The following is a 232,763-nucleotide window of genomic DNA, read 5'->3' as shown; positions in this document are numbered from 1 at the left end:
CAGTTCTGGTCGCCTAATTATAGGAAGGATGTGGAAGCTTTAGAGAAGGTGAAGCCTGGATTGGAGAGAATGTCTTATGAGGATAGGTTGAGCGAGCTAGGGCTTTTCTCTTTGGAGAGGAGGAGGATGAGAGGTGACTTGATAGAGGTGTACAAGATGATAAGAGGCATAGATCGAGTGGAAAGTCAGAGACTTTTTCCCAGGATGAAAATGGATAACACAAGGGGACATAATTTTAAGGTGATTGGAGGAAGATATAAGGAGGATGTCAGGGGTAAGTTTTTTACACCCAGTGGTGGGTGTGTGGAACACACTGCCGGCAGAGGTTGTGGGGGCGGATACATTAGGGACATTTAAGCGACTCTTAGATAGACACATGAGTGATAGAGAAATGGGGGGGTGACGTGGGAGGGAAGGGTTAGATAGCTCTTAGAGCAGGATAAAATGTCGGCACAACATTGTGGGCCGAAGGGCCTGTACTGTGCTGTAATGTTCTATGTTTACTCTTTGGCCTTGAAAGCACATTGCCTTATTAATCCTCCCCTGATTTTGAACATCCAATCTCCTGCTAGCCTTCAAGGTTCAAAGGAGATGAGGCCACCCTCTCCTGAATCACTCACTGCCATTCCCCGGAGAGGTTTCTGGAGAGCCTGTGTTACCTCCCCAGGTGTGGAGATACAACTTGCTCCATCTGATGTAGGCCAGCAGCATGATGACCTGGCAGTACTGGGCAACGAGGTTGGCACAGGCTGAGCCCCTGAAATGAAAGTGTGTACACATGAGTCATAGGGTCACCCAGCAGGGAAACAGGCCCTTCGGCCCACTGAGCTCATACAGACCATTGGGCCCAGGCGTTGCCCGCACTATAGCTGTTTGAGTAATGGAAATTCGCCCTGTCAGAACTCAACAAACCTCTACCCAAATATTTGAGATATGGAATAAAATTCACGCTGGTGGAATTTATGTGGGAAAACAAATAAACATTTTTTTCCCAAATCACATTTCATGACACATGACGCGGTTTCACGTTTAGGGAGAATTGTGCAACAGACCGTTTTCTAGGAACGCAGGAATCACCTGTACACATTTACACCAATCTTACACTAATCCCATTTTATTCTCCCCACATTCCCACCAACTCCCCCCAGATTCTAACAGCTACTTCCCTTCAACCATTCGGTTTTTGAACCAACCTGCACAACCCTAATCACTACCTCAGCACAGCAACACCGTGACCACTTTGATCACTTTGCACTACAATGGACTTTGTTTTCTTTTGTTCTAATTGTCCTCTTGTAAAAACTGTGTATAATTTACGTTTAATTTATGTTTTTCTTGTGAATGTTGTGTTTCTGATGCTATGTGCCTGTGATGCTGCTGCAAGTAAGTTTTTCATTGCACCTGTGCATATGTGTACTTGTGCATACATGTACCTGTGCATACATGTACTTGTGCATGTGACAATAAATCAACTTTGACTAACGAAGCTGCCAGTACTCACACCACGCCCAGTTTCAGCACAGTCAGGAAGCTGTAGTTCATTATAATACTGAGGACGTTGGCCGCCAGTCCCGTCAGAACCTGCGGCATGATTATTCCCTGGAGAGCGAGCGGAGAAACACACGGCCATCAGTATCCAGCAGGATCTGACCAGCACGTCCAGCAACACTGTCAGTGCCTCTGAGGCTGATGTCTCAGACCTCCCCCCCCCCCTCCCCTCTTCCACCCCTCCTCAGTCCACCTCTGCCCCCTGTCTCACCAGTCCTCCCCTCCACTTTATACCGGCCATCTCCCCTCTCCACTCTCAGTCCTGATGCAGGGTTTCGACCTGAAACATTGACACTTCCTTTCCCCCCCACAGATGTTGCTCAACCCGCTGAGTTCCTCCAGCAAATAGTTTGTTACTTCAGACCTTCTTCCTAGTTCTCAGTCCACTGTGTTGGACAGTCACATCGATCGCGCCCCCGACACCAACTGACCGAGTCAGACCTTATTCCAAGCTCTACAGCACGAAGACACTACCAGATGGACAGAGCGGAAGATTTCGAAGCCTCCGTGAAGAAATGCAACATCTCCGCTGACGCCTGGGTATCTCTGGCCCACGACCACTCAAGATGCAGAAGGTGATTGAGAAGCTCCGGTCCACGTATTAGAAGCACACAGAAGCTTGGAGCAAGCAGCAGTAGGAGCGCATGACCTCACCGACTACCCACCCCCTCTGTGGAAGACCCTGTGGTTTCCATCGTGGCCTCACCCAGCCACCCCAAAGTCATCCTCAGTCCCAAGGAACTGCCTCAGAGGGACGAGTGAGATGGAGAGTCCGGAGGTTCACTAGCCCCAATTCAACAACGTTACACCTTAACCTTTGAAAGTGCTCCCTGATTAAGTTATATTACAAGGTTCCCAGAATACCCACACAGTTTAACAGCACTGACATTGGCCGTACCTGGTTCTGGAGACAGCGGACTTGGATCTGATACAGGAACACAGCCTGCAGAACAGGGACACAGCAGTTAAAGCTCAGGGGAGGTAAACACACCACTCGTCCCCCAGACACACTGACAGCCGACGGGTTAGAGAACAGCAGTGGCAGTAAAACCCCAACAATCCACTGTCCGAACATTCCGAAATCCCGATGGTTTGGTGCCTGGCTCACTGTCAGACTTGCTGGTGACACCGAGCAGGGTAAGTTGTGAAGAGGATGCAGAGAGGTGTCCAGGGGGATTAGACACGAAGTGAACAAAGACATGGCAAATGGAATATAATGTGGAAAAATGTCAGATTGGTGCAAAAAATAGAAGATTTTTTAAATGATGGGAGACTGCAAGGTGTTGGTGTTCACTGGGACGTGGGTGTCCTTGTACATGAATTACCAGGAGTTAACATGGAGGTACGGCAAGCGGTGAGGGAGGTAAGTAGTGTACTGAGTGAGGACGGCAAATTTCCTCTCCCAGAGGATGCTGGTGTTTCTAAAAGACTGGTGGTTTGTAGGAGGTTGTCATTAACAAGACTAGCTTTATGTTCCAGAGCTTGTGGGCGGCACGGTAGTGTAGCGGTTAGCACAACGCTATTACAGCACCAGCGACCGGGGTTCAATTCCCGCCACTGTCTGTAAGGGGTCTGTACGTTCTCCCCGTGTCTGCGTGGGTTTCCTCCGGGCGCTCCGGTTTCCTCCCACATTCCAAAGACGTACGGGACAGTAGGTTAACATGGGTGTAATTGGGAGGGGTGGGCTCATTGGGCCAGAAGGGTCTGTTACCCTGCTGTGTAAATAAAGTTTTTAATCTCTCTCGCTGCCACGGTGGGACCTGAACTCCCATCTTCAGTCTAGGCTTTGACCTTTGTTTATTTATTCTTTCACAAAATGTGGACATCTCCAGAGTCACTCAGTATTTACTGTCCATCTCTAATTGCCCCAGACTGAGCAGGTGGTCAAATTGGTAGGTCTGGAGCCACATATAAAGTAGACTGGGCAAGGACAGAAGATTCCGTCCTCTAAAGGACGTTGGTGATCCAGACGGGTTTTTGAACACCCCTGCAGTTTTGTGGTCACTATTGCGAGCTTTAGTTAACTCTAGATGTACTTAGGCTAAATTCCTCAGCTGCCGTGGTGGGATTTGAACTCATGTGTCTGGATCAATAGTCTGGCTGCTAGTCAGGTACTGAAGCACACAGCCACTGATCCATTAACAGAAGCAACATGCTCAGTTGATGGTGTATCCTGGTACAGTGGTTCAGGGGCATAAGATGGGTCAGAGGAGGGATCGTTCAACACTCATTGACATCAATGCATACATAGAACGTAGAACAGTACAGCCCAGAAACAGGCCCTTCAGCCCACAATGTCTGTGCTGAACACGATGCCAAATTAAACTAAATCTCTTCTGCCTGCGCATGATCCATCTCCCTCCAATCCCTGCATGTTCCTGTGTCTGTCCAACAGCCTCTTAAGCTCTTCTATCATATTTGTCTCCACCACCATCCCTGGCAGTGTGTTCCAGGCACCCACCACTCTCTGTGTGAAAAACTTGCCCCACACATCTCCTTTGAACTTTCCCCCTCTCACCTTAAATTCATGTCCTCTGGTATTTGACATTTCTACCATGGGAAAAAGATTCTGTCCACTCTATCTGGAACATAGTACAGCACAGGGCAGGCCCTTCAGCCCACAATGTTGTGCCAAACTAATTAAGTTAATGACACCTAATTAAACTAATCCCTTCTCCCTTCATATGGTCCATATCCCTCCATTCTGTGCATATTCATGTGCCCATCTAAGAGCCTCTTAAACGCCCCTATCGTATCTGCCTCCACCACCACCCCTGGCAGCACAATCCAGGCAACCACCATTCTCTGTGTAAAAAAACTTGCCCCGCACATTTTTTAACGTTTTTTTGTCTGTGTAAAAAACTTGCCCTGCACATCTCCTTTGGATTTTCTCCCTCTCAACCTAATCTCAACCTCTATCACTCCCATAACTTTATAAACTTCTATCAGCTCTCCTCTCAGCCTCCAACACTCCAGAGAAAATAACCTAGGTTTGTCCAAACTCTCCTTATAGCACATGCCCTCTAATCCAGGCAGCATCCTGGGAAAACTCTTCTGTACTCCTTCCAAAGCCTCCACATCCTCCCTGTAATGGGGCGACCAGAATTGCACACAATAAGGCAAGCAAGGTAATTAGAACATAGAACAGTACTGCACAGAACAGGCCCTTCGGCCCACAATGTTGTGCTGACATAGCTATTCCCTCCTACCTACAGGATGCCCAAATCCCTCTATTTTCCTCTCATTCATGTGCCCATCCAAGCCCCTCTTAAAAGCCCCCAATTTTCTTATAATTGTTATAGAAAGACTTGGAAGGTCAACAAATATTAACCCTGTTTCTTTCTCCACAGAAGCTGCCTGACCTCCTGAGTGCTTCCAGCATTTTGTGTTTTTATTTCAGATTTCCAGCATCTGCTATTTTTTTGCTTTAAAATAATTCCTGACAAGAGTGTAATGTCAACTCTGCAATGCTGGGATAAAGAGAATCAATACTCACAGGGAGAGCAGGGATAAATATCTTCACATAAAGCTGGCATAACCTAGAAGAGAAGTTTATGCATCAATATAGGTGCCCAAGGGATCCAGAATGCCGAGAACATGTCACTGCAATGGTGCATCTGCACATGGGAACACCACCATCAGCAGGTTCCCCTCCAAGTCTCACACTGTCCTGAATCAGCAGTCCTTCTGGAAATCCTGGAACTTCATCCCGAATGGCGCTGTGGGAGCGCCTTCACCAGGAGTGCAGCGGTTCAGGAAGGCAGCTCACCACCTTTTCAAGGGCAGATAGGGATGGCCAATAAATGCTGGCCTTGTCAGTGACCCTCAGATCCAGAAAAATGAATGGAAGGTCCGTGCAGTGGAACAAGGGCAGTGAGTGATCGTGGAGGGCTTGTGCAGAGACAGGACGCATCAAATTAGGGATGGTGACGCAGAGGCCAAATTCATGACGCATATCCAAGATGTTTTGTAGATCAATGTGCTGATGAACCAAGAGGCAGCCCTGCTGACAGTGTTGTACTCCCTCAGCACTGCACTAGAGGGCTCATGTTTCTGGAGTGGAACTTCAACGGAGAACCTCTGGACTCAGAGGTGTCAATGACAGTGGTCTGGGACGGCAACTTGAATGCACAGGAACGTAAGGAGCTACAGGGAGTAGTGGACTCTACTCAATACATCACGGGCACATCCCTCCCCACCATCGGGAGTATCTACAGGAGGCGCTGCCTCAAGAAGGCAACATCCATCATCAAAGATCCCCACCATCCGGGCCATGCCATCTTCTCGCAGCTCCCATCGGGCAGGAGGTACAGAAGCCTGAAGTCCCACACCACCAGGTTCAGGAACAGCTACTTCCCTTCAACCATTCGGTTCTTAATCCGATTGGCACAACCCTAATCACTATAGCAACACTACAACCACCTTGACCACTTTGCACTACAATGGACTTTTTTTTGTTCTGGTTGTGTTCTTGTAAAAATTGTGTATAACTTATGTTTAATTAATGTTTTTCTTATAAATATTGTGTCTCTGATGCTATGTGCCTGTGATGCTGCTGCAAGTAAGTTTTTCACTGCACCTGTGCACACACGGACTTGTGCAGATGACAATAAACTCGACTTTCACCCACAACTGACATTTTGCAATGCTGGGAACCCAGTCAGGAGAAGGGTTACCTGGTAACACTGTCGTAAGGGAAACATGGCCATAATGTGACAGAACTTGACAAACAGGAAACCAAACCCTGTCTGCAGGTGAATGTGAAAGATTCTACCCAGCTGAATCAGAGGTAACAGCCAGCTACAACCAATGCATTAATAAAATGCTTTGCAATGTGTATTTGCTTGTCATGTCAAGTGTGGTCTACAGGTTTGGGTGGGTGAGGATGAAGGGCATCTGACCTGGCTACTTCAGGGTCCTGTTTGGCAGCCAATAGGATTTTCTCTGTGTTGATGAAGAGGGCCCAGCAAGGGCAGCAGAAGACCACGAGAATCAAGATGGCCCTCTGGAGGACAACCCCAATTCGCTTCAGCTTCTTGCTCCCGTACATCTGAAATGAGATTGAGATCGATTTGTTTAGTGTCAAAACAAAAACAGCAGCAAGTATTTGTAACGAAGAGATGGGAGCAGGAGCTGGACATGTAGCTCTGATCGAGGAGTCCCCAGAAGATCCTCTGTCAGCAGTCCCTTCCCCATTCCAGCTTATCCCACTTCCCATAATGTCCAAAGGTCCGTCCACCGCAGGCTTGAATCTATTCTCTGGCCAGACATCCGAGGCCTCCAGCAGAAGAAATTTCTCATCCCAACACACAACGAAGACCATGCCCGCTCACGTTATCCCCTTCTCCTTCCCAACATCTGCCCAGCCTTTCCCTGTAAGAAATCTAAATGCTTCAGTATCATCATCCTTTAAATTCTCGGGAGCCCATTCAGCTCAATCTCTCTTCACACAACAGCCCCCTCACCATTTTTGCCCACCTTGTTCACTTCCCACTGAGCATTCAGCTCAGAGTCAACTGGTGATTCCACTGGTTCCCCTCCCACATGCACCTGGTCTGTTCCCCTCCTTTTATCTTATGGAGGTGTATCAAATCATAAGGGACGTAGATAGGGTGAGTGTGCACAGTCTTCTTCCCAGGGTTGGGGAATCAAGAGCTAGAGGGCATGGGTTTAAAGTGAGAGGGGTGGGGAGAGATTTAATAGGAACCTGAGGGGCAACTTTTTCACCCAGAGGGCGGTCAGTATATGGAACGAGCTGCCAGAGGAAGGGGTTGAGGCAGGTACATTAATGACATTTATAAGATACTTGAACGGGTACATGGATAGGAAAGGTTTAGAAGGATATGGGCCAAACATAGGCATAAATGAGCACCCTGGTTGGCATGGACGAGTTGGGCTGAAGGGCCTGTTTCCATGCTGTGTGACTCTATGACTGCCAAATCCCTCCAGTCTATGGCAGTTGAAGGATATCATCCAGGTGAAGCCTCTGCCCAGTACTGAGGGAGTGCAGCACAGTCACAGGTGCTGGGTTGTATATGAGATCTACAGCTCTGGATCCTCCCCCTTCCCGAAACCTCCCTACCTTATTGCATCTTATTGTCTACCTGCACTGCACTTCCTCTGTAGCTGTGGCACTTTGTACTGTTATTGTTTAAACCTGTACTACCTCAATGAACTCTGCACTAACTCAATGTAACTGCACTGTGTAATGAATTGACCTGTACCATCGGTATGCAAGTCAAGTTTTTCACTGTACCTGGATTCAAGTGACAATAATAAACCAATACCTCGCTCCTCTCCTTAAAGGCATCCCATAAACACTACTACTGGGATCATTCTGCCCTAATAACCCCTTATGCATGCAGCTGCCCCTGGCTTTACCCTGTGAGGTACCATTGGACGTTTTGCTACATTAATGTCAGTACATATATACAAGCCCTGACGCCAGAGGTTTACCTGAGATATCATGGTGTCACAAGCCATGGAGAGACCAGTTCCCACCGCCACTCCCATCACACTGATCACCTTGGTCACCATTTTGGAAAGGGTGGGGTTGGGGGAAGGAGGAAGGGACAAAAACACATTGAAGACGGTCATTGTAATCAATCCATAGTCCTCTCCTTCCTGGGGAAGGTTCCACGGTCAAGTGTCCACTGTCTGTCTGGTCAAGTCACTGAAACCTTGGCGTCACTCGAGACATGTTGAGGGAGGGTAGAGTCCACCCCAGTAGGAACCTCACTGGAGGGGATTTCAGCTCCTCTTAGACATTCCTTCTGCTGAGAACCAACTGCAGATGGCACAGGGTCACCTCCACTCATGCCCAGTCTCTTCGCCTCTGCCAGTCCTGTTTGGGAACCCCATGAGTGCCAGCTCTGGGACAACAGGTCATGGATCCAAGTCCCAGACAGCAGCCTGAAGCAGGTCATTCGGCTGAAGCCTCTGTCCGAAACTGAGGGAGCGTCGCGCGGTGGGGGACATCGGCAGTGGGGGAGCTTCGTGTGGTGGGGGAGCATTGGTGGTGAGAGGGCATCGCACAGTGGGGACTCGGTGGTGGGGGAGCGCCACACAGAGGGGAATGTCAGCGGTGAGGGGGCGCCACAGGGTGAGGGTCTCCCGAAGGTGAAAGATCAATGCTAATTGTCAATCACTAAGTTACAGATGTTTATATTGAACCAGACTTTCTGATTCAACAGGAACTCCATCCAGTCCTTCCCCGGTGCAGCACGCGCTACGGTGTGGGGCAGGTACCTACCGAAGAGGCAAGTGAGATGGCCCCCAGTTCATACTTGCCCAGGTGCCCACTGAAAGCAGAGCTGATGAAGTTCAGGGTGTAGTTCATCACCTGAGTCAGGACCTGTCGAGGAGGTGCAGTGAAATGAGTCAACTAAACATGGAAACCCTGCACCCAGCTAAACCCACCTCCCCTGGACCCTCCACACCTCCCCTCAAACCACCGAGGCATCAGATTCACTGCCTGAGAGAGGCAGCAACCGTATTGCTACACTCGCACCCAGCGAATGGTCTGTCCACCTTGTGGCTACTGAACCCTCCCTCATCTGCTGACCCCTGCCTCTCCCTCCACACACTGACCCCTCCCTCTCCCTCCATCCACTGACCCCTCCCTCCCCCTCCTCCACTCACCCTGACCCCTCTCCGTCTTCGATTGTTCTGCCGCATGTTCCAGCCATCTGAATCATTGAGGAAGCCACATTCCCTCAACAAATCCATCTGTGTCCCCTTCCCTTCCTCCCATTGGTCGATCACCTCATTCCCAAGCTCTGGAATCTCTTCCCCAACCACGCCCAACGTTCTCCCTACCCCACCACACTTCTGCTCACCCCAATCCACATCCTCCCCTCACCCATGCCTGAATGATCGTCCAATTCTGCTGCAACATTTGGAGACAGCAAAAGGCAGTATATAAATGCAAGTTGTTGTTGTAAACCAAATCAAAGTCAAAAATTGTGCAGGACAAGAAAGGCAAAGAGTAACCACCGATCGATCTCATCACTGCTACTGGGGAACATTCAACCACCTCCAGATTCAGGAGGTGAAATCTAACTTGCATCCCCACCGGCCCTTCCTTAACTTTAAGGCACCGCAAAGTACTTAACAGCCAGTGAGGCAGTTTGCGAACGTGGGCACGATTGTGATGTAGGAAACAGTGCAGCCGACTCGCGCACCGGACTCAAGAACACCGTCTTCCCCACCGCGATCAGACTCCTGAACCAATCACCCCTGTCACACCCAAATCCCGGTGGAGCTGCCACATCCCCATACCCTGAATTCTACTCTTCCGTTATTGTCGCCTTAACATTTCTTTTTGCACTACCTCAGTTTGCACCATTCCGTTGTCTTGCATTCATTGCTGCATTTACTGTTACTGTTTCCTCTGTGAGCTTCATGTGAGCAAGGAATTCCATTGCACTCTGGTGTGTATGACAATAAACTAATCTAATCTAGTGTGAAAACGACCAGGCCCTTTGCTTTTGTCAGTAACTGGAAACAATACGCAGACAGTCCCCAGGTTACGACAGGGTTCTGTCCCCTGAGAACTGCTCATAACCCGAATTTTTTATGTCAGAAATGAACAACGGCAGATGAAAAACACGATGATGCTGGAGGAACTCAGCAGGCCGGGCAGCATCCGTGGAGAAAAGCAGGCGGTCAACGTTTCGGGTCAGGACCCTTCTTCAGGACTGAACTTAAGGGGAAGCCTGATATATAGGAGGGAAAAGCAGAGCAGTGATGGGTGGACAAAAGAGGGGAGGTGGGGTGGGCACAGGGTGGTGATAGGGAGATGCAGGGAAGAGATGGTGATAGGCAGGTGCGGGGGAGGAGGGGAGAGCAGATCCACCGGGCGATGGGTCGAAGGTGAGGAGGGGAAAAAAGGGGGTAGAAAAAAGAGAGGCTAGGAAAGGGAAGAAGAGAAGAAGCGTGGCTGGGGAGGGGGCGGTGATACTTAAAGTGCTAGCTCGCTTGTATGGTTAGTTTGCTGTGTGTGAACCCTCGCTCGACACTTTTTTAAATATAAACTTTTATTAACTAAAGGCACTACAAAAGGACAACCAGTGCCAACACACTACAGCTGATACAGAAGAGAAGAAACTAAGCAGCTACATGACAACAGCAAAATAACGCTAACTAAACACCCACGAAACACACACGCAACACAACACCCGTGAAACACACACGCGACACAGCACCCGCGAAACGCACACGCGACACAGCACCCGCGAAACGCACAGGCAACACACCCACGAAACGCACACGCAACACAGCACCCGCGAAACGCACACGCGACACAGCACCCGCGAAACGCACACGCAACACACCCACGAAACGCACACGCAACACAGCACCCGCAAAACATACATGCAACACAACACCCGCAAAACGCACACGCAACACAGCAGAGAAAAACACCCGTGAAACGCCACACTTCAGAGAAGAATCGCATTCTCACCGTCCACAACACATGCAATCCCCTGAGGGGCCCACCGAGCGCGGAACTCAACCAGGGTGCCCGTGGAGACCGCGTGCTCCCCCTCGCTCAACACTGCTCAGGGGTGGCCAGGAAATGCAGGGCTTCCTATTGGCCGGAGGAAGTACCGCCCCCCCCCCACTCCACACATAAGATAGGCAAAGGCATGCGAGTGTCTTACATCTGTCCCACTCACCAGGGGCCCAGCCAGGAGGAACAGCTGCTTGACCTCCTCCCGTACAACAGCTGGAATGCAAAAGAACCTGATCCAAGAGGCACTCCTGGCTTCTGTCAGTTGCTCCCGGTCGTCCATGTCCAGGGAGGAGGCCGCCCAACACCCCTCTCAGGGCCACGAGCCCACCTTCACTCAGTGCTGGGGAGGGGCAAGGGAGAGGGGACAAGTTGTGGGGGGGGGGGCAGTGGGGGGAGGAGACAGCGAACACAGAAAGCAGTAGAAAAATGAGACTGAAGGCCTGAGTGGTTCAGGTGTTATGTTCTTTCCAGGGCAGCTAAGGGTCTCCAACCTTACCTCCGAGGCTCTTGGATTGTCCGAGAGGGAGCTGCTGACTTAACCATACGGACTGTGCCTGCAGCAAGAAGGGCAGTCGGTAACAATTGGCACTCAGCAAGGCTTGTGCCTCAGAGGACAGTTAATTCAATCAGCTATAATCTTTTCCTGCATGCTTGGATCAGGCAAGTACTTAGATCTAACAAAGGGTGTCTTCAGATGTGAAATTGGATAGAAGGGGAACAGTGGTCTGTGGTTTAGAAAATTGCACAAAATTTCCTGGAGAGAGAGGGAAGCTGCTCCCCCTTGTCTGGGGAGCTCAGAACGATGGGACACAGCATCAGGGTAAAGGGGACACAAATAGGACCGAGATGAAGAGACATTTCTTCACTCAGTGGGGGGGCGGGGGAGGGGGGTGGTGTCCAGAGATAGGGAGCCAGGCCTTAGGCCTAGTGTGGATCCTCACGCTGACACTGTAGCTCAGTGTTAGGGGAGCTATGCATGAAATTAGTCAATTTTACTGAAGCCAGCAACTAAATAATACCACAGATTGTTTGGTTTTGTGAAATAAATGGCTTTATTGTTTGATCCATATTGCCCAGGGTCATGTGTTGGTTTGCCACAGACAGAGTCACAAACTAACGATGTTTAAGCAGGGGCAGTCAGGCAGTATAGGAGTGATCTCTCCTCTGCAGAGGCTGGGCAGGATAGCCGTGGGTACACACGGGAAGGCCCCATGGGGAGATACACCATAGATCCATGGAGTTGTACAGCACAGAAACAGGCCCTTAGACCCACCATGTCCGTACCACCCCTTATACCGGTCTACACCAATCCCACGTACCTGCATTAGGCCTATAGACATACACTTTGGCTATCCAAGTTCTTGTCCAGATGCTTCTTGTGAGCATGTAGAGTCATACAGCATGGATACAGGCCCTTCAGCCCAACCAGTCCATGCCGACCACGGTGCCCACCCAGCTAGTCCCAATTTCCTGCATTCGGCCCCTATCCCTCCAAGCACCTATCCAAGTGCTTCCTAAATGGTTCTATTGTACCTACCTCAACCACTTCCTCTGGCAGCTCGTTCCGTATACTCACCACCCTCTGGGTGAAAAAGTTGCCCCTCAGGTCCCTTTTAAATCTTTGCCCCCTCACCCTGAACCTACACCCTCTAGTTTTGGACTCCCCTACCCTGGGGAAAAGACTGTTACAGTCCGCCTTATCGAAGCCTCTCATAATTTTAAACATTTCTATAAAGTCGCCCCTCATTCTCCTACATTCCAAGGAATAAAAACCGAGCCTGGCCAACATCTCCCTATAACTCAGGCCCTCTAGTCCTGGCAACATCCTCGTAAATCTTTTCTGCACTCCTTCCAGTTTAACTGCGTCTTTCCTAATAACAGGGTGACCAAAACTGTACACAGTACTCCAAGTGCGGCCTCACCGATGACTTATACAATTGCAACATAATATCCCAACTCCTATATTCAATGCCCTAACTGATGAAGGTCAGCGTGCTAAATTTTCACCACCCTGTCTACCTGTGACGCTGCTTTCAATGAACTATGCACTTGTACTCTAAGGTCCTTCTGTTCCATTACACTCCCCAGTGCCCTACCATTCATAGTATAAGTCCAATGTTGGTTTGATTTTCCAAAATGCATCACCTCACACTTATCTGTTTTGAAACCCATTTGCCACTCCTCGGCCCACTTCCCCAACTGATCGAGATCCCCCTGTAATCTACGGTAACCTTCTTCACTATCAACAATATCTGCTAACTTTGCGTCATCCGCAAACTTACTGATCAAGCCTTGTGCATTCGCACCCAAGTCATTTATATAAATAATGAATAACAAGGGTCCCAGCACCGACCCCTGCGGCACACCACTGGTCACCGGTCTCCGTTCCGAGAATACCTCCAACCACCACCCTCTGCTTCCTACCTCCAAGCCAATTTTGAATCCACCTAACTAGCTCTCCCTGGATTCCATGGGACCTAACCTTCCAGACCAGCCTACAGTGGCGGACCTTGTCAAAGGCCTTGCTAAAGTTCAAATAGACAACATCCACTGTTCTACCCTCATCTACCATTTGTTCACCTCTTCAAAAAATTCCAAAAGGTTCATCAAGCACAACTTCCCACGCACAAAGCCATGCTGACATCTCCTAATCAGACCCTGTCTATCCAAATGCTGGTAGATTCTGTCCCTCAGAATTCCCTCCAGTAACTTCCCACTACTGATGTCAGGCTGACCAGCCTGTAGTTCCCTGCCTTGTCCTTGCTACCCTTCTTAAACAACAGAACAAGATTAGCTACCTTCCAGTCTTCAGGAACTTCACCAGTGGCTAATGATGAGGCAAATATCTTCACAAGGTCTCCACAATTCCTTCTCTAGCCTCCCACAACGTCTGAGGATGCACTCGGTCAGGCCCTGGGGATTTATCCACCTTAATGTGCTGTAAGGCTGCTAATCCCTCCTCCCTGGTGATGTGAATGTCTTCCAAAACATCACCACTTGTTTCCCTTATCTCCGAAGTAACGATGAGCTTCTCCTCACTAAACACTGAGAAGGAATATTCGTTAAAAATCCCACCCATCTCCTGCAGCTCAAGACATGGGCGGCCCTGCTGATCGCTAAAGGGACCTACTCTCTCCATAGCTACCCTTTTACTTTTTATATAGCTATAGAATCTCTTGGTATTTTCCTTAATCTTACCTGCCAGATCCATCTCATACGCTTTCTTTGCCTTCCTAATTTCCCTCTTAAGAGTATTCTTAATCTATTTATACTCATCAAGGGATTCACTCGTCCCAGACCTCCTAAACCCAATGAACGCTTCCTTCTTTTTCTTGACCAGAGCCTCAATATCCTTCATCAGACGTTTCTCTAAACTTGCCAGGTTTACCCTTCACCCTAACAGAAACATGCTGCTCCTGGACTCTTGATATCACACTTTATAAAGCCTCCCACTTGCCATTCATTCCTTTTCGAGCAGGCTCACCCAATCGACCTCTGCTAGATCCTGCCTAATTCCCCCAAAATTAGCCCTGCTCCAGTTCATGACCCTAACCTGTCCTGTCCTTTTACATCGCTATCTTAAAACTAATAGAATTATGGTCACTAGAGCTAAAGTGCTCCCTGACTGCCACTTTTTTTTATTTTACAAACATTTATTTGCTAAAAGCACAACAAATGTACATCCAGTGTAAAAAATACTACAGCTAATACAAGAAAGTAGAAGAAAAACTATGCAGACTACATAACTACAGCAATAACGCTAACTAATACTCGCTAAACGCACATGCAACACTTCAGGGAAGAATTGCGTTCTCACCATCCACGACACACACGATCCCCTGAGGGGCCCACTGATCGCAGAACTCAACCAGGGTGCCCATGGATATCGCATGCTCCATCTCCAAGGACACCCACGTGCAGACGTAAGCCCGGAAGATGGGCAGGCAGGTGGACTGGCCGGAACCCTTGGCCGCCTGCCGCCGGGACCCGTGGATGGCCAGCTTGGCCAGGCCCAGGAGAAGACCCACCAGGAGATCCCCCGAGCGACCCACCCCCCTCGCCGCACCGGGTGACCGTAGATCAGCAGTGTCAGGCTGAAGTGCAGCCAGAACTTGAGCAGCAGCCCCTTTGGATAGGTGAAGAGGGGCTGCATCCTCTCGCACTCCACGTACATGTGGTACACCGTCTCCTCCCGGCCACAGAAGTGACAGGCGGCCGGGGTGTCAGTGAACCGGCCCAGGAAATGGTTGCACAGCACTGCCCGGTGCAGCACCCTCCACCCCAGGTCCCTGATGTAAAGGGAGAGGACTCCCGCGTAGAGAGACCTCCACCGGGGACCCCTTCTCAGCCCAACGGCAAGACATACCGCCACGGCATGTCCGGCCGACAGACCAGGGTGAGGAAGTGAAAGGTGTGCAGGAGCAGCCCGTACAAGAAACTCCTCGGCACGTGGCGGAACGGCACCGCCGGCATGCCGCGCCACATCCCGAGAGAGACGCCAGGCTCCTGACGGACACTTGCGTTACTTCCCGTACCTCGTTCCTCAGGAGGAGGTCCAATATTGCACCCTCCCAAGTACAGCCCTCTTTATATAGACTCAGGAAACTTTCCTGGACACCGTTCACAAATTCCACCCCATCCAGGCCCTCAACATTTTGGGTAGTACTGGGGAAATTAAAATCACCCACAAATACAGCCCTATTATTCTTACAACTATGAGCAATTTCTCTGCACACTGGCTCCTCATGCTCCCACTGACTATTGGGGGGGGGGGGTCTATGACACAGCTCCACGAGAGTGACCCTCCCCTCTTGTTTCTAAGTTCTACCCATATGGCCTCAATGGGTGATCCCCCAAGAATGTCATCTCTAAGTACTGCTGTTATGTCCTCTCTTATCAAAAGGCAGCACTGTCTCCTCGCTTACCTGTACCTCTGTCACACCTATAGCATCTGTATCCTGAGCTGCCGGTCCTGCCCTTCTCTCAGCCAGGTTTCTGTTAAGGCTATAACATCCCAGTTCCCACAGCCAATCCATGCCCTGAGTTCCTCTGCCTTGCCTGTTAAGCCTTGTAAACTGAAATAAATGCAGTTTAATTGATTATTCCTTTCCCTGCCTTCACTGTGCCCCTGGCTATCCTGTTTACTAAACTTGCTCTCGCTAGCTACTGCTTTATCCCACGACTTGCTCCTGCTCAGAGTCCCACCCCACTGCCAACCTAGTTTAAACCCCCCCACGTAGCATTAGCAAATTTCCCTGCAAGAGGATATTGGTCCCTCTCTGGTTCAGGTACGACCCATTCCTCTTGTACAGGTCGCGTTTACTGCAGAAGAGATCAAGAACCTGAATCCCTGCACCAGCTCCTTGGCCACGATTATCTACCTGCACCACCGCCTTACAGATTCCAACCACCTTCAGTGTGACAGAAATCCCCCTCAGATCCCCTCCAAACTTACCTCTTACCTTAAACCTATGTCTTCTTGTTGAGCTTGGACACGTGGCAACGTAAGGGATAATTATAGGCAGCAGCACAACACAGAGAGGCTGGTGGAACGGGAAGATGACATTTCATGCAGGGGAGCATGTAACACTGCACAAGGAATGGAGGAGGACAATGTAGAATAAATGGCACAGATGTAACTGGGCTGCAGGAAGGGTCAGACCGAAGAGGCTGAGGTTGTTCTCCTTGGAGCGAAGAAGGTTGAGAGATTTGACAGAGGTGAGGAAGGTCCTGCTAGTTGTGACAGGATGGGCAGAGGAAAGTTGTCTCATTAGTGGGTGGTTCAAGTGCCAGGGGTGGGGGGGGGGGGGGGCTCAGAGTTAAAATGGTGGGTGAAAAGCACAGTGGACTGTGAGCATTTTTATTTCTTCAGCTTGGGTGGTAAATGGGATTAGTATTAGATAGGTACTTGTGATCGGCATGGACTTGGTGGGCCGAAGGGCCCGTTTTCTGTGCTGTATGACTCTATGATCATCTGGAATCGACCACAGGATCAGCCATGAGAAGGTGATCAGATGGGCACCGGAGTAACTTGTGTTGGTGACCTTTTGGAGCCCTGCCTTTGCGGGTGTGTAAGTGCAGGTGTCACTGAAGCTTGGCTAACCTTGGATTTGAGGCACAGTGGAGTGACCATGGGTTGAACAGCTTCCCAGTAGTTCTGAAGATTAGCCCCACTCCTGCAGGGGGCTGGTACGGTAGTGCATGGGCAGGCACAGCAGTGTAGCAGTTAGCGTAACGCTATTACAGTGCCAGCGACCCTGGTTCAATTCCGGCCGCTGTCTGTAAGGAGTTTGTACGTTCTCCCCGTGTCTGCATGGGTTTCATCACGAGTACAGCTCTCCCCACCATCGCAGATATCTACAAGAGGCGACGTCTCAGGAAGGCGACATCCATCGTCAGGGACCCTCACCATCCAGGCCATGCCCTCTTCTCGATGCTGCCATCAGGCAGGAGGTACAGGAGCCCGAAGACCCACACGTCAAGGTTCAACAACAGCTTCTTCCCCACTGTCATCAGGTTCTTGAACTGACCTGAAAAATATTAATTCTACCTCAGACTATATTTCCCTCCACCTGTACTGATGTTATTTGTGTCGTGAATGTTATGTATGACTTACGTTAATTTAAGTTTATGTAACTTACGTCTGTAACATACTGTGCTGCTGCTGCAAAAAGCTAATTTTCATGGCATTTATACACTGGGTATGTATGCCTGTGACAATAAACATGAACTTGACTTGTAATGATCACATAGTCCATCATTGTTCTCAAAGCAGCTACAACCCCTCCACCTCCCCGCCCCCACAATTCTATGCCGACTTTCTCAGGATTCCTTGCCTGAATCTGCCGCATCAGGTTCTGCCTACACCAGTGTCAAACTTCTATCTGTGAGCCTCCCGAACTCACCTTGACACCATTGACCTGACAGGGTCCTGCCTCGTGGGCTCGAACCAGAAGGCACCACCCTCCCACCCCTCCTCCTCTATCCTGGGCCCCCTTCTATTCCTCCCACGTTACCCCACCACCAGGCTTCCTGACTCACACCAGCTCCCAGTCAAGCAGTGGCTCCACCTTACAACTCTTGCTAGCAGATCCAGGGTCACCGTGATCAAAATGTTTTATTAAAACTGCACATGAATGCATGTTACATTAATCAATTGCAGAGATATTTTGCTGAAAGCTTGCATTTCTACAGCACCTCTGACTTCCCCTTCAGGATCTGCCATGGTGCTTTCTAGGTTTTTGCAGTGTGATTGCAGTTATTAGAACACAGCATCCATTTTCTGCACAACAGATTCCCCGAATGGTAGACAAATAATAAGCATAAATCAGTGATGTTGATGGAGAAATAGTGGTCCCCGGACACTGGGGCCAATTCCCTTATTCATCATGGGATCCTTCACGCCCCCAAGGCCTTCTCACTTTCAGGCAGGAGTGCAACCTGACCCGAGGATCTGTCTGGGTTATAACCCTGAGCAGATGCTTAAACAAAAATCAAATGTGGCTTTTGATCAAGTTAAACCCCAATATTAATTAAAAATTAGAACAGGACCCTTGGACAAAAGACACAAGCATGAGAGAGATAGTGAGAGAGAGTGTGAGAGAGAGAGATGGAGAGAGAGAGAGAGAGATGGAGACAGAGATTGAGAGAGGAAGGAGTGAACACACAGAGGTGCCCGAGATGTACTGTGCTGGACAAAGCGTATGGTGAGTGTGTGAGTAAAGTGAAACTCACGGGAAGCTCGATAGCAATCAGCAGGGTTCCCCATCAATAAGAAATCACTTTACTAGAAAGGGGCAGCAGGCCCAGAGACCAAGGCTAGGGCACGGGGCTCAGACTTCCCACTTTGGACACTATCAGTGTTCCAGGTGCCAGACTACACCCAAAATTGCTCCAGTTTTGACAGGTTTCCCCTTCTCTCCAGTTTCTGCAGAAACTCATTTCCATCTCAGCTTCCACGGGCCAGAGGAACTGGGCCGCATTTTAGAAAAATGTATTGCATGTTATATCAGTGATATCTTGATGGAGGGTGATTAACACAGGTATGAACACGTTAATCATTGTTTTGGCAGTTGTCACACCCATTTCTCAGTAAATTAACATTGCATTCCAGTGCTTTTAAAACTTCCCTAATGTCCAAGGGATGGGTTTAATTTTAAAACCCTCCTCATAAAGCTGAAAACCAGTACCCAAACACCACATTGACACTGAGTTCAGGGTGCTGTCTGTGCGGAGTTTGCACGTTCTCCCAGTGACCACGTGGGTTTCCTCCCATGTCCCAAAGGCATGCGGGTTGGTGGGTTGATTGACTGTTGTAAATTACCCCTATTGTAGGTGGTAGAAGAATTGTAGGTGGTGTAAGGGGAGAATTAAATTTTCCAGAAGTCGTATCTGATTCCTCCTTGCTATGTGCAAAAGTGTGGAACACAAAATGGTGTCAGCTTGGAATATGGTAATGTTCTGAGAACATACAGGCATACACTGCCTTGAGATTAGATAATAGTGAAGACAGGTTCTTCTGCAAAACATGCTCTCTCTGTTTTTAAGTTGTGTGCCTAGGCCGAAGGTCATGAGAGATAAGAAGATACAGACTAGTACTGCGGCTGAATGGAAAAGTACTAGGGTAGAGGTTTTAAAAGGTATAAAAAGGGATTACCCCTTTGTGCAGGGGGAATCTCACCTTAGGCTAACCAGTTGCAACACCAGCCTAAGAGACAAACTGACACAAGGCAGAGAGGAGACTGCAGAAGAGGTGCCAACACCTGGGGTTGCCTCTGGCATTGTATCAGATTGGTTGATAAGTATTTTTTCTTTCCTTTTCTATTTTATTCAAATGGTTAATGAATATTCTTTATATAATTCTAATAAAGTAGTTTTTTTTATAACCTTTAACATGTGTACAGTGCCTCCGTTTGCGAATACCTCTTGCTGCTGAATCAGGAAAGAACAAGCAATGAGTTTTAAAATATTTCATTACAAGGGTGGAGGTGATGGGCATGTAAGAGAAAGTAGGTTGAAGGTAACGAGTTGGAGAATGGGATTGCTGTGAGAGCCAGCATAGACTTGATGAGCTGAATGGCCTATGACAAATGTGTGTGGCAGGCACGGTAGTGTAATGGTTAGCATAACGCTTTACGGTGCCTGCGATACGGGTTCAATTCCGGCCGCTGTCTGTAAGGAGTTTGGACGTTCTCCCCATGTCTGCGTGGGTTTCCTCCGGGTGCTCCGGTTTCCTCCCACATTCCAAAGATGTATGGGTTAGGAAGTTGTGGGCATGCTATGTTGGCGCTGGAAGCGTGGCGTCACTTGCGGGCTGCCCCCAGAATACTCTATGCAAAGGATACATTTCACTATGTGTTTCGATGCACATGTGACTAATAAAGATATCTTACCTTATTTTCAGAAATGATGATTAGTTACATCAGGGACTTTGAGCAGTATTGTGGATGGGAACTGCCTCTAATGAGATTTTTTTAAACCAGTAAAAAAAACACAATAGAAACTCAGCCTGAACTAAAGTGTAATTTGCACTGGGCATCCTGTTACCTTTGATGCTGGTTTGTCGCAGTTCAGGTAAAAAGTGCTGAGAGAAAAGAAATCAGTGAAAACCCAAAGAAGAACCACCTTTGCAACAGAAGCTCCCAGGCCAGTGAATAAATGCTTGTGTTGTAAATAATGATAAAATATGAAATCTCAGCACCCTGGGCATGTGACCACACTCAGAAATAAAACAATGATTTGTGATCATATTTTAGAAAAGTCACATTGAAATCATGTGGGGAAAATCCGAAATTACAGCCCAGGAGGTCATGTAGCCCACAATCGTGTACTAATGCTAGCTCCTTCAATGTAGTGCCTTCACACAAAATGTGATAGAACTTTGTAGTGGGTTATTGGGGTGTTCCAAATGAAGAGTCACTGTGCTGTTAAGTAGCTTCTTTGATTAGTTTTCTATTGAGCTTGGCGATTCTTGATTCCATAAATCTGATGCCTTTGTGTGCAACTGTCGGTAGGTCAATGCAACAAAATCGGGTCGATTACCACTTGAAGAAAAGCTGGAAGGAGGAGATCCAGAGTTAGAAAGCATTGTTCCCCACCCACCAGAGTATCCGAATGCAAAATCATGCAGATGCTACAAATCTGAAATTAACAACAATGGATGCCCTAAATTCTCAGCAGGTAAGGCAGCATCTGCAGAGAGAGAAGCACAGTTAACATTTCAGATCAATGACCTTTCACCAGAACTTGGAAGAGTTTGATATAAAGGGAGAGAAAAGAGTTTTAAGATGCAGAGAAAGGGGCAACAAAGGCAAGGCAAGAACAAAAGGGCATGGAGAGATTAAATGGCAAGAAGGGCGAAAAAACAGAGTAAAGGGACAGAGGCCAGTCTATAACACGGGTAAGAGGTGACAAAGACCAGTCCTATACACGGGTAAAGGGACAAAAGACCAGTCTATACACGGGTAAAGGGACAAAGACCAGTCTATACACGGGTAAAGGGACAAAGGCAGTCTATACACGGGTAAAGGGACAAAGGCCGGTCTATACATGGGGTAAAGGGACAGAAGCCGGTCCCTATACATGGGTAAAGGGACAGAAGGCCAGTCTATACATGGGTAAAGGGACAAAGGCCAGTCTATACACAGGTAAAGGGACAAAGGCCAGTCTATACATGGGAAAAGCAGATTAATTCTCTAAAACTACCAGAGGGAAGAATGTTCGATACTGGAAGCAGTCCAGAGAAAATTGATAGAGTTGTACAGTACTGAAGCAGTGGCCCAAACCAGGACTGTAACCTGCCCTGCCTTGCCGATTCAGATGCTTTGAAACATAACGACTGTATCTGATTCCACCACCTCCTCTGAGAGCAAGTTCCAGGTATCAACTGCTCTGTGTAAATAAAACTCCTTCCTCACACCTGTGCCCTACATTAGGAAATAGATTTTGACTATGTACCCTATCTATGCCTCTCATAGTTTTATATACCTCTATCAGCTCACTTTTCAGCCTCCTTCGCTCCAGGGAAAACAGTCCCAGCCTGTCCGATCTCTCCCCATAACTAAAGAACTCCAATCTAGCAAACATCTTGGTGAATCTCCTCTGCGCCCTCTCCAGCAGAGCCACATCCATCCTATAGTGTGGTGACCAGAACTGCACACAATACCATTGCAGTGAAGTGTTTTGAATGGAAAAAAGGCACAGATGTGGATAACGAGGGAGGTGAAGGATAAAATAAAAGCAAAAGGGGCGGCGTACAAAGTAGCAAAAATTAGTGGGAAAACAGAAGATTGGAACGATTTTAAAAATCTGCAGAGAGAAACTAAGAAGGTCATTAGGAAAGCAAAGATGAGTTACGAAAGGAAGCTGGCGGACAACATTCGGAAGGATTCTAAGAGTTTTTTTAAATACATAAGGAATAAAAGAGAGACACGGGTTGACATAGGACCAATTGATAACGGTTGCAGGAGGTATTATAATGGATGATAGTGAGATGGCAAGGGAATTGAATGAATATTTTGCATCGGTCTTCACCGTGGAGGACATAAGCAATGTGCCCATTAGTCAGGAGTCTCACGAATTGGAGCTGAGTTCAATTGAGATTAATAGGGAGAAGGTGCTTGGAAAACTAAAGGGGCTTAAGGCTGATAAGTCTCCCGGACCGGATGAGGTGCATATCCCGGGTTCTGAAGGAGGTGGCTGTGGAGATAGCGGAGGCGTTGGCGATTATTTTTCAGGAATCGATAGATTCTGGCATGGTTCCGGAGGACTGGAGGGTAGCGAATGTAGTTCCGTGTATAAGAAAGGTGGGAGGCAGCACAGAGGCAATTACAGACCTATTAGTCTGACGTCAGTGGTGGGAAAAATTATTGGAGTCTATCCTCAAGGAGGAGGTTACCGAATACCTAGAGGCGCAAGGCAAGATAGGACCTAGTCAACATGGTTTTGTGAAGGGGAGGTCCTGTCTGACCAACCTATTGGAGTTTTTTGAAGAAATCACAGGTAGGGGTGGATAAGGGAGAGGCGGTAGATGTTGTGTATTTAGACTTTCAAAAGGCCTTCGATAAGGTGCCTCACAAGAGACTGATTAATAAGATGAGAGGTCATGGAATTATGGGCTAGGGTAGCAAAATGGGTGGAGAATTGGCTGGTTGGCAGGAAGCAAAGGGTGGAAATAAAAGGATCTCGTTCTGGTTGGTTACCGGTTACTAGTGGTGTGCCGCAAGGGTCGGTGTTGGGGCCTCTCCTTTTTACCTTGTACATCAATGATTTGGATGATGGAATAAATGGTTGTGTGGCTAAGTTGCGGATGACACCAAGATAAGTGGAGGAGTAGGGAGCATAGAGGAAATAGAAAGAATGCAGAGGGACCTAGACCAGTTTAGGAGAATGGGCAAGGAAATGGCAGATGAGATTCAATGTTGAGAAAATGTGCAGTTGTACACTTTGGAAGTAGAAATAAGCGGGTAGATTATTATCTAGAAGGAGAGAAGATTGATAGTGCGGTAGTACAAAGGGACTTGGGGTACTCATACAAGATACCTTAAAAGTTAACCACCAGGTTGGATCGGTGGTTAAGAAAGCGAATGCTATGTTGGCATTCATCTCGAGAGGTATAGTGTATAAAAGTAAGGAAGTGTTGATGAGGCTCTACGGGGCGCTAGTGAGGCCTCATTTGGAATACTGTGCGCAGTTTTGGGCCCCCGCATCTTAGGAAGGATGTGCTGACGTTGGAGAGGGTTCAGAGGAGATTTACGAGAATGATTCCAGGAATGAAAGGGCTTAAGTATGATGAGCGTTTGTCGGCTCTTGGACTGTACTCGCTGGAGTACAGAAGGATGAGAGGGGACCTCGTAGCGACATTTAAAATGTTGACAGGTAAGGATAGAGTAGATGTGGCTAGGCTGTTTCCCCTTGGTGGGCGTGTCCAGGACCAGAGGGCACAATCTTAGAATTAGAGGGTACAGTTTCAAGACAGAGATGAGGAGAAGTTTCTTTACCCAGAGGGTGGTGAAATTGTGGAACTCCTTGCCACGCACAGCAGTGGAGGCCAGATCAGTGGGGGTATTCAAGGAGGAGATAGACAGATATCTAAATAGTCAGGGTATCAAGGGATATGGGGATAAGGCTGGCAAATGGGATTAGAATAGTTTTTTTTTTTCTCTCTCTTTTTTTCCACACCCATTTCTTTTTCCCTTTTCCTTGGAGCAGACTCGATGGGCCAAATGGCCTGCTTCTGCTCCCTTATCTTGTGATCTTGTGATCTTGTGAACATCCCAACTCTTATATTCTATGCTGCAATCTATGAAGGCAAGCCTTCTTCACCACCCTATCCACCTGTGCCACCACTTTCAAGGAACTATGGACAAACCCCAAGGCCCCTCTGTTCATAGTGCCCGACCATTTTCCCCCATTTGACTTCCCAAAATGCATCACCTCACACTAATGAGGAGTAAATTTTACCTGCCAACATTCTGCCTAACTTTCCAATATCCTGCCGTAGCTTAATCAACCTTCCTCGCTATCCACACCACCACCAGTTTTTTGTGTCATGCTTAAACTTACTAATCATACCTTTTACATTTACAACCAAGTCGTAGATATATATCACAAACAACAAGGGTGCCAGCACTGAATCCCCACGGTACACCACTGGTCAGAGACGTCCCATCGTCCTTCTACCACCACCCACCGTCTCCGATCACCCAGTCGATTTTGGATCCAATTAGCCAGCTCACCTTGGATCCATGTGCCTTAACCTTCTGGACCAGCTGACTAAAGTCCATATGGACAATGTCTCTCATCCTGCCTTCGTCAGTTTTCTTAGCTACTCCCTCAAAAAACTCAGTCAAATTAGTGAGACAGGACTTCCCCTGCACAAAGCCATGCCGACTATCCCTAATCGGGCCCTGATTCCCAAAGGTACATAAATCCTATCCCTAAGTATTTTCTCCAGTGATTTCCCTACCACTGATGTTAGGCTCACAAGCCTGTAGTTACCTAATTTATCCTTGCTGCTCTTCTTAAGGAACAACATTAGCTATCCTTCTGTCTTCTGCTGCCTCACCGGCTACAAACACAGATGCAGAGCTCTCCATCGGGCCCCCAGCAATCTTCCCCCCTTGCTTCCCATAGCAATCTGTGATAGATCTCACATGGCCCTGGGGATTTATCAAACCTTATGCATTCCATAACATCTGACACCTCTACCTTAATAATACCCTGCCCCAGTGTAACAAACTATTTTAAAATTCATTCCTTGTTCTTTCCTGATTCTGCAGCAAGAGGTATTCACAAACCAAAGGAATGACTTTACACATGTTAAAGGTTATTAAAAAAACTACTTTATTAGAGTTATATTAATAACTAAGAATGATTAAAATATAGAAGGGGAAAAAAAATATTTATAAACCAATCTGACACAATGCCAGAGGGAACCCCAGTGTCTGGCAGCCTCTTCTACAGCCTCTTCTCTCTGCTTGTGTCAGTCTCCCCCTTAGCACTGGTCATGACCCCAGCCCAAGGCGAGATTCCCACTGCACAAAGGAGTAGCCCCTTTTTATACCTTTCAAAACCTCTACCTGAGTACTTTTCCATTCAGTCACAGTACCAGTCTGTACCTTCTTATCCCTGGTGACCTTCAGCCTAGGCACCTAACTTAAAAACAGAGCATGTTCTGCAGAAGAACATGTCTTCACCATTGTCTAATCTCAAGGCTGTGTATTCCTGTACGTTCTCAAAGCATTGCCAGATTCCAAGTTGACACCAATGATTCCAGGAGGAATCAAATACGACTTCTGGAAAATTTAATTCTCTCCTTACACCCAGATTATACCTTTCCCTGGATTCGCCATCTCCCATGTCCTTCTCCTTGGTGAATGCAGGTAAGGATTCATTCAGGACCTTGCCCACATCCCCTGGTTCCACACACAGATTACCCTTTGGTCCCCTTGGGGATCCACACTACTTGACCATCCTTTTGTTTTCTGATACACTCACTGTTTGCAAGACGGGCACCTGGAATGGACAGATTGACTTGTGAGGAAGTAATGGACGGACTAGACTTGTAGTTGGTGGGAATTTGGGTGGAATAAAAAATGGGATCAATGTAGGACGAGTGTAAATGGGTGGTTGATGATCAGCACAGACCCAGTGGGCCGAAGGGCCTGTTACCATGCTGTCTGGCTCTAAAACTATACACAGTATTTCAGATGTGCTCTCACCAATGCCCTGTACAATTGCAGCAATACAGCCTTACTCTAGTACTCAAATTCTCTCGTAATAAGGTTAAGGTACCATTTGCCTTCCTAATCACTTGCTTGCATTGCTTGTTTGCTTTTACTACACAACAACAACTTGCTCCCTTTGAGCATCAATATTTCCCAATCAGTCCGTATTTTTCAAAAAAACTGCCTTTTTCTGTTTTGTGTACCAAACCTCTCAGTTTTCTACATTATATTCCACCTTCCATGTTCTCTCTCACTCAGCTCATCCACATCCCCTTGAAGCTTCTTTACGTCCTCCTCTCTGCTCACAATTGCACCTCATCCCACCAAGGTCACAAGATTCCCCAGTGCGGCAGGTCCAGGAAGGAAGGAGAGGACTACTGCACACAAATCTGGTGATCCTGATCTGTACAAGAAATCGAGGTATGACCTTTGGAAAGCTATCAGGGATGCCAAGAGGCAATACCGACTCAAAATAGAGTCCCTGAGCTGCCGTCAGTTATGCCAGGGCTTACATGCCATAACAGGCTAGAAGACGAAGTCGGGCTGCATAGCTAACAACAGCGCATCCCTTCCGGATGAACTTAACGCACTCTATGCACGTTTTGAACAGAAGGGAAGTGGATTGTCACCATCCACCCTGGCAGCCACCAATGAAGCTGAACCGGTGATCACAGTGGAGGACGTAAGATCAGTCTTCCGGAGAGTGAACACGAAGAAAGCACCTAGCCCAGATGGTGTCCCTGGCCGCGTGCTCAGATCTTGTGCTGATCAGCTGGCAGAAGTACTTGCGGACATATTTAACCTCTCCCTGCTTCAATCTCAGGTTCCCTCCTGTTTTAAGAAGACCACTATCATCCTGGTACCGAAGAAAAGCAAGGTAACATGCCTCAATGACTACCAACCAGTGGCTCTGACATCCACTACCATGAAGTGCTTTGAGAGGTTGGTCATGGCACGCATCAACTCTAGCCTACCAGACAACCTGGACCCATTGCAATTCACCTATCGCTGAAACAGGTCTACAGCAGATGCCATCTCCCTGGCCCTACACTCAGCTCTGGAGCATCTGGACAGTAAAGACACCTACGTTAGACTATTGTTTATTGACTACAGCTCTGTCTTCAATACAATCTTCCCAAGTAAGCTTGTCACCAAACTCCAAGACCTAGGACTCAACACCTCCCTCTGTAACTGGATCCTTGACTTTCTAACCAACAGACTGCAGTCAGTGAGGATAGGCAGCAATTCCTCTGGCACAATTATCCTCAACACTGGTGCCCCACAAGGCTGCGTCCTCAGCCCTCTACTCTACTCCCTATACATTCATGACTGTGTGGCCAGATTCTGCTCTAACTCCATCTACAAGTTTGCAGATGATACCACCGTTGTAGGCCGTATCTCAAACAGCGATGAGTGGGAATACAGGAAGGAGACAAAGAGCTTAGTGGAATGGTGTCATGACTTAGTGGTATGCTGACATTGAGAGAAACAAGAGAGCTGGTGATTGACTTCAGGAAAGGGGGCGGTGTACATGCACCTGTCTACATCAATGGTGCTGAGGTCGAGAGGGTTGACAGCTTCAAGTTCCTGGGAGTGAACATCACCAACAGCCTATCCTGGTCAAATCACGTAGAAGCCACGGCCAAGAAAGCTCACCAGCGCCTCTACTTCCTCAGGAGGCTAAAGAAATTTGGTTTGTCCCCTTTGACTCTCACCAACTTTTACAGATGCACCATAGAAAGCATCCTATCTGGATGTATCATGGCTTGGTATGCTCTGCCCAGGACCGCAAGAAACTGCAGAGAGTTGTGGACACAGCCCAGCACATTACGGACACCAGCCTCCCCTCCCTGGACTCTGTCTTTACCTCTCGTTGTCTTGGTGAAGCAGCCAGCATAATCAAAGACCCCACCCACCCGGGACATTCTCTCTTCTCTCCTCTTCCATCAGGTAGAAGATACAGGAGCCTGAAAGCACATACCACCAGACAAGGACAGCTTCTACCCCACTGTGATAAGACTATTGAACAGTTCCCTTATACAATAAAATGGACTATGACCTCACGATCTACTTGTTGTGACCTCGCACCTTATTGCACTGCACTTTCTCTGTAGCTGTGACACTTTACTCTGTACTGTTATTGTTTTTACCTGTTCTACCTCAATGCACTCTGTACTGACTCAACGTAACTGCACTGTGTAATGAATTGACCTGTACGATCGGTTTGTAAGACAAGCTTTTCACTGTACCTTGGTACAAGTGACAATAATAAACCAATACCAATACCAATACCAGAGACAATCCATACAGTTAGCTGGTCACTGACGTGTAGTGTGCAAGAGCGCTGCCAACTGTTACCATGCCTGATACAGAGAACATAAGAAATAGGAGCAGGAGGAGGCCATCTGGCCCGTCGAGACTGCTCCACCATTCAATAAGATCACCTGCCAATAAGATCACCTGCCAATAAGATCACCTACCTGCCTTTTCCCCATAACCCTTAGGTCCTATACTGTGCAAAAATCTAAATGTGTCTTAAATATATTTAATGAGGTAGCCTCTACTGCTTCCTCAGGCAGAGAATTCCATAGATTCACTACTCCCTGGGGAAAAGCAGATCCTCTTCCTCTCCGTCCTAAATCTACCCTCCTGAATCTTGAGGCCACGTCCCCTAGGGGATTCCTGACCACAACCCAGTAACCATTCTACGAATGGTGCGTGGTGGACAGACCCGAGCTCTGCTGAGCGATACCCTGTTTCTCGGCCCCAAGCTCCCTGGCTGGAGAATGGCCGAGCCTTCACAAACACCTTATGACTCAGCCCGTCGGAACAGAACCAATTATCCCTTCGGCACCTCAGGGAAATCCTCCAACTCCCCTCCCCAGCAGCACAGTGGGAGACCTTCCCCTGACAGATGACAGTGGTTCAAGACAGCAGATCACCACCGTCGAGAGGAAGAGGATGGATGACGCCAACCTCATCAGCAAGTCCCAAGAATAAGGAGGATGCAAATACTGACGGCGCCACTCCCAGAGTGACAAGGACAGTCCAGCTGGTGACTACCCTGCTGTAATATGGCTGGGCTGATTTTATCCACATTGATGGGATCAGTGCAGGATTAGTGTTTAGCACAGACTCAGTGGGCTGAAGAGCCTGTTTCTGTGCTGTATGTCTAATTGCACATGACTATCCTCCACTCACTGCGTTTTTCTGGAAAAATTACCCTGCTTCTATTGGGAGAAGTTGCTGTTGTTTCCGTTTCTGCTCTTTGAATACAACCTGTTCCCCTAGTAAACAATTGACTATTTCCTGCAAATCCCAATCATACACCCTGCTCTGCCCTGACTCCAGCTCATTAGCAGACAGTGTTGAACATATCACTGCAGACTCACCTTCATTACTATGGAAACCAGTACTCCCAGTAACATAATCCCAATAAACTGCATTTTCTTGCCACCTCCATGTTGTTTCAGCAGCCACAGTATCCACTTCTGCTTCGAGTCACTGGTAGGTGCATACCGGATGCTGTTCACCCTTTCCATGCCCAGCAACTTCAGCACACAGCTTCGGCGGTGGCTGAACGTTTCAAAGCTGTGTTTGCCATGGTACGCCCCGAAGCCGCTTTTACCTGTGAACAGTACACACTGTATGAAGACAGAAAGTACTGCCAGGGACAATCTGTCCATAGAAAGACCACAAACTTCAAGTGTTGTTAAGTAAACACAGACCAAAGTTATTCAGAATTTTTTAGTTTTGTGAAGGTAACATAGTGTGTTGGGGATAAGTTTGTAAATTTCAATATTGGAGGCATTCAGTACTAGATTTGGGGCATGGTGCTGACACTGGCAGTCTGATCATAGATTTCAGTGTGGGAATAGATTTCAGTGTGATTAACTACAATGGTGAAATGACTATTCCCACTGAACCAGTCTGTCACCCAGTGCAGCTCAGGATCTGGGTATTTCTGAAGTCACCAGGAACCAAGGGCACTCCTTCCCCGTTATTGTACATTTCCCTGTGATAAGAAGACAGCTTATCAAAGACAACAAACCGTTCTTCCCACTGTGGAGAGCTTGGTCACATCATAATGAGTCAACATTCTGCAGCCAGAAACCTTGGGAGTTTTGGTTACGAATGCGCACACCCATTTTGTGCAAAGCAAGATGTCGCAAGCATCAATGAGCAGTCAATCAGTTCTTGGTCGTGTCCATTTGGAGAAGGGCTGTTGGCCCAGAACCTACATTTTTAATGTTTAACGTCTACTCATATGAGGGCACCTCTGACAATACCATACTCCCAGAGTACTGCACCGGAATGTCAGCCTGGTTTATCCATTCAACTGATAGTGGTAGGGCCAGACCCCCGAGTTTGTGACCCTACAGATGGATGGTCTTGGCACAAGATGGATCAATGGGTGGTCTAGTGATGAGGGAACAGGCCTGGAATCTTGAGATAATCAGCTGGCAAGATCATGTGATAGCAGCTCAATAGGTTTCTTCCTAGATGGGCTGAACAGCCTCCCTGTAGCTAGTTCCTAACCAGCTCAGTGCACAGACCAAGCCTATAACTAGGAAATGGAATTATCTGTTACAACTGTGTCCCCTAAGTGAGGACAAACACCAGTGGACTGGGGTTAGAGAGGCAGCCACAGTCAGTGCTACTCCACCCAAATAGGAAGGGGACATTAAAAAACAAAAGATGCGCGCGCGCGCACGCACGCACGCACACACCATTCCCCCTGGTAGGAGGCAGAGTGAAGCCCAGAACAAGGGGGCAGAAGCTGGGAATCAGAGCTGGGCCTGGAGGTGACGTCAGGAAGCACTTCCGGTAGGAGGCAGAGTGAAGCCCAGAACAAGGGGGCAGAAGCTGGGAATCAGAGCTGGGCCTGGAGGTGACGTCAGGAAGCACTTCCTCACAACAGAAATCAGGAATTATTTTGCCCCAATTGTAAATTTCAAAACCAAGAACAATTTTCTTGGACGAAGACAAGGGCTCCTGAACAGGTGCAGGTCAGCCTTAATTTAACAGTAGTAGCAGAGCTTAGAAAGGCTGAATGGCCTCCTCCTATCCCTAGAAGAGTCTCACACCATTAGCCCAACTTCAGGGGTGAATAACACCCCCATGCCCTCTCTAACCACAAAGTGATCTCCCAACCCTCCTCCAGTACAAACTTTGCTTAAGTTCTTACATCTCAGTGCCGCTGTCCTGCACAAACCACATATCCCTCAACACCCTAAAGATCTGTCCCGAAAACACTCAGTGACAAAGACTTCACAGCCCTCTTGGGTGGAGAACTCCAAAGATTCACTATCGTCTGGAAGAAGAAATCTCTGTCTGAGTGGCCAACCCTCATTTTGAACAGTCTTGCCCTTTGGTCCTCAATGAAACCCACACTCCCTTCCAAATCCCACCCCCATATCTACAACATCGACCACTACAGCACAGTACAGGTCCTTCGGCCCACAATGTGGTGCCGACATTTTATCCCTCTCTAAGATCTATCTAACCCTTGCCTCCCACATAGCCCTCCATTTCTCTATCATACATGTGGCTATCTAAGAGTCTCTTAAATGTCCCTAATGTATCTGCCCCCACAACTTCTGCCGGCAGTGTGTTCCACGCACCCACCACTCTCTGTGTAAAAAACTTACCCCTGACATCCCCCTTATACCTTCCTCCAATCACCTTAAAATTATGTCTCCTCGTGTTATCCATTGTCGCCCTGGGAAAAAGTCTCTGACTGTCCACTCGATCTATGCCTCATCATCTTGTACACCTCTATCAAGTCACATCTCATCCTCCTTCTCTCCAAAGAGAAAAGCCCTAGCTCACTCAACCTATCCTCATAAGACATGCTCTCCAATCCAGGCAGCATCCTGGTAAATCTCCTCTGCACCCTCTCTAAAGCTTCCACATCCTTTCTAATAATGAGGCGACCAGAACTGAACACAATACTCCAAGCGCGTAATACTTCATGTGTATTACCTCCCGATGGCCTCTGGTACTCATGTGGGAACCTGTCCTGAACCAGCGGATGGAGGGAGAGGCTAGGGTCTCCTTGTGACCGTATTCCAGCTGTCTTTCTTTTTCCCTTCCAACACTGATCATTCTGTCCCCTTCCTGCAGGGCAGACAGAAACCTGAATAAAGCATCTCAAACTCACCCACGCCCCCGAAGGGGAGTGCCAGGACAGAGTAGTGGATGAAGCAGTCGTTGGCCGTTACCGCACCGCTGGATGTCTCTGTGATCATCTTCTTTATCAGCTGCACAGAGAGAGAGGGACACGCAAACTTAAATAAGGTAAGATATCTTTATTAGTCACGTGTACGTTGAAACACAGTGAAATACATCTTTTTGCATAGAGTGTTCTGGGGTCAGCCCGCAAGTGTCGCCACGCTTCCGGCACCAACATAGCATGCCCACAACTTCTTAACCCATACGTCTTTGCAATGTGGGAGGAAACCGGAGCACCCGGAGGAAACCCATGCAGACACCGGGAGAATGTACAAGCTCTTTACAGGCAGTGGCCAGAATTGAACCCAGGTCACCAACGTTGTAAAGCATTATGCTAACCGCTACACTACCGTGCCTGCTAACATACAGTAAAACTCATATAATCCGGTACACGCAGGAACTCAGTACCGTGGACTGTCAGATTTTCCCAACTATTGGATGCTATTCCCATTATCCCAATACATATTTAATTCAATTATTTTTTGGGATAATGCACAGTAAGATTGATAGGGAACCTGGTGGGTGTTAGAGCAGCATAGAAACCCCAATCCCAGTGAGTGTTGGGGCATTGTAGAAACAGCACCTGGAGCCAGGTGACGAACCTTCGGAATTTCTGAATAGTCGGACAGCAGATTATCAGAATTTTACTGTTCCCCTGCAAAGAAGCAAAATATTGCAGATGCTGTAAGTGTGAAGTACAAACAAGAAGTGTCAGGGATACACTGCAGGTCAGGCAGCATCTGTGGAGGGAGAAACACTGTTAGTGCTTCAGGTAGACGACCATTCACTGGGACTGCTCCATCACCCAGTTCTGCTCAAAATCTGGAAGTGCATAGATTCATAGAGTATGAAGCATCCCCTTCAGCCCAACTCATCCATGCTGACCAGGATGCCTAACTAAATTAATCCCACTTGCTAGCGTTTGTCCCATATCCTGTAGCTGTGAGCGTAATGCTATTACAGTGCCAGCGACCCGAGTTCAATTCTGGCTGCTGCCTGTAAGGAGTTTGTACGTTCTCCCCGTGTCTGCGTGGGTTTCCTCCAGGTGCTCCGGTTTCCTCCCACATTCCAAAGGTGTATGGGTCAGGAAGTTGTGGGCATGCTACGTTTTCACCGAAAACGTGGCGACAGTTTCGGGCTGCCCGCAGAACACTCTACGCAAACAATGCATTTCACTGTGTTTCGATGACTAATAAAGATATCTTATCTTATCCATATTTTCGAAATGCCTTTTAAAGTTTGTAATTGTACCCACCTTTACCACCCCCTCTGGTAGCTCATTCCACATTCCCACCATTCTCTGTGTGAAAAACTCGCCCCTCAGGTCCCCTTTAAATCTACCTGTCTTCCTTTAAATCTATGCTATTCTTGTAATTTATAGTAATCTTTATGCCTTGCACTGCACTGCTGCCGCAAACAAAACAAAGTTCATGACATATGTCAGTGATAATAAACCTGATTCTGATTTTAGACTCTCCTGCCCTGGGAAAAGGCTGTGACTCTCTGGCCTATTTGTACCCCTTGTGATTTTATAAACCTCACTAAGGTCGTTCCTCAGTCTCCTGCACTCCAGGGAAAACAGTCCCAGCCTGGCCAGTCTCTCCTTATAACTCAAGCCTTCCAGTTTCTGGAACCTACATCACAATCCAAGAACACAATTACTAAGTTGGAAAAGAACAGTCACTGACCCAAATTATTAGCTCTGTTTTTCTCTCTCCACTGCTGCCTGACCTGCCAAGCATTTTCAGTGTGCTCTGTTGTTATCGAAAATACCTTGCCTGGTTACACCCTGCTGAGTGGCAGCTTGGGACTTCCACCATGGCAACAAGGATGAACCAGCTTGCAGTTACACTAATGCCTTTAATGCTGGTTTGCATCTCCAGGCACCACACACAACCACTTACAAACAACAGATATTTCATCACTTGCCGTGCAGTCAGTTAAAAAGATTAATTTTAAGAAAAGTTCTAAAAGACAACAAGACTTGCTTCCTATCGCACATTTCACATTCCAGCTCAGGAAGTCCTCAAATGCCCTGTAGTCAATTGTGCACTGCTGAAGTGTAATTGCTCTTGTAAGAAAAACAACAGCTAAATTAACATAGCAAGATCCCACCAAGAGCTATCAGATAATGACCATAATTAATGACATTAATTGAGGGATAGGTACTAACTAAAACACCCAATGAAAAAAAAATAAAAAAAATACAGATGCTGTGACTGTGGAACGAAAACAGAAAATGCTGGAAATACTCAGCAGGTCAGGCAGCACCTGTAGAGAGAGAAATAGTCCATTTCGGGTCTGCGATTCCTCATCAGAACTGGGAAAGAGAGAGATGCAAGTACAAGATGCAAAGGAGAACACCCAAACTCGATCACAAAATAGCACCAGAGGACAGATTGGAGTCTTGGCTTAACAACTCATCCAGACAGACAGCACCTCCCTGTGGTGCTGAAGTCTCTGGAATGGGTCATGGAGTGGTACAGTATAGAAATAGGCAATGCAGCCCATTACATCCATGCCACTGTTATCCCTATCTACAACAACTGTTCCCTCAATGTCAGCAAAACAAAAGAACTGGTCATTGACTTCAGGAAAGGGGGTGGTGTACATGCACCTGTCTACATCAATGATGCTGAGGTCGAGAGGGTTGAGAGTTTCAAGTTCCTAGGAGTGAACATCTCCAATAGCCTGTCCTGGTCCAACCACATAGACACCACGGCCAAGAATGCTCACCAGCGCCTCTACTTCCTCAGGAGACTAAAGAAATTTGGCATGTCCCCTTTGACACTCACCAACTTTTATCGATGCCCCACAGAAAGCATCCTATCTGGATGCATCACGGCTTGGTATGGCAACTGCTCTGCCCAGGACTGCAAAAAACTGCAGAGAGTTGTGGACACAGTCCAGCGCCTCACGGAAACCAGCCTCCCCTCCATGGACTCTGTCTATACCTCTCGCTGCCTTGTTGAAGCAGCCAGCATAATCAAAAACCCCACCCACCCGGGTCATTCTCTCTTCTCTCCCCTCCCAGCAGGCAGAAGATACAGGAGCCTGAGGGCACATACCACCAGGCTCAAGGACAGCTTCTATCCCACGGTGATAAGACTATTGAATGGTTCCCATATATGATGAGATGGACTTTGACCTCACAATCTACCTTGTTGTGACCTTGCACCTTATTATCTACCTGCACTGCATTTCGCTATAGCTGTGACACTTTATTGTATCCTATTATTGTTTTACCCTGTACTACCTCAATGCACTGTGTAATGAATTGACCTGTATGATCGGTATGCAAGACAAGATTTTCACTGTACCTTGGTACAAGTGACAATAATAAACCAATACCAATACTTTAATCTCATTATGCCTGTAACCTTCTTTGCCTTGGCAATTCAAGTCATTGTCCAGATGCTTCTTAAATGTCATGAGTCTGCCTCTGCCACCTCTTCAAGCAGCACATTCCAGACCCCAACCAAACTCTGGGTGGAAAAATTCCCCCTCACATCCCCTGTAAATCTCCTGCTTCTCACCTTCAATCTAGGACCTCATGTCTAAGACACCCGCACCTATGGGACCCACTGCCTCAACCTGCTAACTCAGAGAGCTGCCTGTGGAACCACACAACGTTTTAGAGGGGATGGAGCAGCTGACAGGGGGACCTGCAGGGTTAGATGGCAGGGATGCAGTACAGCCAGCTTCCTCCCGCTCCCATCCGACCCTTTCCGCAACAGCAGTAAGGAAGACCTGCCGCTGCTGAACACCCTGGATCTCCAGCCGAAGATCCCCCTTCCCTCTTTCCCAACCTCGTCCCGAAAGGGGCAAGTTCTAATGAACCTTTGTGGCAGTGTTGCACGTTGGCAGTTACAGAGTCACTGAGTCACACAGCGTGGAAACAGGCTATTTGGCACACCACATCCATGCCAACCAGTGTGCAGAGAAAATTTACATGGATGTTGCTAGGACTTGAGTTATAGGGAAAGGTTGAACAGGTTAGGACTTTATTCCCTGGAGCGCAGGAGAATGAGAGGATATTTTATAGAGGTATACAAAATTATGAGGGGTATAGATAGGGTCAATGCATGCAGGCTTTTCCCCCTCAGGTTGGGTGAGACTAGAACTAGAGGTCATAGGTTTAGGGTGAAAGGTGAAATATTTAAGGGGAATCTGAGGGGGATCTTCTTCACTCAGCGGGTGGTGTGAGTGTGGAACGAGCTGCCAGCGAAAGTGGTGGATGCGGGTTCAGTTGTAACGTTGAAGAGAGGTTTGGACAGGTACATGGATGGGAAGGGTTTGGAGGGATATGGTCCGAGTGAAGGGAGATGGGACTAGGTAGAAGAACAGGCCGGCATGGACCAGATGGGCCGAAGGGCCTGTTTCTGTGCTGTAGTAGCCTATGACTCTATGATCCATCCCTACTAATCCCATATTCCAGCACTTTGCCCATTGCCTTCCATGCCTCGGCAATTCCAGTGCTTGTCCAGACATTTCTTAAATGCTGTCAGCGACTCTGCTGCCACCACTCTCAGGCAGTGTACTCCAGGTACTCACCATTCTCTGAGTGAAAAAGGACCCCTCAGATCCCCTTCAAATATCTTACCCCTCACCCTAATCGCTGTCCCGTAGTTTCAGTCACCTCTGATAAGGGGGAACGTTTGCTGCAGCCTACCCTATCCATACCCTATCCCTCATCATTTTCCATGTCTGAATCATATCCCCTCTTAACCTCCTCCGCTCCGGCAGCATCCCAAGCCACATCCTGGTGAATCTCCTCTGCACCCTCTCCAGCGCTAACACATCCTTCCTGTAGTGTGGTGACCAGAACTGCACACTGTGCTCCAGCTGAAGTCTGACCTATGTCTTACACAGTTGGAGACACAAGAGACCGCAGATGCCGGAAGCTGGAGCAACACACAAGATGCTGGAGGATCTCAGTGGGTCGGGCAGCATCCGTGGAGGGAAATGGACAGTCGACGTTTCAAACCGAGACGTTTCATTGAAAGCAATTACTATTTCAGGACAGTGTTGAGTCCAAGCACCAGCAATCAGTGGAGACAGCGATCCTCACCTTCTTGTTGTGGGAGAAGACGTAGAGAGCCAGAGGCTTGTCCCGCTTGTTGATGAAGGCAATGGCCTCGTCCACACTACTGACCGTGACAATGGGCAGCAACGGCCCAAAGATCTCCTCCTGCATAATCCTGGAGTCGGGGTCCACGTCGGTCACAACTGTTGGAGCTGAGCAAGTTAACAAGAGGCTCCGGTTAGAAAGGGAAAGGGTCACGGGAAGACGCAAACCGTTGGCGTGCTGATTAAAACCCTGCCGGGTCCCATCTGTCCCTGGTTCTCTGCCGATCCACCTGCCCTCACTAGCTGGCTGCAGCTGCAGTGGGTCAGCCTCTGCCAGGTGCCTCTGCACACGGAGCAGCTCTCACTCAGCACCTCGCCAGTGCAGCGCAGGGAAGACTGGCGGCTGACTGCAATGGGTCTCCTCTCAAACTCTTGACCTCAGCACCGTGGTGATGGACAGTCACCAAGGCCAGGATGGGTGTGACCCACTGTGGTGGGGGAAGCGAGACGTACAGCTGCCATGTCCAACCTCACTTCTTCCTCCCGCTGGTTCTGACTCCGTGCCCCCCGTTCCTGATCCACAGCCTGGACCACACTTTGCCAGCTCCCACCCTTCTACCCCACACCTGGGTCTGGGTCCTGCCCCAGTCACAGCCACAGCCAGGAGAAAGACTCAACGGACAACTGCACCACCATTTCTAACCTCACTGCTGGTGAAATAAGAGCAGGATATCAGGCAAAATAAGCTCAGCTCTCCACTGTTGTAGCTCAGGGGGTTAGAGGAAGGTGAAAGACTCTGAGATGGTCACTCTCCAGAGAGGGGAAGGGACAGGGGCCCTCTGTGTGCTGCTGTGAGCAGGGAAGGGAAACAAACTCTCACTGGGGGGGGGGGGGGGGGGGGGGGGTCAGAAAATGCCAAAGTCATGGGGTGTGGAAGGAAAATAGCAGGAATTATTTCTGGTTGACTTCCTCGATTGGTCAGTGGCGTAGGCTGCATCTTGCTGATCAGAATGTGAACTAAACAAATATCTGCTTGATAAATCGACATCACACGTCATCCCAATGGTACTTTGCTCCTTGTGGTACGGTGTCTGTCTGTGACAGGATGTAGTGCAGTACAGTCAATGGCTACACAACCCCCCACAGCCACTACAAGTACCTATGTAGAGATCCCCTTCGTCATTTTGACCACCATACGCCACATTCACTCCCTCCAGCAAGGACATAATTCTCCGAAAATGCCGCTGGTTGACAATTCGCCCGTAGTCCGGGGATTTCTGGGGATCAGATCCGTAAAATTCCTGGAACAGAAGGAAACAAGCAGATTAAGACAACACTTCAATGGCCAAGTCAATGCCAAGACATGAGGAAGCAGAGTCTAATACAAAGGATCAATGATACAGGAGCTGTCCACAGGAGGCCAGGAAGGGACAACGAAACACCATGTCCCCATCACTGAACCTAATCTGTTAAATGGGAGACAAAATACAGACTGCATGCACTCCTTTAGCGTTTCATAGAACTGTTCAGCTTCTCACCAGTTTGAGAATTTTAGTTCCTTTTAAAACCAGCCATCCTTATCTGGTCTGGGTCTATACATGACTCCAGTCCCACACCACATCACCACCCCTACCACTATGATCATTTTGCACTAAAATGGACTTTGTTCTTTTTTGTTCTAATTGTGTTCTTTCTTGTAAAAATTGTGTATAATTTATGTTTACATTTTTCTTGTGAATGCTGCTCATCTGATGCAGAGTGTCTGTGATGCTGCTGCAGGTAAGTTTTTCATTGCTCCTGTACATACATGTATATGACAATAAACTCTTTGACTCCCTGACGAGACCAGAGCAGGAATACTGTACAGGTCCTCACCAGCTTATGAATGCCCGACTTATGTACTGATCGTACACACGAACTAGTGTTTGGGAGACCGGTGGGATGGATTTGCCGGCTACTGCGGGGCTGCAGGCATCTTCTGCCGGGTGGGAACTCGGTTCGTGGCCGCATTTCCGACTTTACAAACTGTTCGGGTTACAACCAGTTTACAGGAACAGAACCCTGTCGTAACCAGGGGAGGACCTGGATACAGATCTGGTCTCCCCAAGGATATACGAGTACCAGAAAGGCTCAGCAGACTGATTCCTGGGAAGTCAGGTTTACCCAAGGACAGGTGAAGCAAATCGAGTCAATACTCTTGAGTTTAAATGAGGTGAACTCATTGAAATGTACAACATTCTCAAGGGGCTTGATAGGGTAGATGTGGGGTGTCTACAACCAGGGCTCATCTCAGTGTAGAAGGTCAGCCATTCAGGTCTGAGAGGAAGAGAAGTTTCCTCACTCAGACAATGGTGGACCTTTGGAATTCTCCATCCAAGAGTGGGGACTTGGTCACTGAGTGCATTCAAACAGCAGCTGATAGAAGTTTTATATAGTCAGGGAATCAAGTGACATGGGGTTAGTACAGGAAGCAGGTCCTGAGGTTAAAGACCAGCCATGATCTTATTGAAGATTGGGGCAGGAATGAGGGGCTGAATGGCCCATTGCTGCTTCCATTTCTTCTGAGGACCAGTCAGTACAAGGGTGGATCCCAAGTGCAGTAGGCTCGCTGGCTGTGGGCATCCAGAGATTGAGCTCACATCCCAACAAGAACCTCACTCATCGTGCATAAGCTGAAATAAAAGCGCTCACCACACTAGAGTTGGACTTTCCTCTTTCAGACGCCGACTGACCTGCTGCGCCCTTCATTATCCCTCTGTTCCCTCTCACTTTGCACTCACTGTAATAGTGGAGCCAATCTTCTTCACCACTTCATCTTGAATGCTTTTATCACACAGGATGTAGTCGGGGGCAATGCAGGTTTGGCCACAGTTGGTGTACCGACCCCACGCTATACGCCTAGAAAGGACAAACCAATTATTCACAAGCGACCAAAGGTGACGTCACTAAATTTTTAGCCAAGGTTGCTCACCTCTTCTTCTTGGATCCTGCTGCCCTGCTCCCTCCCATTGGCCAACATTTCAAGCTTTGATCCGATCTTTTTTGAAAGGATGTAATGGTGCCCAACTCAACTACTTCCTGAGAGAGTGAAGATATGGTAGCAATCACCCCTTCCCCCACCATCTCAACTCTGCTGCTACTACTGTGAGAAGCACGGACGCTCTGTCCACATTACTGACTAGCCCCAGCACCAACTGTATCTGCCTCAACCTCTCCACTGCACCTTCCAGCACTCTCAGTTCACATGGAGCAACAAACAATCTGCTGGGGGAACTCAGCAGGTCGAGCAGCATCTATGGTGGGGTGGTGGGGGGGGGAGAGAAAGGAACTGTCGACATTTCGGGTTGAAGCCCTGCATGTAAGGTTTTGACCCGAAACGTCGACAGTTCCTCCCCCCCACAGATGCTGCTTGACCCACTGAATTCCTCCAGCAGATTATTGGTTGCTCCAGTTTCCAGCATCTGCAGTCTCCTGTGTCTCAATTCACAAAGCATAGGTTGCAAAGAAAGTAAAGCTCCCCACATTGTGACCCATTATCCAGATAGAGGACAGACACCACAGAAGTTAATTCTTTTTTAAACAATCTATCAAACCTTCCCTGAGATTGTTGCTGGGAAAAGATAGGTATCGAGTAAAGCTCCTCCTATCTTACCCCATCAAGCACTCCCGGCAAAGGCACAGCATGGAGAAGAGCCCTAACAACTTCTGGAACCTGCAGCTATGCTTCACGGCCAATCGAACGGCTTCTAAAGGGAAGTCCAGCGGCCAATCCATGCACAGCAAGCTCCCAGAAACAGCGATAAAGACCAGACCTGCAACATTTTAACTGGATGAAGGATAAACATTTGCCAGGGTTAGGACAACAGAGGTTTTCTACTCCCCTTCACACCTCAACATGGATTCTTTTACAGCAGCAGGCAGGACCTCCATTTAATGTCTCACATGCACCTCAGACAGTGCAGCGCTCCCTGCGTACTGGACTGGTGAGTCAGCCTACATCTCACGTCACTGGGTTGGAATCCGTGACCTTCTGACTCAAAGGCAAGATGGGCCGTCCTCCGAGCTGCAGCTACCACCTCGTCAGAGTCACACAGCACAGAAACAGGCCCTTCGCTCCACCACATCTGTGCTGACCATCAAGTGCCCATTTATATTAATCCCATTTATCAGCACTTGGTCTTGTACCAACCTTGAGATTCAAGTGCTTGGTCTACATACTTCCTCAACAATGTGAGTCTCTGCCTCCACCCCCCACTTAAGCAGTGGGCTCCCAAGCTGCAGTCCGAAGACCACCACCAACTGAACAGAAGGGGGACCAATATCCTTGTGGGAAGGTTTGCTAATGCTGCTCGGGAGGGGTGGGGGGGGGGCTTTAAACTGGAGTTACAGGGAGGTGGGAACCAGAGCAGCAGGGCAGCAAGTAGAGTTGCTGTGGGGAAAGTAGATGTTAAGCCTACAAGCAAAGACAGAAATCGACTGGTTGACGAGCATGGTGGGAGCATGGTGTTCTGAGTTGCATCTATTTCAATGCAAGAAGTATTGTAGGTAAGGCAGATGAGCTTAGAGCACGGATCAGCATGTGGAATTATGATGTTGTAGCCATTAGTGAGACTTGGTTACAGGGGGGGCAGGACTGGCAGCTCAATGGTCCAGGGTTCTGATGTTTAGACACGATAGAGAGGGAGGTATTAAGGGGGGAGGGGTGGCATTACTCATCAGGGAAAATGTCACAGCAGTGCTCAGAGAGGACATGCTGGAGGGCTCATCTACTGAGGCAATGTGGGTGGAACTGAGGAATAAAAAAGGGATGACCATGTTAATGGGAATATATTATAGACCTCCCAAGAGTCAACAGGATTTAGAGGAACAGATTTGTAGAGATAGCAGACAGGTGCAAGAAATATAAGGTTGCGATAGTAGGTGATCTTAACTTTCCACATATTGACTGGGACTCCCATACTGTAAAGGGATTGGATGGGATAGAGTTTGTCAAATGTGTTCAGGAAAAACTTTCCTTAATCAATTTGTAGAAGTTCCATCTAGAGACAGCACGATACTGGATCTCCTTTTAGGGAACAAGACAGGGCAGGTGACATAAGTGTGTGTAGGTGAACACTTTGGATCTAGTGATCATAATTCTATTAGTTTCAAGGTCATTATGGAGAAGGATAGGACTGGTCCTCAGGTTGAGATTTTAAATTGGAGTAAGGGCAATTCTGATGGCATCAGAGGGATCTGGCAGGTGTGGATTGGGATGGGCTGTTTTCCAGCAAAGAGATGCTTGGTAAGTGGGAGGCTTTCAAAAGTGAAATATTAAGAGTACAGAACCTGTAAGTTCCTGTTAGAATAAAAGGCAAGGCTAGCAGGTTCAGGGAACCTTGCTTATCGAGGAATATTGAGGCCCTGGTAAAGAAAAAGGTGGCACATATCAGGTACAGGCAGTTGGGATCAAATAAGGCACTTGAGGAGTATAAGAAATGCAAGAGAACACTTAAGAGAGAAATCAGGAGGGCAAAGAGAGGACATGAAGTTGCTCCAGCAGACAAGGTGAAAGAGAATCCCAAAGGTTGCTATAGCTGTATTGAGCAAGAGGATAACAAGGGACAATATTGGTCCTCTTGAAGATCAGCATGGTCATTTATGCATGGAGCTGAAAGAGATGGGGGAGATCTTAAATGAATTTTTTGTATTGTATTTACTCTGGAGACAAACACAGAGACTATAGAACTGATGTAAAAGAGTAGTAAGGTCATGGGCCGTATCTGGATTACAGAAGAGAAGGTGCTAGCTGCCTTGACGCAAATTAAGGTTGATAAATCCCTAGGGCCTGACAAGGTGTCCCCTCAGATAGCTAATGTTGTCCATTGTTCAAGAAAGGCTCTAAGAATAAGCCAGAAAATTATAAGCCGGTGAGCCTGACGTCAGTCATGGGTAAATTATTGGAAGGTATTCTAAAGGGACAGGATAAATAAGTATTTGGATAGACAGAGCCTGATTAGGTATAGTCAACACAGCTTTGTGCGTGGTAGGTCATATCTAACCAATCTTAAGAGTTTTTTGAGGAGATTACCAAGAAGGTTGATGAAGGGAAGGCAGTGGACATTGTCTACATGGACTTTAGCAAGGCCTTTAACAAAGTCCCGCATGGGAGCCTGGTCCAGAAGAATTAAGTCGCTTGGCATTCAGGATGTGTGAGTTGTTGTACTTTAGGAGGACAAACCACGATAAGACTTAACACAGTGAATGGTAGGGCACTGAGGTGTACAGGTCCATAATTCCTTGAAAGTGGCGTCACAGGTAGATAGGGTCGTAAAGAGAGCTTTTGGCACATTGGCCTTCATAAATCAGGGCAGTGAGTACAGGAGTTGGGATGTTATGTTTAATTTGTACAAGGTGTTGGTGAGGCTGAATTTAGAGTATTGTGTGCGGTTCTGGTCACCTACCTACAGGAAAGATATCAATAAGCTTGAATGAGTGCAGAGAAAATTTACAAGGATGTTGCCAGGACTTGAGGACCTGAGTTATAGGGAAAGACTGAATAGGTTAGGACTTTATTCCCTCGAGCACAGAAGATGAGGGGAGATGATCTAGATGTATACAAAATTATGAGGGGTATAGACAGGGTGAATGCATGCAGGTTTTTTCCCCTCAGGTCGGGAGAGACAAGAACAGGTGACAGGTTAGTTATAGGTTTAGGGCAAAAGGTGAAATATTTAAGGGGAATCTGAGGGGAAACTTCTTCACTCAGAGGGTGGTGCGAGTGTGGAACGAGCTGCCAGCGGAAGTGGTAGATGTGGGTTCAATTGTAACATTTAAGAGAGGTTTGGGTACATGGATGGGAGGAGTTTGCAGGGATATGGTCCAGATGCAGGTAGATGGGACTAGGCAGACAATCAGGTCGGTATGGACTAGATGGGACGAAGAGCTTGTTTCTGTGCTGTAGTACTCTATGACCAACTGTATAGTTACAACCAGAGGCCAACCTGCAGGCAACGTCCAAATCGCAGTTGCTGTCGATGTAGCACGGACTCTTCCCACCGAGCTCCAGGGTCACCGGTGTCAGATGCTTGGCAGCAGCCTCCAGAACGATCCTGCCGATGGCAGCACTGCCCGTGTACAGGATGTGATCGAAGGGGTGCTTCAACAGCTCGGCTGCCTCTTCTGGCCCTCCAGTGATCACAGGGTACAGTTCCTTGAGGAAAGGAAGGCAGCTTCAGATTTGGTTTAATAATTCCAAGACGGATCACCCACCACATCCTCCCAGCTACAGGGCTCCCTTGGAAGAGCCCATCGAACAGCCAATTATGATTTCCACTGGACAAACCGAGGGGAAATGTGACAGAGTCAAAACGCAGAACAACAGCCCAACACACCCTCCCATGCCACAGGACACTCTGGCTGCATGTGGGATTTGTCACTGCTTACGTGAAGGTCCTGGACAGGGTGCAGAGAAGATTTACCAGGATGGTTCCAGGAACAAGGCTGCGGGGCTACACTGGGGTTATAGAGTCGGAGTCAAACAGCAAAGAAACAGGCCCTTAGCCAAACTCGTCCATGCTGACCAAGTCACCTACCTGAGCTAGTCCCATTTGCCTGTGTTTGCCCTATAACTTTTCTATCCATGTACCTGTCTTAATGTCCTTTAAACTTGTAATTGTACCTGCCTCTACAGCTTCCTCTGGCAGCTCGTTCCATACACTGACCACTCTCTGTGTGGAAAAATTTGCCCCTTAGGTCCTCTTTAAATCTTTCCCCTGTCACTTTAAACCTGGTTTTAGACAGTTTTATGCCTGCTCTCTGGTTTTAGACTCCCCTGCCCTGGGAAAAAGGCTGTGATTAACCCTAACCTTACCTACACCCCTCATGATTTTATATGCCTCTATAATATTACCCCTCAGCCTCCTACGCTCCAGAGGAAAAAAAGTCCCAGTCTATCCAGCCCCTGCCGCAGCCTATCCAAGGTTGTTCTCCAATGAGCAGAAGGTTGAAAGGGCACTTGATGGTTCATGGTGGACAAGATCATGACCGAGGGAATGAAAATCAAAACACTGCAGATGGTGCAAATCTCAAATAAAAGCAGAAAACACTGGAAACACTCAGCAGGTCAGGCAGCATCTGTGGGGAGAGAAACAGCGTTAACAGTTGAGGTCGAAGACCCAGCATTTTCTGTTTGCAAACAGATGGAAGTTGTTCCCACTAGCAGATGGTTCGAGGATCAGGGGCCAGAGTTAAAATTCTGGGCAGACACAAGGGAGGAGGCAGGGGAACAATGCTCACACAGTGGTGGTGATCTGGAACTCAGTGACTGCAGAGGTGGGGGAAGAGAACAAACCAGGGCCTTCAAAGGGGGACTAAATAAGCATTTGATGGACAGTAACTTGTAGGGCTCTGAGGAAAGAGCAGGGAAAGGGGCTGGCAGGATTGCTCTGCAAGCAGGCGCGATTGATGGGCTGAATAGTCTCCAGTGTCACAATGATTCTGATTGACCTACCCAGATGCACCTACCGCTGGCACAAAATGGGTCCGCGCCACATCAGCTCTCTGGAGCACACCCCAACCACCTCCATCCCCCCGACTGCACTTTGACAGGGATGGGATTTCTTGTTCTGCAGCAGGATGTTGTCCTTCCTGTGATCTGTCGAGAGCAGTGCAGTGGGGTGCTGTGTTGTCCTGGTTGCTGAGTTGATTTAACCCACTGTTGCTGCAGTGCCCAGGTCTGGCCACACTCACCTTGTCCAGGTACTGAGGGAGGAGATCCGCCAGCAGCTGCGCAGTATTCCCACTCACTTCCGACGGCTTCAGGACTGCGGCATTTCCTGGGAATGGGATTACAATACTGATTATTACCCGGGGTTTACAGCACCAAAGCAGGCCATTTAGCCCAACAGGGCCATGCTGACGTTCTTGCTCAAACCAAGCCTCCTCCGACCCCATCAACACGTCCTTCCAGTAACCCCTCCAGCAGCTGTTCTGCCGAAGGCATCATTTCCATTCACCCCAACACTCCCTGTGGTGGTGAGCTCCGCATTCCCACCACTCTGTTTCTCCTGAATTCCCCACTGGATTTTTCAGTGACACCCTTATAGTTGGGCCTAGTTCTGGTCTGCCACAAGTGGGAACACCTCCAACAACCAATAGAAGCCTGCCCCCATTCTAAAGACCTCTGTTAGGGGCCCCCCTTCACCCATCTCTCTGGAGAAAGCCCCTCCCACCACACCCAGCCCTGTTGAGCCTCCCTCGACACAATGAACACAACTTTCTGTTCATTTCTCCCTCTCGCTAAACAGAATCCCCTCGTCCTCTCTCTCTCCTGAACTTACCAAGCTTGCCCTTAAACGTTTCAACTGATAACCGTGCGGAATTGAATCAAACTGAACTGAGGAAACACAAACCAACCGTCACGTTTCTAGTTGAAGTCACCAGATCCACAGAAGCTCAAGAACACTCATGGATGAGAAACGGCTGTTGGCCCTTCAAAGCTCATCCCGGTGATATCCAAACTCTCCCACTGTAATGTACTGAATAAACCCCAATACAATTCTGTCTACTGACTTGTCCAGTAGTTTATTCCTAACCTTCAACACCATCTATCATTGATTTTGAATTGGCATCCTCTGGCTTGACTCACTTGGGTGAAAGGGGCATGTCCACACTATACTGAGGCAAACAAGGATGTTCCCCTGTTCAACCTCTGCCAGAGTAGAAGCGTGGGTATTTGATTGGAGTGAGGGAGAGGGGAGGTGTAGCCTTGGAAAGCAGCCACGGTTCCTACTCCATCCAGATTCCTGGTCAGAGTTACCAGATCCTGGTTGAGTGCGAGTGTGTGAGCCAGCATTCCCAGGCGAAAGCAGCACCAGACACAAGTGGAGTGGCCCCCAACCCACTCACATCACACCAGAGAGACCAGGACCATCATCTCTGGAGCACAAACTGAACCACGGAACGCTACCTCCCAGAGAAGGGACTGAAATAACTGTAAATTCCAAAGGATGTTAAAAGAAAAAAAGCAAATGAAAACCTCAGCAGGACATGAAGTACATCACTTCCCATCAACGGTAATATTACTGGTGGAGCTGGGTGAGTATGAAGTGAAGCATACCTGCCGCGATGGCCCCAACTAAAGGCTGGAGAATAAGGGCCAATGGGTAGTTCCAGGCGCCGAGGATGAGAACCACACCCAGGGGCTCTCGGTGGATGTAAACAGTGTCCATCAACGTCATCATGCTCTTCGACACATGCTCCGGTGCCATCCACTCAGGCAGCTTGTTTATAGCCAAAGTAATCTCACCCAGAATCCCCGTCATTTCATAAACTTCCACCGCAAACTCATTCTGCCAAATTCACAAAGGAAGGAGGTCATTTACCAGTGTGTCCTCTGCTCAGAGTCTGGCCACCCACATCCTAGACTGCACCCAGTCTTGGTGAAAACCACCCACCCAATCTCTCCATCAGAGTCATCCCCTACAAAGCTCCTCACTTCCACTGAAGTCCAACTTGGTAACACTAACTGTGATGCAGATGTAGCTCAGACTCACATCAACCATGAGCGGGAGTAGGCCATTCAGCCCCTCAAGCCTGACCTACCATTTAATATCATCAGTGATATGACTTCAATTCCATATTCCTGTCTACCGCCTCATCTCTGAAATAAATGACCCTCAAAGAATGACACCTAGATTCCCTCATAAGAGGAACCAGCACTTTCATATCTACATGTCACAGAGTCATGTAGCATGGAAACAGGCCCTTCGGCCCAACTGGTCCATGCCGACCAAGATTCGCATCTAATCTAGTTCCAGTTACCTGTGTTTGGCCCATATCCCTCTCAACCATTCTTATCCAAGTACCTTTTAAATGTTGTTAACGTACCTGCCTCAACCACTTCCTCTGGCAGCTCATTCCATATTTTGACCACTCTCTAAGTGAAAAAGTTGCCCCTGAGGTTCCTATTAAATCTCTCCCCTCTCACCTTAAACCTATGCCCTCTAGTTCTTGATTCCCCCAACCCAGGGAAAAAGACTGTGTGCATTCACCCTATCCGTGCCCCTCATGATTTTATACACCTCAATAAGATCATTCCTCATTCTCCTATGCTCCAAGGGAAAAAGTCCCAACCTTCTCAACTTCTCTCCGTAACTCAGTCCCTCGAGTCCCGGCAACATCCTCGTAAATCTCCTCCTCACTCTTTCCAGCTTAATGGCACCTTTCCTATAGCAGGGGGATCAAAACTGAACACAATATTCCAAATGCAGCCTCACCAACGTCTTGTACAAATGCAACATGACATCCCAACTTCTATAGTCAATGCCCTGACCAATGAAAAACCCTTCTTCACCACCCTACCTGCGACAGATAACCATGTACTTGTACTCCCAGGTCTTTCTGTTCTACAACACTGTCCAGGGCCCTACCATTCACTGTGAAAGTCCTACACTCATTTGTCTACCCAAAAAACACCTTGCATTTATTCGAATTAAACTCCATTTTCTCTAATTACTTTTTTAAACCTTCTATGACTGATGTAGTGTTTAAAGAGTGGGACAAATTAGGTATTACTTGTTTTCAAGATCCGTTTGTTGGAAGAAATCTTTCTTCATCTGAACAATTGTCTACCAAGTATAATTTACCAAAAACTCAATTTTTTTTAGATATTTACAAATTACAGATTTTCTTCGATCTCAATTACATTCTTTTCCTTTGTGTCCCGATAAGAATTTATTAGATGTAATTTTTAAGTTGGAACCCTTTCAGGATGGCTCAATATCTAATATTTATGACAGATTACTAGGAATGAGTAAGGTGCCACTAGATAAAATTAAAAACGCTTGGGAACAAGATTTGCAGATGTCAATTTCCGAGGAAACTTGGAATGAAATTTTCAAGTTGGTTAATACTTCATCATTATGTGCTCGTCACTCTCTCCTTCAATTTAAAGTGGTCCATAGAGCTCACTTGTCTAAAGATAAAATATCCTGTTTTTATTCTGATATATCTCCTTACTGTGATAAATGCAATAACTTAATTCACATGTTTTGGACGTGTCAGAGTCTTTAAAAATATTGGACAGAGGTCTTTCATACTTTATCTGTACTTTTTAAAATAAATTTTAAACTTAATCCTTTGACTGCATTATTTGGGATTGTTGGAGAAAAAGCTATAACTTTGAAGGCTTCTGATTTACATATTCTGGCTTTTATTTCTCTTATAGCCAGGAGATCAGTATTGCTTAAATGGAAGGAAGTTACCCTGCCTACGCATGTTCAATGGTTACGGGATGTAATCTAGAGAAGATTCGTTGTTCAGTTTTTGAATCTAACCTAGACTTTCAAACCCTGTGGGGACCCTTTTTGAATTATTTTCAAAATTTCTGATTTGGGGACTAAAATGCAGATATTGGCTGACACTGTTACGTTTTTTAAGGTTTTTCCTTGCTGGTTTTTCTATCTAACAGCTTCGGGTTTTGGTAGTGGGGGTAGATTTTGTTTTGTAATAAAATATTTCAATTTTGTTTTCTTTCCTTATTAACTAACTACTATATGTGATTATTGATTTAGAGTATTGTAATCCTAAGTACGACTTATTACAATGTATTCAGTAGTATTTTTACTTTCTTTTTTGATGCACGTACTCTTTTTTTTCATGGATTTAATAAAAATATTGTAAAGAAAAGAAAAACTCCATTTGGCGTGCCTCAGCCCACTTACCCAGCTGATCAAAATCCAAATCAGATTTATTATCACTGACTTATATGACATGAAATGTGTTGTTTCGCAGCAGCAGTACAGTGCAAAGACATAAGATTACTATAAATTACAAAAATAAATAAATTATGCGATAAAAAAGGGACAACAAGGTAGTGTTCATGGACTGTTCAGAAATCTGATGGCGGGGGGGAAGAAGCTGCTCCTGTGTCATTGAGTGTGGGTCTTCAGGCTCCTGTACCTTCTCTCAATGGTAGTAATTCTGCAAATCCTGATAACCATCTTCACTGTCAAGACCCCTCAAGACGTTCTGTTGAAATTAAGCCACCTCCTGCTCTTCTGAACTCCAGCAGATACAAGCCTAGCCTGTCCAACCGTTCCTCCCAAAGCAATTTGCCCATTCCAGATATTAGTCCAAAAAACCTGCTTTGAACAATTTCCGACGCATTGGAAAGACCACATCTGGAGTACTGTGCAGTATACCAGATGTGTTCTCACCAATATGCTATACACTGAAGCATCACCCCTCTCTCCTGACTCTTGCATTCCACTCCCCTCTCAATAAATGATAACTTCCTGTTACTTGCTGTACCTGCGCACTAATGTTTTATAAACCATGCACTAGGACATTCAGATCCCTCTACATCTCAAGAGCTTTGCAATCTCTCACTGTTTAGATAATATTCTTTTAAATATTTCCAATCAAAATAAATAGTTTAACATTTCCCCACATTATACTTAATTTGCCAGAACTTTGCCTGTTCACTTAGCCTATCTATATCCCTTTGCAGCCTCCTTATGTGGTCCTCACATCTTACTTTCCCACCTAATTTTGTGTCATCAGCAAATTTAGCAACCATCCCTTCATCAAATGTATTTATGTAATTGTAATAACCTGAGACCCCAGCACCAATCCCTGAGATACACAGCTTGCCAACCAGGGAAATGACCATTTATACTTACTGACTGTTCCCTGTTAGCCAGCTAATCTTCTAACCATCGCTGTGTGTTGTTACCTTTGATGCAGAACCTATCAAGGGCCTTCTGGAAAGTCAAACAGTTTGGTGTTCAAGGTCCACTCCAGAGACATAAGCAGCCTCCAAGAAGCATGGGAAGGGGATGGGGAGGAGAGGAGGTGGGCTGCACTGTCAGAAGTGCCACCTTTTGGCTGGGACATTCAGATGAGGCCCCATCTGTTTTCTTGGTGCATGTAAAAGATCCCACTGCTTTGGAGAGGAGGGGATACATTCCTCTTCCCTGGCCAACTTCGTTCCTTCAGCCACCGTCACTCGGCACAGATGAGCTGGTCATTACAACAGGTTTTGTACAGGCTCGTTATGTGTCAATTGGCCGTGACACTTGCTACATAATAAAAGCAACTGATGGTCACAAAGTTAGCTCCCTCGCGACGTTCAGGAGTGTGGAGATGCTGCAAGAACCCTGGCAGGAACAGAGCAGAGAATGGGAAGGGTTTCAGGAGTGGATGGATCAGAGTGCCCATTCGGAACTCCTGGAGGGGATGGGGAGGAGGGACCATGTTAGGATTCTGAATGTGCATCAAGAACTTTGTTTCTAACCTTGTGCAAGTCCTTCTGGAGCGCCTCCAAGAATCGATCCTTCTTCTCGGTCAGCATTCTCTCCAGCGCCTTCAGCTGCTGAATGCGGAATTCCAGTGGCCGGGTTTTGCCCAGGTTAAAGGCAGCTCGAGCACCATCTAGCACAGGCTTAATCTGCTTCATGATGGGCCAACCTCGTACAAAGCGATGGCACCACAGGCACAGAACACGGCCTAGATAAAATCTGAACAGAGGACAGGTTGCAAATTAGGTTAACGATTGAGGAAGCGGCAAAATTATACAACTGGGTGAAGTGGGCAATGCTCACTTACAACATGAACCAGCATTACTTCTTGGCAGGTCCATTGCCTCAGAACCAGCAAACATCAAACAATATCCAAAGAGAAGCAAGCGGTTAACTGGTATAACGAACACCGACTCCTCTGAAGGAATACAGGCTCAATGTCTGGTGCAGTGTGCAGCTGGTGGAGCCGCTGCCTCACGGCTCCAGAGACTTGGTTCAATCCTATCTGTGTGGAGTTTGGATGTTCTCCGTGACCAGGTGGGTTTCCTCTGGGTGCCCCAGTTTCCTTCCACATCCCAAAGACATGCCAGTCAGTAGGTTAATTGGCCGGTGTAAACTGCCCCTAGAGTGCAGATGAGTGGGAGAATCTATGAGGGAGTTGATGCAAACGTGAGGGAAGGTAAAATGGGTTAGGGTAGGATTAGTGTAATAATGGGTGGTTGTTGGTCAGCACGGACATGGTGGGCTGAAGGGCCTGTTTCTGTGCTGTATCTTTCCATGACCCTCCCTCCATCAGTTCCTACCTGTTAGGGATTATCTTGGAGGTATGAAATTATGGATAGCAGATATTAATTCCAACATGAACCAGTCTTCAGTTCTTAAATGTAAATTGCAAGCAGTAATCAGTTTGAAGTTAAAAGGACAGCTTTGTAAACAACAAATACTGTCTACAGAGCACAGGCTGCTCAAGAGATGTGGTTTGCAAAGTGAAGTGACCATGAGATGTTCTTGTCTGCATCAGCCAAACCTAAGACAACGGGGTTGTGTTAAATGGCCTACATCAAACCAGGCAACTATGGCTAAGTTATTTTGCACCATTGTGACCAAGTTCAAGGAAGCTTGCAGACCAGACTGATATTGTCAACTAGCACATCAAACACAGGCATATTTGATCATCAATAGTTGGGATATTTGTATACCCAGAGAGTCAGCCCTCACAGCATTACTTTTAGGTGTCTGGGTTCTCTGTCGTCAAAGGTTTTAGACCATTCGAATGAATTACTTTGTCCCAACAAAGGTGTTTGAACATTCAGAGGTGTCTCCCATTGTAGACATGTAACTCAATGAAAGCATTGTCACACTCGAAATATTGAAGTAAACAATGTCATTGTAGCTATTGACATTGTATTCATGTTAAGGTTATAAAAATGTGATGTACTTTGAGTCTGAGAGACTGCCGAGAGGGTCTCCAGCAGAATGTCTGCTTATCATGGTGAATAAAGGCTTTTATATCACCACGGTAGTGTAGCAGTTAGCGTAACGCTATTACAGCGCCAGCGACCCGGGTTCAATTCCCGCCACTGGTTTCCTCCAAGTGCTCCGGTTTCCTCCCACATTCCAAAGACGTTCAGGTTAGGAAGTTGTGGGCGTGCTATGTTGGCGCCAGAAGCGTGGCAACAATTGCGGGCTGCCCCCAGAACACTCTATGCAAAAGATGCATTTCATTGTGTGTTTCGATGTACATGTGACTAATAAAGATATCTTATCAGTGTCTCTCTGGTGACTAAGATCACAGTCACAACATCTGGGGGCTCGTCTGGGACGTGTTCGTGACCCACTACGTGGCCAGCAACCTCAGCAGACGAAGGGGGTGAGTATTTTTAAGTAGCACCCATCCTTAGATCCGTTCAGGCCACCAGCCATGGGATCATGAAATATCAAAGAACATGGCGGAGAGCTGAACGGGAAGATGTAAAAGTTGTGTGTGTGTGTGTGTGTGTGGTGTGTGTGTGTGTGTGTGAGGGGGTGTGTGTGTGTGTGTGTGTGTGTACGCGCGCTTGTGTAAGGGACCAGCTATCAGACAGGATTGGGTAGTCTGGTGAGACGGGGCCACCAGCTGCGAGAGGTGGTTACTGACCGTTCGGGACGCCAGAGGGGTGAGTGCATACTTGTTCGGGAGACTGTATAGCGGTACACTTGTTTGTGAGTGTGTGTTTGTGTGTTAAGAACAACTTTGAGGGTAACAGTTTTATATGAAAGGGAATACAAAAGCCATTATGAGTTCAGTGTTACAGAAGTGGGAGGTCGCAGAGTACATACTCTCAGGTTTTAAGTATGTACTCTTTTATTTTTTTATCCATCCCTTACATTTTGTTTAATACAGGAAATAGTGTGGAAATATTTCAGGGGCACGTTATACACAGACGTGCCCTTCAGGATGGCACCTACTGAGGTCAGGCAACAACAGGCCCAGAATCCTGACAACCCCAACCAGCCCTTTACATTCATTATCACGATCCAGAAACCCTCCACCCCTGGGGAGAAGCAGAGCATTCTGAATGAGCTGCCCTCACTGAAAGATGCTTGTGGAAACTCAGGATTTTGGCACAAGCTTGAAGAAATGATTGAAATTTACCAGATGCACCCCAAAGATATACATGTGTTGGTTAACATCAAATGCCCAAGGAATATATAGGACAGTATGACCCAGGGGGTGTGGGATGGTACATGATCGACTAGTGGGAGTGCCAGTAAAACTTTATTTATCCAGCATAGTAAAGGCCCTTCTGGCCCAACGAGTGCACGCCACCCATTTTAAACCCATGTTAACCCACCCATACGTCTTAAGAATGCGGGAGGAAACCAGAGCACTTGGGAAGAAACCCACGCAGTCATGGGGAGGACGTACAAACTCCTTACAGACAGCGACGGGAATTGAACCCCAATCACTGGCACTATAATAGCGTCGCGCTAACCACTACGCTAGAGATATCGGAACTTCAAGGGAGGTGAGGCAGTGACTGGTGGGGGGGGGGGAGGGGGGGGTGGTGGTGAGAGTAACTGGGGAATGAGAACATCAGTGGTTCAGAGAGCTGATGAGCCCATCATGGATTATGCAGAGCATAAATATCAGGCCTGCGTGGAATACTCAGGGCGGGACAATCCCGGTGGAGACAATCCAGTCTTCCTGAAAATGCAGAAGGAAGGCCTGAGCTCAGCCCACCAGGAAGTTTTAGACTTGGGGATAGCAGTGGGATCCACCTACCCCACAGTGGTATCATGGGTCAGGGAGATAGACCAGAGGAGAGGGAAGAGAGGTCGTAAGGTGGCTGTAGCGGATGTAGCTGCTGCAAGGACACAGAAGACTTGCTTGGTGTGCCAGTGACCGGGGCACTTAATGAGGAACAGCCGGAGTAGACGTAGAAGGGTAAAGGAGATGACATGTCACAGCTGTGGCCTCTCAGCTGTCTTAATGAGAGGGAGGAAGGTGTGAGAGTCACCCATCAAGACAGGCAGAGACCACAGCAGCAATACCCAAAAAGTGCTGGAGAAACTCAGCAGGTCAGGCAGCATCCATGGAGGGAAATAAACAGTCAACGTTTCAGGCCGAGACCCTTCATCAGGACTGGAAAGGAGGGCAGAAGCCAGAATAAGGTGGTGGGGGGGGAGGGGGAGGAGCACATGCAGACAGGGGAGAGATGAGTTCAGGTGGTAGGCAAGTCCAGGTGAGGTGGGGGAAGGTAGTGGGAGGGGAGAAGATGTAATAAGCTGAGAGGTGACAGGTAGAAGAGGCAGAGGCAAAGGGCTGAAGAAGGAGGAATCCGGTAGGAGAGGCAGTGGACCACGGAATAAAGAATGGGGAGGGGAGGAGAGGAGATGGGCAGTCATCAAGGTGGGGGAAGACCACAGCAGCAACCTCTCTGTCTAATCTGACTGCCAACCAGACCATAGAGCTGGTGAGGACAGCATCCCAGGTCAGACAAACGGCTGGCGGCAGCCTCCATTGCCAGTAATGGCCACCCACGGGTGTACACCAGAGGTTTAATAGGGGACCAGCAAATGTGATATGTTAGTGGACATAGGGGCATCAGCATCGATAACGGATCTACCATTGTCCATGACTGGAGAGGTGATTTACATTACCATTGCAGGAGGGGAAACAATGAGAAGCAAGTCTTAGGTAATTGAGATAGAGGGAGTGCAACTTCCAGTGGATTTTTGGTTACGTCCAAACAATGAGGATACTGTTCTGGGGATAGACACATTAAGTAAGGCAGGTGCTAACACAGACTCAGGGAAAGAAAAGAAATGCATTAATGAGTCACACTCAGTAAACATGTACAGTCCAAAGAGCAGACAACATGGCCCACAGAGAGACAGCAGGCCATGCAGACACAAGAGATGGGACAATGTGTTGAATCACGTCAGGACATCTCAGGGGTTGGAGCCAAACACAGACGAGAACTGTTAGAAGCAGTGCGGCAACCTGCAGAAAGTAGCAGGGATTAAAGTAAAGACACACAGAAAGGGGAAAGTAAGGAGCAGAAAGCAAATGAGTGGGAAGATCTCAGGGCAAAAGAGCAGCAGAGAACAAGAGATGACAGAAAATGCAGCTGTAGAGAAAGAAATAACTGAAGCCAATCTGGTGAGATTATATGGAGATGTGAAGGATCGCTGTAACCAAGTTAAATATTGAGGGACCGAGCAAAACAGCAACACCTTGCTGGCCAGAGATAGCCAGAGGGAAGAGAAGGTAATCCTCCCACAGCTGGGTAACCAGGTCATGGTGAGGGAGCTGCCAGAAAAGGCAGGGTTTGCTCCCGGGTGGATAGGTCCACAGGTGGTGCTACTGACACAGGACACCGGTGTCTGTGTGCAGACCAGGCGAGGGAGCCAGTGGGAACTCAGGTCACTGTATGACTCACCTCCTTCTCGCCCTCACGGGCAGACCAAGGGACCAAGTCCACCCACTAACAGTGTCATTACAGAGAACTTAAATGATGAACACCAGCCTGCTGCTTCACATTTGACTGCACCTGATGGAAGCAGACCTACGAATGAAAGGGAACGGGAACACGAACGCATAATGCACAGAGTGCGTGTCAGCAAGCTGTGATTAAAGTTTTAAAAGTATAACGGTAATTTACTTTGTAATGAAGGCTGGTTCTAGGAGGCAGATGATGGACTCTTGACCTCACAATCTACCTTGTTGTGACCTTGCACCTTACTGCACTGCACTTTCTCTGTAGCTGTGACACTTTACTCTGTACTGTTATTGTTTTTACCTGTACTACCTCAATGCACTCTGTACTAACTCAATGTAACTGCACTGTGTAATGAATTGACCTGTACAATCGGTATGCAAGACAAGTTTTTCACTGTACCTCGGTACAAGTGACAATAATAAACCAATACCAATGATTAGTTATATAGATCAGGATAGAAAGGCATTGGGAAATAGAGGAGAAGGGATCCGAGTTTATGGCAGAACTTTTGCCTGTGATCCTGAGACAAAGTAAGTTACCCAGCTGTTGCTCCTTGCCCTTACAGTAATCACAGACAGCCATGTCTGATAGCTTCAGTTACCAGAGATTGGATGAGCGAAGATCAGAATGCAACGTATATCACAGTGAGCCAGCAGGGAAGAAGTCAACAAGCAAAGTATCATGAACGACAAAACTGCATTTTAAAGACTGGTTGAAATCGAGGACAAATGTTAGTCAAGTAGAGGATTTGATCAAGTGCCTGGGACATTTCATTGCCAGCTCTGCTGGTCTTGCAGGTAGCCTGTTAGGGATGATAGATAGAACATAGAACATTACAGCACAGTACAGGCCCTTTGGCCCACGATGCTGTGCCGACATTTTATAATGTAGATGTAGGTCCACATAAGGACATGGTAGTCGAGTAATTGGGGAGGGGATCCTAAGTGAAGGGGGGTTTTTGATGCCCTACTTAATTAGATCCTCCTTGAAGTTTGGCCTTCCTGGGATAGACTTCTGTCCAGGGGCCAAGAGGAGGGTATGTTTGGGATTATTTTGGAGGTATGAAATTATGGATAGCAGATATTAATTAAAATGAGAACCAGTCTTCAGGAAATAAAATCTCTCCACAACTTAACTTTAACTGAAGCTTTGGGTCTATTGAAACCAATTACTGGGTGTGGGACGTCCTGATTCAGTCCCATTGAAACTACGCAGAGGAAGACAATAGATGATTGTTCATGTAACTGGTGGTCATTGAAAACTTCAGTACAAGATCAGGGAAGGCAGTAAGTGGCCATCTCCTGTATTAGCACATTGTTAAAGGCATATCCCTGCCACTTACTATTCTGGCTAGTTGTATATTCAGGGAGCCATTTTCAACACTGTAACAAAAAGGTTATATTTTGGCTGTCCGGAGTTTATGCTCAGAAGCTTCTACCCCACTGTGATAAGACTATTGAACGGTTCTCTTATACGATGAGATGGACTCTGACCTCACGACCTACCTTGTTGAGACCTTGCACCTTATTGCACTGCACTTTCTCTGTAGCTGTGACACTTTACTCTGTACTGTTATTGTTTTTACCAGTACTACATCAATGCACTCTGTACTAACTCAATGTAACTGTACTGTGTAATGAATTGACCTGTACGATCAGTATGCAAGACAAGTTTTTCACTGTACCTCGGTACAAGTGACAATACCAATTCCAGAAGCTTTCAGAACAACCATGAGTATTGAATATTCAAAGGGGTTCTGCTGGTTGAGATGCGCTACCATTTTAAGTATGTAATTCTGCAAAGTTACCTGACTATATTCAAAATGTTGAAGTAAGTAGGTGATTATAGCCACAGAAACTGTAGTTAATGATGTATTGTGTTTAAACAGTATAAAAACATTATGTCAGGAGAGTGAGATTCTCTTAGACTCTCTTCCCAGAAGATCTGCTGTGTGAATCAAGACTTTGTAATCTCCCAGTTGCAGCTTCTGTGTGGCTCAGTTTAAGCAATCACAACACTACCTTTCATACATTCAGATACTCGTCTCCTTGACACATATCAATGCTGTGGCCATATCCTATCTGTGAATACTATGTAAATGTGGACAGATTTAGAAACAACTGAAAAAACACCATATGAAGATTAAACGGTGTAATCAATTGATGCTTCATATATCGGGAAATAAACTAATTGTGAAAGAAAATAAAAATAAATAAGCTGTATCTGTGACAAAGATTTGCCATGGCAGCAGGAACAGGGACTCTGTGGGACTGGAATAGAATTACTAATTGTTAGTTCCTATCTGGCACAGCTCAGCATAAATTCCAAATTGAAGCTTGTGGGAGCAAAAGGGCACAATAACATCACAGGCAGGCACACATGCTGAGAAAAACCAATAGATAAAAGGGAAAAATCTTCGGCCGAGGAAAGCAGGCTGATCAGGTAAAAAGAAATGAATGTTGACAACCTCACTGAAGTTTACCAAGAAACTTGGAAAATCATCCCCCCATAAATGTGTCACGGTTCTCTGGGAAAATGAGCCAGCTCCTGATCGTCAGAATCAGGTTTATTATCACTGACATATGTTGTGAAATTTGTTTTGTGGCAGCAGTACTGTGCAAGACAGCAAAATTACTATAAGTTATAGAACTAAATAAATAATGTGAAAGGGGAATAACGAGGTGGTGTTCATGGACTGTTCAGAAATCTGATGGCTGGAGGGGAAGAAGCTGTTCCAAAAACGTTGAGAGTGGGTTGTTAACCTGGACCTGACTTTGCTCCTCTCCAGCTCGGTCTGTTTTAGCAAGATGTTGACACGAATACACCCCATTCGCTTTGTTATTTATTAAACTTTGATTGCCAACACCGAACATTTGGAACTTAAAATGAGGAGAACTTAATTAAGCTGGGAAAACTACAGCCTAATTTCATTAAAGTTTGAGGGGAATGTCACAGACACCAAAAAATGTCTTGTCTAACACTTCTACACCCCCTGCGCCAGGATTATGCAACATTGTGAAACAGTTTTACAACTTTCAGTTCAAAACAATCAATTGACGATGGTAGTCACTGCAAGTGACGAATGCACTTGAAGATACCGAACAAGTTGGTACAAAAGGTATAAAGGACAAAGGTGAACTCAGGTTGCCTGTATTATTAGTTCACCACGAGCAAGAAGAAAACCTTGTCAAATTAATTTGAACCTGGCTTTCGAGCAAATAGAAGACGGATTGGCGTTGGGTTGAGATAGTATCAATATACAAGAACACAAGAAAATAGGAGCAGGAGTGGACATTTGCCCCTTAAGCCTAACCCACCATTCAATATGATCGTGGATGATCTATACTGGTCTCAACTCCTCCTCTGTGTCAGTTCTCCATCACCCTCAATCTTCCAAATATGTATCTATTGCCAACTTAAATATATCTAATGATCTGGACTCCACCAGCCTCAGGGGCAGAGGATTCCAGAGATCACTACCCTACAAGAGAAGAAATTTCCACGCACCTCAGTTTTAAATAACCGATCCCTTATGTTGTAGCCAAGTCCCTTTGTATGGTGGAAACATCTCAATATCTACCCTGACAAGCTCCCACAATAAGACCTTAATGAATACCTTTCCTTAGAGCAGATGGGAAAGATGCCTGTGTGTGATTTCATTAACACGAGGTAGCCATTGCGCACCAGTTACCGAGCAGACTTCGCAGAGCAGCGTCTTGATCCAAGATTGACAGAGACCGGGCCCTAATGCACAGACTTACAGCACATTCACGTTCTCTCTCACAGTGACAGACACACGTGGTCTTGCTCACACCCTTATCCACAGCTACCCTTTCCCCTAAAACCCCTCCCTCCAACATCCCTATCTATGCCCCTCATAGTTTTCTACACTTTTATCATGTGCCCCCCCCACCTCTGCTCCAAGGAAAATAAACCCAGCCTATCCCACCTCTCCTCATAACTGAACATTCCATCACTAGGAAACATCCTGGTGAATCTCCTCTGCAACCCCTCACCAATGAAATCATGTCCTTCCTATAGTGCTGTTCCAACTACAATCTCACGTACCTCAGTAACCTTTCACCTTCTTGCTTATATACCTCTGCTTGCAAAAAAGTCCTCAAAGACTCTGCTTTCAATGCCCTTTAGAGTCCTACAGCACAGAAACAGGCCCTTCGGCCCATCTAGTCCATGCCGACCTTATCTTCTGCCTCGTCCCATCTACCTGCACCCAGACCATATCCCTCCAAACCCCTCCCATCCATGTACCTCTCCAAACTTCTCTTAAATGTTACAATTGAACCCACATCCCCACTTCCACTGGCAGCTTGATCCACACTCGCACCACCCTCTGAATGGAGAGGTTTCCCCTATGATTCCCCTTAAACATTTCACGGGTTCAATTCCCACCGCTGTCTATAAGGAGTGTGTACGTTCTCCCCGTGTCTACGTGGGTTTCCTCTCGTGCTCCGGTTTCCCCCCACATTCCAAAGACGTACGGGTTAGGAGCTGTGGGCATGCTATGTTGGCACTCAAAGAGTGGTGACACTTGTGGGCTGCCCCCAGCACATTCTCAGTAACGCAAGAAGACGCATTTCACTGTGTGTTCTGCTGTACATGTGACTAATAATAAATATCTTTCACCCTAAACCCATGTCCTCTAGTTCTAGTCTCACGCAACTTATGGGAAAAAGCCTGCATGCATTCACCCTATCTATACCCCTCTTTCAAGCTTATCTGTCCTGTAGGTAGGTGACCAGAACTGCACACAAATACTCTAACTCACTAACATCTTGTACAATTTCATTGAGTACTCCTGTACTCCGTGCCCTGATTTATGAAGGCCAAAGTGCCCACAGCTCTCTTTACGACCCTATCTACCTGTGACGCCACTTTCAAGGAACTATAGATCGGTATTCCCAGGTCCCTTGGTTCTAACCGCACACCTCAGTGCCCTACCATTCACTGTGCAAGAACTACCTTGGTTGTCCTCCCAAAATGCACCACCTCACACTTGTCTGCATTAAATTCCATCAGTCATTTCACAATATCACAAGACAAAGGAGGCGAAGTAGGCCATTCGGCCCATCGAGTCTGCTCTGCCACTTCACCATGTGCTAAACTATTCTCCCATCTAGCCCCAATTCCCGGCCTTTTCCCATATCCCTTGATACCCTGACTAATTAGATACCTATCAATCTCCACCTTAAACACCCCCAATGATCAGGCCTCCACAGCTTGTACGTGACAACAAATTCCATAAGTCCACGACCCCCTGGCTAAAGAAATTTCTCCATATCTCTGTTCTAAAATGGGTACCCTCTAATTCTGAGACTGTGCCCCCTAGTCCTGGACTCACCCCGCCAAGGGGAACAACTTAGCCACAGCTACTCTGTCCAGTCCTTTCAACATTCGAAATGTTTCTATGAGGTCTCCCCTCATTCTTCTGTACAACGAATACGGGTCCAAGAGCCAACAAACACTCCTCGTATGTAAGCCCTTTCATGCCAAGAATCACGTTCGTAAATTTTCACTGAACCCTCTCCAACATCGGTACATCCTTTCTAAGATAAGGGGCCCAAAACTGCTCACAGTACCTCAAATGAGGTCTCACCAGTGCCCCATAGAGCCTCATTAACACATCCTTACTTCTATACGCTACTCCTCTTGAAATGAATGCCAACATAGCATTCGCTTTCTTTACCGCTGCCTCAACCTGGAGGTTAACCTTTAGGGTATCCTGCACGAGGACCCCCAAATCCCATTTTTCAGCCCACTTTTCTTTGTTGAAGAGAGTTCTGAAAACTCACCACCCCGAGAGAAAACTTCCTTTTGCCTTGTCTCATTCTTAAATGGCAACCCTCATCTCTTTAAAAAAACAAATGCAACTTTACAGGGTGCTGGTGAAATCACACCTGGAATACTACGTAGGGTTTTGGTCTCTATATTTAAAGAGTGGTATACTTGCATTGAAGACTTTGCAGAGAAGGTTCAGAAGGTAAATTCCTGGAATGAAGGGGTTGATGTCTGAAGAGAGATCAAGCACTTAAGAGAGCTGGAATTTAAAAGAAACAGGTGATCTTATTGAAACGTAAGATTCTGAGGAGGAATCACAAGATGGATGCAGAGAGAAGTCTCCCTCCATTGGGGGAATCTAGAACTAGAGGGCACCCATTTTAGAATAGCAGGTCACCCGTTTAAGGTGGAGATGAGGACAAATTCCTTCTCCAAGACGGCTGAGATGGTTTGGAATTCTCCACCCCAGAGAACTGTGGAGACCGAGACATTACAGACATTCACAGGAGGAGATTGACAGACACTTCAACTACAGAGGTCACCAGAGACGGCAGGTGCTGGAATCTGGAGCAAGAAACAAACCGCTGGAGGGAAACTCAGCGGGTCGGAAACATTGAAGTCACTATACCCAATCTCCCCTCCTGCATCTGCCTATCACCCCTCCTCACCCGCATCCACCTATCGCCTGCCTGCATGCTCCATCTTGTCATCTTTTTATATATACACTGGCCATCTCCTTTCAATCTTCCAGTCCACATGAAGGGTCCCAATCCAAAACATCGGCTGTCCATTTCCTTCTACAGATGCTGCCTGACCTGCTGAGTTCCTCCAGCCGTTTGTTTTTTTTTGCTCAACTGCAGGAGAGTCGAGGGGCTTGGGGAGATGGAGCAGGGGGGATCGAGGGGTGTGGGGAGAGGGGAGCAGGGGGGGATCGAGGGGCGTGGGGAGAGGGAGCAGGGGGGTCGAGGGGCGTGGGGAGAGGGAGCGGGGGGGGTCGAGGGGCGTGGGGAGAGGGAGCAGGGGGGTCGAGGGGCGTGGGAGAGGGAGCGGGGGGTCGAGGGGCGTGGGGAGAGAGAGCGGGGGGCTGGGGTCGAGGGGCGTGGGGAGAGGGAGCTGGGGGGGTGGAGGGGGATGGGGAGAGAGGGAGATATCTTTATTAGTTAAATGTACATTAAAACACACAGTGAAATGCATCTTTTACGTAGAGTGTTCTGGGGGCAGCCCGCAAGAGTTGCCACGCTTTCCGGCGCCAACATAGCATGCCCACAATTTCCTAACCTGTACATCTTTGGAATGTGGGAGGAAATCAGAGCACCCGGAGGAAACCCACACAGACACGGGGAGAACGTACAAACTACCTTACAGACAGCGGCCAGAATTGAACTATAAAGCGTTACACTACGTGCTATGACCCGTCACCAGAAGGACAGCAAAGTGCCAGAAGGTTGCTCACCCCCTCTAAGGCCGTTAGTGATGGGCAATCGACGCTGGCAACGCCCAGATCCGAAAATATTCAGTTCTTCAGAAATGACACAAGCGCAGCCTTTGAGTGGCCCGTGCTCTCTCCGCACCACACTGATCAATCACATCAGAGAGCTGTAAAACGTCCTGGGAAGGCAGGGGCTGAAGGTCGGCAAGTTCCTCCCACAGAAGTCCTGCAGGGGGCAGAGGTGGAGAGCTGCTGGAGACCTTTAAAACCGCAGGAACGTTGCCCAGCACACTGAACTCTGGCACCCTAACCATGGTGGGGGGGGAGACGGGAGGGTGGAGGGGGAGGGAGATGGGAGGTGAGACGGAGGGTGGTGGGGGGGACAGGGCGACGTGGGGAGGGGGCGATGTGGGGGGGAGGGGGTGACGGGAAGACGGGGGAGGGGGCGAGTGGGGGGTGGAGAAGGGGCAAGAGGGAGGCGAGGCGAGGGAGTGGGTGGGTTGGGGAGGGGGTGGGTTAGGGAGGGGAGGGGGTGGGGGGTCGGTTGGGGGAGGGGAGGGGGGTGGGAGGGGGCATGGGGGGAGGTCCCTGCTTGGCAACTTGCTCCAGTCACAACCACTACCCCTCAAGATAAAACATTCACCCTCTAACCCCACCTCACTCTCCTCATCCCCCTCTGAACCCCCAATCCCTCCACCCTAACCCACACTCCCCAAATCTTTCCCCCACCCCCACCCCACTACCCTCTCCCTTCTCCCTCCTCGCCCCCCACATCACCCCCCCACCACCCACCTTCCCCAATCCCCTTAAACCCTCCCCCTCTCCCCCTCCCTCCCCTCCCCCTCCTCTTCCTCCTCTCCCACCCTCACTCTCACCCCATTCCCCCCTCTCCCTCCCCCTCTCCTCTCCCCTCCTCCTATCCTCCCCTCTCCTCTTCCTCCCCCTCCCCTCTCCCCCTCCCCCTCTCCTCCTCCCCCCTCCTCCTCCTCTCCTCCTCCCCCCTCCTCCTCCTCCCCACTCCCCTCCCTCCCTCTTCCTCCCCACTCCCCTCCTCCCTCCTCCCTCCCCCTCCCCTCCCTCCCCCTCCCCTCCCCCCTCCCTCCCTTCCCTCCCTCCTCCTCCCCCCCTCCCCCCTCCCCTCCCTCCTCCCTCCCCCCCTCCCTCCTCCCTCCCCTCCCTCCTCCCCACTCCCCACTCCTCCCCTCCTCCCTCCCCCCTCCCTCCCTCCCCCTCCCCCACTCCCCACTCCTCCCCCACTCCTCCCCTCCTCCCTCCTCCCCCTCCCTCCCCTCCCTCCCCCTCCCCTCCCTCCTCCCCTCCCCTCCCTCCCCCTCCCCTCCCTCCTCCCCCTCCCCCTCCCTCCCCACGCCCCTCTCCTCCCCCCCTCCCCCACTCCTCCCCCCCTCCCCCACTCCCTCTCCTCCTCCCCCTCTCCTCCTCCCACTCCCCTCCCTCCCCCTCCCTCCTCCCTCCCCCTCCCTCCTCCCCCGCTCCTCCCTCCTCCCTCCCCCTCCCTCCCCTCCCCCTCCTCCTCCCTCCTCCTCCCCCTCCCTCCCCTCCCCCTCGCCTCCCTCCCTCCCTCCCCCTCCCTCCCCTCCCCCTCTCCTCCCTCCCCTCCCTCCCCCTCCCTCCCCCTCTCCTCCCTCCCCTCCCTCCCCTCCCCATCCCCCCTCCCCTCCCCCCTCCCTCCCTCCCCCTCCCTCCCCTCCCCCCCCTCCCCTCCCCTCCCCTCCCTCCTCCCTCCCTTCCTCCCCTCCCTCCTCCCTCCCTTCCCTCCCCTCCCTCCTCCCTCCCCCCTCCCTCCCTTCCCTCCCTCCCCCCTCCCTCCCCTCCCTCCCCCTCCTCCTCTCCTCCCTCCCCCTCCTCCCCCCTCCCCCCCCCCCTCCCTCCCCCCTCCCTCCCCCCCTCCCTCCCCTCCCCCCTCCCTCCCTCCCCCCCCCCCCGCCCCCCCCCTCCCTCCCCCTCCTCCCCCCTCCCTCCCCCCCCTCCCTCCCCTCCCCCCTCCCCCCCCTCCCTCCCCCCTCCCTACTCCCCGCTCCTCCCCACTCCCCCACTCCTCCTCTCCTCCCCCCTCCCCCACTCCTCCTCTCCTCCCCCCTCCCCCACTCCTCCACTCCTCCCCCCTCCCCCACTCCTCCCCTCTCCCCCCCTCCTCCCCTCCCCCTCTCCTCCCCCCTCCCCCACTCCTCCCCCTCTCCCCCCCTCCCCTCCCCTCTCCCCCCCTCCCCCTCTCCTCCCTCCCCCCTCCCCCTCTCCTCCCCTCTCCCCCCCTCCCCTCTCCTCCCCTCCCCCCCCTCCCCCTCTCCTCCCCTCCCCCCCCTCCCCCTCTCCCCCCCTCCCCCCCCTCCCCCTCTCCTCCCCTCTCCCCCCTCCTCCTCCCCTCTCCCCCCCTCCCCTCCCCCCCCCTCCTCCCCCCCTCCCCTCCCTCCTCCCCCCTCCCTCCCCCCCCTCCCCTCCTCCCCCCCTCCTCCCCTCCCCCCCTCCCTCCCTCCTCCTCCCCTCCCTCCTCCTCCCCTCCCCCCCTCCCCTCCCCCCTCCTCCCTCTCCCCCCCCTCCTCCTCCCCTCTCCCCCCTCCCCTCCCCCCTCCCCTCCCTCCCCTCCCCCCCTCCCCTCCCCCCCTTCCCCTCCCCCCCTCCTCCTCCCCTCCCCCCCTCCCCTCCCCCCCCTCCTCCTCCCCTCCCCCCCTCCTCCTCCCCTCCCCCCCTCCCCTCCTCCCCCCCCTCCCCCCCTCCTCCTCCCCTCCTCCCCCTCCCCTCTCCCCCCTCCCCTCCTCCCCTCCTCCCTCTCCCCCCTCCCCTCCTCCCCTCCTCCCCCCCCTCCTCCCCTCCTCCCCCCCCTCCTCCCCTCCTCCCCCCCCCTCCTCCCTCCTCCCCCCTCCTCCTCCCCTCTCCCCCTCCCCCCCTCCCCCTCCCCTCTCCCCTCCCGCCCCTCCCCTCCCCTCGCCTCCCCTCCCCCCCCTCTCCTCCCCTCCCCCCCTCTCCTCCCCTCCCCTCGCCCCTCTCCTCCCTTCCCCTCCACCCCTCCCCTCCCTTCCCCTCCACCCCTCCCCTCCCTCCTCCCTCCTCCCCTCCCCCCTCCTCCCCTCCCCCCTCCTCCCCCCCTCCTCCCCTCCCCCCCTCCTCCCCCCCCTCCTCCTCCCCCCTCCCCCCCACCTCCTCCCCCCTCCCCCCACCTCCTCCCCCCTCCCCCCCTCTCCCCCTCTCCTCCCCCCTCTCCTCCCCCCCCCCTCTCCTCCCCCCCCTCTCCTCCCCCCTCCCCCCTCCCCCCCTCTCCTCCCCCCCCCCCTCCCCCCCTCTCCTCCCCCCTCCCCCCTCCCCCCCCTCTCCTCCCCCCCTCCCCCCCTCCTCCCCTCCCCCCCCTCCCCCCCTCCCCCCTCCTCCTCTCCCCCCCTCCCCCCCCTCCCCCCTCCCCCCTCCTCCCCTCCCCCCCCCTCCCCCCCTCCTCCCCTCTCCACCTCCTCCCCCCTCCCCCCCACCTCCTCCCCCCTCCCCCCCTCTCCTCCCCCTCCCCTCCCTCCCTCCCTCCCCTCCTCCCCTCCCTCCCTCCCTCCCCTCCTCCCCTCCCTCCCTCCCTCCCCTCCTCCCCTCCCCTCCTCCCCTCCCTCCCTCCCTCCCCTCCTCCCCTCCCTCCCCTCCTCCCCCTCCTCCCCTCCTCCCCTCCTCCCGGTCTCTCCCGACCTGTTGCTAGGCTCAGCGCTGGGCTCCGGCAGCCGCCGAGGGACAAACCAACAGAGACTCAAAACGCGACCGCGATCACTTGTCTTCTGCATCCTGCCGGGGATGAGCTTCCCGTCCCCCTGCTCCTCCCTCTGCAAATTAATCCACACATTTAGCTGATAAAACTCTCCACCCTCTCCCCTTCCTCCCTTCCTCCCTTCCCCCTTCCCAACCCCACCGCCCTCTCTGCCCCCTTTCCCTATCCCACCTCCCCCTCTCCCCTCTCCTTCCCCTCCCCTCACCTTCCCCTCCACTCTCCCTCCCTTCCCTCTCCCTCCCCTCTCCATTTCCTTCCCTCCCTCCCCCTCCCTCCCTCCCTCTCATCCCCTCTCCCTCCCTTCCCTCTCCCTCCCTTCAGCTCTGATGCAGGGTTTCAACCCGAAATGTCGGCAACTCCTTCCCCCCCACAGATGCTGCTCGACCTGCAGAGTTCCTCCAGCAGATTGTTTGCTGATAAAGATGTTTCTCTGTCCCTGGAAGTCCACACTCCGGCAAGCTGTGGAGGTTGAACCACTGAGAACAGTTAGTGCCAAGAAGACAGATCTTCAGTCATTAGGACACTCAGGGGTTTGGACAGTGGACAAGAAAATGGAGCTCAGGCCGAGGTCAGTTCAGCCATGACCTTACGGAATGGCAGACCATCCTCGAGGGGCGGAATGGCCTGTGGCTGCTCCAACACCTTAGGTCTTTCAGATGAGATGGACATGAAAGATCCCGTGGTACCTTTTCAACATCAGGGGAGTTCCAATTCAACATGATTATTATCACAGTGCTGGACTTGGGAGCTTGCTGGATGCCCTTCTATTCTACGTCACAACAGTGGCTACACTTCAGAATGCAAATGGTTACAGAGAGAAGAATCTTATTGCAAAATGATAATCTGGTGGTGGGGGGACTGAGAGCAGTAGGGGGCCATTCTCTGAATAAGGGTCTGGCCACTTAACAGATCAACTGGGTAAGTGGGCAAGGAAACAACAGATGGAACTTAACTCAGATAAGTGCAAAGTGATGCATTTCGGGGAGATAAACCAGGGCAGGACGTACACCGTGAATGGTAGGACCCTGGGGAGTGTTGTTGAATAGAGGGACTTAGAGGTACAAGTACAGAGCTCCCTGAAAAGAGGAATACAGGTAGATAGGGTGGTGATGAAGGCATAGGGAAGGCTTGCCTTCAACGGCTGTGGCACTGAGTACAAGAGTTGGGATGTCACGTACAAAATGTTGGCCAGGACATACTTGGAGCATTGTGTGCAGTTCTGGTCGCCACACTACAAGAGAGATGTGATTCAGCTAGAGAACGTTCACAAGGACGTCGGAGGACTTCGATTCTCAGGAGAGATTGGATAGGCTGGAGCTGTTGTCCCTGGAGCAAAGGAAGCTGAGAGGTGACATTATAGAGGTATATAAAATAATGAAAGGCATAGATAGGGGAGATAGCCAGAGTCTGTTTCCCATGGTGGGGCTGTCTAAAACTAGAGGGCATAGGTTTAAGGAGAAAGAGAGGAGGTTTAAAGGGGATCTGAGGGGTAAATTTTTCACACAGAGATGAGTTGGCATCTGGAATGAGCTGCCAGAAGTGGAGGAGGCAGGAACAGTAACATTTAAGAGGCATCTGGACAGGTACCTGAATGAGCATGGCATAGGGGGGTATGGAATTAATGCAGGCAGGTGGGATTAGTGTAGATAGGTTGTTGATGGTCAGCATAGACACAGTGGGCCCAAGGACCTGTCTCTACACTGTACAACTCTACGACTCAAGAATGAATTGTTGACCTTTACCTCAGTCAACAAGCTTAGGTTAGGTAAATGACCACACAAATCCTAATTAATTCAAGCTCGCAACTTTATCTCATCGACTTTATTGTATCAATGCAAAGTTACGTTGTCCCAGGTCAATGACTTAGGCTCCTGACTGCTACTGTTCCCTCTGTACCAATACTGACCCAGACCCTCGCTCCAACTTCTCCACCTGGTAACACCAAAACAGGGAGTCTTATGTTGGCCAAACGATCGATGCTTCTTCTCTCTGCCCCTGGCATGAGGGGGCGGGGGGGGGTCTTCTTCACAATAGTTGGTCTCTGGAGTCTTCACTTGTCCCATATCTGAAATCCTTCATTATTATTTATCCTTATCAGGTCTTAGCGGTGTGGAGGAACAGAGGGATCTTGGGGTCCATGTCCACAGATCGCTGAAGGTTGCCGCGCAGGTCGATAGGGTTGTTAAGAAGGCATATGGAGTGTTGGCCTTCATTAGTCGGGGGTTTGAGTTCAAGAGCCGCGAGGTGATGTTGCAGCTCTGTAGAACTCTGGTCAGACCACACTTGGAGTATTGTGTTCAGTTCTGGTCGCCTCATTATAGGAAGGATGTGGAAGCTTTAGCGAGGGTGCAGAGGAGATTTACCAGGATGTTGTCTGGATTGGAGAGCATGTCTTATGAGGATAGGTTGAGCGAGTTAGGGCTTTTCTCTTTGGAGAGGAGGAGGATGAGAGGTGACTTGATAGAGGTGTACAAGATGATGGGAGGCATAGATGGAGTGGACAGTCAGAGACTTTTTCCCAGGGCAACAATGGCTCACACGAGGGGACATAAATTTAAGGTGATTGGAGGGAGGTATAAGGGGGATGTCAGGGGTAAGTTTTTTACACAGAGAGTGGTGGGCGCATGGAACGCACTGCCGGCAGAGGTTGTGAGGGCAGATACATTAGGGACATTTAAGAGACTCCTAGATAGACACATGAATGATAGAAAAATAGGGGGCTATGTGGGATGGAAGGGTTAGATAGATCTTAGAGCAGGATAAAATGTCGGCACAACATTGCGGGGCGAAGGGCCTGTACTGTGCTGTAGTGTTCTATGTTCCATGTTCTGAACCATTATACTTTGGTTCTGACTTATCGGGCTAGCCTGTGTCCGCCTTTCATTGGCTCCAGCCCAAGGCTACAGGTAGCATTAGCTCATTGTTCTTCTCCCAAATAAGGATATGCCTCTGATCTCACTCCCTTGCTCCTTCATGAATCAGGCCATTTCAAACCTGATCAAGTCAGACACTGGGCGCAGGTTATTTCAGTTCACTAACACAGACTATTCTTTTTATAAACCTGCGTTGATTCTTCTACCTTATCAGAGAGCAAATAACTGATCTAGCAGATTATCGGTAGGGCCTTTGTTATGTCCACTTTCGACTACTTTAATCCAGCAAGAGTTAGTTCAGAAAACCAGCTCACAAAATGAACAGCCTCACAGAACGACAGCCTCCACCTTGTGTCCGCCCCATGCCAAGGGTGAAGGCTCTCTTGCCTTGTTCCAGATAGCTGTCTTGCAGGTTTTTAATTTCTTCAGGCCAACGGAATTGAGGAGCTTCTTCTCGCAGAGTGGCCACGAACCTTTGGAAAGAACCATTGGTGTTGGGGCATTTGATATGTTCATGGCAGAGGCTGGTAAATGTAGAGGAAGGGGGACAGGCAGGGAGTGGGAACTGAGGCCAAGATCAGATCTTACTGAATGGAGGAGTAAGCTCGAACAGCCTATGCCTGCTCTTGTTACCTTCCTAAAATGTGCTTTGGGACATAATGGTGGGAGATGTGAAACTAAGAAATAAATGCAAAGGTACCTTCCTCGGTCCCAGTGCGGTCACAAGAGCCAGCCTTCCTGCTCCACATTGTTACACTGGGGAACATCTGATCATGACGCCACTCTGCCAAAAATAATCACGAGATTTGATCAGCTGATACTTATTCCCTATTTGGCAAAGTTTCCACTCTCTGTAATCGACTGTCTCAGCATCACTGAGTCACGGGACAAAAATTCTTCCCTTGCAAAGCAATCTGTAATTCAACGAAAGAAGACATCAACAAATATTTAAGGATAAGCAATGATTAAATCAAATGTCCTTCTGTCATCTTCCATCAGGATTCAGTAACCACAACCTCATCATCAGCTTCCTGTCACGATCTCCCTCCCCAGCGGACTGTCACACTCCCTCTCTCTCCCCAACTGCTCTTTCACTCTGGAGACACAAGAGATTGGAGATGATGGAATCTGATGCAGAAAGAAAGTGTTGGAACTCAGCGGGTCAGGCAGCATCTGTGGAGGGAAGTGTCCATTTCCCTCCAAACGTGCTACTCAACCTGCTGAGTTCCTCCAGCAGTTTTACTTTTGCTGTTTCTCTCTCTCTTTCACTCTCTTTCACCTCTGTTTCACTCCCTCTCTTTCTCTGTCCCCAGCTCTTACTCCTCCTGTGCCTCTCTCCAGTTCCAGACTTTCTTTCGGGGCTCGGCCGATACTGGTCCTCACCGCTGGACTGGGTGCTGGACCCTTGCATCAGTGCCTCTGTATCTGAGTGAGTGGTGACACCTTCCCCACCACCCGGGACACGCCGTCTTCTCGTTACTCCCATCAGGGAGGAGGTACAGGAGCCTGAAGACCCACACTCGATGATTCAGGAGCAGCTTCTTCCCCTCCGCCATCAGATTTCTGAATGGTCCATGAACACCACCTCGTTATTCCTCTTTTGCACTATTTATTTATTTTTGTAACTTATAGTAATTTTTATGTCTTGCACTGTATTGCTGCCTCAAAACAACTAATTTCATGACATATGTCAGTGGTAATAAACCTCTGTTCCTGTAATGGTGATGATCTGAGGCTGCTGCAGCTTCAGTGCCCAGGAGGGGGCAGTAGATCACCTCCGGTTACCCACATCCATCAGTCCTGTGCCCTGAGGGTCAGAGATTTGTTTCTACCTCCACTGGCGGATTCACGCCGACCCCTCCACAGCCTCGGGATAGAACTGAATGTTCCTGCTGGTGCATAGCCTTGCCCAAGTCAGGTCTCAGCGAGTCTATTCAACTGCGTGAGGAAGCACAGTTAATCTTGGTCACTCTGCCCATTATCTGACAGTGGGAAGCTGCAGGGTGGGGAGCAGATCAGGACCTGGGATGCCAGGACATCAGAATCTGGTAATTGGAGCAACACTCATCCCCTCAATCTCCCCCTCAGTCCCCGTCCCCCTCCCCACTCCCTCTCTCCCCTCCCCTCTTCTTTCGTTGAAAACTGCCGAATTCTGAAAGGCCTGGATAGAGTGGATGTGGAGTTTTCATCAGTAGGAGAGTCTAGGATCCAAGGTCACAGCCTCAGAATAAAGGGACGTCCCTTTAGAAAGGAGATGAGGAGGAATTTCTTCAGCCAGAGGGTGGTGAATCTGTGGAATTCGTTGCCATTGAGGGCTGTGGAGGCCAAGTCGTTGGATGTATTTAAGGCAGAGATTGATAGGTTCTTGATTGGTAGGGGGGGGTTAAGGGTTACGGGGAGAATAGGGTTGAATGGTGGAGCAGACTCGATGGGCTGAATGGCCTAATTCTGCTCCTATATCTTATGGTCTTTTGGTCTAATTCATGTGTCATTTTGCAGAGATGGGTTAAAATTGGGGTCAACACTTCATAAACCCTGGAGAAAGGATGCAGGATTTATTGACACACTCTTAATCTGAGGATCCACACTAGTGACCTCAATCTGAGTGACCTCATACACACTTCCACTTTCAATGCATAAAGAGGACAGACAGGCCAAAAGCTGCCTCAAAGAGCTGGATTTCGAAAGCCATCTGAAAGAAGGACAGGCGTGTGGGAAGCTGAGAGAAAGCTTTAGCCCACCGTCTCGGTCCCAACTCTTTGTGGAAACAATTCAAAATTAATCCCACTGCTCTGCTCTCTCATTTGTTGCGGTAACATCTTCAAATTCGTGCTCAGTAACAAGACTTCAGAAGCAGTGTGTCAGCTCGCGATTGGTTGTATACACCCTAGGGATGTAGAAGGTAGTAACGGAATCTAATTTATTGCTTAATCCGTTTGCTTTTTGGAAGCAAATTTCTTAATGGTTGTTACGAGAAGGTTGGATAATGATGCAGCCAGAAAGAGTTGCCAGCTCTCCTCAATCGTCCCGGAGTTTCCAGGAGCTGAAGACTAATCTCTGACATCTCTAACAAGGGTAGAGTTTCTTTTCATGTTTCCTTCTTGTTCAGGAGTTTACTTGTTCAAGAAGGATCTGAAATGAGGAAGGAAAGGCAGTTTGATTACACAGAGCTGTGAGAAGCCTTCAGAAGCAGGTCCACCAGAGCCGGAGCTGGGGCAAGGACTGATCCCCGTTTCCTTCAGACAGTCCCGGGATGGGGAACAGCAAGCAATATTCACTAAGGTCCCCGCTTCACAAACACTCTTCCCTGCAGCTGAGCAGGTTGAAAATCAAGTTTATTGTCATGTGCACAAGTACGGTGAGGTACAGGTACAGTGAAACACTTGCTTGCAGCAGCATCACAGGCACCTAGGTACAGACAACACACAGAACATGGATTATACATAAATTATACAAGACAGTGCAAAAAACGGACTGTGCAAAACAAGACATTATGCAAACGTAAATACAATCAGAGACAAGTCCATGGTAGAGCAAGAGGGGTCTGTATTGTTCCGTTGCTGAGGTGGGGTTAGGGTTGTGCCGGTCGGTTCAAGAACCGAATGGTTGAAGGGAAGTAGCTGTTCCTGAACCTGGTGGTGTGGGGACTTCAGGCTTCTGTACCTCCTGCCCGATGGTAGCTGCGAGAAGAGGGCATGGCCCGGATGGTGGGGATCCTCGATGATGGACGTTGCCTTCTTGGGGCAGCGCAATATAGGGAGAATAAGAGAATGGGATTAGTGTAGGATGTGTGTGAACGGGCGGTTAATGCTGGTGTGGACTGAAGGGCCCGTTTCCTTGCTGTATATCCCTCTATCAGTCCGTGTTACAGGTGAGCTCTAGGCGTGGGAGTGACCTCTGGGGCGGTGAGACTTCCTGTGTGTATGTCAGCTTCGCCACCCCCAGCCCCGCCACCTCCAAACCACTCAGCACCGCGGTGGGGGGGCAGAAATACCTTCCTCCGGGGCCAGGTCCCTCGGGAAGAGGGCAGGGTATCGGGATGGGGAGAGAGGATAGGAGACTGATGGGGGTGGGGGAGGGGGAAGAGGGCGAGGAGGGAAGGCAAAGAAGCTGGATGAGCAAGAGGAAGGGACCAGGAGTTTAGGAGAGGGAAGAGGACCAGGTACAGAGGCTCCCAAGGTTATGGAAGACCCGACTTATGGAAATTCTCCCATAAATATGAAGAGAAGAAAAGTCACCACTCGATAGGTTCGTAAGGAAGGTTGAACAGTCTGCACCTTCCACTACACAACCTCCCCCCTCTTTATTTCATGAGTTATCTACAGTACCCCCTCAACTACATTTTGATTGCCACTGTCTAAAACAAAACTTGCCCTGCACATCTCCTTTGAACTTTTCCCCCTCTCACCTTAAATGCATGCCCTCCAGTATTAGACAGTTTGACCTTAGGAAAGAGATACAGGCTGTCTATGCCTCACATAATCTTATACGCTTCTATCAGGTCTCCCCTCAGCCTCTGACGCTGCAGAGAAAAAACCCAAGTTTGTCCAACCTATCCTTACAGCACATGCCCTCTAATCCAGGCAGCATCCTGGTAAACCCTCTGCAAAGCCTCCACATCCTTCCTATAATGGGGCAACCAGAACTGAATGCAATACTCCAGATGCAGCCTAACCAGAGTTTTATAAAGCTGCAACGTAACTTCCTGACTCTTTGAGTTCAAGAGTCAGGAAGTTATGTTGCAGCTTTATAAAACTCGACTAATAAAGGCAAACATGCCAAATGCCTTCTTTACCAGCCTGTCAACCTGTGCAGCCACTTTCAGGGAGCTATGGACTTGGACTCCAAGATCCCTCTGTACATCAACGCTGTTAAGGTTCCTGTCATTAACTGTGTACTGTCCCTTTACATTTGATCTCGCAAAGTACAACACCTCACACTTGCCCGGATTAAACTCCAAATATTAAAATATTAAAATGTGCTATTAATTCAGATAAGATAAGATACTTTATCAGTCACATGTACATCGAAACACACAGTGAAATACATCTTTTGCGTAGTGTTTCGATGTACATGTGACTAATAAAGATACCTTAAGTAGTATATCTTATGTTCTTTCTTGTAAAAATTATGTATAATTTATGTTTTTCCTGTGAATGCTGCTTATCTGATGCTATGTGCCTGTGATGCTGCTGAAAGTAAGTTTTTCATTGCACCTGTGCACACATGGACTTGTGCATGACGATAAACTCGACTTTGACTTTGAAGGGACTGTTCCTGTGTTGTATTGTTTTCCGCAAAATAAAAGAGTTGAACTAAAGTCTTCATTCTGCTGAAGTGAGCAGGAATGAAGATTCTGAGGAAGTACATTGAATACAGTACCAGAGCATCAGAGATGCCAAGTCGAAGATTTTGTCACCTACAATCAGTCAGGGATGGAAAGAGTTAATCTGTTACTGGAACTGGTGACTGGTATTGCCTGCAGCCCCACAGATGAGGCATCCCTGTGGTAAGTACAGGAATCACACAAATATCTTCACAGCAATACTTCAAACCAAGCAATCAGACCATCTGAAAATAACTCCATCCACAGGAACTATGTTCTTTTCTATATATTAAAAAAAAATCCAACAAAATGGACCCACATGAAAGGGCAAAAGGTTTTTCTTTTGTTCATTCACAGGATGTGTACATCGCTGGTAACACCAGCACTTATTACACATCCCTAACTGCCCCTGAACCATGTGGGGCAGTTATGTGTCAGTCACTGTGCTGTGGGTCTGGAGTCACACATAGACCAGACCAGGTAAAGACGGCCAATCTCCTGACTTGAAGGACATCACGGAACATTACAGCAATTCCATAGCTGCTGCAGTGGGTTTGAACTTGTGTCTCTGGGTGGAGACCTCTGGCTACTGCTCCAGTAACTTTACCAGTACATGATTCTACTAATGACTGGCTGCCAATAAAAGGATAAATTTGCCCAGGAGGTCCCAAAGATAAGATAAGATATCTTTATAAGTCACGTGTACATTGAAACGCACAGTGAAATGCGTCTTTTGTGTAGAGTGTTCTGGGGGCAGCCCGCAAGTGTCGCCACGCTTCCGGCGCCAACATAGCATGCCCACAACTTCCTAACTCGTACATCTTTGGAACGTGGGAGGAAACCGGAGCACCCGGAGGAAACCCACGCAGACACGGGGAGAACGTACAAACTCCTTACAGGCAGTGGCGGGAATTGAACCCGGGTCGCTGGCACTGTAAAGCATTACACTAACCGCTACACTACCGTGCCTGCGACCCTAGACATTCTCTCTTCTCCCCCCTCCCATCGGGCAGAAGATACAAAAGCCTGAAAACACGTACCACTAGGCTCAAGGTCAGCTTCTATCTCACTGTTATAAGTCGATTTAACGGTCCCCTTGTACGATAAGATGGACACTTGACCTCACAATCTACCTCATCATGCCCTTGCACCTTATTGTCTGCCTGCACTGCACTTTCTCTGTAACTGTAACACTTCATTCTGCATTCTGTTATTGCTTTTCCCTTGTATTACATCGATGCACTGATGTGATGATCTGTACGGATGGCATGCAAAATTTTTCACTGTACATGTGACAATTTACCAAAATAGCATCAATTTTCTATCACTATATGAGAAATTGTGGTAATTTTTTTTATCGACATGCACCGAGATACAGTGAAAAGCTTTGTTCTGCGTGCCATCCAGACCTCATTCCATACATAAGTACATTGAGGTGGTACAAAAGGAAAATAGAAACAGAGTGCAGAATAAAGTATTACAGTTACAGAGGACGTGCAGTGCAGGCAGACAACAAATGCTAGGGCCACGACAAGGTAGACTGAGAGATCGGGAGTTCATCCTTAGTGTATAAAGGGAAAAAATGCATGGAAAAGAATGAGGAATATGGGACTAATTAGCTTCCTCATATTTCTCATTACATTGGAGGGTACTTGATCCATCAAGTCTCGGAGCGACCCATCAAACCCATTCCCAACTTCCCTGTAACCCATTCTCTCTCACGTGCCCATTGACTCCCCCTGGATTCCTCCACCTGCCACCCTCACTAGGGGTAATTTACAGTGACTTTGCTAATCAGCACATCTTTGGGACGTGGGAAAAAACCGGAGCACCTGGAGGAAGCCCACGTAGTAACAGGGAGAATGTGAAAACTCCGCAGACAGAACCTGAGGATCGAACCAAGACTGTCCATTTCCCTCTACAGATGCTGCCCGACCCGCTGAGTTCCCCCAGCAGTTTATTTTTTGCTCACCATTTCTTTTCAGATCTTCCAGCGCAGAGTGACACATTTTAAGGTTTATGACACTGTAAACCACAGCTCAAGATTGCAGTGATTTGGAAAAAGAGACGAAACCTCAGGCTTAAAACACTCTCCTTTTTTAAAATCATTAATTATCAATATACCATCAATTTAATCCTATTATTAGAGTCATAGAGTTGTACAGCACAGAAACAGGCCCTTCAGCCCATCATGTCTATGCTGACCTTTTTGCCCATACAGCTGTGTTTCAGCAGTGAGATCTGGCGGCTAATTTGGATATCTACTCTACTGTGACTTTTTATTCAATCACTGGTTCTGGGTGTAATTGGCGAGGCCAGTATTGAACATTTATCCCGAGCTGCCTTTTGAGCTGGGTAGGTTGCTAGGCTCTTGCAGAGGCCACTTAATGCCAACTACCACGTTGCTACATGAGTCTGTGTAATGGTGGGAGATTTTTATTCTGAAAGGACACCAGTGGTCTCAAGGTAACTATGACTTTATGTTGTTATGTTATATATGGCCTAATGGATAAGGCACTGGCCTCCTAAGCCAGGGATTGTGGGATCAAGTCCCATCTGGGGTGGTGCAGAACTTTCCTTCTGGGCAGACATGGTAGTGCAGCGGTTAGTGTAACGCTTTACAGTGCCAGAGACCTGGGTTCAATTCCGGCCGCTGTCTGTAAGGAGTTTGTACGTTCTCCCCGTGTCTGCGTGGGTTTCCTCCGGGTGCTCCGGTTTCCTCCCACATTCCAAAGACGTACGGGTTAGGAAGTTGTGGGCATGCTATGTTGGTGCCGGAAGCGTGACGACACTTGCGGGCTGCCCCCAGAACACTCTACACAAAAAAAGACGCATTTCACTCTGTGTTTTGATGTACATGAGACCAATAAAGATATCTTAAGATCTTAAAATCTTATGTCTTTGCACTGTACAGCTGCCACAAAACAACAAACTTCACCCCATCTAAATCAGTGATAAGAAACCTAATTCTGATTGAAATTAGCTTTTCATTTGAGATTTTTTAATTTAATCAGCTGGAGATAAATTCCCAGCATTGTGAACTTGCTTCCCTTGATAGTTAATCTAAAACGCTGGATTAGTCATCTAGCAATTCAGCCATTATTTTACCACACCCACTACTTGAAATGAAGATTACCAATGAACCACAATTTGGAAGTAAAAGCCAGCACATATTAACATTCATTGAGCAAAAATGAAATAGTAAGGTATTAAATTATTAATTGTCAGGCCCTGCCAGCTAGAATCAAATCTGTTTTTTATGAAACAGGAGGCAATTAGACGACACAATAAATGGAACAATTTATGTATGTGGGGGAGCTGCTTTCGCTGTTGAGTTAGAAGCCAGCAATGCACCATTGCCTGCGATGCCCATGGTAACAGACATGGTTTACTTTTCATCTGCAGACACTAAAGGAATCCACTTAGAAGTGGTATGGTACGATTAGCATTTTGGTTTAAAATCACACCCTTGTCTCTTGCCTATTACAATTACCGTGTTACGAATCTTTAAGCAATGAAAATTCATGCAGCCTGCAGAAAACTCCACTTCCTTTGCAATCTTTGTCACGATCCTAACAAAGATAATGTAGATCTTCAACTAAATGAAGATGCAAGGCACCTTCGACTAAAACCGCAATCAATACCAAATGCATTTGCTATTTTACAGTTGCAGCAGAGACGATGTTTCAGAAGTACACGTCTGCCAAGCACACTGGGATATGCTGATGGATTATGGATGGCAGTGGTGCAGCTGCCACACAGCTCCAGCATCCCACGCTCAAACCTGACCTTGGGTGCAGACGGTGTGGAATTTGGCCGCTCTCCCTTTGACCGTGTGGGTTTCCTCCCACATTCCAAGGAGATGCTGGATGGTGAATTGGCTGCAGTAAATTTCTCCTGTAGACTAATGGAGGAGAACCAGGGGGAGCTAATGGGCATGTGTGAGAGAATAGGTTACAGAGAATTAAGTAGGGGAATGGGACAGATGGGATTGTGCGGAGCCAGTATAGACTCAGTGGGTTGAATGGCCTCCTTTACAATAAGATGGACTCTTGACCTCACAATCTGCCTCGTCATGGCCTTGCACCTTATTGTCTGTTGTGCATTCTGTTATTGCTTTTCCCTTGTACTACATCAATGCACTGATGTGATGAAATGATCTGTATGCCTGGCATGCTAAAAGTTTTTCACTGTATACAGATCATTTCATCACATCAATTTACCAAGTTAGCTGTCATAATGAATATGAAAAATCTAAGTGGAGACAAGAGACTGCAGATACTGTAACCTAGAGCAACAAACAAAACACTGGAGGAACTCAGCAAGTTGAGAAACATCCGTGGGGGGAGAAGGAATTGTCGAAATTTCAGGTTGATAACCTGCATCAGGACAGTCTTTAATCCAAGTCTTTATTTAAAAATAAGTTGTCCAGTAGGACTCTTTCATTGGAATGGCTAAATGGTTAGAAGTTTCTATTTCCAGGCACACTCTGCAGGTGCTAGGCATTAGTAATCGTTAAATGCTGCCAGTTGGGTAGGTCTGTGCGGAGGGTTTATTTAAGGACCGTTGGATCTTCCAGCCAAAATATATTTACAGTGATTCAGTGTATTACAATAAGCAGGATGACATGTAAACCCTCAATATTCCATTTTAGTTGCAATCAAGGATGACGTCTTTTGGTGCAGCACAGCAGGTAGTGCTGCTGCCTCACAGCTCCAGTAAGCCCAGGTTTGATTCTGACCTTTGGCACTGTGTGACGTTTTCATGTTCTCCCTGTGCCCGTGTAGATTTCCTCTAACTTACTCCCGCACCCCAAAGCGTGCTGCTGTCGGGTACATCAACCATAGAACAGTACAGCACAGGAACAGGCCCTTTGGCCCAAGATGTCTGTGCCGAGAATAATGCCAACTTAAACTAATCCCATTTGCCTGCACAATCCATATCCCTCTGTATTCACGAGCCTATCTCTTGAATGCCATTCGCAGGTTAATTGGCTGCTGTAAATTACTCCTAGTTTGTAGATAGGTGGCAGAGTCTAGGGGTAGTTGTCGGGAACACGAGGAGTAAATGGGTGCTTGTTGGTTGGTATGAACTTGGTGAGCCGGAAGGCCTGTTTCCATGTTGTGTTGCCCTTAGTGCAGGTGGATGGCAGGAGAATCGGGGTTTTGTGCAAGAATAGGTTACAGGGAAATAAAGTGTGGGGATGGGACTGATGGGCATACCCTCAGAGCCAGCATCATCTCGATGGCTACATGGCCTCCTCCTTTGCCCTCCTTCATCAGCACACCAATATTTGATGCTCCTTAATAGGCATGGCAGAGGAAAGGGATTGGTGGGACGCAGCAGAGGTCAAAACTGCTCTCAGGGTTAGCATTTGCTAACAAGAATCATTGGGGAGAAACTAGTAAACACTCTGCAATCCTTTCCTCCCTGGGCCTCAGCCTTATATTTGCTGTGACAGGGATAATGAAGTTGGTTCAGAGCAGGCGTCAAACTGTGGATCAATGTGATCCTACACCGTGGCATCTACCCAACAAGTCACCACAGTGGACCAACACCGCATGCCAAGAGATGGACTGCGATCGAACCTTGAAAGAAGCACCAAAAGTGGAACTACGTATTAAAGTATAGAGGCAGCACTCTAATGGACAATTTTTGACAAGAAGAGCTCTTATACACATATACAAGCAGCACAGCAAGATTAGAAAAATAAAATTATAAAATTGATGCAAGGTGTCTTTTTTGGATGTGGGGGAGAGGGGTGGAACATGAAGTGTAAGAAGTGTTTTAATGTAGAGATCAATGAAGCACAAGGCAGTGGTTGAGCAATCATGGTACTGAACAAGGACCCTATGTATCAGGTTGGCTCAGAGTGAATTACCAGTGTTGGATGGACTTAAAAACCCAATACTTTTACCAATATCCTTCAGGGAAGGGCGCCAGACTTGACCAAGTTGTTTCAATATATTTGCGGTACCTGGCCGAGTCCCAATATGACCATATGATACAGGAGCATGGTTATCACCTTAAGAGGCCAAGAAACCTATCTGTTGTAGAAAATAAGTCTCCAGCAGGCAGCCCACTACATTCAGAGAGCTCAGACCACAAAAGTCTCCATGCTGCTCGGGATGGCCAATTAATGCAGTCCTGCCGGTGTCATTCAAATCAGAGTGCTAGAACAAACCTCAGCTGGGTACGGAAAGAGGTGATCAAGCTCCCTGCCATCCTTAGAGAGGGAAGGGGATGGTGGGGGGTTTCAGTGAAGCAAGTCAGGATCTCAGTTCTAATCAATACCCAGTGATAAGCAATGAAAAATGCAAGCTGCAGCTCAGGTTGTGGTTAAATTGCAATGCCTCCCCTTCACTAAATCTTTTGTTATTCATAGCCTTGATTCAGGAGAGCAGAATAGGATCTCCTGGAATGGAAGAACCCAGGTTTGAATTTAATTACTGCACAGATGGCTTTCTTTCTCAGACGCTGTGTTACAGGTGAATATAGGATGACATCAGGTGCTCTCCACAGAGAGATTAGTGAAGGTTGCAGAGAGCTGGGCAGAAAATAGCGCATTTCTTTGCTTACATCCACCCTTTCGCCATCCCACCAATATGTTCAGATTTCATACAACTCAACTGAGGCCCCAACAGAGAAAAACACGAAAAGGTGCCCTCCGACTCCAGACTTACTCACGCTAAGTCAGTAAAATGTAACTAAAACACTGGTGCACAAAGTAAATCAATACAGCCAATCTATTAATATTCCAGGACAATTTTATTTCTGGCTTCTTAATGTACATCTATACAGGCCATATTAAAAAGGCTGCTACATAACAAATGACTGTGTCTGCAACCTGATTTCTTAAAGAGTATGCATGCCGTTATACACAATGAGAGGTAGAAACACTATTAAAGATCTAATAGTACAAATATTTTATAAATAAAGTCTTCAAAATTAATGGAATCGCTTACAGATAAATAAATGTACACATTAGTTTCTTTTCATAAAATGAAGTGAGAGGGAAAAATTAAACAGGTGACAAGCCTCATAAACAAGCCAAATTCATTGCTACATTGGAAATATTTCCACAAACTGTCTCTGGGAGATTAAACATGATTGTTAATGTTTAATATTCAAGTACTTGAACAGCTGCGAAACATTAATAAAAAATGGAAAACAAAAATGCTCAAGGGTGGAAAAAAGATTGAACAACTCTGGAACAGAATGCCAAAAGGGATTGTTACGTGGGCAGCTCTGAATGCCATTTCGGGCCTGGTCTGTTGGGTAGTTAAACAATGACGTACAAATCAAATAAGCATGCAATTTCTTTTAAAAGAGGGCAAGAGCTGATGTACTGGGGATGAAGAGACAGAATAGTTCATCACTTCCCATTCCCAACCCAAGTACCGCACATCACAATTCTAAGTTACCAACTACATTTTTTTAATTAAAAAGAAATAAAATTTACAATCACTACCCTTTGCAACTTCTTTTGTAAGTTATATTAGTTAGCTTAGCCGTAATCCTCCATACAGTACCCAAGACTGATCCTGACTCGTTCATTTTAATCACACATAATACAAAGAGACGATTGTGCTTGTTTGATTGGTTACCAGAGTCCCGATACTTTTTTCCCACCCCTGAAAATATCACGGGTTACATTAGTCTGTACAATGGGTTCTCGATCTACAGGAAAAATGCCTTATCTACGTAATACTGTCCGCAGAAACAGCATCATTGGTAATATTACTAGGCCCAATGGCACAGTCACTCTTATCACATGCACAACATAAAGCCAGCCCAAAAATATTGTTTAAAAGTCAGCAATCACTGGCAAAAAAAAGGAAAAAACTAGTTTCATTATATACAGATAGTTGCTCTATGAACTACTCAAGTATTTAATATGTAAAAAAAATGGAAAGGCTTGTAATAATACAGGCTAATTTTTTTTTTGCAGTCCTTTGTGTTGAAGTGTCAAGCACTCTGTGCTTTTTGCTCCAAAACAAATGTTAAAATGTCCTCTGTTGAATGCATTGGAGCTTATACTGCTAGGATGGTTTACTCTTTTCCATTACTGTTCTTCATTACTTTCCTCTATTCATTCCATGCAGCTTTTAAGGTGCTCCGTTCTGTGAGGAGTTCTGCATAACATTATGAAAGATGTTCAAAAGGTCTTTAGTAGTGCAATCAGAAGTGGTTGTCCGCAGGAGCACAGTCTTCGCCATTTCAGAAACTCCAGCTTAGGGAGCTACACAAAAAATAAAAGCAAGGAAGTCCCCTCTCTCTGCCCATCCAATGTTTGCCTCTGGTTTACAGGTTATGTGATGGGGTGGGTCACTCCACCTCTTGTTAACTTCTTATTCACATAAAGTGCTCTTCTTCTCCTTGATCAGTTTCTATGGGTTGATATGCATTTGATGGAGCATCAGAAGTTACAAGGCAATGGCTGTGCAAGGATCCTGGTAAAATGTACAAATTCTGTAAATAACATCTGTTCACTTATCACACCATTAGTGTCTCTTATAAAAGGTAAAAGTTTCACTGACAGAAATACAACCTGTCACTGAGACCCGTGCACAACAAACTAAATCAGACAGGGCACAAAGTTCCTTTGTAAGCCTCATTATTTTTCTGAATGCAGGTTTCCAAGTAACCCTCGAATTCTGTGATGAAAGTAGAGGACAGGCTTCAGTTTTACTCCTGCGCTTGTCTTAACAAATCCCAGCAATAAGTGGCTTTGGAAGCCAGAAGCAGTTACTGCCCCACACTTTACCTCTTTGAGGTAAGCTGAAATGAAAGAATATGCTACATTGCTGAGGGGGTTTTCCAGAAGTAATAATCTGTATTTATACATAAATTTCCTTTCTCTTGAAACAAGAACTCCTCTTTGGTAACTCTTCTAAAACAAAAGTCTATCGTTCTTCACCTGGTGGATTGGCATAGGCTGTAGAGAATAAAACAAACCCAGCGTGAACCATTTTCCAAATAATAGGGGTGGGGTGGGGTGGGGACAGGGGAGCGGGGTTGGGAAAAAGGCAACTCCAAGGTTCTAGGAGAGGCGGTGGTCCCTGCATTGTTGCATGTGGTCCATTTCAGAAGGCTAGTTATCATACAAAGCCACCGTGCCATGACACAGTGCTGAGAGTCTGCGCTCAATGCTGGTTTGTCTGCAAAACAAAATACATGTTTATTTAAACACTGGGTTTTCAGCTCGTCTGCCTCCACACACAACTCCAATCCATGCAAAACTGACCATAATTTTTCTCAACACATGATTCATCAGCATCTCTGCCCACTCAGTGTTGAACCTTCTCCAAACAGTACCATGTTATCTTGGGCTTGGTTTCCCCAAGACCCATCTAACACAAGATCACAACCCAATTTAACAAATGAGACAGTTCCTACACATCAATACTATCACTAGGCAGACTAGAAGGAAGGCGTAGCTTTGTTAGCAGATTTTTTTAAAAAAGGGGGGATGGGCTATATGGGCAAAAGTAGGCCCTCTTGGACTTTGTTTATCCCACTGAATCATTCCAACTGCTTGGGTGTGTGAGAGCAAAAGATATACTGCATCAAATTGAATGTACAGCTTTTGAAATTCAATGGATCCACTATTCTGTAGACAATAGGATAAGGCAACTGTCCATACCATGCAAAGTAAAGTCTTCACATTCTAATGAACCTCCCCTAACTCCATTTCTTTCTCCAGTACAGGAGAAAGCATGACCAAAGAGACCTGCATCAAAGAGGTATCTCAAGGTGCTAAGTGTGGAAAGAGACAGGGGAGATGAGGGGAAGAATGTGTTGCAGGGCAGGGTGGTGGCAGCCAGCCGCTTTGTTACCATTGGTGAAGAAGCTGGCAGGGCAGAGGAGGGTGCGTGAGTGACTGCAGTTGAATGACTGAAGCTCATTGATTAGAGTGTAGGAGGATGGAAAGGTAGGATAAGAGGTCCCATTAGGATTTGTAAATGAAGATGAAGATTTGTAATCCATCTTGAGGAAGCCGCGTCACTGGACAGTGTTGATTTTGGGGGAACGGATCAATGCCCACGCGGGCAGGCATGTGTAGCGGTTAGCATAACGCTATTACAGCGCCAGCGATCAGGGTTCAATTCTGGCCGCTGTGAGGAGTTTGCACGTTCTCCCCGTGACTGTGTGGGTTTCCTCCGGGTGCTCCAGTTTCCTCCCACATTCCAAAGACGTACAGGTTAGGAAGTTGTGGGCATGCTGTGTTGGCGCTGGAAGTGTGGCGACACTTGTGGCTGCCCCCAGAACACTCTACGCAAAAGATGCATTTCACTGTGTGTTTCGATGCACATGTGAATAATAAAGAAATCTTCTTTTTATCCTTACATTTGAGAATGTTGTCAATATCAGCAGGATCTTGTAGTGTCTTCGTCAAGCCTTCCAGCAGCAATGCTGCCTTGTGGTACCGGTATGTAATGTCTTCTGTTTGCTGGAACATTTCGTCAAGTGCTGCTGACTGCACCTAGAGTTGCAACAAAGACAGTAGCACACAGAGCTGACAATTCAAGTGTTTAGTGCACTGTACTAATCCAGCACTGTGCCAGTATACCCTAGGAGGTACCTTCCTTAGAGGTGCTATACAGATGCTGTTATTCAAAAAGCAAGTGAGTGGGACAAAACAGACTGGAAGTATGACTAGCTGAGTCACCACATTTTATTTGGTGTCATTCTATTTAGAATTAAATGTTGCTGCCAAATTACACACACACACACACACACACACACACACACACACACGCATGCACACAAACTGGCAAAGATGCCTTGGGCATTCCAACATTTTTTTTGGTTGAATTGAAAATTGATTTACTCTTTACTTAGCTCACTCTGAACCTAGTCCATACGTGAAGGCAAATAACCTGGTCTCGGGCATAAGAAATGTTAATGTGCAGAAATGATAATGTAGTGAATTACATTTCTCTGTGATTGATGGTCGGTGTGGACTTGGTAGGCTGAGGCCTGTGTTTCTCTATGACTCTGTCCTCCCTGCAAGGGGGCACCAGCCTTCAAGTTTCACCCTTCTTTCTTACATTCAAAGTATGATCACGTTGTGTGGAGAGCTGAGGGTGCAGGATGGGCTTACAGTCAGGGATTGTTCTACCAGGTCCTTCCATTCTCCAGAAGACAAACTATTCATCTGCCACTTTATAATCTGATTAATTTACCACATGTTAATCTGCTATCAAATATCACCCCATACAAAGAAATCCTTCAGTTAATTTGAAGGAAGAAAACCTAAAATGGGCAAGGACTGAAATTTAAAACTGTCACTAAAACCTCTATCTGGCACCGTCCAATAGAAAGTGTGCATGACTGAAGAACTGTTTCTATGCAAGATGCCTAGTAACATAACATTAATATTGAAAACTTTACATTTGTATAGCTTTCCTGGTTTTATGATTATAAAGTTCATATCTATATCTCAGATAGTTTTATAAACCAGTCATACTATAGTTACATCTCCCAGCCAGTGTTCCACCTTGAGTTTTATCACAGATCACAGAAAGAGGCCCTATAGCCCATTACGTCCGCACCAACTATCGACCAGCCATTTATACTAATCCTACATTAATCCCATTTCAATTCCCCCCCATTAATCTATACAAGGGGGCAATTCATAGTGGCCAATTAACCTGCCAGTCCACACATCTTTGAGATGTGGGAGGAAACCGGAGCAGCCAGAGGAAACCCTTGAGGTTACAGGAAGAATGTGCAATCACCACACAGGCACAACCCAAGGGCAGGATTGAACCCGGGGGTCTCTGGCGCTGTGAGGCAGTGGCTCTACTAGCTGTGCCACTGTGCAGCCTTTGTCTCTCTTGGCTTTTGTGCATTAAAGCATCTATGCTCTATCAGGTTCTACAGCCTAATCTGATGCAAACTTTTTCCAGTGGAGATTAAATGATAATGCCAGATTAAAAAACAAGTTTAAAACACTGCCCAAATTTCTGGCCTTCTAACCTTATTCACTCGACAACTGTATTTAGTATCAGCTCCCCATGCGCAATCCCTGTATCACGAGTCACTGAAAACAGATCAACTAATCATCAAGTCCTTAGTTATCATTATTTATCACACCATTGATGTCTTGTTATAAAAATTAAATCATTCTTTCCTCTGTCAGAAAAATACTTGGAAACAGAAAAGGTGATAATTACCATTTCCACAGCATAGCTGTAGATCAATTTCTCTGCAGTAACACTGTTGATTTCATCCACAAACCTCTGCTTGTCAGAAAAGAAGCGATTCAGCTTCTCGGTAAGTTTCTTGCAAAATGAGATGCAACACTTGTAACGTTCATTCAAATTTTTAACAACTGTCCAAGAGAACATAAGGGCTGATTAGTGTGACAAATTTTACAAAAGGCATTTAATAACTTCAGCCAACAAACACGTTTCTTCTGGATTTTAAGCCCCTGCCATTATTAATGTATGTACCAATTTACCTATGCACACAATGATCCACAGTGTTCTAATAAACAGCTTTGACATTAGTGTGTGGCTGTAAGGTTTTAATTGATAATGGACCCAAAAACTGGCATGGTGGCAATGTTTTGCTCTCTGCCTCTTTTGCAGAAGGCAGTGCAGTGGGAATTAGCATTTTTTCTACCTCAATTGCAACTGCAAGCACAGCAAGGTCAGGTGAAACACAGGGGACTGAAGATGGAGCTTGTATTATGCTTCATATTCTGAAAGCCATAGCACATTACTTAACTCTGACTAAATGACAACAGAACTGAAGGAAGATATCAAGTTGCAAGGCACCAAGTCAGAAGAGAAATTAGAAGCCTTTTCCATTTAAGAATTCTTATTTGGCCTTTGACTTAATTTTGCACTCACTTTACACGTTCACCCCACCCTATTGAAATAGTTCCCTTTCCTTCCTGGCCCCAGAATAAAAACATGCCAATGATCCAATGCATTGCATTTCCATGAGTACCTTGTTTAACTGCTGTGGATGGGTTCAGCTTGCCTGATTTAACCCGGTCTTTGGCAAGGTGCAAAGATGATGCTAGGAGTTGTGCTCCTTTCATGTATAGCACAAGCTGCTCCACTTGTCTGCAGGATAAATGCAGTGTTAACTTTTCCATAAAAATGCAACATTGAGTCAACCAACAAATATCTTCAAGAGCCCCAGCAGTAATCCTTTAACTCCTCAAAAGGGATACACTTTGGTCCTTACTGGCAGCAGAATGCTGTAATCTGTTACCAATCTCAGAGATCATGAACCAGCGAGAAAGAAAACCAGGGGTCTGTCAGTTAGAGCTACCATGTTTTATCATATACCAACTAGTCGAAGTGGCAGATCCCAAAGAAATATTTCATCTGGTTGTTCATTTAGCTAGGGAATGGTGCAGAAGAAACAGAAGCTTAAGGGTGTTTATGTTTTTAGAAGACAGATATTTAAATTACTATCGTATTACTTCAGAGGAAGAAAGTTGTTCGCATTTAGAGAGTCATAGAGCATGGGACAGGCCCTTCGGCCCACGCATCCATGCCAACCAAGGTGTCCATCTAAACTAATCCCATTTGCCTGCATTTGATCCATTTCCCTCTGAACCTTTCCATGAACCTGTCCAAATGCCTTTTAAATGTTGTCATTTATAAATGTATATATCAAATAAAATAAATGAATTTACACCACTTAATTCCAATTGCCAAATTATCTCAATTTCAGTCCGACACAATTTTAAGCAGCAGCTCCAGGTAAGGGATTTTCCCCCACACAAAGCAATCAATGATGCAAATACTAACCCCCACTCCTTGCTGAGACGGCTGATCTGGTCAACCACTATGCTCTCTTGGATTTGGTACAGAGAGGCAGAAGAGGTCCCCAGGTCTAAGCTACCTCCTTTCATTGCTGCAATGTCCATAATGCATTCTGCAAACGTTAGCATTGTATTCAGGTGGCGCAAGGTATCTGTATGCTCTCTCTGCAATCAAAGGACAAAAGAAAAAGTTGCTTTTGTTTCTATTTTTATTTAAGACAATCTCAGACAAAAAAATTGCCAATAGTATCACATCAACTTCATTTCAGTGAATTGTTATAAAAGCCTTTATATCTGAATGCAAGTCATATTGGGGATAATCATATATTGAAAATTATTCTATAAGAAATCAAACAGCTTACACGCTGAAGCCTCAGTGATTTGTAAAAAAAATCATCAATAGGTAACAACCACAGTGATGCAAGGAACTACATTTTTTTTTTTAAAATGCAGCAAGATTACCCCACAAAAAACAACAATTTCAGTCGTACCTTCAGGATAAAGCCATTGAGAAGGTGGCATGCAATGTCTCTGGAGTTAAAGATAAGAAACTCTCAAAAATGCTGCCTCTCAGCAGACAGTTATAAACTCAGCTTTGGCTTATAAACTGTTTGGATTTTGATTTATAGAGTAGAATAAACAGAATATTTTAAACATGACCATCTGTATGGTTAACAAAATGGACTGAAGGAACTATTTAGGGCTGCAGAGAATAAAAATTTTAAAAGGACAGGCCAGAGGGTTGGAATAAAGTGAGGTGCACAAAGGCAGAGGTGGTGGCAGACCAATAGGGGAGGTGTGATTTAAACTATGTTTAAAAGCCGTTAGGAAAAATTGGAAGTGATGAAGGGCATGGTGCACTATTTTCAGGAAGATCTCAACCTTCTAAAATAAGACACAGTTCGTTTGTTTACACTTCAGCTGTTCTTTATGCTCATGAGACTCAAAGGATGCAGCAGCTGCTGATGTTTCAAATAATAAAAAATGTCAGGAGTGGAGCATGCTCAGATAGGAAAGTCACCAGAGACATGGGAACAGATCTGTTGTTTCTGTTATACAAACCATCCAAGTCTCTGAAGCATTTAATTGTTTGGTCACCACCAGTATTATAACCACCATTATTTCACGGAAAAGAAGCTTTAAGTCCAGTTAGAAACTTACTTTTCATCAATTATGGAGATTTAAACAGACCAGAACAAAACAATCCAAGTAACAAGTTCTCCTTCAAGTTCTCTATATAACCTGGTCTCCTTCTTGTCTCTACTAATGCGCACTATTTCAGAGTCCACAACTATAATTACACCTAAATCTCTTTCCTGTTATGGTGCAGGGGAAAATTACATCTGAGAAATGCATTTTGTTGTGGCTCCCCCAAGACACCAGGGATCCTAGAGCCAAACGCCTTGTTTGTACTACAACTGTAAATCACAACAAACTGGGAGATTTCACATCTATTGTGAAATTCACATGGCAAACACGTGTTGTCAATTTCAGGAAACCACAGTTGTGCGTGCTGTTCTACAGCACTTTACAGTGGCAATTCAAAATGTGGTGGCATACTTAAACACTCCCTGCTACTTGTGTTCTATTTTGCAGCACTGTTGTTGACATAATTCCCAGATATAGTGCAGTGAGGTAAACAGGACACTACTGACAGAAAAGCCTGGGGGCAAAACAGGGTTATTTTTGCTAAGCCTTTGGTGGCAGTACCATTTCAAGTAGCTTTACAAAGGCTGTCACTAAAGCTGAGTCAAGGATCTGTACTGGGTATATAGGGGTATTCAGTACAACAGTACAGGCCTGTCATAAGGGCTTTTCAGTCTGCTTGGACGTGTCAGCAGCAACCTTTACAGGCTACACACTGATTTTGCTAATGCTGTGAATTTGAATTTTCCACAAGGGCTCCTGGCCAATATCACAGTACTATTTCATAAAGCTGTTCTCTATTGAACACTGGCCAAAAATCTTAGTAATAGTATAAAGAATATAGGTCAAACATTTGGAATAATCAAACAGTTCATGGGATTTTCAGGTTGTTGGCTTTTGGCTGATACCATCAAACTTCCCTTTGTAAACGCATTCTACCATCCATCCCAGGAGAATAAGGGGTGTTAGTTTTATTCAAGGACATCAGGATTGAAGTGCAGGGAAGCTAGCACTGATGAAACATAATCTAGTTTTGGGTTCAGGGAGTATATAAACAGAATTATCCTTCAAGAGACCAAATGGATGAGACAAAATTTATAAATGCCGTCAAGAATGGCTAAATGGGAGAGTACTGGAGAGCTGCAGCCTCCCCAGACTTTTGATTTTCACTTCTAAGGAAATAAAAAAAAAACTGCAATTGCAAGAAATCTAAAATAAAAACAGAAAAGCCAGGCCACATCTGTGGGAAGAGAAACAAACTTAATGTTTCAGGTTGAAGACCCTTCGTTAGGACTGTGTGTGAAGAGAAACAGAGTTACAGAACCGATGAAGCATCTTCAACCAGAAACGTTAACTCTATTCCTCTTCCTACAGATGGGGGCTGACCTACTGAGTATTTCCAGCACCTTCTCTTTTTATTTACAATAAGGGAAGTTGTCCAGTGTTGTGAAGGGGGTGGAAATGATATCTCAATGACCTTTCCCAGCTTAATGTTTTCATACATTCTTAAATGCAGTGTCAGGTTGCATTTACTCTTAACAAAAGATTAGTTCAATAGTTTAGGAATTGCAAAAAACATGATAATCTAAATCCATGATCATTAAGGCACAGCACGGGACAATTATATTTTTCGTTGCAAAGATTACCACGTTTGCTTACACTCAAATAGAATGCAGAAGCTGAAAGAGCACTCAGTGATTAATGTTAGCCTGTATAGATTACAGCATTAGTTTTGCTGTATTGCAATACTTAACACAGAACAATTTGGAAGTTGGCGGTTCCTATTCACGTCATGGAGCAACAGAAGTTCCATTTTTCAATTCAAACCACTAAAAAGAGCTCACCTCCATTAAAGTCTCTTCTGGAAGCTCCGGAGCTTCAAATGTGATAAATCCTTCCAAACTGGGAGGTGAGGTACCAAATGTCATGTACTTCAAACTGGAGGGACCCTCTGCTCCAGGAGGGGAGGTGCCCATTGAACCACCTGGCGGAGAACCCATGTAAATTCGCCCACTGTTAGAGCAGAGAGATCCCAATGGGCTGCCCGAGCCAACTGTAAAGAATAGAGGGCAAAAATTAAGGAGGAGGAACAAGTAAGCTACAAGGTATTGTATCTTAATGATGGACATGGAATACGATTGTAAACTAAAGCTAAATTAGGAAAATTTTTAATCACACAACTTTCTGAAGTGGTAAAGAAAATGCCAAACATATCTAATCTGCATGAAACCCATTCTAAAATGTATCAGAAAGTTAGAGCTATTTGCAAATGACATTTTGTCAGTCCTGTAATATTAGTGCAAGTTAAAGGCTGATTAATCATTTTGAATAATGTTCCTGGCTAATCATTCGAATGTCAACTCTCTTCCCCAAACCAGCTGCTAACATTCCCCAGGTAACATGTGTTCTGGAAGGATTGTAGGAAGATTAATGTCATCTACAATTTTAATTTTGACAGCAGCCAAGACTTACCTGACATTGTCCTTGCTCTGGTGACCATGTGACTGCTATGGGGAGGGGTGACACTACTTGGTGGTGAACCTACAGTGAACACCACAGTCCTTGGGCTCACTCCCATCACCATGGCAGGGGAACCTGTTGTCAAACCAGAAGCACCTGCTGGAGCTGGGTAGAAAAAAATAAATCATGCAAACAGGAAGAAATAGTGCAAAATATGCAAACTGCAGAAGGCACCACAAGAGGACATACTAAAAAGAATTTGCTGACACTTTGTGCACTATTTCCACTCTGCACCAAATTAAAATGTATGAACTGATTGGGTTTAAGCATTATGTTGCACCAAGCACCTCTCAAGTTATTCCCACCAAGTGAGTTTTTGATGCACAGAGAGAGGGCATCAAAAGCAAACAAGATCTATTAAGCAGCAGTGTGCAGTCATGGAATTGTGGCTTCAGACTGTCCATTCTCCTGGATTATATGGGTGCAGGAAGGACCAGAAGTAGAAGATAAATACTATTACGCTGGAATTCATTCAGATATATGAACGAGTGTAACCTATCCACTCCACTTCTTTACAAATCCACATTTTTTTCTCCCTCATTTCTTAGTTTGTTTCAGTGCCTTCCTCTTCTGCAGGAGTTGACATGGACTCAGAAGTCCTGGGAGGCTGCAGCCCTCCAATACTTTCTCATTTACTATTCTTGACGACACTTATAATCCTGACCAGTGAATGTCCATGTAGTTTAACAGTGGATATTAAATAACATGAGGCTAAAGTTGCCCTCACATTGTGTGCCTGGTACAGCACTAGCAGCAGAGTGGCCAGCTGTGATAGTGTGGCTGATTTCCCTTCCTTCCTACTTCAGGGTCATAAAGTTTAACTGTAAAACTTCACATTTCCAACGCAGTTTAAAACCAGCTAACTTAATGCATAATAGGGAGCTGTAACACCACTGGGTGCAAAGGTACCATGACAGCACACTGACTGCCAGTGTTCTATAGCCTCCCTACCCATCAACTATGCACTGAACAGTGCTTCAACCATGGCCTTTGCAAAACCCACAGAAGGAAAATGGAGAGGAAAGTAAATCAAAGGTTTGAAGTGGCTGCTCCAGAGTGAATATGGAAAAGGTCACCTCACTGTTCTATTGGTTGAAGACTAAAAATATAAATGTCAACAGCCTTAAACAAAAAGGCAGGAAGGAATTTGCAAAAATTATTTTTTTCTGATACAAGATACGAATCACAAAATAAACACCATTGAAACAAGGGCAGAATTGTAGAGATATCATCATAGTGTTGTCATGAACAATTTTCTTTACCTATATCCATCGGACGTTCGGTATTCAGACTGTCAGTGCTGCCTTGATAGGTCTGCCCTCCAAATGTGGCCTTTGTCACTTGATCTGATAATTTTCCTGTACTTACAGATCTGCAAAAAAATTCAAAACATATCTCATCAGGTTTAACATGGTCTTTTGAGTAATTTGCTCATGTCTGACTAAAGAACAGTGAGCAAATACATGCCAAAATATTGGGGTTATTTGGGGGTGGGGAAGGGGTGATTTTTATAACAATGTCAAGCTTTCCTTCACATCAATACATTGATAATCTCAGGATGTAGCGAAGTAATTTACATCTTATGAAATACTTTTGGATGTAGTCATTGTTGTAAAGAAACACAACAGTCAATTTATAAACAGCAGTCCCACAAATAGCAATGAGATAGGTGACCAAATAATCTGTTTCAGTAATGTTGGAGAGAACATCACTGAATGGTGGCTTGGGACTATTCACCTCAATAAGGACAGCCAGTAAATGGGTTTGTCCAGCACTCCCCCCTCAGTAGTGAGGATTTCTCCAGCTTCTGAGCTCTGAGCCAGAGCTGGCAGGACTTTAATTGATGAAGGATACAACAATGCCCTGTGGTAGTTGCATCAGAATTAGACACCTTCAAATCAATTATAGCTCAAACCACACGAGATAAAGCTTCTTCTGCTCTGCACCAATAGGTATTACGAGATCGGAGCCAATCCATTTGGCCTCTGGAAACAGGTGTCCTTCTTGCCCAGAAAATAATTTTTTTTGCTAGTACAACAGGCCCTGGGTTAACCTGGATTGCAGAGAGAGAGTCATAGAATAATAAAGAGGATGGTACCTGCCAAAAGTAGTTTTGTTCTCCTCAGAAGCTGTACGTTTAGCACTTGCTTGTGGATGATAGATGCAGAACTCCCTAGCCTCCAGCATGGCTTTCGACTGTACTGGTGGGCTCTCAGTTAATTCTTGCTGTGCGGCCAAGGCAAGCAAATTGGAAGATGCTTGAGTTTTAGGTAGCTTGAGTGGAGCAGTAGTCTATGGTAGCACACATACGTTAAACTGAAATTCATCTGAAAAGCATTGGAACACCTATCCCAAACTCCAAAGCAAATTCAAATAACAGTTTCATTCTATGGAAGCAACTAGTATCTCCGTTAATATTTACGCACCTTTGTTGGTGACCCAATGATAGTGGGCAAGGGAGTTTTATGCAGCCAGTCAGAACTTCGTGGAGATGTTCCCATATGTTTTGTAGGGGAAGTACCAAGGCTGACAGGTCTATTGGGCTGTGGAGAATGGCTACATCCATACCCTGCTGATGGAGGATATACTGGCTCTGAGTGCTGCTTACGGAGTTTTTGTTTGCTCTGGTAGATGTCAGTAAGAGTTGGGGCACTCTGGAGTCTTGCACCCAGTAAGTGTGATTGAGGGGATGGTGAACCTGGAAACAATATTCCAGTTTTAGTCTCACAAAATTAGGGAAAACAAATAGCAACATAAATCTCCGTGACAAAGTCCTATACTCATTCCTTTAAACCTAATCATCTTAGTTATGAAGATACTAAACTTACTGTAGACCACAATACATCTTTTAATTAGATCCCCCGAGAATTATCAATAAAAAAGTTGATTTGTTTACATCAAATTATAACCAGCAAGTTCTTAAATTCTTTCAGACAAATATTTAAAAAAAAAATTCAGTGCAAATGATTGTTAATAGCACACACAAAAATAATAAACAGAACTTTAAAGATATTAAGCAGTTAATTATGGTTATTTCTTAGCTGTCTCAGATAGAGCAGAAGAACATCATGTTTAGTTTGGGTGTACAGGGAATATTTGCAGAATTATACATACGGGTTAGAACTTTGAACATCCTTTTTGGAGGTCTTAATATTTTTAAATCTATGCAGTTAGAACTTCAGAAGCTTCTAAAAACCACACTGTATTTGCTACATTAAGTGAAAATTAAAGTACATTATAAGCTGCACAATTTATAAAATCCTCTTTTATCAGTGCATTCTCAACTAATATCAAAATGTCAGCAATAGCACTTTGAAATGCAATTTATCTATAAAAAGTGCACGATGTTTTGATGTGAAAGGTACTATATTTGTAAATTCACTCTCTGTTCTTCACATTTCATCCTGAACTAGCTTACTTCAAACAGGATATCAATAACCAAACAAGTGATTCATAAAATGATTTGTTGAAAACAAATCAAACTTTAGCATTATTGATCTTAATGAAACATTCTCATAGAACACCCACTCCCCTAAAAGACCATCTGTCATCAGGTATAAACTTAATGATAACTGCAGGCAGTTTTTGTTTTAAATATATGAAATCTAAACTTATTCAGTTATGCACAACTTCAAGGGAACTAGTAACACTAGGTGGTGTCCCCAAAACAGGGTTTATACCAGTCTTGCCACTGGTATCTTTGATCTGGCAACTAAGATTACATTTCTTTGTTATTCACATTACAGAAATGTTATCATACCAATCTGCTGCCACACAAAGAGATACCAGGATAGGCGACCGAAAACCTGGACAACAGAGTATGTTTTATAAAGTTGAAAGGAGGAATGGAGAAAGTTACAGTACAAGACTTGGGAATAGACAGCTGAAGGCATAAACATGAAGCACAAGGCAATCTGTTTATTATAAATACCTTAAGTTTTCCAACACTCTTCCTACTTGCACTAATCGGCTTTATATAGTCATGTCCTTCTGCCCGCTTCATCAAAGTTGCTATTTTGTTCATTACTGAGTTTTGCTGACACAATTATGTTGTCCATCAACCCTAACCACTACACAGCTTTATACCCGATCTGTGAACCTCTGCAGAGAACTTGTCCTCCTGTTCCACCTCTTGCTCAGTTTGAATTTCCCATTTTAGGTTCACTTCCTCTCCCTTCCCCCAAGCTAATTTCAAAAATACTGCAATATTGCCAGATTCTGAATAAGGAAATCAGAATGAAAGCACAAGTTATGTTACTTTATTTTCCCCATATTCAATCTTATGATTTTTTTTCTAAAAATCACTAATCCATATATCACTTTTATTCTGTGGCCCTAGCCCTGTTTCCTTCTTAAAACAGTAATTAATTTTCAGAATGTGGCCTACAAAACCAGAGTAGAAGCAAGTCATTCTCGATCTCAAGGGAACAGCTAAGAAAAGATGCAGTGGGCAATGGAGGTATTTTATTATCTATCCTTAATAGTATGAAAATTAAAGGTAATTATATTTTATGTTCTACAATTTCAGAAAACTGTGGTTAGGCCACATTTGGAGTACTGTGTGCAGTTCTGGCTGCCACATTACAGGAAGAATGTGGAGGCAGTGGAGAGGGTGCAGAGGATATTCACAAGGATGTTGCCTGGATTAGAGTGTTAGCTATAAAGACAGGTTGAACAAACTTGGATTGTTTTCTCTGGAATGTCGGAGGCTGAGGGGTGACCTGATCGAAGTTTCTAATTATGAGAGGCATTGGCAATCAGAGTCTTTTTCTCAGGGTAGAAATGTCAAATACTAGAGGGCATAGCTTCAAGGTGAGAGGGGTAAAGTTTAAAGGAGATGTGCAAGGCAAGTTTTTTTGTTACACAGCATGTGCCTGGAATGCGCTGCCAGGGGAGTTGGTGGAAGCAGATATGACAGCAACTTCTAAAAGGCACTTAGATAGACATGGATAGACATAAGAACAGACAAGGAATTGAGGGATATAGAAATGTGTGCAGGCACGGTAGTGCAGCGGTTAGCGTAACGCTTTACAGCGCCAGCGACCCGGGTTCAATTCCATCCACTATCTGTAAGGAGTTTGTATGTTCTCCCAGTGTCTGCATGGGTTTCCTCCGGGTGCTCCGGTTTCCTCCCACATTCCAAAGACGTACGGGTTAGGAAGTTGTGGGCAAGCTATTTGGCGCCAGAAGCATGACGACACTTGCGGGCTGCCCCCAGAACACTCTACGCAAAAGACGCATTTCACTGTGTGTTTCAATGTACATGTGACTAATAAAGAAATCTTATCTAAATTGGCATCATAGTTGGCACAGACAGCATGGGTTGAAGGGCCTGTTCCAGTGATGTTTCACAAGTATTCATTTGAGCAAAAGCCACAGATTGCCTCTTAGAGATATCTGTCATGACTAATGTCAGATTCCTCCTCCTCCAATTCCCCTCTCCTGTCAGAGTAACACTGTCAATATTGTCCCACCTCCCTATTTTGCAGCCCAACAAAAATTAAATCCCACTCCCAATGAGCAACAAGGTTGAAATGGCCATCCACTCCTTGCAAACCCCCTGCTGCTACCCCACTTGTACCCTTACCACTGCATATCATACATCTCTGCAAGAAATATCACAAATCTCTACAAGAAATATCATAGAGATTAGAACCTTTGGACTCAGTCTCCGCCAGTGTCTGTAACTTACTCAGCTACCGCCTATCTATAGGGTTAACAGTTACCCATGCAATATTCAATGATACTGAGACTTTCTCCATGGTTGTGGTTTCAGTGAACAGCCCTACTACAAAAAGACACCAGAACCAGTGCCGTCCCCATCTGGATAGTTAGCTGAGCTCTACGTATTACTATGCTTTTCAAAGAAAGTAGCAAGGATTATTAACATTAGTATTTGACTTTGCAGAAAATTCCAGTCACTCACTATCCTTGCTCCATTCCAAATACTGGCTCTTCATCTGAACTGCACTTATTAACAACCAAAAAGTCTTGACACATTTGACTCAAGAATTTTCTCTACAAGTCAAAATATCGAGTGTGCTATGATGCAATTTGTTAATGAAAAGCTTGCCTATTTGTGATCCATTGATCTCTCATTACATGGAACTAGTACAGACAAACAAATGCATTAACTGTTTGAAATAATTCCATTGACTGTGGATAAGCCTTGTCACCTTGATCCTATGATCACATAACCAAGTACTCTAATGCTGAACAGATGGGGAACAGATGCTTGCTCCAATATGCTTTATACTTGTTAATTCACATTTCATAAAGCAACTGGTATGCAGGAATCTGACTCCTACTTCCTATAATGCTCACCTGATGGTGTTCTGGATCTCGATTCATGTCCCTGGGGCAGACCACAGCAGCAGTGGCTAAGCTGTTCAGGAATAGTGCCAACTGCAGAAACACAACCATTAATAAGACACATTTGGGTCATTTTAAAAAGAAATTATTTTAACATTAATGCAGTCTCACATGAACATTCCAGTTAACTTGAAGACATTTCTAAACTAACAGCAATTTTTTTTAAATATCAAGAGTGTGTGATAACTATGGATCCATTTAAAATATAGCTGCAAAACCACAAAAGAAAAAAAAGTAAACTTGTTAAATTAGCAATTTGAATGAGTCTTCACAGTGAAGGGAATAACAAGATACTAAAAGGTACAAGGGAACAAAAATAAATCATTCGGAAAAGCTTAGTGAATATTAAGATCAAATCAAAGACAGTGGGGAAAATAATGGGACTTAAGATAATTAAATCTCTACTTGACACTTTCCATCCTAAGGTATTAAAAATAATGAAGTTGAAGATGAATTAGATATAATGTTCAAAACAAGGTTCAGGAGTTTTCCCATTGGGACTGGAAAATTACATATGTCATCAAATCATTTGATCAGGGAAGAAAGGAAAACTAGATTCTACAAGCATAGAATCTTAAATTCACTAAAGGGCCAACAGTAATTGCAGGGAGGTCCCTGAAATCTATTTAGAGGTAGAAGAACAAAATACTGGGTAGGAACGAATTGATCAAATAGAATCAGCGTGGATGTGTGACAGACGTAGTATGTTTGAGGTCAGACATAATATCTTCATGCCATGTCCCCTACAGCTTTGTATGTGTCTGGGGTAACGTAGGACAAATTCTGCCTTCTTCATGTTTTTTGCTGCAGCTTGTAATAGAAATCTGACAAAAATCTAATACAATATCAAATGTATTCCATTTACACACCTAATGGTGAAGGGGAATATGGCCTGGAGGATCCAGTGGAGAGTCTGCGGCCAGGGTTTTGTGGTGCATCAGCTGTGGCTGGTGACCCTCCTGCTGGCTTCATAAAACCCATTGGGCTTGTATTAGATCTCTTTACCATTCCAGACCTGAAAAATTCATGGAGAAAACAATGAATTCACAACAACATCTATTTGCATCACAGAGTCACAAGAGACTGCAAATGCTGGAATCTGGAGCAAAACGAGCTGCTGGAGGAACTCAGCAGCTCAGGCAGCAGTGCAGATGAAGGGCCTCAACCTGAAATGTTGACTGTCCATTTCTCTCCAAGAGATGCTGCCTGACCTGCTGAGCTGCTCCTGAAGCTTGTTTTTTGCCTATGTATTTGCATTGTGCTGTAGTTAAACATCACAAGCCATTTCAACCAGTATTATGTTTACATTGATTCACAAGGACAAAAAGGAATTATTGACAAAAAGAAATAGAAAGGTTTAGGGAGGGAGCTTAGAGAGCATGGACCACTAGTGATGAAAAATGGTATCACAGGGGAGCAGAACCAAAGTGCTAGAAAGGTCTTGTAGGAAGTTGTATGATTATAGGTGGCTTTAGAGATAGTGTGGGGGCAAGGCCATGGAGGGAGCTGAAACTGGATATGAGTTTTTAAAAGTTACGCTTTGCCAGACAGAAAGTCAATCAAGTTAACAAGCACCAGGATGATAGGTTCATAGGGCGTGACTAGTTAAGTTCCAAACATCGTAGCTTTGGATAAGCTGTCTATATCAGTGAAACCCTTCAGCCTTTTTGAAAACGGGCAAGTTTGAAGCCCTGAGTTATTTCACCATATTCTTGCATTTTTGAGCTCTCAAGTACATCACCCTAATGTAGTATTATGGAAGCCTAATTTACAAAAGCAATGGGCAACAATAAAGGGATGGAATTTGGTTTTAATTTCTGTACTATTACTTGGAAGCCCTGAAATCCACTGCAATTACAACACAAAAGCAATTAGCAAAGAACATGGATTGAACTTTCTCAGGGACGAGAAGAACATCAGCTTACTAGCTCACTTGAATAAGCTTTCAATTGGTGCTTTTCTAATAACTGAATCTCATTTGCTGTGAAGCCCAGCTCCTCCTTGACATCAAAGGGCTCGTATTCTACCACTTACGTCATATATTTATCCCCTTTCAGTTAAAAAAGACTTCCTGACTTTTGTATAATTATCTGCTTGGTAAATTACTAGCTAATGGATAATTTGTCCTATTTATATCACACCTTTTCATGGATCGGCAACTGGTTTTAGCATGGGTTTGCAGTAAAAGCTGACCTCAAAACCTGCCTCCAGGTGGCACAACACACACGTTCCATAGCTAAGATTGTTTTTGCCCTTTATGATCTATATTTGCTGGGTTTAGCACATTTTATTGACAATGGCTCATACAAGTATGCCCACATTGAAATTATTCTCTCCCTTTATAAACAAAAAACATTTTCCACCTTTATTCTGAGCCTCCGGGCAACAGAACCACCAATTCCAATCCCGAGAAGGCTGAATGATCTGACACATACACCCATATCTCTGTCAATGCTTCCCTTTGACCTGTTAACTTATTGCTTAACTTTCTTATCATGAGGAAGCCACTTCTTGTAGTACCTTTAAAAATCATAAATGATTCTGGAAAACTCAATAATTGGAAAACCCCAAGGTGAAAAGAAACCATTCCATCACATTGAAAATTGTTAGACTATATAAAACTAGGGAAATATAAATTAATTCCTAATAATGTCGCTTACTCACTTTTTTTTACTGCAGTTTGAACAAGGCAAAGTCAAGCAAAAGGTAAACTGTTCAACAACATACAGAGACCTATTCAAGGGTGCCTTAAGACAAATAAAGGAAACAAAGGATTTTTACTCATTACTCAATGACAAACAATTGCCCACAATCATCTTTTCTAGTATTTTAACAACTTTTTTTTCAGTGTTTCAGTATTGTGTGGATTTTGGAGCACATATTCCAAGCCACAGGATGCGCAATGATACACTCAAAAATAAATGGTCAATTTTCAATCTCTACTGAGGTTCTGATGGTGCATTTGGACAACAATGTTGCGGGTGGAAGCATAAAGGTCCAAACTCAATTGGGTCTCCTTTCCTCAGCTACCTACTCCATCCAGCTCAGATTCTACAAAACATATAGTTATTTCCTCTTCAGATAGAAATCTAATGTTTTAAAATATAGAGCACAACTTATGCTTTATATCTTGGGAAGTGGACTTACTAGAAAGGCAAGTATTTTTTGTTTGTCTTGAGTTACTTTGTGAAGATGGTAGTTGGGACTCTGGAAACACTACGTAGTCAGACAGAACTTGGTAGCCTGCTCAATAATTTCAAATATAAAGTCAACCACACTGGGATAGGTGTGGCATTACACAAAGGCTAGACCACTTGTATATTAATGTCCTCACTATACGCACCAACTTCAATCCATTTCCTGCCAGCTTCAATTCCTGACCCATTCTCCTCATTTACCCCATTCCAGGTGGTTTCCCACCAGCGTCTACAGGACACCAAATGTCGTAAACCTTAGTTGCTAGCATAAATGACCTGCAGGCTCCAGCATTAGCAAAACTCAAAATGAGCAAGATCAACATCCTGCAAATCGGCTGATGCACCTATCCCATATTATACAAGCCTGTGCAATCTCAAAACACCTGTTCTCAATTATCCCAGTGATGGCACTCTGAGCAATATCAACAGATCTGCTGATACAAATTAATGTAGAAATCTATTTCCTTCTGTCATAGAATATTGTTAACTCTAATGTTCAGGTGAAAAGTTAATAATTTATTATGGCAGCGTCATTTAATCCCTGAGCAAAGAAGTCAATAACAGTTAATCATTTTGACATTTTTAAAAAGGCATCAACACTTTGTTTATCCCAAATTTTACTGCAACTGGGAATGTAAACAACAGTGGGTATCTAGGAATTGGTTCAAGTATAACTCTCAGGAAAAAAAATTATTCTCAAATAGAAACTGATTGTGTGACAAAAGCAGACAGAGTCATAGAACAATACAGCATGGAAACAGGCCTTTCAGCCCAACTCATCCATGCCGTCTATCTGAGCTGGTCCCATTTGTCTGCAGTTGGTCTATACCCCTCTATGCTTTTTCTATCCATGTACCTGTCCAAATGTCTTTTAAACATTGTAATTGTACCCGCCTCTATGGCTTCCTCTGGCAGCTTGGTCTATATACCAACCATCCTGTGTGGAAAAGTTGCCTCCCTTTTAAACTTTCCCCCTCTCATCTTATATTTATGCCCTCTTGTTATAGACTTTGCTTAAGCATAGAAATACTTTGTGTAAGCTCCATTCATACCACTGTAGGACACCAGTGAAAATCAAACACGGAGTAATGCAACCCATACCAGGTTAGGTTGTAACCTAGTAATTTAAAAACTTTTGTCGAGAAATTTTGGAAGAAGTCATTTTAGGATTACGTTGTAAACTACACGGAACACCAACAAATAACGTACCTGGGTGATCCATAGGGATTAGTGTTGTGGCTGGAAATGACATGCAGGTTCTGTTCAATCCGCTGGTAGTTTCTAATCTGCGTAGGGACAGGAATTGGAGCTGACTCAGTACGAGGGGACACTGGAGGTGGACACTGCCTGGAGTCAAAACACAAGAGTTGGTCTTGAGGCAGGAGTTCTGGCTGCTTAATGTACCTGAACAATTAAAAATCTAATATTTCAGGAGCCAGATAAAAAGTAACGAGTTGCTACTGTGTGACATCAATCTGGCAAGCCGCAGTCAATGGTTGTTTCTGTCTTGTAAACAACATCCCACTTGAAATATGATTACTCTTTGCACAGAACTCCCACAAATCTTTCAACTTTGTCTGGGTTAACCAAATAAGCTTTACTTCAGTGGCTGTCAACAGGATAGGGAAGCTAGTCGTGTACATATCCTTTCTTTCTCCATGCAGCCACTTTAATTACATAAAACCTAGAAGTTCCAAGAAAACAAATATAGGGAAAGTAACTGGGAACACGTTGTCCAAAAGCACCAGTGGTGGCATTCTAGAAATAAAAGGTGGCAATCAACATAACAACGGAAGTGAGTCACAAGGGGAAAAAAATTCAAAACAACCAACAGTTCAAGAGCAGGTCAGTAGCATCTGCTGACAAGTTTATCTCCGACCGCTTGTTGACGTTCAGTGTCTCATATTCAGTTTAAGCTAATGACGCCTGCAAAAACACTCCTGCTTCAAGCTATTCATGGAGTCATCCCTCTCAATTGAATTTCCAAGAACTTCAGTCTAATGAAAACACAAGCTGGATTCAAGAGCGAAGCAAAGGAACAGTTAACCCTTCCTGGGCCAAATGGAAATGATGCATTTCTTTATATTTTCTGAGTGACAATGATTACATTTAGTACAGTAATTAAACATCCTAAACTATCTGCAAACACATCAACTCATGTATTACAGTTCTGATGAAAGGTCATTGACCCAAAACATTAACAATGCTTCTCTCTCCACAGATGCTGCCTGACTGGTTTCTGTTTTTATTTCACACTGATTTCTTCTAACCTTCTTAGTTTATGCAGTTTTCTCAAACAATGTTGAAATGTTTTGAAATCCTTAACATTCTGTTTGTGACGTCTTATCTGTACAGAACACTGTGACTGTTCAATACAGAATGTTCTGTTTGCTAAGTAATGCTCAAATGGGCTTTGAGCCTAAAAATGGCAGATGGCTTCCCTCTGGTGATGCATGTAGAGGGGTGGTGGTGGAAGGGGTGGGGGAGGGCAGGTAATATGGAGGAGGTGCAAAATACTTAACTTCTTCTGCTTAATCAAGAATGAAAAGAAATTAAACTGAGACTGGAGGCCAGGAGAATAGAAAAAGTAATCTATGGTTGATGTCCATTTTTGTCATACAAGTAATTTTTATCAAAATGAATTACCACTAATACACAAAGTAACTCATTTGAATTGCTTTAAGTAATTCTTGTTAAAATGTTATTCAGTCCTAAAGATTTTTTTCACAATTGTGCTAAATGGTAATGTTATGTAACCTACAACATTATGTGGAGTCTACACATTCTCCCTGTGATGCTGTGGGTTTTCTCCAGGTGCTTTGGTTTTACTCCACATCTCAAAGACATGCAGGTCAGTAGGTTAATTGGCCACTGTAAATTGCCCTTAGTGTGGAGGTAAATGGTAGAATCTGGAGGGTTAGAATTAAGATGAGAATGTGGGGAGTGTAGAATGATAGGATTAATGTAGAATTAAGATAAACAGGTCGATGGTCAGCATGGACTCAGTGGGTGAAGGAACTGTTTCCATGCTGTATCTTTCTATGGCTATAATAATACAGTTCAAATACATCCCTCAGTTTCACCAGAGAAGAGCAGACAATCTTTGCCCAGACTCCTATCAAACAGGGGTATACAGGAGTGATGCAGATCCACAATCCCCAGATAACAAGCTACCTAAGAATAAAAAATTAAATGCGGAGGACAAGAGCCATGTCCCAGTATCCGTCACATTATGCAAACAACACGTTACTGAGCTGCATATATTAGTTGAAACAAATTGAAGATAACATGCCATAAAACATGTATTTAAAGCATGGTTAAACAAGAAGTTTTCGAAAACAGGACTCCTTGAGTGATGCAATGGTTTTATGTGCTGAGTGGTGTGGTACGGAGCAAGACAGACAACCAATCTTCCAGTTTCAGTTCCTAGTCCATGACTAGCCTATGCTTTTTCAGCTTGGTCCTTGATGGCAGTAGCAGAAATTGCCTCAGCATATCTGAATATTTCTTCGATGGGGGTTGCCAGTGCCCCCGACCTCTGCTGTAGAATAAGCTTTTGGCCATTGAATGAGACAAATGTTCTTCACATTCAGCACTCATCATTTAAATTATTTTAAAGAACAGTCATTTGGATAAAGTTCTTCAAGTTCAACCAATGTTCATGAAATTGTGTCCGAATAGAAATTAGCATCATTGGGAAAAAGGAGGGAATGGTAAATAAATTTAAAAAATTTATGACCCAATTAGATCCCACATAAAACAGGATTTCACTTTTAGGAAGTACATGCATTAAAGATTTTTTAAAAAACTTACTATAGCCCTGGAAAACAGAATACACAACTGCTTTTCCCAAGAAACATTTCTGTAAACTACCACATCACCTAAAAGAGTAACTGAGGTTGGGATGATCCTAGAGATGTCAGTACTCCAACCTTCTTCATTTGTCTGGACTTTGAACGGCAGTAAACCATTTGAACAAGATGGATACAGTTTACATCTACATCTGAAATAGAGTTTTTAAAAAAAATTTGAGAGACTAGTAACTGGGGAAGAGCAAAGGATGTCAATTTATATAAAACACTAAAAGTGATTGCACAGAAATTAAAAAAAACAATGTATTTTTAATGCAACTAGAATATGAAAGGAAGGATTTTATGGTTCAATGTTACACCAACCTAGGACTAGCGGGAAAAGCTAGATCAAAGATTCAACAGAATGATACGACATTTTAAAGGGCAATTAAGCACAAACCTGGTTCCTTTCTTTACAGTTTTTAATGCTAAGGGCCAACCTAACATTCTTTTTCAGAAATAAACCGAAGGAATCCATTTCTAATGAGCTATTTGAACTAATAGTATAAGAATTAAAATAAACCAATGGTATCAGAATTGTTATTTAAATGTGATTTTGAAAATACATCTATACGGCTCAATACTTCTAAACATCAAACATAATAGAATTAAAATCTAAATTCCCCCACCCCACACACAAAAAGTAGAATTAAAAGCAGAAAATACTTTGGATTGTTGTATTTAAAACCACTCATAATACAATTACATAAAATTATTTTTATTGCTGCTGCTTTTGAATTACAAGGTCACCATCCAATATTTATTCTGCATAAATTATTAACCACTCCCTGTTTTATGTTCTTAATTTAAGCAACAAAAGACAACTACAATTTAGAAAAGAAAATTAAAAGCCACAGTAGGACAGGGATCAAGATATACACTCCTAAGTATATAAGCTAAGGCTCAACTTTAAATAACATATATGCAATGAACTGGTTGAAAAGCAATGGTGTTGCTCACAATCAAGCAGCAAAAAAACTGCAGAAGCTGGAAATCAGTTGAAAAAGCAAAATGCTGGCCATCAGGTCAAACAGCATCTCTGAACGCAAAATGTTTTAGAGCTGAAAACTATGCTGCCTGTCTTGCTGTGTGTTTCCAGCACTTTTATTTCAGAAGGCAATGACAAGTACTTAACAATAAACCAGGTTCAGTTTGCTGGAAGTTAGACAGCAATGTAAAGAAATTGTTGGGAATAATTTTGTTTTGGACACTTCCATAACTGTTTGTCATTTTCTGGCTAAAAGAGGGTAGTCATCATTCACATCTCTATGTTGCATTGTAAGCAGCAGCTAGGTATGTAGGTGCAGTGCAGTTCACTCACTCTTTACCACCAGCCTGTAGGAAAGCACCTTTTGTTTGGCACCTTCCCAACAACTTGACCAAAAACTGGGAACTCACCAGTGTGCACATCCCATTTAATCTGTGGCACAATGCACTGAAACGCCAACCTGCTACGCCACAGGGGTGCAGATGCATTGGATTCTTAAAAGGAAGGGAAAAATAGATGGCAGTCTATATTTTCTCAACTTCCAGTCATAATTTCTCACCAGCAAAACGTACGTTATATACACGTGAAAAACATTCCGACATAAAAATTTATTACTGAATAGAGGCACTGCAGCAGTTTCCCCCTTAAATGAATGTATAATTTTTTGTATATGTCATTGAAGTATTTAAAATGCAGTGTTTGCAGCCTTTAAATTAGTTTTACTTACATTGGAGTGAGCTGTCTAATAGGCCTCCACATAGTAATGGTTATATAAGGAGTGGCACCAAATAGGGGTACATCAATAAAATGGCAAGCCAAAATAAGTTAGCAATATACTGGGAGAATAAATTCCTGGAGTATGTATGAGGTGGGTTTTTAGACCAAGTCGTCGAGGAGTCAACTAGGGAACAAACTACGTTAAGTTAGATATAGTGCAATGAGCAGGTGTTAGTTAATGATCTTTTGGGGGGGGGGGTGGGGGGGGGTCTTTTATAAAAGCATGGTAGAATTCTTCATTAGAATAAAAGCGTAAGTAGTTGAATCTGTAACAAGTTGCCAGCAAAAGTAGCATGCCTGAAGACTGGGAATACTTTAGAATTCAGCAAAAAAAGGATCAAGAGTTCGATTAGGAAAGTGAAAAACAGTACAAGAACAAACATGCAATGTACATAAAAGTGAACTGTAAAAGCTTCTCCAAAATATGTAAAAAGAAAAATATTACTGAAGACAAGTGTAGATCCCTTGCAATCAAAATTGGGAGAATTCATAATGAGGAACAAAATGGCAGAGCAAATTAACAAATACTTTGGTTCTGTCTTCATGGAAGAATTCACAAATAATTTCCCAGAAATGCTAGGGAAGGAAGTGTCTAATGAATAGGAGGAATTGAAGGATTAGTAAAAATGAACTGCAGAAAGTAATGCCACTGAAAACTGATAAATCCCCAGGGTCTGATAATCTACATCCTAGGGTACTAAAAAGGTCACCAATGAAATATTGGATCCATGGTTGCCATCTTCCAAAATTCTGTATATCATGGAAATGAAGGTAGTCAATGTAATCCCACTATTCAAACAAGGAGGGAGAAGGAAAACAGGATACTACAGGCTGATTAACCTAATATCAGCAGGAGGGAAAATTCTAATCCATTATAAAGGATGTATTAACAGAACACTTAAATAAAAATACCAACAGCATTGGATAAAGTCAGTATGAAGTTATGAGAATAAAATCAAGTTTGATAGACCTACAGGTTTTTTTGAGCATGTAACTGTAGAACAGATAAGGGTGAACCAGAGGATGCTGGTGTATTTGGACTTTCAAAAGGCCTTTAATAAAGTTCCACATAAGAGGTCAGTATGCAAAATTAAAGCACATGGGATTGGGGCAATATATTGAAATAGATTAAAAATTGGTTGACTGACAGGAAACAGAGTAGTAACAAGTGGGACTCTGCCAGGTTAGCAGGCAGTGGGGTACCACAGTGATCAGTGCTTGGTTTCCAGCTGCTCACAATATACATTAGTGATTTGGATGAGGGAAAAAAATTTAATCATAAATTTACCAACAACATAAAACAAGGTGGGATTGTGAGCTCTGACGATGCCAAGGGGCTTCAAAGCAATTTAGACAAGTTGAATGAGTGGGCAATACAAGGTAGGCAATTTTGAAGTTATCCATTTGGTAGGAAATAAAAGAAAGGCAGGGATTATTTAAATGGTGATAGATTGGAAGATGTTGATATACAAAAGGATCTAGGTGGCCTCGTGCACCAGTCACTGAAAGCAAGCATGCAAGTGCAGCAAGCAGTTAAGAAATGTTGGCCTTCATTGCAAGAGGTTTAGAGTATAGTAACTGCTACAGGGCCTTGGTGAAATCACACCCGGAGTATTGTGTGTTTTGTTCTCCTAATCCAAGGAAGGAACTGCTTGCCATAGGGGACGTGCAAGCAAGGTTGATTCCTGGGATGATAGGATTGTCACATGAGAAGAAATTAGGTGGACCAGGCCTGCACACAAGAGCTTAAAAGAATGAGAGGTGAACTCATTGGAATGTACAAAATTCTGACAGGGCTAGGCAGATTGCACATGGGAAGGATTTTCCCCTGGCTGGGGAATCTAGAACGAAGGGAAACACAGATTCAATACAAGGGTTAAAACAATTAGAAGGGGAGAAATTTCTTCGCTCAGAGGGTGGTAAACAAAAGATGGTGAGGCCATTGTTGAAATCACTGGAGGAGGAAGAAAGATTTTTGACACAAAAAGGCAGCAAGGAGTATTGGGAAGAGAGTAAGAATATGGTACTGAGATAGAGGATCAAACTTGGCAGAGCAGGCTCGAAGGAGCAAATGGCCTACATATGCTCCCACTTCCTACATTTCAATTTTTCTAAATGAATATTCAGCAATATGCACTGCATGCACAGGATCGCAAGAGGCTGCAGAGGGTTGAAACTCACCACCTCCGTTACGGGCACAACCCTCCCCACCATCAAGGACACCTTCAAGAGGCGGTGCCTCAAGAAGGCAGCATCCATCACTAAGGACCCTTACCCTCCAGGACATGCCCTTTTCTCATTACTACCATCGGGGAGGAAGTACAGGTGCCTGAAGACCCACACTCAACGATTTAGGAACAGCTTCTTCCCCTCCATCATCAGATTTCTGAACGGTCCATGAACACTACTCTTTTTTGCACTATTTGCTTTGTAATTCATGGTAATTTGATGTCTTTGCTCTGTACAGCTGCTGCACAACAACAAATTTCACAACATACAAGTTGGTAATAATAAACCTGAATCTATTCTGATTCACCTACCTAACAGTAATACTGATTATTTTTCCCTGCTATTCCAGCCAACCACTTATGTGTGTAAAGGCCCGCGGGCAGTGGTAGAACTCAGGTATCCTGGCAGGGTACAGATTGCGCGAGGCAAACCTGCAAGTGCTTTCCTTTAAAGGGCAACAGACAATGATGGCTAAATGGCTAAACCACAGTGCTCTTTTGATATCCTAAACACACTAGCTAAGCACAAGCCTAGGTCTGTCTTGTATATGATCTCAGAAAGCACTCAGTAACACACCAGATGGTGCTTTAACTACTGAGCCATCAATGAAGTTAAAGTACAACTAATTCAATGTTTATAAGAATAAACTAAGCCTCGGCACATTAGATTCTCTCTTAAGTAATATTTATGCAGTTCTGTTGAGCCAGTCATTCAACTGTACTGAAACCAATATGCTTGAAGCAGACTAACAGCAATAAAAGAATAATATGCAAAATTCTCTGCTGCCATTTAAATCCCTCTTCATAACATTTATTCCATTTAACTCCTGCCAGCAAGCAAATTCCAAGTCTCACCTTTGTTTTCAAGAATAAAGAGAATTTACCTTTGGTAAAAGAGCAAGACAGTTTTAGATCTGTACTCTTTGGAATGTAGAAGGATGATCTTATTTAAACATACAAGATCCTAAAGGGGCTTGAGAGGGTAAACACTGAGATGTTTTCACAAATGGGAGAGTCATGAATAAGGGGACATGGCTACAAAATAAGGAACTGACCTTTTAGAGCTGAAGAAATTTCTATGCACCTCAGAGGGTAGAGACTCTCTGGTATGAGGGTTGTGGGGAACTAGCACAGAAGAGGAGGGAAGTATTGATCAGCCATGATCATACTGAATGGCAAGTCAGGTTTGAGAATCCTGATCCTAGTTTCTTGTGTACCTTAGTTTGAGGTGGGACATCATCCCACACCACTCAAATGTATTCCCTTGCAGTCTAATCAAAGGAGCAGGATGCTCTCCCCAGAAAAATTGCACATCTTACTTTAATGCAAAATTTTGAGTCACATCTTATCTTTTTGCATGGTAACATTTTTGTCTCGGACTCGAATTGTATATTTGAGCCTTGTTCCAGATTTTGTTTGCAAAGTTTAGTCTGACACTTCAGTACTGCATGCTGGAAGTACCATCTTCGAGATGACACATGGCCATGAAACAGCATGTTAGTCAAGTGATACACTTTGGAATATTCATACATTAACAACAAAGCAGGTAAAATGGGCTAGCAGAAAACAATAGGTTTTAGTGTTGCAACAAATGTCTGTGACTTAGAAGTGCAGTGGATTTAAGATGATTATATATTTATAAAAATTAACTTTAAAATGTTATCTTCTGTAGGTAGAGTTGCAAAAACAAGACAATGATTTAGAAAATGAATCAGTTTATGGTATGAAACTGTGGCAAAGGATCTGATAAATATTGAATGTCACTCACTAAACTAACCTACTGTATTACATAGAAGTTTGCAAATATGATCAATACATGTGATTCTTATCAACAGTGATGCCATACGACGAGGACATGAGTTATTTTGACATTATATTAAAAAACTTCTTCATGCTCCATTTAATAGATAGAGTTTTGTTGCTTTCCAGAGAGTGTGGACATTGGCTCTTACCTTCCAAGTTCCTTTCCTATTCCAGAAGGTGTTAAATTTCTTCTCAAAAATTGGGGTTAATGGTTGAAAATCAAAAGTATGCTGATCTGAAATGCTAACAGTTAACAGGAATTCTTAAACAACAGCCTGTCACAGATCTCAGTTAACAGTACCTGTGCACCAATGGCAAAAACAAGTTCCATTCTGTTTCTTCAAACCTAGTCTCAGAAGACTTCAGGATCTTGGAGATAATTAAACACAGGGGGAAAGTTTCCGCTAGTTCTGACCAAAAGCTTCGTGATTGTGTTTTCCATAATCTTTCACAATGGTTCAAGATTCAATTTGCCAGGTCAAGCCCCATCCACAAAAAACTGAGCATGTCCCAAATCAAAATGGATATTCTGCTGATTGAGGGAGGCACTTGAAATTGTGCTCATTTTAAATTATTTCTCACATCAAAATGTATTTCAGTTTTGTAAGAAAACTACTAGTGTACAACAATGAAGCTATTAAATGTTCAATATAGCTTTTTTAAAATAAAACAATCATTTTCAATTGTTTTAAATCTGATTGCCCACACAGATGGGCTTGACATTAAAGAGGTCTCATTTTGCTGATGAATAGCTTGTCAACTCCATGAGTAAAATTACACCAGGTTACCATTCTTTAATATGTCAAATACTTTAAATGGAAGAAATAAACGATTATGTTCCATTGCACTGCCAACTGCATTAGCTCATGGAAGATTTTCGTGCAATGAGTTTTAGAGTAACTTGGTGCAACTTAAGCAGTGCTAATTCAAGCATATTTTGGGTATAATCTCTTGACTGGGTCCAAAGTGGAAACTCTACCCCATGCTGTTTATTCTTTTATAAACTCGACATGAGGTCCTACCTGTTGGCTGAGCTAGAAGAGCTTGACCTGGATGAGGCTGAGGAAGGTCTCTGCAGTGCTACTGAGCCCCCTGAAGAGGTTAAAGGTGACTGCCTAACAAGTTTGTGAAGAAAGAAAATCAAAGTATATATTTACTTTTCTATTTTGAATCTGATAATTTGCCATAATTTCTTGAGTATTTCCAACCCAACAACTGCCTCCTTTGGCTGGGTAAGTTTTGATTTCTGCCATAACTTTTCCTCGGGATTCTTGCCAATACCCTGGTGGAAGTAACATTGATTTTTATTTTGCCACCGACTTATTTGTATTTTATGAGCCATGTTGAAAGTTGGTAAATGCCTGAATTTTTGGAAACATTTTCTTTTCATATTTCCCATTGATTGGATTGGTATTTGAATCTCAGTAGTAAAAATAAAATATTTACTAAAAATAAGTATATTATTCAGGTCAGTAGTAGTTAAATTATTGGAAGAATACAGACAGAAGTTTTAAACTCCCCGGCATTTAAGGGTAATCTTGGATGCTTTCTACTGCAGACAGATTCCTTAACTTCTCTCCCAGCATCTCCACCAAGAGACTATTTGAACAGTTGTCTCTGCCACTTCTCCTCAACTAACGGATTATACATCTAAAGTCCATCTTGCCCAAGTCCCAAATTTGCATGTTTCTCCAATTCCTCTCCCTCTTTCCCCTCATGCTTCCCACAAACTCATCAGTCCATGAGAAACCCCCCACCCCCGTGTACCTTTACCCTGTTCCCAAAAAAGTACCAACATTTTACTGGAGCAACAAACAATCTACTGGAGGAACTCAGCAGGTGAGCAGCATCCATGGGGGCGGGGGGTGTTGGGTGGGGGGAGGGGGGTGAATCAGGAGAGAAGGGAGAGTATAGCCAGTTTAAACATGACAGGGGGATGGTGAGACAGAGGCCAGAGATAACTGATGCACTGCGGGAGGAAGAGGTTGTTGAAGGATGACGGGCAGATCGAGCTGGGAAGAGAATGGGGAGTAGTGGAGTTGGGAGACATGATAGATAGAGGCAGACAAAAATAAAGAGGAAGATGGAGTCAGGAGAGTGGTGGGAGGGTTCAGATGGAGACAACTGCTGGACAGCAAGTGTCAGAATGTTTTCAATCTGGATGTTATTCTTGACCCTAAGTCAATGTCATCTCCTGGGCTGTTTACTTCTGTCTCCAAAGCACTTCCTTATTCAGGTGACACTGCCTCATTTGCTGCTGAGACCCTCTTCCATGCCTTTGTTACCTCCAAGCTTCATTTATTCCAATGCACCCCTGGCTGGCCTCTCATTCTACTCTCCATATTTTTTTCTGCCTGCAAATTACAATTCTTGTTTTAAAAGCCACCCATTCTCACTCCTGTATCGCCTTCAGCCATGTAACCCTCTGAAATACCTCTGGCCCTCCAATTCCAGCATCTTGAGCAGACCCAAATTTAAATTGTACCATTGTTAGCTGTCATGCCTTCAGCTGCTAAGGGTCTAAGCTCTGGAACTCCCACCCAAGCCCATCTCCCTATTTTTTTTTGCTTCTTTAAATATAAAATCTACTTTTCCTACTAAGCACTTAGTCACCTGCCCCAATACCATCTTGCATTGCATAATTTTTTAAATATATAATGCCCTTAAGAACCTGGGGATTCTTGTGCTGATTTACTATATAAATGCAAGTTAATCAAACTGTTACCTAATGCTTCATTCTACTATTTACAAGAGTTTGCAAAAGAGTACGTTTTCATACAGTGACTCAAGTAAAACAACATTGTTAATGAATGAATACATCTAGACATCTTCAGCATAGTTCACAAATGTAAACACAATACAATGTAACGCAAGATATGCTTTTATTAAAACAAGGTAAATTACTTTCATTTCCCATCTAAGGTTGTGTTATCGAGAGTAAGTAAATGCACCTCACCCAGAGATCAGGGGTCCACACACAAATTTAAATGAGGCTGAAGGTAGGACCGTGACTGTTTCATGTGATGTTCCCATTATATCACAAAGCCTATTCAATAACATGTCTCTCAAAACATTCAATAAAGCTAAAACATCTTTAAAGCAAACATTCTGTGGAATAGCATTCAAATAATCTTAAATAGACAACTTTAGTTCAGATACAGAGTCAATTTGAGGTTAGACACTGAATATTAACAAACATAAAATCCAAGATAAGCATTATACTCCCCTTCCCCACTGCCTCCCTTCACCCCCAACCACACAGCTGATTCAGTAAAGGAGCAGAAAAGCCCAGAAGTGCTGGAATTATTACTGGGCAATGCTTTCAGTTGCATACTTTTGTTGAAAACCATGAATTTTAATTAGGCTAACACTTTTGTTATAACAGCAGAAAGGGAAAGCTCATACAAAACAACAAAGGCTGGTTTAATATTATTGTTAGGAACACTTCCTACACTTGTTTTTCTTGGGGGAACGTACTATCATTTCTCTCTTCTCTAATTGTTCACATTGGGTTGGAGGAAGAGTGAAAGTTGGACAATTCCAGCCCATAGCCATTATTAATTTTGATCATGGTTGCTGCCAATCCCAAAAAAATAAATCATTACTCAAGTGACACCAACTTAATTTACTTCAACTGACATTAAGCTGCATTCTGAAACAAACAGAATACCTCTATGTGAAGCCTGTTTTACTTCATGGTTCTCCAAGTCATTCCTCTTTCATATACAACAGTAATAAAGCATATAATTTAAAAAGCTATACATACCCTCCACACATCAAAAATTCACTGGAAGCTCGTCTGCCAACCGTTCCCAATGGCATATCATCTGCATAAAGTTTCAAAACAGACTTAGAGGCATAAACTTTGTTGGGAACACCAAAATCCTTTTCAATGAAGACAAAGCAGTTCAGATAACCCAAATATTTACCTATTTTGCTTCAAATGAGTGCCATAGTCTTAAAAGGAAGTTGGATTTTGAAAAGAGTTATGAATTCTTTAAACAAACTAAATAAATTTTCTGATCCTGTATTTATCATACACAAGCAATGGTTGCTATGGAAGAAAGTTTTGCAACATATTATGTGCATCTAGTTAATAAAAAACAAGTAAAGAAAAATCAAATTTCAAACACAGGATAGCTCTTCAATCGGTCCACTTCAGACTAAGTCCAAAAGATTAAATTTAGATCAATTCAATTCACTGCAATTTTTATTTTAGCACCAGTTTCCCTTTGAGCATCAACTCTGGGTCAATAGTTGGCCTCTTATCTCTTTTTGCGGTTGAAGGCCAACATGATACTGGACCACTTAAGCAGATTTTAGGACAAATGAATGAATAGTATCCTCAAATCCAATTCCTAAAAAGTTAATAAAAATCCTGAAATCTTTTATAATTTTAAGAGATTTAACTTAGTCAGTCACTGTAAATTAGAAGCCTTGAATAAGATTCATGGCAAATTTGGAAGTGGCGATAAAAATGTTACTACAAATATGATTTTATTCAATACACTTATATTTATGTAAATTTTTGTAGTGTTTGCAGGCAATTTATTTGATTTCTGGAGACTGCAACGTTTCTATTTTGAGCATCCTCAGTCATTAGAATAAAGCATTCTAAGTTCAATGCAGCAATACATTTTAACCTTGAATGCAAAAGAAATTTATAAAAGGAGCTGGGGAAGACAACGATGTTTTTCATAAGTCAGTAAGTAGACTCCAACAGCCAATGAACAGCCAAGAAATGCTTTTGACCTGTTCAGAAATTCTCAGGTTTCCCTTCTTTAAAGATTATGATGATAATTGTGAAGATTTGAAATGAATGAAACAAAACCAACAAAATGATAAGCAGTTGCTTACATGACTGATCAGACGAGATGCTATGTGGAACAAGAACAAAGTCATCTGTGTCACATGAAGAGTTCTTACTGCCACTGCTTGCAGAGTCTTTGGAAACCTGCAGATAGTTAGGAGGACCCAAAGGTGGGGAAGACAAAGTATCCTCCTGTATCCGTTGCATGTCTGGCAATGACTGAGGGGGAAACAAAACACAAATTGTGAGATATTAACAATATCAGAATACAGTTTTTAACTTTAATCTTATAATCTTGGAACTCCACTAACAACATTACAAATTTCAGCTATTCTGCAAGGTTTCTTTTTGAGTATAAAAAAGGTTCAGACCTTATCTTTTGGAAATTATCCTTTGTTGATTTCAATTGTACTATATATTTCACTGTACAAAACATGAGGCAAAAATCGGAATGATCTATTTTCTTTGCAATACATTATATTTCCTCTGTTCACAGATGCATTACCAGAAATTAGGGTGATCCTGGAAAGGTGAAGCACATTAAAAGGTAGCAAAAATAGATGAAGACACCCAAACTCTCAAGTATATTGAAAACTAATATTGTTGAAGAAAGTAGTATTTGGTTCTAATTTGCCTCTGTCTGATTTGAAGTGTTGAGCACCACGTCAAACAAAACTTGTGACGATACATCAATTTTGGATAGAAACATTCATTTTAACTGTAACAGATTAACCAGCCACTAAGCTGTAACATCCCATGACAGAAAGCTGCAATGACAATGTCATTTACTGGCTACTCAACAGCCATGAGCTAGGGTTGATTACATTGTTGATCCCTCCATCTTCACTCTAATGAAAATCTAAAAAACGCAAATGCGGGAAATCTGAAATAAAAACAGAAAATGCTGGGGCACCAAGCAGGCCAGGCAGTTTCACGAGAGTAAGGATCTATGACCTGAAATGTTAACTCTGTTTCTCTTCCCACGATAATGCATGGTCTGCTGGCTGTTTTCAGCATTTTTGTTTTGGTTCCATTTTCAAGTTAACTCATCAAACTTTAGGGGCTGCAGCTTAAAAGTGATCCAATGTTCTTAGGCAGCTTTGAACCACAAGTCTTAAGTTGGAGTTTCAACAAAACTGCTCACCAAAGTGAACTTATTCATTCAGTGAAGTATAATTTTCTGCAAAACCACTCCATGAAAAGATGCACAGAAACAAAAGTGATCTGGCTCAAGGGTCAGAAAATATTTGTCACGAACTATCATAAGAAATCATAGTTCATTTTACCTTCTAAACTTGAGGACTATCAAAAGATGAAGACAATTGGCAAAAAAAATACATTAAGGGGATTATGAAGATTATGTAACCAGATCATAATTTAAATTGGCGAGAGTGGCGTTGTCAGAATTCTGTCATTCCAACTGGTATCCAAGCTTCAAAAACAGATGACATTAAAGAAAGGAAGGAGGTTGTTTTGGTATAACACATGGTATGAGTAGTTTGCTTATGTTTGACCTAATCAAACACCAATAAAATAAAGCCTCTCGGGCTAGGTCCAGTAGTGTTTAAACTACACAATTACTCCTTGTAAACTAACTTTAATTGTAATAAAAAGCAAATTTAGCTAGAACATAAATTATATTGGCATAGAAGAACATTTGTTTGATGGGCAACAAAGCTGGTACCAAGCTAGTTACACTCAAATTACTTAGTCCTTATTATAACCTTGCAGACTGATTCAATTTTTGCATCTGCAACTCAAGGTTAATCACTTTTTGAATACCACTATTGAAAGGAAATTTTTTTTTTAAGAAACTAAATATCAACCTCACTACATTAGAAATAATTGTCCATGAAAGCCAGCAATCTTTACACTGTTTTGAATGATTCACTTAATGAATCAAGGTCAGATTAATTTATCATTTGACATCAATGACAAAACGTTAGATACTATGTGGAAGGAATAATGCATCAATAAATAATGCTACTTACAGGAGGAGAGGCAAAATGACAAGATGGAGAGCTGCCACAAGAACTACCGGACACAGAACCAGGGCACGTGGGCACAGGCACAGGGCAAGCTGTAGATAGAATCAACCTAATCCATAAGTACATTCCAAGACAGTTCTATATTCGAATATCTAATTGATTAAATGTATTTAAAGCACTCTCATTATTCAGCTGCACCGTAACTTCTGCAGGGCAAGATAAAGCGACAACCTTGACAGAGCAAATACAATTTCCATAACATAAAGCTTACGTCTCCCTTGAAGTCATTTACAAAGGGTTAAAGGGAAGGTTGAACAAAACTGAGAGTTGCTGGATGATAATAACCACCAACCAGTTTTTCCTTGCAACAGAGAACCACCACTCTGCTCATGAAAGTAAACTTTACTGCAAAATAAGCCCTTTGCCACCTTCTATCTCTATAATTCTGTTATCAGTTTTATTTTATAATCTTGCATAGGTCATCTACTTTAAGTAAAGTGAGAATGGTAATTAATATTAGCAGCAGAAGCTCGACTTTAAATGTTTGATTAACTTCCCAGGGTCATCGACAATTCACTCATCCAATTTCTTTTATGCTTTAGATACAGATATCAAAGTTCCCATGCAGGAGAGTAACCTCTTAAGATTGTTGTGGTTTTAGATTTCAAAACCTGACCAACTCCCATTCACGTAGTGCCCATATCAACTGCCCTAATTTTATTGGCTGAAAAAACAAAGTTCAATTAAACCTTATTAACCAGTGAAATATACGAGTCAACAGAAAACACAATAAATAAATAAATAGCCATCAATAAAAAACTGGCAAAAGCCCCAAATATCATTCCTGACTAATCTCTCATACACATACATACTATTGATGTCACCAGTGGTATATTCCATCTATATCCAATTATTATCACCCAACAAATTACCCCCTTCCTCCATCCAAAGAGAATCTCACAGAACAGCCTGGTCAGTGTCAAGACAAGGGGCTGCCTTTGAATGATTGCTATTGATCACAAATGATGAAGCAGCAATGTGAGAGGTATGAAGTTACAACATATAATCCATGCACTTGGATATAAATCAGTTAAAAGGGTTGAAGGATAATGTTATCTGGGATAAACTCAATAGCCATTTCAGATTGAGACACAAAGTTCAATCAATACAAGCTACTAATTTTCATTGAAACAAAATGAAAGAATGTCCATATGTGCAAGAGCTCCACAAGAGACCAAGACTTATTCTTGCAGGCACTAATTATCTCTACGGGACTCCAGGCATTTCCTTTGGGAGGGAGATAATAAGATGTTTGAGGCCCAGTCTCATTCTCTATTGCAAAGTACAATTTATGACAAGGATCACTAAATGGTAGAATTATCTGCCCTTTTGACCAGAGGTCAAAACAGTGATTTTTCCCCCTAAAAGTACAGTAAAAGCTGCTAACAATTTTTCATAAATGAAATAAGACTTACATTTTTTGACTGATGATGCCTGATCCATGAAAGGATGGTTAAAGAACGTTTCTACAAAACAAAATTTCAGTTTGTGTCAACATTCATTCTTTGATGTCCTGTAATTTTAGAAGTTTAGAGCTGCCGCTCATTCTCGTGAGCAGATTTCAGTGAACCAATACTGCAAGCTGCAAATGTGTACTTAAACATTTGGCTTAAGGGTGTTGCAAAAAGATTTATTTTCCAATGAAACATTGGAATTTAAACTTGTCCTTCTATACTTTCAGATACCAATGCATATCTATGTCATCTTTACAGCACAACAGCTAGTTAGGATTAAGGAATAAAGTTCAAAGTAAATTTGTACTATATAGAAATTGAAAGAACTTCCATGTGAACTACCAAATTAGTCTCAAATAATAATGTTGCTTTCTATAAGTCAAAGTCTCCAGTTATCAATCTTGGAGCTTAGTCTCAATATTGGATATTGGTAATATTGGAGACTTGATAACTAGTGACATTGACTCATAGAAAGCAATATCATTATTTGTGCAGGCAGGTTCCCTCTGCGCAGTGCCCAATTTTGCCTGCAAATGAGTTGACATACATGCAGTTAAGTGTCCAGGTGGGTTTATCGTATCTCAAGAAAAAGACCGTGAATGTGGGTGAAAAACTGTTTCTTCCTAACAAATATGTAAATCATAAGGATGGCATATAAGCTCTAATTGGTCAGTATGTTGCACAATAGGTGCTATATTTAAGTAGCACCTTTAATGTTGCAACAAATTCAAGCTGTTCTATCCTCCTTTAAGATGGTCCTCAACAACTACCCCATTGATCAACTTTTTGTTTTCCTGTCCTAAAATCTGCTTAAGTGGTCTGGTGTCAAATTTTGCTCCACAATGTTCCTTTGGGAAGCTTTACTAAACTAAAAAATGCTTATTAACGAAGTTTCAGACAACAGGTGGCCTCTAAAGTCTTCAAAGGAGTTGGAGAAGCTGAGAAGCTTAGGGAGGGAATACCAGAGCTTGTAGTTTAGACAGCTGATGGCATGGTCTCCACGGTGAGGTGAAGACAACTGAAGATGAAGAAGCCCAGAACTGCGGGAACTCAAAGACCTTGGAGGATTGTAAAGTTGGAGAAGATAATAGATAGAAAGAGTTTTAAGATCGAGGAGAAGTTTGAAAACGAAGTTGAGAATATTAAATTGAAGACATCAATAGACCAAGAATGATCAGTGAACTAACTTGGCCTGAGTTGCAATAAGGGTGGCAGAGCTTTGAACGAGTTCAAATTTACAGAAGGCACAAGTTAGAAGACCTTTAGGAGGAATTGGCATAGTTGAGTCTACACATAACAATGGTATAAATGAGGGCTTCAACATCAGATGAGCTGAAGTCACTATTATGGATTGGAAGCAGGTAGTTTTTAACAATGGAAGACGCAAGGACAAAATACAGAAACTGACAAATTGACGAGATCTGGCGAATCCAAAACACTACAGCTATAATAATACATGAATAAAGTGGAAACTAACAACTCACCAAAATCCATTCTGTCCTTCTGGTTTCTCTGAAGCAAGCCGAGTAGTAGCCCACCCAGATGAGTAGAAGTTTCACCAGGGATACTATTACCAATAGAAAACAAACAGAAGAAATAATACAAGACCAGATTTTTAAAAAATGATCAAGCATGGGGAGGCTTTAATATAAGATCAGGTATCTTTATTAGTCACATGTACATTGAAACACACAGTGAAATGCATCTTTTGCGTAGAGTGTTCTGGGGGCAGCCCGCAAGTGTCGCTACGCTTCTGGTGCCAGCATAGCATGCCCACAACTTCCTAACCCGTACGGCTTTGGAACGTGGGAGGAAACTGGAGCACCCGTAGGAAACCCACGCAGACATGGGGAGAACATACAAACTCCTTACAGACAACGGCCGGAATTGAACCCAGGTTGCTGACGCTGTAATAGCATTACGCTAACTGCTACACTACCATGCCTGCCCTATCTATAGTAGTGGGGCAAACTAATGCTCTAATTGAAGCTCACCACACCACATACCTGGATAATAATTATTGATTATTTGCACTATCAAGTCTTCAGAATGGACATTAGCACATGCAACTATTCAATATTCTCCAGTTAAATGGATCATTAAAGGCTGATGGGAGTGAATCATCTGCTCTTGGATTTAATAGTTTATGTAGAGTACAGGAAGTCTGGTTTTACAGCAAAGAACTGAACACAATTTCTTTCAAATTAACAAACTCACTTCAAAAGACTTTAAGGGTGGATGATATGAGAAACTGGAAAAACAAGTGTTGCAGCATGGAACATGCTTTTCAGATGAAGGTTAGGGCACAATACTGAAGCTGTAGGAGAGCTTACAGTCTGCCTGTTCAATAACGACGACGTCGTAAATGGAAGTCCATTGGAGTTAGAGAATTGGATGTTCAAAGTAGTAGTTTGCACAAAAAGGATAATAAATCAAAGGGTAAATGACAACAGTATAATGCTTATCAGTGAATAAACGAGAAGGCAATTCCGAATTCATTGATTAGTGATCAAAATAGCCACAACCTCTGAAAATATGGACACCAGAAATTCTGCCACATATATGTAGATTAATGCATGATCTTTCACTTTTGACTGCTTTATAACGAACATGTGGAATTATGGCCCACAGTTTTATTGTAATAACCACAAAACTATTGGTTTCCCCATCACTGCAACAATTGCTGGAGTGTCATATGCCAGATTAAGTGTAGAAAACCAAAGGTCATGGTCAGTGATTTCCAACTGATACACATGGTAACTGTTGTGAAGCCTTCTCCAGTGTAATACTGAGAAATCAGCAAACTGAGTAATTTCACATATTTACATATTCCTTTTGTAAAATACACGGAAAGGGTTGTGTTGTGTGTATATACTAAATGTTTCAAAGTTAATATTTTACCTTAAAATATATATTTCTTGCAAAAAGTCTTTACTGCAACTGCTACCAGTCTTGTGTTTGGCATTCTGTAAAATGTTTAAACTATTTTAAAAACGCACTTGCTTGATCACAGTCAATGAAAAATTTTCAGTACGACTAGATGTCCAGCCAGCTTGCTGACTTCAATGCTGCTTATTGTTGGGATACCTATGAACTGAATCCTCACAGCATCAGGCATCAACTACAGGTGATTGCTAGATCTGTGTTGGAAGGATTTCTCAAGGTCAGTGGTGAGCACTGGCGATTTGCAACCGGATACAAAATCCAGATCAATACTTTCTGTTCATTCAGGTTCTGTGAACAATCCTGCAGATAATTCTTCTAAAACCACTGACAGAAAATTGTTCAATGTCTCATTGTTAAAACAAAACCAGAGCTGAGGCCATATATTTTCCAAATTGCCCTATTCTATGATGTACAACTTGTACTGCTCTCTATTTGCACTTGTGGGAAAAGAAGATTGCATCTCACTAGCACCTGGGTTAAATTTCTTTTTTTAAGCTACTTTTAGAGGAAAGGTAAAGTAGGCAGCCACTCACTTGGGGACCAGACTCTTGTTCTTCTCATAGAAGAGCCTTAAATCCTGTGGGCTGTTTGCCTGCAAGAAAGAGATTTAAATTTCAGAAATAAATTCTGACTTAATTATTCAGGAGGGCAATACCATGAAGAAACTGACCTGCTGATTGTTATATTGCCAGATATTTCCAATTCTATATTCTAAAACACTGATCAGTTGAACAAACATTGCACAGGTAGCTACATTCATTAACTTGGATACATGACCCACTTCTGATGTCATAATAAGCTTATGTTAATTAGCTTTATCCTGAAGAAGTGTGCAAAAATTTTTAAAAGTTCATTATTTTTCTTTCTTCTCTTTTCCTGTGCACATGGCGATTTCAAAAATTGATACAATGTATGTAAAGCATTTTGATTCGTCCCATGAGATATAAAATGTTCCATTCCAGCTACCACCCATCAGGATAGTATCTGTACCTGCACCCCAACCCACCTCACTAACCCCAGTATTTCTCCTGCTACTTCTACTACTTGCATTTCTCACTCCCTGAGAATATGTGCATCCCATCAGGGAGGTGCTCAACTCGTGTCAGTATTTTGCAATTAATGAAATCCATGAGCAAGCCTTACTGCCAAAAACTTGAGATTAATTTGCTTAATTGCAAAATGGTAACAGTCACATTTAGTTTAATGTTTACCAGTTGCACTGTAGTGACCCATTTCTCTCAGCCATAGCCTTGTGCAATATGATAGTCACTTTTAAAAATTATTAAATAACATTTTTACACACTTGTATATTTTTTCTTTCTCCATGTATACAGATATGAAAGGTTGTCCAATTTCCAGTGTCCCCAAAATATCTGCCAGATAATGGGATTTCTAGATTACCAGGCCACTTAAAAACTGTCCAGATCAGTTAAAAGGTATAACCCATTAAAGTATCTTCTTCTCAATGTCTACCTGGAAAGGAGGCTTGCCAACAAGGCACTGAAATATCACAGTGCCTATACTCCAGAGGTCTGCCTTGGCATCATAGTGTTGTGACATGATAACCTCAGGCGCCTGAAACAAAAAAAGATTACCAATAGTACCAAAGAAGCACGAGTTCTTAAACCTTATTATAGTTCCCAACTTAACTTCAATTATGGATTCCAATAAACTCCCAAAAAAAACTTGCCAATCTAAAATTACTTTCATGTCACCAATACATAATTAATAAAATGTTCTTCATGTTGAAGGATTCACATAGATTTCTCTTTCATTTTCTTATCATCAGTTCCACCTTGCATCATCACGTGCTTATCGGAGAAAAAGATTCTTCCATCATTCTCCAGATTCTGGAACAGTCCCGATAGATCCGAAGTTAGAAAATGTAGCACTGCTTTTCAAGAAAGTAGAGAAGGGGAAAGCAGGGATCTGTTTACAAGTTTACCTGATTTTAGTTGGCAATATGCTGGAACCTATTAAGGATATAACACTGAGGAAAATCATATCACTATCTCAAACAAGAGGAAGTTGTGGTTTACAAGTCTAAGAGTTTTTTTTAAGAATGTAATTCAGACAGAAGATAAATTGGAACTAATGAATGTTCTGTTCCTGGAATTTAAAAGACATTAGGTATCTCACAAAAGACTTTATTACACAAAATAGAGTAAAATATTAAAAGGAAAGAGAGATTGGTTGAAGAACAGAGAGGGGAATACAATAGTCTTATTCACACTGGCAAGCTGTTACTAAGGCCCTCATTACTTCAGAATCTAAATTAATCACTTAAATGCAAAGTTTGCTGATGATACAAAGCCTGGTGCCAAAATAAGTTGTGAGGAGCAAGCAAAGAGACTGCAAAGAGGCACAGGCATGTTAAGCAAGTGGGCAAAAAAAAAATGGCAGATGGAGTATAAAGTTGTAAAACATGAGGTTAGGAACATTAGAAAACAGATTTTAAAATAAAGGAATTAAATAGGAAATGTGGGTGTGCATAGAGATCTACATATGCTGTTTCATGATCTGCATAAAGTAATCATACAAGTAAACAAAAAGCAAATACAACTCAGCCCACCAGAATGGATTGGGGTTCGGCACTTTTTCCTTAAACAGAGACCCAACCAGTTCCCTTTCACTACCGTGCTCAGTCTGGCTGAACTTGTTCTCACAATGAAAACTTAACCCTTTAATTCCTGCTCATTTCCTCTGGATAAAAGGGGTAGCTAAGAAGCCTGCAGGGTTCAAACTGTTACTTTATGGGATATGTGGACCATTCCTTGTATCAGCCCCACTCAGGCCCCCCACCCTCACCTCTTTTTCAGGAATATCGATGACCATATCAGTGCCGCTTTCTCCCCCCACACAGAACTTGAATGGTTCATCACCTTGTGATCACGGCATTAATTATTGATGTGGAAGAGTCTTTTAAATTTCTACAACAGTGCTCTCACTTTCCAACTCTTCCCTCCACTTTAGTGACTTCTTTATTTCCATTTTGGGGCTATGATGTGACCAACATCCACTGCAAACTCTCAGACTCCTACAGCTAAACGAATGCACATCCTCCCAGGCTGTCTTCTGTGAGGACTCCATTCTGTTACCCAAGTTTCTCCAGTTCCATCCTATTTATTCTGACAAAGCCACCTTCCACACCAGTCACAATAAGTTCTCAAATGTAGTTTCCCCTCCACTATATTTGACTGTTCTTTTTATTCCATTCATTCCATTCCCTGCAACGCCACTCTTGCCTCCTCTCTGCTTATCATGCAAGGTTTGGTTGCCCATTATTCTCACCTTCCAACATACTAACCTACATATTCAATGGATCACCCTCTGTAAATTAACAAGAACTTCAATGTAATGCCACCACCAGCCTCTACACTTCCAGCATTCTGAAGGGATTGTTTCCCGACCTGGGGTCCCTCTGTTACACTATTCCATCTCTACTCAGCTGCATCCTCCAATGCTACTACAGCAATTGCAACATCTTCTCCTTTTACTTGTACTTCTTCTAATTTAGTATTCTTCATTTGGTGCTCACAATACAGGCTCCTCTCCATTGAGGAAACCAGATGCAGATTGGGTGACTGTTGGCAGAACACCTTCATTCTGAATGCAAGTCTTATCCAGCTGCCTGTCACTTCAATTCTACAACCCACCCTGACCTCCTATACTCTTGCCAACAAAGCTCAATGTAGGCTCCAGGAACAACAGCTTGTGTTTTGATTAGGTTTATCATAACCTTCCAGATTTGCTGAATTCAACAGAAATACAGAAAGATTAAGAAACAAGGTTAGAAACAAGATTCTAACCTTGTTTCTTAATCTTTCTTCATTTCTAATGAAAGATCAGTCATCAAAACATTAACTCATTCTCTTGCTACAGATGACGTCTGAGCTGCTAAGTACTGCCAGCACTTTTTATATTTATTTCAAATAGCACATTATACCTCCCTTCAAGGTAGTCTTGCTCTAATTTCATAGACACGAGACCACAGCTAGTACTACCAAGTGCAAATTCAATTTCCAAATCAAACCTCTGCCTTCAAGTCGATGCAGCATAGATTCAATGGATTGATTCCAGAGCTGAGTGGGTTAATCTAGGAGGAGCAGTTGAGCAGGGTTGACTTATATTCACTTGGGTTTAGAAAGCTGAGAGATCCACCCAAGTCTTTCAAGATTGTAAGAAATACTGACAGGATAAATGCCCAGTTTATTCAGGCTGGAGAATCTGCAGTAATCACAGGTCAGCCATTCAGGACAGGGACGAGGCAACATTTCTTTACTCAGGGTGTTGTAATTCTTTAGAATTCCATCCCAAAGGTCTGTGAATATTCAGTTGCCGAGTACATTCAAGGCTAATTGATTCCCTCATGTCCAAAAATATATCAAGGTATTTGAAGATCAGTGAGAAAAATGAACCCGAGGCACAGGATTAGCCATAATCTTATTGAATGGAAGAGCAACACCAAAAAGCCATATGGTTTACTCCTGTTGCTTTTTCATATGTTCAATAAGTGGCCAGGTTCACCTGCAATAAACTGGCCAATTCATACACTCAACACTTTCGTCATTTTTATAATTCCCTACTGCCCAAGAGAAACATTACATAAGATTTGCTTCAATGAATAATCTTCTGGACTATATCATGATGCTTAACTCACAGTAGACCCTGAACAATATGAGCAAGGATATGCAAGGAGTGCATTAACAATTTCTTACAGATTCCTTGCCACCTAAAGGGGATGGGAAGGTTGGATAATATATGCAAGCACAGCACAGAATTGCTCAATCATAAATACAGATTGTTGTGAAAATGTCACATATCTCATGTAGCAATCTCCACCCACTTAGAAGAAAACAAACAGATTCTTCACTCACCATGTACATGGGAGAACCACAGAGTGTGGCAGCCATCATGTTACTCTGTAAATATCGGGCAAAGCCAAAATCAGCTGCAGAGAAATATAAAGAAATGTACTGCAACATTTAAAATAATTTGTGCAACTTTATTTCAACAATACCTTATTAAAAACAAATCTGAATGAAAGACATGCAGTTGTATAGAATCTCATTATGTCTTAATACCCTTCACATACAGCAAATTATTTTGAAGTGCAGCGACTTATGCATTCACCTTTAATAACAAACTTTTAAAAGACAGTTGGACAGGTACATGGACAGGAAAGGTTTAGAAGGATATGGGCTAAATGCGGGCAAATGGGACTACTTGGATTGGTATCTTAGTTGGCACAGACCAGTTGGGCTGAAGGGCCCGTTTCCATGCTGTATGACTCCATGACCTGTGGCAGTCATTGGGCACATAGCTTAAAGAAGCCTCGATATACAGTGATCGGCAATGAGGAAGTTCTGAAACAAAGCATACTGTAACAGTTGTCACCAAAACAGTGATAACTGAGGAACAGCAATACCATAAGGTGGTATTTCAAAAGAAAAACATCTGCGCAATAGGGCTTTTTCAGGAACTGAAGATGTCAGTATTCAAGAAACTGCAATAAAAGATGCACTTTCTTAAATGTAATGCAAGTATAAGCATAATTAGAATGGATGTAGAATGGCTGGACTGTTACAAGCATATCAGTTTAGTTAATACTATACACCTGCACTTCAAAAAGGATAGGAATATGATCAAATACACAAAAAGGATATAAAGAAGATCTCTACCACAGTTTGTAAAATGAAGGAACAACATTATACATTTAAAACAGCTTAGTTCAAAACTGTTCAGAAGCCATTACCCTTTCAAGAAATCAGTCCTGACAAATGCCAGAAAATAAACACCATCAAGCCAGATAAAAAAAAAATGAATTTGAATAAAAACAGAAAATACTGAATATGCAAAACCAGTTCAACAGCTTCCAACAGGATAAGTGAGTCTCTTTAGCAACTGTGTTTAAACTGAACCTTGAATTAGGGTTCTGTTTACCACATGATTGCCATAACTGGAGCATGACATTGCTTACTGCTGGATGAGTGTGTTCTTTCCATCGGGGTGTTTATACCCCCAACAAATTCATACTTGTCTTTTAGCAAAAGTTGTAAATAACACGTGCTTGGAATCGCTCAGCCCTGTACATGAATTCTTGGAACATTCCATTAGAATGTCTGGTGTAGCAAAGAATAATAAAAATGTTTGTGCCAACTTCTCAGAGAGAGTAGTCTTGGATTAAATTCTTACACCACTTGCATTAACTAGTTTCAAAACATTTGTTCTTATTTTGTGATTTTTTTGGAAATTATCCAATTGTCCTTACTGCTAATGGGGGCCAGCGACCCTGCATTAGCAACTTTTCCAAAAACCATTTGCCGTGAGTGAGAGCCTGGACAGCAAATGTTACAAAGTTGTTGGACTAGCATACCCAGGCAGTCCTGCTAGTCACTAGATAATCCAAATGCTTTCCAGCAAAAGTCACTGACCACCAAACGGGCGCAAGGTTCCAGTCTATTCTTTCTCATTCATGGGCCAGGAGTATTGAGGCAAACTGTGGCACCTCACTGCTACTAGAACCAATTTCTTTCCAAAGCGCTTCATGGCATTTGAGATACACTGCAAGATGCTTTTTAAAAAACACACCTTTAACTCAATGTCAGCAGCAAACTCAGGATTTTGACAGTACATCTCTAGATTCTAGTTTCACCCAAGGCTAGAATTGCAAGTACATTTGACCCTCAAATCTAATAATTCTGCCTGTGCAACCCACACAATTCAGTACAGTTTGATTCCATATTCCTTGTTAGTTGTTTAGTCCTATTCAAAGTTTGGAAGGTCTGTCCCTCATTAGTGGATAAAAATCCAAGCATAGCACCACAACTAGTCGCAATCGGAGGTTAAAAAAAGTGCAAGATTCAAGGTAACATGATGATTTCCAACAGCTCAACACTTCTGGAGAAAAAAATTGGAACATTCTTGTGCAAAACTGTTAAGGAACCATTCAAAATATTCTGCTTAAACATACACAACCAGGACAGAGTAATGTCCAATCCAGGTACTGTGAAACATCCTTTACACAAAACTATTTGGCAAAAGACAACAATCTTTTAACTTTACCTATTTTGACACGAATGCCATTCATATTAGATTTTTTCCGGCTAACATAAGAAAGTAGAATATTCTGTGGTTTCAAATCACGATGGATTATTCCCTTGTTGTGAAGTATTCGCATCGCAGCTGCAATCTGCTGGAGGAAGATTCTAATTGTGTCTTCACTAAGTGTTCCTTTGACTATTTAAAATAAAAAAAAGTTTTAATACAAAGTACTGAGTTCTCATAAAATCTGTTATTGAAGACAGTGTGTGACTTCAGTGCCACTTACAGAAGTGTAAACACTTAACCAACTGAAACAAATAGAAGTCTCAAAAGGAACAAAAAACTCCAATTGTCAGAAATCTAAAAATAAAATGAGCGATACTCAGGTCAGCCATCACCCATTGAAAGATCAGAATGTTAATGTTTTCAGTGGGAACAACTTGTCACAATAGACTCAATGATGGGGACAAATCTGAAACATTAACTCTCGTATTCCTTTCATATGTGCTGCATGACTTGTTCAATGTTTCCAACATTTTCACACACCCTGTGTAATTTGCAGCAAGTCGTGTGCTTAATGCATGGCAGGACTGAAGATGTGTTTCCCATTCTGCAGGATATGCTACCGATAGAAAGGAGTATGCAAAATTATACAGACGACATCTTTACCTCTACAGAATGATGCATGATATACAGTTCAACTTCTTAACCCCAAAGCAAATGCATTCATATTAACGGCAAAATAATCTGTCCTAATAATTATGCAATTTTGATTAATGCACAGGATCAGTTGTGAAGAGGAAGGTAAATCCAGTGAAGATGTTACTTTCTAGTTCAAGATTTGGGGAAAATTGAACATCATGTTTTAGTTACTCTGTTGTCACTTTATTTCAACAGCTTAGATTCATTAAAGAGTAAGTGTACTCCAGTGTCATGGCATTTGTTTTCCCAATATTGTGACTAAAACACAAATAAAATTCATAAAAAGTTCTCAAGAGTACTTTGCTAATAACATTATATTTCAGATTAATTTATAGATCATATGTTCTAACCTACTAACTCTGGCATAAGGTGAATTTAGTGTACAACTGACTCCAAGTTGAATTCGCCCGATGTAGGTGACCTCTACTTTCTCCCAGGGAAGTTAGGGAACAGTGCTGAATCTTGACACCAATGGTGTCAGAGGATAAACAGAACCCGGATTTATAAACAAAACTAAATTACAAATGGGAAACCGAAATCAGGAGCAAAATCAAGAGTTTTTATTAATAATACTGAAAATGCTACATTTCAAACTCACTGACCCTCCCCCAATGTTCTCAAGTTTTTAATGTCAGTTTCAAAATTTCATTATACAAGCATTTGTACAAACAGGACAATGTTGAATTTATTATTGGCACTTTGATGAGATCAGCAGTCATCATTGAATCACAGTTTAGAACAGTAATTCTTTGAACACCACCCAGAGAAAGGAACTAATACATAACCACTTACAATCAAAAACGTTTCAACTTACCTTGCAGATAATCTGCCAGGTCACCGCCATTGCAGTACTAAAGGAGAATTAAAAAATGAAGTCAAAACAATATATTCAAGCCACTATTCTTCAGGAACTTAAAATTAAAATACCATTTATTATTGACACAATGAAAAATATTGCTTTAATTTATACTTTTCTCTTTCACTTCTACCCAAGAGAATGAAGTTAACAATTACAGAGTTTTTTCTAATTTCACTGATCACAATAATCTATCCAGAATCTATCTCTGAAATAACACAGGTAGTGGAGTCTCTGAATACTCAGCATGTTGCATCATGCCTTCTGGACCAAATAATAAATACCCCAGTTGCATGGCAAGAATGAATGCATCTTATGGAAGATAGAGAACAAAAAGTGACCACAGTTAAAGGCAGATCAAATCCCCATTTTCATCTTGCCAGTTAAAGGTATCATTAAATGAATACATATGAATAGTTTTAGGTTGGAAAATATTTTCCAATTCTAAATACTGCTGTACTTAAAAGCAAAACCCTGCAGATGCTGGAAATCAGAAATAAAAACAAAAAATGTTAGAAATATTCAGCAGCTCAGGTTGCACAGGTGGAGAGAGAAAAACAATGTTAACACTTCAGGTCAACGACCATTGATAAGAACCATTCTTCTGAATGGTCATCGAGATTGAGACACGGCCCTGTTTCACTCTCCACAGATGCTGCCTGACCTGCTCTGTATTTTCAGCAATTTCATTGTATTTAAGATTAGTATCAATACAATGGAATAAAATCATGTTCAAAATACAGAGACTTGAAAAGATTCTGCATATTTACATGGATTACCTGAATGGCAGAGCAAACAAAATCTAGCTCCCTAGAAGGGCTTAAAAAACAGCAGTGTATAACAATCCATTAGGTGAAACTCTACTTTCCTTCAGCACTACCCTAAATGGAATTAATAAGGCTGCCTGAGGGAACACTTGAGGCAACATGGAGTGGCAATAGGCTATGGGTTTAGGAAATACCTTAAAAAATTTTGCATTGACCATACTAATGAAAGGAAAAGAAGTTGCTGAGATATTCAAAATTCATGTTGGCCATTGTCATGATTAATAGCCTTTGAATTATTGCATGCAATTCTTAACCATTTTTTTGCTGGTTTAAAATGGATTGGTATATTTCCAAATTACTTCAAAGCTAAGTTGTGCGAGTTTGCAAACCAGTAAGAATCTTTCAATTTTCTCCTCCATTTGAAAGCAAGCAAGTGTCCTGCATCCAGGCCCATGTGGTTTCCCTCCTCTGACTTTGCAGTTGTTAACAGGATTTACTTGCAATGTGGTGGGCATCGAAGACTGAGTGTCAAGGGAGGAATTCATTCTCTCTCTGATAAGGAATTGCAAATTAGTGCACCAATCATCATGGTGCATTGTGTTATAGTTGGCGACATTACAGGTATTGGGTAATTAACGGGCTAATCCTGAAAATTTGAATTGCATGGTTAAAATAAGTAACTAAACCAGATGACCAAAACTAATATACCAACAAAAACATCTGACTGCTTTGCTCATCAGATAGATGAGTGTGTGGATTATATGTTTTTGGGTTTCACAATTACGAGAGAGCTATATGGACAATTATAAAATTGTGCATGGCACTTCAGACTGTTCCATTGTGCTGCAATGAAAAATTTATAGCCATCAAAGTAATTCTTTAGGCTTACCTCCATCACCAAATGAACAGAGTTTGGAGTCTCCTGAAATGGAAAAAAAAAGTATGCAATTATGACTTCGGTTGCAGTTCTTTCCCCTTGATGGGGTGGAAAATACTTACACCTGAACATGTTGCAGAGGAACAAATGCTACAGAAAAACAGCTTACTTCAGCTGATTAAATACGTTAAACCACACACAGCTGAGCACTACTAAGCCAACTCCACAACACTTCCGAAGAATAACTGTTTGTATTAAGACCCAATAACAATATTGAGCAAGGATTTGTTCTGGCATTTGTTACTTGGACTTGCCCTTGCACATTTAGATTTTAAACTTTTCACAAAGCAAGTTGCTGAAAGGGCCAATTGATAATAGCTGCTAACTTTGCCAAATGCATGTCCCAGACTGTCCCATTTGCTGTTCATTGTATTATTGCCTCCCTTAATTCTAACACGAGACACCAATCTTTCAGTCATTGTGCTCTCAGGAATTTTAACACCAAACTATTTCAATTTAGCTATTTTCCTTTGCTGCCTACAAAACTCTAAACAATCACTTTTACTTAGTCTTTGTTCTTTTATTTCACATCCTCTCCTTTGAACTACCCCCTACCATTCCCCTCTTTATGTGTTCATTTCTTTGACTAACAAGTACTTGTTTTGTTCAAATGTTCTTTTTCAGGAACTCTGTGAAAAGTATCAAAATACATTGTGGCGGACTCTATGGCTCAAACTACCCAATCAAATACAAACAACAGACTGTATGACGATACAATCAGAATGGTTATTACTTAAATGCTTGCTTCAGGCAAATTAATGCAAATACTTTAAACAGCAGCTGTAAAATCAAATTAAAGAGTTATCACAAATTTTTGTTTCAACTGAGAACTATTCACATCTATGCCATTTTGCTCATCACCTTTTCTATTAGTCTGTAAATAAATGCAGTGATAAAAGACCCTAGAAAGAGTAGAAATTCAGGACTGTATCATAGCACTGCAAACTGCAAGCTCGCATAGTTCCTCAACCATGTCTCCTGGGTCAGCACCAGAAAAAAAGTGTGATTGTTGCTCAGTGAATCCTTTTTCTGGAAACAGGAAAAAAATATAACCCAACAATCTTAAACAGTTAAATGCTGAAAAAAAATCTCCAATATTTAACTAGAACAACAATTCATTCTGGGCAGTATGAATTTTTGCAACTGCAAACAATTCTTATTGTGTTCAGACTTGGGGTATGGATAGGAAAATATTGTTTTCATTTGTTTGTGGTAAGAACAAACTAAATCACAAAGTAGTCAATTTAATTTCTGTATATCTAACCTCTCTGTAAAGTTAAATACTATTAAATTTGTTATGAAATTTGGTCATATTTAGAATTCTTGCAAAACAAGAGCAGAATTTTTTCTTCTGTTTACAAGCATTAATGGTCTGCAGTAGAACCTCACTCAGAGAAGTGGGCAAAATACCAAAAACCAGCAGCTGGCAACCAACTATAAATATTCCCAGTGTGTGCACACATGATTAGTCACATGGTAGAAAGTACAAAGTTCTTCCTAGTATTGAAACTAAATCCATTCACATCAAGTACCAGCAAGTAGAACACCCAAGTTATTTATCTATATTATGTCTCATTTTGAAGTCTGCATCCTTAATTTTAATTCCTATACAGGCAAACCTGCTAATGAATCTGTAAGAAACAAATAAACAAAACACCTAAGCCAATGCTTTTCTAGTTAAATTACTGAACAGATTAAGCCAAAACAAAACGTATTGCTCCACATTGGCCCAGATGAATGAAGTTCTAACACTCTTGCTCAATAACACCTACCACCCTAAACATTTATTCTCTCCACCATTCATGCATGATGGCTGCAGTCTGTCCCATCTCCTAAATACATAACAGTTACTTGCTTGGGTTACTCCACAGCACTACCCAAACCCTTGACTTTTACCGCCAAGGACAAGGGCTTCAAGTGCAAGGGAACACCATCAGCACATTCCCATTCCTTCATTGTTGCTAGGTCTAAACCCGTGGAGCTCTTCACCCCTCCCCCCCCCCACCCCTGAGGCAGTAGCTCACCATCACCTTCTCATGGGCAATTACGGAATGGGCAGTGAATGACACCTTTGCCAATGATACCAAGATCACCAAAAATGAATAAATGAAAGACTCTGATCATATCAAAGTTCAGGAATAAAACAAAACCATAAATGTCAAGCTGGATAAGGAATGACTCAGAGAAACATGATTTCAATGGAGTACTCCAGAATCTGGTGCCATTGTCAGACACCAATCATTGGACATTACTGCAGAATTTTCCTCAGGGAAGCTTTGTCAAACCAACATCCTTCAGTTATTTCATCAATGACATTTCCTCCATCGTAAGTCCAGCAGGAAAGTTGAGTGACTGATATTTCTAGAAGTAAATCAATTTAATTTATAACAGATTAATGTTACTCGATAATGGAACTGCATTCTAATATACATCTAAACTGGGTCTGACATCTAACAGCATATAACATCATCATGCACAAGCCAGGTAATGATTGCATCTTTTCCCTGGCTTTGAATAAAATAACCATCATCAAATCTTCATCCAACAACATCTTGGAGATTATCCACATCCAGAAGCTTAAACATACCAGTCTTATAAATACTGTAGCCACAAAAGTATGGCAGAGGTTAGGTACTCTGTAACAAGCAGCACAACCCTGGCCCCTGACAACTTACTGATCTTCTCTAGCTCTCATTAGGAATGTGCTGGAATACTCCCCACTTCCCTAAAAGATGCAGTTGCAAAAACAGAAGCAACTTGATGCCATCCTGGATCTAGCAATTGGCTACATTCAATATCCGATCCAATATCTAACCCCCTTCCTCAACTTACCAGGTCACAATACATGCAACTTGCATAATGAATTCAACCAACTCTCTGATTACTTTGAGAACTCTCCAGCTATCTCAACCACAAATAAAGGGAGAAAAAAAACAGAAATAAAGAGGTAACACCAATAAGCTGACATCGTAACACACCATAGACTGCTATCCTTTTGTACTTGGAGGTTGAATGTCCTGAAATTCTTTACCCAATACATTTGTGGAGACAAAGAATCTAGTATTTCAAGGAGAAAATGTACCACAATCTGTTCACTAACCATAAGTGCATCCTGGTCATACCATTGAATTCAGAAAGTCTGTGTATGGATTAACAGGGATCAAACATTCGATATACCCCCCCCCCCCATAACCAATATTCAAAAATGGTAACTTCCAGGTGCAATTTAATGACTTTACTCCAACTGTTGAAAGCTTGTATTCATTCCAATCCTCATCTTGCTGAGCTCCCTTCAGCCAGTCTATTCAAGACACAGCTGCTTGGATCACATTCTAAGCATGCATGCCATTATACTCATCCTCTACGTGGGCAACACTGGTGCAGCAAAAAGTGTTGGTGCCTTGCATCTTCAGCCAGGTTCGATCCAGGCCTCAGGGGCTGTCAGTGTGGAGATAGTATTCCCTAGGACCACATGGTGCTCTAGTGCCCCAGATGCTCTAGTTTCTGCTCACATCCCCAATACGTGCTGCTTGGTAGGTTAATTGGTTACTGTCAACCATCCCTAGTGTAGGTAGGTGGTAGCAGAATCAGGATGGAATTAATGGGCAAATGAAAAAGAATGAATTACAGGGAAATAAATGAGGTGATGGCATTGACTGAATTGTTCTAGGAGCTGGCATAGACTTGATAGATTGAATGGCCTCCTGTACTGTATGAGAGTACAGGACCTACTAAGGCTCCTTCTCTTAAATTTAGAATTCTCATTCAAAGTTATATCTGGACTGCTCAACCTTAACATGCAACGTTCTCGAAACCCCTCTTGTAAGTTAACTCTTTTATCTTTCAACTCTACTGTTAGAGATCACCAGAATGACAAAATGAATTGGAGGCCTAATTAAAAATTCCTGATAATTATTGTGCCAAATGCGCAGATGTTAAACTTTTTTGAGAGACATTTATACATGCTAAATAGGGGAAACCAAAATACTGTCGTATTCTTTAGTTAGATGTCCTGAACTATTTCTACTAGCATCCAAACATCTGCTAGAACTCCACAAATCAGCTGCCAAGTAACTGTAAGTTACCAACAAGAATAACCGATCAATTAATTTGCTTCTTTTCATCCTTCTACTGTTTCATGATTAGACTGATTGCAATACATTCTGGTCCATATATTTTGTGCTGAAATGTGCTGAAGAATGATCCCACTGGATCATCAGTTTCATTCATCCAAGGTTTTCATGCACATCACAACATTTATCAACTACACTTTTCCATATTACTAAACATTTTTGCAATGTCAAACTAGAAGAACATTAGAATAATGCCATCCAATCACCCTTGGAGAAATTGGTTGCCAGCAATCTTGCAGCACTTCCATCAGCATCAAAACTGGGGTCTAAGCTAATGTAGGAGAACAAATGTAGCAATAATACTAGTTGCAAAGTACAGCTTGAAATACACTGATCTCATTTAATATGGAATCATAAAAGCAGTCAATGAACTGAAGAAGTTTAACTTTGATAAAGTAATTCAGAAACATGTTCCAAGTTAAATGAGTCTGTTAGATTTGAGCCAGTGGATTAGTTTTTTTTTTATGATTTGCTTTGCAATTACACACATCTGCCAGAAAGAGCATTAGCCTCTTCCATGTATAAATGTGCAGAGCAATTTAAAGATAGAGTAAGAATGGGTGAAACAGGGCAGAGATGATGTATTTACTGGGTTTCAGAGACATTATAATTACTAAATAACATAGAATTTGTAACAAATACAAATTTTTAATGAACTCTGCAACATTGAAAGAGATGGATAATCATTTTTTTTTCCAGTGAATCACTTTCTCAATACAAAGGTTAACTCTATGATAATTCAACTTTATTTCTTAAGTATTATGGTGCTGCATAATATTGTTGCATCAGAAGACCAGATTAGATCACTCTTTCCTTCACAGGAATTTTGTGATGCCTGTCAAAGTACACTGGACAATGTGCAAAATTCTGCTTGGCCTGAATAGAATCAGTTCATCTAAAATTATGACCTGCCTATTTTTAAAGAGGATTCGCAGTATAAAAGTCATAAAGGATCCATTTTAAAAACAGCTATATTGATGGGGAAAGAAAAAATGAATACATACCTTTGCAAGTGACTATTAAACAATGTCAGTTCTTATGTTTCAACCAGTCCCCTCTCCTAAACTCCAGAGGGAGTACAAAAGTAGCTGTCCGACCTTTCCTCATAAGACAATCCCCCCGTTCCATTTATTAGCTTAGTAAACCTTCTATGAACTGCTTCCAATACATTAACATTCTTCTTTAAATAAGGAGACCAATATTGCCTCACCAATGCCCTATATAACTGAAGCATAACCTCCCTACTTTTATATTCAATTCTCTCAGCAATAAATTATAACTTCTTATAATTATTGGATCCACACAACCTCCGACCTGGAGGTCGGTACCAGTGGTGTTCCGCAGGGATCTGTTCTGGGACCCCTGCTCTGTGATTTTTATAAATGACTTGGATGAGGATGTGGAAGGGTGGGTTAGTAAGTTTGCTGATGATACAAAGGTTGGTGGTGTAGTGCATAGTGTAGAAGGTTGCTGTGGATTACAACAGGATATTGATAGAATGCAGACCTGGGCTGAGAAGTGGCAGATGGAGTTCAACCCAGATAAGTGTGAGGTGATACACTTCGGGAGATCGAATTTGAAGGTAGAATACAAGGTTAATGGCAGGACTCTTAGCAGTGTGGAGGAACAAAGGGATCTTGGGGTCCACGTCCATAGATCCCTCAAGGTTGCCGCGCAGGTCGATAGGGTTGTTAATAAGGTGTATGGTGTGTTGGCCTTCATTAGTTGGGGGATTGAGTTCAAGAGCCGCGAGGTGATGTTGCAGCTCCAGAGAACTCTGGTTAGACCACACTTGGAGTATTGTGTTCAGTTCTGGTCACCCCATTATAGGAAGGACGTGGAAGCTTGAGAGAGGGTGCAGGGGAGATTTACCAGGATGCTGCCTAGATTGGAGAGCATGTCTCATGAGGATAGGCTGAGTGAGCTAGGGCTTTACTCTTTGGAGAGGAGGATGATGAGGGGTGACTTGATAGAGGTGTACAAGATGATAACAGGTATAGATCGAGTGGACAGTCAGAGACTTTTCCCCAGGGCGAGAATGGCTAACACAAGGGGACATAATTTTAAGGTGATTAGAGGAAGGTATAAGGGGCATGTCAGGGGCAAGTTCTTTTTTCCCCCCACAGAGAGTGGTGGGTGCGTGGAACGCACTGTCTGCAGAGGTTGTGGGGGCAGATACATTAGGGACATTTAAGAGACTCTTAGGTAGACATATGAATGATAGAGAAATGGGGGGGCGATGTGGGAGGGAAGGGTTAGATAGATCTTAAAGCAGGATAAAATGTCGGTACAACATTGTGGGCCGAAGGGCCTGTACTGTGCTGTAGTGTTCTATGTAAAATAATAAATGTAATGAACCAGAGAGAACCTGCACTCCTGTTTATTCACTGCAGTATCTCATTAATATTCCAATGCAATGCTCTAAACAAACATCGGATCTGTACTCATCAGGAAAATATATTTCTTGTGAACTGGGAAATGTTGTTTTATTTGACTATTAGCCTAGAAGAAAATAGCTTTCAATGTTAGAATCCATGGGAATTGAAACTACCAATTTAAAGCCGAGATTTTTATTACTTGATTCTGCCAAAAACAGTTTATAGAAGACAGGAGGTTTGGGAGGAGAGGCAAGAACAACTAATTAAATTGAGAAACTGAATTCTGATTTAAAACTCGCATGCCTTGCAACAGTGAGGGAGAAAAAAAAGTCTCTTTTCTGTTACCTTACAACTCCATGCGTTGGGAAGTGTATGAGCAATTTTGATAGTGTCCTAAATTGCTCTGGCAAATTTGAACCAGTTTAACACTCTCCCGTGATAATTTAACTTGCAAGTATTCTGGATTTACCTTTTCCAAGTAATTTCCAATCTTATTCAACTCTACAAAGTACCTTCCATATCACCTAAGGAGCACAAAGCAAGTGCGAGCTAGATACAAGTCTTTTTGAATACCAGGCCTACAGGCAACAAATGCATACATTTTATGGGAAATTATCAGATTGCAGTATCAATTATATGCAGAATTTGTTAAAAGGGACTCATAAAATACTACCTGTATATTCATAACCAAGAACATCCCAATAACTCAAGACAAGCATGTTGATTAAAAGATCCTTTTAAGGGTGACATTGTAATCCAATAAGTGTGATAATATTCTTAAAAACAAATATTATACCACTAGTTTGAGTCATACAGTGTTAGTCATATACTACCACTGTGGATTATGCATGAAACAGGACTGAAACAACATTACCCATGACCATGGTAGTTTAACATATCTCATCCATCATAATTTAAACTGGTTTAACAATGGGACACTGAAACTTGTATTTTTCAGCCCTGAGCAAAAATTCCACAAGCTCAAACTACCATTGCCTAACCAATGTATCATGTAAAATTAGAACATTTACAATCCCAAAGTGCTGTTCAGCCAAACTAAACTTTCACTCTATCTTCACTTCATTACAACTTAAATTTTTTACACCATCATCCATCTCTTTCATTCCTTTTTTTTGCACTATTTATTTTTGTAATTTATAGTAATTTTATATCTTTACATTGTGCTGCTGCACAGAACAACAAAGTTCACGTCATACAAGTCAGTAATAATAAATCTAATTCTGTCTTTAGCTCAGACCATCTGATCATGAAGTCCTTATGCATACCTTGGTCACCATCTGACTCAATTGCCCAAATTCTTTTTAGGTTGATATTCTACATGCCACATATCTCAACTCATTCATGTAACCTATCCAATTTCAAGTTCAGCCTTCCCATTATACTTGCCCACACTGATCTTCAATAGTTCCTGTTAACCCAAACACCATGCCCAACATGTCTCATACTTAACTTTTCTTCCATGGGTTTAAATCTTCCCTCAGCTTCAATCCAACCCACATCTCCATCCTCATCCACCCACTTTCTCAGAACCCTTGCAGTATCTATACATGCCACTACGAAAGTCTTGGGAAATTTTACAGTAACAGTCCCCTATAATAGTAACGTTTACATTTATAACGCTGTCCTAAACCAATAGATAATTTGCCATAAGCTACTGTTACCAAGCACATCCATTCTTTTGTAATCCTATCTGCTTTATTTTAAATGTAACCTTCAAAAACCCCTGTAGCTACCTTTAATGTTTGATAAAATCCTGGCTGTAGTGGGGCAAAACCCTATTTATCAAATAAAAGTTACTACAAAAATATTTTTACATAGCTTGGAAGATAAAATTGAATTACTACACATAACATTTGGATATGATTTCCAAGAGACAGTTCAGAAGAATAACAGTTGATTCACTTGCTTCAATAAGTCACTGAAATGACCACCCAATTAGCTGCTGTGGTTACAAGTGCGGGATGAAATGGAAAATAAAATGCTTTCATATAGCACCTTTTCATATGTAGCAACATTCCAGAGCACTTTACATTTGCATAACTTGAAAAATGAGAGTTGAGAAGTAAAGCTGGATATTATGTACAATATAGTTCAACAACAGTTGAAGAAGAAAATAAGTTAACAATTGCCAAAGCAATGTTTCTGATTGACTGACTTGAAGTTTTCTTAAAATATTACAGATGCTGCACAACGGTAATAAGTTAATGTTCTGATGAAGGGGCTCCAACCTGGAACGTTGGCTCTGTTTCTCTTCCCATAAATGTGGCCTGACCAGACGAGTATTTCCAGCATTTTCTGATTTTATTTTAGATTTCCATCATCTGCATTTTTTTTTATTTTCAGCAACAACCTACTATAATGGGATTGGATTTTCAAACTTCCTGACAAGGTTCCACATCAGTGATTAGAAACCAGGTCTCAAAAAAACCTAGCATAGAACATGGGCTTAAAACAGATCACGTCCATAACAGAAATGTTTTCAAGCTTCAAAGAGGTCAAAAGCAGGGTTAACTAGGGCTTAGTATTGAAATTTGCTTTTGCTGAGCTGGGATAATTATGTCAGATAACACAGTCTGGATAAATAAAAAAAATCAGGAGATAGGGGAAAAGGGTAATAACTGCTGATAATAATAAGCTGACTAGTAGGATTTGACAGTACAAGACAAAGAGATGGATTGAGGACACTGGACAATAGATCAATGAAACCATTAGTACAGAGTACACTTGCAGAAAAGAGCTGATATGAATGACAAATGAACAGTGCTGATAATGAATTGATTTTGAGTTCATGGACTGTACTGATCCAGACACACTGAAATACTCTGTTGACTATACCATAGGAAACTAACCTAGGTACTGAAAAGTAGCAAGGACAAAAACGGTTACCTCAATTAGATACCCAAGCCATTATGAGAGGTTGCAGAAGTTTACATAGGAGAAGCACAAGTTTAAATGTGGTATGACTGAATTAATCAAGAACCATATTAAGGATTAATATATTATGGTTCACTTTGAAGTTCTTTTTGTTAAACTTTTTTTAACTTTCAAAAAATTTTGTTCATTTTGTTTACTAAACATTCAGCTATTCATATACAGCATCACTGGGTCCGTAAAAGAACAACTAAGTGCAAACAAAAGCTCGTAAATGTGTTACAAAACATGATGAAAGATTGGGGATGAATGCAAACTATTGCAGATGCTGGAAACTGAAATAAATACATAAAATGATGGAAACCCTCTCAGCAGTCAGGCAGCATCAATGGAAAGGAAAGCAGACTAATTAACGTTTCAGATCACTGACCTTTCATTTTGAAACTTGAAACAATGGTCCAGATCTTATGAGAAAATGCCAGTAGTTCTGCACTGACATGCCATCAGTTCTCTACACAAGTTCTTTCAAGTTCAGATGATGGCACAAGTGCCAAACTCCTGAAATTGCTGGCTACACTTTGTTGGCAATTTTCTTACTGCCTGATGGAATCCAGTGGCAGAGGCCAAACTTGCTACAATTCCCCTTCAGTTATGCTAGGGAATCTGCCCTTGAACTGGCACAAGTCTAACCTGGCATGAGAGAGGCAACTCAATTTATTTGGATGGAAACGAACACTTGCAGGGAAGTAAGTACTAGGGAATTTAATTTTTGTTGTATAGATTTAGCTAAATGTTTTTAGTTTGCAAGACTTCTTTCAAGAGAGAGTTTAGCATTTACATTTTGTAGTTTTTTCATCATTAATTATATTTAATATGTTTTGTAATAGTTGATTTTTGATTGTTTTTGAACATTTCTGAATGTCAGGGACAATCTTAACAATAGACTAAGCCAAGGAGTGTGGTAGCCTAGCTAAGTGGTAGTTTCCCAACTATTTCATGGATAGGTTTATTCTGTTCTCCCATCTCCACTCTTCCCATTCTCTCACACAGGCTCAGTGTGTTCTTCAACTGCACGATGACAACAGTGGACCTGCAAGAAGTAGGATCACGCTTACCAGGTAAATCAACAACTAGTACAGACAGCTCAACACTAGCAATAAATCCTGGTCAGTTTCTCCATAGACACTGCCTAACCTGGAGTTTTCCTGGCATTTTGTTTCTCATTATTGCTCCCACATGGATCAAATCCTTGAAATGAGTTTAATAATGTTTGTCCTATTACGCAAACTGGACAATTCATCTTTCACAATGAAAACCATATTAAGACAAGAGAATTAGCATTGGTCAGAAGCACTGGAAACAAAACTCTCCCCTTATCTTTCAGAAATTATAATTTTCCAAGCCAGCAATGGAATCCAATGCACTTAAAAAAACTAGGAAAAGGAATAAAACAGCACACATCCAGCTCTTTGACCTAATGGACAAAGAAACATTCTAAAACCAACTATGAATACTAGAAATATGAGCTTGGTGCTAATAAAACAATTCACTTGCATTAGATATGGCAACGTGTTTGAAAAGTTCAACCACGAACAACAATTATCCAACTCTACTGCAGCACCATAACATGCTCAAGAACTTTACTGTATCTGTAATGTAAAACATCTGTGTCATGAATTTCACAATTGGAATAAACAACAAGAGTTTTTAAACTCTGTTTTGATTTACACAATGCAGTTAAGCAGCATTAGAACCTTAAATTTATGAGCCTACTGTTGCAGCATTGGTAAAAAGTATTTTGGAAAACTATTAAGGCTTCTGCATAATGATCTTTTTTATATGTAAAAGGCAGAGAAAACTTGTAGAAAATGAGAAATAAACTATATTCGGCTTCTATCTGAACTTCAGATAGCATGGAGAGGTTGTTATGATAACAAACCAAGGATCCAAGCAGCTGCTGCTTCCAAACAATAGCCTTTAATAGATCTCAAGATCCATTTAAACCATTATTTGTCAGGGAGTGAAAGAGCATTGCCCTTAAAGGAACAGGCTAACAAATAAACACGTACAATAATGCTTCAAATTTCTGATTGCACAAAGGCACACAGGAGATTTGTGTTACATGCCGATTATACTTCAAATAAAATCAAAGGCTCCTTAATAGAAAGAAAGATTGCGAGTCATTTCCTGATTTTTTTTTAAAAACCTCTTTGATAATAATCAGAACTCTCCAAGACTTGGAGTTGGAAGTTTTATGTTGGTAACCTATACAAACTTCTCGTCACAGCTGGCTCCTAAGTTGACTTCAGGATGTGCCTCCTGAAACTGCTCACTCAGAGCCACACCTCATAAAGAGTCAAATTAGGCAAGATAGAGCTCCACTTTAGTAGTTAAACAGCACAACCTCACTCCAGATACACATCTCAAAAATCAATGGCAAGCTAATGTTCTATTAAAGAACTGGATCCTCTCAGTTAGGTTCCAGCTTTAGAATAATTGCTCAGTGTCCATTATTTACTATTTAACTTGTAGCATTATATAAGTTACATTCCTCGACATGAAGAAATGTAAAGCTGCCATATCATTTTGTAATCATTCAGCATGAAATGCATGTGGCATAGTTATAAAAGCAAAGTTGAAGTACAGTGGAACAATTATAAAGTGGATCAACTTCAATTCAAGTACCATAATCTTTGTTTTGTTTTATCACTGCCAGATAGATTAATACTATCAGTAAAAGTCCCAATTTCTGGTATTCTGGCTGGGAAACCAATAAGGAAATCTTCTGGAAAACTCTAGCAGCCATTTTGCTCCAGCAACCAGTATGGTTTTTTTTATAGTGCATAATGCAGTTTATTTTATACAGGTGAGCTGAAGAAACAAAATAAACTCCTCCTTCAATATTCTTAAAAATATTGTTTCCAGCAAGCAAGGAAGAGTAAAGGCTTACATAATAATCATGCTTTACTTTTTTCCCTCTCAGTTCCTGACCACTGTTTCCTGTTGTCAGAACAAGGCTCCTCAGCAGGCAATTTTATACTTTGTGTAACCGCACAACAGCAGGTACTGTTCTGGACTATTTGTAAACACTTTTACCTGTTATCAGATGCTGTGAAAAACTCCATCCAGCAACCAGCTGGTATCAGCAGTTCTTGGCCATTGACAAGAGGTTGATAACCCAAATCTATTCATAAATTCGACAACTCCCTTTTGCCAGATTGAAAGTCTCATAAAGAAATACTGCATGTGGGATTGACGGGTTATGCTTAGATTCCACATTCAGTTTGTAGAACTCCCCAATGTTACAAGAAATATTCCCTGTTGCTTTCATCAAGATAATTGCCACAATTTATCATCTCCTGAAAAGTGGATGACTGCCAGCTTCACCACTTCACACCACCAACATTGTGCAAATATAAATTCAGGTGCCTCGTTGACCATAGAAGTTTCCTCTCAAGTTTTTTTTATATATAAGCAAGCACTTGGCAATTGCAACGTCTATAATTGCTGATCTTAGGTAGTCACACATCAAAGTTTGGGAACATTCAAGTCACACAAGTACAAAGCATGAAAACAAACTGTTCATCTCCTTAGGTACTACGTGATGGTCTTTGAGCTCTCCATAGTCACACACGATGATCATTTAAGATACAACTCACATGTCATTTATTTTGAGAGGGCTGACTAGTTATTTAACTCAAGAACTACTTACTATTACTTTAACTTGGAGCTTCAAAACTTACTTAACACAAGTCCTAAGGTGGCATCCATCACTGAGGACCCTCACCATCCAGGGCATGCCATCTTCTCATTACTACCATCGGGGAGGAGGTACAAAGACCCACACTCAACAAATCAGAACCAGCTTCTTCCCCTCTGCCATCAGATTTCTGAACGATCGGATGAACCCATGAACACTATCTCATTATTCCTTTTTTATTGCACTATTTCTTTATTATTGTAATTTTGTGTCTTTGCACTGTACTGCTGCCACAAAACAACAATTTCACATCATCTAAGTCAGTGATAATAAATCTGATTCAGAATAAAGAATGTCAAGGTAACTGGATGATATTACATCAGAAGCACATTAGTTAACAGACAGTAATATTGATTTGATGGGTACCTGCAAGACCACATCCTCCCACCTTGTGATTATATTCCACCTGTCTCAATCACGTAGAATGTAATCAAAAATAAACCAACGTTGAATGTTTTTCTTTTGCAGGATTGCTCACAAAGGTGTGGTTACAATATATAATCCTAGGTTAATATCTAACACCTACTTAATAATGTTGCATATTTTGACACCCCTGTACCCTATATAAAAGTTTCAAGAGTATGAGCAGACAAAGCAAAAGGCACAAACTACTTGAAATTTGGTTCATTGTGCCAGGTGCTGAGAAAATATATCAGGGTGATGGAGTTTTTTTTTGAAAGGATGTTACTGTTAAAGTACATTATTCTATAAGACAGATCTTCTGACTTTGCTGGATCGTGGTGTCATGGCAAGAAGCTCTCCCTCAATGTCAGCAAAACAAAAGAGTTGGTCATCATCTTCAGGAAGGGGGGAGGAGGCGGTGCACATGTCCCTGTTTACATCAACAGTGCTGAAGTCGAGAGGGTTGAGAGCTTCAAGATCCTAGGAGTGAACATCACCAGTAGCCTGTCCTGGCCCAACCACGTAGACGCTACAGCTAAGAAAGCTAACCGGCACCCCTACTTTCTCAGGAGGCTAAAGAAATTCGGTATGTCCCCTTTGACACTCACCGATTTTTAATCGCTGCACCATAAAAAGCATCCTATCTGGATGCATCATGGTTTGATATGGCAATTGCTCTGCCTGGGACTGCAAGAAACTGCAGAGAGTCGTGGACACAGCCCAGCACATCACAGACACCAGTCTCCCCTCCATGGACTCTGTCTATATTTCTCATTGCCTCAGTAAAGCAGCCAAATAATCAAAGACCCTACCCACCCCAGATATCCTCTCTTCTTCCCTCTCCCATCGAGCAGAAGATACAAAAGCCTGAACGCACATACCACTAGGCTCAGGGACAGCTTCTATCCTGTTGTTAGAAAACTATTGAACTGTCCCCTTGTATGATAAGATGGACTCTTGACCTCATAATCTACCTTGTTATGACCTTGCACCTTACTGTCTACCTGCACTGCACTTTCTCTGTAGCTGTGACATTTTACTCTGCATTCTGTATTGTTTTCCCTTGTACTACCTCATGGCACTGTGTAATGAATTGATCTGTATGAACGGTATGCAAGACTGTATGAATTGGAATCGGTTTATTATCAGTACATGTGACAATAATAAACCGACTCCAATTCCAATGAGCAGATAGTAACTTGGCAAGGACAACCTGCATTTATTAAGATTCCAGATAAATTTCTTTAACCAAAGAAATTTAAGGACCGACAAAAGGAAAAAAAATTGATAAAAAGGTGAAATTGGGCAAACTCAATGTTAAATCACTAAAGTGAAAAGCAAAGAGTGAACTAATAAAAGCAAAAAAGTGAGAATAGAAATTAATTTTCTTTTTTAAATGAAATATTTTAAAATTAAACAACCTGAAGTCTCCATACAATTATTCACTTTCTGGAACTAAGTGAGTGAAAGCCATTAACAATTATCATGCTACTTAATGCGTACAAACTTAATTACTGGACAATTTCTACAGTGAGTTTAATTTACAATTTATAAAGTTGCAGCAACTTCATGAAAATTAAGAGGAGCTTAGAGGCAGAATGTCATTTCTAAGAAGATAATGACGACAAAGATAATGCTCTAACAACTTGCGGGAATTGCAATTCACAGGTATTTCATTTTAGCCAAAAGTTGCTGGCAAATTTACTCATTTTTTAATGACATCTCTGACATTTCCATATGCAGCAAAGTAAAATGTAATGTTGGTCAATGAAAAAAGTAATGTAGATGCTGGAAATCTAAAATAAAATCAGAGAATGCTGGAAACAACCAGCAGGTCAGGTTTTTCCCTCTTTTGTCCAGTTCTGATGAAGAGTGTAGGACTTAAAATGTTAAATATTTCTCTTTCCACAGATGCTGCCTGACCTGCTGAGTGCTTACGGCATTTTTTGCTTTCACATCCATCAATGAAGTTTGCAATGTTCAGCTTGCTGAAGTCCAATTCTTTAGGAAGACGTGCTTTGCTTCTACAAGGATTTCTTTTAGGTTGTGCAATTTACAACAAGTATGTTTAAGTACATGTAATGGTTTATAACTGGAGTTAAATGATAGAATTCAGGTCAATGATTAAGGGTAACATGGGACAAAATACAATTAGAATGAATAATACATGCACATTTTATAGCTGAATATCTGACATTATTCTGATCCCATGCTCTGCTATTAAAACACTGATGTAACTAACCTTCTTAATAGTACACATTATTAAGAATGGTCCTGATTTTAAAGAAAACACATCTTCCAGATAAAAACTGAAAAAGTAATTCTTTCCTTAATAAACTAATACTATACAGTGCTGAAATTCCTAGTAGTAAAATCAATTTGACTTATGTCCATAGTTCTTAGGCACATTCACATTAAATAATTTACATACTCAGCTAGCTCTGGCGTTAAATAATAGTTATAATAAATTCTCTTTGAAAGAATCATTAATGAGTGAAAACAAAACAGAATATTATCTTACCTGAACATCATAAAGTGCAACGATGTTTTCATGTTGAAGCTCCTAAAATGAAGAGCATATAATCATCTTTGAAATTATAAAGCTACATTACTATCAATAAATGTGTCCTTCAGCTGTTGGAACAGGATACAGTTGGACCTTTCAAGTCTCCCTTTATCTTTCCCACAACAAAGTTATGTACCAGACATGGCTGAAAACTCTCCCTTGCTACTAGTTACCATGTTCCAAACATTTATAAACAAATCAACAACTAAAACTATGAAAGGCATACAAAATATATGAAAGAATTCAAAGCTTTGTTTATATTTAGAACTGCATCCCACTACTTTGGGGAAATAAGGCCAAAAAATAAATCACAATTCATATTAATCTCACTGTGTACTATGAAGATGGATTATAGTCAAAAATTCGGATGAAAAATTAGATTAGATAAGATCTTTATTAGTCACACGTACACTTGAAATTTTTGAAAGAAAAGTTATAAAGAACACACAAACTACAGAAGTGGCTGAACATGAAGAATGTTTACCCTGAAGTATCCAGTAATTTCAGCCCTGCAAACATTCTACCAGGACTGCAAAGAAAAGTGGTGGTGGCGGCAATGGAAATACAGTAATCTGGCCTCCACAGCGCTAGTGAATTTGGCTGTTCAAACTATTTTCTTGGCATCATACTGATCACTCAACAGAGTTTATCAGTCATGGTGAATGTTACTAAGCAGCTACTTCTGCAACTTTTTAAATCTAATTCATGTGGAATCAAAATCTTGGTGGGTGTCAATAAAACACTAGGCATTGATATTGCAGAAAGGCAAATTTTCCTTTGAAAATGACAGCGAGAAAGATTAAACACCAGGTAGACATTTGTACCTTTATTTTCAGTGTAATTATTGTTCCATTTATTGCTATGTTTACAATTGTGGATTTGGCAAGGAATGTGAAAACAACAAAAAGGTGATTATAAAAGCATCCAAAATGGGGTCCTGCATATAGCATAAACAGTGGAATGGGGAACTGAATGGAAACAAACCATAAGCCATTCTGGCTTCAAGTATGAACTTTTGCAGTACTGAATTTAACTACCTTCAAATGCCAGTATTAGCTAACTAAAAGGTGAAACTGAGCAATAATCACAGTACTGCTAGCGCACTTGGATAATAAAGTCACATCACATGCTCAATATTACTCAACCAACAAAATCGGTCGCAGACTCCTGACACTTGAGTCTAAACGTCAGAGTGGACATTCAGATTTAACTATTGGCGGTTAAGGGTGGCACAGTGGTGCAACAGGTAATGCTACTGCCCCATTGCCTCCAGAAACCTAGGCTCAATCTTGACCTCAGGTGATGTGTGGAGTCTGCATGTTTTACCTTGGAGCATATCGGTTTCCCCAGGTGCTCTGGTTTCCTCCCACATGCCAAAGATGCGTTGGCTGATAGGTTAATTGACTATTGTAAATTGCCACAAGTGCAGATAAGAAAAATAAAAATGGATTAATGTATATGGGTACTTGCTGGCCAGGAAGGGCACAGGGCCAAAGGGCCTGTTTTCTTCTTTTTGTATGGCTATGGTCTGCAAATCAGGATCCAAACTTGACAGTGTTATCACTGCATTGTTTTAGTACAATGGGATGGACAAACAATTTGCGTGTTTACATTTAGAGAAACCCAAAATCCAAGTATTGACTGCAATTTATCATCTTTACTATCTGTTGACAAGTCAAACACAAGAAGAGGTCATACCTTTAATATCTTTATTTCTTTACCCAGCAAGATTTGAGATTTTGACAAATTTTTCTTGTTTATACATTTCACGGCTACTTCCCAATCCGATTTCTAAGGGAAGATAAACAAAGACATTTATAAAAGCAAATGAGATTAAATTTAAACATGTAGATCAAAATGTAACATGTTCCAACACATTGCACAATATTAATTTTCTTCACTTAAATAACATGAAAAGAAATTAGACTGAACAAGACAGCATTAATAATGGTACATAGTCGGATCTCACTGAACACCTGCAAAATTGTGCCAATACGTAGTCCTGAGCCTTTGGCACCATTTACACAACACAAAGCACACTAACTGAAGGGGCAAAGTCTTTGGGGACTGCAGAACTGAAATACCAAAACAAAAAACACATTAAAATTGGTTTATTCCAAAGACTAGTAGAGTTAAAGAAAACTAAAATGAGAAGTAATCGTTTAATGTGGAAATTTTACATGTTGTAATATTTCACAAAACTGCCTTTATGTTATGTCTTCAATGGATAAAACATTTCAAGAACTTCAGAGGCATCATTAACAAAACATGGCATTATGCTAAATAACAAATTATTGTCATAGGAGAGATAGGTTTTAAGCATCATCTTAAAGGGGGAGGAAGAAGAGACTTACAAGGAACCCAAGCACAGTTGTTGAGTAAATAATATCAGAGATGTACTGGATACCATCATTTGTGGGGCCAGGAGTAAATAGATTTTGGAAGGTTGTGAGCAGTTAGGGGCTTAGTGGGAGGGGTGGTTGTGGAAAGAAAGTTACTGTGTTAGGGTTGGATGAGAGCACAATTTGAAAGTTGTGAATTTTAAACCTGAGACACTGTCAGAACAGACACCAGTAAAGTCAGCAAGTCCAGGAATGAAAAGTAAATCAGAGTTGGTGAGCGTCGCAAGGCAAGGTAGAATTTCGAACATTCAACTTTATAGAGTGTGGAGAATGGGAAGCTAGCCAGGGATGATTCAAATAATCACCTTAAGGTAACAATGGTTTGGATGAGGGGTTCAGCACAATGAATTGAAGCCAGGTAACGTTACTGAGTTCACAGCTTTGATGAGGAATGGGATGTGTATCAAAAGCTCAACTCAGGGTCAAATAGGATGTCATGAATGTCATGACTGTGAATTGTCTAGATCAGTTACAGGGCCTGAAAGGAGGGAGAGTTCCCATCGGTAGAACTTGAAGTTTCAAACTCAACTACAAGTACTGTAACAGTCAGGAGAGGTCCTATTAGAATCATGTTATCAATTTGGAGGAATATCTATTCTCAGTGATTCAGTCTAAAGAGTTATGGTGACTGTGGCAAAATAGCTAGCGCATCTCAGAAACTAAGTAACTGTGTGCTTATTCATCAAAACCTGCCTACACAAGCACAGCAATATAATACTGTTCAATTTACTGAGAGCAGAAATGGGCTCCATACATTTTGTTTTCACTATAAAATCTCTCATTATCAGATACAACGACTGCCTTCTTTCTTTAAAAATTAATCAGGAAAAACAAAAAAAAAGTTTACAAGGCTGAACTAATAACAGCACAATGTTATCTTAACACTGCCCCACAATACTTCAAATGCAACTTCAGTTGACGTCATCATTCCATATCTTCAGAGAGTTCCCATTATTGCTAAATTGAATTGACTGCCACAAGAAAGCTGAGCCCTTTCTGGCCAGGCCTCCAAAAGTACAAAGCTTTCAACTAAGATAACTAATTTCTGTGCTATACATGCCTGCAGATCAGTATGTTGCACAAATCCCTCCAAAGGCATTTAGCTCATCACTGCAGTACGGAAAATGGGAACTGGCTAACACTGTCCTTTTCTGGTACCCCACTTTGAAATCCAGGTCATTAGAAAAGATGTTTCTTTTCCATGACAGTTTACATGAGTCATCACTAAAATCAGTTGCACATATAAATCAGTCATTCAAAGAAAAATGAGACCATATCGTATGAAATGTTCTAAAGATAGCCATAAGCCTACAGATTACATTTAACCTCTGAGAAATTATAAATTTCATTGAAGGTTTTACAAACACTAATCTGCTATACTGAAGTTGAGGAATATAAATAGGGTTGGCTACAAGGATCCCCAAGACTGTGTTCACACTTAATAAGATCAAATCCGATCCTGCACTTCATCCTCTTTCCCTAATTCCTATATCCTCTGAGTTGCTCCAAAAATTTATTGATACCAGCCTTGAATATACACTATGACAAAGGCATCTACAATTTATTTGGGGGTAGAGAATTCAAAGGTTTACAACACTTTTGTATTGAGACTCCTAGTTCCAGATTCTCCAGCTACAGCAAACAGGCTCTTGGCATCTACCCATTCAACCCTCAAAATCAATGAATGTCTTAATAAGGTCATCTTTCATTCTTCTAACTTTTGTATTTATAAATCAATCTTAATTCTGTTTCTTTTCATAAGACAACCACCTCATCTCAGGAATCAATCTAGTGAATCTACATTGCACTGACTCTAAGGTAAGTAAATTCTTCTTTGGATACTGAGGTAAAAACTGTACAGCACTGCAAATGAGATTTCACTAAAGCAATTTCAGCAAGATCACCTTACTTCTGTACACCAGCTCCCCTTGCAATAAAAGCCAAACTACTATTTATCTATCTGCACACTATATTTGGTGTGCTTACTTTCTGCAACTCATGAACCAGCCCATCAAGATCCCTCCGTACACTGACTTGTAAACTACAAGAAACTAAGGTATTTTTTCTACTTTTCTTAAAATGTTCCCACATTATACTCCACCTGCCATCTTCTTGCCTACTTACTTAACCTATCTACTCCCCTTCAATTCTTCTCATAGCTCACTTTTTCACCAAGCTTTGTATAGTCAGCAAACATGGATTTGCTGCACAATGCCTTTTCATCCAAGGCACTAACATAAATTGTGAACAGCTAAGGGTACAGTACTGATTTCTGTGACACTGCTCCAGTAGAAGTCTAAATGTTACCAGTTTAACATACAATTCCACCTGATTTGGCGCGCGCGCACACACACACACAGAAAAAATGTGAAACATTTACCCAACCATTCAGTTGAAAGCACAAACAAAACATAATTTAAATTATAAAGTCCATAGCTGCAGAGCAAATTGAATATAGTACAGACATTTTGAAACATTTCTTGTGCAGACCTCTATAGTTTTGACAAAAGGTCTCTACAAGATGTTAACTCATCCATTCACTCTGCAGATGCTGTGAAAGCTGCTGAATGTTCTTAGCATCTGCAGGCAATCTTACTCATCTAGATCTTGGTTTTATAGAAATAAAGATTCAATTTCAGTGCCATCACAATAAAGAAAAATGAAGAAAAGTCTTGCATTTGCCAAACATATCCTGCTCACACACTGGAAAGAAAGAAACTCTTTACAACTAATTTCCAAAGGGGCAGGGGAGGGGGCAGAAAAGAACTGATACTGTCAGGAATTTGCTATGTGGACATTTTAAGGCATTCTGTGGTTCATATTTTAAATCAAAAGGAACTGAGTTTCCAACCCAAAGAGCTCATAGTCTTGCCCCACCCAAGTTAACTGTTCTCTCAAAGGGCGCTGGCAAGGCCAAATTCATCCTACACCTGAAATTACTTCATTGGGGAACATTACTAATGATAGTGCTAGAAAATATATCAACAGCTGGCAAGAAGTTGTGGATTGGCAAACAAAATTAAGACATTGCGCAAGGGTAGACGAGAATTTTAAAGGTGAAGTAGTAGGATTAAAAATATGGAAGAAATGGCATTATTAGGGAGTGACAGATACTAAACGTATCTGATCTTGGGACACAGAGGTTACTCTGCACAAAATGGAATATGAAGTTAAAATATTAAAGTAAAAACAGGACAAAGATTCCCCACCCCCAAAACATTACAGTAATTTGTGAAAGAAATAGGAACGTTGCAGGATGGCGATAATCAAGAAAATAAAATTCATGCTCTAGTAACAGCATCATAAGAAAGCAAATCAATCATACCGCCACAATGCAAATTAAGAAAATTCTGAGTCCTTGCAGTGGACCTTTGCATTTGCCTGGTGCTGCTCATATGGAAACACAACTATCTATATACATTCTCACCTTCCACATCACTCATCTCCTTTACTATGTGTGTTACACTCTGCGTGGTAACTCTTTCTTAGGAGTTTATAATAGCCATAGGGTCATACACAAGATAGAATCAATGGGCAAGTGACATCCTTCACCATCTCCTCATTGAAAGACTGAATACTCTAAATTTGGGCACACCACACACAAATGAAGCTAGACCTTTTTTGCTTGTGAGGCCACCTCTAAGTTGCACACGCTCCTGATTTGCAAACATATCTTCCATTATTGCTGGGTCTCATTTCTTTAAATTTTTATTCAGTTTTCAAATCTGGGAATTGCTGGTAAGCTTAGTATTCATTGCTCATCACTGATTGCCTCTGACAAGATGGTGCTGAGCAGCCTTCTTAAATTGCTGCAATCTTCTTAGTGAAGGGTGGCAAGATGGTGAAGCATCAGTGCTGCTACCTCATAGCTCCAGGAACTGGGGGGACAATCCTGAACTCAGGTGGCCTGTAACCATATAGGTTTCTGCCAGCTGCTCAGATTTCATCCCACATCCTAAAGATGAGCTAGCAAGTTAATTCGCTACTGTACATTACCTTACTGTAAGCAAGAGGCAAAAAGAATTTATGGATCATGGACGGGCTTATAAGATAAATCATTGGACAACAGGGAAGTAAGAGGGGGAAATGAGACAGATGGAATTGCTCTGTTGGGAGCAAGCATGGAGCTGATGGGCTTCTTTCAGTGTCAAGTAAGGAAGGTCCTCCCACTTGTGCTGTTGGGATTTCCAGAATTTAGACCAGCAATATATTTCTGAATCAGGATGGCGTGTGACTTGGATGAAAACCTGTAGGTGGTAGTGTTTTTATGTACCTGCTGCCTTGTCCAGTTGAGTTTTTAATCAATCCAGAATGCTGATGGTGAGGATCTCTGTGACAGTAATACCATTGAACATCAAGGGTAGGTGCACAGACTCTCTTGCCGGACATGGTCATTGCCCGACATTTTAATGGCATGTTTATTACTTGCTACACACCTGACTATTCATAAATCCTCTCTAGATCTTGCTTCTTTTGCTGAGGAGCTGCAACCATCAGCAAGGTATCCCTACTTCTGTATTCATCATGGAAGGATAGTCTTGGAAGCAGCTCAAGATGGCTGGGCCTACAACACTGTTCTGAGAAACTCCTGAGGTGATGTCCTGGGGCTCCAGCAATCACAGCCATTGTTTTTGTGTGAAGTCCAACTCCAACCATTGGAATGTTTTCCCTTTGACATCCAATGACTTCAGTTTTAAGGTTCCTTAATGCCACACTTGGTCAAATGCTGCCTTGATGTCAAGGCTCTCACATCAACTCCGAAATTCATCTCTTTGGTTCGTGTTCAGACCAAGACTGTGATGAGGTCCAGAGTCTAGTGATCCTGGCAAAGCCTAAACTGGGCATCAGTTAACAGATTATTGGTGAGTAAGTGCCAGTTGACAGCAATGTTAATTACAGCTTCTATCACCTTGCTGCTGATTGAGAAGAGACTGATCCGGGCCGAGTTCATATCAATTTTTGTGAATAGAACAGAACTGGGTAATTTTCCATATTGTTGGGTATTTGCCTGAGTTGTATCTGCACTAGAACAGCTTGGCTAGAGATGGAGCTAATTCTGGAGTGCAGGTCTTCAGTACTACAGCTGGGATGCTGTCTGGTATTCAGTGCCCTCAGCCATTTGGAAATCCCTTACCTAAGAGCACTGTGGGATTACCATCACCAGAAGGACAACCGCAATTCAAGGAGGAGACTCACCATCGCCTTCCAAAGATAATTAGCATTGGGCAATGCCAATGACACCCATATCCAGAAAAATGAATAAATAAAACAAATCTACTTTTGTTTTCTTTCCAATTGCCCTCATGCTCTTAAATGTTACTAACTGTACTTTAGAACTGCATTACAAAAAGAATCCAACAGTGTAAAAAAAAGTAAATCTGAAGACAGTTACTGGGAGGTCAATCTGTAACAAGTTTTGTTATAAACATATTTTGTTGTGGTAAATGCAGATAGTGTTCAAACTGCAATACTTATCCAAAATCTCATGTTATGACAATTCTGTTAACTGCTCTATCTTTTACAAGTTTACATTAATTTAAAATATTGTTTCAACAAAGCCACTAGTAAACTGAAAAAGATATTTACCAGAATATTACAGAGCTGTACAGCAATGTCAGGCTGACCTCCCAGGTTTAGTACTTAAAAAAAATGGTTTCTTGTAACAGTTCAGACCTCATGGAAAAAAGTCACCATTAACTGATAATAGATAAAGCTAACTGACCCATTCTTTAAAATCCGTGAAGCGCAACCCACACTTCTGGCATAACCCGACAGAAGGAACTGCTGTTCCAAATTCTGCCTCATCTGCCCAAATACATAACTTTTGTGCTGTCCCTACTCCAGCGGTTTTGGTCCCAGTGCCTCGAGCAGCTTGAACTTCATTAGCAACACAATTTATGCACTCATACAGCTCATCTTCTTATCCTCCTAGAATTCAGCAGTACAGTGAGGTGCATCACAAGACAAATCGGGCACTTTTGAAATCTTCCTCTAGAAAAATCAGCTTCTTTCAAACAATCCTGGAGATGTAATAACATGGAGCTTACATGTACACTAGGAGGGGAGAATTATGTGTTGTATGCAGTGTCAATGTTCTCATACTAATCTTCCAACTGAAATGAGATATGGATAATCACACACAAGCAATTGCACCAGTTCTCTTATAATAGTAAAGAAAAGGTAATCTTGCTCAAGAGCAATTACTCTAATGAACACACTTTGGGAGCAGTGTAGTAGGCTGGTAATATCTTAGAGCCAAAGGAACAACAGCAATCAGCACTGCTGTCTCTCAATCTAAAATAACCAAAACCTTTTAACAAACAGACAGTGGTTAAATAAAGCCAGTTACATCAGTGGTAGGATTTTCTCCACCCAAAGAAGAAATTAAAGCAATTCTTGAAGCTTTTTTTATGGACAGGCTCTCCTATGCATTAACTGAAGGACAGGAAAAAAAATCACAAAGCGCAGGAGCAGGAATTAAGCCTCAAGTCAATTCTTCAATTATATCTATACCAACAAAAAATGGAAATACCACAAAAGAAAATAATTTTACAACTGTGAAAACTCACTAAGAAACTCAAAGAAATTCATTGCCCTTTTGAGGCAAACAATGAGTGGACAACCTTCTTCCATTCCAATGTCATTCATACATTTCCACAAGGAATTACAAAGTAGGAGCCTGCATCTCGGCCTCCTCCAGTGATTCCCAGACTGATAGATGCCTGTCCTCAGCCAATTCGATTCACTCCACATGATATCAAGAAAATGCTAAAGGCATTGGATACAGCAAAGACTATGGGGCCCTGACAATATTACAGCAATAGTACTGAAGATCTGTGCTCAGAACTTGCTGTGCCCTTGGCCAGGTTGTTCCAGTGCAGCTACAACACTGGCATCTATCTGACAATGTGGAAAATTGCCCAGATATATCCTGTCCACAAAAAGCAGGACAAGTCCAAACCAGCCAATTACCACCCATTAGTCTACTCTTCATCATCAGCAAAGTGATGGAAGGGATAATCGATGGTGATATCAAGCAGCAGTTGCTTTGCAACAACCTGCTCCCAGAAGCTCAATTTGGGTTCCGCCAGAATCACTCAGCTTCTGGCCTCATTACAGCCTTGGTCCAAACATGGACAAAAGAGCTGGACTCCAGAGGTGAAGTGAGAGCAGCTGCTCCTAACATCAAGGCAACAATTGATCAAGTAGGGCATCAAGAAGCCTTGGTTAACCTGGAGTCAATGAGAATCAAGGGGGAAAACCCTCCCCTGGTTAGAATCATACCTAACACAAAGAAAGATCGTTGCAGGTCAAATCATCTCAGCCAAAGGACATCTCTGCAGGAGTTCCTCAGGGAGTGTTCTAGGCCCAACCATCTTCAGCTGCTTCATCAATGACCATCCTTCAATTGTAAGGTCAGAGGCAGGGATGTTTGCTGATAATTGAGTAACGTTCAGCACCATTTGTGTTTCCTCAGATAATGAAGCAGTTCACATCCAAATGCAGCAAGATCTGGACAATATCCAGGCCAGGGTTGATGGGTGGCAAATAATATGTGCCACACAAGTGCCAGGTAATGACAACATTTAACAAAAGAAAATCCAGTTATCACCCCCTGACATTCAACGGCATTATCATCACTGAATCCTCCACTATCAATGTTAGGGGGTTACCACTGACCAGAAACTAAACACAATGTGGCTGCAGGAGCACGTCAGAAGATAGGAATCCATGGTGATCAACTCACTTCCTAATTCCCCAAAGCCTGTCCACCATCTACAAGGCTCAAGTCAGGAGTGTGATGGATGTAGTAAGAAATAACTGCTTTGTGTTTGGCATTTTCCCACCATTCCTGAGTTCTCAGTCCCAACATAACCAGAGTGAAACAATCCAGTCATTGCAGTGTCAATTCAGCATAGCTCTCCTTACATTAAACAATACAAAAGTATCTTCAACTTTTCAGATTTTGCCAAAATAATATCTTCACATGCAAATCCATGGACCAGAAAAGTCCCTGGAACAGTTCAACACAGGGCAGCCCTGGGGTCACTGTATTTGATCTCTACATATCTAGCCAAGGAGGTGACGTGGGGAGAAGAGTAAATGGTTATTGCCCTGGGCCAGCAATGGAAATCACATATAGAAAAAATTTGAGCTTGGCAGTGACTGCTCTCTTCATAACCAAACATCCTGTCAACGTACATCACCCAGGGTCACTTTTGAAGAACAGTCATTTGGCAGAAATACCAGAAACAACCAGGGCAACTACATCCCAATGCAAACTGCTACACTCAGGAAAAACAGAGACACTAACTTAATTTTGTTAAAAAGACTATACAAATCTTCACATTATACGTCATATATCTCCAACCATGCCTGGCAAAAAGACAACAACAGGAAGCCTACCAAACAGCAGAACAATTACTACTGAGTGTCAGTAGATTTCTCTCTACTTATTAGGAAAGCTTGGTTTGTTATCCTGGTATTGAGGTTTTCACAGTTGCCAGGCATCCTCCAGTACCTCACTTGTGCCTTATACAGGATCCCTAACAATGAGTGCTAATGGGGGGGGGGGGGGAGCTCACTGTAACTCAGTAAAAATCCTGCCTCACCCAACATTTCATCAACAGCACTGATCAGCCAACAATAACAAGAGCTCAAGGCTATGTGCTGCTCCTGATCCAGGGACTACACAGTCAATCAATAAAATTTTCAACTCTTGTCATTCAGTGAAATATCATCTTACAGTCATGGGAGGTAGAAGATGGCACTTCCTGTTTACTGTTTAAAAGTAATATATGCGAAGACTACTGCCAGATAGGACATTCAGAGTTCTTGTCACTTGCCCAAAATACAAGATGAAACGCAAACTCTGGCCCCTGTATTTAGCACTACAGAAAGTCACCCAGAAAGTAATGAGCAAGTTCTGTCAGAACACTGAAGTCAGCGGTGGGGGAACAAAAAAAAATGATCACACATTTCTGAAAAGTACACTGCATCCAATTATTTTAAAACAAAAAGGTTAATAATCACCAATGTCACGAGAGGATAAGAAATAGGAATAGGCCATTCAGCCCCTTGTGTCTTTTCTTCAGGCAATGAAATCATAGCTTATCTTTTACCTCAGCTCCACTTTCCTGCACTCAATTTTGATGTTGCTAATACCAAAAAACCTACCACCCTCTGTCCAGTAATATTGCCATCATGCCACAGATCCTGGAAATTAAACACCTGTGTGGCAGAAGTCTGTCTGTAAATGAATCCCTCCTCTTGTTATTGAGAGGCTTTTATTCAACTGTTTTAACACTCTGATTTTAAAACAGTAACACTGGACAATAAATAAAATTTAATACCATGCACTGATTTTTGACTGAAAATGGGATGAAATGGAAGGCAAGCAGTCAAGCACACTTTAGCAAATTGCCATCTATTATTCACGAGGCATATTGCACCACTGGAGAGGCAGCTACAGATGACAAAACACAAGACCACAGCAGTGAAAGACAGTCAGCAAACAGCAATAAGCAGTGAAAGTGTGAGTACCTGTCACAACTCCAGCAGCAACCGTGTACAACGTAACATGTACCGCAGAATGAGGTCCACCAAATATCTACCCGTGCATTCGCTAACATGCAACGTTAGATCCATACTCAGTATGTTCACACAGCATTCATTTGATTGTAATTTACAGTAAAATTGAATACCGTCACGAGTCTGCAAACAGTCCCCCTCCCAAAAAAAAAACGAGGAGGGTTCGAACACTGATGCCGGCTGAAGTTTGCAAAAGCACATTTAACTAACAACCCAGCAAGCGATGCATTATTACCTTCCTGTGGCGGCCTTTAAAGACCACAGCGAAGGCTCCGTGTCCTATGAGATCTTTCCTGTTGTACTCGAAATCCCCCACTACCTCCATAGCCGGCACTGCCGAGGGGCTAAGAGGAAAAGAAGAAGGACGAGAGACAAGTGGTGACTGACGCTGCTGCTGCTGCTGCTGCTGCTGGCAGTGTTTGTTGCTCCCTCATGAAATAAGCGGCACGGCAGAGCCCGGGCTTTCCAGCGAGCGGCACCAGCTGTGAAGGAGCAGCGGCGGCGGCTCTGCCACCATAATCCCATTCCACTGGCGCTCGGTTGCTGCGCATACTTAGCATTAATATATGCGTGTGTGTGGTGGGGGGGGGGGGGGGGGAGGTATATGCGTGTGTTGGATATCAAGCAGATGTGGAGGAATCTCTTTTCTCGCTACAGAGATTTTGCGGCATTTTTCTTTATTGTTTCTTTTGTTCCGGCAGCGGGAGGTTTCGGCGCTGATCCGCCCCGCTGCCCCGCAACGTCCGCCGTCGGCCGCCGACCAACTGACTGTGCGCTGCCGGCCCGCCGCAGCGCGCCTTATATAGCGCCGCAGCACACCCACCCACCCCTGCGTCACCGTCTCCCTGCCCCCGCCGGGAAAGAGTGCGGCTTTTCTTCGCCCCCCCCCCCCCTCCTTTTAAAGCGCTCGGCCGCGGTTTTGCCTCCCGCTTTCTGTCACCGATTGAGGAAATGCGACCAAACGCTGCTCGTCCGCGGCGGCGGCGGCGGCGCTGGTGGTGGACAGCGGGCGGGATCTAACGGTTTGTTTCTCCCTCCGCCGCCTCTTCTCCGCCCCCCCCCCCCGCTACCTTCGCACCGTCCGTTCAAAGCCGTATCGTTCCGCGCGGTTTGTTTACATGGTGCACGCGGCGCACTCCGTCCGGTGCTCATCCGCCGCTGACAAAATAATCCGCCCCTGATTCTGTTTCAAAGGAGAAGCCTCCAGCGCCCCTTTGACTGGAGCCGGTCAATCCACCGACCTGCTTCAGCGCGTTGCCGCATTCTGCGGGTGGAGCCTCGGGAGCATGGGGCTAAAAAGTCTTCGAGTAACTTAATCCAAGCGTGATTTGTTTTTTTAAAAGCGATGGCCTGTGTATTACGTTCCCTGCTTCCGTGCGTCATTTCCGGTGCTTATGTAAACGCGGGGTTTGATTGACAGGCGCCAGAGGCCACTCAGCCTTGGCATTGGGATATCTATCCAGTGGCTCCCTCTGGATAGGGCAAGGACACAAGAGCCAGTGTTAACAACTCTACCCCTTATCATCAGGCTGGGGCCTGCAAAGTCATCGTTCCTATTGCACAATTTCTAGGAGCAAACACTCAATTCCAAGTCACTCAACTTGATACCACAGAAACAACCACCCAATTCTTTTTGACACACTTGCCAGAATTAAGGCTTGCAACATTCATAATGCACAAGATAAAATGCAAAATCACAGCACAAGGGCAGCCATTAGGTTGTACTTTCTTACAGTTGTCCTATTGAGGCCACTGCTCCTTCAGCAACTCGCATTCATATGAAGACTTTAATGCAATAACAGGTGTCAAAGTGCTTCACATGTGTATCAGAAGACAAAATCCAGCCGAGGGTCACGTAACAGATTACTTGCATAGATGACCCAAAGCTAGGTCAAAAAGGTAGATGTTAAAAAGACTCAGACAGATGAGGGCGAGAGATTTAGAGAAAGAATTCCTCAAATCAAGGACATCTTTAAGAGGCAATGCCTCAAGAAAGTGACATCCATCACTAAGGATCCTCACCCTCTGGAACATGCTCTCATCACTACTACCATCAGAGAGGAGGTACAGGAGCCTGAAGACCCACATTCAATGACACAGAAACAGCTTCTTCCCCTCCGCCATCAGATTTCTGAATGGTCAATAAACTCATTGTCACTACCTCATTATTCCTTTTTTTTTGCATGAGCTATTTATTTTGTAATTCTATGTCTTTGCACTGTACTGCTGCCACAAAATAACAAATTTCATGTCATCTAAGTCAGTGATAATAAATCTGATTCTGAAATTGTATCCTAATTCTTCTGAAATCCATGGCCTTTGCAACCAAAGACATGGTTGCTAATAGTGAAGCTATTAACAGGGATATAAAACTAAGGAAAAAAGCAGGAGGAGGATATTTGGCTCTTTTTCATAATCTATAGAATTTTGGAAGATAACAGCCAATGCATCCACTATTTCCATGGCTACCTCTTTTAGTACTCTGAAATGCAGATAATCAAGCCCTGAGGATTTACTGACTTTAGCACCATTAATTTTCCAGCACTTTTTTAAAAAACTGATATTAATTTCTTTTAATGTGTTCTTTTTATTGGCGTTTTGGTTCTGAAACATTTCTAGCTAGAGGCCAGAACTGGAGGATCACGAAGATTGTTAGAGAACATTGCAAAGATGGTGAAACAGGAGAGATTGTGAAGAGGATTTAAAATTATATCTTCCTCTGTGCCTTCATATGAAATTGGCATGTATTGCAATCATAAAAAGGACTATATAAAAATGCAATTGTTGCTGAGGTTGAAAGCAATCATGAGAATTTTAAGAATTAATCCAATTTTCTTTTGAAAATTACAAATGAACTTACTCCTCCACCCCTTCAGGCACCCACTCCTGATCCTAATAAGCTCATAACACTTGCTATGGAAACCAAGTATTTTCAAATATGGTAAATTAAATTCAGGTCTAGTGCCACCTCAAGCCTCGATTTATCCTGTCTTCCACAATGAACCAACAGTATCCTTTGCTTAGCTTTGGTCTTTCAACAAGGTTCTCATTAAGCATGATGCCAAGTAATTAAGTTCATATGTGGAACAAGGTTAGAATACAAGAATGCTTGTTGATGGTGCATAAGGTTTGTGTTTCATTAACAGCCGTGAATCCTAATGTAACACTGCAGCTCAGAACTCAATCTAACTCAAGCTAAATGTCATTTATTTTCTGTAAATACAAACTGTTGCCTCTTTATACCGTTCACACTCGGTTGACATAACAGTGCTCTGAAGTCAACAGCAGTTTTTAAAAATCATAAGACAAGATGGATGGGAATCCTTTTAGTCTATGGCAGCCTTGCTGAATACTATTCTACATCTGGACCATTACTAATATGCATTACCAATGGAACAGTTAGAAAGGGTGAGATATAGTTGATATATTCCATCATATGAGACTACAAGCCACATCAAATTATTCCGCTGGTTGTAAACTATTTTGGAAGATCTTTAGTCTGCTGACCTGTGCCAAATATTCCCCAACTGCTCATCAGCTGTAACTCACTTGCCTGTGAGTCAGGCGGTTGTGAATTTAGATTCCACCTAAAAGATCCGAAAACAAAAACACCAGGCTGATGTACCAGTGCATTGCTGATGTCAGAGGAGCTTTCTTTTAGATGAGATGCTCCCTCAGGTGGGAGCAAGAGATCCCGAACATTATTTCAAAGACCATATCTGGGGACCAATATTACTCTCTCAATCAACATAAGTGAAAGGGAACTATCTGCACTTGATCACATTACTGTTCGCAGAAGCTTGGTGTACACACATTGTCTACCATGCCTCCGGAGTTATGGACATGGGAGGAGCAGGCCATTCAGCCCCTCAAGAATGCTTCACCATTCAATGAGATCATGGCTGATCTGATTGCAACTTTGTGTTCCTGCCTAGCCCCGGTAACCTTTCACACTCTTGCTTCTCAAGAATCTATCTACCCCTGCCTTGAAAATATTCAGACTCTGCTTCCACCAGCTTTGGAGAAAGATTTCCAGTGACTTAAGTCTCTGAGAAAAAATATTTTTCCTCAACAGGATTAGAAGCAAAACTGGCTCTTCAAGCCTTTTCTGCCACTCATTAAGGTCATGCTGATCTACCACACATTTCCTTACAACACGAGAGGTTGCTTCAGCCCGTCTACTCAGTGCCGGCCCACAAACAATCCCAGTTCCCCATTAATTTTCCCAATGACTTATTCTCCCCACATTCCCATTAATTCCCCCAGACTCTTTCACTCACTTACACCCCAGGGGCATTTTGCTGTAGTCAATTAACCTACCAACCTGCACGTCTTTGAGAAACCCAAGCAGTCACAGGGAGAATGTGTAAACTCCACACATGTACACCAGAAGGCAGGATTGAACCTGGGTTGTTGGAGCTGTGAGGCAGCAGCTCTATGAGCTGTACCACTGTGCTATCCCCATAAACCTTGATTCTCTTCATACTCAGAAATCTATCAATCTCTAACTTAATGAACACAATGACTGAGCCTCAACAAGTCCCCAGGGTAGAGAATTCCAAAAGGCCTTTACCTTTGAGTAAAAGAAATTTCTCATCCCGGTCAGAAATAGTCCACTCCTTCTGAAACGATGACTCCCAGTTCTAGGTACCTCAGCCAGGGGAAACATCCTCTCTGTATTCAGGCAGGTGCGAGCCCATAAGAATTTTTTTTGTACATTTCAATCACCTCTATTCTAAACCTTGGAGAACACGGGTTTAATCTACTCAATCTTTATGCAACAAAAACACCATCCCTGGAACAAGTCCAATAAATCTTTGCTGCACTTCCTCACAGCACGTACATCCTTTCTCAGGCAAGGAGATCAAAACCGCAGTAATAAATTTAGTGACTTTTTTAAAAAAGTGATCCCTAGTTCTAAATTCTCCAGCAAAAGAAAACATCCTCTTCACATCCACACCTTCAGGATCTTATGTTTCAATCAAGTTGTCTCTCTCCCTCTTCCAAACTCCAGTGGATAAAGCCTACCCCATTCAACCTTTCCTCATAAGACACCTGACCCATTCCAGGTATCAGTCCAGTGAACCTTCTCCGAATTGCTTCCAACACATCTACATCCTTCCTTAAATGAGATCAATACTGTACACAGTACTCCAGATGAGGTCTCACTAATGTCTTAAACATAACCTCCCTTTTATATTCAATTCCCTTCATAATAAGCAATAACATTGTGTTAGCTTTCCTAATTACTCACTGTATCTGCAAACTTGCCTCTTGCGAATCATGCGCTAGGACACTCAGATCCCTAGGCACCTCAGAACTCGCAAGCTCTCACCCTTTAGATAACATGCTTCCTTTTTAGTTTTCTGCCAAAATGGACAAGTTCACATTTTCTCACATTATACCCTATTTGCCAGATCTTTGCTCACTCACTTATTTTCTAGCTATCTTTGTGTCATCAGCATATTTAGCAACACCAGCTTAGATGCCTTCATTCAGGTAATTTATATCCCTGTGGTACACCACTTATTAAAACTTGCCAACCAGAAAGAGTCCCATCTATGCCTATTCTCTGTTTGTTAGCCAATCTCCTATCCACGCCTTTATGTTAACTCCTATGCTGCAGCACAATAGTGACTATATGTCATTGAAGGAGGAATCTCCAGAAAATTGGGAAAGTTTGTAATGTGGTCAACCTATACGGATTCAAAAGGGATGATGGTGGAAAAAAGGCTAATAGTGCAGGTGGCTCAAAGGTCACTGCCCAATACGTCACAAGCACATCCCTCCCCACCATCAGGAGTATCTACAGGAGGCGCTGCCTCAAGAAGGCAACATCCATCATCAAAGATCTCCACCATCTGGGCCATGCCATCTTCTCACAGCTACCATCGGGCAGGAGGTACAGAAGCCTGAAGTCCCACACCACCAGGTTCAAGAACAGTTACTTCCCTTCAACCATTCCGTTCTTGAACCAACCGGCACAACCCTAATCACCACTACAGTTTAGCAACACTATCACCATTCTGATCATTTTGCATTAAAATGGACTTAGTTTTTTTTGTTCCAATTGTTTTGTTTTCTTATAAAAATTGTGTATAATTTGTTTTTTTTGTGAATATTGCATATATGATGCTATGTGCCTGTGATGCTGCTGCAAGTAAGTTTTTCATTACACCTGTGCATACATGTACTTATGCATGTGACAAAAACTCGACTTTGACATAGTTAACAGGGTAGTACTTCGATCAGGAAAGTGTTTAGATTACAAGGCATAGCGAGCTGGAGCAGATATAAACAAATGTTGATTGGAGTAGAGCTTAAGTGTAGGAGAACTGATCTTTACATAAGCAGAGTTATAACAGAAGGACAAGACCATAAATTAGAGCACCCAATTGCAGAGAGAATCGGGGAACTGGTTGTCTGGTAAAGGAAGACAAAGTCCCATTTGTCAGGTAATTTTATCCCCTGCAAAGATAAAACAAAGATCAAATACTACGTAGAAAAGTGGGCTACTGGTGAAATTCTTAAATCTGCATGTAACTATTGTAGCGCGAAATACTTTAAATCGCTGAAGTTTGTTGGGTCAGTGGAGCTCTCACTCAAAGTGCTCCCCAGTATGCACTGTAACAGAGCCTGAATAAACTGACTTGAAGAAACTCACCACTGCCGTATGAGAGATTTTCTCTGTGTGCTGTCCTGATCCGAGCCGTAATTAAGAGGGCGACTGGGGTCCCATGTGAAAGCCAGATTCAGGGTGCAGGTTTAACACACAGATTCCTCCAACAGTCATAAAGTACTTCAAGTGTAAAACAGTTCAGGACATTCCAAAAGAATGAAAAATACAATTTCTTTCAAAGTAAATCAAATGTCAGAAATAGAAGGATCCCAAGCTATTTTATCCTTGCAGATGAATCAACAACAGTTGGCAGTGGTCACAACCTTGCGCTGTTGGTAAGGGAATAAAGTGTGAGAGAGAAGGAAATAAGGCAGAATGAGCAGGATCATCATGGGTGCCAGAGTGTTTCTTGCACACATCCCAATATAGACCAAGGTTCTAAATTTATTAGTGCAGTAACTACATTTCAATGCAATGATCATGAATAATGAATTTATTGCAGGACTACAGTGGAAAGGCGTTTCCGCTGTGACATTGATGGGATGTGTGCGGGATTCCAACAGGTCCCTCTGTGGTTTTTTACAATGTATTTTATTCTAACTGTTCAAGGAATCAGTCTTGTTCCTGCCCTTGTTGATTCATCTGGATCTCAGACAATCCTTTCAATTTAGAAAAACAATCCACATTAAAGCATTTCTATTCAACTGGGAATAAAATATCAAGTCTTCCCCACTGTGAGAACAAAAGATAACAAAATTAATCAATACTCTTCAGTAAAGTCAAGAATTCCCTCCCAAATCTCTCCTTTAAGATGTTCCTTAAAACCTACCTCCTTGATCAATCCTTTGATCACTTAACTAGAGGATCCTTCTGTGTGTCTGTTACATTTTGTTAGACACCTCTCCTGTTAAACACCTTGGGATATAGTTCTATTCATGGAGGAGATACAAGTGCAAATAGTTGTTCTTGTTATTGACAAAGATCAAGACAAAGGTGAGTACCACTTAACCATTTAATTAAAGTCAAGATTGAGATACATTGCCAAAGGATTCTCTCTCAAACTTCTGCTCATCTTTTTCTTTTAACTCCATGATCAACAGTTAGCCTACAAAATGCTTTACCAACAGCATTTTAAAATACCGATTTTGAAATTCAGAGATTTTTAAAAAAAATTTTATTTACAGCAATGGTAACAGGCCCTTCCGGCCCAACGAGTCCGCGCTGCCCATTTTAAACCCAAATTAACCTACCAATATTGCAGGGATGGATAGATGAAATGCTGTGCAATTCTTCTGTGCAGCCTGTAGAATACTGATGTTCCCAAGCTCAAGAAAAAAATTCTTATTTTCATGACTTGCTCTTCTTTTGGAGCCTATCCTTCCTCTGGCATTGTTTCAAGCCCAGCTGAGAATGTCTAAAGATCAGCCTCTACTAACATTGCTCTATCGCTGGCACCATGTTAATTGTGACGTTGCCGTCACCGAAGCTAACAGGCCCTTTAGCCCTCTGTGTCCACACCATCAAGCATCCATCTACAATAGTACTATTTTGTCTCTTTCGTCATCATCCACTAACTCCCAATCCTATCAATTCCCCTGTCGCCCATTTACACTTAAGGCAACTTACAGTAGCCAATTACCATACCAACTAACACATCTTATTGCATTTCACGTGCCATCTTCTCGCAGCTACCATCGGGCAGGAGGTACAGGAGCCTGAAGTCCCTCACCACCAGGTTCAGGAACAGCTACTTCCCTTCAACCATTCGGTTCTTGAACCAACCAGCAAAACCCTAATCACTCCCTCAGTATAGCGACACTATGACCACTTTGCACTAAAATGGACTTTTTGTCCTAATTGTGTTCTTTCTTGTAAAATGTGTGTCAAATTTATGTTTTTTCTTGTGAATGCTGCTTATCTGATGCAATGTGCCTGTGATGCTGTTGCAAGTAAGGTTTTCATTGCACCCGTGCATACACGTACTTGTGCATACAACAATAAACTTGACTTTGACAATAATCCCATTTTGCGCTTGTGTTGTCATCTACTAACTCCCAACCTCATCGATTCCCCTGCCACCCATTTACACTTAAGGCAACTTACAGCAGCTGATTACCATACCAACCAACACATCTTTGGGATGTGGGAGGAAACCCATGTTGTCTCCACACAGACAGCACTCAAGGTCAGGATTGAAGTTGGGTCCTCGAAGTTGAGGCTGCTTCAACTACACTTCCCCACCGAGACCAATCAGAAACAACCCCTGAACATTACTTGATGACCACCGGCAATATTGAGGTAACAACAACCAGCAATTCCAGCACAGAACAAATGACTTAGTAACGTGCAACAGAGAAATTCAATTGTTCTCCACCTGTTGGAAAAAAATTGGAGCTTGAACGCAGACTGAACTTACTAAAGACATACACATGATCTTCTTCCTGACTGTTTTGTTCACAGTTGTAGTTGGCTGACACAAATGGAGGAGCAGAGGCTGGAGTGACGTAAACAGAGAAATTTGTCCTTAGTCACCACAGATAAATCTGTGCGCCAAGGTCAGCCTCAAGTTACAAAAGCATGGCCACTGTTTTGAAAATAATGACATTTGCTGATCTGCAGAGTGTGTTTCTATTTGCCACTTCTTACATTTTTTCTTGTAATGAGGCTCCCATGCAGTGACATTGCAAAGAGGTCAACACTTCAAGTGCTTGGCCACTGACCCGAGGCTTTCTTGGAGGTGGGGGATGGGATAGAGGATGGGTGAAACTGCGTAATGATGGACCTTATCCCCCCCCCCCCCCCCACCCCCTCAAATATGCGAGCAAAACTTCTGGAGTACCACGTGGTTAAAAATGGACTTTGGTTATTCAGTCACTGCGAGTTCAGGAACCCAGATCCTTCACTGAAAGAGTACAGCAAGTCACAGTCTGCTGAGGTTGACATCCAGGCAAAAGTCCAGGGTTGCTTCAAAATGGCAGACTTGTTCTGCGCCTTCACCACCTCCAGCTGTCAAACAGAGGACACACACAGCACAACTCAGTCCAGACTTTATTACATTATGCATTGACAAACAACTTAAATATAGTCACAAACCTGGGTCCCTCTTTACAGACTATTGTTACGGACTCAGTGAAAGTCCCTTTAAGATAGAGAGTGTGTGTGTATGTGTGTGTGGGCGTGCTTACGTCAATAGAAGATAAAGGCCGTAATGACGTTGTTGAAGTTAGAAGAAGAAGAAGAAGAAGAAGAAGGAGAGAGAGAGAGAAGGGAGAGAGACACCAGCCTGCTTGTTTTCTCTATCGATGGATGAGAAACTATAACTGTGTCTGCCACTGAAATCCATGTATGGAAGTTGGAAGTAATCTGGTGGAGTTCACTTTATTGTTGACCTGTAGAAGGAAACAGGTATTTACGTGTGGATGACCACGATTCGGATGCTTTTCGGGGTGAGGAAGTCACTACCGAGTAAACACTGGAGTGTCGTTTGGGTTCCATCATGGAACATTTGGATTTCGTATTACTCTCTCTATGTTTCCCTACATCTACGTCTTATCTTCTGACAACGGTGGTTGTTGAGAAGCCCTTGCTCATGTTTCACCTTATGGCTTGCGGAAACTGAACTTTAAGAACCATTCCGGAACTGGGAGTTTGGGACTTCGTCAACGAGTTTAGTTTTGGGGTTAACGTTCGAGGTTTAACATTTTTGAATTCTAACATACTAACATTTTTACTTTTATTTTACGTATTATCATAAGTAGTAATTAATAAAATAGTTTTTAACACTGAATCATGCTCAGTGTGTTTCTTTTGTTGCTGGTTCGTGACACTATTGAACTCTGTGTCAGTCATATCCTAAAGCCAGATATACCCATTGCAAGGTGCTCATTCTTTCACCTACTGAAGGGATAACCCAACATATTGGCAGTCAGTGGTAGGGAGCGTGTTATACAGTTCTGTGCCACCGTCCACTTGCAGTCCAATACATAGCAATTACTTTCTTGGCCACTTCTCCTAAATGCTTATCCTCTGTTGATTCCATGATCTACCCATTGACTCTGTTTCTCCTCATCTTTTTTGCTGCAATAGTTTCAATTTAACACAGAGGTACATCCACCCCAGTTCCAAACATGGCCATTTTTGGTCTTCAAACATGGTCAATACGGCACTAATTTACAGGAGGTTTCTTTCCTCCATTTTGGCTCAACTTCCGCTCAACTTGTCTGTTCTTTTTGGCCCATAAATTTTTTTCTGTTTATTTTGAAAGTCAGGTTACACTTCTTCATTAAAGTTCAACTTAATTTCTATATGATCCAAGGAATTGGTACCATACACATTAAAAGTATGTAAAGCAAGTATTCTGTTTCTGGTCAGTAGCCTTTCATCAGAATTGGGATGTGGTGTGAAATATTAACTCTGGTTCCATCTCCACTGATGCTCTCTGGTGTGCAGGGTCCTCAGCATTTCTGTGCTCAAATGGCACATATTTCAAACTTTCAGCGACTCATTTCACGTCATTACGGAGAGAGAGGAGACAAGAGATTTAAAGACTGGAATCAGCAATTTTACATTAAAGGGAAAGGTTTGATAAGTTTAGCTGATAACCCAGTCCCTCCAGTTTTCTAATTCATACAAACTATTCAGTGGACCATTCGGTTCTCTATCTCTACTTACATTCTCAACACTTTGTCTTTTCCACCACTTGCTACCCTTTGTCCATCAGGACTCCAATCAACAGCAAAGACCTGAAAGTACAAATCAAACATTATTCTCTGAAATATTTACAGGCCATCCCAGAGTTCCATTTTTACAGACGTCCATGAGTTGATCTTGTCCACAAGTTGGAAAATACACAAAAAAAATCATTTGATATGGTAACCATAGCTCCACAGTATTTATAATGAACGGCATCAAAAATATGTAAGATTGATAAGAAACAATAACTAGAAGTGGCGGGGTGGAGGAGAAAGCGAGCACGAGCAAGGAGAAAGACAACTGGTTTTGCCATTTGCAGGAACGATTATATGTATGTTATATGTTGGACTTTTAAATTTAAATGTAATGGGAGCTCATTCACATGTAGAAGTGTCCAAAAATCAGGTATTTGTAACCGTGGGACAACCTGTATTGTGGCTGACACCCCATCAGCCAACTGCCGGGAGTTGGAAGATTTCTAATCAGACTGACAGAGGGCTAATTGATCTACTATTGTGCAATAAAATTATATTTAATAAGTAGATGACATGGTTAACAAGTGGCAGATCAGAATCAACAGTTCTGAACCCAGTCAGATGTTTTAACACAAAGTTCTTTGACACCTTCCAACAGACCAAGCGTTTCCAGGTTTCTTTTAACTTGTATTCATGCATCATTCTAGTTTAATGGGTAATTGCATCTCCCGCTGGGTTGATTGTCGGAAGGCATCTTACCTCATCTGCATGACCAGGAAGGTCAACGGACAGCTTCTGTGCCTTCACATCCCACACTTTCAATGTGCTGTCACTGCTGCCGCTTGCCAGCAGCCGACTGTCAGCTGACCATGCAATCTGATACACAGCCGACACATGACCTCGGAGAGATGCCAGGTACCTGGAAACAAGCAGTGGCCTCAATCATTTGTGCATCCTTTTTAAATGAAATAGAAATACGCTAGGCAAAGCAAACAACTGACATCAGCAATAAAACAGTGCCAGGGTCAACGACAAATTGCATTTGTATAGTATCTCTCGTACCATAAGTATGCTGAGGAATATCAAAGGTAGGTTACCAAACAAAATCTGAAACCAGATCATGTGGAAAGATTTTGGGATTGGTGGCCAAAGCTTGGTTAAAGAGATAGGAAGTGCAGAGAGAAAGATGAAGGTGATGTCGGAGCTTCATACACTGGGAACTTGAGACACAGTTACTGATGGATTAAATCAAGCCAGAGTTCGCAAGAGGATAAAATGAGAGGACTGTAGGAGCAGCTGCAGAGTAGACAAATCCCATCAGTTCCCCCCCACTCAAATTTACCTACACCGCTGATTTCAGGAGAGTAGCCCTATGGCCCGAGTGATTCTCTCTGTGCCTTTTTCATCTCCTGTCACTCTCATCATGGTGTCCCTGAGTTAGCAAATGGGAAATCTGGTTCTATAGACAGTAGGCACTAGATCGAAAACACCAAAGTTCATAGCACCCTGTGGCCTCCATGGAAAATGATCACCTCAATAATCTGGGTTTGAATCAGTATTGCAAGAACATAGAACAGTACAGCACAGGAAAAAACCTGTCTGCCTAGCACATGATCCATATCCCTCCATACTCGGGTGCCTTAACACCACTATTGTGTTACTTTCACCACCACCCTTGGCAGTGCATTCCAGGCACCTACCATTCTCTGTGTAAAACAAACTTACCTTGCATACCTCCTTTAAACGTCCCTCCTCTCACCTAAAGCTATATCCTCTGGTATTTGAAATTTCTAACCCTGGGAAAAAGACTCTGACCCTATCTATGCCCCTCATAATTTTATAAACGTCTATCAGGTCTCCCGCCAGCCTCCAACGCTCCAGAGAAAAAACACCCATGTTGTCCCACACACAATACCGGAGGAACTCAGACCCTTGACTGACGAACTCAGACCCTTGACCCGCAGCGTCAACTGTCTATTTCCCTCCATAGATGCCGCCTGACCCACTGAGTACCTCCAGCGTTTGTGTGCTGCTCCAGATTTCCACCACCTGCAATCTCTCGTGTCTCCAAACTTGTCCAACCTTATAGTTAATACTCTAATTCAGTCAGCATCCTGGTGAACCTTTTCTGCACCCACCCCCAAAGCCTCCACATCCTTCCTGTAATGGGCGACCAGAAACGCACTCAATACTCCAAATGCAGCCTGACCAAAGCTTTATACAGCTGCAACGTGACTTCCTGGCTCTTATGCTCAGTGCCCTGACCAATGAAGGCAAGCATGCCACATGCCTTTTTTTAAACCACCCTTTCTATTTGTGATGCCATCTTCAGGGAATAATGGACTTTGACCCCAAGACCAGCAGATTTCCCCACCCTACCCTGTCAATTATTTATCCCTCAAACATATTCACCAAAAACTGGATAAAGAGTTATTATCACATTACTGTTTATGGGAGTTTGCTATTTGTAAAATTTTCTACTGCATTTCCACAAGTTTCATGAAGGGAACACCCTGCCTGACCAACCTATTGGAGTTTTTTGAGGAAATCTCAAGTAGGATGGATAAGGGAGAGGCTGTGGATATAGTGTATTTGGATTTTCAAAAGGCCTTCGACAAGGTGCCGCACGAGAGGCTACTTAATAAGATGAGAGCCCATGGAATTACAGGAAGGATATTAGAATGGGTGGAGCATTGGCTGATAGGCAGAAAGCAAAGGGTAGGAATAAAGGGATCCTGTTCTGGTTGGCTGCCGGTTACCAGTGGCGTTCCGCAAGGGTCGGTGTTGGGACCGCTTCTTTTTACACTGTATATTGATGATTTAGATTATGGAGTAAATGGTTTTGTGGCTAAGTTTGCAGATGACACCAAGATACCTGGAGGAGTAGGGAGTATTGAAGAAACAGGAAGGTTGCAGAGAGACTTAGACAGTTTAGGAGAATGAGCAAAGAAATGGCAGATGACATTCAATGTTGAGGAATGTGCCGTTGTACACTTTGGAAAAACAAATAAACAGACAGATTATTATCTAGATGGGGAGAAAATTCAAAGTACAGAAGTGCAAAGGGACTTGGGAGCCCTCATGCAGGATACCCTAAAGGTTAACCACCAGGTTGGATTGGCAATAAGAAAAGCGAACACTATGTTGGCATTCATTTCAAGAGGTATAATGTATAAAAGTAAGGATGTGTTGACGAGGCTCTATGGGGCACTGGTGAGACCTCATTTGGAATACTGTGTGCAGTTTTGGACCCCTTATCTTAGGAAGGATGTGCTGATGTTGGAGAGGGTTCAGAGAAGATTTACAAGGATGATTCCCAGAATGAAAGGGCTTACATATGATGAGCGATTGTCGGCTCTTGGACTGTACTCATTGGAGTACAGAAGAATGAGAGGGGACCTCAGAAACATTTCGAATGTTGAAAGGACTGGACAGAGTAGATGTGGCTAAGTTGTTTCCCTTGGTGGGCGAGTCCAGGACTAGAGGGCACAGTCTTAGAATTAGAGGGTGCCCATTTAGAACAGAAATGAGAAGAAATTTCTTTAGCCAGAGGGTCGTGGATTTATGGAATTCGTTGCCACATACAGCTGTGGAGGCCCAGTCATTGGGGGTGTTTAAGGAGAAGATTGATAGGTATCTAATTAGTCAAGGTATCAAGAGAAAAGGCCGGGAATTGGGGCTAGATGGGAATAGTTTAGCTCATGGTGAGGTAGCTGAGCAGACTCGATGGGCCAAATGGCCTACTTCTGCTCCTTTGTCTTGTGATCTTGTGAAGTGTCTACAACTCAAAAAGTACCTCATTGGACGTAATGTGCTTTGAGATGGCGTGAGATTGTGGAAGGCACTATATAAATGCAAGTTCCTTTCGTTTTGTTTTTCAGCAGCAAAACTCACCAAGGCACCAGATTTCTGAACGGTCCATGAACATTTCCTCTTTACTCTTTTTTTTGCACTATTTATTTGTTTGTAATTTATAGTAATTTGATGCTGCAAAACAACACATTTCACATCATTTGAGTCAGTGAAAATAAATCTGATTCAATGACGTGGAAGGAATCTACCCTCCACACCCAGCCTATAATTGATTCCAGAACTACAGTAATTTAGTTGATTCTTAACTGCCCTCTGAAATGATTGAGCAAGTCCCTCGGTTGCAGCAAACCACATCACCATTCTAATTGCACTGAGTCAGGAAGGCAGCTAGCCACCAGCTTTGCCAAATTAACTAAGGACTGATCATAAATGCTGACTTTGCCAATGATACACAAATCCCTCCTATGATTAAACAAAAATGTTAGCGTCCTTACTTGCCAGTCCTGCCATCCCACAGTTTCACCGACTTGTCGAATGATGCACTGGCAATAACCCTGGTGTCCGGGGAGAAGCAGACTTGGTTTATTAGAGCCTGGTGGCCTGTCATTCGGGCCAAGGGCTTCTTGTCCTCCGCAGGCTTCCAGAGGAAGAGCGTGAAGTCATCTGACCCTGAAACCAGCCTTTCACACCCCTGACCCTGAAAGAAAACCCAGTTCATTAGGATCAGTTTGCCTAAACAGAAAACAGTATCAAAAAGCAGATTTTGACCTGGGATCTAACAATCCTACTCTGGCATAAGATCTTGTCTTTGTCCTTAGGAATAAACTAAACCCACAGATGCTCTGATGTCTCTGCCACCAAGCACACAAGACTGGTCCGAGGTAACTCACTGACTTAACAACCCTCTTGTTAAAGTGGACCCCAACCTCTACTCACTGGAGTGCTCCATTGGGACAAGTGCAACAGTGGAGGAGGCTTGAGATCGCTTCCCTCTGTGTACCTGGTAACCTCTGTCAGAGCTTGGAGTACCTGTGGCACAGTAGTACTATTACAGGTAGTGCTGAACATCTCACAGCTCCAGCAACCCAGGTTCAATCCTGACCTCAGGTGCTGTCACCCATGGGTTTACCCTCAAGTGCTCCAGTTTCTTCCCACATCCTGAAGATTGTGCTGGTTGGTAGGTTAATTGGCTCCTGTAAATTATCCCTAGTGCAGGTGGATGGAAGAATTAGGAGTTGACTGGCATGTGAGAGAGAAGAGGTTACAGGGAAATAAATGGGGAATGGAGCTGATGGGATTGCTCTGAGAGGTAGCATGGAACTGATGGGCCAAATGTCCTCCTTCCATGCGGTAAGGGAATATGAAGATAATATACACGAAATAGAATGTGTATTTCAGAAGCTTGGTGTTGGGCATGCAAATTATGTGGGCCTTGGAAGTTACAGTCTTGATGCTCAGGTTGTCCTGGGAGAGGAAGCTGATGTCCATGTCGCCTATCCTGCCTATACATTTGAAACACTTTGCAGAAACATTACTAATTAAGCACGTTGAGGTGCCTGCTATAGGTTCAGAAGTGTATGGGAAGGCAGGAGCACTGCTGCCCAGTAGACTATGAGCTTTGACCTACATAGGAAAGTACAGTGCAGGAACAGGTCCTTCAGCCCACGATGTTGTGCTGAACTAATTAAACTAACGACACCTAATCCCTCTGCTTGCACATATCCTTCCATTCTCTGCATGTTTATGTGCCTGTCTAAGAGCTTCTTAAACACGTCTATCGTAGCTGCCTCCACCACCACCCTGGCAGCACATTCCAGGCTCCCACCACTCTGTGGGAAAAAACCTTCCCTGCACATCTCCTTTGAACTCCGCATCCCCCCCCCCCCCCCCCCCCTAACCCCACCCTCACCTTAAAAACACTCTCCAGTATTGGACATTTCAACCCAGGGGAAAAGATACCAGCTGTTTATTCTATGACTCTCATAATTTTATAAACTTTTATAAAGTCTCTCCTCAGCCTCCACTGCTCGAGAGAAAACAACCCCAGTTTGTCCAACCTCTCCTTATAAGCACATGCCCTCTAATCCAGGCAGCATTCTGGTAAACCTCTTCTGCACCCTCTCTATAGCCTCCACATCTTTCCTATAATGACGTGACCACAGTCGAATGCAATATTCCAGATGAAAAAACACGATGGTGCTGGAGAAACTCAGCAGGCCTGGCAGCATCCTGAAGAAGGGTCCTGACCCGAAACATTGACCGCCTGCTTTTCTCCACAGATGCTGCCTGGCCTGCTGAGTTCCTCCAGCATCATCGTGTTTTCCATCTACATTGCAGCATCTGCAGTCCTTTGGTTAGGCTGCATCTGGAGTATTGGAGAAACAGAGTTTTATAAAACTGCAACATAACTTCCTGACTCTTGCACACAATGCCTCGATTAAAAAAGGCAAGCATGCCATACACCTACTTTACCACCCCATTGACCTGTGCAACCACTTTCAGGGAGCTTTAGAGTTGTACCTACCCCCCAAGGATTCCTCTGTGCATCAATGCTGTTGAGGATCCTGCTATTAACTGTGTACTTTCCCTGTGCACAAGTTTTCCCCAGATGGCCAAAGGCAATGCTGGTGCGCTGAAGATAATGGTGAACATGACCTTCAGTGAATGACGGCCAAGGGAAATGCTTTCCCCCTGATGTGGAGTCCACTGCAGCCTTAGATGTACTTCTCTCTGTATTTCTTCATTTAAGCCAGTGGTAGATATGACGAAACGGTGAGGCCCTGATACAGATCCCTGGGGAATGACATCCAGTTTTTCTGCCTGCTTGCCTCCCATCCAATTACCAATCCATGGCTTCATGTTACCTGCAGTTTCAGCTTCATTTTTAAACTAATAACCAAGTGCTGAGCAAATCAAATGAAACTTAAATGTCAGACCACCTCCTGCAGGGCTCAGCAATCAATAGCTTTGAACTTTTATTCCGCTGTTCACTTACCCTCGTTTGCTCATATCTTTGTAAAGCTTTGTGCTTCAGTTCTTCCACTGCGAAATAAACCAATAAGAGGAAGTAAGAGGAGGCTCCAGTGGCTTTACCTTTATCAACAGATCTTTTATCTGCTTGACGGCCACTTACTGAGCAACATAGCAGTTCTTCAGGTTAATTTACAAGTGTTTAAATGTGCTAACTCGCAGGGAAGGGAGCCTCCCACCTGCATTGTTTTCTAGCTCACTGCACGACCTGACTACCATGGATTATATTTAGAACATCTTGTGAACTGGGGGAAGGAGACAGACTTCCGCCTCTGGCTGCTTGTCATACAAAGTCAGTGCTGGCTCAACAACAACTTATTTTTATATAGATCTTTGAATGTCATAAAACGTCACAAGATATTACACAGGAACAATTAAAAACAAAATTTGTTAAGAAGTCACATTAGGTCAAAGCACAGACAAAAGGAATAGGTCAAAAACCCTGTTCCGCCCTTTAATGAGGTCAAAGCTGCTTCCCTACTTCTTACACTCTCATATCCAATTCCTGTATCTCCAAACCCTCTAAATGGCCTAAAGTGTCCCAGTCTTAGCCTTGGACGTATTCAATAACTGAAGGATAACAGCCCTCTGGGATAGAGAACGCCAAAACTCCACAACCCCTTGACAGAAGAAATTTATCTTCATCTTGGTGTTAATATAGTCATTCACTGACCTTGAGACTGTGACTTTAAGTGGTGGACTTTCTAGCTGGAGGAAGTCAGCTGCTAAACAAAAGATTGATCAAAAGAGGCTGCTTTTATGGGGCATGCTAAAGGAAAGTGAGACAGGAAGATCTAGGGAGGGGCTATTGAGGGGGAGCTGCTCTTGACAGAGCGACTAAAAATTGGGCAGGTACCAGAGACCAGAAATGGAGCAGAGAAGTCTCAGAGGATTGTAGAGCTGGGGGATTACAATGAAAGAGAGAGGTCGAGCATCTGGAAAGAAGCCATAGATGGGTTGTGAACACAAGGGATGAGAATTTTTAATTTGACAACCAGAAACAAAGGTGAATCAGCGGCGACGATGGATGAATAGTATATGGTAGCAAAGCGGTTAGCGTAACGCTATTACAGTGCCAGTGATCGGGGTTCAATTCCCGTTGCTGTCTGCAAGGAGCTTGTACGTTCTCCCCGTCACTGCCTGGGTTTCCTCTGGGTGCTCCGGTTTCCTGCCACATTCCGAAGACGTATGGGTTAGTAGGTTAACATGGATGCAATTGGACGGCGTGGGCTCGGTGGGCCGGAAGGGCCTGTTACCATGCTGTATAAATGAAGATTTAATGTTTTATAGTGAGAGTTACGATGCAAACCATAAAATTTTGGGGATCAGGTTTGTTGGGAAGGTGTTCAGCTTCTTACTTTCAGTATTTTTAACTGGACAGCAGACACCACCCTCCTCCCCAGTCTTGAACTTTTCCTTGGGTCTGCCATTGGAGATAAAGGGAGATGGATTTAGCACACCAAGCTCTCAAACCTCCGAATTACTGATGTGGAATCAGCTTCTGACTCACAGAAACATGGGCGAGATCAAACACAGAAGGCCTTATCCTCTCTGATCAAAAATGCTATGGAATGCATGGAGAAGGTTTTACAAGGATATTAGAAATGTGAAATTGTTATCACCTGCAAGGCATAAAAACGTTGGGAGCTTTTCCTCCAGGAAATAAGATGCTTGAAGGTTACCTATTAGTTATAATTAATATAATGAGAGGGTTTGATCTGGTGGATATAGATAAATAGCCCATTTAGCTTCTTCAACCCATTAGCTATTGAGTGAGACCAGGGCTGATCTGTAACCTAACTCCATATAACTGTCCCAGATCTCTTCATACCATTAATTTAGAATTCAGTTTAAAATTAACAATGATTCAGCATCAATTGTTGTTTAGAAGAGAGTCCCAAATTACTCCCATCTTTTGTACATAGAAATGTTTCCAAACTTCATTCCCAAGCAGGAATGATCTAGTTTGCAAACTCTCTCCTCACAACAGTTTCTCCATCGAATCATGAGGAGGTCACTCAAGCAAGAAACTAGCCAACAAAGTCAAAACATTGTGGGATTTAAACTCCACTCATGAGACTTGAACACATATAAACTGTAAAGTATCAAGTTAGTTGACAGAGCCACTGATACTGGCCGTAAATGTCAGGCTCAAAGTCAACATCTGAAGTTTGCTTTTAATATTTTGGAGTGTAAAGGACACGAAATCCTAACATTGTAGAATGGTAGCAGTAAAAGAAAGATTTGTATTTATATAGTGCATTTATGACTCATAACTATTATAAAATAGGAAATATAGCAGTAAATTTGTACACTACAAGCCCTCACAAACAGCAATGACTACATGATCTGCTTTAATGAATTTGATTGAAAGATAAATATTAGCCTGTCCATGGGAGATAATGCCTCTTCAAAATATTGTCATGGGATCTTTTCGTCTAACCTGGCTCGGTCTAAGTCTCATTCAAAAAGGAACAGATCTTTCAAAATGTAGCAATACCACACTGGTAGCATCAGCAAAACTATTGTGCTCAAGTCTCTTGAGCCAACAACCTTCCAGCTTAGAGACAAGAGTGCTACTCAATGAGCCACTTCCACCACTATGAGAGAGCATAGAGATGACATGGTTTCTAACTAAATCTCAACACACAGCGGTTAGCAAGTTGAGTAAAGTCAACAAGATCACCCACAAGTATCATTCCTGTCCCGATGAACAATGGTGGCTTCAGCTGGTTCAAAAGCTCCAGTTCGCAATACGTAGTCCGTACTAAGTGCCATTGTATTTACCCAATGTGCATGACCCTGCAGCGTTCTACACACGACCCCCTGAAAACAGATCATAGAAATAGTTACCAAATGGATGTCAACTGATTTCTTAAAGGAAACAAAAAAGTTACTTCAATACACAGCAAAGCAGACTCACACGTGTGTGTGTGTGTGTGTGTGTGTGTGTTCTGAGTACAAGCAATTTTTATTTCCATATTTCAGCACAAAACACCCTGAACCACAGCTCCCAAAGTGTTAACCCACAAACCAAATGAGCACTTTGAATATGGTCTGGAAATCTGCCTTTGGGAGTGAAAGGACCAGTATTCAGACCAAATCGACTCAACTGATGTCTTTAACATTTACTAGGCACTTGATAGGGTCTGGGATACTTCATGCATTTGTGGGGAAATCAAACACTAGAGGTCACAAAAAGAAGGTAGTGTAGCGGTTGCTACCGCGGAATAAAACAAGACTCTACTCGGAGGATTGCCAAACAGAACTGGTTTATTTTCCCGCCTTGTGCGGGCCCTTTAAGGGAGAAAAACTCCCGCCCAAAAAAACCGGCAATGACGTAAGTCCTACGTCATCAGGACTTTCCCGCGCGCGGGTTCTCCCCGTCGCTCGGAAAGACGAGGCCCGCCGCCATCTTGGGCCTCGTCGCTCCGACGCCGCGCGACCCGACTGCCGAGCCGGTTCGCCCGACTAGACGGTGAGTCGCCACAGTAGCCACTAATAAATCCAATCCAGGAGAAACTTCCTTTCCCAAAGATTAGTGAGAAAGTGGAACTCAGTACCACACGGAATACAGGTGAATTTAAGGATAAATGTGGGTGAGAAAGGAATAAACGGATCTGTTGATGGATGAGATGAATATAGTGGAGGAGGGTCATAAGTACCAGCACGGACCAGTTAGGCTAATTCATCCATTTTGGGATAGATTGTACATAATTCTATGTAGAAACCAAAGGTCACACAATACTTCTGTATTTCCATTTCCTCTTCCACTCCTTCCATTTGTTGAATTATAACCATTAAAAATGGCCACTGCTCAAAGCTGATTCTTACAGTGAAGACCTATTTGCTTCAGGCTGTATACTGCTATATCAGATTCCTGCAAAGATAATTAAGGATCCTGCTTCCAGGTGACAGGCTGTTTTAAAGTTGAACTCTGGAAAACTTACAGAAAACCGCCAGCACCCAGGAATGTGTTGGGCTGCACAGAAACATACATCATCTCTTTGGCTAAAAATATCATCCAGTCTAATCCATTAAATATTTTTCCAGTCTTGCCACAAGAAGCATCCTCCCAACCCACACTCCACAATGTCAACAATAAAGTGTATGGCAGCTATTAACCCTGCTGCACATTTCAGAAGCGCTACCGTAAAAAGTAAGTTCCACTTACATCTTCAGCCCTCCACACTTTTATAGTCCTATCTTGTGACGAGGAATAGAGAAGACAGTCACCACCCCACTTCACGCAGGTTACTGACTGCGTGTGCCCGGTCAGGATCTTATCGCATCGTCCCAGCAACGTGTCCCATATCCGGATACTGCAGTCCTTTGATGAACTGGCCAGGTAACGGCACTGTGGATTTCTAGAAGCACGAGAAGAGACTGTACCTCATTAGAAAGCCAATTTTGAACACTAATCAGTGAATATTTGAGAAAAGTAAATTTTAATCATTTGTTGAAGCAAGTAAATCACAGAATGACAGATTTTCAGCATATCTGCCACAGAATTCATGCTGGTTAAAAGCAAGGTATTCAGCCTAATCTAACTTTCCAGGTGTAGCCCTCTAGGTTACACACATCCAAGCAGCTTAAAAAGTGAAAATTTCAACAGCCACATCCTTCTGGGCAGTGAACTACAAAATGTTGTTTCTCAACTCCTCTATAATCCTTCTATCCATTAACTTAAATAGTCCCCCTAGTTATTGACATATATTCATACACATCAGATGAAAACATTAAGGGCTCAAAGGATTCAGAATTTAGGAACTGTCCACTCCAAATACCAAATTATCCTGTGCTCAAACTAAAGATTTTAAGCAAGTGCAGAATATTAAAAAATTTATTGTTGAGGACTACAATACATTTGTAATAAAAACAGAAAATACTAGAAATAGTCAACAGGTCAGGCAGCATCTATGGAGAGAGAAATTGAGTGAATGTTTCAAGTCAATACTCTTCCAAAAGAAACTGGTAAATTATAGACATCAAATATGTTCTAAGTTGTCAGGAGGGTGGGGTGGGGGGTTGGCATGAAAAGAGCTAAAGGAAAGTCTTTGATAAGGTAGACACCAGGAGAGACTGAAGGACACAAATGGTGGTGTTGCTGGCTGAGGGAGGCATGTTAATCACAGCATATCTAGAGGAGAAGTAAATACAAGGAGATGAACAGAGAAACGCTGAAATACAAGAGAATGCTGGAGATACTCAGCAAGTCAGGCAGCATCTGTGGAGAGAGAAAAACTGAGTTAACTCTGCAAGTTTATGATCTTTCACAAAAACTGGCCAGTACAGACACAAACTGGAATGACTGGTTATCTGAAGTTGCTGAATTCAATGCCGAGTCCTAAAGGCTGTAACACATTTGCACGTTCCTCAGAAGGAAACAAATTGTGTCCTCTACAACTTGTAAACACAAGTCAGAGAACCTCTGGTAAATAAACTGTTACATCTATTAGTTTCTTCACCCTATGCACAAACCCACTTCTTTTTACCCATAACAGCAGATGTGGTGAAAATAAGCTCTTCCCAAATCTCTGCCGATCGGAAACAATCTAGCACTTCTCAGTAATAATTGGTATCACTCACAGCTCTGGATCAGAATAAATTGGGTTCCATTCCTGTTTTAAGCAATCACACAACAATACTAAGTGGGTTGTGACGTATTGAGAACACATTAAGGTGCAATACAAACGTATATTTGTTATTTATTCCTGATGATTTCTTGCGATCCTTTTGTATCATAACCCAAAGACCCTGTTTAAATACTGTATCTAAGAATAGCCTATGTATTTCATTTGCAAAAAAAAGACTAATCACAAGGGTTTACTGCTACAATTCAAGGGACTCTTTTGTGAAGTAAATTCAGTAACATTTGCAGGTTGGATTTATTTTATATTTCACATGCTTTTTGTAAAAAAAAATGGGGATGATCCCACTGTGTGGGAAACATCCAGTACAAAACAGCACACAAATACACTAAGAGCACATTACTGCGTCTTATCAAGTTAATGCTCAATGGCAACCACTATCTAGAAAACCTTAAATTCAGGTAATTAATGAACACTATTAAAAGTTGAAAGCTTCAATATGCACCTTTCAAATTATTTTGCTCTCACTGGTGCTCTGAGCTAAATTTCAGATCTGACCCACTCCAATAAAGCCCACAAAACCTGATGCTCTCTCCTCCTCTTAGGCAGTACCCAAGGTTCGAGGATGATTTACTTCCACTCCAGTTCTGACTGAGAAATGAAAGATCCCCGTGCCTGATTTCTAATAATGTGGTGTGACAGTTAGACAACCTCTGGTACATGATGTTGACAAGACAAGACTTTGATTTAATGGCAAGGAGTTTCAAGATGATGGAAGCCTAGGACTTTATGATCAAGCGGAAAAGGACACAGTTCAACTTTGACCACAGACAATTTCAACAAATATACAGGATCCTGCTCCTACCCTCATCTTCATACTGCCCCTTTATCCAACCCTCCATTACCCTAATCTCTTCTTTTAATTCATCTCTTGCTATGATTTTCCCTTCCCTAAACCTCTACTTCAACTCCTCCTACTCCCTTTTAATTCCTTCTCCATTTCCACCCCTTCTCACACATTCCACTCTCCAGCTACAGGCCATTCACTCTTTCCCATGGTGAGGAAATGTCAAACAATCGCCACTGGTCTTCCCTCTCCATGGATGAACACAATCGCTCTCCCCGATGCCTGATGCCAGCAGCCATGCTGCCCGAGGCCTGTGGCTTAACCCAAACCACTCTCACAAAGACCCCCACTGTCTTAATGGTGCTATGTGAATGTAAGGTGCTGTCACTGAGTGTTCGTTGGTAAGGCAGAAATATGGTTTATTATGTCTCTCTCTTTCTGTCTTTGGGGAAAACGCTTAGTATTCGGTTTGAATTTATTTTGAACTAGTCTCCAAAGATCAATTTCAGCGATTATTTGTACTGGGTTGGCTTAGTTAAATGACAAGCACAGGTTTGGATGCTCAGAAATCAGGCATCACCACATAACATGCTCTTTCTTGTTTTCAAATTATTCCATGCCTCCACTCCTCCCTATCCAGAGTAATTTCCAACCCCACACCCCTCTAAGATCGCTGTGCACCTCCAAGTCTTGTCTCACATCCAATCCCATTTTACTTTTCTTTATCAAAAGCAATCATTTCAAAGAAGAGCTGGTAAGTTATTCAACATTGTTTAAAGAAAAGATTATCTGTTCATTATGACACGGCTGCTTGCTGGATTCAAGTTTGACTGTGATTTCCCTACATCAGATCTGTAGCTATACTTCAAAAGTACCTCATTGCGTGTAAAGTGCTTTGGGACCTTCTGAAAGGGATACGAAAGGTGATATACAAATGCAAATGTCTCTTTCATACCATCAGCTCTGTAGCTCTGGAATCACATACCTAAATCTCCTCAACTTTCTTGAAACTTGCATCCTTAACCAAGCTACAGGTCACTCATCCCAACATCTCCTTAAAGCGCCCTTGTGTGATGTGTTGTTAAATGGAAATTTGTGAAGTGCCGTGAGATGTTTTATGATGTTTAAAGCACTTTATAAATGCAAATTATGCTCCACTTTTTCTACAACATTGACTTCTCATCAAAATTCATTCTTTGATTGTAAAGCACTTGGGGCCAGAAAAGATGTTATAGAAATACAAGTCTTTCTTCAAGTTGTCAGAACACAAAATTTTGATGAAAGGCACTATACCTGGTTTGTGTTGGAATTTTAGAAGCCTCCTGTTTGGTGTACTAATGGAGTAAAGAGTCAGAAGTTTGAATTTAGCTCTCCTAAACCGAGTTCTCCATCAACAGACAAAACCAAGATTTGCAAATACATGGAGATAGTTCAAGGAGGAAAAAATTTCCATTTGTTTTACGTTATAATTCAGCTAAAAGCATTTTTTTGGCTATGATGAGCCCTAATGGGTAACATAATCAGTGAAACAAAAGCAGTGCAATTCTGAAAAATGCCCTTGGGATAGAAGGTAATTCAATGTCCCAAATCCTTGCTTCCCATATATTAAATGGAATTTAACAAGAACATCTGTTAAATAAAAATGGACAGCCACCCTTGGTAAAGCATGAAAGAAAGACCAGTAACTATGAAAAACATCTCACAATATCAGACTTCCTGAAGTTCTTCACAACCAATGGAAAACATGTGAAAGTTAGGCACAGTAGCGTAGGTGGGCGGCAGGGTTAGCACAACGCTATTACAGCGCCAGCGATCGGGGTTCGATTCCCATTGCTGTCTGTAAGGAGTTTGTACACTCTCCCCGTGTTTGCGTGGGTTTCCTCCGGGTGCTCTGGTTTCCTCCCACATTCCAAAGACGTACGGGTAGGTTAATTTGGGTTTAAAATGGGCGGCGCAAACTTGTTGGGCCGGAAGTGCCTGTTACCACGCTGTAAATAAAATCTAAAAAAAATTTATTACATTCTAGGAACCAGTCACTGAGAAAGGTCAAAAAGACTGGAGATTTTTCTCTGATAACGTGAAGACTGAGGGATGATCTAATGTACACCTTTAAAATGATGAAGAGATTTGATACAGTGGAATAGAGAACATGCAGAGAAGAACTAAACCAGTATGAATAAATTGAGGTGTCACTAATAAATTCCAAAAAGAAATTCAGGCAAAACTTTACATAGACAATGGGGAGACTGGGTAAGTCGTTCATGAGTTAATAGTGACTGGTACAGCTCTTTTTAAGAGAAACTGGAAAACACAAGGGGGAAACGAATAGCTGAAAAGGCAAGATAAATTACAATGAGAAATCCTTATGTGGAATGTAAACACAAGGACAGACCAGTTGGGCCTCATGGTTTGTTTCTGCACCATAAATTCAATATTAAAAAAAAATTGCATCATGTCATGCAAGTCACTGCACCTCATTGTTGAGTTTTGTCTAGAGGAAGCTCAGCCAGGGTTGCTGGCTGTTAAAACAACTGCTAACAGGATGTCAGGAGTTACCAGGAGAGATTGGATAGGTTAGGTCTGTTTTCCCTGGAGTGAAGGAAGCTGAGAGAAGACATAATAGAGGTATATAAAATTACAAGAGGCGTTGATAGGGTAGATAGCCAGAGTCCATTTCCCATGGTAAGGGTGTCTAAAACTAGAGGGCAGAGGCTTAAGGTGAAAGGGAGGAGGTTCAAAAGAGATCTACATTTTTCACACACAAAGAGTAGTTGGTATTGGGAATCAACTGCCAGAGGTGGTGGTGGAGACAGGAACAGTAACATTTAAGAGGTACCTTGACAGGTACTTGAATGAGTGAGGCATAAAGGGACATGGAATTAATGCAGGCATTAGTATGGGCACGATGGTCAGCGTAGATGGGCTGGGCCGAAGGCCCTGTTTCTATGCTGTATGATTCTATGAGCAATAGTAAACCTGGCCTCAAACCCCTTCATGAATTATTCACTCACACATGTAGTGGTTCCCAGCAGAGACACGTAATCCACTTAGAGTGTCCTGTCAGAACCTTTCCAATTTGTTTTCCTGTGCTTGGGTCCCATAGGAATATCTGAAATTACACAGGCAACATATGACATTCCCCAAAAAAACATTCGCCTTCTTAAATAAAAAAATTACACACACTGGCAATGCTTCAATAGCAACTTGCTGTACAGATCCCCCAGACTTCAGCTAGCCCACACAGGCAATGCTTGGCAAGCGAAATTGTTCAGTGTGACAGCTGTTTCTCTGAGCATGCTGATGTTCAAGGGAATCGCAATGGTAGTAACTAAAATTTGCCCCCACCCAATCTCCAGATGTTTTAACAGATTATCTCCTTTTTCTGTGGGATGTGATGGGAGAGAGATTGGGGATGGTGTGGAGGGGAATTCAAACATAACAAGATGAGCAGAGGATAAACAAAATAAACTTGAAAGTTTGGGAGTTTTTAAAACTTAAATACCTGACTATTCTTGCATCCAGATGCTAGCCTTTTCCCATCAGGAGACCAGGCTATGCTCAATACCCAATGCTTGTGACCTGAGGAAAGAAATGAAATTCACTGTAGACACATTAACTCAAAACAATTCCTCCAGCTCTGAATTATTAATAAAATACATAACTCAAATGGAACATTATTTTATTCGTGGTAATTTGTTGACTCTTTTTGACAAGGACTTGATTTCATTTCATTTGCTGTTTTAAAGTGAGATAGGTTTCAAAGCGAAGTTTCATAACTGGAGTCAGTTGACTGGCATTCAGAGGAAGCTCAATTCATAATTGCACAGAATGGTCTTGCAATTTATTTATTCAGACAGTAGCATAGATAAAATTAATTAAGCCCACTACTTTAAATAGCTTGACACATCTGTTATATGGCAAAAGGATTCAATAAATACAAATCATGACTTTGGATGGCAAAGTTCAAAGGAAACCAACAGTGGTATGTTTATTCATGATCAGTAACTACTGACAGAACAGCTTCAGAGTTGAAAGGAAGAATTTGCATTTCAAAGCTCCTGTCACAACCTCAGGATGTCCTAAGGAGCTTTAAGCCACTGAAGTTATTTATTTTTTTAAGTGCTGATACGGTTGCAATCTGGGAATGGTGATGGCCAATCTTTGCAATTAAGATAATCCCTTTTTTTTGGTTTTGACAGTTAAGATAGATACTGGAATCCCTCTGCTCCTTTAACTTTTGCATCCACCTTGGAGGACAGACGAGCTGGAGTTCGACATCTCATCCAAAAGCCGGCACTTCCAACAGCACAGTGCTCCATCTGTAGGTTGTTCGACTTGCACTCTGTACTCAAGTCTCTGAGTGGGATATGAAACTGCAACCTCTGACTTAGAGGTCAAATTCTACCCACTGAGACACAGCTAACACAACACAGACTCTATGCCGCAACAATCAGCTTCTTCAAATAAAGTATTTTTTCCCAGTGACTATTCTGATCATCACAGTGAAGTCAGTGCTGGGAGATGGACTGCTCAATGTTTTCCCGGCATCAAGCATTTTCAGCTTGACCGCAGTACCATTTGAAGCTTGTTCTCTCCCCATGGTGTGCTTTAGCCCCAAGTGGAGGAAGAGCGCCATCTGTTGCTTTTGGCCTGTCATTTTTCTATTTTATTCCACAATCAGCAACCAAGTTTATGCCAATTACATGATATCCCAAAGCACAACAGCAAATAACACAGTTTTGAACTGTAGCCACTGCTTTAATGCCGGGACTGCAGCAGACAGTTAGGGATGAACATTAATTGATGGCACGGCCAGCATGAGCCACATCACATAAAATCAGCAAATGACCTGTACAAAAATGCACCCTTGTGTCTGTTCATGTGCTTTTGTAGAGGGGTGTGTGTATGTGCATACACAGATGTACATGCGCCTACACTCTGGGGACTGTGCTCGTACATCTATGCACAAAGGGGTGCACACACAACCACGCACAGAGGGGTGCACCCTATATACACGGAGGGATGCATGTGTGCATACAGAAATGTATGTGTGTGTGTATATATTTAAAAAACCACACACACAGGTTTGTGCTTGGCTGGAGTGAGTGATTTCTTTTTAGAAAGACAAAGCAGACTATTTGTTAAAGCAGGAGGTTAACAGCAGGTCAGCAATACAGCTGTAAAGAGTGTATCCAAGAAACCAATTTAAACTACGCAAGTGGGATCAGGACAATTACATGCATTTCTGAAAAGGAATGGATTGAGATTTGATTCCTTTACGAAACCAAGCTAATGTATCCTTTGATCCCACTCTTTTGTATTAATTAAAAATACATTTGCAAATCCAAATCTTTGGGGAGACACTCAACTTCCTGCTTTGTGTTCCAAAGTTGTGTCACACCATTGAGTCACAGGTGAAACAGAAGTGAGAATTGTATTTTGTGCAGGAAGTATAGCATTAACATATCCAGCATGAACTTGCCTTTGGCTGTGAACTGTGGAGTTTCTGTTGACAGATCCCAGAACCGCACTGTGGTGTCTCCTGATCCGCTTGCTAGATACCTTTAAAGAGAGACATTGGGTCAGTGCTATGCACAATAACCATTCACAAAAACAAAACGGTGCACAAGAATCCATGCCAGAAAAATAACAATAACCAATATTTTGTACACTAAACTAGCTCACCGCTGATCTCTAAGAAAGCAGGCCATAAAGATCTATCATTGTTCTTTTATATTTCAATAAAAAATTTTGTTTGTAAAAATCTATAAAGGAAATACAATACAATCAGTAGATATCTTTCTTTGCACTCACATTGCCAATAAGGCAATACATTCATTGTGTCATCAAACCAATCCATTTACTAAGCACCAATCTCACTCATTGGCCTCTTTGAACATTTAACAATCTCTGTAGCATCGACCTTGACGTTCCTGACTCTCTGTTGCTGTTTAAGAGGTTCCCTTCTGGCCAGCAACCACAATATTGTCAAGCTGAGAGAGCATCGCATTCTCACCATCAAACCAGGAAGTAAGCAGCCAAATTTTCAGCTTGTTTCAAATATTTCACAATATGGAAAATAAAGATGAGAACCTTTACAAAAAATTAGAAGTGCCCAAATACTTCCTGGTATTCTTCAGTGGCACCACCATTCAATAACAATGATCTTCACCTCTGCTCCTGTCCCATTCCCCTTGATTCATTCAGTATCCAAAAAACCTACCAGGTAAGCTCAAACAACATTGCTTCCAATAGTCTGAGGCAAATAATTCCAGAGATTCCTCTGAGTGAAGAAATTTCTTCTCATCTCAGTTCTCAATGAGATTAAGACCCCTGGTGTGAGATTCTATAGCCAACAGAAGGGTTCTTCCATCATCTACCCTTTTAATCCCCTCAAGAATTTAATCTCTTTTGAATTAATCCAGAAAGTGTGTGGTAATGTGCCTTTGGAAATCAAATTCCAGTAGGACATATAGAGTATATGGCAATGACCTTAGGAGCTTTGATGTACAGGAGGACCTTGGAGTGTGTCCATAAAAGCTTGCTGAAAGTGGTGACACAGGTGGATAAGGTAGTGAAGAAGGCATTTAGTGTGATTACCTTCACAGGCTGGGGTACTGAGTACAAGATCTGGGAGATCATATTGCAGCTGTACATACCATTGGTTAGACCACACATGGAGTATTGTGTATAGTTCTGGTCACCACACCAGAGGAAGACTATGATAGCCATAGAGGGAGTGCAGAAAAGATGCACCAGGATGTTGCCTTGGAATAAAGGGTTGTAGTTATAAGGAGAGATTGGATAGGCTGGGTTTGTTCTCACTGGAACATAGGATGCTGAGGGTTGACCTTACAGAGGTTTACAAAATTATGTAGGACAGGATAGTTAGTCTTTTTCACCAGGGCAGGAGAGTCTAGAACTAGAGGGTACAGATTTAAGGTGAGAGGACAGAAATTTAAAGGAGATCTGAGGGGTAAGTTTTTCCATATAGAGGGTGATGTATTCTGGAACAAGCTGCCAGAGGTGGTGCTAGAGGCAGACACAATTACAAAATGTAAAAGGCATTTGGACCAGTACTTGGATAGGAAAGGCATAGAAGGATACAGGCCTTACGAGGGCAAATTAAATTAGCATAGTTAAGCGTCAGTAGGCATCGATGAGGTGAACCGAAAGGGTCTGTTTCAGTGCTATGATTCTTTAGCATTGTTAGATATTCTCAGGAATGCTTATGACAGTGGAGGCAAGATTGCAAGTCCAAAAAAAATTACACTACAGCATTACTTGTACTTAGTGAGTAGTGTGTTCTAAAACACGGTTTGCAATATTTTCTCACATGCAAGAGAATTAGTGCTGTGGGGTTAGGGTGTAACGATCAGGACACTTCTTTCACTTCAGATCATTATATTCATTCTTTATAATCTCTTAAATGCTCTTCCTGTTTCAAAACAAACACGACAGGATAGGCAGGGTCTTTATCCCAGCACACGGGAGACTAGAACCAGAGGGTACAGGTTTAAATTAAGAGACAAGAAACTTAAAGGATATCTGAAGGGTAAGTTTTCACACAGAGGATGGTGGTTATCTGACACGAATTGCCAGAAGTAGTAGAGGCAGATACCATTACATTTAAAAGGCATTTAGACAGGTACTTCGATAGGAAAGGCAGAGAGGCATATAGCTAAATGCAGGCAAAGAGGATCAGCGTAGATAGGCAATACAGTCAGTATGAATGAGGTGGGCCGAAAGGGCCTGTTTCTGTGCTGTATGTTTCTCTAATTCTAGGATACATCACCTCCTACAACACAGATGGAGGCCATTTGATCGATTAGGTTAACGTTGGCAGAAAGCCAGTGGAATACCAGCACCAGGACATTCTTTGGAAGATTTTTAACATAAAATGGGAGGATAACCACACGGACTCCAGTCCCCTTACTGAGGCTAGCATGTTCAGCGTTGAGCGCCTGTTTATCCAGCATCAGTTAAGTTTCAGCATGCATTTTCTGAGCAAGCGTAAAGCAATCCAACTAAAACAATCACTGCATTGCCCAACTCACAGTTTAGGAAAGAAATGAGAAAGCCAAAAGAAATGCTTTGAATAAGCCCTTAAGACACATGTGAAATGTTTTCATATCACCATTACAGACAGGGGCTCAGAACAAGGCAAAGTGACAAAGGATGGAATAAAGAAATAGACAGAGCAAAGAAGGTGAGGATGATGCACAAGCTCAGCTCGTCCATTAGTGAACGACAGAGGAGGTTCGAGCAGTTGTACAATATGTTTAAGTTCCTTGCTCTCTTGTCATCTCATACCTATTGGGTGTACGAGATGAAAGGCCAGAGGCATTTCAGATTCAAAGAGGAGGTTCTCAGTGTTCTGGTCAACAACAACAACTACTACCAGACTGCCCCCTATAAAGCCATCTATTCACTCCCATTCCTCTGCTCTTTTCCTGTCTCCCTACAAATTATTTTCCTTCAAGTACTTTCCAAATCCTTTTGAAATCCCCAATCGACTTCCACCAGCCCTCCAGACAATGTTTTATACCATTGCCGCTCTGCATGATAAATTCCTTTCCTTAAACCTCTCCTCTCTCTTATGCTTCACCTAAATACATTGCTTGTGATTTTTAAACCAGAGACAGACATTTAAATAATGTAGAAAGTGTTATGTGCATTACAATGTGCTGTAGTGTTCTATGTTCTAATGGCACAAGATCCAAACAATTTTTAGTTCTATGTTCTTTGAAGGACTTGCCTTCCAGAGGGACTAAAAGCCACAGAAATGACGGCCTCAGTGTGTCCTTCCAAAGAGCTTGTGCATCGTGTCACTGCCCAAACCCGAAATACTGCTTGTGGTTGGTAAATTATGTCAATAATCTTTTCTGTCTCCACTTGCTGCTCTTGCAGTGTCTTCTCCAGTGAGGTGACTATTTCAGTCTCATTCACGTAGAAAGCCAAAGGCAATGGATCCTCCTGAAGGTAAAAGACAAAGAAAATTCTCCCATTTAGGCTGTTCATTTCTCCGCTCATTCCCAATGGAATTTTGTCTTTTTACAGCACAAGAACAACAATAGGTAAAGGATCCAATAAACCAGCCTGATTCACACGATTTGTAATGTTTAGTTCACTCTCTGCACAAAGTGATGGGATTCCCTTGAACAATTTTACAAAAAGGACAATTTGAGGGGGATAAAAATTGGGGAATATTTCTGGCATCCCTCTCAGGTGGTGAAAACTAGCCAAGAGATCTGAACTTGACCTACCTCCTTTTCTAAGGAGTGACCTCCCACCCCATTCAGAAACTGGCCCAACACTGGCTTGAAGGAATTCAGTGCATCTGTGTCCAGCGTATAAGCTGGCAACTTGGTTCACATGTCCACTATTCTTTGACAAAAAGAAATAGCTCCCATCATCCAACCGAGCTCTTTGGTAAAATTGAGATCCTGTGCTCAGTAAGCTGTTCAATGAGAACAGTCAACTCAAACCAAACGCGATTTATTCCCTTCAATTTATAAATCTTAATCAGATTGAGCCTGGATTTCAGTTCCCCGAGTCTCAGTAAGATGTTTTATACTGGGAATCAGTCTTTTGACCTTCCTTTTCAACTTTTCCATTATATCACCATCTTGTGAGATTTAAACTGAACACAGCTGAGCTCCAAGTTCTTGCACAAAGACAACACCTTGCACTTAGCTAGCACTTTCCAGCACCTCAGAAAAGCCCACATTATTTTTACTCCTACACAATTCTTTAATGACATGGGAGGTGGCCATTCAGCCCAGTGAGTTGATGCTGGCTCTCATTTATCCCATCAACCCCTTTCACCCATTTATTTCCCTGTAACCTGTTCTCTCAAAACATGCACCATCAAGGACAGCTTCTATCCCGCTGTTATAAGACTCTTGAACGGACCTCTTGTCCGATAAAGATGAACTCTTGATCTCTCAATCTATCTCGTCATAGCCCTTGCATCTTATTTGTCTACCTGCACCTTCTCTGTAACACTATATTCTGCCTTCTGTTATTGCTTTTACCTTTGTACTATCTCGATGTAGTTATGTTTGGAATGGTCTGTCTGGATGGCATGTAAACCAGAGTTTTTCCCACTGTATCTCAGTACATGTGACAATAATAAACCAATTACTCCATTAACTCTCCACTGATTCTCCTACCATCCATCCACACTGGAGGTTATTTACATTTGCCAATTAATTGACCAACCAGCATATCTTTGAGGAGTGAGAGGAAACCAAAGTACCTGAGAGAACCCCACGTGGTCACAGGGAGAATTGCAGGCTCCACACAGACAACATCCGAGGCCAGAATCAAAGCCAGGGAGCTGAGAGACAGCGGCACTACCTTCCCCACCACTGTTCCACTCACTGGCAACGGGTGAGTTGTTGAAATGTGGATGAAGAGGAGGGTCAGAAAATTGATTCTCAGAAAGCTCTCCCCACAATCCACAGTAGTGGTGGTCAATTACCGACTGAATACCCTGCCTATGTTCCAGCTGTAAGATACAGGCACACAACCAATATTTTTCAGTACATCTTGCCTCACCCACTAAGGCCTGAGAAGGCTCTCATTGCTTGGTGAACCTGAGTCCCATCGTTTCGTTGTGATAGTGTCAGCTGTGGCTCATTACATAGTTCTCTCATCCGAACTGGTAAGTTTTGTGTACAAGAAGTTCAGCACAAAGACCTAGGCTGACAATTCAATGCAGTACTGAGGGAGTGCTGTTTTTGGTGGTGCAGCCTTTCAGATGAGATGTTACAACAGAGGTAAAAGATCCCAGTACTTTGAAAATGAGCAGGAGAGTCATCCCAAACGTCCTGTCCGACATTTAATTCCTAATTGTCATCATTTTAGACAAAGGTTACCTGGTCATAATGGCCCATACTGTGTTACAGCTGCTGCCTCACAGCTCCAGTGACCAGCATTCAGTCCTAACTGAGTTTGCGTGTTCTTTCTGTGACCGGTTTCCTCCCACATCCCAAAGATGTGCAGGTTGGCAGGTTAAAGAAGCCACTACAAATTGCCCCTAATGCGAAAGTGAGTGGTAGAATCTGGGAGGAGTTAATGGGAACGTTACAGTGAAAATTAGTGTGGAATAAGATTACTCTGGGAGGCATCTTGAACTCGACGGGCCAAAATAGCTGCCTCCTATGTCATGAGGAAATTTGATATTATAACACTACTGCTTATGGAAGACATGGAATAGTACTATAAATCATTTAACAATAAAAATTCTCAATGCATAGTAATGGCTACCTTGTTTGCAATAACGAACACATTTCAAAAGCCTGTAAGATCTGTGGGATGTCCTTGGGTCATGGAAAGTGCTATATAAATGCAAGTATTTTCTGAATATATACACAAGTTCTCTTACCTTCCTTCTCTTTTAGGGGTTAAATAAATGAAATCATCTACTCATTAATAATTTGTATTTATAATGATGAAAATAGCCCCAGAATGTTTCACAAAATTAATCTGGCCACAAGACAATGAAGATTTTTGGGTGAATAGACAATAAAAGGGTAGGTTTTAAAGAAGCATCTTAATAAAAGGGGAAGTCAGTGATGTTCAGGGAATGAATTCCAAATCTTAGGCTGGAGACACGGGTAAACAAAACATCAGCTGGCATTCAGTGGGGGAGGGAGAATTTATTTAACCCTCAATCAATATCACTATGAAAATCTGGTCATTACCACATTGCTGCTTGTGGGAGCTGTCTGTGCTCTACTTGCCTGCCATGTTTCCTACATCGTAACAATGACAAAAATTGCTGGCATATTTTATTAGCTGTATGTTACTTCAGGACTTTATAGAAAGAGATATGAAAGGCACTAAAGAAATGCAAGTCTTTGTTTTCTCAAGACAATTGAAGCCACAGTTGCCATTCGAAGGGTGCCAGAGGCTGTGTAAGAAACGTGGAAGTACTGTAGAGGCTTTTACCTTGGGCAGCAGAACATTGCACACGAGTTGCAGTTTGTCAGGTGTTATGTCGATGGGGACATCGAAAGGTGACCCCAGAACCTCCCCACCCTCATCCTTGAACTGCACCAGCAGTCGCTGAATTTCTTCCTTCATTGTCAAACACCGTGGAAAAGCTGGAAAAACAGTAAGAGATGATCCAACTTTTAGGTCTGGACACAAGATCTCAACACTAATGCTATTCATTTACACAGAACAATGACGTTGATAAATAACAGACACTGACAAAAATAGAAAAACCTGACTTACATATTAAAATAATTTGCTTAACCAGTTACCGTATATCAATTGATACTATTAAATCGTATATTAACAAAATATCAAATAGAAATTTCTTAAGTATGCAAGATTTTGCATTTATTCCTGTTCAACGTTTTGCTTTCACTTTAAATGTTGCCATTTGACAATAAAAATCTCAATGTATACTAGTGTGCTTTGGCTACAATAAATCCCATCCAAATTGAGACCATTATTTCTTTCCACCGCAAATTACAAATTAGGGGAGGGGGTAAATTGCAGGGCTACAAAGAGCAAAGAGCAGGATTAACAAGGCAATTCGTTCAAAGACCCAACGTAGCTGCAGTAGCCCAAATGGCCTAATGCATCGTATGGTTCTGTAAATTGAACAATATTCTCATTCAGGTCAATATTTATTGGGCTGAATTTGGCAAGAAAATAGCACAAGTGCCAACAAGTTCAGGATTCTGCTCGCATATTTTGTTCACAAAAGTCCTGACCTCACTGGCAGTTGTTCGCCCATGATTCCCCAGCTCTCCAGGGTTCTACACCATCTGATGCTGGACTCCACCTGTTGGGAATCCACAATAGGGAGATGTGACAGAGGGTATTCTCATCTGCTGACATGAATGGAGAATAGGTGTAAAGAATTAGGGCAAAGGTTAGTTTTCTTAAAACTGTTTAAATTAACTGAAATGTTTTTCAGTACCTTGAAGTAGGTTTTAATTTTTTTTTAATTTTATTAAGTTGCTGAATCTTGGAATGCTTTCAAATGTTTCTAAAGGTCAGAAATATTCAATATTTGATTAGAACATTCTGCACCAGCCAGCCATCAAAGCTTTCCCCATTTTCAATAATTAATAACCTGATTAATGTTTAATTAATTTGGAATTTCTTGAATGCTTCTTATTGTCAGAAATATAACTGCTTTGATGGTTGCATTATCCAGCCACCTGACTATTTTCCAGTTTCACAGGCATGGCTCATACTGGCCATCCTGCTGGCAAGTAACAAGATTTATGAACTCAAGGTCCTACCATCAAACAGGGCCTGGAGCCAACAGTTTACAGCAAGATCTCAAAAAGAGGACAGAGCAGCCAGGACACCTGCAATCTCTGGCCTTTTACCTTTGGTTTTGCTTTAGATTTAACTGAAGCTCCAATGTGCATCCATTGTCAAGTAATTACAGTAGAACTTAAATGCAACTCCCTTTGGTGGGGCACTTTAAAGATGAATAAATTGGTTTATTACTTTCACATGTACTTTGTTTTGCATGCCATCCATAGATTGTTTCATCACATCAGTAGTACAAGGTTAAAGCAATAACAGAATGCAGAATAAAGTGTTACAGTTAAAGTGCAGTGCAGGCAGACATAGAGGTAAATTGTGAGGTCAAGAGTCCATATTATCATACTTTTTGTATATTAGAAGTGTGCTGTACACCCTGAGCATCCTACAAGAACTTGGCTCAGCTACCAGAGCTGCTATCTCACAGTTCCACCAACCTAGGTTTAACCCTGACCTCCAGTACTGTCCTTATGGAGTTTGCATGTTCTTGTGAGCATGTGGGTTTCCTCCCACATCCCAAAGACAAGTGGGTTGGTAGGTCAACTGACCATTGTAAATTGCCACATGTAGGTGAGTGGTGGAATTTGGGAGAGAGTTACTGGGAATGAGGAGAGAATAAAATGAGATTAAAGTAATTTTGTGAAAGTTACAATCCTCCACCACTGTAACCCTTTTGCTTTTACACCTTTCTGCCATTTGTTTGCACATCTGTTCCTTTTGACAATTGGGAGGCCTACAGTAATAAACCCAGCAAATTGATCGTCCCTCTTTTATTCCTAAACTCTATCCATGTGATGTCATTGGACGATCCATCCAGGATATCCTATGTACTGCTGTTACATTCTCCCTAATCAATAGTGGGACTCTCCCTCCTCTTCTTGTTACAGATTAGGTTACTATTGGTGAATAGCTCTTGCACATCAATATTTTTTTTAGGTGGGAGGAGTGTTACAGATTAAGTTACTATTGGTGAATGTCCCTTTAAGATAGAGCACAGTGGTGTGTGTGTGTGGCGTGATGACAATAACAGAAGATAAGGACGTAATTACATTTTTGGAGCAGAGAGCGAGAGAGCAAGAAGCCTGCTGGTCTCTGTATTGATGGAGGAAAAACAATGACTGTGTCTGTCACTACAATCCATGTATGGATTTTTGGAATAATCCAGTGGAGTCCACTTTGTCGTTAAGCTGTAGAGGGAAACAAGTATTTGTGTGGACAGCCACGATTCAAGTGCCTTTCGGGGTGGCAGATGCTTCGGAACAAAGCAGTGGAGTAGTCGCTGTTGAGTAGACACTGAGGTGTCATATGGGTTCCGTCGTGGAACATTTGGATTTCATAATGTCTCTATTTTCTCTCTACGTTTTGTCTTCAGTCAACGGTGGTTTTGAAGAAGCCTTTGCTCACGTTTCACCTTACGGCTTGCTGAACTGTGCTTTGAGAACTATTCCTCGACTTGGAGTTTGGGAATTTGCCACACACACACTTCGTGTTTAGTTTTTGGGGTTAACGTTCAAGGTCTAACATTTTTACTTTTATTTTTTCTTATCATAAGTAGTTATTAATAAAATATTTTTTTTAAACACTTATACATGACTTGGTGTGTTTCTTTTGTTGCTGGTACATAACATTCTGCATTCCCCTCTGTCACATCTGAAACTTCTACGTCCCAGAACATTAAGCTGTCAGTCCTGCCCTTCCCACAACCATGTTTCTGTGATTGGAATATAATTCCAAGTGCTGATCCATGCTCTAAGCTTATCTGACTTACCCATGTGGTTCTTTGCATTAAAGTAAACACACTTGAGCCTGCCAGCTGTACCATGCTCCCGAACCTGCTTCTGTATGCTCTGCCCACTGGACTCGCTCGATTTATCCTCTATATTTTTCTCTCCACCTACTGCACTGCTACTATGCTTCCCAACCACCCCCCCCCCCCACCCCCGTCAAATCAGTTTAAAACCTCCCTTGGAGCACGAGCAAACCTCCCTGCAAGGATATTGGTCCCCTTCCAGTTTATGTCCCACCTACCCCATAAGCGATTCCAATTTACCCAAGTACCTAAAACCACCTCTTTAGCCTTGTTTATCTGTCCCATCCTATTTCTACCCTTACTAGAATGTCACATAGTGAGTAATCCCGAGATCCTGCCTTTTAAACTTCTACACAACTCCTTAAACTCACTTTGCAGGACCTCATCCATCTTTCTACTTTTGTTGTTAGCACCAACGTGTACTATGTCCTCTTGCAGTTCTCCCTCCGCCTTCAGAATGTTCTATACCCAATCCGAGACATCCCTGACCCTGGCACCAGAGAGGCAACAGACCATCCTGGAGTCTCGCTGTCACCTGTAGAAGTGTCTGTTCCCTTCGCTAATGAATACCCCAACACCATTGCTCACCTGGACTTTTCCCTTCCCTGCTGTGCATTAGAGCTAACCATGGTGTACAAACTTGGCTGTTGCTGCCATTTTCTTCTGAGAGACCATCCCAACAGCATCCAAAGAGTCTCATCAAAAAAGATGGGGCCTCTGGCAGTGTTGCAATATTGCAATAGAGCATGAACCTGGATTTTGTGGTCAGGTCTATGGAGTGAAACTTGAAGTCACATCCTTCGGATTCAGAGACAAAAGTAATACTCTGAGCTAGGAAAGCACTTAACTATCTTTTGTGAGATGCTGGCCACCAAGCTTGGTGTCCACCGATCTTGTTTCTCTTAATATTTTTATACTGCTGTTGTGTCCTGGATTTCAACAGGCTGGGCCTTTTATCAGAGGAGAACTGATGAAAGGTATTTTTCAATTACCTGTCTACCTCAATGCACTCTGTACTAACTCAATGTAACTGCACTGTATGATCTGTATGCAAGACAAGTTTTTCACTGTACCTCGGTACAAGTGACAATAATAAACGAATAACAATACTAAAGTGGTTTGATGGGATAGAGGCAGGTGAGAGGATTTGTGGGCAAGTCTAAAAGAAGATGTTAAAACTACGAGAAGTGCAACCTTGATATAACATGGGTATTGGGGAACAAACTTTAATATCCATATTATAAGCAAGGAAACATTTACCCAGTTTTGGAACCCTTCTCTTCAAGATCAAGATCCTCAGTTTCATTTCCATAATAAATGGAACCCTATAGAAAACTACTTCGCTGATGCTCACACCCTTTACACAAACACACACCTGTGAACAAACACAGTTTCAACAAATTTCCCCAAAGTTCAACCCCATTCTCTCTAATCAATCCCTTTTCCTGCATCCCACAGTTAGAGTCTGTAGAACCGTTTGCCAACACTGGATTACAGATACTTTTGCAGAGTCTATTGCTCACTGCTCAATACTGAAGTCATCAGAGGGACTTTCACAAAGGTCTGTCACATTCTGCTGGGAATAATCCTGCATCCTTGTGACCCTGGAATCACTGGAGTGCAGCTGAACAGAAAACATGCTGAGAACATCGAAGCCATAAAATCCCAAATCCGATATATAGCAGAAGATAGGTGTGCACACACCAACTCTCCCTGGGGTCAGGCCCCACGCACTGATTTTCTCTGGGGTATGAGTCCCACACACACCAACTCTCACTAGAATATTTCCACAAATGCTGAATTTCTCTTGGATGCCACATACGCATTGACTCTTACTGAGCTCTATATTGAAGACAAAACATGTCTATCTTGGGGACATAATACGCGCTGTATATCCAAAACAACCTTATATAAAGGTTGCACTGTTGACACTAAAGTCTATTTGGGTATTCAGGAGAGATTTTTCTACCTACAGAGCATAGACAGATGAGACTCATAGGGTGTGGTTGAGGTGAATAGCAGAGTTGGGGTCAAGCCAAGTAAGTTCACAAGGTAGAAAGGAACAAAGGTATAGTTGTTGAGCTTGGATGAAAGTCGTGGGTGATCTCCTGCATTGTAAAGCACCAGAAGGACATTTGAAACAGCTCTTGCAACTGCTTTTTTATCTCGCAACTTCAGACTGTACAAAAAGAAATTAAGTACAAAAACAGAAAATTTCTGGATTTGGCTGATATTTCCAATCCCCTCAATGGACAACCCCTGAAACATTATCTGTTTCTCTTTCCAAAGATGCTGCCTTACTAGCCGAGTATTTTGAGCAATTCTGTTTTTTTAAAAAAAATATCTACATTTACTCCTAGTCCTCCTAGTGTTCCCATTTAACACCAAGATGGGAAGCTCTGGCCAGACTGAACAGGCTGGGTGTACAGTCACTGGAGTTGAGGAATCAGAGATATTATTGAAATATACAGGAATCTGAGATGGCTTGACAGGGTAGAGGCTGCAAGGGTGTTTCTCCTTGTGGAAGAATCTAGAACATATAAAGGATCACCCATTTAAAACAGATGAGGAAAAATGTCTTCTCTCTGATGGTTCTACATCTTTGTCATTCTACCCCAAAGAAGTGAGGAGGGAGAATCACAGAATGCAAGAAAAGCCATAAGAGACAGGTTTTTGAATAAGAGAAAGTCAAGTGCACGAAAGTGGAGGCGAGGTCAAGGTTTGATCATCTGTGATACTACAGAGCAGAGTAAATTCTATGGGCTGTATGGCCTACTTCTACTCCTCTTTCTAATGTGATATTACACAATGCCCTTGTAGGATGTCAAAGATAATCAAAAGTACAACCAAACACAACTGAGCCAGGTACAGAAGGGAAATCAGGTATGATTCAGAAATTACATATTTTTCTGATGGGTAATTTGATGGATTGAGTTTGTCATCAGCACACTGCTTCTGCTTGTTCTTTCTACAATCAATTGGACTAAATGTTAGCAGGGTAAACACAAAAATGCTGGCTGCATATAGCAAGTTAATTGGTATCCAAGACAAAGGGCTGATTAATCAGCACAGTAGGGGACCATTCCAACCATGTTCATTTATATTAAATCAGGCACCCTGTCACTGATCAACCTAGTGCTTTGCTCTGGGAAGACTTTCCTTGAAAGTTGACATTCCTGCACCTACCCATCTGCATGCAAGTTTTCAATTACACTCCAGACTTCAACTGTACAGATGGTGCAGAGGCTTTCAGTGAGTGAGACAGTGAGTGTGACTGCTGGTTTCAAGCAAGTTACAAAGAGAGTAGCTAAAATAAATACAAGTGCATTCACCTTTGTTATTTTATTTATACATTCAGTTAAAGGACATGGATGTAACTTTGTTTGCACTACAACGGACATTCTCTTGTTCTAATTGTGTTCTTTCTTGTAAAAATTGTTTAATTTATGTTTCTCTTGTGAACGTTGTGTCTCTGATGCGATGTGCCTGTGATGCTGCTGCAAGTAAGTTGTTCATTGCACCTGTGCACACATGTACTTGTGCATGTGACAATAAACAACTTTAACTGGCAATGCCAGTATTTATTGCCCATCACTAATTAGTCCAGATCAGAGGAAACTTAAGGACCAACCACATTGGTGGGTATGGGGTTACTTATCAGAGAGACTGGGCAGAATTCCTTCCCTGAAGGCTATCAGTGAACCTGATGGACTCTTAATGGTAATCTGGTGATTCACATTTAAAAATACAGAGAACAACTTCAATTTCAGAGTTAATTCCCCAAGTTTAAATTCCCCAGCTGCCATGGTGGGATTTAAACTCATGCCTCTGGATCAATGGCTCTGAACTCTGGCTGCTAGTCCAGTAACTTAATTATCACACTTTTGTATCAACTATACACTAGTAGAAACCAGTTGATAGCTTTTGTATTAAAAGCAAATATTACCAGATAAATTAAGGTGTGTTCTATTGAAGAAATGAGATACATCTACAGAGTGCCCAATAACTCATGGAAAGTATTTAGATTAAAAATAAACCCAAAATCACTACCGAGAACATACCCTTCAGCCCAGAGTCCACACCAAACATCAACCACCCATTTATACCGATTTTATTCGCCCCACATTCTCATCAATTTCCCCCAGATTCTACCAGCCACCTACTCTCTAGGAGTGATTTACAGCAGCCAATTTACCTACCAACCCGCACATCTTTGGGACACGGGAGGAAAGTGGAGGACGCAGGGGAAACCCATACGGTCACAGGGAAAATGTGCAAATTTCACTGACAGCACCCGACATTGACACTGAACCAGGATCTCTGGTGCAGTGAAGCAGTAGCTCTATCAGCTGTGTGTGTGAAAGGTGCTACAGAAATTCAAGACCCTTCTCAACTGATTTGCTTCACTAATATGCGATCAAGTTCACACAAGGAGCAGCTGAACAAAAGTGTGCCAGCTCAGCTGGGTATGTACAACATAAATTAAGATTGCCAACTATCTCAGCAAAGTAATAAGGGTCTAGCTTCTAATCTCTGTCAAACAACTAGTAAAGGGCTTATGGAGAGAAAAAATTCTTCAGATGCTGGGATCTGGAGCAATACACAAAAAGTGCTGGAGGAACTCAGCAGGTCAGGCAGCATTCATGGAGGGAAATAAATAGTCGACGGTTCAGGCCGAGACTCTTCATCAGGACTGGAAAGGAAGAGGGAAGAAGCCAGAATAAGAAGATGGGGGGGGGGGGGGGGGGGGGAGGAGCACACGCGTTCAGCAGATAGGCGAGTCCAGGGGGAGGGGGAAGGTAGGTGGGGGAGGGGGAGAAGATGCAATAAGCCGAGAGGTGATAGGTGATAGAGGCAAAGGGCTGAAGGAGGAATCCAGTAGGAGAGGGTAGTGGACCATGGAATAAAGGACGGAGGAGGGGAGGAGGAGATGGGCAGGTCATCAGGGCAGGAGAAGGGAGATATAGGAATAAGGGAAGACCGGGGGGGGTGAAGTTACTGGAAGTTAGAGAAATCGATGTTGAGGCCATTAGGTTGGAGATTCCAAGGCAGAATGAGGTGTTGTTCTTCCAACCTGCATCTGGCCACAATGTGGCTGTAGAGGCAGCAGTAGATAGACATGTCAACAAGATGGCAGCAGAAGCAAGTGCCCAGGAAGGCCACGTGGCTGTGGAAGCGGATCTGGGTGAGCAAGTGGTTGAAGAGCTGGAGAGCAGCAGAGATCAGAGGGGGAAGCAGTGAGAGAGGGTCTCACAGAACTCCAGTCGCAGAGAGGAGGAAAAGTTCTTCAGGGTAGGCGTCCCTGGAAGAGACTTTGCAGTGGAGCAGCAAAAAGGAGATTAAAAAATCTGCAGATGCTGGAATTTGGAGCAATACACAAAAAGGGCTGATATAAATGAGGGCATGATTTGACCTCAATTATAACTGTCTCACCATGAGTTACTGGCCACTTTGGAGAAAAGAAAGGGAGGGCAACATCTTGTCCACCCATGGTACCCCAGAGGATAAGGATGGGGATATTCTGACAAAGAGAAAAAGTAGCAATACAGACAGAAAAACCAGAGAAGATGCTGATTCTTACTGTAGTGAAACATTGTAGTGAATCCTTCAAAAAAGTTAAAATTACACTTGTGGATTCTATTCTACACCAAAGTGGTTTGTTTAAAGTGAAACACCCCCACAAACACTAACACAGCACCTCAACAGCAAAGACTATTTAAAGCATGGCGAGGGACCTGGCCTGAGTTATTTATTACAATGCAAGGAGAGGACAAACTACAGAGCCCTGGCCCAGTCTGCAGAAGGACTCATTACAGAACCCAACATCCCGACTTATTCCGACCCCCTGCCCCAGAAGTTATATAACGTATTGCAGAGCCCTTCACCGCAGACCCAGTCCCTGGTCTCAGTACACTCCAGACCTGGACCCACCCCCACCCCTCCCTTCCCTTCCCCCACGGACGCGGGACCCCTCCACAACCACCCCCCCACCTCACCCCACTGACGCGGGACCCCTCCACAACCACCCCCCCCCCCACCTCACCCCACGGACGCGGGACCACTCCACAACCAACCCCCCCCCCCCCCACGGACGCGGGACCCCTCCACAACCACCCCCCCCCCCCCCCACGGACGCTGGACCCCTCCACAACCACCCCCCCCCACGGACGCGGGACCCCTCCACAACCACCCCCCCCCGCACCTCAACCCACGGACGCGGGACCCCTCCACAACCACCCCCCCCCCGCACCTCAACCCACGGACGCGGGACCCCTCCACAACCACCCCCCCCCCCCCCCCCCCCCCCCACAGACAGACCCGGCCCCCATACCCACTGCCCTGGCCTCTGTAACGGCCCCCGGCCCAACCCCGGCCCCAAATTATTCACAGAACCCAACAGTTAAAGCGCGGCGACGGACCGAAGCCCGGGGGCGGCAGCCGCGCCGCTCCCGCCGCCAGTGACCGGCCGACAGCCGCCGCCGGCCGCCCGCACTCACCGAGCCGCGGAAAGCGTGTCCACGCGGGCCGCCGGCAGCGCCCCCTGCGGCGGGGAGGACGCCAACGGTTGGGGAACTCGTTGAAGTTTCACTCAGTTGCTGCACTGCATTTCTCAAAGTGCAGCGTCAATGTGTTTGTGCTCCTCCCACTCCCTTTTTATTCTAGCCTCGGCCCTCTTCCTTTCCAGTCCTGATGAAGGGTCTCGACTCCAGACGTTGACTGTTTATTTCCTTCCATAGCCGCTGCCTGACCTGCTGAGTTGCTCCAGCATTTTGTGTGTGTTGCAGTGTTGGTGCTGGAGAAAGTGAGGGTGGCGATCGGAATATAGATCAAGTGGGAAAGATAAAGTAAGTAATAAGAAATACAGCATTTTATTTAATACCAGATGATGTGAACAAGCGGTCTTAATTCAGGGTCTCGACGCGAAATGCCGATTTACACCTGTTGCTTCCACATGTCTCCTGGCCAGCTGATTGTTGCTCCGGGTTCCAGCATCTGCAGTCTCTTGTGTCCCTGCTGATTGTTGATTTGAAGGAGCGATTAAGCTTTAAGCTCAGTGAAAGCGGAGGCAACAAGCAGGCGCACAACCCCAGGAACGGTGCAGAGGGGGAGACTGTGGATGCAGGAACACACTTCAACCCATAACGTAAAGAAGAAATGGGCTACAGGTGACAATAATAAACCAATACCAGTGTAGAACGCCCGCTGGGGCTGAACTGGGTCAGTGGGGAGGAGGATGATTCCTTGGACTGAGATCCCGAGAATTAACGGTTGCAGTCTCAAGATGAGGGTCACCCAGACGCCCGGGAGGGTCACCCGGCGCCCGGGAGGGTCACCCGGGAGGGTCACCCGGCGCCCGGGAGGGTCACCCAGACGCCCGGGAGGGTTACCCGGCGCCCGGGAGGGTCACCCAGACGCCCGGGAGGGTCATCAGACGCCCGGGAAGGTCACCCGGCGCCCGGGAGGGTCATCAGACGCCCGGGATGGTCACCCAGACGCCCGGGAGGGTCGCCCGGGAGGGTCATCAGACGCCCGGGAGGGTCATCAGACGCCCGGGAAGGTCACCCGGCGCCCGGGAGGGTCATCAGACGCCCGGGATGGTCACCCAGACGCCCGGGAGGGTCGGCCGGGAGGGTCATCAGACGCCCGGGAGGGTCACCCAGACGCCCGGGAGGGTCACCCAGACGCCCGGGAGGGTTACCCGGCGCCCGGGAGGGTCACCCGGGAGGGTCACCCAGACGCCCGGGAGGGTCATCAGACGCCCGGGAAGGTCACCCGGCGCCCGGGAGGGTCATCAGACGCCCGGGATGGTCACCCAGACGCCCGGGAGGGTCGGCCGGGAGGGTCACCCGGCGCCCGGGATGGTTACCCAGACGCCCGGGAGGGTCGCCCGGGAGGGTCACCCGGCGCCCGGGAGGGTGTGAGCGCGTGAAGCGGGGCCGCGCCCCGCGGGAGCGCGCGGACGCGGGCAGGCTCCACACGGCCGGGACGACAGCTGGGTTCGGGGTGAGGGCCCAAGTCCGACCGCTGGTCGATCCGGACCTGCCTCAGGCCTGCGGGCGGCCCCTCCACCCACCCCCCGAGGCGGTAAGTCCCGCCGTTAGAGCCCGGGAGGCCGGCGGTCTGGTGGCGCAGCCGAGCTCAGCGCAACCCGCCGCCTGCCTCTGCCCGCATCCTGGGTTGAATTCTCCAATGGTAGATGTTCTGTGGGCTTGACAAGACATCTTACATGTACATCCTTCTCGGGGAACGTAAACAAGTCTTCCAATTTGTCTCTGCTGTTGTCTAGATGAACACCACAGGATAGTTTACTCTGAGGAGACATCTCCGTCCTTGACCAGTGTTGCTGAAAACCGCATTTCTGATCATTGCCTCTCACTTCCCCCAAATTTTAATCGTGTTAGAGGTCCAACCAGTTCTGCACCTCCAGCTCGGTCATCCCGCTGGTGGAACTCATTCCCTGGTTGATCAACTTCTCCCTCAATCCCACTCCACTTTCTCCTGATCAAAAGTGTGGGAACTCGCATTGGGACGCCTGTCCTTTGTGGGATGTGCGCAGAATCGTCTCTGTTTCAATTCAAAGGGTAGCAGTCGATGGGACTTCTTCTGGCTGGAGGTCTGTGATTAGTGGTGGTCTGCAGGGATCTGTACTGGGACCTTATGACTGGGATGAAAATGTAAATGGGTGGGTTAGTAAGTTTGCAGATGATATGAAGATTGGCGGTGGATAATGTAGAAGACTGGCAAAGAATACAGCGGGATATAGATCAGTTGCAGATATGGGCAGAGAAATGGCAGATGGAGTTCAACCCGGCCAAATGTGAAGTGTTGCACCTTGGGAGATCAAATGTAAAGAGACAGTACACTGTTAATGGCAATGGATTTTTTTTCTCTCTCCTGTAGCACAGCCTGACCTGCTCGGCACGTCCCAGAGCCTTGCATTTCATAACTTTTTATGCTCCTAAGATATCTTTATCAGTCACATATACATCGAGACATACAGTGAAATACATTTTTTTGCGTAGAGTGTTCTGGGGGCAGCCGCAAGTGTCGCCACGCTTCTGGTGCCAACATAGCATGCCCACAACTTCCTAACCCGTACGTCGTTGGAATGTGGGAGGAAACCCATGCAGACATGAGGAGAACATACAAACTCTTGACAGACAGTGGCCGGAATTGAACTCTGGTCGCTGGTGCTGTAATAGCGTTACGCTAACCGCTACACTACCATATTCTCACTCTCTGACTGCTCCCATTGACTGATCGACCAGATGACCTCTTATCCACCATGGCAATCCTGACCTCACTCAATCAGAGAGATTTCCTTTATTCTATCCATCTTTCCTCTTTCTTTTCTGCAAACTTAAAACTAACACATTTTCTCTCTTTCCAGTTCCAATGAAGGGTCTTCAGCCTGAAACACTAACACTGTTTCTTTTTTTTGTGAATGGTGCCTGACCTACTGAGCATTTCCAGCATTTTATGTTTATAGTTCAGATTTCCAGCACATGCAATTCTTTTGATTCTTATTTAATTTTGATAGGTTGTTGTTTCACAGTTTAATTAAGTTCCTTGTATGAAGTCCTCAATTTTAGAGACGTGTGCCCTTGGTGATTTCCTGGAGTTTTAAAAGGTTATGAAAGGAATGGAATGTGTCTACAAAGGGAGTTTGTACCAACAAAAGTTGGGGATGAGCATAGATTTGAATTTCCTGTTAGGTGAAACCAGATTAATGGTTAGGAGTTGGTTTGTTTCCCAGAGAATATTGAACTTCTGGAAGAGTCTTGTGGTTGAAGCACTGATTTGCTAATCTGCCATTTCTTTCTGGGCTGGATATCCTCTCAAACAAAAAACAACGTGATGTTAATCTGACCAACGTGATTTCTTGGGATAGTTACAAATGACCAGTGATTTGGAGAAGAATAATTTTTTTATTTCAAAAGTCGGATGCTTAGCTGTTTTTGCTGTTCTCTAAGAGTTTCAGATGGAGCTGGGAATATGTATGTTGTGGTATGTGTGTCACAGGTCTATAAGGTGTTTAGAGGGTATAAATGAACTATGGTTCTAGGATACAGAGTTAAAATAATTTACATTTCTGCCCTCCCCTCAACCCCAAGTACAGAAATTTCTGTTCATCACCATCTTAAGCAGCCAATTAAGAATGACTCCAGTTCAAGGCTCATGTGGTAAGAAACATCTTCTTATTAAGATCTGGGAGGACTTTGTTTCAGTAAAATATTCCTCTTCTTTGACAATCACACTGAAGCTTTCTTATCTATTACATTTTTACCTCTTCCTTATTGTCCTTTTGTTTTAAAGCACTTGATTAGGAATTTATGCAAAACATCTTCCAGATGAGAGCTAAGAATTAGCAAGTCTATTACACAATCCTGTGTACCTCACTTTACCTTGGTATATGTGACAATAATAAACCAATAATAGATAATAATAGTAGATCTAAGATCAGGAACCCAGTCGGGCCAGTTTCTGTTTTCTGACTCTGGATCCAGTTCTAGACCCAGTGGTATAGTACTGGTGAGCACAGGTCTGTCAAAATCAGGAATGTGATAAGATTTCTTTATTAGTCACATATACATTGAAACACACAGTGAAATGATCCTTTTGTGTAGAGTGTTCTGGGGGCAGCCTGCAAGTGTTGCCACGCTTCCGGCGCCAACCTGTGATGGAATACTCTCCACTTGCCTGATGGAAAGTGATGGAATACTCTCCACTTCCCTGGATGAGTGCAGCTTCATCAACACTCAAGAAGCTTGACACCATACGGCACACATGATAGAGACCCCATCCACGTCAATTCACTCACTCCACCATCAATGCACGGTAGCAGCAGTTTGCACCATCTACAGGATGTACTGCAGTAATTCACCAAGATAGCAACTTCCAAACCCACGACCTCTACCAACTAGAAGGACAAGGGCAGCAGAAACATGGGAACACCACCACCTGGAAGTTGCCCTCCAAGCCACACACCGTCCTGACTTGGAAATACATTGCTGTTCCTTCACTGTTGCTGGGTCGAGATCCTGAAACTCTCTAACAGCACTGTGGGTGCACACGTACCTCGAGGACTGCAGCGGTTCAAGAAGGCAGCTCACCTACCACCTTCTCAAGGGCAACTAGGGATGGGCAATTAAATGCTGGCTCAGTCTGTGAAGTCCTCACCTCTTGAATGAATACAAAAAAAAGCACATACAAATAACTACTATACTGGTCAGCACAGGTCTGTTATTGTATAAACCCTCGGGTATGGTTCTGAAGGGTACATGTCTGTCATTGTATAATACATGTATGTTTTTTTTCTGAATAGCCTGGAGCTTTGACATGAGATTTTGACTGCATTATTTCCAAGAAGTAGATAAATTTTGGAATGGGTAAATAGCAGCTGCTGTATAATATATTGTACTTCCTCTTTCGCTAACTATCATTTTCAAACAATATCTTTGCATACAGGAAACCATTTGGCTCTTGAGCCTGCGTAGCTCTTCTGTTACTTGGTGAGGTTTGTTATGGCTCTGTTCACCACATGCTCCACCCACAACCTGTTCCTATATTATTGGAATACAGTGCTGGCACATATAATTCTAACACGCAACCTCTCCTCTGTTCAGATTTTATCTAGGTCTTGTTCTGTGTCCGTGGAACCCTTGAGGAGACATCTTGCTCTCACTTTGTGTGAGGTTGGCCCATCATGGAGTGGATTAAGCCTGTGGTAGATGGTGCTCGAGCTGCCTATAACCAGGGCAGAACCCGCCCACTGGAATTCCGCATTCAGCAGCTGAAGGCGCTGGAGAGAATGCTGACCGAGAAGAAGGATCAAGTCTTGGAGGCACTCCAGAAGGACTTGCAGAAGGTTGGAAACAAAGTTCTTGATGCATGATCAGAATCTTAACAAGGCCCTAGTAGAATGATTATCTCATATGTGGGCGTGGGTCCTCCACTCCTGTCAATGATTTCTTCTCGTTCTCCATCTGTTCTTGCCATGTTGCATCTCACACCCATGTCCTGAGTGTCGATGTCAGTATCTGTAATAAAGGAAGGATTTTCAAATAGACCAACCATCCAACAAGCTATGATATGAATGTTTTGTTTACACCGGTCCATCATGAGGGCATTCCTACACAATAGAAGCTTTCACTGCCACCCCAGAGCCTGGAAGAGTTACACACTTTTGAAACTAGAGCTTCTCATTGAGATTCAAGCTATTGACTCTGGTCCTGTAACGACAATGCTAAAGCAGGGGGAAGGAAGAGCAGGTGCATAAACGTCAGTTAGGGACCTGTAGTCTCTTTACATGTCAGCACTTTAGACTTGTAGTTACCTAGCAGGTTGAATGGCTCTTTGAAGAAGAAAAGTGTGAAGGTGGTGTGGTGGTGAACTCATGAGATGTTATGGGAGAGTGTGGTTGAATAGGAAGTGATCCATTCTGTCCCTGGTTTTCTTTGGTTGGCTGACTGATTGTAGACCAGTGTAATTACTATCCACTTCTGACTAAGCCCAGAGGGCAACAAAGCAGCTGGAGTTTCTGTTCCTAGTCATTACATGGTTGTTGCTGGGAATTGTGCGCAAACAGACAATAGATGAGCAGGTCATTGTATCCTGTAATGGGTACACCGTTGACACTATCCCACACATTTCTACCTTCCATCACTTTTCAGAAACTCCCTGGTTCCCTCTTCTACCATCTCCCCTTCTCATTGGCACCTTCCCATACATTGAAAAAGATGCCCCTTTCACCTCCTCCCTTCCTCTCCATCCAGGGGCCCGAACATCCTTCCAGGTGAAGCAGCAAATCACTTGTACTTCTCACTATTTTGCTCATGATGTAGACTTTTCTACACTTGAGAAACTGAACAGCGAATGGGTGCACTCATTTAAAAGATTGGTCTAAATAATTGTTTTATGACGGTTTCATTGATGAAACAATGGGAAGGAATATTGAGCAGAACTAGATCCCATCCTTGCATTTTACCCAGGAGCATCTAGAATGGGGAACATGAGATTGGGATCTGTTTCTGCTCAATATTCCTTCCAATTGTTTCATCAATGAAACCTTCATAAAACAATAATTAGACCAGTCTTTTAAATTAGTGTGCAATTCTGGGCCAGATACATTGGGGTACCAAGGTTTTGGAAGGGGACAGAATGGCATTATGTTTGAGGACCATACAGACAAACCATATACAAGTGATGAGGAGGGGACATTTAGACAGGTACATAGAAAGGAAAGATTTAGAGGGTTATGGCCAAACACAGGCAAATGGGACCAGCTCAGATAGACATCTTGGTTGGCATGGACCAGTTGGGCCGAAGGGCCTTTTTCCATGCTGTATAAGTCTATCACTCAGTGACTGCTTTGCAGAATACTTCCATTCAGTCTGCAGCAGTAACCTGAAGATTCAGTTTGCCTATAACTTTAATTCTCCATCCCACTCCCATTCCGACCTCTGTCTTTGGCTTCTTTAACTGCTATAAAAGGTCATCAACCTTTAATGTTAACTCTGTCCTCTCTCCACAGACGCTACTTGACTTGCTGAGTATTTTTGGCATTCTGTTTTATTTCAGCAGTGTTTCAGTTCCAGACCTTTTTCACGTGGGTCAGGTTTCTTCTTGGATCTTGATCATTCCAACTAGTGCCCCCTATGATGGGATTAGGGGGCGTGTGGTTTGATCCTGGAGGTAGATCTATAAAACAACCAGTGTCCTTATTCCTGTTGCGTGTGTGGGAGAGTGGCAGGGGCGCTGGGTGTTACGTGTGATTGACAGACCTGTTAAATGACCAAGCCCTCTTTTTGTTCTCCCAAAGTGAGAGATACCCAAGACTGTCAGATTTCCCTGGCCCTTCTGAGCAGAGGAAGGGAAAAGGAAAAGATTCTTTTTAAAAAAAAATGACTTTCCTCCTGTCTGAATTTGCAGAATAAATTTGCAGTGGAAATATTTGAAATCGTGGGCATTCTGAATGAAATTACTGTGACTTTGAACAAGCTGCCTGAGTGGACGGCACGGGAGTATGTGTCGAAGAGCATGACGACACTAATGGACACTGTTTTCATCCACCGAGAGCCTCTGGGTGTGGTTCTTATCATTGGGGCCTGGAACTACCCATTGGCACTTGTGCTCCAGCCCTTAGTGGGGGCCATTGCAGCAGGTATGCCTCTGTTTAATTATTCATCCGTTTCTATCAATAATATTACCATTGATGAGGAGCGATGTATTTTGTATCCTGCTGAGGTTTTCAATCACTTTTTCTTTTAACTTCCTTTGGAATTCTACATTTACTACAGTCCCTTCTCTGGGAGGTAGTGTTTCGTGTTAAGACCATAGTTCAGTTTGTGCTTCAGAGATGCTGGTCCTGATCTGTCTGGTGGAGTGTGAGTGGACTGGAGGCCATTCTACTCGTGTCTAGTGCTGCTTTCCCCGGGAATGCTGACTCGCTCACTTGCACTCATCCAGGATCTGGGAACTCTGACCAGGAATCTGGATGGAGATCAGGAGTAGGAACCTCGCACTCAACATCAGCAAGACCAAGGAACTGATTGTGGACTTCAGGAAGGGGAAGTTGGGAGAACACACGCCAGTCCTCACTGAGGGGTCAGCGGTGGAAAGGGTGAGCAGCTTCAAGTTCCTGGGTGTGAACATCTCAGAGGATCTATCCTGGGCCCAACACATTGACACAATCACAAGGAAGGCACACCAGCAGCTCTACATCATTAGGAGCTTGAGGAGATTTGGTCTGTCACCAAAGACTCTTGCAAATTTCTACAGATGTACGGTGGGGAGCATTCTGACTGGTTGCATTACCACCTGGTACGGAGGCTGTAACGTGCAGGATCGCAAGAGGCTGCAGAGGGTTCTAGACTTAACCAGCTCCATCACGGGCACAACCCACCCCACCATAGAGGACATCTTCAAGAGGCGGTGCCTCAAGAAGGTGGCATCTATCATTAAGGACTCTCACCATCTGGGACGTGTCCTCTTCTTATTACTACCATCAGGGAGGAGGTACAGGAGCCCGAAGACCCACACTCAACTTTGTAGGAACAGCTTCTTCCCCTCCACCGTCAGGTTTCTGAATGGTCCATGAACACTGCCTCATTATTCCTCTTTTGTACTGTTTACTTATTTTTTGGTAACTGATAGTAATTTTTATATCTTGTACTGTACTGCTGCTGCAAAACAACAAATTTCACAACATATGTCAGTGATAATAAACCTGATTCTGATTCTGAACCATGGCTAATTTCCAAGGCTACACCTCCCCTCTCCCTCACTCCAGTCAAATGCCCACACTTCTACTCTGGCAGAGGTTGAACAGGGCAACATCCTTGTTTGCCTCAGTATAGTGTGGACACGCCCCTTTCACCCAGGTGAGTCAAGCCAGAGGATGCCAGTTCAAAATCAATGATAGGTGGTATTGAATGTTAGGAATAAACTACTGGACAAGTCAGTAGACAGAATTGTATTGGGGTTTATTCAGTACATTACAGTGGGAGAGTTTGGATATCACCGGGATGAGCTTTGAAGGGCCAACAGCCGTTTCTCATCCATGAGTGTTCTTGAGCTTCTGTGGATGTGGTGACTTCAACTAGAAACGTGACGGTTGGTGTGTGTTTCCTCAGTTCAGTTTGATTCAATTCCGCACGGTTATCAGTTGAAACGTTTAAGGGCAAGCTTGGTAAGTTCAGGAGAGAGAAAGGACGAGGGGGTTCTGTTTAGCGAGAGGGAGAAATGAACAGAAAGTTGTGTTCATTGTGTCGAGGGAGGCTCAACAGGGCTGGGTGTGGTGGGAGGGGCTTTCTCCGGAGAGATGGGTGAAGGGGGGCCCCTAACAGAGGTCTTTAGAACAGGGGCAGGCTTCTATTGGTTGTTGGAGGTGTTCCAACTTATGGCAGACCAGAACTAGGCCCAACTATAAGGGTGTCACCGAAAAATCCAGTGGGGAATTCAGGAGAAACAGAGTGGTGGGAATGCGGAGCTCACCACCACAGGGAGTGTTGGGGTGAATGGAAATGATGCCTTCGGCAGAACAGCTGCTGGAGGGGTTACTGGAAGGACGTGTTGGTGCGGTGGGAGGAGGCTTGCTTTGAGCAGGAATGCCAGCATAGCCCTGTTGGGCCGAATGGCCTGTTTTGGTGCTGTAAACCCCATGTAATAATCGGAATTGCAATCCCATTCCCAGGAAATGCCGCAGTCCTGAAGCCGTCGGAAGTGAGTGGGAATACTGCGCAGCTGCTGGCGGATCTCCTCCCTCAGTACCTGGACAAGGTGAGTGTGGCCAGACCTGGGCACTGCAGCAACAGTGGGTTAAATCAACTCGGCAACCAGGACAACAAGTCACCCCTCCCCACACTGCTCTTGACAGATCACAGGAAGGACAAAGTCCTGTAGAACAAGAAATCCCATCCCCATTGAAGTCACCAGTCAGGGATAGAGGTAGTCAGAGTGGACACCAAGGGCCCGATGTGGCATGGACCCATTTTGTGTTAGCTGAGAGCCCCAGCAGTATGCTGGAAATGGAAGAGAGACTGTGAATCCAAGCGGGTAACAATGGGCCAGCCAGTAGTGCCAGAGAAGGTTGCCGGTTGCATTATCCATCCAGCCATAGACTGTGCCTGAGCCTGAAGGGATTGCAGCTGAAAACTATCCTGCCCCCAACTCTAAGCTCCTAGGAGTTTGTAGCATATTCTGTTTTCACACACCTGAGTAGAGATGGTCCAGAGGTGCTTTAAGTGCTCCTACACTAATTCAACAGCAGAGGATTGGATGGAATAATAAGGTACTATTGTAAGTAATTTCTCTATTCATAGTGACTATAGTACCTGTCTGTACTCACTTGACCCACCTCTGCTATCAACGTCACATAATGCAGTAAATTTGTCCATTTTCTTTACCATGCACTGATTTTATATTTTTCAAGTTGCCAACCATTGTTTCATTTTGTAACCAATCCCACAAGATTCCATTGATCCATGCCTATATCTGATAGCCCCAACAACTTTACTGATTGGAATATTTTCCTGTCCCATTTTGACCCTTGTTGGAGAGCCTTGGGCTTTTTTGTCTTGTTCCTTTTTAATTTTGGGATGTGGCCATGGGTGAGATGGCTGGCATTTACTGCCCATCCCTGATTATCCTGAGAAGGTGGCAGTGGGTCTTCATGAATTGGCTTGGTACCACTGAATGGTCTGCTGAGCCATGCTGGGGGCACTTAGAGGTCAGCGACTTGGAGTTCGATGATTTCAGGTAACCAGCCTTTCTGGTTTATCTTCAAACCCTAGTTCTGAAGTAAGGTTTATTAACCTGTGACATTAACACCATATTTTTCTCTTCATAGAGATACAGGTACTTCCAGCATTCTGTTTTTCAGTTTCAGCAATGGCTGTTTTCTACATCTCACAGCTCCTCTGTTTTCTCTCCCTTGTTCTCATTCTCCTCCCCCTGTGTCCACCTCCTCCAGATAGATCAGCTGCAATAAACAAACTTTCACTACCCTCTCTTAGACCATCTGTAACATTCATGCTTTTGGGACTCCCCCGCTAATCGTGCGTTCCCTCCCACTTGCTTCATTGCAACTTGCTCGTCTTCCAACCTTTTCCTGGTTCTGATGTAAGGTCACCAACCCAAAATGTTAATTCTGTTTCTCTTTGATTGCACATTCCTTTGATTACGCAAAGAAACAAGCAACTGCAGATGCCAGAATCTGAAGCATCAAACAATCTGCTGGAGGAACTCGGCAAGTCAAACAGCATCTGTGGGGGAGGGGAATGGAACTGTCGACGTTTCGAGTGAAAACTCTGCATCAGGACTGAGAGTGGAAAGGGGAGATGGCCATATAAAGAGGAAAGGGGGAGTGGTGAGATGAGGCAAGAGGGTGATAGGTGGCTGCCAGTATAAAGAGGAGAGGGGCAGTGGTGGGACAGAATGGCAGAATGGGAGCTGGATGCCTTCCTCCTGTTCCTATGCCACATTGTTCATGTGAAGGTGGCAGTTTAACTGGCCTTTAGGGTGAGTTGAGGTTTGGATCACCAAGCTTGTTTATTTTCCTTGAACCAAGTGTCTTTCTTCTTCAAGGAGCTCTACCCTGTAATTAATGGAGCAGAAAAGGAGGCCACCGAGCTGCTGAGCATTCAGTTTGATCACATCTTCTTCACGGGCAGTGCTGCCATCGGCAGGGTTGTCATGGAGGCTGCTGCCAAGCATCTGACGCCGGTGACCCTGGAGCTTGGTGGGAAGAGTCCGTGCTACATCGACAGCAACTGCGATCTGGACGTTGCCTGCAGGTTGGCCTCTGGTTGAGGGGGGAGGTGTAAGATGTCACGTGTCACTGTGGAGGCAGCTTTGCATCGATATGATGCAGCAACTGATAGGAAACCGCTGAGAAAGGTTAGATAGCCAACCATGAGGAAAGCACGGAGCAGCAGGATTCATCAAGAAGGGGTGAATAGCCTTAGTTATACATTTAGGGCCAGAGTTTGAATTTTTCAGCGATCAACTTTGGTTGTTTGTGAATAATTGGTTTGCCTTTTCTAGGCGTATAGCGTGGGCCAGATACGCTAACTGTGGCCAAACCTGCATTGCCCCTGACTACATCCTGTGTGATAAAAGCATCCAAGATGAAGTGGTGAAGAAGATCGGCTCCACTATTACAGTGAGTGCAAAGTGAGAGGGAACAGAGGGATGATGAAGGGCGCAGCAGGTCAGTCGGCGTCTGAAAGAGGAAAGTCCAACTCTAGTGTGGTGGGTGCTTTTGTTTCGGCTTATGCAAGATGAGTGAGGTTCTTGATGGGATGTGAATTTGGTCTGGTGACTGGATCCCCAGTTTCTCCACCCACCTTTTCATTCAGTTAATTCTCAGAGTGTGGGTGTTGCTGGAAAAGTCAGGATTCCTGTCCATCTGTACATCTCCTGTGGAGGAAATGTTGGGCTCCATTATTGAGTCTGTGGCAGCACTTTGATGCAGCCCAGCGACTTGCTAGCCAATTTCAAAAAGCTGGTGGGGGTGGTGATGTACTGTGGGAATGGAGTCATGTATAGACCCAGACCAAATAAGGATGTCAGGTTTTAAAATGAAACTCAGAGTCTCAAACTGGTGAGAAACTGAACAGTTCTATGAAACGCTGAAGGAGTGCAGTCTGTATTTTGTCTCCCATTTAACAGATTAGGTTCCGTGATGGGGACATGGTGTTTCGTTGTTTCTTCCTGGCCTCCTGTGGACAGCTCCTGTATCATTGATCCTTTGTATTAGACTCTGCTTCCTCATGTCTTGACACTGACTTGGCCATTGAAGTGTTGTCTTAATCTGCTTGTTTCCTTCTGTTCCAGGAATTTTACGGATCTGATCCCCAGAAATCCCCGGACTACGGGCGAATTGTCAACCAGCGGCATTTTCAGAGAATTATGTCCTTGCTGGAGGGAGTGAATGTGGCGTATGGTGGTCAAAATGACGAAGGGGATCTCTACATAGGTACTTGTAGTAGCTGTGGGGGGTTGTGTAGCCATTGACTGTACTGCACTACATCCTGTCACAGACAGACACCGTACCACAAGGAGCAAAGTACCAGTGGGATGACGTGTGATGTCGATTTATCAAGCAGATATTTGTTTAGTTCACATTCTGATCAGCAAGACGCAGCCTATGTTACTGCCCAATCGAGGAAGTCAACCAGAAATAATTCCTGCTGTTTTCCTTCCACACCCCATGACTTTGGTGTTCTCTGCTTCCACCCCCCCGCCCCCCCCCCCAGTGAGAGTTTGTTTCTCTTCCCTGCTCACAGCACACAGAGGGCCCCTGTCCCTTCCCCTCTCTGGATAGTGACCGTCTCAGAGAGTCTTTCACCTTCCTCTAACCCCCTGAGCTACAACAGTGGAGAGCTGAGCTTATGTTGCCTGATCTCCTGCTCTTACTTCACCAGCAGTGAGGTTAGAAGTGGTGGTGCAGTTGTCTGTTCAGTCTATCTCTTGGCTGTGACTGGGGCAGGGCCCAGACCCAGGTGTGGGGTAGAAGGGTGGGAGCTGGCAAAGGGTGGTCCGGGCTGTGGATCAGGAACGGGGGGGATGGAGTCAGAACCAGCGGGAGGAAGAAGTGAAGTTGGACATGGCAGCTGTACGTCACACCCATCCTTGCCTTGGTGACTGTCCATCACCACGGTGCTGAGGTCAAGAGTTTGAAAGGAGACCCATTCCAGTCAGCCGCCAGTCTTCCCTGCGCTGCACTGGCGAGGTGCTGAGTGAGAGCTGCTCCGTGTCCAGAGGCACCTGGCAGAGGCTGACCCACTGCAGCTGCAGCCAGCTGGTGAGGGCAGGTGGATCAGCAGAGAACCAGGGACAAATGGGACCCGGCAGGGTTTTAATCAGCATGCCAACGGTTTGCGTCTTCCCGTGACCCTTTCCCTTTCTAACCGGAGCCTCTTGTTAACTTGCTCAGCTCCAACAGTTGTGACCGACGTGGACCCCGACTCCAGGATTATGCAGGAGGAGATCTTTGGGCCGTTGCTGCCCATTGTCACAGTCAGTAGTGTGGACGAGGCCATTGCCTTCATCAACAAGCGGGACAAGGCTCTGGCTCTCTACGTCTTCTCCCACAACAAGAAGGTGAGGATCGCTCTCTCCACTGATCACCGGTGCTTGGACTTGCCAGTCCTGAGATAATAAATGCTACAAATGTTGTAACATTTTCCTGGCTGCAATCTCCTCCAGTCCTCTAGGATCTCTGTGCGCCTCAGTTCTGGCCTTCTCCCTGAATGTAATCGGTCCAACATTCGCAGCCATTCCTTCGGTTCCCAAACCCTGAGCTCTGGAATTTCCTCCCTAAACACCTCCACCTCTCCCCTCTTTTCAGATGCTCCGTTAAGCTCCGATCTCTGAGCAAGCTTTCTGTCTTGTCCCCTAACACCTCCATATGTGGCTTGAAATCAAATTCTATTCAGCAACAGTTCATGAAGTGCTTTGCTCTGTTAAAGATGTGATTTAACTGGAAGTGGATGATCACGGCACTTGTTGTGGAGTGTGCATGAAGTGGGAGGACTAGAATTTAGAAGCCAGTTGATCCCATGAGGGGTTGACAGAAACTGGGGAATGGGCTCAGTATTAATTCATTGCACAGTTAGCTGGGTCCTAGCGGGGCAGGGTCAGGGAAAGGATTAGGCTGAGTTCCTGGTTGTAATCCCCACTGGGTGATAGACAAGGGAACACCCTGCCAGAATGCAAATGAATGGGCGAGTTCCCAGGGTGCGTGGTGCCAAGGGGGGCTGTATCACAGCAGGGACTGAGTCCCTTTGGGATGGAAGGGATTGGGAGAAGAAGCCTGATGGAAATGACGCTTTATTCCTACAGATTCCTCCAAGTCTTGTGCTTTCAGTCCAGAGGACAGCCTCTCAACCCTGCCCCAGATCTGCCCATAACGCTGCTGTGTTGGAAGACCCATTTGAAGTCTAAGAATCTCCTCCTGCTTCTCACCTTCCACTCGTTGAGAAGGAGCCTGACCTGGAACTGACAGCCTCCCTGCAGTGGCAGAGCTGAGATAAGGAACTGGCCGAACATAACTCTTCCCACAAACTGCAAACACAAAGTTCACTTGAACTTGGCCTTTTTTTTTGGGAGGTGGAGGGAAAAGGTAGAGCGATTTCTTCTGCATTCTGTGCAGTAAATCCAAACCTTGGGTGTTTATCCTGAAAGTCCTTATCACTGCTGCTGTAAAGTGGGCTGCATGGAAAAGTAGAGTTGCTCATATTTCTACCATTACAATCCGGGATCTATCCACTGGAATTCCCTCCCTTAGCCCCATCACTTTTATCACCTTAAGCTGATGATATTAAGCTAAGATTCTTGGTCATTAGACCCAACATCTCCTACTTTGACTCAGTGTCGGACTTTGTATGTGAATGCTCCTATTGCAGAGCCTTGGGATGTTATACTATGTGAAGGCACTTTGTAGGTGCAAGTTAGTTTATCCTTGTTGCAGTGATAGAAAAGGAGCACAGCTGCTGATCTGAATCTCTGGGATGGATCTATGTTATAACTGTGTTTGTCTCTCTCTCTCTTTCTCTGTGCAGTTGATAAACAGGATGATCACAGAGACATCCAGCGGCGGAGTAACAGCCAATGACTGCCTCATCCATTACACTCTCCACACTCTGCCGTTCGGGGGCGTGGGTGAGTTCAAAATACGTATTTGGCCTCCTGACCATACTACATAGTAGGTCAGACTTAACAAGTACACTGGGAAGGAAAGGGAACTGGTTTCTCCATGGTGAGACCAGGAACTATAAGGAAGCAGCAGAGTCAGAGTTGTACGGCACAGAAGAGGGTCCTGTGGCTCACCTCTTCCATGCCAACTTTTTGCCCACCTACACCAACCTCAGTAGAGGTGGTAGGGTTTATGAATGACGTGATGCACTGAAATGTCGTTGATGGAGTCTTGCTGTAGATAAATCGGCTGCCCTTCCCTTCCTTACTGCAAGAGTGCTCATTAGTTTGCTTTCTCCCACTATTGCTTTTCTTTAAATTCTCCTTCTCTTGAATACCTCGGGTAGAAGCAGTGATGGGCGAATTTGAGAGGGAAGGTCACTATTTTTTCACATGGAAAGGGGCTACAATTTATTACTCACTATTATTCAACAGGGTATAATCTTTGCTCTTGTACACAGCTTCTTCCAGCTCCCTGCCCAGGTTCAGAAAATGCGATGGGACTGACCTACATTGGGCTACTGCTAGCTTTTGACCCCCTTTTTAAAAAAAAATCATAGGGTTATACAGCACAGAAACAGGCCCTTCAGCCCAACTCATTCATGCCAACCAAGATGCCTACCTACGCTAATCCTATTTGCTTGTGTTTGGTCCATTGTCCTCTGAACCTTTCTTATCCATGTACCTGTCTAACTGTCTTTTAAACATTGTAATTGTACCTGCCTCTACTGCTGCCTCTGGCAGCTCATTCCATATACCCAGCACTGTCTGTGTGGAAAAACTTGCCCCTCAGATCCCCTTTAAGTCTTTCTTCTCTCACCTTAAACCTTTCAAAGATATACTAATTATACCGGTTAACAATTTTGCTTGTGGCCTTTGCCTGTATCGAGTTGGCCACAAAATAAATATAGATGCAATCGGCCACTCAGTCCAGAAAACGCCTCTGCTATCATCCGAATAGGTATTGCAACATTCCAGGTTTGTTGCAAGTTCAGGGGAAAGACCCCACCCACCCCAGACATTCTCTCCTCTCCCTTCTCCCATCAGGTAGAAGATACAAAAGCCTGGAAGCATGTACCACCAGGCTCAAGGACAGCTTCTATCCTGCTATTATAAGACTATTAAATGGTTCCCTAAAATGGACTCTTGACCTCACAATCTACCTTGTTATGACCTTGCACCTTATTGTCTACCTGCACTGCACTTTCCCTGTAGCTGTTGCACTTTATTCTGTATTCTGTTATTGTTTTACCCTATACTACCTCGATGCACTGTGTAATTAATTGATCTGTATGAACAGAATGCAAGACAAGTTTTTCACTGTGTCTCAGTACATGTGTCGATAATATTCCAATTCCACCTCTGAATTGCCAACCAAACTCAGAGGTACTTTTCAACCTAACTGCCATAGCACAAAATAACCTCTGGCTCCAATCAGTAAGATTTTATTTAATAAGTTGTACATTGATCTTAAAAGGACTAAATTCCACTACAGCAGCATAATAATGTATCTTGAGTAATGATAATGAGTGATACCACAGAAGGTATGCTGGCTGCAACTGTTTATAATAAAGTGTGGCTACATCAAGCTGTGCACAGACCCAAGGTGTGCAAACAAATGCCAGTATGTGCTGAGATTTGGATCTGCCATCGTAATATGACGGATGGGTCTAGCCACAGAACTGGACTGTGCCCATATTACCTGTCTCTCAGAGAAAAGTCTGTGCAGAAGAACACATTTGATCACAAGCCAATCAGGCAGTGGTCTCCGAGGTCATGTGAGGATAATGGGACGGGGGATGCTGCCGAATGGTTTCCCGAGCAATCATACGGAAGAATGCTTCATCACCAGAACTTTCAGACAAGCACCAAGACCTTGTTCGGCTGGTGGTGAGAGGGGATCTTCTTGTCAGATTCTTCTTGGACAGTTTTAGTCTCAGCACATTGCCCTTGAGGTGGTTGTGCTAGGTTGAGACCGGCATCCATCTGCTTCAGGAGTGTGTGCTTGCCAAGAAGCTCTGGAAAGAAATGCAGTGGTCTTTGTTGAGGTTCATCTGAAGCAGTTGCTTAACACAGGACTTTGTTCTCTTCAGTCTGTTCCCAGGGATGCGTGATGAGTCAAAACATCTGCTGTTGCTGGGAGATTCAACTAATTTTTGTACAAGACTTTGGTGAAACTGCACTTGGAGTACTGTGTACAGTTCTGGTCACCCTGTTATAGGAAAGACATCATTAAACTGGAAAGTGTGCAGAGAAGATTTACAGGAATACTGTCAGAACTCGAGGACCTGAGTTATCGAAAGAGGTTGGACAGGCTAGGACTTTATTCCTTGGAATGTAGGTGATTGAGGGGTGACCTTGTAGAGGTGTATAAAATCATGAGGGGCATAGATAGGGTGAACGCACAGTCTTTTTCCCAGGGAAGGGGAACTAAAAACTAGAGGGTATAGGTTTAAGGTGAGAGGTGAAAGATTTAAAAGGGACCTGGGGGCAACTTCCTCACATGGTGCGTATATGGAACGAGTTGCCAGAGGAAGTGGTTGAGGCAGGTACAATAAGGACATTCAAAAGACATTTGGATTAGTACATGGATAGGAGAGGTTGAGGGATATGGGCCAAAGGTGGGCAAAGGGGACCAGCTGGGCGGGCAGCATGGACGAGTTGGGCTGAAGAGCTTGTAAGAGCTATGACGATGACTAGTTGAAAGTAGAACCTTGGTCTGTCCGAAACTTGCTGGTCCTCCATTGCAGGAATCTGCCCACAGGTGACTGTTGCAGATGGGCATACTCCAACGTCCTGGACTCTGCTGAGGAATGCACTGAAGCTTGGTGCAGCTGCCACAAGGGCAATGTGAGAAAATACCATATTTTAAGCATGGAACATGTCTTAAAAACCTCACAGATTATCACTGATTGTTTGCTTCAGAAAGAAATATTGACGTCATCTGGATATTACATAAATCTTGTAAGCTAATGGAACATTTTTTGTGCTCTGAATCGTGGTATGGAATGTTCTAAATTGTATTTTTGCATTTTTTATGAATAAACTACATTTTTGGAAAAGTAACAGTGTTCTACCTATTCACAGGTAAAAGTGGCTTTGGGGCGTACCATGGCAAATACAGCTTTGAAACATTCAGTCATCGCCGAGCCTGTGTGTTGAAGTCACTGGGCATGGAAAAGGTGAACAGTATCCGGTATGCGCCTGCCAGTGACTCAAAGGAAAAGTGGACACTTTGGCTACTGAAGAAGTAATGAAAAGTGTGAGGCATTTTAAACACTGATTGTCATTGCGATTTGAAGGTAGTTTGTTTTGTTCAATAGATGTAGGCAACTCTGGGATTTATTGCCCATCTCCATTTAACTCGATGGGCCGAATGGCAGAATTAGGCCATTTGGCCCATCGAGCCTGCTCCGCCATTCGATTACGGCTGATTTATTTTTCCCCCTCAACCCCATTCTCCTGCCTTTTCCCTGTAACCTTTGACACCCTTACTAATCGGGAACCTATCAACCTCCACTTTAAATATACCCAATGACTTGGCTTCCACAGCCATCTGTGGCAATGAATTCCACAGATTCACCACCCTCTGGCTAAAGAAATTCCTCCTCATCTCTTCTATAAAGGGATGTCCTTATATTCTGAGGCTGTGCCCTCTGGTCATCGACTCTCCCACTACTGGAAACGTTGTCTCCCTGTCCACTCTATCCAGGCCTTTGCTTTTGAGAAAGAGGAGTGTACGCCTCTTGAAGCCCTGCCAACATTTCCATGAAGGTCCTCCCGTGGTGCTGTTGAATAGGAAATGTTAGGATCTTGATTCACGACAGGAGAGGCAATATATTTTAAAACTGGGAAATAAGGAGACCTGGCAGGTGGTACCATTCCAATATACCTGATCTCGTTGCCCTCCAGCTTTGGGAGGTGCTACCGAAGCTTAGGCAAGTTGCTGCACTGCCCTTTATAGATGGAATGGCAGCTGGGACACCAATCAAGTGAACTTCTTTGTTAACCAAGTTCTTTCCAATATTTATCAGTGCTGGGAGGCCTTGGACTTGCTTTGATTTTTTTTGTTTGATCCACTGATTTCCAAGTCTGCCTTTGAGAGGGAGGGTGAGGAGGCCACAAATGACAGACTGGTATTTACACGTGGTAGACATGTTGTCCTTGTATGTTGCCAGTTGGTTAATATGGAATAGAATTGGTTCTTGAGTTGGGTATTTCCTTGTGTATGATTAGCGTGTGTGACCCAGAGTTGGGGAAGGGTTAGGGTTGATCGGTACAGGCTGTGCACGGGGACCAACCCCCACTTCTTGACATGACCCACACTTACTACTATGTTGGAAGCTCTAATATGTTGGCGCCGGAAGAGTGGCGACACTTGCGGGCTGCCCCCAGAACATTCTCAGTAATGCAAAAAAAGACGCATTTCACTGTGTGTTTCGATGTACATGCGACTAATAAATAAATATCTTATCTTACATGTAAAAGCGCACTAGTTGGGGGAGGAGGTTTGAAGTTCATTTGGTGCCCTGGCCAATATTGTTCACTGAAGTAACATCAGTTTGGTTTGGTACTAAACTATACAGAACAAGATAATCCCAGGAATAGTTGTGGGAATAATGGAAATACTGGCAGGAGACAAAGGACCTGACCAGGTGATAATTGGAAAGCTAACATTGATGTTTTCTTTATTACTCAAAAGTTTTGACGGGTTTGGGGAAAAGGGAATAACAAGTTGAGTCACAGACCTGACTGAATGGTGAGACAGATTTGAGGGGCTGAATGGCCTTCTGTTCGTACACGATGGGTTATAATGCTTTGGATGTGGTCATCCTGAAGTGGTTAGAAACCTAGTCTGGCCTAAGCTAGCCAATTTAGGTTAACGGTGAGGGGCTCATTTCCCCTAAATTAGGAAAAGAGGGGGAAATACCAAGCAGAATTTCTGCTGCTCCCTGTCCTGTGGCAGATGCCAAGCAGATCCATGTCCCAGATCCATGGCTGTGTTCTGGGGAAGGAGTCTATTGACTCACTACCTTCCTTTCACAAAAGAAAGGTAACCTCTTTGGCTAAGAGACTCTGTGTCTCCAAGCAAGAGAACAACATGTCAGGGAGTGGGCAGAGGAGGGAGGATGAAGATGATCGCTTGTTATATCTTGCAGGTAGACACATCATTCTAATGCTGTATGTTTCTTTGTATTTTACTTCAGATGATAAACGGGCCAACTCCATTGGCATTGACCTTCTGACGACCTCGGGATAGAGGTCCCATGCAAGGCCATTATTTTGTGGGAGGAACCAGCTAAACAAACTGCAAGGAAATCTGACCAAATCAGCAACCTGCTCTAGTAACCTAACTCTTCCATTGGAACAATAAACCATGACGATCCTCCAACATATTTAATGATTAAGATGTGCTACAGAGTAGCTGGTGCCAGCATCGGCAAAGTAAGCCACGTGGCCTCCCCTGCTGTCATTTCTGATTTGTTAAACATTTAACCTTTTAACATTTAACATTTTGTATTTTAGAACTACATCGTATTTTGTTTAATCATTATAATGTGTTATTACTAGGGCTTAACCACATACAGAAATAGACTTCCTATTTCTAAACCTTCCAGATAGCTGCTTCACTGGTATAGTGGCCCACAGATTTTATGCCCTTGAATATATTGTTAACAAGATGAATAGATGTTTTAGTGATGAGAGTTTGAAGAAGTATTGAATATAGCCAAGTCATGCATGAGTTTCACTTTGCATGCATGCATGCACACTTTCTCCTCTACAGTCCTCCTCCTTCACCTCTTTTACTTCTTTCTCTCCTTCCTACATTCAAACAGCGATTCTATTACAAAATGTTCTGCCTTGCCTGTGAAAGAGTTTGGGACTTCCTGAGGTTATGAAAGGTGCTCTCTTAGTTACACTCAGTCAGCTCCACTACACTTCATTTGCCTGCTGACACCAGTCTCCCAAAACAGACGCTGTTCCGAGTTCCATCAAACAACCAGGCAGACAAGGGAAAAGATTCAAGGATGTGCTCAAAGCCCCCTTCAAAGACTGCAACATCGCTACTGACTCCTGGGAATCTCTGCCTCATGACCACTCAAAGTGGAGAAGGAGCATTTGAGTATTGAGAACCTGGAGGTCATAGATCGGAAGCACACAGAAGTCCAGCAGAAGGATTGCATCACCTCACAGATGATCCTCCCCTATCAGTCATCTCCTGCCCATCTGAGGAAGATCCTGCAGTCCCCAGCTTGGCCACAGAACCCAATGAACCAGATGGAAGCAAGTCAACTTCAATCCCGAAGGACTGCTTAAAGAGAATGAATGCAAGTGTTTCTCTCCCGATAAAAGAATGGAATGCAATGTGGAGAAGGAAGTTAGCAGCAAAGCTTCCTGGGAATAAGGATCCTCAAGGATTCTGGAATGTTCCTGGATTTCCATCTGACTCTCCGGTGTTGGTACCCAAACTCCCTTCTAAAGTCAGATGGAAAATTGCAAGTAGCTGGGAACAAGCAGAAAATTCCACCTGTATCTCTCTTGGATTGATGGACTATACATCTTTGCTGGGGAAAAATCTTCCCCAGTATCAGACCTAAATTTATTAGGAGTTCAATTTTATTTCACTGCTTTATTTACTTATCATTTTAGGACAGCCATTCTATTTCGTATAATTGAGGACTTGGCTTTGCCATTAAATTTCATTATCTCAAGTAGTAGATCTTGGTGGTCTGATTTATTATTTATCTGAAAACAGCTTCCAGTCTCTTTAAAAAAAAATCCAAAGAATTGCAGAGTTTATTAGACAAAGGGTTGGATCCACTCATCACCTCCGTCCATCACTGAGCTTTACCGCAAATCAAAACGACATTTTTAAGGAGTAAATAATCATCGATGGAAGTAATCTTTCAGGCTGATGGTGCATTCACACGGCCGTGACCAATAATGAGTTCATAAAATCAGAAATGATCATTTCTAGTCTGTCCTATGTTTTAGATTCCAAGGCTGGTCAGGTGGTACATTTTCCTCCAGGAGGTTAGAGCATTGACCACAAGATCTAGTCTGCCATTCCCAGAGTGCAGGGACAAGTGTTCTTCAGCCAGAGGAGCCGTTTTTCTGATGAGACACTAAACCCAGGCCCCATCTTGCCTATTAAGTAGACATTCTTCCAACTGTCTTGAGGAATATCTATCCTCGGGCAACATCACTAAATATTGATCATCTGATTACAAGGCAAAGTAATCAGGCAAGTAAGGAGGCAAAGTCATTGGATGTATTTAAGGCAGAGATTGATAGTTATCTGAGTGGCCAGGGCATCAAAGGTTATGGTGAGAAGGCGGGGGAGTGGGGCTAAATGGGAGAATGGATCAGCTCATGATAGAATGGCGGAGCAGACTCGATGGGCCGAATGGCCGACTTCTCCTTTGTCTTATGGTCTTATGATTACCTCCCACTTTGCAGTTTGAGAGAGATTGCTATGTACAGGCTGGTATTTCCAGTATTATAACAGTGACTGCACTTTTTAAATCACTTTTCAGGATCTGAGCATTGCTGGCATTGGTAGTTATTGCCCATCTCGAGTTGCCCCTGAGAAGGTGATGGTGAGCCACCTTTTCAACCACTACAGTCCTTTTGATGGAGGTGCCATTATTGAGGGAGCTCCTAGATTTAGACCCAGTGACAATGAATAAGCAGTGATATATTTCCAGGTCAGGATGACGTGTGACTCAGAGGGGAACCTGCAGGGGATGGTGTTCCCCTGCACCTGCTGCCTTGTAGAGATCGTAGGTTTGGGAGGTGCTATCAGAGTAGCCTCGGTACATAACTGCGGGATGGTACACTGTGTAGTCATAGTGTGCCAGTGGTGAAGGGAATAAATGTTTAAGGAGGTGGAGGTGATTCTGTTGAGGTTTTTGAGGAGTTGTCGGAGCTGCAGTCATTCAGGCAAGTGGAGGGGATTCCATCACGCTCTTGAATTGTAGATGGTGGAAAGGTGTCAGAAGGTGAGTCACTTGCCACTGGATACCCAGCCTCTCACCTGCTCTCATAGCCACGGTATTTATGTGGCTGTCCCAGTTGAGTTTCAGGTCAGTGTTAAACCCCAGGATGTTAATGGTGGGAACTGGGCAATGGGAATGCCATTGAACATCAAAGGTAAGTGTTTAGACTCTGTCTTGTTGGAGATGGTTATTGCCTGACGTGTTTGTGGTGAATTGTTCCTAGCCATGTCTGAGCCCATGCCTGAATGCTGTTTAGTCCATGCAGGCATGGACTGCTTCATTTGATGAGTTGTGAGTGGAGTTGAACATTGTGCAAACATCCTTACTTCTGACCTTATGATGGAAGGAGAGCCATTTCTGAAGCAGCTGGAGATGTTTGGGCCATGGACACAGCCCTGAGGAACTCCTGCAGTGATGTCCTGGGCTGGGTTATTTTCCTTTGTTCCACAGTTAATGGAGCATTTTTTCCTTGATGCCCATT

General features: G+C 43.7%; 4 protein-coding genes across 9 annotated transcripts; 1 reads left to right on the top strand and 3 right to left on the bottom strand.

Moving 5' to 3' along the window:
- Positions 1–18,163: 18,163 nt before the first annotated feature.
- On the bottom strand, positions 18,164–67,839 carry LOC127581284 (aldehyde dehydrogenase, dimeric NADP-preferring-like). 2 transcript variants are annotated; one of them, XM_052035530.1, is made up of 12 exons: positions 67,767–67,839; positions 64,113–64,314; positions 51,875–52,097; positions 47,696–47,927; positions 46,327–46,412; positions 44,580–44,788; positions 40,377–40,494; positions 38,756–38,897; positions 37,598–37,764; positions 32,456–32,555; positions 29,685–29,920; positions 18,164–21,120 (listed from the first exon to the last, which is right to left on the bottom strand). In XM_052035530.1, the coding sequence occupies exons 3-12, from the start codon at positions 52,034–52,036 to the stop codon at positions 21,103–21,105; spliced, it is 1,470 nt and encodes a 489-aa protein (XP_051891490.1). In that variant the 5' UTR covers positions 52,037–52,097; positions 64,113–64,314; positions 67,767–67,839; the 3' UTR covers positions 18,164–21,102. The 2 variants fall into 2 exon arrangements, with proteins under 2 accessions (XP_051891490.1, XP_051891491.1); XM_052035531.1 differs by lacking the exons at positions 18,164–21,120; positions 32,456–32,555 and having other exon boundaries at positions 29,711–29,920.
- A 17,296-nt stretch (positions 67,840–85,135) lies between these two features.
- On the bottom strand, positions 85,136–163,762 carry ulk2 (unc-51 like autophagy activating kinase 2). The gene is made up of 29 exons (XM_052035941.1): positions 163,522–163,762; positions 162,639–162,747; positions 152,109–152,201; positions 150,366–150,407; positions 134,232–134,264; positions 132,534–132,570; positions 131,039–131,212; positions 128,851–128,924; positions 125,447–125,548; positions 124,507–124,565; positions 122,512–122,594; positions 120,989–121,039; positions 119,517–119,605; positions 117,573–117,744; positions 116,482–116,542; positions 113,738–113,830; positions 104,278–104,415; positions 100,741–100,886; positions 99,824–99,904; positions 95,926–96,197; positions 95,598–95,791; positions 94,762–94,871; positions 93,452–93,604; positions 92,824–93,032; positions 89,820–89,998; positions 89,005–89,123; positions 88,224–88,381; positions 86,361–86,527; positions 85,136–85,202 (listed from the first exon to the last, which is right to left on the bottom strand). Exons 2-29 carry the CDS (start codon positions 162,726–162,728, stop codon positions 85,136–85,138), a joined length of 3,246 nt encoding a protein of 1,081 aa, XP_051891901.1. The 5' UTR covers positions 162,729–162,747; positions 163,522–163,762.
- Positions 163,763–170,026: 6,264 nt separating this feature from the next.
- Positions 170,027–208,707, bottom strand: nle1 (notchless homolog 1 (Drosophila)). Of its 3 annotated transcripts, none has more exons than XM_052035301.1 (13): positions 208,580–208,707; positions 198,929–199,083; positions 195,729–195,946; positions 192,453–192,532; positions 190,473–190,549; positions 189,982–190,079; positions 184,707–184,899; positions 183,223–183,358; positions 180,498–180,544; positions 177,997–178,199; positions 174,449–174,608; positions 173,694–173,764; positions 170,027–172,028 (listed from the first exon to the last, which is right to left on the bottom strand). In XM_052035301.1, the coding sequence occupies exons 2-13, from the start codon at positions 199,061–199,063 to the stop codon at positions 172,016–172,018; spliced, it is 1,431 nt and encodes a 476-aa protein (XP_051891261.1). In that variant the 5' UTR covers positions 199,064–199,083; positions 208,580–208,707; the 3' UTR covers positions 170,027–172,015. The 3 variants fall into 3 exon arrangements, with proteins under 3 accessions (XP_051891261.1, XP_051891262.1, XP_051891263.1); XM_052035302.1 differs by having other exon boundaries at positions 208,502–208,586; XM_052035303.1 differs by lacking the exon at positions 208,580–208,707 and adding an exon at positions 199,705–199,790.
- A 57-nt stretch (positions 208,708–208,764) lies between these two features.
- LOC127581197 (aldehyde dehydrogenase family 3 member A2-like) lies at positions 208,765–231,496 on the top strand. 3 transcript variants are annotated; one of them, XM_052035304.1, is made up of 11 exons: positions 208,765–208,927; positions 213,710–213,951; positions 216,015–216,246; positions 218,278–218,363; positions 220,170–220,378; positions 220,629–220,746; positions 221,421–221,562; positions 222,523–222,689; positions 224,150–224,249; positions 227,370–227,544; positions 229,490–231,496. In XM_052035304.1, the coding sequence occupies exons 2-10, from the start codon at positions 213,790–213,792 to the stop codon at positions 227,534–227,536; spliced, it is 1,383 nt and encodes a 460-aa protein (XP_051891264.1). In that variant the 5' UTR covers positions 208,765–208,927; positions 213,710–213,789; the 3' UTR covers positions 227,537–227,544; positions 229,490–231,496. The 3 variants fall into 3 exon arrangements, with proteins under 3 accessions (XP_051891264.1, XP_051891265.1, XP_051891266.1); XM_052035305.1 differs by lacking the exon at positions 208,765–208,927 and adding an exon at positions 209,898–210,167; XM_052035306.1 differs by lacking the exons at positions 208,765–208,927; positions 213,710–213,951 and adding an exon at positions 216,552–216,705 and having other exon boundaries at positions 216,151–216,246.
- Positions 231,497–232,763: the final 1,267 nt, after the last annotated feature.

Source organism: Pristis pectinata, chromosome 21, assembly GCF_009764475.1.
Source record: "Pristis pectinata isolate sPriPec2 chromosome 21, sPriPec2.1.pri, whole genome shotgun sequence".
Lineage (NCBI taxonomy): Eukaryota > Metazoa > Chordata > Chondrichthyes > Rhinopristiformes > Pristidae > Pristis > Pristis pectinata.
This window is presented reverse-complemented; position numbering and strand designations above follow the sequence as displayed.

What these genes read in the sequence shown, in the direction of transcription:
- nle1 (XM_052035301.1), bottom strand. Translation starts at nt 199,063, where the DNA reads ATGAAGGAAGAAATTCAGCGACTGCTGGTGCAGTTCAAGGATGAGGGT. An exon ending in TGGGATGGCAGGACTGGCAA is followed by an intron (nt 174,609 to 177,996) that starts GTAAGGACGCTA and finishes GCTTGTTTCCAG; the next exon opens with GTACCTGGCATCTCTCCGAG. An exon ending in TTCCTGGTCATGCAGATGAG is followed by an intron (nt 173,765 to 174,448) that starts GTAAGATGCCTT and finishes TTGTACTTTCAG; the next exon opens with GTCTTTGCTGTTGATTGGAG.
- LOC127581284 (XM_052035530.1), bottom strand. Translation starts at nt 52,036, where the DNA reads ATGAAGCAGATTAAGCCTGTGCTAGATGGTGCTCGAGCTGCCTTTAAC. An exon ending in GATTTGGACGTTGCCTGCAG is followed by an intron (nt 40,495 to 44,579) that starts GTTGGCCTCTGG and finishes TGTCCTTTCTAG; the next exon opens with GCGTATAGCGTGGGGTCGGT. An exon ending in ACTCCCCTTCGGGGGCGTGG is followed by an intron (nt 29,921 to 32,455) that starts GTGAGTTTGAGA and finishes TACTGTTCACAG; the next exon opens with GTAAAAGCGGCTTCGGGGCG.
- LOC127581197 (XM_052035304.1), top strand. Translation starts at nt 213,790, where the DNA reads ATGGAGTGGATTAAGCCTGTGGTAGATGGTGCTCGAGCTGCCTATAAC. An exon ending in AGTGGGGGCCATTGCAGCAG is followed by an intron (nt 216,247 to 218,277) that starts GTATGCCTCTGT and finishes TCCCATTCCCAG; the next exon opens with GAAATGCCGCAGTCCTGAAG. An exon ending in GATCTGGACGTTGCCTGCAG is followed by an intron (nt 220,379 to 220,628) that starts GTTGGCCTCTGG and finishes TGCCTTTTCTAG; the next exon opens with GCGTATAGCGTGGGCCAGAT.
- ulk2 (XM_052035941.1), bottom strand. Translation starts at nt 162,728, where the DNA reads ATGGAGGTAGTGGGGGATTTCGAGTACAACAGGAAAGATCTCATAGGA. An exon ending in GAAGGACAGAATGGATTTTG is followed by an intron (nt 121,040 to 122,511) that starts GTGAGTTGTTAG and finishes TTTGTTTTGTAG; the next exon opens with AAACGTTCTTTAACCATCCT. An exon ending in AAGAAGATTTCTTTATTATT is followed by an intron (nt 85,203 to 86,360) that starts CACATGTGCATC and finishes TTTGTTTTGCAG; the next exon opens with ACAAACCAGCATTGAGCGCA.